Raw genomic sequence first — 222,914 nt, 5'->3', positions numbered from 1 at the left:
ATTTGCTATTTGAAAAATAAATAATCCGTCAGCACTAGTGGTTTGTGTAAATTGGTGACGTCTATTTTTCACAATGAAACAATTAATAGAAAATACACAGTCCTCAGAGTGTCCATACCAGAGTATGAATTATGAGGACTGTATGTGTAACTCCAAACCCCTGAAAACTTATTTTACATTCGCAGTGTGTAAATACACTGTCCTCAGAGTGTCAGTTATTCACAACTACGACATTGTGAAGACTATGCACCTGTGAGGTCTGCACAGTATTGACAAAACATGCGACATGGGTGTTTTATACAGTGATGGAGATTATTTTGACATTGAACATGGACCTAATATATATATCTATATAATCTAATTAAAGAAATACACGTACGTGCAGAAAAATAATCATGCTCATTGTGATCTAGTCTTATCCAAATAAGTTATTTTTTGTTAGTAATGCTCCTCGATACAATTCTCTTGTATGGCGATGCGCAATTAATGTTGTCTCTGATTGGTCAAATTCAGACTCAAGTAGGGCCTGGCAATAAATCAAATTAATTGAATAAATTAAATTTAAATTGAATCGTTGAAAATTTGCTAAATCGTAAAATGTATTTTGTCTTCTGGATTATTAAAAGCTGTTGTTATGTTCTGTTACATCCAGATGTTATTGTGAGTTGTAATTTTGCACAAGTGGTGGCAGAATGCTGGATGGTTGGTTTAAAATACTTTTTATTTTATTTTTTGGCCATATCGCTTAGCCTCAGACTAAAGTATACAATTAATCCAATATTCATTTGTTGCACGTCTTTGCAATACACATATTGCATGAGTCATTCGTGCGGCAAGATATTTTCCACATATTGTGCAGCCCTAGTATCTCCACCCTCCACTAATGTCTTGCTTCGGAAAACTGATTTCAACAACATTCAAAAAGAAATCTAGTCACCTGGTCAACTTTGGCGCAGTCTGATAGCTGTGTCTTCATCAGGTTGTGCTTCAGTGGAAACCTGGGGCAGATGAATAGAAAAATACCAATACAATTAAATTCTTACTAAGACTAGACTGCTATAATATAATTTCATGTAATCATGAATGTGCGACCAGTAATTCTAGTATGTCACATGTATGACACAATATCCAAATGTCATAAGAAATCACGATATGATAATTAACATGATATTGTGAGGTTAGCGATACTCACGATAACTGTAAAAGTAAAATAAAAAAACAAGTCACAATATTGTAAAAAATGAAATAAAAAAATAAAAAAATTATATTGAGAAAATAATGTACTTTTGCTTTTGAGTTTTAATTAATCTTTTATGTTTTGTCAAACCTTGCACGATATCCCCCCAAAAAAACAAAATTAAGTGTGACAACACACCATATAAACATACCATAGTGTTTTTCCATTGTAGCGAAATTCAAACATGAAAACCTTCCGGGCATCATGATACACTCTCAGCCTGTTTTCACGTTCCTGTTTGCTTAGAACTTCTCCTCGATATTCAGTAGGAAAGTCTCTCTTCTGAAAGGAGCAGGAACTGAACACTCCTCGACCTTACAAAGAAAAAAGGATACAACAGAAATATTTCATTATAACAATAATGAAAACTAGACCCATACTAAAGAATATTTTACCAATACTCACCTTTGAATTAATTAATATATTTTATGGTGAAGCCATTCTTGTCTTTACCTAAGGATGAAAAGTATGCTACCTCTTCTTTGGGTTTAACTTTTGCCCTCTGTGGCCTCATGACTGACATGTCTCACTGAAGATAATGATCTAAAGCTATAGAAAAAAATGAGTTTCAATCAGTTTGATAGGTAACTTGGTGCAAATGTCTTGAAGTTGACTTTCAGTGTACCATAATAGCCTGTGCAGTGTGCAGTAAATGTGCCAACGAAAATAAAATACAGTGGATAGCACAGCTCTGCTAAATATTTGCATAAATTAAATGTAATGAACACTAACAGACTTTACTGAAATATTTCTATTGAAAGAACAAATTTAAGTAAACACAAATGCAGCAATTTACCAATACTTCATTTATACTGTACTGGTAATACTAAGCCATTGTATATTTTCACATCAAAAACCAGCCTGTTATTGATTTCCTCTTAAAAATTGCAATTAGCATTCATCTTACTCAACAGACGGTTAGCTCTGCTATGCTAACCGTCGCTAATAGAAGCGTAGCAATTCTAAATAATTAGCTGCATCCATCATAATCAACAGATGGTTAGGTATGCTAACGTAAGCTTAGCTGCACTTACACTGGACTTGCATTATAAATCATTTTCGCGAAAGAGGGAGCAATGTACACAAGCGACCAACAACAACAGGAAAAATTCGAGCTTCAAACCTACCTCATTAGCACAGCTACACGCCATCACATCTCGTGAAGTAAATAGAGCCGGGGGCGGTTCTCTATCGGGGCTGCTAGATGACGTCACTTCCGTACTCAGGGCAATATAATAAATCCCGTTCAAATCAACAAATTGGTTCAGTCGTTGGATTATGAACTTTGTTGATAAGAGTGGCTATTGTTCTATGATTTACAGTGTCAATAAAAAAAAATAGATCACATTTAAAATGAACCCCAAAGGCTCATATATTAAATGAATTACCACAGACGAAAACAAAGGATATTATTGCTAGAATTATAGATCATTTTGTAATCATAAAATGTGATTTCAGTTTCAGTTTTTTAAAAAGGTTTTTTTTTTCATTAACGAAAATGTTTTTTTGCTTTAGTAAATAAAATAACCTTGCTGCTGTCATACAGTTGCTGTCCGAGGATGTTTTAGTACTATACTTTAGTAATGGATGCATGTGTTTTTTGGCAAAATTGTGAGCGAGCCCAATTCCTTGGCTGAGAAGCAACCCTGCAAATGAATGGTCACATGATGCTTTCCTTTTGGCATGAAGCAGGACTGATGGTAGCGCTCACCTTTTCTTCTCCAGACAAGCATTTTTCCGGATGCCCCAAACATTTGGAAAGGGGGTTAATCAGAGAAAATAACTTCAACTCTTTTTTTCTTATTTTGGTCTGTATTTATGGAATCCCCTTTTCACTGGTCACACCAGGCCATCCTCCAAAAGTCTTACTCCCTCACCATGGGTGTAGATGCACTCATACCTGCTTACTGCCATTCCTGAGCAAGCTCTACACTGGTGGTGATGTCCTTATCCCGCAGCTGAATCAACTTTGGGAGATAGTCCTGGCATTTGCTGGATTTTCTTGGGTGCCCTGAAGCCTTCTTCACTTAAAGTTTGTAAGGTCACTAAAGGAAATTACTTTAATTTTCATGGCAAATAGGGACTTTGCAATTCATCTAATCACTATAACATTCTGGAGTACATGCAAATTGCCATCATAAAAAAACAATAATAATAAGTCAGCACTGGAGATTTTTAGAAAATCAATGTCATTCTCAAAACATTTGGCCACTGGTGTACAGAAAGATGTTACATTGTAAAGGCAGGGTGGGATGTTAAATGATGAATCAATATACGGCACTGACAGTTTCTCTGTCTCTGCCTCCAGCTGTTCAAAGTGATGTGATAAACAGCTGTTAACCATTGTATATTTTCAAATAAACAACCACTGCAAGAATTAAATGCTGAAATATATAATTAAATGTCATAGTGTATTTCATTATTTAATTTATCTACTTAGGAATTGGTGGCTGCAAAAAAAAAAAAGGCTCTGCGTCTACAGACAAACATTCACAATACACAGCATTTTGAGAAAAAACGGAATTATGGGGACATGTGCGTAATTGTGGGGACAGGTGACGGTCAGCCAATCAAATGCTGTGAAATATACACTGGTGTGAATAATTCATGAAGTGGTGCATTACGAGGACCTTCCTACAGGGGGCGTCATCAAATACACAAAAATACACAAATTCATGTAATTATGGTTTACAAGGACATTGGCTAAAACTTTGGATTTAAGCCTTCTACAGCCCTAGAAGCACTTCTGCATTGAATGAATTATGAGGACATGGGCTGTGTCCTCATAATTCAAAATGTCCTCGCAGTGTTGCGTGTATTCAGGTGACATGTCCTCATAATACACAAAGGCAAACACACACACACACACACACACACACACACACACACACACACACACACACGTATATATATATATATATATATATATATATATATATATATATATATTATTATTATTATTATATTATGTATTATATATGTTATCCTGTATGACTGTAATTTTGTTGAGAAACCTTTGATTAAGTCCATAAATCCAACATATGTTATTATCTATGAGGTCCGGGTTCCATGTTCTCCTCTGGAAATATGTTGACTTCACTAAGTCAAAAATGAAGACAAAACTTTATCTGTAGAAGCCTGTCTGAGCCAAATCCAACATGGCTTTCATGGATTTTGGGAGGAGAGACTATTTTCATATATCTTGTTCGGCCGTCCGGGGGTTTTATAAATTCATGAAAATTTCCGGTTGGCATTGCGTGACTAATAGGAGGTGAAGTACACTGTGTAACTGTGACTGGTACCACAATTTCAAAGAGGGGGCAAGTGTCCTCTTTTTTTGGAAATGGGAATATGGTCCCCCTAGATTTAAGTGAAGGCAGGAACCGTCGAAGTCTGATAGAAAATGATGTCAGCTTTAATAGTTGCTCTGTTTAAATGTTATTGGTTGTGAGCTGTGGAATAGACCTTTCGCAAACCACGGCCCCAAACGCCCCTCTGACTATCAAGCTTCTCTCGGCTCCATTGAAATCCATTATAAAATTGGTCCACAAAACCTTTGTCAGCTTCAATAAAACTAGACAAAACGAAAATCCAACAAGCTGTGGACCTCCAACAAACAAAATAGTGAAGCAATATGCCCATAGATTGTGTAAATTATGAGGAATCCACAAAGTGGAGCAAAACAGGCATTTCCTACATTTGCTCCAAGGTAAGACTATAATGGGCTAGGCTAAAGCTAACTAGCAACTGGACAAGCTAAAATCCTAGTAGGTAGCTTAGGCTGGGTCATACTGGGAGCTCTGTGATGTTTCGTCAATTTACACAAAGTGAATATAGCATCGTAACGGGCACTTTGAACTTAGTTTTCATCTTTCACGTAGCATTTTGTGTTACCTCAGAGTAAACAACCGTTCCGTTTCAGACAGAGGGAAAACACGTATTCAGTTTCCATTTATTAAAAAATGGGAATTATTCTGCGGGATTACAATTTCCACAATGAGAGAGAGAGACAATGTTGTTTACCGGACTTATCTTGAGACCTGTATGCTTTAGCCTCTATAGTTGTGAAGTCTGCTTTTCTGCATATTTTAATATTATGAATATATCGTTCCAATGCATACTGTAGTCCTTTTTGCCTCGATCTAGAAGATATTACACCAAAAACACTCACTGACATGCTCTGGTACATTCATTTACACTGTAAGCGTACAGAAGGATGTCGGGCCTGGAAGCGTCAACTGAAGGGGGCAGGGGGTTTTGCGAAAGTTCCATTGGGTGCTACGTTGCCTAATATGTATTGCAACAAGACCAATGCGCATGTCACACTTTTAATGAGTTCACTGGCAATGATCTGTACACCCAAACCGGAAGTACATCATTGTTTGAGATGCCAGAGATAAACAAGTCAGTGTTACTCATCAATAGCTATTTAAAAATCTAACATACTTAAACAGTATTTTGAAGCATTTTTATAGTAATATTTCATTTTCATTATTTGATTTTTGATCCTCTCAGCGTAAATTAGCTAGGCGGGAGGGTGGCACCCTAGCGCTATTCAATGGCGAGCCGCCATGGGGATACAACTCTATTTTGGATACCAAATGTAAAGTCTCTCTTTTTTGTTTAAAGTTCTTTTGAAATGTAAAACCATGGACTTTGTTTTGTAAATATCTGAATCTGAATATTTTCCATGCTGTGCAGCATCATCTTCCTTCTTTGTTTTCCACAGATGGATGACTCAAGTCAACAAATAGAACAAGAATTAGAAGAAGCTTTGACTGCATCCAGCCTGCCTTCCTAACACTTTGGTGGATTAAGACACAACTGGCTCCAAGCACACAGGCATAAAAAAAGAATAAAACAATATTTAAACAAACTTAAAGTGGAAGAAACATGGGAGAGAAAAACTTGTTTTTTTTCCATTGATGAATGAGTAAAGAACAATAACTCTAAACATACAAAGTGGACCTGTTTGGCATTTCCATTTATGTCATCCAAGGTCATTTTTGACTAAGGACACAATTTCCAAACTTCTTTCTACATGTCGCTTCAAGTCATGGGAGTTATTTAAGTGACCTTATTGAGCAACTGAAGTGTCTTGAAGAGGCTCTCTTATAAGTCTTATGAATCCGCATAGAAAGGAAGGATAGTTCTTCATTGTTTTTACTGCAAGACTTCATTTTAAACACATTTTTAAATGTGTCTGTTGGGCTTGTCTTCTGCCCGCTGCTGTGTATACTGCAATTTATAATATCAACATTCTTCAGATCTTAGTTTAACGAAATACTTCACAATTGACGCTTCAAACTTTCCCCGTGTCTCCCATCCACCCTTCCCACCATCTACCTTCCAACAAAACATGGGCAAACCTCTTAGCCGCCCAGGTTGTTTCAGGAAGAGCTCATGTTGCCTTGAGAAACATGCAGTTGGGGAAAGAGGAGTGAGAGGTCGAGATGTGATGTTGGAAGGGGGATACGGCGACGGCTATGTACCACAACGCTCTATCTATGATACCATGTGTATCAACCAACAAATTGATAGCCACCACCATCACCACCACCACCACCCTGGAGCATCCACACGACGAGATGCTGGAGGTGAGGGGAGTTTCAGCTACTCTACAAGTGGCTCCCTTAGGGTTAGCAGATCCCCAGCTGAAATGTTCGACTCTCAGCCTTGCTCCCTAACTCCAAACCCCTCATTTGTTCGCCGTCTCGATGAACGGAACGTCTACGATTCACTGAAACTCGGAGTTCAGGATACTGATGGGGGTGGACATCAGACATCGCCCGGACATTTCAACCGATCGGTTTCTCCGGCTGTGTCCTCATTCTCAGCACCAGGAGTGTCATCATCATCCAAAAAGCACCACCACCACTATCACCCTCATCATGGGGATAGCACAAAGAGTAGAGATGGTCGTCACTCCTGGAAAGTTCTCACACCTCCAAAACACCTGGAATGTTTGGACATCTCTACAAATGAAATGATGGCCCAAGGAGGGGGATGTTTGAACCCAGCACACTATTCTCACCAAGGGGGTCCATCTTCCTCTCTTACATCTCCCCTTATATCCCCCTTCTCTGGTTCACCACTTTCATCTGGCTACCATACGCCAGTCTTCTTCTCACCTGCCAAACCTCGACCGAGTCAATCTCAAAGTTTGCGTTGTTCACCTCCCCATGTGATTCAACCAAGGCATTATTCTCAAAGCCAGAGCCTAAGGATGTCACCACCCCATGAACTTAGGCGTTCCCCCTACCGAGCCCCATTGATTCAACTGTCTGCTCATGACCTTGAGCAGGACCTGAGAGAGCAAGGTGGATGGGGCTGTGGTGAGCGAGAACGGGAGTGGGAAAGGGAGAGAGAGAGGGAGCTGGAGAGAGGGTGGGCACAGCGAGAGTGGGAAAGAGAGAGGGAAAGAGGGAGACTAGAGAGAGAGAGAGCAAGAGAAAGGGAAAGGAAGGAAACAAGTTTTGGGACGTTTGGGTACGGTCGACAGGTTCCTCTGCGTTCAGACAGAGATTCTGTCTTTTTAGAACCTGAACAGGTCTTAGACACAACCCCTCTTTTAATTCCCCAGCCTTCGCCCTCACCTTCACCTTCACCAAGTGCTGCCCCAAGAATGGGAACTGGTGCAGTGGGTAGAAATAGAGCTGGTTCAAAAGTAGGCTCAGATTCTATTGGCGGGGGTATGGTTTCTAAAACTGACAATGGGAATATGAGCTCAGGATTAGTTGAAAGCAAGCCTAGTTGTGGAACAAGGATGGTCAGTGGAGGTGGAGGCATGGCAGAGGCTGACATTATGACTGGGATGCATGCAAAAAATAGACTTGGAAGTTGGAGCAAATATGAAAATGGAGCCAAAGCTAGTATTAAAAATGGGTCTGAAAAAAGAATGGGCTCACAGGTGAAAACAAGAGCAGGAGGGAGGGCATTGGAAGGAAAAGTGGAATCTGGAGTACAAGTGCAAAATGTGTCAAAAGCTGTAAACAGAGAGGGACAAAGGGGAGGGACAAGGGCTGGAGAAAAAATGGGAAGAGGTGTCACTAAACCAGAACCAATTGCTGAGGCTACACCATCTACTTTGTATAATGTAGACAACAGAGTTGTGCTTGGAGATAAAACTGATACTGGAACTGTATATGATTTTAGAATGAAGGTTGATATTGACACATGGCCTGATATGACAGAAAGTCCAAGGCAGGTGGAGAATGCAACACAAGAAGAAACTAACGTTAACAAGTTGAGCGCAGACCCAGCTGAAATATTAGAAACCAAACTTGAAAAAGAGGAAACAACTGTGTCTTCACATGAGCATGAGGCAGCACTTGATGTGGGACTGGGTAAGGAAATAGAAACTAAAAATAAGAGTGAGAGTGCCAATAAAGAAAACAACATAGAGAAAATCCAGGGAAATAAAGACCCTGTGGAGAAAACTGAAACTGCCCCTCCAGAACAAGCTCAGAAAACACCTGTGGATATCGAAAAAATTATAACCAGCCATGTTGGAAAAGGATCCAAAAGCCACAAGTCAAAATCCTCGAAGTCCAGTTCCAGGTCTCGACCCGGTACAGCCACAGGGTTAAGACCAGGGGTGCTTAGCCCACGACTTAGAAAAGGTCTTGCAGATCTGGAATCAACAGGTCCTGCTGAAGGCATTGAGTCAACCTGGCCTCGTCGGATCATGGTTAGAAAGAGAACTGTTCGGCAAGGTGGTGCAGTCCATAACCTCCCAATCCTTCCACCACTTCCGTCAGTAATCTGTGCCTTAGAGAAGCGCCGCCCACATTCCCATCTCCATTTTCGTCCAGGCCATCACTCAGAGAACCCGCTTTCGACAGATCTTACCATTTTTACAGGCCGGTGCTCACTAAAAGAGCCCTCCCATCAAGAACAAGTACAAGGAGCCAATTTAGTGGGCAGAGCATCCCTGAAAGAGCAGAACCTGGAGCACTGGAGGGTCTACAGAGACCAGGAAGAACCCCAAAGATGTAAGACCCAGGAGAAACAAGGCGATAAGGCTGAGAATAAAAATGAGGAACAGGGAAAAGATAGTATTGGGGAAATTGACAGCAGCTATAACAAAACCAAAGAGAATGTTGTAAAGGCAAAGGTTACAGTGGGAAAGCAACTGGTGGAAGAAATCAAACAAGACAAAATAAGCTCGGAAGAAACAGTTCAAGAGAGTGGAAACAAAATCAAAAAAGCATTAGAAGAAAGACACCATGAAACAATCTTTGAGAAAACAGAAAAGGGAATTACTGACAATAGAAAGCAAGAGCAACAGTTGCAAACGGTGGAGGTGGTGGCACATGTAAAAAATGATGAAGGTGTGGTGGAAGGAGGAACTGGAGGATCCTTTGGGGAGGGTCATGAGATGGAGAGCTGGGATTTCGTGCTCGAGATGGTCAACACTACATGGGATGATGGCTGGGATAAAGGGGCAGCAGCAGCAGGTGATACGGATTCTTTATCTGGATCTCTTCAACGTTGGCCTCTACTTCAGCCCCCTGTAGGCTTTGGAGGCTCCCATCCCCCCTCCTCTGCAGCTTCGGAGCTCAGCTTGACGGAGCTGGAGAAGAGAGCGAGAGAACTGGATTCTGATTTGGAGCACCTAGATCTGTCTCAGAGCCATGGGGACACCCAGGATGTATACCAAACACCACTGGAGCTTCAAAAGGAGCCATCTGATATGTACCAAACTCACCCCAGACCACAGAGAGAACAAGGGTCTGTCTTGACAGGTAAGGCATATCCTATGCTCTCTTATTTATTCATTTATTTATTTTATTTTGCATCCCTTAGGATGGAACATGTTAGCATTTTGTTGAATAGCATAGCACCATTTGCAAATCTGAAAAATCTATTTTAAGACTGATTTTGCTTTCAATTTGAAACCAACGGATGGAAATTTAGTAAATTAGCACTGTACATTTTCTAGGTCATTGATAGTGTGACAAGAACAGGCTTAATTCCTGTTCACGTAGCCAGTCAGAAATGGCCCTGAGCCAACCCATCTCGACAAGTGTGTCTACTTTTGTTTAGTTTTTTTGCCAAGTACAGATATTTTTTTATTTTGACAGAAAAGTTGACCAAAAAGTTGTAATTTTCCTTCACTTTACTACAACCATTACATGCATATGCATGTCTATTGTGTATTCACTGGTAAAGATAAGGCTGATTTTTATTCAGGTGTCATCGCTTCCTGTGTAGGTTAAAAGTTCACTTTTGGGCAGGTTAAACACAGGAAGTGTGCTGTTTTTCCCCCACTGGTTTGATACAAGCATGTCGGTTTGTTATGCACACCTTTGAAGTTGGACTGCCACACAGCGCACTGTTGCAAATTGTCACAAATTACAAGATAGAATTGTTGGATGTTATGTCCTAAACATCAGTAATGAAAAACAAGTCAGGTTGTCCAATCACAATTTGTGTCAGCTGTCCCTCAGCTAACTTCATCGCCTCCACCAGAGTCATTTGGGGCCAATGAAATCTAAGAGCTCTATTTTCATATAAAATACTGTACATGTGTTCTTGTCAAAGAAGTTAGCGCATCCTGATTTTTGTGCCAGGGCAAGTGTTTGTGAATTTAGCAGACGGCGCTGTTAGTAACTGAAAGTAGACTAAACCTTAGACTAGAGATGGGAAATTTATATGCTGGAGGGGGTCACAATTTATCATCAGTGGTATTAGGGGGCCACATAGGTAGGTTTTTGTTGCAGATTTTGTGTTGGAGTAATCCAAGAGCAATTGAAAGAACAGTAATTAATTGCATTACTTTAATATAACGGGTGGCTAGTAACTGTATCGGGAAACATTTTTAAAGTAACCCCCTGAACCCTGATTATAAGGAAGACTATACAGTTATTTCCATTTTTAAATTAACTTGTTTTTTTGGCATCAGATCTATCCATACATATAGGGTTTTTGTATTGTGCTATGTACAGAACTAACTATGCAGAGCGGGCCATTATGCGTGGAAATTAACCAGAAGTGCAGTTTTTTTGGTTGTTATTCTTTCAACTGTGCGGCCTGGTCCAAAGTGGCCCACGGCCCGTTGGGGACCAATTTTGAAACTCAAATTTTGATGCCCCACTCCCATCATATAGTACGTAAAAAACTTTTATTTATAAATTTTTTTCCCCCCTGATGTTGTCCCAGGTGTTGGGACGGTACAGCCCAAGTTTAAAGTCAATTGGATTAACCATGTAGGACAAACGGGCAAAAGTATGACCCCTGTAGATGTGCAAAAACTCAAATACTCATAGTTCATTTCCTGTTCATTTTAGGGTATGGTTACCAAAGCCTTTTTTGTTCGTCTTGGGGTGCTACATTTGCCACCCAATTTTTGTAGCCGTAGGTCAAAAGTAGCAGGACAGGGCTCTGTAAACCCATGTAGATGGTGCTACAGACAATTTTTTTAGTACTCGTGTATGACTTTAAAATATCAAATTTTTCACCAGGCCCGATGTGTGTGTAAATTTTGGTGAGTTTTCGTTCACGTTTAATCTCTCAAACATCCGATCGTTTGCGGAGAATAAGAATTCCTACTGAAACCATAGGACCTCAGAGCGGCAGTGCCGCCGCCACTGCTCGAGCCCTCATTATATAGCAAAGGTGAAGCCATGTACTCCCCAACATTCTTTGCAGCATTCTTTGCAAATTGTAAAGCACCAATTTAGACGTTGCTTTTTGTTGCGTTTCTCTCACTTTGTTCTGAGTGTGTCTGTGACGTCTATAAAGATGACAGAGCAAAGGAACAAAGAGAGACAGAGTTTTTCCAACAAAAGGGCAAAAAGGACATTTTTGAAGCTTGAAAGTTAGTTCACATAAAGCAGTCACTTTTGTCAGGTGATTGACTAGGTGTAAGTTGTTTCCCATTGCAACTCCGGACTGAATGTGTATTCTGTTATAGCTTGTGGGAATAAAGCGACTGAAGAGCATCAGCGAATGTATCATCCTTTAACCACGTATGAAGGCACTGCTATAAATGTATTTCAAAATTGCATAAAATAGAGATACACAATTTCACTTAAATCTTGGCACTGATCTCTTCTTTTAAGGAAAATCCTTACCTAATATGTTCCAATTGGGAACTTAGTCTAGGAGAGTGGCGTATTGGATATAAATGAATATAATGTCACTCTCCAAGCATGTCTTTCATAAGGATATTTTCCAAATTAAAGTCCAACCTGGGATGTGTGTTGAATATTTCAGCATCTCGGTTCCCGCGAATCTGCATCAACCATAAATGCTCGATTAAAATTCTAGGACATGCTACAAGGCCCAATGTCACCCTCTCGTGCATATTCTGATTCATTTAATCGGCCAAGAAAATGTTGAAAATATGCAAAACAAATCCAAATGACATATTCGCAGTTTGTACAGTGGTAACGAAGTGCGACTTCTTGTGCCACGTGACCACGTAATTTTATAATAATTATATTTTAAGCCTTTTGCTCCTTTATTTTTTAATTTTAATTTTTTTTTTATTTTGTATACTATTTTAATAGTGTTTTACTTGACCAGAATCTAAAATCCCTGCACAACAATATTTTCTAAGGAGGCGATTAAACCCATCAGTAAAAACAACAACAAAAAACAAAAACAACACTTGAAATAATACAAAAAAGCAATTTCAATTCACAGACATCATCAGATTTATTTTTGCTTTACTTTGACTTAATTTAAAAACAATAAACTGTTGGCCAATCCCATTTACCAAAATACCAATAAAAGATGAAACATAATGAGCTCTATTTTTGTGGGTGGTGCATGCAGAAAAGCTGGCGTATTCTGATTATTGTGCAAGCATCGGCAGTCGTCCCGGGATACTTGTTTGGGAATTTGCTTCAATGCTCTATGCCATGCTAAGCGTAGCTAGGGTGGGTCCATCGCACCTGCAACGTCTAAGTTTTGGCGCAAGTAGTCTAACGTGATATTTGATTGAGGCACAGGCAGACAGATGTGTGGTGGATGTCTAACAAATTTCTTTCATAAGTATGACATCAGCAGGCATCAAACCCTCTGAACCTATTATTATTATTACAGTTTTTAAATCATCCCGTACTGACCGGCATGAAGCTATTGTGAGGGACACTATCATGGGCGATGGTACATGGCGTCGCTAACTCCTTTTCCACAGAGAGAGCACACAGCACATTTAAATAGAATTAGAGGACCTGCTTAGATGAACAGCTAATTAAAAGTAAACTAAAAAGTCAGGTGGGCTCACGCCCACAACAGCGTAAACCACCCATTTTTAAATTAATTCTTCGAAAATACTAACACTCAGTCTAACACGCCTACACGCAGCTTTTGGGGGGGGGGGGGGGGGGGCGTCACAGCTAATTTAAGATGGCCATGTGAAGAGTCTTTAAAATATATATTTTATCCCTCTTAAACACCAGATTAGATTAGATTAGATTAAATTAGACTAGATTACACACAGTGGTTCTCAAATTGGGGTCCGCGAGCCTTAATGTCAAGGTCTGCAAAATAATCTGCAGTAAATTATTAAATATTGTATCATTCAAAAAAGTGTTTACTTACCAGTGTTTCCTTTAGGATTTTTTCTTTCAGCAGCGGGGGCAGACGTTCTGGGGAACCATGGTGGTGTAAACAAAAACTCACAATTAATTTACACTGGGTTGTCACCGAGCCTGATTAATTTAAAATACCGATAATTTATGTTATAATCGCTGGTTGTTAATATGTTGTGATCATCCGTTTAACTTGTAAAATCTATGTCGAGTTATCTCAAGATAATAATTTACGTTTACGTCTTCTCCGGTTATCGCCAGGTGCTTGACGACAGTGACCCCAAAAAATGGGTGATTTACTCGATGTGCAAAACACTAGCGTCTTGCACAAGTATATTTCCATACTGAGCAAGGTAGTTAGTTTAGTGCTCAACATTCAACAACAACAACAACAAAAAGATAATTTGAAGGAGTGGCAGCTAAGATTTGGGAGTGGCGGGTCGCCACTCTTTAATGAATGTAGAGGAAACACTGCCTACATATGGGGACCACATGCCATTAAAACACATAGTAGTCCAATTATTCCTTTACCTTTGGGGCAATAAAGCTATGGTATGATTATCACATAAATCTGACATTATTGCATTTCTAGCTCTTCCACGCTCCTTTCTCATGTATATCCCTGGTCAAATACTTCCATTGCTGACAAATGGGCGATTGACTTTGAGTGTCTTCCATCGGGCTCCTTTCCTGTCATACGGAACACAATGTGGAAATGCTTAGTCGCTTTTTCTAAAAAATAAATAAAAAATAAAATAGTCGTTAAGTGTTGTGAGCAAAATTCTGATTTGGCAACATTAACTAGCTCCTTTCTTATTACAGTCCTGTTATTAGTGGGGGAAAGTGCACAAATGGATAAATATCTTATTTTAATTCAATTGTTTTGGTTAAGTTCTCTATAAGAGAAGTCATGAAGATTTAGGTTAAAATGGTAAATAAAAACAATTGCATTTCGGGGTGCACCTGTTAGTTACAGTATATTCAACCTAATTTACCATACTTACCATAGCACCAGCATATTTAAATGATCTTGTGGATGTTTTATGCTCCCTCACGTTCTCTCCGATCGGAAGGGAGCAGCCAGCTCAATAAGCCCAGAGCTAAAAAATTGTTTAGGGCTCGAGCTTTTTCCGCTTGTGCCCTAACACTATGGATTGCTCTCCACCTTGACGTAAGGCAAGCCTGCTCAGTTGAGATTTTTAAAGCTAAATTAAAGACCCACCTTTTTACCGTTACTTACTTCTATCTTATAGTTGGTTTGTTTTAATGGTGCACTGTTTTATTTGTCTTAACTGTTTTTACTTTTGAATTATAGAAATGTTTTTATTGTGCTGTATTTTTATTTCCTATGTTTTCTGATGATCTGTACAAAATTTGCATTGGACTCGTAAGTAAAGAGAATTGTTGAGTCAAAACGTCATCACAGATGGAAGGGAGTTCGCTGTTGTACAGACTGAAGAGCACTGGCCTGATAGACCCTTGAAGTACACGGTCTGAACTGAGAGGTTTTGTTGTTTATTTTTACGCAAGGTATGATTGAAAGCAACTAATTGTGTTTGCGAAAAAAATGAAGTTCAACATTTTTGTCAGCAACACTGAGTAGTTAATGATGCGGAATGCGTCTGATGAATGACGAGTGCAGAGCGTGAGAGAGGGTGGCTCCCCCGATTGCATGTTGTTTCTATAGGAACGCTACAAGGCTTCCTTTATACGCGTTTCACATTGCTGGGCAGAGAGCCTGCCGCCATTCTACGTCACTAAGCACTGAATACGTTGCGAATGTGTTGCGACGTGAATAACAATGGCGGCGTGCGTCCAAATAAAGTCTCTACAAAACTTATTAAACTGGAAATTATTTTTGAATCTCAAAGTTATGTTAGTAATAACCAAATAAATAATATAGAGCAAACTTTTACTATTATTACATTTTGACTATTTTATTAGTTCTAAAAATAAATCAGCTTTTGCGCTTTTGATGTGTCTTGAAGATCAGCTGGTCAGTCCCTAACCTTGACTTGTTAAGAGGAGCATCCTTCATTAGAAGCCATAACCTATCACTGAGCCATGGCATAAGGTTTTCTTACTTATACATTTTTGCTGCTGCATTTTTTTGTAAATTTAGAGATAATTTGAGTTATTGCATTTTCAAGAACACCTCAAGCCTGCTCAGCGTCCTGGCCACTAACTAGATTATTTTTAACAGTAGTTTTTATTTCCGTATCCAAGAGCTCCATGTCACGCTTTGGAATTAATGATATTTAGGGTTTTTTCTTTATTTTGATTTGTATGAGTCTTAGAGAGTTTCCTTGAGACCATTGTTAGCTTATGGTCTGTTATTAAGTTATAAGTGTCATTACCACAGTTTGATTTATTAAAGTCTATTAGTATGTTTCTGGAGCTGGTTATTCTAGTTGGAATCTTTATCATTTGAGTTAGATGAAACTGTTTGGCCTTAACTAATTGAACCATGTTTTTATCCAGTCAATTTAAGTTGAATTCACCCATAATGATAGTTTTCCTGTTGCGACATGCTTTTGAGTACACCCCTTTAACATGTAAAAAAAAAAGAAAAGAAAAAAACCATCCTTCTCATTTGTTGGCCTATATAGTACGACAACATTAAAGGACATTTCAGGAGATAAGACACATTCCAGACCGTTTTGGGAAATATCAATCTGTTTGCATTGGATATTCCTTTTAATATATAGCAAAACACCTTTTTTATGTGGTCTGTCTCTTCTAAATAAATTGTAGGCACCTGCTGGGGTACTTTCTGTCAGCCATGTTTCAGTCCTAAATAATCTGTATTTGAATCCTACAGTAGTTTTTTCCACCAAGGATCCCCTTTGATTTAGCTTCAGGGTCCCAAAGGATTTTTGCATGATTAACGGTTTGTACAAGTTTAGTTTGTAATTGTCGAATTATTATACGAACCCTGATGAAAACTCCAATTTAGTTACATGCGCATGCATTTGTCGCTCAGTGAGATACAGGACACTTTTCATTTATGGATTTAAATTTCCACGTTCTAAAAATTATGCTGACACTGGGAACTCCATATATTTTTTATAAAAAAAAAAGAAAAAAGAAGAAAATTAAGTGACACGACGTTGCAGTTTTAGGACTCAGACGCAGAGATAGGGGTTTGAGGCCAAGGCAAATATTTATTAAACAAGAAACTCCTCGTTTAGAGGAAAAAACAAAGGCTATTAAAAGTTAACTAAAGGCGCTCCAAAAAGGGAGGATGTCTAAACTACAAACAAAACAAAATCATTCCTTAACAAAACCATACTGTGGCTATACAAAAATACAAACCAAAGTTATGACAAGATACAGGCCAACAAGGCTGAGGACTATGGCTGGCTTGAGTGGCTCTGACGAAAACACTTAGGCACAGAACAAGGGAGACGCAGACCATTTAACACATGAGGGTAATGGGAAACAGGTGGACACAATCAGGAATCAGGGTTGACACTGACACCACACGAGGAAGAGCAAGTGACCTGAAACGAAAGGAGTCAGAATTTTCAAAATAAAACAGGAAATGACAAGACAACCTCACCGCGGTGTGACATTAAGAAATGATGTTGAAATTTTGGAAAACTATTTATAGTAGAAAACTTTAGTGAACTATTTACTCCCTTAGTTTTTAATTTAGCTTAACCCATGCTGCTGACGCTGGAAGCTCCCTGTCAATTGTTTATTTGTTTAAAATGAAAAGAAAAAGTACATTAATATTTTCAGCATATCAGCTTGAAATATCGGTTATCGGCCTCCTTGACTACTTATAATCGGTATCAACCTTGAAAAAAGCATAATGATCTATCACTACTTAAAGTACATTTTCAATGCCAGCTTTATTGGTCTGCTTGGTATTACTAAGTATGATTTACAGTATATCTACCAAAAATACTCCCTTTAAAAAAATCACAATCTATTTTTGACATGCAGAGAAAGAAATAACTATTGTGTTACTATTACATATGCACAATCATACAGTCATTAAAGGGATACTTGACTCATTGAGCCATTTTCAGCAGTAAAAATGTAATATTTTGTGTATAATTAATGTGAGAACTTCATTATTTTTCATGTACAATTAATACCTTAAAAAAAAAAATTTCACTTGCTGTCGACTGAAGATGACATCACCTGTGCTGAGGAAGTGGGTAATGACCAATCATAGCTCAGTTTGCTGACCAAACCCAGAAATCAGGCGAGCCAGGTCGTTGCCTACTTCCTCAGCACAGGTGATGTCATCTTCATTCGACACCAAGGGGAAAAATTAGTTTTTAAAGGTGTTAGTTGTACGAGAAAAATAATGAAGTTATCAAATTAATTCGGGACAAAATATTAACTTTTCACTGCTGAAAATGGCTCAAAGAGTCAAGTATCCCTTTAATGTCAGATCCTGCAAAACTTTCCCGAAAAATGTGTAATCTTTTTCAGAAATGTAAGCGAAACATTGCTGAAAAGGACATTCATATATATATATATATTTTATCATACTCATCTCGAGTCAAAGCAATCAGTGTTGGTCTTCATATCGCTCGTCTTTTGTTTGAGGACTCCAGACTTTGGATTGATGGTGTCAATAATGTCCCCTATGAAATCTTTATTTCTCATCAGTATGTCGATCACATTTCAGCAACACATACATTTTTATGACAACTGCTCATTTAGTACTGTATTATGATCAAATACAGTTTCCAAAAGCATGAACACAAGCAGAATGAACAACATTGACCATTTCTCCTGTTGCTGTTGTTTAATTAAACTAACTGTGTTCTGTTTTCTAGGGGTGGGGAGCAAGTCCCAGGTCAACCTTGAGTTCAGCTCCATGGTGTTACCAGTTACTGACACAGACAAAGAGACTGTCAGGTGGTCTTTAAAATCTCCTGCTGGGACCTCCACTGGATGCACAAGGTTAGTGTCAACATGACAACTTAATACACCGGTTGATTTACATCCGATTCAACTGTTGAACTCATTCAAACCCAAAAACTTATAAATATGTTTTTTAAATGTTTGTTTTTTTTAATGCTAGAACATACAGAAGGCTTTGATACAGCTTCTGATTTGAAGAAAACGCTTAAAGCAATGGTAGTTATTACAAAAAATGGCCAGCAGGTGGCAGCAGAGTATAAGAGATCAGCCAGGGCCATGTTGCAACAAGCTCTTTGTCCCAGTGTTTTCAGCAGGTCTGTGAATAATGACGACTTAGCTATATTCTAATGCTAATTGCTGCAAAACAGAAACAGATACAAATATACTTTTTTTTCCTGATAAAAGAAGAGACTCTAATCTTTATTTTGATAGGTTCCATGTTTTTAGAGCAATAGACCACAATGTTCTGTGGGCCTTGCAAAATCAGTCAAAATCCATTAAAACAACTGGGAGCGAAGGGGGTTGCTTTAGTGAAAATGGCTAGGAGTGAATGAGTTAATAGTTAACAGTGTAAGCTGTTGTTTTTACCATTTTGTATTTCCTATTTACATGTGACCTGCAAATAATAATGAGCTTTTATAAGAGTAGTCTTATATTTAGTAGTTTATGTTGTGCCCCTGGCTGGCACTGCATTAAAAATGTATGACACCAAAAACTGCAAACAAAATGCATTCTATGTAAGGTGTCATTTTAAATTTCTATAAACAATGCAGCAATATATGTATGAAAGAGTATTGGGGCCACAGTATAAAGAAAAAATGGTGAACGTATTAAAGTCACGTTAGAAGTCATAATGTTACAGAATGAATGTAACAATTTTCCACATATTTAAATATCTGCTAAAAAAAATTCTTAGATCACTTTTATTTAATTAATTAACAATTAATTAACACTTATTTCACACAAACAAAATAACTGCCATTTCTCTCTATTAGTTTTTTATTTCTCAGGAACCACCACAAATGTTCTGATGAGTGTATTGATGTACGAAAACACTGAAATCTTTAACTTGACAAACTCTTCAATGTTCCTCTTAATGTAAATGTACAGTATATTCAGAGATTTTTGGAATAATTATTGCAACTATTCTCACAAATTTTTTGTAGTACAATTATTTATTATAAAATTACTGAAATAATAATTTCAATTATTTAAATTACATTGTCCAACTTAAATTTCCCTTATTTTGTAATGGGAGCACCTTTAAATGTAATATCAAGCCTTTTGAGGTCCCAGCAACCCAACACAGTGTTTAATAAGGAGTTCAATTCAAAATGATGTCTCCATCAAACTGTGGATGTAGAATAACACACCCATGGTGTCTGGCATAAAGGCAATCATACTAATAAAAAAAAAAAATGGGCGAGCACAAATGTAATGACACAGTGGTGGTAAGCAATTGTGCAATCTTTCTTCCAGCTCCAGTAAAGAGGACAGCTCTCCTGACTCCAACCTAACGCTGGAATCGGACTCCAGTGGCGTCTTTCTCTCATTATCCAATCAGAGCCAGGAGGGGGCCGGCTCTGACAGCGACCAACCAATCAGCGGCTCTGACCTAGGCAGCAGCAACACGTCATTGGAGAAGGACGGGGACGATGGAGGTTTGAAGGAATGGGGCAGGGAGGAGAGTGCTGAACTCCAATGGTGCTACCCGTCACTGCTCAGCACCGCCTCTCATGAAGATGAGGGAAATAAGGAATGCACCAAGGATATTTGCGGCTCGGGTGGGGGGGATGAAGTGAGAGGGAAAGATGGGGATGGATGGAAAGATGAAACGGGAAGAGGAATATTTTCATTTTATAAGTCCACAGTGGACCAATCAGACACAAGTCCGTGTCAAGCAATGCAACCGAGAAGAAAAGTTACCATCATGGCAAATGAGCCGCTTCTTCCGCCATCTCCCTTGAAACAGCCAATCAAACATCTGATTGATCCTTATCATAAGCCAATTAGAAGCTCAGGATTGGACAGTGGTGACATTGATCCGTTTGTCCAACCAGATAGCTTTGTGTATCTTGCTGTGTCAGCTGGACCCGGCCCCTATGGTGAGATCTCCACAATTACGGATTACTCCACTCAAGACATACAGCAAGAGGCCATGCGCCAACACTTTGACCACAGGAAAACACATTTGGAGCAGTCCAATTTGGAACCCAATGCCAGGCTGTCTCACCTTGCTCCCCGCAAACCAGAAGAAGGAGATTTTTTATGTACTGACAGCTTTGTATACCTAGCTGCTCCAGATTGCCTACTCTTAGGCCCGGAAGGATCAACATCATACAGTGGCAGGTATGTTGATTTAGTCTTATTCTAAGTCCCACGCCACATCTCTTCTTCTTCTTCTTCTTTTTTAAATTTTTTATATTTGATGTCCTTTTATCAGGTTGCTACAACAATTTTCAACTTTTTTTAAATTATTATTATTATTTTTATTTTTATTTTTTTTTACAATTTTACAACTTTTTCAAGCTATTCTTGTTAGTCAAACATGCCTGGCTTGAAGGATGGCTGGATTTCTTCTAACCCATATGTGAATAAGCTTTGCTGTGACTGGATCATTGTTATTCTTAATTTGAATATGAAAAAACCCGCTTTCCTCTGTTTGGTAGTTATCGTATCTTATCTTGTGGCAGACATGTTGGGCCTTACTATCATTGTGAAGCAAAATTTACCAAACGGTGACTCACGCCTGACATTGAGCAATTTGATATACAGTATGACACCGACAGCCTATACAGGATTTTGAGGACGCACAAAAAGTACATAGGAACAATCGAGTAGCAAACACTGAAGTGGGTTGATACGGAAAGTTGATGTGGGTGAAAATGAAAATGGGGTGGAGGGTGTATATTGAGGCTTGTTCACCCTCCATTTACTTGACTGTAACCAGCGCAGTACGTACAATACATCGCTCACCTGCACAGCAAATTCACCAGTGTTAGATGAACACTGAGAGTAGGGCTGGGCGATAAATCGATTTTTTAAATTAATTCGAGTGTTTTGTTGTGAACGATTAAAAAAATTATAACATCGATGTTTTTCCCCCCTTTTGTTGCGCCGCGCCCGCGGCTTTCGCCCCCATGGGCTTCCGTAGCGTTAGCTCTGCCAGTCGTGTCCTCACACACTCCATACGGGAGGAACTCAACAACAGCAAACAAATTCCCGCAGAAAAAACAAAACAAAAACAGTTTACTATGTTACCGTGGAGGAGTCATTTACACAAGGAAGCAAGAAAGGGGCACAATAAGAGCGATCATCAAAGCGGACACGTTGCACCTCGCTAATGATATGGCACCCATGTATACAGTGAGGAAGACACGATTTCACCACTTGCTGAAAACGGGAGAACCCAGGTATGTGCTACTGCTACCTAGCCGCAAGTATATATTGCTCAAGTTGCCCCACGCCATTTGTTTAGGCAGTGGTTATTTTGCCATGACTGTCAACTCAAATCCTAGCGATATTTTTGCTCTGAACGGCTCCAATATTGGTCAATCGCTGTAGCGAAGAAATCTTTAGCCTGCTGATAGCACAAATGTTCATGTTTATGTCGCAACTCAAATCCTAGCGATATTTTTGCTCTGAACGGCTCCAATATTGGTCAATCGCTGTAGCGAAGAAATCTTTAGCCTGCTGATAGCACAAATGTTCATGTTTATGTCGCTGTGTAGTCGCAACATGTTACGCTATCTCCTCAAGACGGACTCGCCTTGCAAGCACTTACCGGTATGAAAGACAAGCTAACTTTCACTCCCCGTGCCCGTGACGATTATCAGCCTCTGCGTCGTCTGCGACATAAAATCCTTATGAAATGTAATATAGTGGGCTGGTAATGCTGATAACAAGAAAAGTGAAAGGAGATCTATATGATGGGGTGAACTTAGTGAAGTGGACTAATCACGCTAAAATAGCCGATTTACGGCAGGCCAAAACTTTCTTACACCGGGGACTGCCCAATCAAATAACGCTAAAAGGAAATTTGCCAGTCTTGGCAAAACAGCTACCTCAATTTAGATAACAGTACAGCAGACAGTTGGAGGGGATGACAAGTTCAGATCTCGGCTCCTATATTAAAGCCAAAATATTTTGTTTATTTGTGCCATGTTGAGGGTCACAAGTAGCATTGTTTAGCTTTTAAAACAAAGTTGACAAAAATGTTTTACTTTTATACTTTATTAACACATAGATTTACATTTCCAGAAGTATTTGATTCAAGGTAGAAGTTTTGCACATTGATTCCAAAAGAAGAAATATGGTTACTTTTGTTAACTGATCAAATAAAAGCAAAACTTTTTAAGTTATTGGTTTATGCAAATAACAAATAAAATAATAATAATAATAATAATAATAAAAATAATAATATATTATCGGGGAAAAATTGTAAATCCCATTTTTAGTTAAAAAATCGGAGATTTTATTTTTAAGCAAAATCGCCCAGCCCTAACTGGGAGTATCAAATCTAAGCACGTCTTCTTTCAATTTGGAAATTGGACTGCTTACTGCATATTTGATCGAACACTGGAAATTTAACACTGTCCGATTTGCCGTGTACATTTTGGAGACAATGACTGCAAGCTTTAATATTTCATCCTTAGCTACATTATAAATTGCAAATTGAGTTAAGTATTGTTGTAATACACAAAATATGTACAGGTATTTTTTGTAAGGATTGGTGGCGGCCAGCTGTGTCTCACTCACTGAAAACCAGGAAGTTTATTTTTATCGCGTGTTTAAGCTAGAGGTGTAACAAGTCCTCGAGAAATTCAAGTACCTCGGTTGGAAAAAAAATGCTTGAGGAATTTATCCTGCCTCGGGAAATCACTTATTTGGTGTGCATGGTCAGTCAAGCTAGTTGTTCACATGATGCATTGTGGTAGGGCTGGGCGATTAGGGAAAAATACAAATCACATTTATTTTTGGCTGATATTGTCAAGTTCAGTCAACCTAGAGTGACTGTCAGAAAACAGTTTCTGGATATAAACGTTTTCCTCATTAACTGTAGTAAGCGGAGACGAATATATGTCATTCATTCACTCATTTAATGACCATAAAATGCAAAATATTGGTGCAATCATTTTGATATTTTCAAAGATTGATGTGGACATACGTAGAAATGTGCACACCACGTGGTTTTTCATATTATCATATGGGAGTGTTCGCGCATCTTGTGCAAAGGATACCCGGGCTGGGTTGTGTGTTTGTACATAATTTAGTACATCATGTCTTGTACACAGTAAAGCCTCATGCCCATTCATCCCTGTATGTTAAACACTCTTTCATCAACACATTTGCTGTATTGCACACATTCAAAATATGAATAAGCATCTCTCTCATCTATTTATAGTATTTATTTTATTCCTTATTTTGTTGTTTGTCTTGGGGTTAACTGGGCTAACATGGGACCTCATATTAATATCATATGTGGAAATGTGTGTTGCTATGACGACACTTAAAAAATTGGCGGGGCGTTCACTGTTTTTGAACAGTTTTTTAAGTTTTTTAAGTGGATAGCTGCTTTGAACACCCCCTTTTTCTTTTATCGCTGGTTCCTTAGACCCTAATAATAGAGTTGGCAGAGGTATCTTTTGTTGAATTAGTTATAATTTTTTAATAAAACATACAAGTTTCCTCCTGTAAACATCATTAAGTGTATAATTTATACATGTATTTAAGGCAAGTTGTAAAATGTCTGAAGTCCTCTTGTTTATGGTTACCACATTTAAAACATCATAAAACATGTGTTAATTTTATTAGCCATTTTAAGTTTTAGTCACAGTTTTAGTCCAATTTCAATCACACTTGTTAATTTTGATCATAATTAGTCAACCACATCCCGTTTTTATTTCGTCAACTTTTAGTCGACTATAAGCCTAGTATTTTAGTAAAAAAAAAAATCTTTATTTTATTCGTCTCGTTTTAGTCAACAAAAACTGTCAACATTTGAGTCTAGTTTTAGTCAGGACAATCATTTTGCCCTTTTAAATTTTATTTTGTCTACAGATAATATTGAACATTTCGGATCTTAAACTATTTCACATAAGATTTTCTCTCATCTTTTTGATGAAAAACAACTTCACACACACAATTACAGTATACCAGTACATGGCTACTATGGTTCCATGCTACGAACCAGTACGTTAGCCAGCATTAGTTAGTGGTTGGATTAACGTATTGTTGGAACCCTATAGCTGTTGTATTAATGTTACATTATTAAACAAACACCACCAAACTTTTTGTTTAATTAGGTTTATTGTGTTCTTTTCCAACTAAAATCAAACATAGGGTTTTTCTCTGGAAGTGTCCATGTAGCAAGAATGTGTCCATATATACAGTGTATCACGTCTTCTCTTTCTTCCAGGCAAAGCACAGCATGGCCAATAATGTTTTTGTTTTTTTGCCTTTAAAGCCTTGAGGTGGATTCACGGTGAATCCACCTCCTGTTAGTCTCATGTGTTTGTGCATGTTGCAATTGCTAGCTGCAGATTTGAAAGGGGGGGTGTCACTGTGTATCACTGTGTAAATGTAAATTCGAAAAAGGGCCCAACATTCGCAAAAGAGTTTTTATGCTAGGAGGGGGTGGAATTTGAAGCGTGTCGAAAAAAGGAAAACGCACATTTTGGCTATGGAAACAGGTTTTGCGAATAAACACTGACAAGACCGGATACACGTCGCACGTTTTGATCGGACAATACGTCACACGTACGTTTGTAGTCCCAAAGCAATGTCGGACGATAAAGTAAGGTATGTTTGGGGGGACGACAAAACAGAAAACTTTTTGGAATTAATTAAAGAAGCAAATATTAATGCTATTTTAGATGGGAAACAGCAAAGAAATGCTACAGTTTATCAAGAATTACAAAAGCAAACTCATACGACATCATCACACGTCGCAGTGGCTTTCTGTTCTTCTTTTTCTTTTAGATTACCGGTACTGGTGGATCACATCTCTATGGTGCAGCGGTGTCAAACATACGGCCAGCAACACGATTTTGTAAAATAAAATAAAAAAGAGTAATGTCAGACCAATTCATCAGCCGGCCTCAATTAAAGCAAATAAATTAGTCATTTCAAAACCAATCATCAGATGAGCAATGCAACTTGTACACGGAATTGCTCTGGATGTCATTATTTTTACACACAACTTAAAGTTGCAGTTTGTTTAAAAAAAAATAAAAACTTAAACCAACATAAATCAAACAAACGTGCTGAATACGACACACATTCAACTACACATTTGACGTCCTTATAACTTCATTAACAGCACCACAATGCATTCCGTGAATAATATACAGGTATATGCAAAATAGGTAGCTATAGCATGCCCAGAACTCATACGGGCAAAGTGTTGCCGCGTTTCATTTGCATTTGTGTTAATTTTGGGGGACAATATATTTACAGTTGCACCCTGCAATTTAGAGTTGGCTGAAAATCTGCGTATAATTGACAGCAATTGAGTTTAAATATTATACCATGATTATACCGATCAGGCCCACTTGGTAATATATTTTCCTCCATATGGCCCCTGAGCTCATAGGAGTTTGACACCCCTGCCATGGTGTATACCGCCACCTACAGAGGCGGAGTCCCCTCTCAATATTTGCAAAAGAAGAACAGATGGAAACGTCACACGAGGAAAAGTCGCATGTCCGTTTTGCGCATTTTCAGTAAATTCGCTTAAAAAATTTGAAACAATTGGATGGAAACCTGACTAGAGTCACAGTGACGGATTAGCAGAGACAGGATTTTACAAAATGATCTTATCTTCTTCTCGTTTTTGTTTGTAAACTAAAATGTCCATAGATTTTTGTTACGTTTTTATTAAGTGAAGTACATTTTCGTCTCGTCTTCATTAGTCAACAAAAATGCATACAAATTTAGTTCCATTATTGTTTATTAATGAGGGCTTTAGTCCAGTCCAGTCTAGTTTTCGTTTGGTGAAAAACGTGTGTTGACGAAAATATTTTTGTTTTGTTTTTATTAACAAATTGAATACCAGTGTAAAGTAGTGATGAGGTGAAATGTGGAAAGATTTTAGTTAATGAGGACAACAACAAAAAAATCATCCTAACATACCCATTGTACTACAGTGTTTGCTGGCAGCCCTGTTATGCTGCTGTTATCAGTCGTCATCTTCCATCGGGATTGGCCACAAAAAAGTTTTTTTTTTAGTTTACAAAATTTGTTTGATTTAGTTGTATTTACCTATTTATTACACAACATGCCCATCTAAATGGAACCCTTCAAGCACTACTTAGAGCTCCAATGAATGTTAGCCATGATCTAAATATGCGGCAGTTGCTAAAATAGCAGCAAAGTGTACCGCTTCACTAACAGTGCCCCAAGTTGGTTGTACAAATACAAATACACATTTCTTTTTGCTTCCCCTTCCCCCAGGGAGTCAGACTCTGAAAGTTCTGGCTCTGAGCCTGTTGATGAATCTGTATTGGGTTGCGGCTCAGTGGCAGGTGACAGCGACTGGGACTCCGACTTGTCCGACTCGGGTCCAAGTCGCCCCTCCAGAGTTGCAGCAGCAGGGGAAAAAACTGCTGGGTTAGCCCGACCCAAAAGACTGCCAGCAGAACCACGTTGGGACTCATTTGGAGAAACCACAGAACCTGAGGTCCTGGAAGAGCCGTTCATTGAACAAGACCAAAACAGCAAAGCAAGGAAGGTTCCTGTTAGATCGTCAAACTTAGACAATCAACCTGCTGCAGCAACAGTGACAACGGCCACAGCTGAGCAGTCGACAACAACCAAGAAGGTTACCTGGCAGTTCAAACCAGCCCAGAGGTCAGTCTGCACTGGAAGTAGGAAAGAGAAGGAGAAGGAAATTACATCATTATCGTCAGAGGCCAGTATAACCGAACTTGGCGGACGTGAGGAGCGTCAACCTTCATCTTCATCATCTTTAACATCATCCCCATCATCCTCGTCGTCTGGTTGAACCAAGTGGTTTTTACTGGAGCTTCTGAGAAGAGCTTTCAACACCTAAGCTGAGTTGATTATAAAAAGGTAGAGAAGTTCTTCAACTTTTTCTGTAGAACATGATTGCTTGAACAATCACAGCCTATTTTTTTCTGTTATCTTTTAATCTTGCAGCTAGCTTTTGCCATTGCCTTCTCTCAACTGCATAAGTGCTAACTAAATGAGTTTACCATACAGTATGGAATTAATTTTAATCAAAAGACTATGAGAGACTGTGAGGAATTACAGCCACTGAAGGTTTATACTGAAAGAAATGCACCGTAAAATGAATGATATCTTTGGGTAATTTACAGAATACAGGGTTGACCTATTGCACATATTTCCCCATTATTTTCTTTGTATTATGTTGAATGTATTGTACATATATAATTACAAGAGCAATACACTCCAGAAATCTTTGTATTTAACAAAAATATCATATACAGCAGTGGTCCCCAACCACCGTAACCTTGCCAGCAAGATGAATTCTCGCGGTATTTGTGAGTTTACAATCTCCGGAGAATACATCTTGTACCGCTCCCACTGATACGTTTGCAGCCGACCTTTTTTAGGTCGGACCAATCAGGTGTTAAATTATAATTACAATTAATTCTGTTCTCGCAGAATTACTCACCATTTCCTTGTTGAATTTGAACAGCAAGAGGTGTTTCGTTCATTTTTATCTGTTAAAGATGTTCGTGCTTACCCCCTCCCTTCCGAGACGGAAAACAAGATTTTCACCCGTTGCCTTGATTGGTCAAAACAAATGTGCAAAGATGTCGCATTGTCCAATCAGCTTGAAGTATTGTACAGCAAGTCTCTCCTTTCCCGAACGAATCTGCCGAGTGAAATCCCAGATTGATAATGTGAAGAACTCCCTCGAGTGAATCACAATTATCAATCTGGCTTGCGAGGTTACAACCACCGGGCCGGTCCGCGACCGCGGGCTACTCTTGACCGGATCGTGGCAGCAGGCCGCGCAGTACAGCAGTTCCAGTTTATCCAAGGCTAAAAACATTTTACTGTTAAAAACGACCAGATTATCTCCGTTTCAAGTTTCAACCATTTATGACGCATTCTTGACAAATGTAAAAATGCTAAATATCTTGGTTGCCAATGCTAATAGTAAATCCACAAGCTAGCACAATGAGTAAAAATTGACTTGTATGGACCGGTCCACGGCTGAAAAATGGTTGGGGACCACAGATATACATTATATAGCGGTAATGTAATAATTTGGGACGGTCCTTCACCATTAAATGGTTTGAATAGTGGACTGGAAATAGAGAGCTGGAATCCAAAAATCTAACGATGTACTGTAACATGATTCCGGACTTTTCAGTGAATATTTTCATTTTTGTTTCCCAAACGCTAACTTATATGGATGTATTTAACCAACAAACCTTTAAGAATTGAATGAGGTCAGGCTAAAGTGCACAGTGTATTGCAATGTTACTATTATATATATATAAATAATAGTAACATTGCAGTGTATTTAACAGTGTGTGACCAATATATTTTTAACAATGAGATAAGAGCTGTATTCTATATGTGATACATGTGCGGACATGGAACATTTTGGAAGGATTTATTAACATTACTTTTAAATGTTTTGATTTGACTTTGAAATGTGAATGTATTAATTGAGCAATAGGCTTACAAATCCATGCTATATTGTATGTAAAAAGTGTTTACGTACTATACAGTAGTTTATGATAAGTTTAATTTTTTACGAGACAATTGGATACTATTTAAGAATGCAGTTTTACCCTCCAGTTGAGGTTTTGAAATTACTACTAGAGGTAATCTATTAGATCAGGGGTGTCAAACTCATTTTAGTTCAGGGGCCATGCACACACCCAATCTGATCAAGTAGGCTGGACCAGCATATTTTTGGCCAAGTAACGATGATTTCAAATTTGGGTGCAAATAATTACTAGTACCGGTACATTTGAACATGTGTGTATTATCTTGTTGTTGCAAATCCTGTTTAAAATCCTATGAGTAATTTGAAATGTTTTGCATGTTGTGTAAAACAACTTGATATAATTTAGAAATAAGTTGAAAGTCAAGTAGATTTCCTCATTCATGCCATTTTTAAGAACAAATGGTGATGTGCAGCCTCGAAGTGATGGAAATGGAAAGAATTGAAAGATGTTTACGTTTCCTTTTTGAGTGGCCGGGATGGAAAGGATTAGAAATGAGCTCATCAGAAGGACAGTCAAAGTGAATTTTGGGGACAAAATTAGAGAAGAGGACGTAAATAGTTTGGACAGAGTAGGGATAGTGACACTGTTGGTAAAAGGGTGATGAGGATGGAGCTTCCAGGTAAGAGAGCAAGAGGAAGACCTGATAAGAAGACTGGTAGATGCAGTGAGGGAAGACATGAGCTGCAGGATGCAGGATGCAGAAGATAGACTTTGATGGAAAGCGATGAGGCGAAAGGTCGAAAGGAAAAGCAGTTTTACCAAACCAACCTCTTTCAAACTGGGACTGTTGACTGATAGTTTGCAATATTCCGTCTCTTAAAAGATTTCTAGAGGAGGTATTCATTCTCATATAACTATCTGTCATAGCGCAAAGTTGGCAAAGCATTTATAGGAAGTTAGGCTTAATTTGCTCATGAAACTTGGCATATTTTCCCCTTCACAAGTGCATCAATATTAAGCATCAAATCCTGAGTAAGTCAATTTCAGAATGCCATTTAAGTGGTCCGTTTTCATTTTAGTACTTGTCATGCGCTCTCCAGTGAGGAAAATTAGCAACAACAATTACTTTTATTGAAAAACTTATTTTGACACCCCTGTACTAGATGATGCCTGAAAACGATGGCGTTTGTACCTAGGACAGTCAAACCTCATTATTTATCAGTATTATGAACTTTAGCTCCCATCACTCTTGTCACACCGAATGTAGTTGTGCAAAGTTTTGACTGAAAATGGCAGCATTAACAGCGTAGGATTACTAAAATGTATGAAATGAAATACAATGCCGTTTTTCTCCTCGGAGATGAGCATCATACGATACGATTGATGAATTAGGTTTTGAAGTCAGGAAGCAAACAGGCTTGTACATTATGGCTTTCAAAAGGCTTTTCGTTCAGTCAATCAATCTTGTTTATCTCTCAATATAGTGAGACACTGTATTTGTCATAAACTGTTATCTTTAGACAAAAAAAAAAGCTTTTCTTTCTTTTTTTCCCCTATTTTGTATGAAATGTTTAGTCTCACAAAATGTTTTAACATTGTACTGCCTTGGAAGTCTTAAGACAAAAGGTTTTTAGTAACTGCTTCTCCATTTTCTTTTCATCTCTCTCTGGTTTCCTGAAATCTGATGCTGTTGGCATACAGTCTTGCTAGGTTTGGTGCAGTTATTATTATTGCCACATTTCTAACCTTAAAAGGACAGTGTGTAATCTTTAGCGCCATCTAGTGGTGAACTAATAATTCATTTATCTTAAAAAAACCCACTATTGATTTCAATAATATGCAAAATAAAATGTTATAATGTGCATTTAAAAAAATATATAATATTATGTCTAGTAATCGCTAATTATATTACAGAGGTGGCGCCGGTCCTTAAATGAGGATGACATGTTTCGCCGTCATCTTCCTGCTGCGGATACCCGAAAGACAATTTTGCGAACCAATGGGTTGACTTTCGCTTAGCTTCCACATCTGGTCGTCGCTGGGTCCAGTGATTTGGGCTCCCACCGCTTATCTCTCTCTGCTTGGCTCTCGTCAGCATTTTTCCCCACAACCTTCTCCCGCTAGCCGCTCTTGTTAGCTGCTCCAGCTAAATCTGGCTTGCTCGGACTTTCAGCGTTGCTTGCCGGGATCTCACTGCCATTGCTTACCGCAGATCGTCGTTCGAACACGCAAAAAAGTGTAGTCTGAGTTACCGTAGTACGCGTGCTTCAAAATGGACGCTCTTTGGCTGCATTCTTTTATATAGCAACATCTAGTGGTGAAATTTACACACTGTCCTTTTAAACTAAAGATTTATTTAGTTGCTATTTAATAGCAACTCACATCCATATGAAAGGGAAAAGATATTTTCTGAAAAGCTTTAAATTGATTTGATTCTGTGATAAGACATTTAACTAGGCCTTCAAATTTTACAAGCATTAATTTTATCATGTTACAATTACAACATCTCATTAACTTAGTAGTCTGAATATGTTAAACAAAAGGTATTACAGTGAGTACAAAATGAATGCCATAGCAAGAGTAATCTTTTTTTTTTTTTTCATTTTGTAAAAGAGCTCTTTGAGTGTTTAACTGCTGGCTGACCCTGGCTCAGCCTGATATTATTTAGTACTATAGTATTTTACAGTTTATGTACAGAACCTCTGAAGTCAAATGCCTCTGAAGTGGTAAAATACCGAAATCAACCAATGTCTTTGGGCAAACAGGCTTTAAAGTAGTGATGGAAATTCCGGATCTTGTTAGAGAACCGGCTCTTTTGGCTTGGCTCACTAAAAAACAAATAAAAAAACGCTTTTGGCTCTTCAGATTTTGTTGTTGCATAATTGTTTTAAAAAAAGAAATAAAATCATGCATATATGAATGTAAAAAAAAGTTTTTTATGTTTTAAAATTTTATTTATTTATTTGCTCTACATAGTGCTACATCACAAATACAGAAAACCTTAACTATTTCAATTTGAACGTTTTTCTACTGAACGAATGTAAAGTGAAAAAAGAGAATTACTTGAAAACACACAACATAACAAAATGCTAATTAAAAAAATATATGTACAACCAAAATATCTGCTTCCAGACAACTTGTCTATAGTTAAGATTGGCGGAACCCTTAAGATTGAAGAACACCAAGTGCCTCAGCTTTGAGGAGCTGATTCGGTTTCTTCTGTCAGAAATTATCTGCCCTGTTCTGGAGAAGATTCTCTCAGGAGGGACTGATGGTGCTACATTGCACAGTCTCCATTCAACATCAACAACAAAAGTTGCATTAGAGACACTGGCACCTTCATTAGTATGACTTTTTTCCCTTGCAGATTCTACATTCTGCCTTTGTATTGTCAATAAAGTTTCAAAGAAATGTGTCCAGATATAACTTATTTTCCTGCTGTCTTTCATTTTCTCAGCTATTCCTTTACTTACCAGCGTGTGTGTAATTTCTCTCCTTGCTCTGTTTCTCTCTCTTCTGTGTGCTATTATCTGCCACCCCTCCCTGCTTAGCGCTACACAGTCAGAGATGATGCCACACATATTTATGTAGTGTGCGGGCATTTTCAATTACAGTATATCAATTTGTTTTGAAGAAATCAGTTAATAAATAATTAATCTTGCCCCTTCCGCCTTTTTTTTTTTAAATAGTCCAAAAACGGCACTCAATCGTGCTGCTGACATCATTTTCAAGTCCAGAACCAAAAAACATGTGCAAAAGTTTGCTCCATTGTTGGGGTCCTTTAATTATTGTTGCTGATCGTAGGTGAAGGGGCATCTGATTGGGATTGTTGGGCCTAAAGAGATTTTGAAAACTTCAACCACACCTCCCCCCATACATTAAATTCATTTGGGGCATGGTCAGAGACGATTGAGTATTAAGGGGTATGCTTAAGGAGCATCCGGCTGGAATCGATGGGCATAACGTTTGTACATCTGCAAACACATTCTGGTATCATTTTTCCCCTTTATCCCCTTACCCCTTTTTTAAGTCTGAACAGTCACAAAGCACGTGAAATCCGATTTTTGCGGGACGGATTGAAACCACATGCGGGAGGTAGTTTCATATCCGATTTGGACAGGATGCGTATCAGTTCGAAACACACTATCCTGACCTCACTCTACACATGCAAAACCAATGGGCCCGCGCTGTCAATATCCGATCGGTTCGCTGCCCGGCTGTTTCCTTGCATGCTCGGAAGTCAATCGCATTGATGACTCCACTGCCCCGTCGGCTCCTGTCATGCTCAACCGGAAATACAGTGACTGTTTACGTTACTTACGCTGAAGCCGGTGTCAGTACCAGGTGTGATTGGGCTGCCCGATTGTATCAGGATTGTCTAACGAACACGTTACGCTACAGGATTGGACGGAAATTATCCAGTCCAAACATTGGAAAGAAAATATTAAAGATGTGATTTAAATAACAAACTGTATGGACTGAAATTGTAAAAAAAATAATAATAATAAATAAAAAAACTTAAATAAACCTAACAATATATACACGCAAGATATATTGAATGAATAATAAAATAGATTGAATAAATGATAAATACACAAATTAATTGCCTGAGACGTGACAAATATTGTCAGGTTAGATTGCTAATGTGTATTAATTATTAAGACTGTTTTTGTGATGTATTGTGATTTGTGAACAGCTAAAAAAGAAACTAAACCGAAATGAATCGCGCATTTCGCTAGCGCTGTTGAACTGACGTCACCGGCAAGCGCGAAGGCGCTTCAATCTATTTTATTATTTCTTGAATCTTAATGTATCCTGCTTTTATATTCTTAGGTTTATTCACGCTTTTACAATTTCAGTCCATACATTTTATTATTGCAATGACATCTTTAATATTTTCTTTCCAATGCTTTGACGTCAACCGTCTTTTTTTATATATAACTTTATTGAACAATTGTAAACGGACAATTTCCAGCCAATCCTGTAGCGTGACGTTATCTGTAGGCGACCCCGATACAATCTAGCAGCCCGATCACATCTGGTACCGACACCGGTCATGCGCAACTGGAATTAGCGAAATAGTGCCCGGTCATAGTCATAGATATATGATCATTAAAAAAAAATTATTAATAAAGAAAATAAAGAAAAAGAAAAGAAAAACGCTTAACGCACTTGCAAGGAATGTGAAGTACGGAGCGATAAATAGTGTCCCATGACGTCAAACACTACCCGCGCTGGGCACCGCCTCCGTTCGACGTCGTTGCTACAGCAACCTATCAGATGGGTCAATAATATGGCTCAGTCTGAACAGGGCCAGATCGGATTTGGACACTTGCGCGTCCGCAGTGAGCTTGGTGGCAGTCAAAGGCGGGGACCTTGGCGGTCCGACCCCCGGCTACTGAAGCTAGCTCTGGGGACATGGAATGTCACCACTCTGGCAGGGAAGGAGCCCGAGGTGATGTACGAGGCCGAGAAGTTCCACCTAGATTTAGCCGGACTCGCCTCCACACACAGCTTGGGTTCTGGTACCAATCCTCTCGAGAGGGGTTGGACTCTCTTCCACTCTGGTGTTGCCCACGGTGAGAGGCGCAGAGCAGGTATGGGCATACTTATTGCCCCCAGGCTAGGCGCCTGTACGTGGGGGTTTACCCCGGTGGACGAGAGGGGAGCTTCCCTCCGCCTTCGGGTGGGGGGACAGGTCCTGACTGTTGTTTGTGCTTATGCACTGAACAGCAGCTCAGAGTATTCACCCTTTCTGGAGTCCTTGGAGAGTGTGCTGGAGAGCGCTCCCTCTGGGGACTCCCTCGTTCTGCTGGGGGACTTCAACACTCACGTGGGCAATGACAGTGAGACCTGGAGGGGCGTGATTGTGAGGGTCTGCTGGGAACGTCTGGCAGAATCCCCTGTCAGAAAGAGTTTCAGAACTTTTCCCTTGTCCCAGGGAAGGCGAGGACATTGAGTCCGAGTGGACCATGTTCTGCGCCTCTATTGTTGAGGCGGCTGATCGGAGCTGTCGCCGCAAGGTCGTTGATGCCTGTTGGCGGCAATCCTCAAACCTGCTGGTAAGGGATGCCGTCCAGCTGAAGAAGGAGTCCTATTCCTTCTTGGCCTGTGTGACTCCGGAGGCAACTGACAGGTACCGGCTGGCCAAGCGGAACGCTTCAGCGGTCGCTGAGGCAAAAACTCTGACATGGGAGGAGTTTGGTGAGGCCATGGAAAACGACTTCCGGACGGCTTTGAAGAAATTCTGGTCCACCATCCGGCGTCTCAGGAGAGGAAAGCAGTGCACCATTAACACTGTGTATAGTGGAGATGGAGTGATGCAGACCTCGACTCGGGACGTCGTGAATCGGTGGGGAGAATACTTCAAAAACCTTCTCAATTACACCGACACGTCTTCCTTTGATGAAGCAGTGTCTGGGAACTCAGAGGTGGGCTCCCCTATCTCCGGGGTCGAACTCACTGAAGTGGTTGGAAAGCTCCTCGGTGGCAAGGCCCCGGGGGTGGATGAGATCTGCCCAGAGTTCCTAAAGGCTCTGGATGTTGTGGGGCTGTCATGGTTAATACGCCTCTACAACATCGCATGGACATCGGGAACAGTGCCTCTGTATTGGCAGACCGGGGTGGTGGTCCCCCTTTTTAAGACGGGGGACCAGAGGTTGTGTTCTACTACTACTACTGTAGAGGTATCACACTTCTCAGCCTCCCTGGTAAGGTCTATTCAGGGGTGCTGGAGAGGAGGGTCCGTCGAGAAGTCAAATGTCGGAATCAGGACAAGTGTGGTTTTCTATACACTGTGGTAATAATCAGATTTGTTTACCGAATGATGTTAACCAAATGTTTTTTGTTTGTTTTTGGGACAGGACTAGCCAGTTTGCCAGCATTCAGTGGCAGTTAGCTAGCGGGCGCTAGCATAGCGGACTTCTGCACAGTTCACACTGATTATGATAGCCTGACACGTTCCCCCATAACCACTTTTGAACAAACCAGGATTACTCAAGTGTTGTATTAGCAGGCAAAAACAAAAAACAAACAGCTATTGTGCTTCTGACGTCACTTCGTTTCATAGGTCAACATCAAATGGGATAAATTGTCTAAAATCTCACAAATGATTCAAGTAGCTGACGCTGAGAAGTCTGTTGCCAAGTGCCTCATTGGTGCTAGGGACCTGGGGAGGTAACAGATCGGCTCCTCAGACCCCACAGGCAGCTACTACTCAACAAGTACTTCAGGCCCCAGGCTCATTTGAGGTTGAAAATGAATAATTCCGTTTGACAGTGAGGGAACACTGACCATTTGTTGTTCAATGGCGTTCTATAATAAAAAGGTAATTAATTGTACAGGGAGTCCTCGAGTTACGGCCGAGTTACGTTCCTACGCTGGCAATGTAACCCGAATGTCGACTTAAGTCGGATTTCACCGTTAAAGTCGATATTTACATCAAATCTATTTCTCCAATTTGTTAGGAAGCACGCTTCTTTCACGCAGCCATGGTTCCAAACAATCCTCTTGCATGTCTTTGTTTATACTAACATGCACACGCATGCCCCCATGTATGGCGAAAGACACACGCGCACACACAGCAATAGCCTGTGGCACCATCTGTGTGTGAGATACATGGAATTGTATGGGAAGTTGTGTCAGTAATGTAGGTCTGTCTATCTATTTAAAGCTGATTAATTAGAGCATTTGAATAAGGCCACAGAGAGAGAGAGAGAGAGAGAGAGAGAGAGAGAGAGAGAGAGAGAGAGAGAGAGAGAGAGAGAGAGAGAGAGAGAGAGAGAGAGAGAGAGAGAGAGATTATTTTTGTGAATAGTTAATTCATGTGCCAGTTCTGCACCCACCAAGGGGGTTGTTGGGCTGGATGACACATTCTGTTTGTCATCGTCTGTAACTTCACACTCACTGTAAAGAAAAAAGATGGGAGGTGGATTTCCGTAGCTTGATTTAAATACTCAGAAAATCTATTAGCCCTGGTTCAGTGTCCCCATTGTCCAGAGACGTTTCTATAATCTTCATTGTCCTATACATAAGGGTTACCCTCGATATAAGATCAATCCATTTACCATTTATTTATTTTATTTACCATCTACCATTCATTTAATTTTCAACATATTTTAAAGATGATAGTAGATAAAAGAGAATAACATTGAAACATTCTTCAACATGCATTCTTCTTCTCCAAATGAATTAGTTCTCAATGTCATAATTTGTTAGGGTAAGGTCGAAGATACGCAATGTACTGAAGGTCAAATATTTTGTCAGCCAGGCACAACTTATAACTGGTCTTTTAAAAAAAAATAAAAAAAATAAGGTGTTTTATATTGCCATTCATCTATCTATCACATATCTCATATATCACAGTTGTCACCTCTCAGTCAGTCACAATTCAAGCAATGTTCAGCTATTTGTCTTTGACAGAACAACAGCTATACAAGAGGCTTAAGGATACGGACTGTAATTTTCAACCAATTTCCTATAATCACTTAATGGGAACTAGATACTATATGTCCAGTTATGTATCAATTCGTGAAGGCTAGAGTAGCTCTCGACTTACTGTGTCAGGAATGAGATCTTGCCCCAAGATGAGAAATTCAAGTATAGAATCTTGGGGTCTTGTTCAGGAGTGAAGCAGAAGTAGAGCAAGAGATGGACGGTCGGATAATAGCGACGCCAATTGTTGGGTATTTATGTGGCTGTTTCCTGATACCCAAAATTACATACTTTACCCTCCCTCTCAGGAGCACTGCCTGGGGCTGTTTTTTCCTCACCATTTTTCCTTCCCTTCCTTATGGGTTTTTTCATCTGAGAAATCAGGGCACCATTTTGGCGACCTGTCAGGCTTCCCATTCTGTCTCCCTCTGTTGGTCATAGATTTTTCATATTTCTTGGATGGGTTGTAACTATTAAATGACTGGCAAAGCAAAAATTATTCATTTGAATTTGTGAAATCGGTACCTAAAAAATACAAAACTGCACTTTTTTTTGTCAAAAACAATACCCTTTAATTTGCAGGGTTAAATTAAACATAATATTATAAATAAAGGTGAAAGGAGTCACTTTGGTAACTTGGAAGCCAGAAATAAAAATATTCCTATCAAAATAGTTTAGAAGATACACCTAACTCTTCAGGTTACTAGTAGTAGCCCATTCTGATTAACAGCTCACGTCAACATTTAACAAAAACACAGCCCGAGGCAGGAGATATATTCCAGCCTAGCCAACAATCTTTAGCTAACCTTTCTATTGTGTCCCTGTGAACATTTTATATACAAAATAAGCGACTTTTGAGTTTCACATAAAGAGAGCACCAAATGGAAGCATAAAGAGCGGTCGTACACGTTTGTCACACACATGCTGTTGAATGGCAACGGTTTGCTAATCAAAGTTAATTAATATACAAGATTTACGGTTGGCATTAAATGAGACTCACTTAAATTAAAAAGAGGGAAGGCTTCTGTCGGTGTTATGAGCCATTTCAAACTTACTAGCAGAGGTAGGGCTGTGAGTGGGGCTTTGCTTTATTTGTCCAAGTCCAACTGCTGCTGCTGAAGTAAGTGCTTGGATTTTCGGCACGTAATTTGTCAAACACCGTGCACCGCTCGGCAGGGCCGTTTCTAGCTTCATGGGGGCCCTAGGCAAGATGCTGTTTGGGGGCCCCTAGTTTGCCAAACTACTGTACAATGAAGTGATTCCTAACCTCCTGGCACCTCAGGCGGGCCCCAGTATCCGGGGAAGTGGGGGCTGTAGGCCGGTGTGGTGCCTGGTTGGCCTGCCATGCCCCGTCCTGCTGCGTTGGGTTGGGGACGCGGGCCGTGTTGGGGTGGGAGGCGCTCCTAGCTCCTGGGTTTGCTCTCCGGCCGGTGGCCCCTGCAGGGCCCGGGGGTTGTCCCTTGCCGCTACCGTGGCCTGTGGGGGCCCTGGGGGGTTGTGTCATTATCCACAGTGAAACAAGTGCTGCACCGACATGGGCTGAAAGGCCACTCACCAAGAATAAAGCCATTACTCCTAAAGAAACATAAATTTAAAAAAAGCCACATTACAGTTTGCAAAAAGACACTAAGACAATGATCTTAACTTCTGGACACATGTCCTGTGATCTGATTGGCCATTATGACCAACGTTACATCTGCAGGAAAAAGAGGGAAGCTTATAGACCTGAGAACACCATACCAACTGTGAAGTATGGAGATGGCAGCATCATGTTGTGGTGCTATTTTGCTGCAGCAGGAACTGGAGCTCTTCATAAAATAGACAGCATCGTGAAGAAAGAACATTACAAGGCGATATTAAGGCAACATCTCAAGACATCAGTCAGAAAGCTATGAACTGGGCACAAATGGGTCTTCCAAATGGACAATGACCCAAAGCATACTGCCAAAAATGTAAAAAATGGCTTGAGTAGAACAAAGTCAATGTCTTGGAGTGACCATCACAAAGCCCTAATCTGAATCTCAGAGAACATCTGTGGGCAGATCTTAAAAGGCGTGTGCGAGCAAGGCAACCGACAAACCTGACTCAGTTACACCAGTTCTGTCAGGAGGAATGGGCCAGGATTCCCGCAGAGTACTGCCAGAAGTTTGTGGAAGGTTAGCCAAAACATTTGACCCAACTCATGCAGTTCAAAAGAAATTCTTATCAATACTAAGAAAATGTATCTAAACCTTTGACCTCAAAGAAAGACATGCAAAATTCTCTAAAAAATTCTCTCTCATTATTGTGGCATTTAAAAAAATTAAATAATTTTGGTTATCCTGATTGACCTGAAAAAAGAGAAGTTTAGTCTGATTTGACTTCAGACTGTGAGACAAAAAATTTAATGTGTGTTTTTGCACAGTGTATGTAAACTTCTAGCTTCAACTGTATGTGTCACAAATCACCATCTATCCAGTATTTATTCTATTTCTATTATTATGCTGATTGCTGTAGTAACTGGCAGTGGTAGAACATACATCACCACACAAATTTAATGAATTATTATTATTATTATTATTATTGTTGTTGTTTTATTATGTGTCATATTATGGAGTGAGGCATTTGATGTGATGTAAATACTCACAAAAATAAATGAAAACACCCTATAAAGACTGGAGATAATTTGAAAATCCTTGTATAATAATAATAATAATAATAATAACAATATATATTTTTTAAAACATTAAAAATCAAAATTGTTTGATATCAAACTTTTTTTGAGTAGTGAAAATAGTTACTTTGCCTAGTAACAAGTTACTTTTATTATGAAGTAATTCAATTACTAACTCAGTTACTTTTTAAAGTACGTTATGAGTAACTATAACTAATTCCTTTTTTAAAGTAACGTTCCCAACACTGTCACCTTGACAGAGGAGGCAATGTTTTTCGAAAGCACTTACTGCTCCAGTAACTTCTGGTCTGTCTTTATTTCCGCTTTCATAAATGTAGATTGATAGTTAACTGGTGTAGCATTCGTTGTGAAAACAGCTTTGCCATGTCACAACGAAGACTTGGACTGCCATTTATAATTGTCTCTAGCATCACTATATTCTGGATCCATCACAGCCAGAGCTACAAAGTCGATGCACCTGACCAGATCTTCGAAAGTGGGACTTCTTCCATCTTGTCTGATCCTAAAAGCAACCTTTCTCCATTCTGTTCTCAGTTGGTAAGGGAGCTTGTGGAGAATGGCTTGTTTGCTGTCGATGCTATTCAACTGCTCCAGGTGATTCCTGGCTGACAGGGCGTTGACACAGGTAGTGAGAAAATCAGCAAGGCTATGTAGAGTTTCACCTTCTTCCATCTTCCATCTTAATAGAAGGCTAATTCAAAGCTTTATTGATATATGCTCTAGCAACCTTGCAAGGGTTCCCGTACTGTTCTGCCAATAGCCTCTTTGTTTCACAGTATCCTTGTTCTGGTTCCATGTGCATACATCTTCTCACTCTTGGTTTTACACCCGCGTACAAATCCAAATAGTGTGTACGATTTTTGTCGTCTTCCGTTTTCGCCCCCACTCGATGGTGAAACAATGACATAAAGGGATCGTATTCCATCGGATCTCTGTTGAAGACAGGAATGTTCTGTGGTGGCAAAGTAGCGAGGCTCCTCTTAATCAGGATTTGGTGTCGTATGACTGTTCCTATATTGTCGCTTGACTCTGTGTCTGTGATACTGTTGTCCCTCACTTCATCTCAGGCATCAGAACATTTTCGTTGCTCCACACACGTTACGTTGAACTTCAGTGTTGCTTATTTCACCCTTGACACTTGTCTGTCCATATCAGGGCTGGTCAAGTTCGGTCCTCAAGAGCCACTATCCAGCCTGTTTTCCATGTTTCTCTCCACTAACACACCTGATTCATGATCAGGATCGTTATCAGGCTTCTGCTAAGCTTGCTAATGAGCTGATAATTAGATTAGAGGGAGACATGGTATTCACTGGAACTTAGTCGTCTTACTGAATGAGCGAAAGTTTGAGCTGAGAGTCCAGCGGCATGCTACGCGCTGTAGCTTCTTGCCAGCTAGCCTACAACCATAATGTGAGTTACACCTTCCAAACAAATCTTCCTCCCACCAATTCACTAACATCATACAAAACATATACACGGCTAAACTTGTGACTGGGATAAAAGTTCATTTTGCAGTTGATGTCACGCATCATCATCTTCATTGTATCTATCTATCTATCTATCTATCTATCTATCTATCTATCTATCTATCTATCTATCTATCTATCTATCTATCTATCTATCTATCTATCTATCTATCTATCTATCTATCTATCTATCTGTCTAAACTGTGAGGTGTGGTTGCTTTCAGTGACAGTTCGAAAACAGCATATGGCCTTCAATCAATCAATCAATCAATCAATCAATCTATAGCCTACATGCTTTTTAATTACAACAACAATTTTTGCTATTTTTAGGTTGCCCGGTCCCTGTCACCCTGTAACGGAATACATTTTAAAAGTAACCCTCCCAACCCTGCCTTTAACGTTGCCTCCATTGTCTTAAGCCTAGCTTCCTGTTCCATTGCTGCAATCTTGGACTTAGCTTCTATGTCTACAGCTTTGGTGTCCTGATCCATTGCTGCAATTTTAGACTTCATTAATATAACTTCTTATTCTATTGCAGTTACATTTTGATCCATTGCTGCAATTTTAGGCTTCATTAATTTAACTTGTTCTATTGCAATTACCTTTGAGCTTTTTATGTGAGGAACTTGAGGAACGATGAGAGCTTATCATATACCCTTTATGCCTTCTAGATGATGTCGTTGATACATTCACATTCAAGTCACAAGATTAAACAGTTTCATTGACATCATTTGATTCCATTACACACTTATGTGCACGTTCTATCCAACTATTCACATAAGCAATATGGCTTTTGAATGTAACAATCCTTGAATTAAACCAGTACTCTTGATCATCCTCTTTGTCTTCGTCTGACTTGACTTCTTGCAACAATTCTTTAACATATCTATTCAGCTTACAGAATGGTCCTATGTTGTCTCCAAATTCAATCTAGCTATAATCAAGTCTACATTGGAGTCTGTCTCCATCCAAATGACTATTTTGTTTCTCAACTCCATCAGGTCGTTTGACATATCTTTTCTGAGTTGCATTACCCTTTCTAATAAGATTTTATCTCGGAGGAGTTCATTGGATTCTATTGTCTTGAGGTTCTGTTACAGCTATATCCATGGTTTCCTCTGTAGGTTCCACTTGTTGGGTTTCCATGGTAGCTGTATCCATATGAGTCTTTGTGATGTAAGATGAAAGACTTGTTAGCCGTTGTTGGCTCCTAAGCAAAGCATATTCTTTGTGTTTTCTTGAGTTCATTCCAAGTTATCAGGAAACAGTTCTTATTAACTCTTTGACTGCCTGACGTTTTCAGAATAGGGATGCTGTGAGTTTCTGTTTGGACTATGGAAACACACATACTACCAAATGAAAGATTGAACTCTCATCTTCCATCAGAAAAAAAAGTTTGTTTCTACCTTATTCCGTTCTTTAGTAATCAACAATAGAAAATGGTTAGTTTCCCCCAAATGCGCTTGTTTTGGACCAAAATACGGAGAAATCAAGCTTTTAGTGAAACGATATTATTTTATGCACTCTAGTGAATTTTACACTTCTTTTTGTCCATGAATGATGCCACAAACACCTAAATAGTGCTTTACTTCTATAAAACACTACCACCAAGAATGAAAAAGTGTTTTTTGATAGCAAAATACGTTTATTTACATTCAACAGTGTAACAATTTGACAACAATTTGGCAAACTATTTACAAATGTGTGCAACTGTGGTACTATTTACAATTATGTGGATGTTTCAACGAGTTTTTCTTTTTGTGTAACACTCCCCTGCGTGCAAGGAGACGCAACAGGATTTGCACAAGAGATTAGTTTCACTGCGATTGCCTCTTCGCGTGCAGACGCTACACTTTCTTGCCGGCCGTTTTTTCCGGGGAATAGCAAGTATATACTGCAGTGTGTGTTGCCATCAAGTCTACTATCAGGATCATGCTACGGTTACGTTACGGTGGTGTTACGTCTGGCTTCCTCATGTCCTTCAGTTCCTATACCGCGTGGTAGATGTTCTGATCCATCTTATCCACTCCATTCATGGTGGCATCGTAGTCCAGAACCAGTGTCTTCTCCGTGATCAGACTGTACCCGCTCCTCCGATGAATATGCATTGGACTCGGGGTACTCTCCATCGTCCGATCGAATGTCCGCTCGGCTGTGCTCCGCGTTTTCCGGCGTTAGCATCGCAAGCCGGTGAGGCTTTATGACGTGACCATCGTCGCGCGTCAACGCTTCCAACTTCGGCGTCAGCCTCGGGAGTCACCATCATCATCATCATCAATGTGCATTGGTCGATGCTTTTCGACTACTCTCCATCGTCCGATCGAATGTCCGCTTGTGCAGAAGTGCCCGGTCGGTTGTGCTCCGCGTTTTCCGGCGTTAGCATCGCTAGCCGGTGAGGCTTACTACGTGATCATAACGGTCGCGTCAACGCTTCCAACTTCGGCGTCAAGCTCGGAGTCACCATCATCATCATCGTCGACATCAATGCGCTTTTTAGTATTGATCGATGCTTTCTGTCTTTGAAAAAAATGCTCAAGCGTGAGCTGCTTGCAACCGGTCGCCATTGTTGCTTCATCAGCCATTGTCCCCTCAACACTCTAGCTCCGCCTCACGTCTTCTACTGACGCCCACCCAATCTTGTCCAAAGAGAGTCATCGCTGCCATCTAGGGGCCAAAACGAGTCATTATACTAACTAGATCTGCTTGATACTTTCAGCACAGCTGCCCAAGGCTTTCCTCCACCCGTTTCCAAAAAAAACATAGTGAACGTCTTTTAACGTCTTTGGCGCCCCTCCGTAGGTTTTTACTAAACGTTATTTAATGTTTATGGCAGTCAAAGAGTTAAGTCCAATGTACCGATCATCAGAATGCTACTCCAATTCCACTGAACCAAAGAAGGTTTCCTGGAGCATACGTCATCAAACTACGACGATGCGTCGTCATCAAGCTGCGACCACTATGTCATCACTGGAGGAGTATCCTGCATATGGTGTCCACATTGGAACATACGGGCCGCGTTTTGAAATCTTTCCACTCTGGAGCCCAGTTTCAAACTTCCAAACCGCGCCATCATGTGGACGAACGTCCTAAACGGTGAGAAACTTGTGAGGATACACTGAAACTGGCTTTCGTGTGGACCTTAGTCTCATGTTTTTGTTTGAGTCTTTGTCAGTCCATTGTCGTTTCCACATTTTGTTGTTCCCCCCACTTATTGCCATTTCCTTTGTCATGCCATTGAGTTTTGCTTGGACTTACGACTTTATTGTTTTTGTTGTGCACCACGTTTTTGTTTATTTAATAAATCCCCTTTTGTTAGACTTTACCTTGGCCTCCTTGCTCTTCTTCCCTGCCCTTGGGTCCTCAACCACAGCCTACCTGATTTTTTTTTTTTTATTAATAATTTTCTAATGCATCCCCCCTCCTAAATACACACACACACACACACACACGCATACCTGTTTATATGGTATAGACTGACAAATTTCAGAAACAGGCCCGGTGGTGGTTTAGGTTGACACACCTTTTAAAAGGGTTTAGAATGATAGGAGTAAGGCTAAATCAATTTAGCACACTTCAGAGCTTAGAAAAGAGGTTTACAACCTGAGGTACAAGACCTGACAAAATGGTGGTTTTGGACGACACTTGAATTGAAGGACAAAACAGGATTAAGGTGACTTTAAATGGACAAGGAAGTCACGCCCCCCCACCACCCAAAATTAACATAAATACACCACCTGACACCACTATGCATTTGGTGAACAGAACCAAAAGAGAGCATTTGGATATAGATGGATGATGAATTCACCCCTGTAAGTGTTTCTTCATGACTAATACAAAAATACGACAGTAATGAGCATCAACATTATTGAGACTTTAAAAAGGCAATTAACTCACATTTGCAGCCACCCAAATTAAGACGCAACTGCACAAAGAATGTAGGAAAGTGTCTATTTAATGACACAGGCTCCTTTAAACCTCAGAAATTAGCAACCCCACACTTACCAAGTTGTAAAATCACAAAAGTAAAAACATACAAACGCAATCCAAATGAAAGTAAACACATGTTTTATTAACAAGTATGACTGGTCTAGACACTGTACACTGTTTTCTACAAAGTCCTTTCTAATCAAGGTGTTTCGAGCCACTACGCACTATGTGTTGGTGTGCCATCTTTATCCTACTGAAAATCCAGAGCCTTGTAGTTTAATATTCCAATATAGAGTTTATAGTCGTAGTGATAGACCGTGCCGACACGATACTGATTATTTGTAGTCAAAGAGGCCAATAACCACATTTGGAGCGGATATTCATTTGTAGCAAAAGAAAAAAATGGCGTCAAAATTATTAAAAAAAGATTTAAATGTTGAAATGCTATTAAGCATGTTTATAACTTTCAAATTTGTTAAAGGCTTTTAGTTTAATTTTAAACATTAAATTTTAAAACAAATCTGTCTATTTGCTAACAAAAAGTGCTGGGTGCTTCCAGGGTCATTAGCTTGTGTTAAAGTAAATGGGGTATATGCCACGGGGGAAGCGGGACTTCCGACTTCTGTAAGTCACACACCTACGCTGATACCAGTTATTGTAGCGCTACATAGGCCGTGCCCCATACTCGCACTTACACCCTTATGTTGCAACAGTAACCAGAAACAGCATATGTGTGTGACCTACAGAAGTCGGAAGTCACACCTCCTTTGTGGCATATACTTCATATCTCCCTAAAGATTTTTGTTTTAATTTCTAAGATAAAAAGTGCAGGGAGTTCTTAGTGTCTGAAGCATTAAGTGAAAATATAATTAAATACATAAATAAAAAGTTCCCTGAATTTAGTTTTAAATGAAACTCTTATGCTGGTATCTCACTGAGTGATGAAAATGCTTGGGTAAATAGCAAATTTGGGTTTTTTGTCACGGTTCATAAAAGGTTTCAGAAGATGCTTGCAGAAAGTGAAAAACTGTCTGAACATGTTCAAAAAAAAAACTTTGCGACAGGAAAAACTGACAAGTGAAAACTGAAAATTTCTGCAAACTTTTATGAATCCCGACAAAAAAAACAAATTATCCATGTTCGCAGGCATTCGTTGCTTAATGGGTTTACCGTCTCTTCTGGGCCTGCCTTTTGGCTGAGGTTATTCGGTTTCTCACAAAGTCTCTAATATTCTGTACAGTCCGTTGTGGCAGCACAGGGTCTTCTGCCCGCTTACACTGGCTGCATTCAACTTTGGAGGCAAGTTTTCCTTTTTTTATGTGGCTTCCAAAATGTCACATCACTGCAGCGACCTCGGCTTTGGTCCACATTTTCTTTGGCTGTCTCCTTGCCTCACTTTCTTGATCAGCATCGTTTTTTCCTGAGAGGACTATAAGTAAACAAAAAAAAAACATATATATATATATATATATATATATATATATATATATATACATACAGATACAATCAGAAGGTAAATCTAACTAATGTCACAGATTATTTGTCAATTACAGTGGCTGCAACACAAAAACAGGAAGTAAATAGTACTCTCCACAGCCATTATTTATGGACTAATGCAGGCTATTGTGTGGCTGCAGGATGGCAAAAGAAAAGACCATTACCGACTGCATCTAGTCTTAAGCAGTTACGTGACTTTATTTTATGTTTTTGTTTTTGTTTTTTTTAGCTCATTTCATTGCTCTGGAGGCCTTACATCATTGCATATTTTCATAACATATTCCAAAAACCCTAAAGCTTGTCTTACCGCCAGTTGAAGGGACTGTGTCTCCTACTGTAGACGTCACATGTGACAGTTCATCTGGTAAAAACAAAAACGACGTGTGAAAATTGTCTCATCAACGGATACTGCCCCGGGCGGCCTTTGTTGCCCCATCTGCTGAGAGAAAAATTGTAAAGTAGACAGAGAACCTACCTTGGCCACCAGAGTTCTGTTCCTGCTCAAGGATCGTAGAGTCTGAGGCTGGATCCAGGTCTTTGCCATCTTCACAAAGTGGTCCTCCGACCTGTGTGCCGCTGCCCTCGGAGTCACTGCCATCATTATTTTCATTGTCACTGAATGATAAGTTATCTAGAAAAAGATAGTCATAAGAAAAGATCAGTAAGGCATCAGACCCCAAGGCCTCAAGTTTTAGAATTGTTCTGCCAATTTAATAATGTACACACAATCTCTTAAACTCCTCCACCAAATACTGAGGAATTTTGTATCAACACTGATGGTAATCTAACATTACTCCAAACTATCCTGCAGGGAGTTAGGGAGGCATACAGAACAAAATAAAAAGCCACTGTTGTCTTCTGCATATTGCATTGGGAGAAGTTAAACATTGCCTCGGAAGGGCGGCCCGCGACGGCCCCAGCCGCGGGAGGACGGGCACTTTTACACGTAAGTAGGTGAGTGTGACTCAACTTCTACAGCAAATGCTTTCTCGGCAAAAGTCAGTGTATGCCAGTGTCAGTCGATGCCATACTTGGACACACAACACACACATTCAAACCTATGGTCATGAGGTTGTGACTTAAACCCTTAAAATACTATCACGAAATGTGTCAGTCCAATACACAATAAACCCAGGTGATAACACACACACACACTCTGTCTATTCAAAATATTATCAAGCCTAGAGCACTGCAAACAATTATTGTAGTTGGATGCTAAATGACAATCATTAGAGGAAAACGTCATCTACCTTTTGAGAACTGGTCTGTGGCTCAAATGCTGAACTCAGGTCACCGTGGCTCAAACTCATTGAGGAGTGCCTTGTCTCCATCATGCACTGAAAGAGAAAAATAGAAAGACAATACACACAGGTGCCATCAGACTGTTTGATTACAAATTTGTTTCAAGTTGCAGAAATATGCATGAGCGGTAAACTTTGACAGTTTTTAATTGTCAGATGGCTTGATATCCATTTGACAACCACATGTACCTGTTCAATATATTCAACCTCTGAGGGTTGGGCTGACTGCTCTGTGTCAGAATGCTGCAAAAAAAAAAAAAACAGGAAGGAAACATTAAACATAGACATACCTTCATTGAGACAACGTTTTACATTATGTTGCTGATTCAGAGTGATGCAGGATCAAGAAACACAGAGTTTATGTTAGGTCATTTAAATAACAACAGCCTACCAAGTATATTGATATACTGTATGTATAATGATTCAACTCCACAGAAAGGTGACATTGGGTGACTGTGAGACTTAAAGATACAATGAGGTTAAATGTCCCTCTAAACCATGGGATTATGTGAACACACACACAGAAGTAGGTGAGTGCGACTCAACTTCTACAGCAAATGCTTTCTCGGCAAAAGTCAGTGTATGCCAGTGTCAGTCTATGCCATACACACACACATTCAAACCTATGGATGAGGTTGTGACCTAAAACTTGAAAATACTATCATGAAATGTCAGTCCAATACACAATAAATCTAGGTGATAACACACACACACTCGGTCTATTCAAAATATTATCAAGCCTTCGATAAGTTTTTCTGTACACTAAAATATTACTGGCGACTTGATTGAGCACGGCGAACAATTATTGTAGTTGGATGCTAAATGACACTCATTAGTGATAAAGTAATTTACCTTTTGAGAACTATTGTGCGGTGGACTCAGGTCATTCTGGCTCAAACTCATTGAGTGCCTTGTCTCCATTATGCACTGAAAGAGAAAAATACAGAGACAATATACACAGAAATTATGTTTGATTACAAATACACTGAAAGTGCAGAAATATGCATACAGTTTTTAACTGCCAGATGGCGTTGAAATCTATTAAACAACTACCTGTTCAATGTGTTCAACTCCGGAGGGTTGGGCAAACTTCTCTGCGTCAGAATGCTGCAAAAGAGACAGGAAGGAAACATTAAAGACAGACATGGATGATTAGTAAACTTTGTCTGTTTTTTAAGAGTTAAAGATGGCGTTAAAATCCATTTAACAATCACGTCGTGTACTTTTAATTGGGTTGTCAAAAGTATCGATACTTTTCAAACACGTCGTATCCGGATACGATATCACTTTGTCATGGTATCAATACTATCGATACATGGTAGCGTTCCTGCAGCGTCAGCCGCGCACACTCCACTAGCATCGCTGCTTCGGCAGACAGGCTCCCGAACCCAGGAGAGCCCACACTGCAACCTTGCTTGTTCAGCTATGTTTTACAGCTGCTTAGTATGGCCAGTGTGGTGGCAGGAGGGCTAAACGTGCCAGTTTTGGTGGACAAGAAAAAGCCAGATGCCTTCTTGTTTTGTTATTAGCCGTTAGCTGGCTACCGCGGTTAGACTTATGCTCAGTAAGTGACTGTTGTTTTATTATTATCCATTAGCCGCGGCCTCACGGTTAGCTTAGTGTGCTCGTGCATTGCTGCTTCAAGTTGTGCCTCATTTTTTGTAAATTCAGGGCTCATTTACAAGCCAAGAAGGGCACAGGAGCACATTGACATGCTTGTCATTAAAAACAAAACAAAAAAACTTCCAACCGCAAAGAAAATTCAGACCAGTGATACGACAGGCTCAGACAGTCATTCATAGAATAAAGTGGCATTTTTTAATATGGCGTATTCTTTCATTTGTTTAAATTATTTATTTGCATGTGAAAAAGTGATTGTCTTATTTATTTTTGTTATTTTAGGATTAGTATATCTTTTGGTATGGTATTGAATGGTATTGAGTATCAAGTATTTTCCTGGGTATCGATATCGAGTTTGAAATTTTAGTATCGTGACAACCCTAACCTGTAAAAAGTGTATGGACTGTAAAAGAGCAGTAAGAGAGTGTACATGATTTACCTCTTGAAAAGATTTCAGAGCATCTGTGGGCGCTGTCGATGTAGTTTCCTCCATGGTGAGCTTGCATGTGGACGTGTTTTGTTGGCCAGACTCCTGAGGTTTAAATTGACAAAACATGATGAATTTAATTCAGTCAATACTGATTTTCAGATCACTAACCACTCATCACATTCTGATATGATTACCTTGCTTCTCCATGGCCAGTCAGAGTCATCATAATGATATGTAATCTCCTCTCCTGAGTCAATGTCCCATGTCGCAAATAAACATAGAGGGGGCTTTCCTTGCACATTTAAATACTTCATTGTGGCATTTGGGTTGATGTGGTCATCATTGACCAGTCTTCCTAGTGACCCATCCTCTGTTGCTGCATCAACACTTCAAATAGAAAACCAATTATCAATATTATATAGTTAGAACTTGGTAGTGTTGATTTTCCCATTCGGGTTTTGACTCAAAGCTAATGAGTCTAAACAAATTATGGACTTTTAATATGGACTAATTAAACGGAGCATGGACTTAATACGCACCACCAAGTTCTTCCGTCAAAGCGAAACTCAAACATGAATGCTTTCATTTTGTCATGGTACAATCTCTGTCTCCTCTCATATTCTTGTTTGCTTATAAGTGCACCACGATATTCTAGCAGGAAGTCTCCTTTTTCAAAAGAAGCACAAGCAAAGACCCCTATCCCTAGTAATGACAAAAATAATAATGAAGTCAGTTGAAAGATTCACCTTTTAGTTAACTGTTATTGTGATATGTATCTTACCTTTGAATTCACTGATGCATTTCACATCAAGTCCATGTTTGTCTCTTTCAGTATCGATATAAAGCATCGCTTCTTTTTTTGGATTCAAACACCTTCGCCTTGGCATGTTTTTCTTTTTTAAATCAAGAGCCTCTGTACCCAAAGAAAAAGTAAAGATTCTAAAATTCAATGATTGTTATAAACAATAATATAAACATATCATATTTTTAAATCAAAATAATCCTCACAAATCAAACTACAACGATCCAAAGTCCAATGCTTTTCAACGAGAGGAGATGACGTCACCTCGGAATTGTCAATACGTGAAAATGCTCAAGCTCGCTCATTAATTAAGTAACAGATGGCTAAAGATAAATACAAACGTTAGCGAAAAGGCAGTGGACATTTTCCTGCTCGCGCTTTTTTATGGAGGTAAATTTGGTGCAAAACTAACTTGTGCAAAAAATTTGTACCTGTAGAAAAAAGTCTAAATTTGTATCTGTAAAAGTCGTGATTTGTATCTGTAAAAAAAATGTGTGCCTGTAAAAAAAAAAATTGTATCTGTAAAAGAAATTTGTACCTGTAAAAAAAAAATGTGTATGTGTAAAACAAATTTGTATCTGTAAAAACAAATTTGTACCTGTAAAAGTCATGATTTGTATCTGTACAAAAAAATTTTTGTACCTGTACAAAAAGTATAAATTTGTATCTGTAAAAGTTGCGATTTGTACCTGTAGAAATGACAACTTGTAGTCAAAGAAGTCGCCACTAGGAGTCACAAGTGGTTTTTCTGCTGCTGTTCAGTGACGTGAGTTTTGCCCCATTTGTCGCGCTACAAATGGAGCAAAACTAATTTGTACTTGTAGAGCGCCGTGATTTGTACTCGTAGAAGAAGAGGGCGGGCTCTGGAGGATTTAGGCGGGCTAAAGCTCAACCTCATTGGTTGAGCGAACGACCGTGGGTTGAACTCAAATGACGCCCATAAATCCGCAATTCCAAACAGAGTAGCCACACTAGTTTACGCGTCATTTTGGAAGAAGAGGACATCCCAGGCGTGAAAATTGCAACATGGTTCAATATACGAACACCGTGTGGAACAGCTTAAACATTGGTTGACATGCAGAGCACTCCAAGTGGGCAGAAAGAAAGAAGTTTTAGTATGAAGGTAAGATTTATTGTACGAACATAGCTCGTAATCCGGTGCTAGCGAGCTAGCTCATCTCATGTTGTTGTCACGAAAACTGAATACATTGAAGTCACGATTTGTATTTCAAGATTTGAAGCCTACCAGTGTAAACATACGATCAATAGCTTGTACCTGTAAAAAAGAAAAGAAAAGTGGACAGTACTCAGCTACTTGTATTTGACTAACATTATATTCAAGCATCTGTACTCTTACTATCATAATAAAATGAAAACAAAACGTTTTTACTGCGAGTGGATCTTTAAGCCGCTACAGGTATTTTAACCTCAACCCTTTACCGTCTGTATTTAATCAATTAATTTCAAATATTACAATTTATTGATAAATGTCAGTATTTTTGCAATGTATGCTTTGCAAACAGTTAAAATAAAAGGCTCTTACACTTTTAAACGTACACATTTGCTTTCAACACTGAAGCCAAATAAAAATAATGCAAATGGGAATGTTTATAAACAATGTCTGTGTCTATCAGTATTACCACTATTTCTGATATTAAGATGTGACAAAATCTTAGTTTTTTTCCTGGCTAACAAGATAAAGCTAAACATTAAACTGATTACGTATAATGTCAGTGGCTGTGTTTTGATAATGACACAGCTAGGAAGCTATGATTATTTTTTATTGTATGAATATGCTGACCCAACCATTCTATTCGCACAGATGCCAGCATGCAGTCAATCAAAGCTACTTCTTGATCAATCGCTAGACGGTGGCACATGGTGTGACGTCAAACCTGCTTCAAAGTGGCTGTGAAGTCCAACAAATGAGAATCCTTGATACACTGGTTACTGTTCTGAGAGAATTTCACTACAAACACCTTTGGGAAAGTGAAAAAATTATGCTTTCTAAATGTCTTCCAATTTTGAGTTTGAAATGTTGCAGGAGTACAATTTAATCCATATTGAGAGTTATTTGAAATAGTCAGATCAAATAACAACATGTATCATTCAATAAACAAGATTGTGCATCATTTGAAATGTTTTATTTGATGTCCAGAAGAGCCGTTTCTGCATCCATCCAAGACGAGAACAGTATTCTTCTCACAAACAGAACAAAAGTTATTGATGGAGCTGTATGAGGAATTCAAGACTCACCAAAAAAGGCAATACTGCTGCCATCACTAAGACGAGGGAAATATGATTGGCAAAAAAGAAAAGAAAAAAGCAGACAGACTAAATATATAAGTTATAATTGTTTCATGTTAGATGTGTATTTCACATTAATCGTGTTATTAATTATTGATTTAATGTAAAGCACCTCGAATTGACCTACATATTCATTCTTCACGGTTACATCTCAACAGTAGCCAAAAGCGATCATGGCAGCAAGTCGGCAAGTAGCCTATAACAATATATATAAAAAATAAGACTAAATAGGTGTTGCCCATTATTGTAGCCACCAGAAAAAAAGACTGACCACTGCCACAGGTAGATCTGCAAAATAATTTTCCATAATCCAGTTTGATGGAATACCCCCAGGTGTCATCTCCTGTCTCTTGGCTGCTTTCTGATGGAGTGGGTCATCCTTTTCACTGATGCTTCAGCAGTGTCTCCAGCAGTTGTCTCCACCTTTTGAGCAATATTTTGAAATATATGAGATTCTCATTTAATTAAAAATAAATAAACTAACATTTGACCTAGTTACTTTTGTTAAAGTAGCTGTGTGACAGTGACACTGCTCACATCTTAGTAATACAGATAGACTGGCATTTCAAAAGCAGAATAGCCAATATTTAAATAAGAGTAATGTTACATTGGAAAATGTAACTCAAGTAGAAATTAAAAGCACAGAAAAAATACTTGCACAAATATTTGAGTACTGTGAGTGATGAGTAAACTAAGAGTGTAAGAGCAAAATACTGACATTTATCAATAAATTATAATATTTGAAATAAAATGATTAAATACAGAGGATAAAGGGTTGAGGTTGAAATACCTGGAGCGGCTTAAAGATCCACTCGCAGTAAAAACGTTTTGTTTTCATTTTATTATGATAGTAAGAGTACAGATGCTTGAATATAATGTTAGTCAAATACAAGTAGCTGAGTACTGTCCACTTTTTTTTTTTACAGGTACAAGCTATTGGTCGTATGTTTACACTGGTAGGCTTCAAATCTTGAAATACAAATCGTGACTTCAATGTGTTCAGTTTTCGTGACAACAACATGAGATGAGCTAGCTAGCTAGCACCGGATTACGAGCTATGTTCGTACAATAAATCTTACCTTCATACTAAAACTTATTTCTTTCTGCCCACTTGGAGTGCTCTGCATGTCAACCAACGTTTAAGCTGTTCCACACGGTGTTCGTATATTGAACCATGTTGACATTTTCACGCCTGGGACGTCCTCTTCTTCCAAAATGACGCGTAAACTAGTGTGGCTACTCTGTTTGGAATTGCGGATTTATGGGCGTCATTTGAGTTCAACCCACGGTCGTTCGCTCAACCAATGAGGTTGAGCTTTAGCCCGCCCAAATCCTCCAGAGCCCGCCCTCTTCTTCTACGAGTACAAATCACGGCGCTCTACAAGTACAAATTAGTTTTGCTCCATTTGTAGCGCGACAAATGGGGCAAAACTCACGTCACTGAACAGCAGCAGAAAACCCACTTGTGACTCCTAGTGGCGACTTCTTTGACTACAAGTTGTCATTTCTACAGGTACAAATCACAACTTTTACAGATACAAATTTATAGTTTTTGTACAGGTACAAAAAATTTTTTTGTACAGATACAAATCATGACTTTTACAGGTACAAATTTGTTTTTACAGATACAAATTTGTTTTACACATACACATTTTTTTTTACAGGTACAAATTTCTTTTACAGACACCCAAAAATTTTTTACAGGCACACATTTTTTTTACAGATACAAATCACGACTTTTACAGATACAAATTTAGACTTTTTTCTACAGGTACAAATTTTTTGCACAAGTTAGTTTTGCACCAAATTTACCTCCATACTTTTTTGCCGGCGCAGAATTCGTAGGCCTACTTGTAGTTCTTGCGCGACTCAAGGCATGATAGCTGTTAAAGGTGAGACCGACAACTCTTCTGCTGGCGCTATTTTGCCGGCGCAGAATTCGTACTTGTAGTTCTCTCGCATTTCACAGCAAAATATAGTGCTGAGAGGCTACCGGCAACTCTCCTGCTAGCGCTATTTTGCCAACACAGAATTCAAACTTGTATAGTTCTCGCGCGGTTCACGGCAAAATAGCGCTAAGTGAGCTTTTAAAACACGACAACAACACGCTTCGTAAAGAAAATTAATCCATCCATCCTTAATCCCAACCGCCTGTCCTAATATGAGATAATTATTATGGTGGAGCAACCGTCACGTACGTGTTTGAATTAGATATCTGAATAACCAGCAACAACCGAACGAGGCATCTGCGTAAACAAATTAAAATGTTTCCATTTTTTATCATGAAACCTTTCTAAAACAGCGTAAAAAGTTGCCCTGCCTTGATGAAATTACCTCACCGCAACAAAAATAACCGTGTTCTCATTAAATTGGTCTTATTTACAATGAATATATGCTTGTTACTTACAGTGCAGTTCTGCGTTGTGTTTATCTGCGTCCCACGTTGGCGCGTGCCGCTTTCGCGCGAGATCCAGTGTACCTCACGCCCACATTACACGTCATGCACAAACGTACACACAAAGGGGGCCTTTATGTGTACGTTTGTGTGTGTGAAAGTGCAATAACAAAAAACGGCCAGTAGGATGTCATACACACGCACACACAATCTCAGACGAGGGGATTACACTGACAGATCAAAAAATCATATTTATAACATATTTAGAAATGAATTCATGCATAATTATTGTCCTAGCTGAGTAGTAGGCCCATATTTTTCTCTTTTTACAAAAAAAAACGTTTTTATAGATCCTAAAAAATAAAAAAACAAGTCTTGAATTAGGCTGGCACTGTCTGTGTCGCTCTAAACACAAGTGTCAACTTTTCCCAGGTGGAATGTCAGGTCATTTGTTGGTTTTAGCCACATAAACCAACACACACACACACACACACACACACACACACACACACACACACACACACACACACACACACACACACACACACACACACACACACACACACACACACACACACACACACACACACACACAGAGGGGGGGGGGGGGCAGCAGGAGGTTGATTGAGCACATGCCTCCAAAAATGTCTGTGCCTCTACTTGAGTCCTCATGAAGAATGGCACAGAAGCATGGGAACAAATAAAAGCAAGATGAAGATGACAGTCATGTGGTTCAATGCCACATCACTATTATGTGGTTGTATTATCACCACAGCCCTTCACTTCATGTTGTTGCTTTTATCCATCTGCAGTGACCATGAACAAAACCCCAATGCAGCAACTCGCTATTTGCAATTCATGCTTGTAATCATTATCACTCCCATTTACGTAACGCGTGAGAATATGAAAGCCCATCAGTATTGCTCTGCTTTTCTCCCATTTTGTTAGCCACCACTTTCCTTTATATTGTTGTGCAGTGGTGGGTGTGTTTATGAGTGTGTGGGTGGTTGCAAGCTTTTTGTTGTATTATTATTGTCTATGTGAATGTTTTCTATGTGGGTGCTAGTGGTTTGAATGTGTCATGAATTTCTGAATATCTGCAGGATCTAACACACGCTTCAAGGTTGCATCTCATTCTTTTCATAAATGTGTGTAAAAAAAAAAAAATCATCACTCATTTTGAATATTTAGCAGCAAACATAAAGACACTCTAATATCAAAATAGTGTAAGATAAATGCAGGGAGCATGGGATTGCAACACAGTGACGACGAGGAAGAGAGTATCAGTAAGAGGTGATTATATAACCGCATCCCAAATATCACGGTAAAGACCTGAGAGGGAAATGAGCTATTTTAAACCTGGGCTACAGCTCAGAGAAAGAAGCAATGTGGGCTGATCAGTTGGCCATCACAGCAAGCTCTGCCGATTTGTGTGTAAAGTGTGTACCCCCCCTGTGGAAAATTGGCATCACAGACAGCTCGTACCAGGGCAAGTTACATAATGATGACTGGTACTACACCTCAAAATGTGTATCCTGCTCTAATAATCCACCCCCCATATATTTGGTAATTGTTTTTACACAAATTAAAACCCTTTCCTGCTTTCAATAATGTGCATGATATGCTTCAGTCAAAATATCTCAGCATGCATTTCATCTACTTTTTAGAGCTATCTTTAAGAAAGCAGCAAGTTTTTTTCTTTGGGGTCAGTCCTGTTTTATGCAAATGAGCCACATCTTGTAATGTCCGATTTGGGTGATTTCTGACTGAAAGCGACACGCAAATAAATCGTGACGTTAGTGTTTGCCTTTGATGCAACAATTTGCTACAAAATAAACTTGACGGCCAGGGTTGGACCTGTTTTGAGTACAAATCTGAATTTTACTTTCAAAGTAACCCGAGTGTCAATAAAAACAGGCTTCTAGTTAACTTGTGAAAGTAGCACTTCATCATGCATATGGCGCGTGCATGGTGTGACTAATGTGCATAAAGTATATCGGCACCAATACCACGGCAAAAAACTTAAAAAATAAGTCAAACACAATAGAATAATATCTGAAAGATAAACAACTTAAAAATCAATGTATTTGAAATGTAAAGTAAAGTAAGTTTGTTTGTTAATTATGTGTTAGCTAGCCGTCCTGGAGGAAGGGGAACAGACTATTCTGGGGGGTGGACAATGCTGTTGATGCCATGATAACTTGTAATACAGAAAACATTCATTACTGTCTGCACCCTAATTCAGATGCACAGCAACATATAACGTCTCCATTTAACTGTTATATAAAAAGATAGATAGAAAGATACTATAGAGCTAAACCACTTACATACATTTGCAATCAGTCATTCCTAACAGGTATCTTTTCCAATGCAATGAAAATAGCCAAGGTTATTCCAATACACAAGCGCGGAGATATCCATACTTTTTCAAATTATAGACCAATATCACTTCTGCTCCAGTTCTCAAAAATTCTCGAAAAACTTTTTGCGACTAAATTAATTAATTTTATTGAGAACCATAATCTACTGAATTAACAACAATATGGATTTAGACAGAATAGGTCCACTCCTATGGCATCGATTAATCTGACAGAGCAAATTGCAAATGCCGCAGATAATAAAGATTATATAATTGGAGTCTTTATTGACCTTAAAAAGGCATTTGATACAATTGACCATAAATTGTTCATAAGAAAATTGGAAAGATATGGAATTAGAGGAAAAGCCTTGTCATAGATAACTGATTATCTTGCAAATAGAAAACAATATGTGCAGTTACATGAAGTAAAATCTGAATTAAAGAAAGTAATATGTGGAGTTCCCCAGGGAAGTTGAATTAATTACTTGTCTGGGTCTAAATTATAAAAAATTACTTTTTTTCAATAGTTTTTTTTTTTTATAGAAACACAAGACTCCTTGCAGTAATTTTGTCACATATTTTTTATTTTATTTTTTTTTAAAAAACATTTAAACACACACACACACACACACGCATCTCCTTCCCCTACTGCTCCATTCATTTCACCCACCCAAACATATTCGGTCAGAATGAGATGCACCAAGTCTCTCAAGCATTCGCTAAAGTGTTACAGTGCGGCAAAAAAAATAAAAATTAAAATAAAACTTTAACAACAGCAATGTGATTTCTCAGTGGATTTAGACTTAATCAAAAAAGAAAACATATATAACAAACTCTAGGCAAGATATTATTTTTCTCAGTCCGGATGTAAAGTGGCTGTCTATCTATGAAGGACGTCTCAGCATCCACACAAGTGATTCAAAATAAAAGGTATTAGAGCATTACAGGTTTTGTTTTCATAACTGACTCAACTCCATAATTCCAAACCTGGATGAGCTCTTCTGTGTCCACCTTTATGTTGTGTGTTCACGCCTGTAAACCAGCAAGAGGTGTTAGCTGATATGACACATCCACATGAAGTCTTCTCCTCCTGCTGGGGCTGCAATTCGAGGGATCACCTTGAAATAAGGGACATTGAGTCTACCTCCCACCCGTCCCCATCCATCTCACCCACTATTTTCCACACTGAACAGAACAATTAACTTGAGAGTCTTTATACAACATCAACAACAATATGCATCGCTATGTCAGCTCTGAACCCGTTTGATTAGCACACCTTCTGTTCTGGGAATGTCTTATAGAGGTGTAGCGCCCTCTGGTGTATATTTTTATGCAACATGAAAACGTTCCCTTAAAACTCATTCTTCAAGTAAAGCATGTTTTGGTAGAAAAAAAAAAATAATAAATAAAAATTCTTTTTTTTATAATTACAGTGGAAATTTGGGGGGGAAAAACTGTAGGTAATGTCATCGTTCGTTCAGGGCAGTGCCTACAATAAATCAATATTATTTACCATTAACATGACCTGAGAGACAATTGGTCTTTTGAGCTGGATCTGAGCAGCTAATTATCAGAGTATGTCATATAAACAGTATACATTTTATGTACCATGTAAACAAAAAAATATTACTAGAGGTCCAGAAGTATTTGTACAGACAATTTGTATGATTGATGCCTACAACTGTCAATTGTAAACATAACCATGCTTTGTCATATGTAGACGTACCGTATATTTACACACAAAAATCCCCACTAACTTATAAATGTTAAGTGAAATATTTATTTGGAATCTGAAATGAATGCTGAGATTCTGTACTTCAATCATGTGGTGATTGTTTTACTGAATTTCACCACAGTTTTGGTTTATAAATATAAAGGCAAAATCATGAAACTTCTGTATGTTCAAATACTTCTGGACAATATAGTGTTTTCCCCCTACTTTTCAAATAAAGATAATGTTTTGTAATGATAGCCTTTCTGACAGTACATTAAACAAATGGATCACAAATGGTCACGGCAGTTTTGACTCTAATGACAAGTTTGCTCTATATTATTTATTTGGTTGTTACTATCATAAGTATGAGATTAATTTTTCAAAAATAATTTCCAGTTTAGTACATTTTGTAAAAAAAAGTTTTATTTTATTCAGTGCGTGGTGGCGTAGAATGGCGGCTGTCTCTCTGCCAAGCAATGTGAAACGCCGATAAAGAAAGCAAGATAAGTCTCCGTAGCGTTCCTAAAGGGACGATCAAAACTCTGGATTGCGTCTGGTGAATGACGAGAGCACGGTGTGGGGGAGGATGACTCTCCCGATCGCATGTTTTTTTTCTTTAGCATTGATACTAGGCTTACCTTGCTTTCTTTATAGGGGTTTCACATTGCTCGGCAGAGGGACAGCCGCCATTCTACGCCACTACGCACTGAATGCGTTGCAACGTAAATAACAATGGCGGCATACGTACAAATAAAGTTTCTACAAAATGTATTAAACTGGAAATTATTTTTGAAAAATGAATCTCATAGTTGTTAGTAACAACCAAATAATATAGAGCAAATTTGTCATGAAGGCAACATATACCCGTAATGGAAGCAAAAAGGTCCTCCATCTTCAGCCAAAGTACTGTTGCAAATGTTGGCATGCACTGAGTGTAGTTCCAGTGGTGCTCACTATTTTGCCAGTAGACGTCAGTTGCAGCTTGCAGGGTGTGTCTTCTTAAAGATGAAGAGATAAAAATGTGATATCCAAACAAAGCATTTATGTTTCTCCTCTTCCATAGAAAACAAAGTCCTATAGCGTACAAAAAAGTACATTTTCAGTCCGTCAACTTATATCCAAGATTTGATGGTAAATATTTATCAGAGGATGAATCCGTCTTGACTGGACGTCTAAAGCGTGGTAGTCGCTCCGATATCTCTGCTTTTTGCTTTCTTACTTAAACTTAGCTGGCTGTTAGCCAGCGTTGGATCGGTCTTCCTGTACTGCGACATGGGTGGTGCAATGTTGGTCAGCTCGTGCTGATCAGCAAACATTATCCTCTCGTTCTCATGTCGGACCTTGAATTTTTTGACTAAGCGCTTGCCAATGAGGTAGACCATCTCACAGATGCACATGAAGATGCACAGTGCACTGGAGACGACCATAAACAACATGAAGATCTTTTTCTCAGTCGGCCGGCTGATGAAGCAGTCCACGGTGTTTGGGCACGGATCCCGTGTACACTTGGATACCCTGAGAAATCATGGACATATGATTAGACCGATTCCGCTAATGCTAAACAGATTGTTGATCAAATCAAAAATGTATTATATGAAAAGGAATGATCAATTACTTTGGTAGGTCATATCCATCGTAAATCACATACAGAATGTATAGGAATGAAATGTCAAATCCAGCTTTAAAGACCAAACTAAGCAGATAGGTCCACCACAGCCCTCCTCTCTTCTTGCCAGGGTTGGCGTATAGGTGAGAGCCTTCGTGCGACTCCACATACTTCTTGTCCTTATCTTCCCGGAATTTTACATGAGCCATCACCATTAGAGACGGGCAGGTGACAAAGATCAGCTGCAGTGCCCACAGACGGATGTGGGAGATGGGGAAGAAGTGGTCATAGCAGACGGTGGTGCAGCCCGGCTAGAGACCAAGAAATCGATTATTAAACCATCGCAATTACTCATGTAACACATGTTATTCTGGTCCAGTCCATTTCTGGCCTGTCTTACCTGCCGAGTATTGCACACAAAGTCTTTGCTGTCATCGCCCCAAACTCTCTGTGCTGCCACCACAAATACGAGAACACGGAAGACAAACACCATGGACAGCCAAATCTTTCCAAATGCGGTGGAGTACTTATTGACTCCGCTCAACAGGCTTTCAAGTCCTGACCAGTTCATCCCTGCGGTCTGAACTTGTCTAGGTTGTAAAAACAAGCGCACCTCCTGTAGGAGAAAGCAGGGAAAAAATGTTAGGAGGAGACAGATGATTCCTGGCAACACAGGGTACTACAATAATCATGTTACACTATCGTCAGTAAGGATTTGCCACAGCTCGCTCAGTGTAACGTCAGTGTGCAACACATAGGCCCAGCATGCACAGACTTGCATCAAGTTTTTCATACCAACTCCCAAATCAAAGAAGAAAACATGGCTTTAGAGCCTTGTTTCTCACACAAAGACAAACAAATTCAGACAGCTGACTGAAAAATATATAATACAATCATCAGTTATCATTGACTTGAGTAATTTGATCAGGGGGCTCACATGTTGTGTGTATAAAAAAAAGAGTACACACCTAAGAACGTTCTTTTCAAATAGGGAAATACATTTTTCTTGACTTTTTAAATTTGGGGTGGTTGCTAGCCTTCCATCTTGCCACCAGACATATGAAGAAGTTGTCACAATAAACAGCTCCTTCAATACTGCCACGAAAATCACCATTGATTATTACGCGAACGATCAGGAATGGGGAAACATGCACAAAATCCACGGACATTGTTAAGTCGTCAGTGGTTATCATGAGCTCATTTAATCAGGGGACCTGTTTCGATTTTCTGTTGCCCCATTGTCTAAGAGAGTGTTTCTCAACCCTGGTCCTCGGGGCCCACTATCCAGCCTGTTTTCCATGTCTCCCTTTTTCAATGCAGCTGATTCCAATGACAGCGAATCAGCAAGCTCTGGAGAAGCCTGATAACGATCCTCACCTGCATTGGAATCGGGAGACATGGAAAACAGGCTGGCTCGTGGGCCCCGAGAACCAGGGTTGAGAAACACGGTTCTAAGATATGCTCCGGACACGCTGTGCCCCATTTAAAGGGAAAGAAAGGAGCTGTTTTGATTGGTAATGAACAAAGTCGGCTGTGTTCACACCCACAATGGAACTTTTTAAACCCCTTCGGACCTATAGATGATTGTAGTGGACATGACATATTTGCGTGTCTAAACCAATACAAACACATAATTTGGATGATTCATTTCTGGTTCCTAATTGGATCCTAGCTAACCAGTCACAATCGCAAGTTGATTTGCATAATATACATGTTAAAAATGTTGCATATAAGCTTGGTAAGTTTACAACATGCCATACTATCCTGGCGTCCACTATAACAAATAAAAACATGATACAACACACAATTTATTTCCCCCATGTTGTTCTTACGTGGGAGAAGAGTCAAAATCAGTAAAAAATATATATAAATAAATTGCCCAGCAGAAAAAATGCGGGTCTGAAGGTGTTAAATATACGCATATTTGCATCTAGATCAACACCTAGTCTAACACGCCTATGTGCAGATTTACGTATGCCACATGCTGAGCCAGATTTTCACCAGTCATGAAAAAAGAAGCCCAAGTCTTTTATTAATGTAGTGGAAGTCGGAAGCTTCTAAAGTCATCCAATGGAATTTTCTTGAAAAAAAATATGCTTCAATTGAACAAACCTCTCTTTTGCACAAATGTCAGTACAGCAAGACTTCAGAATCAGTGGTGTGTCTTGCTCCTTTTTTTAAGTGCATTTCTTTTTCTTTTTTTAATCAAACATGAGACAGAGGAAAACATATTTTATGATGGCAAAAAAAACATTACAGATTAGCTAAACTGTAATTTATCAATCTTGAAAGAAATGTTCTAAATCAAAAACAAATTGGAGTTGACCTGCACTATATGAAAGAGTGTGGTTGACCTCATATGGTCTTCTGTTGCAGCTATGCAACCATATTCAAGTATGTATGCATGCGTGTGTGTGCGTGTGTATATGCCTTTCACTGATTGAAGCTGACGAGTGAGCGAGCACAGTGGAAATAGTGATGTGTATGAGGTTAAAGTGGTTCAAGCAAGAAAAAGCCAGATGCAACCAAGTGTATGAATCAAGCATTAAGCTTTTGTGCACGTTTGAGTTTCACATATCATATAATGGCTGACAAACACAGAGGCAATGTTACATAGATGTTTGATCTCATTCGAGAGCAAATAAATAAAAATGGAATGCAATGAAATGTCAAAAGTTGTCCATGATCCTGCCCGTGACTCAGGTTAGCTACCAATTTATTTTCATTTTGACACAATTCCATTAGAATCAATTCTAGTTGTGATAATAATGAATGCCAAATTTTGCTTCCTTTATCATACAAATCTATAAATAAATAGACAAGTTATAGGCAAGCCAAGTTTATTTGTATAGCACATTTCATACACAAGGAAATTCTGTGTGCTTTAGTCTGTTATAGTAAAACTAAACTCATAAAACGTGACATCGGCAGAGTGAATGCAGAAGTTACGTGGGACTTTCAGAAGACATGGAGTTGCGTTTTAACTTAATTAACTTAATTAATTGTGAAGCGCATCAATTAAGTTCAAGTTTTGATAACTAACTTTTTCTACCATTTCTTAGACCCCTTGATACCCTGCCACTAATCATTTATAGTAATTATACGTACAAGCTAATTTTGATCAGAATACAAACTGTCAACTAGTGGTGCAACGGATCACAAAAGTCACGGTTTGGATCAGATTACGGATTTGAGTCACGGATTGGATTGTTTTTCGGATCATCTTAAAAAATATATATATAATAATAATACCTTGTCTTCATTTATTTTGTAAAACACTTTTTCCCATTAAATAAAAAAAAAAATCAAAATGTTTAATATAGCACTTTAGGATTTAGGACATTAAAGTTGTGCTCCTAAAATCTAAACGGCTATGTTTAAAATTTTGAGTTGAATGTTGTTGTTTTTTAATGGGCAAAAGAGTTTTATACAATAAATGAGGAAGTTCTATTTATTTATTTATTTTATTGATTATGAAAATACCTCAAAATGCAATTCCCTTCCTTTAAACATGGAGAGTGAATTACAAAGTAGCCTTGGTCCAGAATATTTAAAAAAAGAATTCAAGCAAGCCAGGTACAGTACCAGCTGTCAAACTCACAATTATCAGCCAGACACTCATTGCCAATCCTACCACCTAGCCGCTAACCACTTACGTCGGAGACTTTTGCCGTATCATACAATGACGGCGTAATTAACTAGCGGTTACTTAGTGTCCTAAATTAGCGATTGAATATGAGTTTGGGATTGCATCGTGTTGATGTTGTTCGCAACTACAATGTTGATCAAAACTACGATAAAAAAAAAAGCCAAAACTTTTTTTTCTATTTCTTTCTTCTTTTGTTTCTTCTTTTTTTTTCTTTGAGAGAGAAAAGCCTAAACTTCTAAAAGGGAAGTCAAGTTAGCCATCACGCCACGACGTAGGCCAACTTCAAAGTTAAAGTCTGCTAAGGCTATTTGCATTGCCGTCAATGTATTACCGTATTTGGTCAACTTTATTTTGAAGTTAGGCTTAGCCTGTTACGTTGAGTATGTTTCAGTTTCCTTGACATGACTGAATGGTGTTCATTTTGAATGCACACTGTTGTTGGTACGTAAGTGGTTTTCACATAAGTGAAAAACACATGTCCATTTTTGTCATTTGTTTTTACATGTTTATGTTTTTGGGATGAAACTGAATGCAGGCATCCCAAAAATATTAAAAAAATAAATAAAATAAAAATACAATGGACATAAGTGTTTTTCACATAAATCCATGTTTGTCTTTTTTGTTTTTACATTTATGTTTTTGGGATGAAACGGAATGCAGACATCCCAAAAACTGGAAGACAAAAAATTTGACAAGTGTTTTTCACATAGCAGCGACGTTATTTTATTCATCTGAGCCATGTAATACTTTACTAAACAGGAAGTTCAAAAACGTGTATCACTCTCATGTCATAATAAACTCCACAAAAATAAATGCAAATCACATTTGTGTACTCACTGAGCTGAAGTCTCTGAAGTTAGAAGGTGTGCAAGATACATGTCAAACCCAAACTACAAACTATGGGTTTTCCACCATCAATGCGGGCCATACAAAGATCGTGCTGTGTTTGATTAGTCCATTGTGCAACAAGAGGCGAGAGGTGCGGCAGGACGGCTCGTAGCTGCCACCATGACAACGCACTTGCTCACAATGCCCTGAGCATCTGGCAGTTCCTGGCCTAAAAGAACATCATTAAGCTAGCTAGCTGACCTACTCTTCCTTGTGTTTTTTCCTCTTTCAAAAACTCAAGAGGTTCATCAAGGGGATTTGTTTTGAAGACATGGATGAAATTAAGATGACTGTCACAAAAGTGTGGAGTTTTGCGGAAGGTGTGGCAGAGAAGAGCTGGGAAAATGCTAATTGAGGCTCCACTGTATAATAAAATCACAAGCTATAGAAAAAGTGAACTCCATATTGAATAAACAGTACAACAGCCCTGTTACTCTTAGCCCTGCATTCTTTCCGTGTTAGTCAAGGCTCACCCACTGAATCATTTGGTTTGGAAAAAAAACAAGATTTGAAAGGAGATGTATGTTTATAGATGACCAAAAGCTGTCGAGGCTCAACAATGAAGACTTTTCTACTTTGACCAAACGACTTGGGCTTTTCATAGCATCTCTCCGCTGCCCCTTTTTGACCTTCAATGATGCTTGATCAACAAGGTACCATCTAACATCATGTGCCCGTAGTATATGTTTTACCCCATCACCAAACCTGATACAAACAACCAACAGAACATCTCATCAAGCCTGTATAGGTTGTGTATCTTGATTGCAATGTCATCATGATTAACAATCATAATCTTTTTTCGTTTACAACTTGTAAAACTAAAACTCAACTCAATTAATAACATAGGTTACACACATTTTCCCTATAAAAGAGTGTTTGATGTAAAACAAGCCATAATTTTAGCTTGACTAACTTTTAGATTGAACGTGTTTTCGGAAGGTCTGTGTTTAAATGTTTAATTCCAGCTGCCAACACGCTCGTGTGTTCAGAGAAGATTTTTCAGTTTGCGAGACCGGGAAACATACGGCAATAAACCAGTTTTCAACTTACCTGGTGATGAAACTTTCCTTAAACTCTAAAACGTAATTTCCCCAAGCAAAGAAGAAAGTATCAGTTTACAACAGCTCAAGTTAGGCTGTGAAACAGCTGTTGAAAATAATTTAGCTCGTTTCTGCCTTTCCGGGATTGTCTGTTCTTGCTTCCCCCCCCAGAAATCTTGCCAAACCAGATTCAGCAGCTTCTACGTCATCACATACACACACACAAACACACCTACACTCACACGCCCTGTCTTGTCAGAGAGAGATAATAAATAATAAAATCCCCAAAGGAGCGAGAAAGAAACAGTCAGACTTAAGCTTTACATGTAAAAACTCGTGTGTGTGTGTGTGTGTGTGTGTGGGGGGGGGGGGGGGGGGGGTGCTACGGAGAGCCACACCCTTCTGTCCCGCACAGAATGTGAATTTACTGGAATGAAATGTTTTGAGGGACTCTGTAAATCCCATCAGTGTACGAACATTATTACAATACAATGATTATCTTCTCCTTTTCTTCGTGGTATGTATCTAACATAATCTTAATAACTTCTTCCTACCTACTTACAGTACCTCTTAACAGTTTGTTCAGCCAAATTTCTTCATTAAAAGTCTGTAAATGACTGCTTGTTATACTCCCAGCCCTGAGATTGATGCGCGATCATTACAGGTTGTACGCCCGCCTCTCATTAAACATAACCCCCGAACCTAATGAAGTTGGGTGGATGTGGTGCTATACCAAAAATATGTGACAGTGACAGTAAACAGAAAAAATGTGTAGAAATCCATTGAACTGATCAAAGAAAATTGTATAGGCCTACCGCTGTAAGAGGTGTAGTGTCGCTCACTTGGCTGCTCGGTAAAATATGGCCAAGTCAACAAAAAGCCACCAGAAGTTGACAATGATAATTAAAAATGGCGGAACTTACAGTACAAATTTAGCTGTAGTCTTTACGTGATGTGCCATCTTTCTAATTACCTAGCTATGTGATGAACTTACTGGGAAGAACCGGTTTTTGAATTGAACTAAAAATGAAAACCCTTCCCGCTCTTCAATGCTTTGATCGGAAGTCATTCTCATGTCATCATAATGATAATTAACCAGCATCTCAGCTGTTTTACGGCTTTTCTCAGCCGCGTTAAAACATTTCTCAGATCAGATTTGAATGACCCTAACCCATCAAAAAATCCGTTTCTCATTTATTTGAAAAAGTTGTTTTGGTACTTCCATTATTATCCACAATTTTCTGCTGTTTCTGACAATATAAATTGCTTATGTCATGATGATCAAAATGTACTGTAATTGGTCTCTGTTGACTTGTCTCACACCCCTCAACATTATGGTATTTGTTTATTGCCAAGGAGGTGTTGGTCATTGTAAATTTGGGGAAAACTCTCGTATGGCTGCTCCATTTCAGGCCAAAACATGCAAACATTAAATGTGCATATATATTTTTTCGAGTCTCTAATTAATTTAGAGACAGTATTTAGAGTAATACTGAAATTACTTAACTACACTGACTGGGTCAATAATTTACGGGGAGTGTGTCGTGTCTTGTATGTCATCCTAAAAACCACCAGGTTTTTTTGTGTGTGTTGAAAATAATGTCTGTTAATATGAAAAACAAATGAGATATTTTTCAATTGTTATTTTTTCACAGTTACTTCACAACATCAGCAAAGACGAAGCAAGTTCACCCTGTATTGTACAGTTGACGGGGGGGGGGGGGGGGGTACAATTTCACTTCTGAACTTAAGCACAATTTTTTACTTAAGGCGTAGAATAAGTACTTTACAAGACTTTTCTTCTTCACACAAATATGTAGAGCAGGGATGGACATTCAGTCTGCGTCTATTGACCATTTGCGCCGACGTCACGTGATCACGTGACTGCCCTATGACGGACGGCAGAAGGAAATGATTGTTGAATGGAAGTGGACGTGACCTGGAGCGACTTAGTAACTTAGCGACTGTTATTTTACAAATTAAAAGTTATTATTATTTCAACCGAAGGTCACCTGTCAGTCGAAGTTGCACATTTAGTCAGGACTTATAGAGCGCGATATTTACCTAAGTTGGAGATCGCTAGTTTGAAAACAGCCCCTTACCTTCTGGAATTCACAGCGCACGACCCATATGTATGTAGTCAATGCCATCTCTTCTTACACCGGGGCTGATTCAAAAGCTTGTCGCTGGCTGAGTCTCTGGGACAAGATGCTACGCTCACACTGGGGGACAATATACCTCGTAATGCAAAGGTAAAACTTGTTTGTCATGCTAACAGACTTATTTTTACACAGTCCGTTCTATATTGAAACGCTGTGATGATGTTATGTTACTATGTTTACTAGCATGGAAGAAATGACTATCGTAGTGGCAGGCTATGCAGTAATTTCATGAATATGATTCCGGCCAGCTCCAGAGTGAAAAACTCCAAGCACAATGACGAAATCCCCCATTATTTTACAGTCAAATGCACTTTATAGTTTTAAAGAAGGTACATTTTAAAACTAAGCTGTGTGTTCGTGCAGTAGGAGTGGATGCTAACTATCTGGCTCTTTAATGTGATTTGAAACAATTCGACACCTCTGTTACAATCTTTGTTAGAGTGCACGTTTACTAGTAAAATGTATGAACATTTATCTACTAATTACAACATTTATCTACTAACCTCGCAAAAAATGATCGCTGCAAATCCGTGAATACTTTGTGGGCTGTCAGTCCCTTCTGTTGATTGCTGCTATCAATCGACGTCTTTTTTCTTCATTAGTAGGTATGCGATAAAAAGCAACATTTGGTTTACTCCTTTGTCTGTCTGTGCAACCGACCGTACAGCAAGATATGACCATTTTTTAAGATAATCGATTAGATAAAGGACTTTACACTGTACGAGATTCAATGGTTACAATACAGGAAAGTGGTTCTTTTGCCGTCCAGCGTCCCGGAGGGGGCATTCCCATGAGGGCGGTGACGTCACGTGCAAAAGGACAATACTCTGAGAGAGAGAGAGAGAGAGAGAGAGAGAGAGAGAGAGAGAGAGAGAGAGAGAGAGAGAGAGAGAGAGAGGAATTATAAACATGTTTGTTTACTTGTGTAGTGTAAAGTTGTAATATCACTATTCACCACGGGATGGCAGACATTGCTTGATTTTGAATATAATGCAGGACAAACATAATACCTGAATAATATTAAAAATTTGTGTGAGTTGATTTTGCACAAAATGATTTCTTGCACTTAATGTTGGTTTGTTGTTCAGCAGTTTTGTGTCATCCTTGTATGGTATTTTTTTATTTATGACATTAAGGTTGGATCTTTTATACATGCATCAAGCATGAACTATACTGTGATGCTGTACATATCCATGTATTTTGTCCATATTGAAAATGACATTGTAATCTTACTAACATCTTGTAAAAAAGTGTATATTCCTATGTGCCCCCCCCCCCCCCGTAGCGCTGATGAAAACAGTTTTGTCAACCTCCAGCGTTTAAATTCCCCATCTATGATTTAAACAGTTATTTAAGTACTGACTGTGAGTATACTTTTGCTACCTCTACTGTACCTCTGCATCCTCTGTATGGAATGACAACATGGAGGACAGACGACTCATTTCTCCAAACAATATGGAATCAGAATTGTGAAAACAACAAACAAACAAACAAACAAACAAACACAATTTAAACTGCAAACAAAATAAATAAGCCTTGCCTCTAACTCAAGCAAAAAATGGCATCTCAAAAGTAGGGATGGGTGAGTAACAGTATCGAGGCAATATCAGGTCTTATTTCAAGGTATTGGTACTCGCAATGGTGACTGATACCAGTATCGCCGGATTCGCCGACCTCTTGTGGACATTTTACGATTAGCTACTACACTTTAGAAATTAAAGAAAGAAAATGCTGTATTAGGATAAATCAGCATAAATGAGTACACCCCCTTCATAAAATGTTACTTTAAACATTATGTCAATGAAGACAAAAACTATTTCCAAAATAATGACCAGACTAAATTTATATAACATCTGTTTAACTTATAACATGAAAGTAAGGTTAATAATATAAATTAGAAAACAAAATTGTCAGTTTTACTCAAATTAGGATGATGCAAAAATTAGTACACCCCATAGAACGTCTCTGGAGTAAAGCCCAAAAAGCTCAGATTTTAGACTAGATACGTCTAGTCATAATTCATAACACAGGTTTCAAGCAGGCAGTTTGATATAAATGGGGTGTTACTTAAAGAAAACAGTTTCCCATTTCATGCTGTTAGCAATGGCACCCCATGGAAGAGAAATATCACAAGATCTGAGAAAGAAAATAATTTCTTTACACAGCAAAGTTAAAGGCTACAAGAAAATCAGCAAAGCTTTACTTATCAGTCAAAATACTGTAGCAAAAGTGGTACAAAAATGTAAAAAAGATGGAACTGCAACCATCTCACAGAGACGTCCAGGTCATCCACGGATTGTTAACAACTCAACAGCAGCGTCTTCTGATGAGAAGGGTGGAAGAAAATCCACATGAAAGTTTGCTGCAGTTATCTAAGGAAATAGAAAGCCAAACTGGGGTGACTATTTCCAATGACAAAATATGGCATACACTGCAGAGGAATGGCATGCATGGGTGCCGTCCACGGAGGAAGCCTTTCCTAAAGCCCAGGCATAAAAACGCACGCCTAGAGTTTGCCAGGGCGCATGCTAACAAAGATGAAGACGACTGGGACTCTATACTCTTGAATGATGAGACCAAGATAAATGTTTTTGGAACTGATGACTTCAAAACTGTATGCAAAGGTGAGGAATACAAGGAAAAATGCATGGTGCCTACAGTGAAACATGGTGGTGGCAGTGTCCTCATATGGGGTTGCATGAGTACTGCTGGTGTCGGGGAGCTGCATTTCATTGATGAATTCACAGCTGTATTGCTCAATTTTGAAAGAAAATATGCTGCCATCACTCAGTGCCCTTGGTTGTTGTGCATTTTTCCAACATGACAATGATCCTAAGCACACATCTAAGGCTACTGTTGGATTTCTGAAGAGGAACCAGGTGAAAGTGATTCAGTGGCCAAGTATGTCTCCTGATCTGAACCCAATTGAACACCTATGGGGAATTCTAAAGAGAAAAGTTGAGCATTACTCTCCATCCAGCATCCAGTCGCTAAAAGAGGTTATTCTTGAACAATGGAAAAAGATTGATGTTAGGTTCTGAGCTGGCTTTTCATCCTCAGGACCTGGACAACTCCACATAATCCAGGGAATAATGAATTCAGAGGAATATTGTGAAATCCTGGAACATAACTTGAAGCCGTCCTTTGTGACAGCCTGGTAGACGATGGATCATGCAACATGACAATAATCCAAAGCATTCCAGCAATACAACCAATGAATGTCTTAAGAACAACAAGATTCATGTTCTGGATGTGCCCAGTCAAAATCCTGACTTCAATTCTTTCAAAGTACTGTAGTTGGACCTGAAGCGGGCAGTTTATGCTAGACACCCATCCAACCTCTCTCAACTGGCTGCATTTTGCTAGGAAGAGTGGCAAAATTTTCCCAAAGTAGATGTGAAAAGCTGATAAATCACTAAAGAAAGTGTTTGGATGAAGTTCTCATTGCAAAAGGAGGTGCAATGTTCAATTAAGTAAGAGTTTCACATACTTTTGCACCGATGAAATCTGAGTTTTTCTTAAATCAACAACTTTTGTTCAAGAATGAATGACAATATTATCATTATGTTTGTTCAAGTCAATTATTTTCAATGTCAGCATTGTAGATTTGGGCATGACTAAACATTTAATAAGGTTATTTTAATAATTTATACAAAAAATCTGACCTTGCCTGCAGGGTTCCAAAACTTTTGAGCAGCACTGTAAGTGTTTCGTCCCAGCCCTACAAACGTTCACCCCTCAGTCCGGTAGGTGGCGGGAATGCATTGGTTTGCCAACCGCTAAATTAATTTCACGAGGAGAAGAAGAAGAAAGAGAAGGTCGCACTCGTCTCGTAGGTAGCGGGCGGGGCCATTTACCATCTCGAGCTCGGTTGCATTGCCTTCTATTTTGGAACCTGGTTGTTGTGACCTGCTTTTTGTAACCTGCCTTCCCAGGACATCTTTGGACCAAATTAGCTGTAAATACAGTTTAATTAAGCGGTTTTTGTTTTGTGTTACATGCGATGTTTTTGCACGGATGTCATATTAGTAGGCTTTATTATCACGTCAGACGCCTCGTGAACGTTAGATTGTAAATCAGTTAACTTGAGTACAGTAATAACTCATTTTTGGTAATCATTTATCTGGCATACTATACAGTTTATGGGCTGTAGCTATCATTGAAACTTGACCAAATATCTCAAACCTAGACTCGTTTTTTTTCAATGTCACTTGTCGGCAAGTGATGCATCGAATATTGTAATCTATTATTAGAAACAACATCCTATTATCACTATTGCTTAAAATGATTTCGTCGTTTTGTTAAATAAGCCTTCACTGAAACGTATCATTGCAGCTACCCTTAGCTACCGTGTTCTCTTGCACAACAGATTAGCATCAAGCTAGCAGGCCGTTGTCAGCCGTGAGCAGAACCAAAACAACAGCATCTTCATCAATGGTGTGTCTACATCCAGCAGCCGTCACATTGTCCTGTGTGTGCTCAATGAACGGTCTCCTCAGCTCACATCACAGTGAGTATTGAGTTAACGTTTTTACCCCCCCCCCCTTCCCCCTTCCCCCCCAAAAAATCATTGTCAGTATAGTCAAACCTCAGAAATTAGCTTCCCCCCCATGGCACAAGAACTTTATGTCAGGCTTGCAAGTTTGCCACCAAGAACACAACCATTAGCACTTTTTAAAAACCACATTGAAAGAACAACGCAAAAGTATTATTTTTCGCTCTTTTCAGGCTGCTCGTGTATGGCAGTTGCAAGGCGTGAAAGGGAGTTCTGCCAAGCCCAGCACCTGCTGCTCATTGTGGACAAGTGAACCACACATACCAGAAAGTCGAAAATACTGCCATTCACACACGCATACCCACAGGTACGTACGTCAACGTAAATAATCAGAAAGATCTTTAAATATAACACACAGTATCACTGTTTTGCAGGACTTCACTGCCATCCTGTTAAACTACATGAAGAAATCAGCAGAGCCTCTTTTTATTTGTGGTCTCAACCTAATATCTACTTTCCCTCTCATCTCCTGATTTGATTTACTTCTCTGGATGGGTTGACGTTTCTGAAAGAAAGCCTGGATTGATATTTTTTTCATTTGATCTCAGTTTTCCCATCTTGCTCAGTCTTAAGATTTTCTCGACCATTCATCCTTGTATTTTACAAAGCCTTTGCAATTCTCTATTAAGTAGCTCACTTCTGCGAGTGTGAAAATGAACCGACTTGCACCAGTGGAAATCTCCTATGACTGTTTACGGTTCCTCATCACGCACAACCCCACCAATGCACAACTTGGAAGGTTTATAGAGGTAGAGCACAGTAAAAAAATATTTATTGTTTGAAGAGATTATTGTGTCATATTGATATCTGTATGTGTTGATTCAAAGGATCTCAAGGCATATAGCGCTAACACCCTGGTAAGAGTGTGTGCTGCTACTTATGACAAGGCGCCGGTGGAACAAGAAGGCATTCGAGTCCTGGTGAGTGATACATTTAGACCAGATTTTCCCAAACTTAATTAACCTTAATTTTATTTACTTTTCCATTTGAGCACAAACACAGACCCCAAAAATGTGCTTCTCTCGGATGCACATGTAGAAAAAATATTAACTGGAAATCCAATTATAGCTACATGGTGACCCCTAAGGCCATGTAGCTATAGCTATGGCAGTCAGCCGTGCCCGCTCTAGATGCGCCTTCTGTTTCAAGTAAAGCATGGTGTGCCAGCCAACTACATACCTCCTTTCAAGTTTGGCTTTGATTGACAGCTAAAGCTAGCCAATGACAATCGGGGGTTGGGCATCCGGGGAGACGAGTGCTCTGGAGACGCGCATCAGACAAATCTAGTTCCGGGTTAACGAGCAGTGCGCGCGCCCGCTGTCCCGATGACCGTGCAGTGAGTACGTCATGCCGCTGTCTTTTTGTGGATTAAAACAAGTGATGCAAAGCAACATATTGTAATGGGAGCCACCAAACGGCAAACTTGATCCAGGCTGACACAACATGTTTGGGAATCCTGAGTCCACTGGTTACAATGTTCACACGTGAGTGGCAAACTTATTTTAATCAGTCAAGCCACACAACACATGCATGGACAAATTGTATAATAATGCGGTTAACAGACCCACGCAGGCACACAAACAAAACAACAATTTATATTGGAGCATCAAATTATTTATCACTAAGCACAGTTCCAGTAAAATGTGAGTTGAATTCTGTTTTTTTATTTCTTGCCAAGTTTGTTAATGTTGATAACTGTCATCAAGTTAAAAACATTTTTTTAAAGCACTTTTACACATCCTTTTGGATTGGTATTTTGCTTAGTTTTTCCACTGACCCCACATATCGTTATTGTATATTATCGATATATCTAAACTCAACTTTATTTATAAAGCTCTTTAAAACATCCATTGCTGCATACAAAGAGCTGTACATGGAATATAGATCAGTCTTGCAGTAGAGACAAGTGAAAGAAAATAACACAAAATAAATTAATTATAATAAATACAAGGCAAATACAATTAAAATTAATAACAAGACTTGGGGAAGTGAATAAGTATATAAAATATGTATCAATAAAATAACACAAAATACTGAAGGCACCATAAAACACTGAAACAATGCTTTTATCCCCCCTCCAAAAATAAAGTAATACCCCCCTGTAATTTCTTTCTGCAGACTGGTTTAGCTACATACCTAGAGTGAAGAAGCAATTTGCCAACAAAATGTATTGGTTTGTTGATCAAGAAAAAATATAAAATTTTCCCAAGCCATTCAAAACTCTATTGTAAATCTGACAAATTACAGGTGAAGTGTGAACACTTAATCTGTAAATGTTTATTATATTAGGAAGTTTGGCACGTAGCAAAATTCCACTCCAAATAAACACTAGTGTATAGTGTACTATATACATGTACACCATTCCGCAGATAGCATGCAGCTAACCCTGTAGGACAGGCAAGTCCAAAGTCAGGCACGGGGGCCAATTGCAGCCCGTGTTCAGATTTCCACCGGCCTGCAACCTTTGGCATAAAAGTGTGGTGCCCGCCATGACTGTTGACTACAGTAGAAAATATACCTGTACAAAGAAACTGTTTTATATTAAACCAGAAGAACCAGACCCTTGGCCACGCTCTTGGGTGCATTTGGAAATATGCTCCGAGCAACGGACCCCCCTCGCTGTATGACACTTTTATGACTCTTTCCAGCCCAATTCTAAAATGGAGACTGTAGTGAAGAAAAGGAAAATTCACAGAGAGGAGGGTCGATGCTTCCAGGACAAGTGTGAATTGGCGTTTTTGTTTTTTTCACTCTAATAGGAAACAGCTGTCTCTGTCTAATTTTGACAAATGACTGTGGCTGTTTTCAATTAATTTAATATCAAGACTCACTCCCAGACGAAACATTCAAAAGTACGACAAGGTGACTGGCAACAAACGCTGTGAAAAATAAAAGCAACTGGAAGCTGAATGGTAGCCCCCACACATTTTCACCTCACCAAATCTGGTCCTCTGCAAAAAATTTTTTGGATACCCCTAATGTAAGTATAGATTACGGGTTACTTTAATAGTTACAATTAACAGATACGGACATCCCTGCTTATGATTAAAAACGACGCCCAGTTTTGCCACTTAATTGGAAGTGTTTTTATTAATAATAAAATATTGACTGACAGCAACTTAACTTTTTACTTATAGTTATTTTAATTTAAAAAAAGTAACATTTGCTATTTGTTTTTTAATGAAAACCAAAACCAAAAGTATTTCCACTTTTCACTAAACAAAAATAAACGTCTTAAATAATTTCCAAATTAAACAGTCTTGTTTACTTGACATATTTAACTATTAATGTTATAATGGCAAAACTCAACATTTATAGTGTACATTGTCATAGCAATTACATTTGGGGACCTCCTCCAGTCACACAATATGGTGTGACTGAATAAATACTGCCCTGCTCGATCTATTCCATATTTTATTAATTTTTTTGACCTGGTGTTATTGAAGTTACGTAGATATCACTGTCGACTGAACATAGAGTATATCAAACCTTAATATTTGTGTTTTTAGCTGACAAACTCAAAATAGTGACTGTACCTGCATCCTGAAAATGCGAATCACACTCCTTCACTCCCTGTTGGACACGCAAGTCTCAATGCGGTGAAAACGATAAAGTCACTCCCTCAGACGTGAATGTCAATTTGAATACTCCCACAATGCATTTCACTATGTTGAATACCAGAGATTCCCTAGACAGAACATAAAATGGTAGCGATGATGTTTCCCTAAATCCACATTCTCTATTCCAGGATATGCCATTTGAAGATGGCTCTGCCCCCCCAGATCAAGTGGTTGAAGATTGGCTGAGTCTTTTGCAGGCAAAGTTTCGAGACGAGCCTGGCAGCTGTGTGGCTGTGCATTGCGTTGCTGGACTGGGACGGTATGTTTGCCCTGCCGAGAGGCATGATTGACGTACTGTAGTGCAGTGAACAAATATTTGCCTCTTTTTCAAAATTTTGTGTGTGCAGTTTTCCCATTTTTACGACGCAGTCTTAGGGCCACGTAGAAATATATATATATTTATTTTAGAGGGTGGGGGCTATATTCCGAGAAAAAAACTCTCAAATTTGAGAGTTTATAAAGTGGCAGATTTGCGAGAAAAAAACTCAGAAACTTACAAGAAATACTACTCATATGTTTGTGCCAAGACTTTTCAGTTGGGTTTTCAAATAAGGAGACAGTAATTGCTTTAGCAGAGATTAACCATATGATGTTAAGCATTCGCTATTTGAAGCATTGGGTACGGCCAGCGACAAAGATGCCTTGCTTTGCGAACGTCCACACTCTGAGGATCAAGCATTTAAGTTAATTGGTTAAGCTTATGTTTTTTAATTGTACATTTATGTTTCTAGAAATATTATTTACACATTTATACATTTTGGTATTTTTTTGTACAAGTAACTAAGTTGATATGTCAAATCTGCTGTTCTCAGTCATTCACTTGCATTTACCTAAAGTATGCTAGCTTCTGATTGGTTAGTGTTAGTCAGCTAATAGAGGATCAAGAAGTGTTGTCGCTCTAGCTGCCGTGTATGACGAGTAAAGTTTAAATTTAGAATGAATCTGTCTCCATCCTGCCTTTTCACTTTATAAACAGTGTCCCATTAACCACCAACAAATCTTCACATTAGACTATAGCTACGCTACGTTTATTTCTTGTAAGTTTCTGTTTTTTTTCTCACAAATTTGCTACTTCACTTTATAAACTTGCAAATGAACAATTTTTTTTGGGGGGGGGGGCTGCTTTGATAATTCAGGACCTGGACGAATTGCTGTGCTTGATGAAACCACAAATTATGCTCTGAACCAGAATTCCGTTTATGACCTCTTCTGCAGCAGGACAACCCCACTACCATGAACTGGTCCCTGCCAGGAAAAATGTTGGGCACCACTAGTGTAGACTGATTGATGATAGCCCTCTCTCTACATGAAGTATGCTAGGCACGTTCCGAAGTGTACAAATAGATTCCTTTATTGTTGGAATTTACTTTTTGTCTCCAGAGCTCCAGTGCTGGTAGCCCTTGCTCTAATCGAGTGTGGGATGCCGTATGAAGATGCCGTTCACTTCATAAGACTGTGAGTACAGGAGCACATCATGCCACATTTTTGCTATTATTTTCGGTTTCAAGTCAAAATTCAATTGCAATTTCAATAATCGTAAAAAAAAAAAGAAAAGATTAGTACTAATTGGCACTATTTTAAAATGACTAATAAACTTTGTTTAATCCAAAAGGAACTTGCATAATTATAGCGTTTCAAGAAATTGTATTTGTCTTAATACTTTTTGTTTATCACGTTAAAACTTTTTCTTGTTTTGTACCCAAAAATAAATGATCGTCCTACTGCACAGTGCACATGCTGCACTCCAACTTCAAGTTTTTGCGAACATAAATAAATAAATATTATTAAAATATATATATTATTATAAATTCTGTTTGGTCCAAAAGGAACTTACATAATTATAATGTTTTTATTTTTGTAATGGGTCTTAATATTTTTAAATGTGTAAAAATGTTCTTGTTTTGTACTCAAAAATAAATGATCGTCCTAGTGCACAAGCTGCACTCAACTTCAAGTGTTTGCGAACATAAATAAATAAATATAATAAATTCTGTTTGATCAAAAAAAATAGTGTCTTTTTTCATTGGTCTTAATATTTTTAAATGCTTGTTTTGTACCCAAAAATAAATAATCGTTTGAACAGTCGTGATTATTTCAAGCCGTAGTTTCAAGTATCATGATGTTGTTCTGTGAAATGTTGTTTTTTCAGGAAGCGCCGTGGTGCATTCAACTCAAAGCAGCTGATTTACCTGGAAAACTACAAAGCAAAACTGTGCTTGCGCTCCAAAGATGCTAACGGTCAGAGTTGCACAATACAGTAGATGTCGACAAGCACACAGCTTCCCCCGCTAAATCTTCACTACAGTTTCATCAGTGCTTCAAGCCTGTTTTGAAGAGATCGTTTTATTAAATAAGTTGAAGATGTCTGTTACACATCTAATTAAGATTATTCAAGCAGTAATTCTACTTGTGTAGTGGACTACAAGACTTCTTGCCTCTCATCTTTGGGACTTTGAGTTCTGTCAACTATTTCAAATCCAAAACACAAGTTTTCCCTTTAGCTTAATCCCTCTGGCCTCTAACGCACTTTTCCAGCCTTCTGTGCAACCTTTTCATGAACTCCTTGAGATTCTGATGCTTTGTCATCACGGCCATTGATGATTCTTTTGATTTTGGGATAGAGAGAGAGAGAGTGAGAGAGAGAGAGACAAATCTATCAGTTTGATAGGGAGCAGCACGGCACTGTTCTTCTTAGCCAGGATTTTTCGGAAGTTTTTGGGTATGGTGAAGCAATCATGAGTTGTCCTGCCACAATTCTTTGCTCCTCTTGTGCACCAAATAAAGCTAACACCTCAGAATGTCTTACTAGTTATATTGATTGATCCTCTGGCCCTGTGGCGAGAAATTTCAGCGGAAGATGTCTATCACATTGAAGAATGCAATCAAAATGACTTAGTCCAGGTTGACGTTGGACTCGACTGGTTAATCTCTTATACTCTGCTGCCACCTGCTGGTCGTTTTTTTTTAATAACGACCATTGCTTCTTCAACTTAAGCATTCTCTTCAGTTCAGAGGCTGCATCAAATCCTTCTGTATGCTCTAGCATTAAAAAAACAAACTTATAAATACATTTTCAGGACACTGGTAATATTTAATATAGAACATTTATATGTTTTTGTGAGCTGTGTGGCAAAATCCTGAATTTAGGAATTCAATTCAATAGATGACTTTGAATTAAATTGAAGGAGGCAGTATTGAATTCAATGCAAAGAGAAACTCTTTCACATCACATATGAGTGAGAATGAGACACATCTTATTTTACTAGTGTGCTCCAAACAAAATGTCCAAAATGTTTTGGCAGCTACTTTAAAGACTTGGATAAAGCAAGGTATTCTGGGAAATTAAGTGCTGTTCACCATTTTATAAAACAATTTAAAAGTTTTGCAATTTTAATTATCTGTTTTATCCGAGTTCAATAGTGTTAATTTTGTCAACGAAAACTAAACAAAAATAATTCCATCAACACACATTTTTCACCGGACTAAAACTAGACGAGACTGGACTAAATCCCTCATTAACAAACAATAACTGGGACTAAATCAGTATGCATTTTCGGCGACTAATGAAGACAAGAAAGAAATGTACTTAATAAAAATTGGACTAAAATCTATGGACATTTTAGTTCATGACCAAAAACGAGATGAAAGTTATATGATTTTGTAAAATCTTGTCTCTGCTAATCTGTAACTGTGACAAACAGTGATCCCCCCCCCCCCCCTTCAAATCTGCAGCTAGCAGGTGCAACATGCACAAACACATGGGACTGACAGGAGGTGGATTCACCGTGAAAGGTTTAAAAAATAATAATAATAATAATAATTTAATTGTAGTTATAACGCTTTACGTAACATTAGTCGAACAGCTATAATATTCCCCAAATAATATTAATCCGATTGCTAACTAATGCTGGCTAATTTACTAGCTTGCAGCATAGAGCCATATTAGCCACTTGTTGATATACAGTACTGTAATTGTGTGTGAAGTTGTTTTTCATCAAAAAGATTAGAGAAAGTTTCATGTGAAATACTTTTCGATCCGGTAGAAATGTTCAACATAATCTGCTGACAAAAAATATACAGTGGTAAAATGATTGTCCTGACTAAAACTACCGGGAGATAATTTTTTTTGACAGTTTTTGTTGAGTAAAAGTAGTCGACTAAAAACGGGATGAGGTTGACTAACTGCAATTTAAAAACTAACAAGCGGGACTGAAATTGGACTAAAACTGAGACTAAATTTATAAATGGTGGATACAATTAACACTAGCTTTTAATGTTAATTAAAAAAAAAATACTGCTACGTTACGTACTATAAGTATTGTGTACATAAAGTCCTTACAAAAATAATTGTATGAAATGCATGTAAATTGAAGCTTTACCTTTTGTTAATTACACTTTAATGTGGTATCATGAATTTCAATTCTACTTCCTGCAATTCGAAATTCTATTCATTTTCAATTCTGAATTTCATACAGCTCTGTTTCAGAGAGTAAAAGAGGGTGAGCCAAAAGTAGGCATACACTTTCTTTCTTTTACAGGGTAAACATTTCGTCAACTAATCAAGTTACAGGGCTTCTTATGTTCTTATTTCCTCCCTCATCTTAATGTGAGACATAATAATTAAAAATAACATTAAACTTAAAGCAACACTAAGGAATTTTCAGTTTATGTTGATTATGGCGGCACCATATGGACAAAAGCGGTAATGTTATGCCTGAAGGAAGACCACATTTCCCATTAGGACAAGCACATTGCGTCATTTTTGAACTCACGCCAGTCAAATTGGCTTTGTAACGAATGGGTAAAGGCGGAAGTGATGCCATGAAGCAGTCGGCACATTTGTAGTTTTTTTGTGTGGCAGTGTTCCTACCATCCTCCTCAAAGTTGTTAAGTGCCAGTAAAAATGATACCGACACCCTCAGGCCATGGTAAAGGTACCATTCAACTAGTTTTAAGTCCATATTTCATCAGAAGAGTTAGGAAATTGTTTTATTAAGGTTAAAAAGTTCTAAGAGTGCTACTTTAAGGTAATGACTTAGAAATTATTATGACCTTCCTATCTGCTGTCCAGAGAGTGACCGATATGATGGCGCCGAGATTTTTATGTCCCCGAAGCTTTTTATTTCCACTCTAATTCACTCAACATTCAGATTAATGTTTTTGTTGTATAATGCAGAATTCCAATCTGTACTCATAGGCTGTGTTCCAAGATGTAGCATAGATTTAGATCTCTCAAATGTTATGTTAGTTTTAGGCAAATGTTGCTGTCTTATACAATTCAAATGTACCTACTATTCGTCCCAGGTTACTGTTTCTTTGTAGAGGAACCTTGTATTGTAATAGTTTGCCAGTGGTCACCAAGTTTTAATGGGCAATGGAGTAAAAATTGTTGACTCTACAGTGCCATGAAAAAAGTATTTGCCAACTTCCTAGTTAATATATTTTTTGTATGTTTACCACAAGTGTGTAAACTAATCAAACCAATACACATACGGCCAGATTAAAGTGCTCAGTGAGTATTAGCTCCATTCACCCCAGAATTGTTTTACCTTTTGTCACAGTTCAGCCTTCAAACATGAAGACCAGATTTTTGTTGTTGTTTTTTTTGGTTAAAAATTGACATAAAGTGGGACACAATTGTAAGTTAAACAAAATGTATATGATGTTTTAAACTACAAATAAATAACTGAAACGTAGGGGGTGTAAAATTTGTCACCACCTTTAATTTTAATGCAGCTAACTGACTCCAGAAGTTCCCTGATGATTTCTGAATGATCCAATGTTGACCTAAATGACTGATGATGGTGAATAGGGATGGGTGAGTACCAATACCAGTCTTATTTTAAGGTATCGGTACTCACGACGGTGGCCGATACCAGTATTGGCTGCCCTCTTTTGGCGGTTGTACGATCAGGAACTAGAAATTAGAAGAATAGACATTTGCTATTCATTTCATGCAATTTTAGGGGAAAATGCTATATTTGGATTTACCTTATGGTTATTCTTTAAAATGATCTGTCATTGTTTTTTGTTTTGGTGGGGATTATTTATATCAAAAGTACTACTGTACTGATATTGGTGCCGACTCAAGAGTTGAGTACTCATACTGGTATCGGTCTGAAATGAAGTTCTCTCGAACATCCCTAGCAAGGAGAGTCCACCTGTATGTGTAATCTAATGTCAGTATAAATGTACCTGCTCTGTGATGGTCTCAGAGGTCTGTTAAAAGAAAATTGTGGCGCAAGCATCATGATGAAGACCAAGGATTACACCAAGCAGGTCCGGGATCAAGTTGTGGAGAAGTTTAAGGCAGGATAAAAAAAAAAAGGGATGCATATAATAATAATAATAATAATAATAATAATAATTCATATGTTATATCTTTATGCATGCAGCCTAAAATGTGGCGAAAGGTCAAAAAGTTGAAGGGTGAGCTAATACTATAGCATGGCACTACTCTAAGTATAAGGCAAAGACTTAAGACATCAGCAATGAGTTAAATACTTTTTACATGGCACAGTATGCTAACTATTTTGTAGATTGTCTTGGCTGTAAGAAGAAATTGTGATTTGTGATTAAAGTCAGAATTATTTTCCTCGTTTTCTGGCCTTTGTTGGTGTCAACATGGTAATGGGTCACTATTGTCCATGCTATAAACTGTTGAGTGATGTGCATGGTAACGGTCCTGGCTGAACTGTAGTGTTAGCTGGCCTCTGTGCAACCACATGAGCACACTTACCAAGATGGTAACAGTACGCAAACATTCTTGTTGTTCCAATCATAAAGCACAAGTTTTGCCAATATGCCAAAATTCCTTCATCTCTGATACTCCTGTATTTTGTCTTAGGTTCTATCATTGTCTTAGTTTCTTTTCTGTTCCTTTTTATTTTTTTCCTTATGTACTGTTGTGTTTGAAAATGTACATACACTCGGGTATGTAAACACTTGAGCGCACTGTATGGTGAATAAAACACTTAATGCCCTTAAAATCCAAATTACTGTGGAAATTGTTTTCAGAAGTTGAAGTTGACGTGTGAGACCTGCATGTGAATTTTTGTGACGATTGTCGCTTCCCCGCCTGGGAGACCATGTTGGTATGCGTGTTTGTGTGACTGAGTGCAAAAAAGTATAAGTACAGTGCAATACAACTGTTAAGTGCAATTTGTGCTGACATCAACTACAAAATGTTTTCAAACTATGTACAATATATTTGTGTAGGATACATATAAAAATAATGAGGTCAATGACGGATGCCCATTTTGTTAATTGACGGGAAACTTCGAAAAATTTATGAAAATGAATGTTATTTTGATGTTTATTTTTATAGACAGTTCTGATTGACATGCATGCCTCTACCCTGGGCCCGTTTTTCCTCCTCCTTTCGCCGCTTTCTTAATGTACCTGAAGGCTTGGACCTTCTCATTGTAAAGGTTTTTGATGTATAGACAACATAAGCGAGCCATCCATCTATCAATAGCGCTAACACTCTGAGATGATGCGCGACCCCTCCCCTTACCTTTCACTGTAAACAGCAGCAGCAGGTCAGATTCAGGGTGCCAGGTCATGATCTCATATTTATTTTGACTAGAAGTCATTAAAAATATATATATATATATAATATATATGCGGTATAATATAACATATATAAATAATGTAATGTAATAATGTAAAATAAATCAAATATATATGCTCTATAACATTTTGTAGCATCCTCGGTTGAAACAAAGGTGTTCTCTCCAACTGATGGTTCACAACCTACCTTTGTGTAAACACACTGTAAGAGCTACAATACAAATAAACAAAAATTGCCATTAATAACTCAAACGGTATGTTTTGTGTATCCTTTTACCGTATTTGAGCCATATACTAGGGTGACCATATTCCCATTTCCCAAAAAAGTGGACACTTGCCCCGGCCTTGAAATTGTGGTACCAGTCGCAGTTACACAGTGTACTTCACCTCCTATTAGTCACACAATGCCAACCGGACATTTTCATGAATTTATAAAACCCCCGGACGTAACAGGATGTAAGAAAATGGTCTGTCCTCCCACATATTTGGTCACCCTACCATATACTATAAATGAATTGCCTTAAATTATTACCTTTTATAGCCTTGACAATCTCTTGAGTACAATTTATATTGTAAATAAACATTTTAACCTTGCCTGTTGCCTTTATAAATACCTTAAAACAAAAATAAACCATACAGAAATACAGATTTTTAGTCAATAAAACAATCTTGAGCAATAGCATTGCTAAATATTTACCAAAGAGCGTTAGCACATTCCAGTGGAAGAAAACGGTAACGTTTTACTATGCAGTAAATTACACAATGAACATGAAATATAGCAACATTAGTTAAACAATGAAAGATTGCTCCAATGCGAACATTGTTCCCTTCTCAGCCAGGTGCTAAAGAATCCTTCACTAATTTGTTATAAACTTCAGTTTTCTCCAATTTCCTGTGGCGCGCACACACGACTTCACTGCATTTAGAAGACGGCGCTACTAATGGCATGGCAGTACGTCGGTTACTTACATCAGTTGCTACCGGTTTATGAGACCTTTCCCTGCCATTTGGTGCCCCCTCCACTAGATGGCGCCCTAGGCGACCGCCTAGTTCGCCTATGCCCTGGGGCCCTGACCGCGCCAAACGAAAAAAATAATGTCCGCTTTTTGTCTGGACCAAACAAGCGGACTAAATGACTTTTCTAGTCTGAATACACCCTTACTCAAGTTCCTGTCAGATTGAAAAGAAACATGGGTGAAAATACTTTCAGGTACATGTGTAGCTTGGAATCGTCTACTTTTATTCGTGAAGAACGAGAGTTCCCTTATTGCCTTTAAAATTGCCATAAAGAGATGGTTAAGGGGGAATATAGTCAGTTAATAGCTTGACTGCCTATAGATTAGGTTATCTATTTTTGCCTTGTGAATCTGAAGATATGTTTTTGTTGTATTTTGATTTGCAAATCATTGTACTTTTTTATTTTTTTTTAAACAGTTTGCACAAAGTCCCAAATTGGGGTTACTCTATCTATCTATCTATCTATCTATCTATGGTCACCAATGGTGAGAGCGAAAAGGAGAGGGAGATGGGGTGGGTGAGGGGAGGGATGACTGATTGCCTCTGGCTACGTGCTTGTTGTATAATGGTGTACTGCAATACCAGAGTGGCATCACATGGAGGTCCATGTGATTTGTTCCATGATGGAACCAAATGTCTGGTTCAAGGTTGATTGAATTTAGTGACTGGCCTGACAACACACCAAAAGAGCGACAGTGGACAAAAGTTGGCTGAGTAAGCGAATCTCACGTTTTCAAGACGGATGGAAGATCCTAAAATAGCTTTCTGTCAAGGACCGTAAAATACAACAATCGGACTTGAGAGGTCAACGTCTCCAGCATTGGTGTTGTTGGCTCCTGTGGACAGCAGAGGGTGCCAACATCTCATGTACACGTACTGATTCATTTTGATATACTGCAGAATATTTTGTCACCCAACCAAGACCTGTCGTGACTTGTATACAATAAATTCGAACACGAAATTAAAACCCGTTAATTGTAGATGCACAAACTATATAGCGGACATTGAAGACTTCTGGTTGACACATCATTTAATAACCTAATTCTAATTGAGATGCTGTACGATGACGTGCATAAAACAGTAATCCACAGTCCGCCAGGAGCGGGGCGTCCTATAAATAAACCTGCACGTCCGAAGAATATTATGTTGTTGGGTTTTTTCGTGTTCAGTGTTCACTTTTAACATTTTGAACGAAGCCACAAGCTTTTATTTGCTGAATGGGGGAGATGTGATGGAAGACGGGACGGTGACCCACTTCAAACTGCAACACTCGAAGCCGGCCAACTGATAAGCAAAGAATAAAATGCGCTTATTTTCTTCAACTGCTATATTGTTTTTTTCAAGACCATGCGAGAATTCCCTGGGTGGAACGATCACAGAGAGGAAGGAAGGGAGAGGGGAGGGGAGGGGATGGGAGGGGGAGAGGGGGAGGGGTTGACAGGAAAGAAGGAAGCAGGAGTTTTGGGTTTTCCATGCATGCATCTGAATGTCTGCTGCACTCGGAGAATCAAGTCTGGGACTGTATCGGGGGGAGAACCGAGGAACACAATTGGGAAGAAGCAGCGAGGAGCATTAAGGAGAAATAAGTTATTTTTCAAACTGGGCAGGAGGAGCCGTGTGAGCAGCAGGAATGTTGCCGGTGAGTTTTCCAATGATGAGATAAACCACACATGTGATGGATTATTGACATCAGCCAACTACAACCATTAATGGAATGATAAACTCAGTAGTTGTCTTGAAGCCCAAGTTGGAGGAAAATGTAACTAACTAACGTAGGCTACTTTTATCTCAAAACATCAGCAATAGACAAAGTGGTCCACTAGCCAAAATTGGACCTACTTTATTTATTTATTTATTTTAAATCTGTGGTTGCGGGATCATTATAAATATTTGTTTATTACAAACATTATAGACTGATTTGATAAATAAATACAGACAAGAAAATGAATTATGATGTATCTGCAAATCAGATGTATCCATTTATATTTTAATCTATGTCAAAATTACTCATCTTAAAATAGGCAACATCAGCATTTAACAAATGTAATGAATTTTTGTATTGTAGAAAACACAACTTTCAATTATTTTTTAAGACCACACAGCCTAGACAGGACAGTGTCGTTCACTCACCTAGCTTCAAGCGAGTTTCCACTTAATGACAGTATGAATGTGCATGCCAATAATTGTCTCACTTTAACTGTGACTGGTGTAAAATACTTTTTTTCAAGTATGCTGTAGTATTATTTAATATTCCACTTCCTGCAGTGCACCTATAAAAACACACACTGCTGGAAGCAGCGAGAGAAGTAAGGGAATCCTCGTTACGTTACATCTTCCTTCTTTTATTGCAATAACATGTTTACAAACTCCCCGCGACCCTTGTGAGGACAAGCGGTTAAGAAAATGGATGGATGGATGGATGTTTACAAACTAAAGTATTATGAAATACTGTAATGTAATGTAACACAATTATAAATGCAAACATACTGTCAACATAAAAGTTTTGGACACAAAATAAGTGACATCAAATTAATAACTAAACGTGCTGTAGGCACAAACAAATGAGAATAGAGACGTTACCAGCACAGCACTTAAGCCAGACATCTCCTTCTGGCCTATTCCCGGTCCTGATTATTTTTGCAAAAATGACAAATTCAGTCTATCAGGTGGTTATATGACATTTCCCTGCCCGCTGGTACACCATTCAGATGAGTGGGGCTGTGCAGACCTCTGTGGCACCCTTCATGGTAAAGAACGCATCTCTGATGGGACAAGGGTCTGCGTTGCCGTGGGCGGTATCGGATCAGGGAGTTCAGACCTGATGATGATTTCATGATTTAATCTACTTTGATGTATTTTTAGTATTAGTCCGCTAGTTTGATAAGATGGTTTCTTCCAAATGTGAATAGGTCTGAGGCCACCTATTCAAATGATAGCTCTGTTGTCTTCCCAGCTTTCTGGGAAGTCTGTTTTGGATTTTGGCACACTTCCTGACCATGTCGTCAATCTCAGCACTCATTTTCTGGCCAGTATAGCACTGCATGTACTTACAGATTGCACTTTATGCACTTTACTAGATGACACAGATAAATGAACACCAACACGTGTGCATATATGGTGACACCAGAATGGACAGACCTTTGTTGCTTCTTCTTCTTGTAGCTTTTGGAGCCCGAGTATGTTGAACGGGAACAGGCACTTTAACCCCTGCTTTTCTGGATTGTCCTCTATAGGGATGGATTAACAGTTCTGCATATTTCGGGTTACTCAGGGACACAAAGCTAAGCATGAAGACACTGTTTAGAGACCAACTCTGCCTCTGTTGTGCTACCATCCAGTTGTGCTCTGGAAAAGGTGTCCGTCACTTCCATGTCCTTTCTGAATTACTTTGTAACCATAGGAAATTTTGAATCTGATCGAATGGCCTTGACATGCGGGGTCCATCAAGGGTCAGTGCTTGGAGCCCTGTTGTTTAGTCTGTATATGTTACCTTTGGGTTAAATGCCTTAGGACGCCAATGTTGACTATCCCCAAATGACAGTAGTTCAAGTAACGTATTGTGTCACTCCCACGAGCAAATTAACAACTGGATGAACCAAAATCTTCGTCAGCTTAACGAAAACAAAACTGAGGTCTTTGTTTTCGGCTTTGCTGTTAGAAGACACCTTGAGTCACTGTCTTAAGAAACCAAAGACCAAGTTTGAAATCTTGAGGTGCTAACAGACTCAGACCTGACCTTCAGCAATCATATCAAATCAGTCACTAGAACTAGGGTGGCCATATTCCCATTTCCCCAAAAAAGAGAACACTTGCCCCGGCCTTGAAATTGTGGTACCAGTCGCAGTTACACAGTGTACTTCACTTCCTATTAGTCACACAATGCCAACCAAACATATTCATGAATTTATAAAACCCCCGGACGCTCAAACAGGACATAAGAAAATTGTCTGTCCTCCCAAATGTCTTCCCAAAAGAGGACGTTTGGTCACCTTAACAAAAACGGCCTTTTTGCGGCTGAAAAACTCATCCATGCTTTTATCTCCAGCAGACTCGATTACTGTAACAGTCCTCTGATTGGACTCTCTCAAAAGAACATCAGACAATTGCAGCTCATTCAGAACACTGAGTTCTGACCAAAACAAAGAGATCAGAACATATCACTCCAGTCCTTAACGCTTGACACTGGCTCCCAGTCAGCTGTAGAATAGATTTCAAAATTATGCTACTGGTCAATAAATCACTGAATGGTTTGGGTCCTGAAAATATTCAAGAAATCCTGACTTGGGCCAACTAATGGAACCCAGAGGTTGAAGTAAACATGGTGAAGCTGCATTTAGCTGTTATGCTGCACATAAATGGAATAAGCTGCCAAATGAAGTAAAGTCAGCCCCGAGTATAAATGCTTTTAAAAACGTTGCTTTTTTCCCCACATACATTTGATTAAGGTCCTTTTAATATTTTTAAATAATGTTTTTCCCCTTTTAATCAATTGTTTATTTTTTAAACTTCCTTATGCTAAATGTTTTTAAAGTTTTGTTTTCTCTTCTTTGCTTCTGAATGCTGTTAACTACCGTGTTTGTTGATGCTTATAGGTGTTGTCTTTCCTTGTGTAAAGCACAGTGAGTTGCCTTGTGTATGAAATGTGCTATATAAATAAACTTGCCTTGCCTAACCCTAACCCTTGCCTTTCCTCTTCGGACTGTGATCACTGTAATCGCAGATGCGTCCTCTGGATATGCATTCTTGTAGATATGATGGATGTGAAACTCATAAAAATTTAGCTAAAGACTGTATTTTGTGGCTCTGTCCAGTTTCGACTAGTATTGTGTGATATTTTTCCACTGTAGTTGCTGCTGTCAGGCTGTTATCAAGTATGCCTGTGGCTCCAGCTGATGCCTTCAAGCATCTTGTCCATGGTGGAATGTTTTAGGGTGCACACTTGATACTAGAGGGAAGTTTTTGCCTTCTGAACCTTCCTGTCGGGGTTAGTGTTAAGGCTGATAAGGTCTTAGTTTAGGTTGTTTGCTTCAATGCAGATTCTGATTGTCTGCTTGTGTGTGACAACCACCATAATGATGGTCTACTTTAGTAATGTAGCCGTCCGTCCTCCTCCAGTTCAGCTAATTTCTAAATTATTATTTTTTCTCTCTGAGTGTTGCTGAAATTTGGATACACAACACCCTTGGCGTATGCATCACTTTTGGTCAAGAGTCCATCGCGTCATCATCATATTTTGGCTCTGGAAAATGATCCACCCTTAAAGCCCGTATCTTGCGAGGGTGTGCGCACAAGAAGGCACTGCTCAGTGAGATATCCCCCTAAAAGTGTATCTTGCTTCAGTGTTGTATCACTGACAATGAGGACTTTCACTGCTGTCATGATTTGTGTTTTTGTGGTTTAGATTTGTATTTGGTTAAATGCATTTGTCTCCTGTTGTCTCTCGTTATATTGTGTTATCTTAGTGTCTTTTTCGGGTTTTTTTTCCTTCTGTGCTCGTCAACCCAGTCCCTTACTTGTGTAAACCAATCAGCTCCTCCAGCCGCTCGTGTCTTGTCTAGGTGTTTCTCGTCAGTTTGCTTGGATTTACGGTGGATTCGAGGAAATTGGGAAGTCAGACTTTTCCGACTTCATATCGGGAAGTGAGCACGGTAATGTTCCTTTGAACTTGTACATCCGAGTTGCAAAGTCAGGAAAAAAAAGGACCCCGATTTCACTGACCGGCTTAAATCTGACGTCACTTGACAATGGCGAGCCCCATGGAGAGACAGGCTGTGAATGGAAAAACATAATTTACAAATTTTAAACAGATATTTATGTATTGTTACTTTGATTAGTTATTTGAAATAGGTTCACGTAAAACAGCATGATTTGGAATAAACCAGAACAACAAACAATTTATCGCATCCAGCCATCTTTGTTGTTTACATTTGCCTCGAATGCTTTGAGGTCAGAACTGGGAGATTCCAAGTGGGATATCCGACTTCCCACCTTCCTCGAATGCAGCATTAGTATTGTTTTTTTTTTCTGTCTTTGTCAGTTCATTGTTGGTTGTCTCAGTTCCTGTCAATCGTCATGTCAAGTCTTGTCCTGGTGTATGTTTGTTACTTTGAATCTCGTGCACTTGGGTCCTCAATCATGCAAATCCTGACAGCTGCAGCATCACCGAGCGCATTCTCCTTTGCGATACATAATTCCTAGCTTGTACTGGTGTATTTTATTGGAAGCCTAATTGCAGCAACTAATATCAATTTGTGGTTTGAATATGAGCACAGGATGCTTTTGGACAGAGATGGGAAGTAACGAAGTACAAATACTTTGTTACTTTACTTGAGTAGTTTTTTCAGTACTTTGTACTTTCCTGAGTATTTTTAAAGACTACTTTTTACTTTTATCCATTACATTTTAACATGAGTATCTGCACTTTTTACTTGATACATTTTCAAAACAAGGTCATTACTTTTGTTTTTAAATGCATGAAAACGATTAAAATACTTGACCTGGAAGAAAAAGCAGCGTCAATGTCTCCTGGCTCTGCCAATCATATGAAACGTTACACATGGCCTCCTACATCCCAGCTTGAGTTTGGCTCCACGACATGCGATCATATGCAATTGGCTAGATTAGCACAACCCGGCAATATGAGGGCTACGCGCAGATTGTGTGCCACCACTACAGAGGATCATTTTGAACTTGATAGCTAGTTAGAGAGTCAATTGGCCAATGTATACCCATTTTTGCTCAATTTTGGCTTTCAAACTGACGTAGGAGGAACATACAGTAAAAATATTTTTTACTTTTACTTGTCAAGTACATTTCAGACCCTGTACTTTTACACTTCTACTTGAGTAATTATTTGAGTGAGTAGTTTTACCAAAGTTGTTTTTTATAAAAGCAATTGTACTTTTACTCAAGTAGAGAATGTCAGTACTTTTCCCATCTCTGCTTTTGGAGCACTTCAACTCTTCTTGGTGCTCTAGGGTTAGTGTGCTGTCCTTTGCACTGATGTGTATTTTAAAATCCACCTCCGGAGCCAGAACGTTCATGTTTATTACCCATTTGTCATCTGTCACAGTTGTAACTGGAACCCTTGTCTTGTGTTGAGTTTGCATCCAATATTTCTTCATCCACTGTTTCCTCCTCTGCTGACTCCATGCTCTAGTACTTCTGACTGTGTGTGCTGAATAAGTAGACTGAGCTGTAGAGCAGTGGTTTCCAAACTGCGGCCCGGGGCCATTTGCAGCCAGCAGTCCATTTTCTATCGGCCCTAAGCATATACAAAAAAAAAAAAAACTTGACACAGCCTGCTTTAGTAGATATGCAAAGAAACTATTTAAAACGAATATATATATATATATTTCTTTGTAATTTAATTAATGAAGTGAGATCTTTCAGTTTCAGACTGACATGGCGTGGCAGTTTTAGGACTCAGACGCAGAGATAGGGGTTTGAGGCAAAGGCAAATATTTATTAAACAAAAAAACTCCTCGTTTAGAGGGAAAATAACAAAGGCTATTAAAAGTTAACTAAAGGCGCTCCAAAAAGGGAGGATGTCTAAACTACAAACAAAACAATATAATTCCTAAACAAAACCATACTGTGGCTATACAAAAATACAAACTAAAGTTATGACTAGATACAGGACAACAAGGCTGAGGACTATGACTGGCTTGAGTGGCTCTGACGAAAACACTTAGGCACAAGACAGGGGAGACGCAGACCATTTAACACATGAGGGTAATGGGAAACAGGTGGACACAATCAGGAATCAGAGTTGACACTGACACCACACGAGGAAGGGCAAGTGACCTGAAATGAAAGGAGTCAGAATTTTCAAAATAAAACAGGAAATGACAAGACAACCTCACCGCGGTGTGACACAGACACAAAAATGTTTTTCTCCATTTTTCCGCTGTCTGTGTCAAGGTCTGATTTGTGAACAGTGAATACATCACATTCATGATTAAGTAGGATACTCAAGTAAACACTGCTTTTAAAATAGTCATTTTTTATTACTTATTAGTGTTCCTTTGTTTCTGAGTGTGGAGATTGGCACAGGGCTGAGCCAGATCTATTCTAGTGGGATACAAGGGTGTGGTCCACCCCCAAATCATGAAAAATCCCAAATGGTTTGTCTTGTTTAAAAATAACTAAAAACCTGCTAAAATAACTATAGTGCATACTTGATTGACTTATTCGGTTTAATAAAGTCAGACAATGTCAAAGTGACCAAGGCATCCTTTTATTATTCTGTATGCGGCACTCAAAGGAAAAAGTTTGGAGACGCTTGCTGTGGAGAATACTCTTCCCAGGACCCCTACACTCCAAGTCCACCAAATGTGGAGGGACACTGCCTGTACAGAAAACAAAAGATGATTGCACAATAAATTACAGTAACGTTATAAAGTGTGATAGGCTCAAGCACCATGCAAACCTCAACGGGACCTGAAATAAATATAAAATAAAGGGTTTTAATATTTTTCTCAATAAAAAATTACTTAAATTCCCCTTTTTTTTATGGTTTCTTTTTTTTTTTTTTTTAAGAGCTCAGTATTGTTCATTCGGAAATGTCATCATCATTGCTCCTTTTTTTTTTTTTTTTTAAATATATATATATATATATATATACACATATATACATACATATATACATATATACATACATACATACATACATTTTTTTTTTTTTTTGTGTGTGTGGGTGAGTATGTGTATGTGCGTGCGTGCGTGTGTGTATTTGTTAGCTCACCAGAAAACCTATTAGAAAAAAAATCTCATACCGTTCACCTAAATCGAACACCAGGAGACCCGAGGGGACCGAAGAAAACCAAGGAAGGTGAAATCTAGCACCGACCAGACACCCCCCACCAGAACTCCTCCCCAGCCCAAGAAACATCCAGACCCCAACAAATCCAAAAAACATAAAATCAGGGAGGCCTCAAGAGACCAACGGAGAGACCGAGAAAAGGAAGGAAGGACAGACGAAGCCGCGTGAGATCCGAGACACCAGCCTCCACCGATTCAATAACCTGAGGAGGAAACAGATTGTGTCTGAGTTTCGGTAGATGCTGGTGTGGTGGATCTGGCATGCATGAAAATCTCCACCAAAGAGGGGAGCCGTCGACCCCCGCCGGAACAGAGCAAGCGCAACACCTCAGGCCCCCCCAGGCCAAAGGACGACCCCCGGGCCCCACCAGGGCCACCGGCCGGAGAGCAAACCCAGGAGCAGGAGCGCCCCCCGCCCCAACACGGCCCGCGCCCCCGGCCCAACGCAGCAGGACGGGGCACTGCAGGCCCACCAGGCACCCCACCGGCCCCCAACCCCCGCCCCCCCCACAACCCCCCGCCCCCCATCCACCCCCGCCACCCACCCCAACCCAGCCCCAACCGCCCCCAATCCCCCAGACACCCCCCACCCCCAGCACCCCCCACCCCGCAACCCCCACCACCGCCCCCCCCCCAACAAAGCCGCCCCCCCCGACCCCACCCCAACCAACCGGCAGCCCCCCGACCCCCAGCCCCCGGGGACCACCCGCACCCAGGCACCGGCGCCGAAGAGGGGCCGGACAGCGGAGCGGAGAGGGCAGCCGCGCCCACCCCACCCCCCGCCGTGTGGAAGGACGGAACACCGGGGGCAGAAGGGGGAGATGGGGGCACCGGAAGGCGGCCGACACCCCCGAACCCCAGGCCCAGCGGGGGAAGGCCCCGGTCGTCACCCCAGCGTTCTTTGTGAAAATTAACCCCTGTTACTGAGTCCGCCAGCTCGCGGACTGGCGAACTCTACCCCTAAACCGTGAATGTGACCCCACCCAGTGTATATACAAGTGTGTGTGTGTGGTGCATTAAAATTAGGAGCAGGTGAACCGGAGCCGATGGAAATGATATTCCCACGCTCCGATCCACCCGCCACCCAAGCATGTTGCTGAGTGTATGTGGTGCATTAAAAAAAATAGATAGGGCGGGGGGGGAGGGCGGGTGGCGACACGGACAGGGGACCGCAGCACTGCTCTATACTGCGGCCCCCAACCGATGGCACCCCCACAAGCCCCCCCCCCCCACCCACAAGTTGTGTGGTGTATTAAAATTGGAGGGGAGTTGTAGGGTGAAGACGGTGTTTCCACCCTACCCCACCCCCCAAAGTGTGTTATGTGCCCTATATGTCTATAAAAGTGTATTGTGCAAACCTAGTGTAGTGAGTTAAGAGGTGTGACCAGCGGGGCCCCCCCCAACCGGGCGGGGGCAGGAGGCGCACCGGCCCACCAAGCCCCCACCCACCCCACCAGGACCCCGGCGGGCATATGGGACCCGTCCGGCGGGGCGATAGGGCTCGCCCCCCGGATACTGGGTCGCGCCCGAGGTGTCAGGACGCCCACCGGAGCGGGGCGGGCACGACACCAAACCCCAGCCACCCCCGCCGGCCCCCATAGCACCGAGACCCGGGCCATGGATGGAGCCCCCGGCCCAGGGGAGGGGAAGGAAGGCGTACCGGGGAAGGGGAAGGGAGGAGGGAAGGGGACGACAAGAAGGGCAGGGGGCAGCGGCAGGGACGCAAGGAGAGGGGGAGAGGAGGAGGAAGGGCGACGAGGGAGAGGGGACAGGGAGGCGGAGGACGGGCGGGGAGAGGCGAGGAGGGAGAGGCAGCAAGGGGGAGGAAGGGGGAGGGGAGAGGGAACCACCGGGCACCCCGGCGGCCCACAGGCCCCGAACCGCGTCGCCGGGCCCAGAGCGACGGACCGCGCCGGAACGGCGCCGCCCCCGACACCAGGGAAAGCCCCGCAACGCAGCACCCCCCAAGAGACCCAGGGAACGGCCAAGACGCAGCCGCCACCCAGCAGCCAACAGAGGGGCAGACCCGCCCACTCCCCGCCAGGGGGGACAGCACCCACAGAATTAACCCACTGGCATGCCGTGAATCCGAATATCAACCCCTGGTGCCCATCGGAGGTGAATCCGCTCGATCCCGCTGGCAGCAGCCGGGTTCCTGACTATGGAAACACAATTTTTTATGGTTTCTTGTGCTTTATGCATATGAAAAAAATATTTGAGGGGTCCAATCAATAGTCACGGCTCCAGGGCTGAAGAGGCGCTTGACCAATACATAGGGGGAAGAAAAAATATGAAAATAATTTATTAATATATTGTAGAATATCAGTCAGTTAAAGTTTTGTCTTTGTGAACTTGAAATACTGTATTCCATTGTTGAATTATAATCTTTATGCATACAGTTACAATAGAATTGTTTTTCTTTATTTATTTCAAACAGTGTTGTGATCGTTAAGTGATGCAATAGATAAAGGTTCTGCTCGGCTGCTTCTTTGGTTTTCTTTTACACAAGCACACACACGCACACACACAGAAAACACCTCTTTGTGTCTCCTGTCAACGCTGAACAATGCACTAAAGATATAAGGATGCGTTTTAGTGCTGGGAGAAATACAGAGACAGAGAGAAGTTGTACACTCACTTTTGACCTTATCTTCCTTGTTACTTCTTCTTGTACTGCTGTTTTGATCCAAACCCCCAAAGGCCAGAGGCTTTTGGATAATGGTGTTTCAAAGTAGGGCTTTTGGAGTAAATGTTTTTTTTTGTGTGCAGTACAAATCAAACAGTTTACTTAATTACCTTAATGTTCTGTTGTCTCCTGTGTTTACATGCATCTATGCTAGTTAATAGCATAACTTGAGGATGTCTAATGCTGCATTTAAGGAATGTCGGAAGTCGGAATTTAACCCCGTTGGTGTTTCCTTGTTCCGACCTGAAAGTGTTTGAAGCGAAAGTAAACAACCAAAATGGCAGATAGTGATAAATTGCTTTTTGTTTTGGCCCTCAAAACACATTTTGACCTCCCGCAAACGTGCCTTCTCCCAATTTTGCTTCATTTATATATTTATCTTATTTCACAAGCTTTCCATACAGTTGAGTAGTTCACCGTATAATTTCATGCAGGGAGATAGCGGCATACTGTCACGAATGTTGTGTTACATTAAGTTATGCCAAATATTTATGAATGAAGAAAGCTATCTAGTTTTATACTCGAGTAAATTGTGTTTTACCATTCACGGTATGTGTTTTCATAGTGGTCACCATTGTAGAGTGTTGTCGCATCGAAGTCGGTCGGTGAAATCGGGCTACTTTTTTCCCCCAAGTTCAAGGCGGCGTTCCCGTACACACTTCCTGATTTGAAAGTCGAAAAAGTCCCACTTCCCACTTTCCCAAGTTTGCTCCTGCATTATCCGAATGGGTCCACTGTTGAGTGCATTTGTAAGAGATGTTACTATTTTCCAGCTGTCATAATACTTTCCCTGGATTTCAGGCATCTGCTGACTTCCTGAAGGGTATAAAAGGGAAAGGATGTCTTTTTTTTGTTTTTGTTTCTGTCTCTCACTTCTGGTATAGTATTTCTCTTTTGATTGGTGGCGGTGCAATGAAGGCCATTTGGTGTCCTTATCTCCACGTTTTGTTGAGATCTGTATCCGTTTTGGTTACATGACATGACATATATGTAACCATGTTTGCAGAACTGAGCACTTGGGTCTCCCGTTGCTTCCCGTCATTGACGTCGCCCACCTTTCACCAAGTGCCTCCGCATATTTGGTGAATGCTTTATGACATGAAGCCTTGCAAAAACACAAGGAATGACAAGGGACCACTGTACTCACCCCGATCGACGGACATAAACTTTCGACGATTGCATAATGATGTGAAGCCTCAAATTAATGGATAACACCAACTGAATTGAGGCTTCACATCATTATGCAATCGTCGAAAGGTGGCCATGATCAACGGCAGGAAGTGACGGGAGACGGAAGTGCTGTTGGCTGTTTGTTGTTGATATTTTCCTTGTGAGTTATTTTTTTTAAAACATGTTACTCAGCAACACTAATGAACTTTCAGTTTTTGTTGATTATGGCGACGCCATATGGACAAAAGCGGTATTGTTATGTCTGAAGGAAGACCACATTTCCTATGAGAACAAGCGAATTACGTCTATTTTTAGTTCACTCCAGCGACTGAAATCTGGGCTAGTGTTGATCCTTGACTATCCTTTTATATATATATATATATATATATATATATATATATATATATATATATACACAAAGGGATTGTGCGAGGGGACCGATCCAATACTAACACTCACATTAGTATCGATTCTATGGATACTTGGATCGATGTGCACAGCCCTAGTGAACAGCATCTTGTGTGTTCAAGTTATTTCTTGAAATCTCTAGACTGGGTGGCGATGCACGGGTCATGGGCATATGTGAAGTGGTGGGTTCTGGGCATGTGGTGCAGGCTATTTGTTTATCTGTTCAACAAAAATGGGTGACAGAACCGGACCATGTGTGTATGTGACCATAGTACAGTATATCTTGTTCCTGTTGACTCTCTGCCAAGATGCACAGTGCCTTTGGGCCACAAAGGACTGTGACTGTGAATGTGCTACATGAATTCTGCCTGCCAACAGCGGCCAAGCATATTACTTCATCTCATGCACCATTACAATTTTATTGTATATTAATGCATTACCAATTATTTGTGTTGTTTGTGCAATTAACAACAGGAAGTCTTTGGAAGTAAGCACAACAATAACAACAACACAGCAGACAGTAAAAGAAAGTCCTGTACTTTCCCTGGTAGGGCGCCACGTAATTTTTTTTTGTGTATATAAAAATGCCACTGTAATATGTTCAGTTTATTTAAAACATATGTAAGTTAAAAAAGTAAGTTACATGATTCATATAAATTAGGGCAAAATATGTAGGTGGCGTTAAACTTCAATTAAAACATATAGTCTACAAATGATAAAACAAACAATACGATGATGCTTACACTTGAAAATATTTTTTTTTCGGCACGGACACAGAAATTACTATTGAACATCAGCATTTTCCCGCAATTTTGGTCAACTCATGCTCGAATGCTTTCTATTCCTTGCGGCGGCCGTACAGAAAACGCACCGCGGCCGTTCCGCAGTCAGTGTGAATTGGGCGTTCGAACAAGGGCGCAAAGGGAACAAGCAATTGAGGGGCACAAAGGTGGAAGTGCGGGTATTGGGACAGGGCCATAGCCAACAACAAGTCTCAGCAGAGATCCTTTATTGAACACAGGAGTAGTCACTCTCACACACATATATTCATTGCAGTCCTTTTAACGCATTCACTACCAGCCATTCATTTTTAAAAATGTCAACATTTTCAATACCCACACGATATTATATTCAATAATTATATATAAACCGAATCTGACAAATGACAGCATAGACTCTCTCCTTTCTGCCTTGTCCTGTTCTTTTATAATCGACAGTAGAAAAATGTAGGTTGCACAAAATAAAATGGCGCAATGATGTCATCTACTGGTGGTTGGGTATCAATAAAGTTGTTTCCACATTTGACATTTACAGTGGAACATAATAAAATTCTCCCTCATCTAGCCCCGTTGAAAAAAAAATTGAATTGGCAAGTATTCTTGTCAATGGCAAGGATTAAGTAACACACATGAACAAACACACCAGAGACACACAGCGTGTCGTCAGCAAAACAGGCGTCTGTCAGTAAGAACTTGAATTACGTCAGTACTTGACCCGGTGAGTGATGATTACATTGATGGATGAAAACCCACGTTCATCTGCCGTTTGCTTTTTTTTTTTTTTAAGTTTCACGTCACGGCAAAATGGGGGTCACTGACGGACAGTCCGTCCCTCCCGACAAACTGAGCATAGGTAGTGTTGACTGAGATGGATTTCATTTGTAAACAGTACATCCAGCGTTTATTTAAACTGCTTTTTGAGGCAGCTATGTTAAGGACTGAAAGTGGCAATAAAAATAGACTGTGATGTCATCTGATATCCTTTCTTGAGATCCATTGGCTTTAACTGTTTACCATCACAGATACTCGACTTGTGACTTAAAATGACTCAATAAGGTGGAGGCTCGTGTTTAAGTGATCACATGTGGTTCTTGGCTACGTGACTGTGTGTATCACTGCATGCATGTGTGTTGGGGTGAGGGCAGTAGAAGCTGGAGTGCATGCAACACAAATCACCTTCAGCTGTCACTGTTCTGCTGTACTTCGTGCCAACCCCTTACGCACATACACACAAGAAAACAACCAGTCCTCTAAATATATTTTCATATTTCATCAATTATTAACTCTTTTTGAAACATCCTGCAGTTTCCCAAAATACCTGTTCCCAACTTGGAACGAGTGTGAAAACATCCTACCAATCAGGAGTGGGTGTTCGCACAGCTGAATTTGCATATGCAGACAAGACACAGGACTAAAAATCGTAACACGTCTGCGGAAACAGTCCACCAATCAAAAGCAGGCGTTCGCACAGACAAATTTGCATATGCCATTGATAGTAGCAGTCCTGTCAACACACCCATGTGGGGCCCATGTGGGTTGGATATGGGCTGGTGAATGGGTCCCATCTGGGCTGCTTAGCTGGGTCCCAGTTAATTTTGGCCAGGTATTTCATGGTGGTCCCATGTGGGCAAACTCAGGTGGGCTCAAGGAAGCCCTAGCTAAAACCGGGGCCCAGAGACAGCGTAGGGGCCCATAACAGAAAAGGGGGAAAGGAAAGAAAGAAAGAAAGAGAGAAAGAAGAGAAGAAAAAAAGAGAAAGAAAGAACAAAAATGGGGAAATAAATGGCCAGCGTTATTTTGTAAATACGATGTTGGAAATTATCATTTAATCACTTGACTTCGGTATGTGTCAGTCACGATGAGTCTCGACGTGATGCGATGTTGAAAAAAAAAGTGTTAGCTAGTGTGCGTGCCATCGTCGCCATCATGCTTTGCAAACCCCAAAAAAAGGGGAAAAAAGCGGCACGCAAAAATAGAAAAGACAAAAAAAAACATGACGTTAAAGCTATTGGAAGAGATTTGATAGACGTGGTTTGAGTCCAGGCCATTAGCAAAATCTAGTGTCCCGCTCCCACCGGAGTCGAGCTGTAGCTTGCCAGCAGCTAGCTCCATCGCAGAAGCGACCCCCCCAGCCGCGTGTCGCTTCTCCCGGCGGTCAAAAGGCGGCTTCCCCGTCCGTGTCCCTGCCGCCTATGCAGCCTCAGGGGATGAATTTGACGCCAAATGCAAAAAGCTAATATTGCATTTGGCGTTTTGGACTATTCTCCAGATACAATAAACAAGGAAACAGGTGTTTTTTCTGCCAAATGCTACTTTGGACCTAGAGGAGCGTCGTAAATGACAAAATTAGCTTTTAATGAGTGATTATAGCAAAAAATTATTTTTGTTATGAAGTGCAGTTAGTGGGATTCAAATCTATGGCAAATTACTTTATTGTTTTTTGGTGCCATAGTAAGCCTTTTGCACATGTTCAAACTGATTTAAATGTTGTAAAACAGAATATAATGTATTTTAAAAATGTTTGTGTCATTTTTAATGTTCAATATAGATATTGAATATTAAAATTGGAGGCCCTGCAAAAGTCCTTGGTGACAAGTCGCACTTCTCTCCAAAGACCGTGTGTGCGCACGTGTGTGTGTGTGCGTGCGTGCACGTGAGCGCTCGTTTGTGGGCGGTGTATGGGGGAAGAATTTGGCCGATGGGATGGTGGGGGGCAAAAAAAATAATGCACCAGGGCCTCTCAGCATGGTGTTACGCCACTGGCTAAAACCCACATGGGTATGGAATGGGCTGGTGAATGGACCTCATCTGGACTGCCCAGGTGGTCCCATTTAAAAGCTGATTTGATTTGTTTGTTTTTGAGCAGCTCAAATAAATATGTCATGTTCCAAATAGCCAAACATAGCAATACATTATAACAAACAATCAATAAAGCAAAAATTTGACTGCTAAAAAAAATGATTGCCATGATAGGGATTTAAACCAACGTACCATGGAACCAAAGTCAGACTCCCTAACCAGTGACCATTGAGCTATGCAGTCCTGTATTAAATGTGACGTTTTAAATGTAATTAACGTGAAATTGGCTTTTTTTCTTTTCTTTTTTTTTTTAAGTCTAGTTTTGGGGGAAGTCTCTTCTGTAGGTGAAAATTACTTCCAGTGCCCAAATTCCTTTTGTTAGAATGCCAGTGTTTCCTGTGACAAGCAAGTAAAATGGCACCAGCTCGTCTCTAAAACTGAGAAGTGCCAGTGCAAAGGTGGAGCTTAATTGATTACATCATTAATCTGCAACTCTGTAAAATAACACCTAGTTTGGGCATCATTTAACTTGGAAAATATTTAAATTACACTTCAGGAGTTGAAATCTGCTTCATTCAGAAATTTTTACTTACAGGGTGATTCAAACAGAATCCCCCCAAAATCATCACGCAAAATGACACAATATCGCGTAATGATTTTGGTGTATTTTTTGTGAATCGCTCTGTACCTTTAACAACTTTTTGCTGTGCAGATGGGCTCACGTTGAGCCTCACATGGGCAACCCAGCTTTCTCCCATCTGGGGCCCAATGGGCTGATTATAGTTTTCCTGATTGTACCCATAAGGGCTCCTTTCTCACTCATGCCACACTATTATTTTGTTACAAACTTTATTAACCAATAATACGATCAATTACTTTTTTATTATTATTGAATGCCAAAGAACACCAAATGGTCAGTGTTACATCACTGGTAAACAGAATTATTCATTTCCAACTGAAATGAGCCTGAAGTACTTGTTGAGGTGGCAAAATGTTACTAGTTTACTTTAATTGGCTCGAAAGGGGAGGGGTTTTCTGTGCAGCGCTTTCTTCTCGGTTTGAATATTAATCTTGTGCTATCAAACTTGAATGAAATGGCCCATTAATAGTCCAAATAATAAATAACGTCACTCTCTTGAAATAATTGCATAAGTCATTTTCTGTGAAAATTATTATTTTTTGCCTAAATCATCTCCTTATGATGCAAATGTTGTAATTTTTTTGTGTTTCCTGAAACATCTGAAGAAAATGACTTAGGCGATTATTTTAAGAAGGTGTCAATATTAAGTTTAAATATAGATTTTTTGGGGGGATGGGGGGGGCATTTTAAAAAAAGAAAAGAAAACCTTACTTAATTGTAAAGAAGGCCATAGGCCAGGTAGTAAGCTCTATCATGGTGTTCATGTTCAAGCTCATGGTGTTACTGTACAAAATTTAAATATTTTCTTATTTTGTAGTAAAGCCCAGCCAGAGCCAACTTATTGCCCATACTTAGTTTTGCCCATCTACTGCCCACCTAATGCCCAAGTGGGGCCCAACAACGAAACCACTCTAAGCCCATGTCCAGCCAAAGCCCAATTAGACCAAGTGGTGCCCATATGGACCCCAACTGTGCGTGTTCGCTGGGAGCTTGCCTCTGTGCTCGAAGAAGCAGCCATCTAGGGTTGAGCGGGAAACTTATTATTATTATTTGTTTTACTTTATTCTACATTTGTTTGAACAAACACTTGCAGAAGATAAACGCCTGAACATGGTATAAAAATGAACATGAAAATAAACAAACTGAATTCTTGTACATCAAGTCACTTAAAATAAAAAAGGAGCATAGACTTATAAAATCAAAACAATAAATAGTGCTTAATATTGGCACTTATGCTTCCTCTATCCTTCCTTCCTTTCCTCAGTCTTTCCTTTGGTCTCTTGAGGTCTCCCTAATTTGTTGGAATTTAGATGTTTCTGGGGTTGGTGAAAAATTCTGGTTGGTAACCCGGTGGGTAGTAGGTGATGTCTGGTTGGTGCTGGATTTCACTTTCCTTTCTTTTCTTTGATCCTTCCTCGGGTCTTCTGACAACCTCACGACTCTAGCTGGATTCTGAAGTCTTCGGTTTAGGTGAACGGTATGGGATTTTTAATAGGTTTTAGGTGAATTAATGAGTACACACTCGCACGCACGCACATATGCACACACTCACACTCACCCGCACATGCACATACTCACGCACATACAAAAAAAAAGAAAAAGAGAGAGAGCAATGATGATGACATGTCGAATCGGTAAGATTACCGAATAAACAATACTGAGCTCTCTCTCCAAAAAAAGGTAAAAAAACCCAAAAACAAAACAATTTGTGAATAATGATGAAACTTAGATATTATATTCTAATGCTAATTGCTGCAAAACGGAAACAGATACAAATATACTTTTTTTTCTTGATGAAAGAAGAGACTCTAATCTTTTGTTTGGTAGGTTGCATGTTTTTATAGCAATAGAACACAATATTCTGAGGGCCTTGCAAAATCAGTCAAAATCCAGTAAAACAGCCGGGAGCAAAGAGGGTTGCTTCAGTGACAATGACTGGGAGTGAATGAGTTAATAGGCAATAATTGAGATGTGGTGCATGCATATCCATCATAATTTTGGCATATTTGTTGTTGTTGTTGTGTTTGAAGTAAAGGCAATGCAACACAAATTTGGCTATACGTAAAATAAATGTGAAATATGAGCAGCTCGCTGTTTTTTTTGTTTGTTTTTTAAGTAGCTCGCGATGGGGAAAAAAGGTTGGAGACCCCTGCTGTAGTCTGTCCCTCCTTTCAAGCCCTATGACACGCTGCAGGTACTTTTAACTGTCAATCTCAAGACTAAATTCAGCTACGACTAGGTTAGCTTTGCACACGAAGCAGCGTACAGTAAAGCCCATTTTCAGGCACTTTGCATGATATGCCTGCGTGGCTATGATTATTTCCACACTTGAAACAAATTCCAAGAACCTTCTTCCTCTTTCCAGCCTGAAGCACAGTTTCATTTGCATTTAAAGCACAAAATTGACACCTCACATGAAACCAGCTGATTATTTTGGCCTGGTTGTATTAGTTGCAATCCTGGCTGCCATAGCAAAAGCTTAGCAAGGGTCTCCAAGCAACAGCTGCAAAGGATTGTGGGACGTAAATATAGCTAGATCCATGCAACAACAAATCTGTGATGGGAGATTTATTATTAGTGTGTCCTTGTGTGTGAGCATGTGTGTGTATGTGCGTGTGTGTTGAATGGATTGACAGGAAATAAAAAAAGGATATTAAGAAGACAACGACATTGGGACTCTTAGTAATGACATAAGCTCCCATCCAGCTTGAGTGTACATTAATGTAATGGAGTCATTGTAGTAATAGATTATTCTATCGTTGCTTGTTGTCATTGCGACCAGTTCTCTGCTTTGCTAAGCCAACTTGAAGTCTACTGTTACAACAGATGTTAACAGAACAGTCTGAACATGTGATCATGTGTATATATTAGATGTAGGTCTTCTTGCCAATGTAGCCTCTGTGTCCCGTTCCTGATTGTGTGTAGTGTGTCCTTTCTTATCTCTCCCGTTCACAATCGTAGTTGCTGCGTCTGGACAGTCTCACTTGGTACCACTGGCCAGTACTAATGAGTCAAGATCATATTTATTTTTATCAGATAGTTGATACAGTGGAGCCCCACTATTCGCGGGGGGTTAGGAAGCTCGCATGACAGTGAGTAGAAAATTCCTGTGGATAATTGATGTTCCCTTAAAAGTGATTGCCGATAGTTTAAACAAGGGGTGTCAAAATTAGTGTGTTAATTTTGAGTTAATTTAAAGTTCCTTTAATGCCACTATTTTTTTTTTAACGCACGATTAAGGACCGCCCTTTACTTGGAAATCAAATACTGGAGGAATTCCAACGCAGCAGATAAGTCCACGTCAAAATTTAGCAGTCATACATTTTATAATAATGCATATAGATGTGGAGATTGGGGTCAAGTTGTATTTTACAATTTTAAAAATGTGCAGAATTACACAAGTTACTTCATGTTAAAGATGAAAAGAAAAATGCACTCTTAATAGGAAAAGAAAAATGCACTGAGCTGTCACGTCGTACAAATGCAATTATGCCATCTCGTGGCAGAACAATGACCTAATGTACATCTTTTTAAGTTTAACTCAATTTTATAAATTATTATATCAATGACTAAAAGATGCAGCCATATTTCTATTAGTTTAACTTTTTTGTGCAGTCTTATGTTGAGTATGAAAACTTTTGTAAATTTAGAACAGATATAAAATTTGCGATTAATCAAGAGTTAACTATTGAAGTCATGCGATTAATTACGATTAAAAACATTTTTTTAAATCGCCTGACACCCCTAGTTTAAACCATAAATATATCCAAATTTATGATCCCAAAACACTTTCAAATGCTTCCACAAACATCTTCAAAGATTGATTTCCACGGCTACAGTAAATATAGCACTTTAAAATAATTTCAATGACATTTATCCATCTATCCAGCCATCCATTTTCTTAACCGCTTATTCCTCTCAAGGGTCGTACGGGTGCTGGAGCCTATTCCAGCTGGCTTCGGGCAGTAGGTGGGGTACATACACCCTGAACTGGTTGCCAGCCAATTCAATGACACTCATTTTAAATAAATAGTTCAAATAAAAGTTCACAAAGCATAACAAGTGAGTGCCATTCTGACTTGTTGTGTTTCAGTACTGCGCCACCAATGACTTGACGAACATGTCTCTGTTGACCCTGAGTGACCCGACTGGCTCTGCAGTATTTGATGCTAAAAAAATAAATAAAATTGGCGAGACAGAATGTCTGAATTTTTAAGATTGCAATATGTCTCTTGTGCTAGAACTAATCAATCAGTAAAGTGTAGAACATTAAGCAGTTATTAGATAGACTTTAATAAAATGAAACATATGTATTCAATAATTTTACAAAGGCAGTGTTAGGACCATTTCCGTAGATGAGAAGGTTTTTTTTCCCCCATAAAAATATTTGATGATGTAATTCCCAGTAGTCGTTTTGCAGCAAATTATATATTAAAAAAAAATATATATATATATTATGATAAATATAAAGATAGTTGTGTACTATTTGTATTTTTGTAGTTCAGATGTAATTTCATGCAACTGCTTCACATACTAGCTATTTGTTAAAAGTGGTCACACTGAATAACGTTCCATTTGAAAAAAATCATAGCACATTGACGGACAGGGCACACTCACACAGGACCAGTTGTAGAGTATCAGCATGCCGTGGCACGTATTGCCCGCCCTCTTCTGTTCCCTCGCTGAGCTGCGTGTGCCATAATTTCTGATGGGAAGAGCACTTGCACAACTACATTGTTCAAGTCATACTTCTATACTGTACAAACATTAAATCTGACATGGTCTGTCCACAGGTTCTGCATCCACTGCAATTTCATATTTCAATAATCAGTCCATTTTATACTAGACATACAGTATTATATCTGTTGCCTCTTGTCAGAGTAAGATACTATATTTAGTCAGCACAATTAGTCCCAGAATGGCTAAACATGTTTAATTTCAGGAAGTAGTGCAACAGTGTTTCATTTCAAAAACGTTGCAAATATTAAGATGAAACATTAGATCCCTTGTGGGACTGTTTGCTGAATTATGTTCCCTTCAGGATTTGCGTGCGTGTGCATCTAATCCAAGATTTAGAGAATGTATCCCTGCTCAGTCTGTCTGCATGCAACCAGATCACATGATCTGGATAGGTGTGTAGAATACTAGGGATTAGTGTTTAGTAATCGTGTGAATGTGTGTTGTGGGGATGTGGAATATGTAACAGTAGCCAATGTATGTGAGGGATGCACGGGGAAAAAAACATGGGTGACCCTAATGTCTGTGTGTCCCGAACCCAGATAGCCTCAATTCATCATTCAACTGTTGACTGACAATTTCACATGACACCATCAGTCACATTGCAAATACTGACTTCATTGCAATGCTAACTTTGTGAATATAAGAATTGATATACATTTTCATAAATAGTGGGCATCAGGGGCTGTGAGATTGAAGTTGAAGGAAAATAATAACTTTCTATGCTTTCAGGTGATCCTGACAGTTTACCTCAACGACACGCAACAGATGCTGACCGAGGTCCCGGTTACTCCTGCAACCAGAGTTTTCGATGTGGTGGAATATTGCAAAGAGGCAGGTGAAGGGGAGTGTCACTTAGCTGAAAAATGGAATGGACATGGTGAGTCTGCTCTTGGTCTAACAAACAAAACATGCTGTACAATATATGCATATCGTCGCTGTTATGTGAAAAACACTTATGTCCATTTTTGTCTTTTTTTTTACATTTGCATGTTTTCGGGATGAAACTGAATGCAGACATCCCAAAAACATAAAAATGTAATAAATAAAAAAATGGGCATAAGTGTTTCTCACATAGCAGCAAAATCTTTCGGCCTTACTTTTTTGTTGTCGTGTTGTACTTTACTCCACTTTTACTCCACTCCAATTTAAACCAGTGATTCTTAACCTTCCTGGAGGTAATGAACCCCACTATTTCCTATGCACATTCACACAACCCCTTCTTTATTGAAAAACAAAATATGATTTTTTTTTATATAATTTTTTTAATTCAACATAGGTATAGGCAGGTTTACGGGTGAACAAAATGAACAGGGTTCGTAGTCTTTTCATCAAATCTGGCTCCCTTCACATTGAAATCAAAAAGTGTTGTGTTCTTACATTCTCCATCTCCATGCAGCTTAAGGAAGTGTTCCATTTGTTTTTCTAGATAGCTAGTTGTGCTGGACTAGAATTGCTCAACTTGTCACTGCAAATCACGCAGTTAGGATGCTGACTCCCATCACCCAAGTGAACACTATATTTATAGTGCACTTTAAAACTTTCTCAAGATGGAATCCCAGGGAAGCAGATACAATGAAAACAACAGAGGCCCCAAAATTTAACCCTGTGGAACACCACACGTTATGTTATACATGTGAATTCATATTGCATATTTCTATTATTTTTCCCTTGAGAGAGCTCAGTATTGTTTATTTGGTAATCTTACCGATTCAACATGTCATCATCATTGCTCTTTTTTTTCTTCTTTTTTTTTGTGCGTGAATATGTGCGTGCGTGTGTGTGCATATGTGCATGCGTGTGAGTTTGTGCTCATTAATTCACCTGAAACCTATTAAAAATCCCATACCCTTCACCTAAACCAAAGACTTCAGAATCCCGCTAGTCGTGAAGAGAATCGAGGAAGCATCAAAGAAATGAAAGAAAAGTGAAACCCAGCACCGGCCAGACATCACCTACTACCTACCGGTAGTGATGGCAAAATGAAGCTTCATGAAGCATTTGCAATATTTTTTGACTCCTCTAGATGGCACTCATGATTCAAAGATGCAATGCAAATGTAATCCATTTTCATTGCACTTGCCTTTATCTTTAAACCAAGAGCACCATCTAGAGGAGTCAAAAAATATCGCAAATGCTTCATGAAGCTTCATTTTGCCATCACTACCTACCGGGTTACCAACCAGAATCTTTCACCAACCCCAGAAACATCTAAATTCCAACAAATTGGGGAGACCTCAAGAGACCAAAGGAAAGACTGAAGAAAGCATATTCCGACCACCTTCTTTTTTTGCTCGACATAGTATGAAGGGATTACATTAATAAAGAAATTACATGACGTACCATCAGAACAGCCACACTGTAATTCGACCTCTGCCAAGGCCTAACAATGTGCCGTGATCACCTGCAGCCAATGATGGCCAAGCGGGCCGTATCATCACAAATCATCTGAGTTGGGGGTGTGTCTTCACCTCCGTCAAGCCCCTAAAACACTGTACAATTTCAGATCTTCATTGCAGTGAAGGTATGTGTCCATCATTTAAAAAATCATTAGTAAAACAAAAACAAACAATAACTTTGTAATCTTATTGGCTGTTGTTCCAATGTAAACATTCAGGAATAAGTGAGTTGTCTTCTTTTTTCCTTTGTCTTGAGCTACAAAATGAGAAAGGCCAAATAAAAATATTTTTTGCATTGCAGTATGCACCAAACTCTGTACAAGTAGGACTTTTTTGTGCATTTTCCAATAAACAAGCCTTAATCAAATCCTTCTTCTTTGTTGACCTTTTTCCATTCCCCGTAATCCCTCCCTAATGTCAATCCCGATTTCCCCAACTTCTTTTTTTTTTTGCACTCACTCACACATTCAAACATGGTCTCCCATGCGGGGAATCAAACCCACACCAACCTGCATCGGAAGCAAGTGACAGTACCACGCCGCCACTTGGAGCCTCTGATTTCCAAAACTAATCTGAAGCAACCAAACTCAAAGCAGAATTTAATGAGAAATCACAAAGTTACGTGCAAGGACAACCATGTGCGGCACTTGTGACTACACTACAATGTGAGCTACATATCTGTATACACATACAGTATTGTTGTACTTAAAACAATTCATAATTGTAAAATCTTGTAAAATTTGACAGCGATACAAGGATCATGTTCATTATGCATTTGGTGGATTTTTAAGCATTTAATGAGGCATTTTTGGAAGAATCCCCACCCACCCTAATTCTGGGGTGATATATGTTATAGCGTGGACAGGACCAGAGGTTACATACAAAGCCCATGAAAAGATAACCTCATTTTGTGCCTTGTCAAACTAAACGGCCCAGTCCACATGCAGACACTGGGAACCGCTGTGGCCTACATTCATTCAATCCAAGGTGTTAGAGCAGTGATCCACATCGCACATTACATGTGACTGAATGGTCAGCCTATAAAAGATTCGAGTACTATAATGTTTTTAAAAGGTTGACCATGTAAAGCAGTAGACAATAAACGGAAACGATAAATTAAGTGTTGCAACAAGAGGTCATGCCTCAAGGCTACAGCCTCATGGCTGGCATGTTTTTTTCTTTTTCATTGTCCTGCTGTTAGTTTTGATGAAGTGATTGGTTGCAATAATATAGTGCTCACATCTTTTGTTTATTTGTTTCATTATAATTGTTTCACCCATCCTGTCTCTGTTGTCTGCCATTTTCATATAATCCTGACAAGTTTCGAATGTTATTATTATTATTTTTTTATCAAGGGGGAACTGTAGAAATTGTGTTGCACAGCCACCAGATCACACACATACAATGAGATATTTAGAGTAGGGGTGTCAAAATTACTGCGGTAATTTTGAGTTAATTTAACGTTCCTTAAACGTCACTATTTAAAAAATATAAAAAAATTACGCATGATTAAAGATCGCCCCTTACTTGGAAAGCCTGTACTGCAGACACGCACACATCAAAATTTCGTAGTAATAAATTTAATAATAATGCATATATTTCATATAAGTTCATGGCGACCCCTGAAGGGAAAAGATGTAAAGATCAGATAGATCTATGAAAAGAAAAATGCACTGAGGTGTCACCAACGTCTTACAAATGAAATGATGCCATCTAGTGGAAAAAAAATACCTCAATACAAATCAATATCACACAATATTTTTACAGTACAGTACATTGTTTTAATTTTAACAGAATTTTATGAATTATTATGAAATTACTGTATCAATGACTAAAAGATGCAACCATATTTATTTTAGTTTAACATTTTTTCCACTTTATGTTAACAAGAGTATGAAAAATTTGCAATTAATGAGTTAAGTATTGAATTCATGCGATTAATTACGATTTAAAAAAATTTAATCGCCTGACACCCCTACAACAAATATACCAGTATTCCCCTTTCCATGACAACTTGAGTAGACCATGCAATTACTTATTTTAAAATTGTATGCCAAATCTCAGCCAAGAACAATTCTTATTGTACATTTTATTGTACATTTAGAACAGATATAAAATTTGCGATTAATCGTGAGTTAACTATTGAAGTCGTGCGATTAATTACTATTAAAAAATTTAATCGCTTGGCACCCCTAATTTAGAGTGAAGGTGATGCACAAACAGTGCTAGGGGGTGGTCTGATGAGTCCATATTTCAAATTGTAGATGTTGTGTCCTCCATGTCAAATAGGAAAAGGTGTGTTTGCATTGTTATCAGTGCAAGTTCAAAAGAGAGCATCTGCAAAGGGGCCGTGTTAGTACTCATGCCACGGGTAACTTGCACATGTGTGAAGGCACAACTATTGCTGAAAGGTACATACATGTTTTGCAGCAACATGCCATATGCTGCCATCTAAACAATGACTTCATCTGCCCAGTCACTGCTTATTTCAGCAAGTCAATGCAAAGTCTGTTACAAAGAGCGTCGCTTCATAGCAAAAGAGTGACTGGCCTGCCAGTAGTCCAGACCTGTCTCCCTTTGAAAACTTGTGGCGCATTATGAAGCGCAATATACGGCAACCGAGACAACAACTTTTAACTTGTTTTTAATCAAACTATTGATTTTTTTTTTTCAAGATGTTGTGATGTTTGCATGTCACACTATGTCACACATCTATAAAACAGTCATGCGAATTAAACCTAATAGCACATGTACATACTGGATCAGAATTGATTACCGGTAAAGCAATTGAAATTGAATGAAATTGGAATGACCAAAAAAATCTGCATGTAAACCCGGCTAATGAGAATCAATAAGAGAATCAATAATGGCATCCATAAATTCTTATCAATCACTACCTCTATTGACAAGTTGCTTTTCCTTGTGTCTCCTGTCAGAGCGTGTTCTCCCTCAGCAGTTGTTGCTCCTGGACCTCCTTCAGCAGTGGGGGTCAAGGAGGCCAGAGGTCAGCTTCTACCTGCGACACTGTCCCTCCTTGCCACAAGGTACAGCACACATTCAATGCATTGGCCATACCTACTGTATATTATATGATATATTTAATGACTGTGAGACAACATTATTGTGAGCCAAGGCATGTTTTTATCAATTTGTCATCAGTTCATTATGGGAATGCTGAAGCATTCGCACATATGTTATTGTGATTTTTATCGACCACACGTTTTGCCGTGAAACAACGCCCACATAATACTTTTGATTTACACCTTTCAAATTTCAACTTGCTTCCCAAATTCACGCCTCCCGGGGTTTGTGCCGTCTGATACCACATTACTTACAGTATTCGCACAATTTAATGTTAAATATAAACTTTTCCCCATTCATTTTCATTTCATTTTCTGCTGACATTTTTTTTTCAACTTTCCACGCACACTTCCATACATACAATTGCTCATCATTACGACTTCTCTGATACAGCTCGGTGGCACAGTTGGTAAAGTGCATTGTGCACTAACCAGGAGGCTGCAGGTTCTAATCCCATAGAGAGCCTGGGTTCAAACCCTACTTGGATCACATTTTGGTACATTCGATGGTTTGATACCAATTGTCAATCATATCAAGAAATGTATTATAATTTCTCTGAAATGATTCAATCCCACTTTAGACAGATTGCAGTTCAAGTTTTCTTTTTATTGCTTTGTCATTTAACTATAAGTAAAAATTTCACATAATTTATCTTTCAATTTACTTCATAAGCACATGCATTCAAATCTTAGCATTCAGCTTTTCAGCATTCCCACGCAATTTTCAGAAATTTAATTTTGTCTAATTCAGTTCTATTATTGTGATTTTTTTAAACTTGTGCTGGATTTGTGTGGTTATTATCAATATTCGTAGTAGTAGGCAATATTATACTCTATCGCTAGAATAAAATTACACAGTGAGTGGTGTTTACAAGGTTTAGAAGTGAGGTCAGGGGCTGGGTCAGTAATTAGCTCGATAAGATGATTAGAATTATATAACATGCATGGTGCAACCCTGAATGGGAGGGGAGGTCCGCGTAAGAAATATTGATGACTTTGTTGCCAGCCTGATGTAATGCAATTCATGGGTGTGGTTTACTGTATATAATTCAGAATGCACCATAGGCTGTCACATTATGCCACAACCCAAATAAACCCGAATTGACCCATATTGGGCTTTGATGCCATTTTTTTCTTTTTCTCTTTCTTTCTTTTTTTTATTTATTTATTTTTTTACCTTTTCTGTGATCTAAGAAGTTACAGGAATGTTCCATAGCAATACAATCAAATGACATGTGCAAATGACTGAAAATCATAGTTGGCAATTGTGCATTCAACCATGAGATAAATGCACTTGTCTTGTTAAATAAATTTTTTCATGTTGTTCCAGTATTTGAAACTTGAAGCCATATAATACTGTAATTAACTGTGTTTTGTATGTTTTACTGCTGTGCTGTTATTTTTGTCATGTCATGTTGTGTTAACACTTTTTCCGAGTTCCGAGCAGGGTTATTATAGTTTTGGAATTTTCATTTTACTTAGTTTTTATTTTGTGTTTTGTGTTTTTTTATTTACATTGAGTTAGTTTTAATTAGTTTTCATGGTGGTTCTGTTAGTTTTTATTAGTTTTAGTTTTTTTAATGCTTAGATTTAGTTTAGTTTTGGTTAGTTTTAGTATTAGTTTTGTTTTTTATTTATTAGTTTATTTATTTATAATTTTGTTTAATGTGTATTACTTGTGCACAATATTTAATAAACACCATGGTAAAATGAAAACATCACTTCAGTGTGACACATTTTCAAACGTCTTCATTTCAGTTAATATTGAAATAAATATACTTAAAATCACATTCAAAATCATCCCCAAAGGCTCATGTATTAAATTAATTACCAAAGACTAAAACAAAGGACATTTTCGTGATAATTATAATAAGTTTTAGTAAATATAAAATGTAGTTTCAGTTAGTTTTTTTTTTTTTTTTTTTTAAGCATTTTGGTTTAATTTTATTTTGTTAACGAAATAGTTTTTTGAGTTTGAGTTTTACTTTTTTTGTTTGTTTTCGTTAACTAAAATAAGAGAGAGAGAGAGAGAGAGATTTATATTAACTATGAACACTCTAAAAAGAGCCAACTTAAATAATTGCTTCAATTGGTAGCACGCAATTGAATTAAGTTAATCCAAAGTGAATATTTAAGTTTAAATAATTATCAGTTCATTAAACCAATATATTCACTTTGCATTAACTTCATTCAATTGTGTGTCACCAGTTGAAGCAAGTATTGATGTCGGTTCAACAATTCTGTTTTTAAAGTGTATGGACACAATATCATTTATAAGAAAACTTTGCCAACCTGCAGATTCTTCAGAGGCTATTTGTCATTTTGTCATTCTTCCACACCAATTGAAACAGTCAACTATTAGTAACTGCTTGAGCCCTGTCCATGAATGATTGATTTATTAATTGATTGATGTACAGTTAAATAAAATTGCAACTTCTTATCAACACCGTCTACCAACAGTGAAGGAAGTATCATTTAATACTGCGGACGAAATACATCAAGTAGGTGCTCGAAATCGAAATACATCAAGTAGGTGCTCTCAATCACTGTCTGTGTACTTTTCTGTAGTGACAAGATCACTCCACTGCATTTTTAACTTATTACTTTTGCCCTGTGATTGGTGATCATTCCAGGGTGTACCCACCTCTCACCCAAAATAGGCAGGCATAGGCCGCCCGCGACCCAAATACCAACAGGCGGCACAGAAAATGGATGCGCGGATGGATGTGTGACCATTTGGCAACAAGGCGAGCTAATGTCAATGTTTCTGCTTCTTGACACAGGAAGTCAGCAGCCTTTGGAGACAACTTGGACCACAGAAGCAACAGAGGGCACGAACACCAGTGTAAGACAAACATGTACTACATACACAATTTACAGTACACACAATAGCCTGGTAGTTGTCAATCATACTAGTAGCTATTTTGATCCATTGTTTTTGCTTCACTTCTGTAGAAATTCTGGTCAGGCAGCCATTGACCACATTTGTGTGTAGTAATATTGATCAGTCTGCCTGTTAGTCAGCTGGTGTGTGTGTGTGGGGGTGTGTGTGCGCGCGTGTGTGTTGGCCAGTCAGTGAAGGTGGGATTAGCTTGGTCTCATGACATAACCAGGCTAAGAGGATTGTTAGCCAGCCAAACAGCTCCTCCTCGTCCTCCTCTTCCTTTCACCTTTCTCGCTCATCCACTTATTGTCTTGTGCTGCTTTCTCCATCGTGTGATTTTTACGTTTGCTTCAAAGACCAAAAGAACTTGAGGTGCGGCTGCAGTTTGAATGGGTGGGCGGTAAGTTCCGCAAAAGTGTTTTTCATATAACTTTTTTTTTCCCACACAAAAATATTGGACATCTGCTTTTTATTTGCAACTGCACTGACCGTAACACTGACTTATATACATATACTGTCTGTAGCGTTTCACCATACAATAAAATATTATGTATCTTTTTTTTTTTTTATAAATGCTTTTATAAAGATAGCAATGTTCTGTCTTGTCTGATAATATCAGATTTATATTATAGAGGGGTGAAATTATTATTAATAAATATGATTGTGGAAAAATGAGGAAAATTACATTTGAATGAAAATGCAGATGTCAGTAGTTAGCATGACGAGGGAGGGTTTACAAAAATTGCCACTTTCCGAATGCACGTAACCAGTAACTTCATTTAGCAGATTTCCTGTCTGTCTGGAAATTACAGTATTGATTATATGGCTATCATTGGCACTTAATCAAATTCTGGTGTTGGTTGGCTGAACAGCAACCGAAATATACATATAGTAATAAGACGGTGATGCATGGACAAGATGCAGAGTGCAAGATGAGAGCTGATTGGAGGAGATTCAAAGAGCAGGTAGAGCTGATAAGAGCATGGCAAGATACATGTATATTGAGCTCTATTTTCACCTGCGTTGTATATATATTATCTGCGAAAACGTAGTTTCTGAAAGTAGATGGTATTTCATGTCACTTGTCTCAGTTGTTTTCATCCTGAAAATGTACATTTAGTGATCCCATAGATTGTCAACAGATTATTTGCTGCACCCTTAAAGTGACAGTGTGTAATCTTTAGCGCCATCTAGTGGTGAACTAATAATTCGTTCAATTTAAAAACCCACTATTGATTTCAATAATAAGCACACAAAAAAAATGTATCATATCAACGTACTTTTTAAAAATATATATGTAATCATAGGTTTAGTAATCAGTAAATCGTTGCTGAGTCGCGTGATTCAGGCTCCCATCACTTGCCACCTTCTGCTTTGCTCTCACAAGCTTTTACTTGCTTTTTTTTTTTTTTACCAGCTTCTCTTGCTAGCCGCTCTTGTTAGCTGCTTCGGCTAAATCCGGGTCGCTCGGTCTTTTGCCATCACTCGCCGGCCTTCAAACCGGCTGCCAAGTCGCCGTTGCTCACCGAGATGCTCGTTCGCTCACGCAATATAAAAATTGGTGGTGAGCCACCGTAATGTGCGTGCTTCGAAATGCGTGCGCTCTGGCTGCATTCTATGATATAGCGACATCTAGTGGTCAACTATTACACGCCGTCACTTTAAATGAAAAGGCTTTTTTGCTGGAATACCGGAAAAGTGCATATCTTGATACGATTGGTGTCATGTTATGTTTATGCTTATACTCTGCTTTTTTCACTCCTTGATTAACTTGTGTTTTTTAGTTCTAAATTAATGTATGTGGGTTGAAACAACAGTCTTATCCAAGCATTCCCTCTTCCCTCTCCACAAGGGAGCCTCGCCTCTTATTAACCTCACCATAACTTTAGAGGCCCATAAGGGCTGTTCCAAACTGTGATGTGTGGATGTTCGTGTAACTCTAGCCCATCCAGCTGTAAATGTGTGCTCTGCTGCGGTCTTTATTAAGAAATCATGTGTGTCTCTTTCTTACTGATTAAACACACATCCAATGTTGTGATAGACTGAAAGACTCAGATGATTATTTTCACTGTCTATATCATCACAATACAAAAATGTGTTGGGAAATATCACGTGGGATTTGCTGTCGCGGTAAATAACTTTCAAACACAATCGAATCGTCTTTACTGGCCAAGTATGTTTAAGAACTCACCAGGAATTTGCCTGAGTGGTGTGGTCATGTTGATACTTTGGTAACATCTGGGTCACTTTGCAGAAGTAAGAGTAAGTCGCATGAAAAATATGCAAGTGATATGTCTTTAACCTTTTCAAGAAAAAGGAAACAAGTCATGTCCCCATTAAATTTCGAGCATGTCATCGTCAGATCTTGGGTTAAGAAAGTCATAAGTCAAGTCGTACAATCTTGAACAGTTACAACATATATTGGAGTGATTGACTTCAATAGTTAACACAGTTAATTAATCAATTCATCACAAATTTTATATCTGTTCTAAATGTAAAATTCAAAAGATGTACTGTACTGTAAAAAATAAGTGTGATATTGATTTGTGTTGAGGTAATTTACCTGCCACTAGATGGCATAATTGCATTTTTAAGACGATGGTGACAACTCAGTGCATTTTTCTTTTCATATTAAGAGCTATCTAATCTTTAACATGAAGTAACTTGTGAAATTCTGCACATTAAAAAAATTATAACCTATTTATTTATTTTTAAATTAATTAATTGACTTTTACTTTTAAATTAATAAAATTATTTATTTTTCAAATTAAAATTGGGATCTCACTTGTGTCTTCATTTAAATGTAAAGCATCATGACTTGAAGTCAAAAGTCAATAAACTGTTGTAATAACTGGTGGGCATCCTGACACATTACACAAATTATAATTTTCTTTGAATAACAAATGTCACACTATCATGAAAATGCTCATTTTCAACTGTAAAAAGGCAGACTGGTCAAAATCGTGTTTCAAGTTTAAATACCAAGTCAAATTGCCCCACATCTGGTCACATGTGCACCAAGCATTCATTCTACTGTATTTTAAGATGACCAGTTTGACCATAAAGCAATGGACAAGCGGCAGGTGGTGAGCTTCAAAGGTGTAACGACCACTGAAACCGTAGCCTGGGGCAGCAGGAATGTCTCAGTTCTGTTATTGTAGATCAGGAGGAATATTTTTACTGGAGAGGCTCAGCATATGGTGCAGTGATCTCTGAAGGGATCAATGTGAACAACCTCTTCACATGTGTAACTTTATTTTGAATGTGCTATGTACGGATCTTCCATGTGTTACTGCAACAGCCTCCAACTTTTTTTGCTCCACAGCTCAGTTTTATGTAAAGACCGGCATGGAAACAAAGAGAAATAAAAATGTAGGGGTATATTTAGTCATTTGGGGGCCCAAATGCAAACTCAGTCATGGGGCCCACCACATCTGTACATGTATACCACAAAGATTTTGAAAATTAGTGTTTATCATCAACTGAAAACTGAATTTGAGGAAGTTCTCTCTCTTCAATGCTGGTCCAGTCTTGGGGTAACCTTTTTTCTTTCTTTCATAAAACTCCAAAGTCGTGTCTTCCAATGCAGGTCTCATTTTTTGGCCTTTTTTTGATGAAGCTCTCTAAAGGTCAATTTTTAGCGATTGTCCACCTCAGTTGTAATTGTGTTGGTTAACCGCTGATGTGAACGAAGGTGGTCACGTTTCAACAATTGAGTACTACACAGCTCTCAGTCTTTGCACGTTTTGAACAATTATCCTTAAAACATGTTAAATGTACAAACCCTCAATCACAGTGACGTTGAGACAATGTGTAAAACATTCAGAATATAATGGGTTGAATACACATTCTTAAAGTGGAAATCAACCGTAAACATTTCTTGACAATAATATGTTATAGGTGACCTCACTAGTCTAAACATGACATTCTGATTAATATTACATTTTTGGAATATGAGTTATGAAGCACAATGCAGCCGTTTTGTAATGACCAATCACAGCTCACCTGTTTTCTGAATCTGAGCTGTGACTGATTGTTTCCTGAGACCTGAGCAGCTATGATGTCATTTTCACTCGACAGCAAGTGGCAAATTGGCCGCCCCCTGAGATGGATAAAAACGGCTGGATTTTGCTGCTTAACTCATATTCCACAATTGTAATATTAATCAGAATGTTATGGTTAGACTAGTGAGGTCACATATAACATTATTGTCAAGTATTTTTGGCGGGAGTTGACTTCCTACCTTTAATATTCAAACTGATCAACGCTACTTTTGTACAAGAGTCCTTCATAGTAGTTTGCAGGCCAACAATCATATAATAAAATGTAAATAAGAGATTCAAAAGATAATCTAAATTGATCCAATAAAATCCAAATTGAGTATTTACAGGTTTATATCGACTGGAATACAGGGTGAGTAAAAAATCGATTCGCCAATATATCACGATATTACGGCGCGCAATTCTCGAATAGATTCGATATGCAGCCGAATCGATTTTTAAACCTCAATTTTTTTATGAGAATATTCAACAAAACATCTTACTTGGGGTTAGGATTTACACATTAAGCATAGAAGAATGTTATATTAATGGAACATTAAGCCTAAATATTTTATTTCAGTGCCGTTCAAACATGAAACAGACCTCTTTGTTAAATGCAGTGGCTCAGTTATAAGCCTGAATTTTCAGATAAATAAATACATTTTCATACAAATCTTACAGTATACATGTACAAGTTTACTGATTATTATTTTCTAAATTTGAGGGAAAAAATTCACAATAATCAATTTATAGATTTGTATCGGGATTAATCGGTATTGAATCGAATCGTGACCTATGAATCGTGATACGAATTGAATCGCCAGGTACTAGGCAATTCTCACCCATAGTGAGTATTAAAATGTGCTTTTTTTTAGACTGAGCGAAATCTGGAATGTGGTTCCCTAGCAGAAGTTAAAACAATAAAATATTCCAGATTTTGTTTCCATTTCCTGCAGCCCACACCCACCCACCAACTGTACCTAGATGATTGGGCCAGATTCCACGGGCAAGATTCTGTACTTTGTGTGTGAGTGTGAGAAAATGATGAGAAAATGATGACGCTGCAGGGGCCAGATATGTTCCCCACCAAATCATACAAGCATGCGTGTAGGTGTGTGTCACTGGGCACGTCTAACAAAATTCTTGTGTACGCTGCCAATACTAATAAGTTCTATTATTATCCAACCTCCTCATCTTCCTCACAACGCGCACCTAAAGGCAATGGTGCAGTGATTTCCTTCCTGAGAGTGGGAGAGATGGAGAATGCGGAGTTGTGAGGTCGGTTTAAGGGTGTGTGGGGGTGGGTAGTCGGTCAGGTGGGTCGGTGAGACTTGGGTCTCGTAGCAGCAAAGAGCCAGCTGCAGCAGCGTGACAAGGACTGAGTGAAGGAGAGGTGAAATGGATGTGGACATGAGAAGGGGTCAAAGAAAAATGTATGAAAGACAGTCACACTATAGAAAATAAGTGGTTGATTGTATACTTTAAAAAAAATCTATTAACTGTAGTAATAATTGGTTGCTTGATGGATGTTTTTGTTTTACAACCATACCAATAACAGACTTGATAAGGGGACGGGGGGAGGGAGGGAGTGTGGGTCGTGCAAAGGAGAGTGAGCGAGAGGAGGTGACGTAAATTATAGCACATCAGTGGCGAGATGGGAGAGAAAGTTGATATAAGAATTGCTTTGTTTTCTCGCTGCTGCGAGCCTTTGACGTCCTTCAGAAAACATAACGGGCAGCCGTTTGTCTGCACGTGCTGAAAGGATGGAGTGGAATGAGGTGGATTTGGTGCAGGAATTTACCATTGAAGGGCAATGCAGCAAAATTAAAGTCCGCTCCTGCAGGATCACATGGGACAGCCTGCAGGTAAATACAGCACGGCAGGAAAGGGATCGAGACTGCATGTTAAATATCAGACGGGAATGGACAGCAGGATGTTGATTGCATGAGCTACAAAAGCAAAGAGCCCGAAAAATCTCTATCTATTTTCTATGTTCCAACTATGACAAGTGATTCAGATGAAGTGGAGTTAAAATGTTCATCTTGGACAACAACTTGTGAAAAGATCAAGGTTAGGAATGCAACACAGCACTGTTGCATATTGGACAGCATATCAAGTTAATTCATCTTATCTATTTCAACTATAATTATCAAGAACATTGTCATGGTCAGACAATGGCGTGCCATTAAATTGTGACCACCATGAGGCAGCACAAAGTATTTAGACAGATGAAATGGCTCTCTGCAGGTTTGCTGCATTAGAAATGGCTTAACGCAGCAGTTCACTCAAGTAACACAAAGGCAGTACCACTTTTTTAACCCATGCCTACCTTTTTGCATGCTACTATACAAAAGTATAGCTCACCACTAGCTTTATTGTTTTAACCCTATAAAGCCTTACATATGAGAGAAAATTCTGATTCTTTGTAAAAAGAGTATTTATTGGTATTTATTGGAAACACACACAAAAAATTGAAAATTAACTTCCACATATGATTTTTGATTTGTGTCATATTTGATACATCCGATCACAATGCTTTAAATTCGTACATTTATAGCTGTAAAAAAATAAATAATAATAATAATAAACAGACATATCAAACATATTAGTATTTTAAAAAATCCGAAAGAACATTTCCCACTTTTAATAAGTAAAGGTGTCTCTCCTTTCTCAAGTAAGGCGATCTTGCAAGGTCATCGAAAAAGCCATCAGTTGGGAGATACTGCCCTCTAATGGATTATCCGTGCAATGCATGTGTCACATTATATGTGTCAGGGTTTTAATGGAAAAAAAATATTATACACAAGAAAAAGAGGGCTCAAAATGTATTGTATTTATTATGATACGTTTGGCTTGATGGTTTTAGTAGCATTTTTCCACTTTTGCCAACATTTCAAACTTGGTGGAGGTCTGTGCTCTACCAAGTGACATTCTACTGCTGGGTTAAAAATAGCCCATATTGGATTATGGTCAAAACAGAATTGCCATGATGGGCCTTATTTCAAACTATTAGTACTTGCGACAGCAGCCGATACTAATATCGGCCACCCTCTTGTGGCCATTTCATGATCAGGAACCAGAAATCAGAAGAAAATAATTTGAAAGAAAACAACGCTATACTGAGATACAGAGGTCTTACATTAAAATGATCTGTCATTTTTTTTTATTTTATGTCTCAAAAGTACTTGTTATCGGTATCAGTGACTACTGAAGATTTGAGTACACAGATTGCTATCGGCGGTATCGAACATCCCTCATCCTAAGTAATTTACTACAAGAAAAACTGACAAGCGGACTTTGCAAATATAATGTACTTGCCAGATAAGCTAGCGGTGTGGTGGTCACTTCATGTGAAGCGCGGCTTCTAATATTTATGATATGTGTTTGCTTTGCTTTCCGCAATGCTTCAGTTCAGTCTTTGGACGATTGCTCTTTCACCAACACTTGTGATGCTCAATGGTTTACATGTTCACTATTGAGTATTGAGACATCAGCTAACATCAGCAGTCTGTTGTTGCTGTAATAAATTATTGGTTTGAGGTATTCAGCTTGTGACTCATCATGAGCAAGTGGGTTTTCACTGTCTTGTTTGAGGATATGTCAAAGCGGCAATCTTCTAATTGCTAGATGGCAGCTTCACCTGCATGCTGCCCTCAGAGGTGCTTCAATTAACAAATTGCCTCCACCAAGCCAAGTCACTGTACACTCCCCAAGGAAAGACACCATCTGAAATATTTTTTTGAAACTCTAACCGGCAATATTTACATGTGAACTTCATGAAACTGTAAACTCTTTCTGCGTTTCTTTGTAACCGCTGAGCATCATTGCACTTATGGAGGACCAAAACTGCCAAAATTAAAAATAAATAAATGACTACATAAATAAATGACTAAAAGTGAAAATAAAAAAGGATATAAAAATAAATATAATGAAAGGCAGCGGTGGAGTACAACCCAAGACACGCTTAGGACCGCCCCCGTATTTGAATAACATTTCGTCCTGAGTGTCTGCAGCATGAAATAAATAAATGTGAGAGCAACGCTTTTTTATTTATTGATTGATATTTAATTCTATTTATATTTGTATTTTTGTAATTATTTCTTTATTTATTTTTATTTTTGTAACCTTGTTTTTTAATTTTTTTTATTTATTTCTGGATATATATATATATATATATATAATTTTTTTTCCCATTTATATTTAATTTTTGAATTAATTTTTTTACATCCCTTTTTATTTTCACTTTTAGTCATTTATTTATTAAAAATTTTTAAATGCATTTTCCATATGCCCTTACAGGAATTTCTATGTACAAGTAAGTGTATTTCGTGTGTGCGCGCGCGTGCGTGTGTGTGGGTGTGTGTGCGTGCGCGTGTGTGCGTGTGTGTGTGTGAGAGAGAGAGAAAGCTCATTTGTTTGTGAGTTGACATAAACAATAGCAGGATGTGGCTGGGCTGGGACCTTCCTTCCTTGTGATCTTGTATTCATTTTTTTCTCCATACTTGCAGTGATATTTACATCTTAAAAAAGTCAAAGTAAGGGATATCATCTGCAAATATTGAAATGAAATGCTAAATACATTTTATATTTTTTAGTTATTTATTATACTAACTGTAATCCTTCAAGGAAAATTCAACTCACTCTACTGTATAACTCTACTAATCGAAATAGACCTGCAAGAAGACTTGTCAGAGTAAAATGTGACGGGCCTCTTGAGGGTTGATGCCTTGCTCAAAGGCACCCGCATGACTGGATTTTCCTCCATTAATAGCACTCTGTATGCAGCAATGATTGTTTTAAAGTGCTTCATAAAGTTGAGTTGAGTTGAATGACAAAAGCAGGGGAAGTCAAACATGCAAAATCATCGCCTAGGAGCAACATCATCTGGGGGTGCTTTTTTTATTGGCTGCTACTAGATGACTTCACTTCTGTACGACACACTTTCAAACATTGCCTTTCACGCACGTCAAACATTGTTAACTCATTCACTTGCAGCCATTTTCACTGAAGCAACCCCCTTCGCTCCCGGCTGTTTTACTGGATTTTGACTGATTTTGCAAGGCCCACAGAATATTGTGTTCTATTGCTAAGGATGTAACGATATCCAAACATCATGATACGATATGAAGCTCACGATACGATAAATATCACAATATTGTGGGGAGGTTGGCAAAATAAAAAAAGGTCACAATATTGTAAAAAAAATAAACTCATACTAAAAAAAGCACAATATTGCGCTTTTGTACATAACAGCAATCAATGCATATAAACAACCTACAATCTCTAATAACACTTAATATTGAGACACTTACTTGCTAATGCACGCACACATTGAGTTCTTCCAAGCATATTACATTCCCCTTGATCTGACCATTAGCATGGATTTTAAACATAGAAGGGCCAAAGCATGCCTTATGAAAATTAAACTGCACCAAAAAACTAGCTACCAGAGGGTGCTAGAACTGCACAAATGGAAATCAACCTGACTTTTTGAACAGATGTGCTGCTTTTAATATCGTGACATGACGACAACGATATTGTGGCAGTTTTAATATCACGATATCACAATATTGCCGTTATCGTTACGTCCCTATTTATTGCTATAAAAACATGGAACCTACCAAAAGAAAAATTAGAATCAAGAAAAAAATTAAATTTGTATCTGTTTCCATTTTACAGCAATTAGCATTAGAATATAGCTAAGTTTCATCATTACTCACAAACCTGCTGAAAACACTGGGGAAAAGAGCTTGTTGCAACACAGCCCTGGCTGATCTCTTATGACGTCACTTGCAAAGTGTGACATAGTTGCAGTGCCACCCATCGGCTCAGTCTCGTACACGCCTCCTTAGCGAGTTGGAGTCTGAATAGTAGCGTTTTGCAAACATCTTTATACCCATTTTCAGGTTAGTGATATATTAGCATAGCATTTGGTTAGCTTATTTAGCATAGCTTTTCGTAGTATAGACATTATTTAGATGTAGTTTTCACTGCTGCTGTCAATCACAGCCAAACCACACCCAACCCTCTTCCCATTCGCACCCCAACGGCTCTCCGGGCAACACCCACTTTGAGTGCTGATTTCAAATCTGAGAGAGGGATAGAGCACGAGTCTGATTTCCTATTGAGTTACACTTTAAAATCAACACTAAAGGCTCATGTATTAAATCATCAAGACAAAAACGAATGACATTTTCACTGTAATTGTAGTTAATTTCAGTTTTTTTTAAATAAAAAATATTTTCGTTTTTATTCTATTTAGCGAATTAGTGAATTTTTTTCACTTTTAGTTTTAGTTATTTCATTAGTTTTTGTTCAACTAAAATAACCTTAGTGTGTACGCTGCCCTGCTTGTGACCAATGCAGTGCGCTTGTTGTGCATGACTTTGTTGACATTATACAGGATTGTGATGAGTCGTCTTGTATTTGTTATTATTATTAGGGCCAGAGGAGCGGCCGCTGCGAGGTCACTATTGTTTTTCATAACGACATGGCTCCATAGCGCCCCCTACAGTACAAAAATCTAAACCAATCCCGGCACATTTGATCTACAGCTACGAATATTGGCAGGCATGTGTGCTTAATAACTCTGCTGTCCAAGCTCCTCAAAAAATCCCAAACTTCTCATGCAACTTAATAGCCACAGCCTGAAAACATCTATATGATAATATTCGGTTACACATGTAGCACCAACTAGTGGTGACAAGAAATGTCATGCTTTTACAATTATATCTACTGTGCCAAGCCCGTTGAACAGATCCAGTTGAAAATTTGTCAGAACAGCCTTAAGATGTTGCTCATGCCCCACATCAAATATTGTAACTTTTCGCCAAAGGGCATGGCCGATACGGTGCCGCAAAGTCTGATGATTCACAGTGACAATAAAAGCTGCGTTAACTTGACCCAGATGATCCGATCTTTTTCAAAATTTCACACATTTGATAAGAGTCCAGGCCTGAAGACATCTACAAACGTTTATTTTATTTTATTTGTACTTTAACAGTAGTCTGTTATTAGGTTTTGTTAAAAGATGGCTGTCGTAAATAATACAGGAATGTGGGCCTATTAAAAAAAAAACAAATTGCTGGGACAGGATGGCCTGAAATGGACCTGCCGTTCGAGATCAGCCCTGAATTTCCCCGCCTCTGCTCCGTATCCAAAGCATAAGCCCTTACAAATGAGCGACTGCCACCACATGGCAAAATGCAGGCTTATGTGAGCAGTATGATCAGATTGCATTGCAGATGTGATGCCGTCAGTGACAGTGTCACAAAAGTGAAGCCAAATAGAAAGCAGGCCATTTTCCCTGAACTGATGCTATAACTCTGTCACCCTGCCAAGGCCACCAGCTGCTAACATAATAACATGTCCTCATGTTGCAAGCTGTAGAAGCTGGATGACCTGCAAATGTGAAGTGAAACGTGTGCAGCTGTACACTCTAGGCCAGCATTTATCGTCTGTCACTCTTATGGTTTCATCTAATCAGGAACAACCTCATCCATCTAAAATGTGACAGTCTATAATAGATAGACCAATTAGAGTAGAAACACAAATTAAATCATGTTTTTACTGTTGTATGGATAATGTTTTACTATCATTAATACATGCAACATATGGAAGTTATCACGTCAAGGTACGGTCTGATTTTCCTGTTTGTATTGTGTAGGTTCCCCGAGTGGAGCTAACCCTCTCTGAGCTCCAGGAAATGGCCACAAGACAACAGCAACAAATAGACGCTCACCAACAGATGTTGCTTGCCAAGGTAAATTTTTCACAAACACACACACACACGGTCATTCTCTGGATGGATTGCCTGTCACTTAGTTTAAGGTCGCTTACATTTAGAGTCAGTCTTAAAAGGGTTGACCTTGGCACTCCAGTAGTTACAGTCAGACCGACTGAGAAGTGTCTTATGTGTGTGTGGTGTAAAGATCATGGCTCATATATACTCAACAAAAATATTAACTCAAAAATATAGATATAAACTCAAAGATCTAAAACTTCTTCCAAATACACAATATCACCATTTCTCTCAAATATTGTTCACAAAGCAGTCTAAACCTGTGAGAGTGAGCACTTCTCCGAGATAATCCATCCCACCTCACAGGTGTGCCATATCTTTATATGGCACACCTGTGAGGTACACACCCGGCTCACTCTCACAGATTTAGACAAATGAGAAGAGAAACAAGAGAAATGGTGATATTGTGTATGTGGAAGAAGTTTTAGATCTTTGAGTTAATCTCAAACAAAAATGGGAGGAAAAACAAGTGTTGCATTTATATTTTTGTTGAGTACATTTTCCAAGATGATGCTGTCAAAGTGGGCATCTAAGGATTGTCCAAAATTAGCAGTATTTGAGTTCCTTGCAGATTTTTTTGTGTAGCTTATGCATGTAGTGAGATGGGAAGGAAATTAAGTCATCAGGAAGCCACAGCTGCTGTGATAGTCAAAGACTATTCTATTCCAGAAAGACAGGAAGTCTACGGGCCCTCCCGGAAAGAAATGAACTCAAATACATTTTAAGTACGTTTCTATTAAGTCTACGAATTGATTGTAGTGATAGATTGTCTCAGGTTTGGTTTTTGGATTTATTTTAAGATGTGACATTGGCGATGTTATGCATGTTTATGTCTTTATTTAAATGTATTAAGGTCTGTATTTATGGGAAATCAGAGGTGTGTCGAAAGAGTGTGTATCTATCTGCATGATGCAACCCCTTAACCAGAGGTGGGCGTCAATGAATTTTGAGCATCCGTCATTTGTCAGTCTTCAGGCCTTTTGTCATTGTCAGTCCGTCAATATTTCAAGCCGAATGAGTCATTCCTCATTCCTCAGTATACAAGGCTCAAAATGATCAATTTCGCATCACATTATGAGAGTCAAAATTGGCATTTTGCACCTCAAGACATTGAAACTCAAAACTGTGAATAGGCTGTTTACAGTATAGGACAAAATGCATAACTGCAAAATAATACAGAAATCACTGGACGGCAGTGGACGCTATCTTGTTAAGTACGTAACTCATCAGGATTGTTCCGAATAAAAAAAAAAAAAGCCAACATATACAATACACTAAATACAGTTTGTGCCTTGGCTTGTAATGATTTCCGGAATAACCGGATTGTGGATGCCACAAAGGCAAAGACACAAAGGGTGTGGATTGACAAATTTAATTGTACACAACGGAATTCTACAACACAAAGCGCTGGACGAAGCCAGGATAAAAACAGTTAACAAAAGTCGCCTCCAAAGTATGCAAGGAAAATAAAGTAACAAAAATACACCCGAGGGCTGTAGAATCGCACAACGCGAATAAGAAAAACCAAAACACAAAACGAGCTATACAAAGCGGATAAACTAAAAGCGACGTGGGAAAAACAACACGTGGATACCAATCACTCAGGCGTAAAGCTGAGGAAACACATAACTACGGAGGAAAAAAGGCGTGGTTAACAAGCACTCAGGCAATGAGCCGAGGAAACAACAACATAAAATTACATGTCAAAAGACTCACGTGAGAAACTGGAAACAAGAAACGAAGCTAGAGATAAGAATTTGGAACACAAAGTCAGAATAAAGCTCTTCGGCGAGGACATAGCAAGGTCAATACTCTGACGAGGAGTGTCGGCAGTTCCAGTCCTTATAAAGCGTTGATTTGTGAATGAGAAATAGGTGTGGCGCAGGAGGACACGCCCCTCTACTCAATTAGAGACCCCCCAAAAAGAAAATCACAACGCAATGAGAGCATAACCATAACATGGCTAAATAAAGGTTGGGAGACACTGTTAACTCGCCTTATTGTAGAGCTACCTGCTAGAGTTCTGTTCCCTGTCAGGAATGGTGTGAATATGAGTGTGGATGGTTGTTCCCTGTGATTGTCTGGCGAGCAGCCCAGGGTGTAGTCAGCCTCTTACCTGAAGTCAGCTGGGATCGGCTCCAATTCCTCTGGAGTCCCTGAACAGATAGAAAATAGATGGAAGGAAGTAGTTGCGTAAGAGATGATGGTCTTCTTCCTCAGCACTTCTAGAGTCAACCTTGGCAACAAATGAGAAAAAAAAGTCTGTACATTGTACATGTAATGCTTAAATTAAAATCTTTAACTGAATTTGATTACATTGACAATTGCCACTTTTGCATTGTTCTTAAAAGGAACCCCGACTGTAATGACATGTTTGCTCTATATTACCGTATTTATTTGGTTGTTACTAACATAAGTACCTATGAGATTCATTTTTCAAAAATAATTTCCAGTTCAATACATTTTGTAGAAACTTTATTTGGACGTTGTTATTTACGTTGCAACGCATTCAGTGCGTAGTGACGTAGAATGGCAGGCAATGTGAAACGTAAGGTAGGAGGTAAGGAGGTAGTGTAGTGTTCCTAAAGGGACGATCAAAACTCTTGAATGTGTCTGGTGAATGATGAGAGCACGGCGTGGGGGAGGGTGACTCTCCGGATCACATGTTGTTTGTTTAGGAATGCTACTTTCTTTATAGGCGTTTGACATTGCTCGGCAGAGAGCCAGCCACCATTTTACGTCACTAAGCACTGAATGCGTTGCAATGTAAATAACGGCTTACATCCAAATAAACTTTCGGCAACATTTATTAAACTGGAAATTATTTTTGAAAAATGTATCTCATAATTATGTTAGCAACAACCAAATACATAATATAAAGCAAACTTGTCATTACAGTCGGGGTTCCTTTTAACATTTTAGTAGCAGAAAATCGAATGGTGGGTAAAGCGTGATGCACGACAGGATTGATGTAAACGTTTGTCTCTCAGCACCCATACAAAAATATTTTTAACACACAATAGCATCTATATGAATTCTTGTCTGTCAGCATGTCCAACAACGATGCTTCTTTTATCAAATAATACAACGATGGTGACGTTTACTGTCATGAAAGTTTGATGCTAATTGCCATACACATCATTAGGAGGATGTGGGGGTTCAGAATATTTGTCAGCGCCTCCTAACAACGATAATTAAACACATGCAAAATATTTCCTTCTAGAATGTAACTGCTGAAGTCTCTTTTCAGAGCATATAGTTTTCTTGCTTTCCAGATTCACATAACATGACATGGATTAAGAACTTCCAAGAAAATGAACCCCAAACATAGATGCTGGCAACCAGTTCCACCCATACATGCCTATGTACAGTACCAAAGCTAGTTACCATTACATAATTATTATTTTTTTCACTTGTCAGCATTCCAGTGCCCTCTTCCTCTGCGCACAAACAAACGCACATGTGAACACAGTGGCTGCACTACATGATCAAGAGAAGTCACTGTCACATTTCTATCAGGCCAAGCAGAATACTACATGTAGTTTGTGGATTAACATTCAACCATGCCACCTGTGGAGTCCTATGAAATGTTCTTTGATGATGAGTTTGGGGTACCAGACCCCTTATATATGGGCTGTTTGACCAGTGTCTGAATGTCTGAGCTATTTCAGGGATCATACAGGGTGTGCATTCTAAACTGAAATATGTTCTCCTTCTCTTTGTTTTAGGAGCAAAGGCTGCGGTATCTTCAACAAGGAGGCAGATCCAACCCGGGACAGACACAGGTGGGATCCAGATGGCAATTTTGCATGCCAATTCTAAAGAAAAATGTGCATGGCACAGACAGTTTTGAAGTGTAATACTCATATATACAGTTAAAAGGAAAAGTATGGGAACCTTTTTGGAATTACCTGGATTTGTGCACAAACTGGCCACAAAAAGCTGATTTCATATCAAGTCACAATAATAGACAAGTGTTCTTAAACAAAAAACACACAATTATTGATATAATTTACTAAGATTGCAAATAGTGGTCGCTAAACTTTGTGTTCACCGTAAGCGATGCGGACAATGATAACAGAGTGGATCATCGCAAAAAACCCCAAACATTTAATCTGTCATTTGACCCATCACAGTAGTGTACACAGCAAAACACACTGGAGCTGGGGGCTACTTAAGCGGCCGGGGTATCAACGTCTTGCTCAAGGACACCACAATCATGAGTCTTGAGCAGTGGCGGTTTTTGCTATGGGCAACCTGGACGACTGCCCAGGATGCAATATATCCGAGGGCGCAGTGGCGCACAGGCGCCCCAAAAATTTAAGCGCTAGCTTACTCGCTAGACTACACATTTCCACGTCAAGTTAGTGGAGTGAGTGGTGGGGCGCCCTAATCGTCACGTCAACTTGCTGAAGAGACTCAAATCGGAAGGCAAGGGGGAGGGGGGAATGGGCGTTGGGTCAATTTGCGACTGAGACTTGAGGCAGGCAAGGGGGAGGAGAGCTGATGTATGCGGCCAGCGCACGCTCGTCCGCCGACCGAATGACCGCCCACGTCATATTTATGTAGCAAGCTGTGTCTGCCGCTGCCTTTTTGTGGATTAAAAAAAGTGATGCAAAGCAACGTATTGTAATGGGAGCTACCAAACGCAATCCAGGCTGACACGGTTGACACCGCAGGAATTCCTGTCAGTCCTCACGTTACGGCGTCCACAAGTGGCAAACTTTTATCTTAATCAGTCACGCTACACACACACACACACACACACACACACACAAAACACACAGTGATGCGGTTAAGACAGTTGAGGTTAAACAGACCCACAAACGCATGCAGGCACACAACAACTTATGTTGCAGGATAAAATTATTTATCACACTGCAGTACAATGTGAGTTCAATTCGTTTTTTTATTGCCAAGCTTGTTAATGTTGATGGGAATATTTCGCCCAGAACGCAAATCTAGCCAGAACCGCCTCTGGTCTTGAGGTGGATGGTCTTGATCTTGGTCTTGGTCTTGGTCTCCACGGTGGCAGCTGATGATCGTAACCACTTGGCGGCACCTTCCTGGGTACCCATAAGACATCAAAGATTCTGCCAGAAAAGCAGTTGGAGGCTGGAGGAGAGGGGAACTGCATCACGCTGCGTTATACCGGTTCATACATGGTAGAGATGGATAGTGAAAGAGACGACCAGACACCATCGGGAATTTCGTGAGCTTCGTGAAATATTAATATGCGAATGTTTCTGGCTCCTGTGCACAGTTCGCATGGCGACGAATGACGAATACTAATCGCTGGTCAGTCTCCCAATTTTTAACAACACAAGGTTGGCAAGTTAGCCTATAAAAATTTGTTATGTTTGCAGAGGTAAGAAAAGTTTTATACGTCCGTGAATGCTCTCGGCATAGTAGCGTTCACATCCCGCTAGCATGCTACAATTGTCACAGAGTAAAATAAGGCGACGTTTAGCCTGAATGGAATACCACGAGAACGTGCATGACGTCACATCCGCAGACAGAGGGCAGGAAATTCAAACCCGAATCCAGTCTGAAAACTATTGGCCAGAGGAGGCAGGAGTACCCAATATGGACAGATAAGGTGTTCATCTACTAATTAGAAGATGTTTTAGCCATTAATGGTCAAATAAAAAGGCTATTGTAAAGATATGTTTGGCCAAATTGTTACATAGGGCAGCTTTAACCCTGTAAAGCAGGGATAGGCAAACTCCATCCTCAAGGGCCGGAGTCCTGCAGGTTTTGGAGGTTTCCCTCTTCGAACACAAGCTGATTCCAATCAACAGGATCAGGCTTATGCAGAGCTTGCTGATGAGCTGATCATATATCAGCTGTGTTAGAGAAGGAAAACATCCAAAACCTTCAGGACTGCCTCGAGGACTGAGTGTGCCCACCCCTGCTATAAAACCTGCCTTGAACCATAAAATATATGAGAGAAAATTCTGATTCTTTGTAAATAAAGTATTCCCTTTTGAACAAACAAATGTATATATATATATATATATATATATATATATATATATATATTTTTTTTTTTTAAATCTATTTCCACATAAGGCTTTTGATTTGTATCTTATTTGATACATCCGGTCACAATGCTTTAAATTTGTACATTTATAACAGTCAAAAATATAATAATAAACAAACATATCAAACATATTAATATTTCCAAAAATCTGAAAGAACATTTGCTACTATTAATAAATATAGGTGTCTCTCCTTTCTCAATTGGGGCGATTTTACAAGGTTGCTGGAAAAGCCGTCAGATGGGTGACACTGCCCTCTTATGGATTATCCTTGCAATAATCAGATCATATACAATAAATATTATACACATGAAATAGAGTAAAAATGTCTTGTATTTAATATAATATGTTTGGTTTTATGCACTCTCAAAAGAGTTGGGTCAAGAGTAACCCAATTATGGATCAAAAATGGACCAGTCCACTTTATGGGTCAATTTGACCCAACTTTCTGGGTCCAATTTTTTGACTCAGGTTAAGGATCTGACCAATATTTACGAGTTGTTTTACACTAAAATACCAATTTCTTGACTCAAAGTTGGGTCAAATAAACCCAAGTAGAAGATCAGTTCATTTTTGACCCAACTGTTTTTAGAGTGTAGGGTTAAGGAAAGATTTTTGTCTAAATTGTCTGGCGGTTTGATTGCAATTGTGATTGGTCGGTTGTCTATATTGTGCCCTATGATTGGCTGGCAACCAGTTCAGGGTGTAGCCCATCCTTCCGCCCCAATGCCTGCAGACAAGTGGTGTAGAAAATGGATGCTTAATTGCGCGTTCACTAACTTGTAACAGACTCCACGCTCTCGGCAACAGGTGTGAAAGCAGTGGAAATTGTGAAATGTAGTTTGAAGTAAGGGGATTTGAAGTTACTGAAAGAGGCAAGCAATCATCGTTACAGTACTGAGTTACATTTTACATTTGACATTTCAGTTACTGAACGATCCAGAGCGAATCGTTCAGTAACTGAAATGTCCGCTGTTCGAGTAGCTTTCATGTGTCATCGTGTCCTTGGGTAAGACACATCACGCACATTGCCTCCAGTGCCCCTCATACTGGTGGATGGTTAGTGAATGTTTGCTGTTGTATGGAAGGGCATCTATCAGCCTGCCCCAGGGCAGCTGTGGCTACTTAGGTAGTAAAGTGCTTTGAGTGTGAAAAAGCACCATTAAAAGCTGTCACATTATTATTAAAGATAATAAATCTACCATAGAGTATGTTTGGGGACGCCAGCAATCATATTTAAAAAAAAAAACCTATTTTTTAACTCACGTGAGTGCCCAATGCCATCCTGCTCTTTTTGAAAAATGCCAAGCAAAGTCTTTAGAAAGCAGATCCACATATTTGATGTATCTTATATTTACAGTTGTTGCTGTTTTTTTCTTCTTCTTGTTCAGTCTGAAGCTGAGAAACTGCAGCGGTTGAATGAGCGAGTGGAGACTCAGGAGGCAAAGCTGAAGAAGATTCGAGCCATGAGAGGACAAGTGGACTACAGTAAACTGATCAATGGGAACCTCTGTACGCCCGAACATACAAGTGTAGATACAATTCTGTTGGATGACTGAACATGAACAAATAACCAATCGTCAATTGATGCTTTCTGTGTCCAGCGGCAGAGATTGAGCATGTTAGCAGCCTGTTTCAGGAGAAGCAGGCTGAACTGCAGTCTGCGGTGACCCGAGTTGACCAGGTATCTCAGGGGGATTAAAGAGTCAAGTTCATGTCGCCCTAGGAATGATTTGTAATCTATTTTTAAACTGTTTCACCAGCTGACCCAACAGCTGGAGGATCTGAGGAAAGGACGCCTTAAGCTGCATTCTGTCGCATCCCAGCAGGGGGCACCCAACAGACCGCAAGGTGCACCCACTGGAATGAAAGCCTCCCCGCTTTCTGGCCCCGCCGCCTTGGAACTGAGGAAACTCTACCAAGAGCTGCAGGTAATAAGACCAGGGGTGGCAAAACCAGGTCCAGAAAGTAAAAACTAGGGGTATCAGGTGATTTCATTTTTTAATCGTAATTGATCGCATGAGTTCAAAAGTTAACTCACGATTATTCAAAATGTTTGTATCTGTTCTAAATGTGCAATAAAATATATATATATTTTAAGTTTTCATACTCTTGTTAAGATAAAAGTTGAAAATGTTTTAAACTGATAGAAATATGGCTTCATCTTTTAGCCATTGATACAGTAATTTCATAACAATTCATAAAATTGAGTTAAAATTTAAATGATATACTGTACTGCGATTGGCTGGCAACCAGTTCAGGGTGTACCCCGCCTACTGCCCGAAGCCAGCTGGGATAGGCTCCAGCGCCCCCCGCGACCCTTGTGAGGAAAAGCGGTTAAGAAAATGTAAAAACCCTGCCAGTTTGACTTTAGCTCCTTGTGATAGCGAGCTAGCTCCTAAGAGGTAACCTGAGCTAGCTAGCTAGCACCTGGGGCTAAAGCCAAACTGTGGCAGGCTTTTTACTTTCTGGACCTGAATTTGTCAACTCTGAATAAGACATTGTGCTTTTCAAGATGGAAAGTTCTTGCCAACACTGTTGAGCGTTTCTTATGCTGTGTCAGGCGCGCAACCGTCACAATCTGGAGCAAAGTAGCAAATTGGCGCACAACAAGGAGCTGCTGAACAAGAGGAATGCTCAGGTGACAGTGATGGATCAACGCATTGGAGACTTGAGGGAGCGACTGCAGAAGAAGAGAGCAGAAGTATCCTCACGCCTAATATTTTTCCTTTTGAGATGGCTGCTGGTTCGACTGCTTGAGTTTCTACTTTGCATCTTGCAGTTGAGCCGTATGAATGGAGCAGGCTCACCTTCTCCTCAAAGCGCAACTCGTCCGAGTGGTGGAGTCTCAGGACGGGTGGCTGCTGTCTTCCCTTACATCCAAGCTCCACTTGACGGGGGACAGGAGGCGGGGTACAAACTGTCACCTGAGGCATCCCCCAAACCCTCACAACTCAGTCACATCCGCTCCCTATCAGGTGGGTGTGAAGTATTTTTTTTTTATCGATTTCTTCCTCTGATTTCTGGCAATTCTCTAACTGGCTGCTTCTGTCTCCTTTTCCTGTCTGTTGCCTTCTACCTGTCCCTCTTGTCATTTTTATTTGCAACCTTGACCTTACCGTTTGTGGTCACTCGTTATCACTCGTAATGATTGTTTGTCGTTGTCGCTGTGTTGTGATGTAATTTCAATGTCATCATATTGCCCGCAACTGTTGCTGTGTTTCCATGACTTGTGACGACGGTTGTCCCGTTGATTGTGCTTTGTGGTTGCTATTGTGGCCATGGGTGTGCTCATGCAGACGAGGACAAGAGTGGCGTCAGGAAGCCTCCCAGCCAATGGAAAGTGTCAGATTTAGACATCATCCTGTCACAGCCAAATGACTTATGCGAGGGTCTTCACTCTCCTCAGGGTGACAAGAGTAACAGTGAGTCTTTACGGAAGAAATCACTCTATTTCCAGCTCAAAGCTCCTCACTTTGGATCACGGCCTATTGATAACATGAACGTGCATAGACTCAAATTGCATGGGCTCATATTCAGAATATATGTTCAGTGTAAAGGAAGCAGATGCCTATGAGACATTACATTGTGAGCTTGTTCAGAATAATAGGCGTGTTTAAAACGTGACTCGATACGGAAGAGGATTAGGGCCAGTGAAGTAAAAAAAAAGGGTTGGCAGGTTTCTCACTTTATTCTGAGAATAAAGTCAGAATTTCAGAATTCTCACTTTAAAGTCAAAATTCTGACTTTATTCTCAGAATTCTCACTTTAAAGTCAGAATTGAGACTTTAACCCATTGGGGCGTGACCGTGCTTCTCCCTTTAAATCCGGGAGAGCGGATATGTCATTTGTTTTGTTTTGCCCAGTTCTTGGTTTCTTAGCCGATTAAATGAATCAGAATATGCAGGAGAGGGTGACGTGGGCCTTGTAGCATGTCCTGGAATTTTATTTGAGCGTTTATGGTTGACGCAGATTCGCTGGAGTTATGAGATAAATGATGCGATTGAGGCCGCCGCGAGAGGAATTCGAATCAGTGTAAGGAATCGACAGTGACATATTGTTAAGATATATTTTTGTAGACAATGAGGATGTTGAAAATGTTGATGGCTTTGTAACAGAATGAACAACGAATAATTACCACTCGATCCCCCGAGGTTATTACGACTGCGCTCCAGTTTTGAAGGTAGATATATTTTGAGTTATATACCCGCAGATGCGACATTTGTTTGTTGATTCAAAAAAAAAATTATATTCAAGGTTTATAATAATAAACTTAGGTTTGTGTGAATGCCACAAGCTCTGAAATGTTTTTGGAATTATGTCTCTATCTGTTTCAGGAGCTGAGATATCAATTATTTATAATATTGGTGAATTGCCAGAAAAACTTCAAAAGTCTCCTTAGATTTTAGGAGGCATGTTTTGCCAGGCGGTTTAGGCCTTGATGGGTTAATCTCAGAATTCTGACTCTATTCTCAGAATTTTGACTTTAAAGTGACAATTCGGAATTTGTGATGCAGAGCTATGAATTGTGGGAGGAAGTCATAAAGTCAGAATTCTTAAGTCAAAATGTTCTCTTTAAAGTCAGAATTCTTAGATTAAAGTAAGAATCCCGCCAACATTTTTTTTTTCTCTTCACTGGCCCTAATCCTCTTCCGTCACTCAAACTCAAAATCTTTACAGTAGCTTTCATTTCCATACACACAAATGCATTTTGAACACCGCACATTATAGATTAAATTAAAACATGATGAATAAATGAACAAGTGTTGTAAGAAAAGCGAATGTCCATCCAGCCATCCATTTTCTTAACCGCTTGTCCTCACAAGGGTCGCGGGGGGCGCTGGAGCCTATCCCAGCTGGCTTTGGGCAGTAGGCGGGGTAGAAAAGCGAATGTTAAAAAAATATATTTTAAAAACTGCTTCTTTTTTTACGTTTACTGAATACACTGAATTATGGATCCCTGAACTAATGTTTAGTAGTTGCATAACCACTGTGTCTGAGGAGTGCTTAACATATATGTTACATAGTCGACAAACTTGCACCTGTGAAGTTCTATTTCTTGACTGGGCAACATTTCTCTGCATTCCTTGTTTCTGAAGATGGCATTTGATGATGACGCCTGACAAGCTCTCTATTGGATTTAGATCTGGGGATTGGGATTGATATAATGTTGATATTGTTGGCCTCAAACCAAAATTACCCCCACCTACATTGACGGACGAAAATCCACTTCCGGCAATCCATCACTCGTCAACAAAACAGTTACGATACGATACGATATACTTTTATTTTCCCCGTGGGGAACTTTTTCCTGGACTCCGTCCAGCTGCAGTTACAGTAAAGAAAAAACAACAGAATAGAAAGAGATAAAATTAAAGTTGTGGAGCCATGTCTCCGTGAACACCATGGCGCAGGTGTCCCGGTGCTCGCGGCAGGCCGAGGTGAGGCTCCTCAGCTCATCCAGCTTGCTCTCCAAGGACCTCACGTTGCCGAGCAGCAAGGACGGCAGCGCTGGTCTGCATCCTCTCCTCCGGAGAGTTGTCCGTCATTGACGGATTGACGGACCTTCCATCAATATTGACGGAATGCCCGCCTCTGCCAATTGCGTATTGTGTACTTTCTGTCCATCTTCCGATCTACTGTACATGCCCACATACCCATCCATCTACCTACCTACCTACCTACCTAGTATTCTGCATAGAAGAATATTGGTACAAATCAAACCACAAGGAGTCATGGAAGACTTTTTATGAATCCCACCGTAATCTTAAATGCCAAAGCAAATGCCACAGAGGTTATTTATGGTCCTGGCTTGCTTCAAGTCGAAAATGTGGTGTCATAAATCACGTCAACAGGCTACTGGTGCACACAATGGATTAGAGGAAGGTCAAATAATTTTAAAATGTAGACTGCAATAATGTGTGCAGATGTTTTTGGCTTGATTTTTTTTTTGTGTGTGTGTTAAGTGCATAGAGTCATGATCTCGGTTTTGGTATGTACACATTATACAACATAAGCATGTTTTTTTTAAAACTCATTCACTCCCAGCCATTTTCCCTGAAGCAACCCCCTTCGCTCCCGGACGTTTTACTGGATTTTGACTGATTTTGCAAGGCCCACAGAATATTGTGTTCTTTTGCTATAAAAACAGTCGAGTCTCTTCTTTCACCAGGAAAAAAAGTATATTTCTAACTGTTTCCATTTTGCAGCAATTAGCATTAGAATAGTTTAATCATTATGCACAAGACTAAAACAGTGGGGAAAATAGTTTGTTGCACCATGGCCCCTGGTTGATCTCTTATACTCTGCTGGCGGGTTTTGTAATAACTACCATTGTTTCAAGCATTCTCTTCAGTTCAGAGGCGGCATCAAAGCCTTCTGTATGCTCTAGCATAAAAAAAACAAGAAAAACGTATAAATATGTTTTGGGACCATGGTAATATTTAAAATAGAACGTATTTATAGGTTTTTGGGAGCAAATGAGTTAATGAGGAACAACACAAAGTGTATTTTCATTCACATTAGTTGTTTATACTTAATAAATTATTTGTGCCATTCTCTTGAGCTATTATGTGCACACACAAAAAAGTTATAAACCATCAATCCTCTCTGGAGGCCTGTGTTATATCGGCAGGGAACGTTTGATATTCTTTCTAAAAATAAATGGTCTTTGTAACAATAGCAACAAATTTGTCATGCCTGCCTAGTCACTGTTTCACATCAACAGTGTAACTTTGCCATAATAACTGTAATTTTAAAGCTTGGATTGTTTATTTGTTCTTTTAACTTTATTGTAATTTGTAATGCCTACTATTATCTCATATTTGTTAATAGATGAAGAGACATAAAAAGTGTCAGCATGCAGTCTTCTGCAGCAGGACATAATGTGAAGGCAGTGGGGGCCGATTCACTCTAATCTGGACTCTGGGGCAGATATCCAAATTTCCACCCTGTGCAGAGCTAACTGTTTGCTTCCTGTTACCACTGCTTTCTTTCTGAGGTCAGCAGGACAGTGCAGTGGCACTCAACATGTTGTGCAGCTGATAATAAGTACTAGTCTGTGTCAGCACTGTGACGTAGTTGTGCTGCAGAGAGCTGTGAGATAACACAGCTTAAAATGATACTTGATAATGGAGGCTGGGTTTTTTAATATGGAACTGTCCCACTAAAAGCCACAAAATGCAGTTTGGCGTTTTGTCAAATGCATGATTTTTTTTCCCTTTTTTTCATGGCATCAAGATAATTTTTGAGGAAATGTATTCATGAAGCACAAGACCACGTATCCCCTGAATTCAGCAGCCATTAATCAATATTTGAGTGACTAGTCTGATACTGTGATTAGAGTTGCATTGCGCTGTGCCAGACAGTTATGTAACTCCACCACCAGAGAGAAAAACTGAAAGAGTTGTGCCGTTGCAAAGCAAACTCCTAGTGCATTCACACTAATTAACAGGTGGCCATTCAATTCCTCATTTAAAAAATGGGTGAGTACCGATACCAGTTAGCGATATCGGGCATTATTTCAAAAAATCGGTACACTTGTGCTGGTATTAGTCTGGAAAAGAGTGGTATTGAACATCCCTAATAGATGGAGAGAGAGAGAGAAAGACAGAGAAGAGACACACACACACACATACACACACGATCATCTTTACTTTTTATATGACCTTACCTTGCATCTTGGAATGTTTTATCATATTAAACAAATTGCTATGACATTCTCTACAAACTGCTGTTTGAAGCTTATGGAAAGTTATTTGGTTGTTTGGTGCTTCAGGATCAGAATGTGAACCTTGACAATAGAATGAGAAGTTTAAAGTACATGACGGCTTTTGTGCCAGACGTTTAATTTCAGATTCTTGTTCTAAATATCTGAAGATCAACCAGACCTATACTGCTTTATTTCACACAAATACATGTCCTTATCTGGATGTCAGACAACAGCTAATAATCAGGCAGCAAATAAGTCTTCATGGCCCTTTCAGCATCTTTACATTTATATGTGATTTAAATTGTATGTCAGCATAACGCATGCCCTTTTTAGCCCAATTTCTCACACTTTGCAGTTTTCAACTGATGGTCTTTTTTTTCCTTTTTTTGTAATGATGTGATGTGATAATTAACTTATCTAATCTGTTCTTGTGTTTCTTGCCTTACAGCCAGTGAAGCATCGTGGCCTACCATTGGTAAAAATGTGTCAAATTGGAGGACTAACAGTGCAGAACAGGTAAGGTTAAATTTTAACCCAGAAGAATTGAGACACAAGTAAACCATCAGATGTAAAGGGGGGAGTGAGGGGACACTTTGATAAAAATTTTCTGTATGAAAAGCCAAATATTCCGATTAAGGTGGGAAGCTGCTATCTGTACAGCTTTATAACTGTTTACTGTCTCAGCTCCCACAGGGTCAACATCAGTGACATTTGACTTGACAAATGCTTTACTTAACTCATTCACTCCCAGCCATTTTCACAGCAGCAATCCCCTTCACTCCAGGCTGTTTTACTGGATTTTGAATGATTTTGCAAGGCCCACTGAATATTCTGTTCTATTGCTATAAAACATGGAACCTACCAAAAGATAGATTAAAGTCTCTTCTCTCATCAGAAACAAAGTATATTTCTATCTGTTTCCGTTTTGCAGCAATTAGCATTAGAATATATCTAAATTTCATCATTATTCACAAATCTATTTAGAATTGTGAGTAATTGAGGTTTTTTTCAACATGGCGCTGGTTCATCTCCACCTGCTGGCCGTTTGTGTAATAACTACCATTTCTTCAACCGTTCTTTGCAGTTGAGAGGCTGCATCAAAGCCTTCTGTATGCTGTAAAAAAAACATTTAAAAAGTATAAATGTATTTTGGAACCATGGCAATATTTAAATATAATGTTTTTTTTTATGTTTTTGGGAGCGAATGAGTTCATATGAGGCTCCATTGCACAAAGCAAGGTCCACAGAGTCATCACCGGAGTTTCATTTGCTGTTTCTTTTCAATTTTGTCAGCATCTCCCTTCTGGTTATGGTACCTACCCCAGCACCGCCCACCAAGCAGCAGGGAATCACTGTTCCACCAGCTCCCTGCCTCGATCCGCCCCTGGCACATTGGGATGGCCCCGATCAAGCACTTCGGACGCCACCTCATCTTCGTCAACCTCATCCTCGTCTTCACAGCAAATTCAACAACGCATTGCAGTCCCTCCAAATTCAAACCAAGGTAATGTCAGACTTGATGTTTTTCCTAACATCCCTTTTGCAGGCAAGTGAAAGAAATCATTGACGTCTACCAAATTGAGATGAAAGAACTTTTTCCTGACATCTGTACCAGAAGCCTTCCATGTGTCTCCCCTGCTAGGCTCGAACACTGGCCCCCAGCCTTCGACCTTGCCACCTCAGAGTGAGCGAACAGATCCGCCTCCAGCGGTGGCTGTACGTCCTTACGTCCCAGACCATCCATCCAGGCCCCAGTCTCCTCGAAAGGGCCCTGCCACAATGAACAGTAGCTCCATCTACAGCATGTATCTTCAGCAGCCTCAGGCTAAAAATTACGGCTCACTCAGCAACAGAACCACTGTCAAAGCAGGTCAGTCAACAGTGACGACAGAAACACAGATTGTTCAGTCTGTCAAATAATTTCCTTTCTGCCTCACAGTTTATGGGAAACCCATCCTTCCCACGTCCTCCACTTCTCCATCCCCTCTTCCTTTTCTCCATGGAGGAATACGGACAGAAGACGTTCCAGACAAGGAAGGAGTAAAAGGAGGTGGAGGAAGAGAGCCCATCGATGGGCAAAACATACCTCCTCCTAACGTGGACAACATTCCTCGTCCTCTCAGTCCGACTAAGCTCACTCCAGTTGGTATGTTGCACAGGATAAATCAGTGATGGCCCGCCGTCTGCAAACATTAAGAGGGTGACTAGATTTCCAAAATTAGATCACTGCAACACTACGATTTCGTTGAAAATCAAATATACTGTCAAGTTCAGTCAACCTAGAACATTTAATAAACAATAGATAAGGAAGGAAGACAAGAGAGCGAACAGAGATGTGCACAGATTACAATCTCCTACCGTTCTGAGCACACTCCGCCGATTCCTCTCTTTTTAATATTGCTGCTCTAAAGGAGAGGGAATACACAGCATCAACCTTCAAGGATATGAGTCATTATGCCGATAATAATACAGGCGTGTCTTTCTTTGGCGCTAAAGGTTTCAACAGTCAAAGTTCAACAGTTCATCCGCAAAGTGTTTCAGCCGCTATCTTGTTTGTTATAAGGCACAGTTCATTCACAAATTGCGGCGTAACTCGCTCGGCGTTGCCTCCCAATATAATCACCATAGGGGGCAGTTTCTTAAAGCGAAAGCACCAAGAGGTCATCTTTCAGTTGACTCTTTTGGGTTCCCATCATGCCTGCCGGTCTTCAACCAGGACCGCATTTCCTGTATATAAGCAACGTGTCCGCAGAAATGCTCCCACACAGTCAATCAAGCAAAGCCAGGACTGGAATGGCACAAATAATTGGCCCTGGCATTTTGACTTAGGCCCGCCGGCCTAGCCCTATTACTGACCACCCTTGGCTACCACATAGCTTTACCACTGATGTTTATTGGTTCAATTTGCACCCTATATTGTAAATGGATGGATGGGCTGCTCCTTCTAAATTGTGAGCCGGTCCCTCGGGGTAAAATGGAGAAAAAATAATAATCGAATAGCACCACATTGGCCCCAAAGGACACCGGCCCACCGGGCATCTGCCCTGTTTGCCAGATGGTCAGTCCAGCCCTGAGCGGAGCGCCTACCAAAGTCGCACAACATTTATAGATTTTGGAACTCGGTGCACACAAAAGGCACATCTCATTAATAGGCATGCCGTCAATTTTTTAGAAAATTTAAGGCTTTTAAGTGTACAAATACGGTAAATCTAATGTATGAAATGGTGGTAACGACTTAAGTGTAGAACAATATAGTGGAGTAAGAGTAGTGTTTCTTATTCACAAATCTACTCAAGTAAAAGTAAAAAGTATTGTGTGGTAAAACTATTCTTATAAGTAAATTTTTATTAAAATGTTACTCAAGTAAATGTAACGGAGTAAATGTAACTCGTTACTATCCACCTCTGCCATTAACCAACCTTTTTTGCTTGGTTAATAAACAGCCATTTGGGGGAAAACAAATTATAATGCACTTTTATGCGAAATAACATTTTATTCCATTATACGATTAATCGATGGAATAATCTATTCAAAAAATAATCGATAGTGACAACCCTACATCAGTTCCATTTGAAATTCAGAAACAAGTTTTAAATAATATTTACGTTATAACCCTCTGTCTTCAGCCCACTCTCAACTCCGCTACCAAAACGATGCCGACCTGGAAGTCCTCCGCCGTCGTCTCAGCAATGCCCCGCGACCTCTGAAGAAGCGGAGTTCTATTACTGAACCTGAGGGCCCACAGGGGCCAAACATTCAAAAATTACTGTACCAGAGGTTTGTGCTGAACTCCTTTCTGTTTTGTAGGCTTAGTTTTGATCATCCATACTGAAGGTTGATAGAGTGGTAATTTTTTGGTTGTTATATGCAGATTTAACACTTTGGCTGGAGGCATGGAAGGAGTCTCAGGTAGGATATGTCGCTTAACCACAATGACTCTCATCTCAATAATACATCAGTAGTCACTAGTCAACATGCACTCTTTATTTTAGGCAATACTTTCTACCAACCTGAATGCCTTTTGAGTGACATGGACAATATCCATTCAGCTGAAGTGAATGTAGACCCAGGTGAGAAGCATGCCAGTTTAGCAGCAGAGGACGCAGAAGTTCAAAATTTGAACTTGGACTGCCGCCGCTTATCACCCGGTGCTGCCGCTGAGACGGCCACCACGGTAGAAGTGACCAAGAATGGGTCTCCATCACCACGAACCAACCTTCCCTCAACACCTGATAAGTCTGAAGATCAGAATAATAACAATCAAAGCAGTTCTAGTTTGGTCCACAGCATGGCAGGTCAGGCCTCCCCTTCACCATCACCGGCTGCTCCACCTTCAAAGCCTAAGGTAAAATGCTTCACTGGCTACTTAATACACACTTCAAGGGGATCTAATTGTAATTGTCATAGTCAAAGTCATATATTTGTTTATATGTATGTTATACAGTATTTGTTTAAAAAATTAAAAAAACTTGATGCTTATACAAACCCCAAACAAAAGTGGTGATTTCAAATGTCTTTACCAGGACCAGATTTCCACAATCACATTAAAGTGGGTCGTACTGATTATGGTGCAGATGTCTCAAAAACATTGACAGCATCATTATTTGTCAAACTCACAGTATATCTAAATGTCCAGCCATCCATTTTCTTAGCCGCTTGTCCTCATAAGGGTAACTTGATAATAACCTGAACAGTTATCTTAACATCGACATATAGCTTTATTCTCAGAAAAATATCCTATGACTTAATTGTTATTGTAACTTTTTCTAGTTTTAATTCTGCTGTGACTTAATTATATATATATATATATATATATATATATATATATATATATATATATATATATATATATATATATATATAATAAGTCAACCTTAAACATTTCTTGACAATAATATGTTTTATGTGACCTCACTAGTCTAAACTTTAAATTCTTATTACATTTGTGGAATATGAGTTATGAAGCCAAATCCAGCCGTTTTTTGGCGGCCATTTTGCCACTGTCGACTGAACACACAGTTGCTTAGGATTCAGGGCTCAGGTAACGACCAATCACAGCACACCTGTTTTCTGAAGCTGAGCTGTGATTGGTTGTTACCTGAGACCTGACCAACTTTTATGTCATTTTCACTCGATTTTCAAGTGGCAACATGGCCGCCAACTGATCTCGATAAAAACGGCTGGATTTTATTTCATAACTCATATTGCACAAATGTAATATTAATCAGAATGTCATGTTTAGACTAGTGATGTCACATATAACATATTACTGTCACGGTTTTTATTTTATTTTTTTGGCGAGGGGTGGTTGGTTGACTTCCACTTTGAATTCCAGTTTTAGTCTCTAAGTTCATAGTATCACCAAGTTGACTATTTCTGCTTCTGAGCCTTTTTGTAGATACGAATGTTGCTATCTTTACGTTTGTCTCATTTTCTTTTTATCAGGTTAAGCGAACCAACTTGAAAAAGCCTTCATCTGAACGCACAGGCCACGGCCTGAGAGTCAAGTTCAACCCCCTCGCTCTGCTGCTTGATGCATCATTAGAGGGAGAGTTTGATCTGGTGCAGAGAATTATATACGAGGTAAAATGCACACTTAATTATTGGGTCTAGTTTTTGTAGGAAAAAACTGTTTTACATTTCATAAAGAGTACTTTTACATTGAGAGTCTTACATTTTGAGTTTTGTTATCAACTCCACCCATCCAACCATTTTTTCCTACTTATCCGGGGTTGGGCAGGTTGCAGGTGCAGTAGCTTTAGCAGAGACTTCCCTCTCCCCAGCCACTTCATCTATCTATTCTGGGGGTGTGGAGGATCCTGTTTTTCGTCTACACCTGGGAATGTGAGGACTGTAATTTTGATTACTTTGTATGTCTAGCACATGCCCCTGCCCACCCCTATATGACGTGTTTGCACCCCAGACACTTCATACTGGTTAATAAATGACATGCAATACAGAAGCTAAAAACTAACAGTGTCATGAGGGACGTGAGTAATTGAGTGATGGCGGACCCAAGTGCAGGAAAATAAGGCAGTGGAACAGGAATGAATGCAATGCAGTGCAATGCATGGTACTAATGAAACATGGAAAAAGGTGAGCAGTCAACCGTGACTTGATGGGACGTGACTGGACTAGTCGCCATGACTGAACGGGACGTGACTAGACTGGTCACCATGACTGGACAAAACATGACTAGACTGGTCGCCATGACTGGAACGAGCGTGACGTAACAGGACCTGATTTGCCTTGACTTGGCTTGACTTCCTGGTGCTTCTGCTATGGCTGTGATAAAGACGACTTGGCTGAGACGAAGACGACTTGGCTGAGAAGTTGGCTACTTGGCTGTGACGAGGACGACTTGGCTGTAACAATGGTTACTTGGCTGTGACAAAGACGACTTGGCTGTGACGAGTATGAATTGCCTGTGACAAGGACGACTTGGCTGTGACGAGGACGACTTGGCTGTGATGAAGACTTCACACACGAACTTTCACACATTACATAGACAATGCACCCACACCGACTGGACAAACACAACAGACTAAGGCCCCGTCCACACGAAAGCCAGTTTCAATGTATCATCACAAGTTTCTTACCGTTTAGGCCGTTCGTCCACATTACGGCACGGTTTCTTAGCTTGAAACCGATCACTTTTGAAACCGGGCTTCAGAGTGGAGAGATTTCAATACGCGTCCCGTACGCGTCCGTCTGGACAACATCTACAGGATACTCCTCCAGTGATGACGTAATGGTCGCAGCGCTATGACGACGCATTGTCGCAGATTGATGACGTATGCGCCAATTCTCGCATGACTGAGTGTGAACCGTCAGTCTGTCAACAACAATGGCAGATAACCGTGTCGTAGTTTTGTGCAGCCTCCTTAGCTGCAAAATATTTTGCTTCTTTATTCCCACGTTCAACAAGCGGTGTTGTACTTGAATCACCCGCCATTGTCACTTCTCCTGTGTTCACCTTTTTCATGTTGTTGTGATACATGCAAAGCCATGTTTGTTCTGTAGATTGCAATAAAGTTAAAAAAAAAAAAAAACGTATTCATCTTCTTCGCTGATTCTTCTTCTACGCTTTCCCTTAACTCCCTGTGGCTGCGCTAAAGCGCCATCCCAGACTTGGCATATACATTACATCCGTTAAACTTTCTCAGCGTCTTCTTTTGGACACACGCAAGTCTTGAAATGCTTCTTTGTGTACGAGATTTGTTTGAGGAACGAAGCTGGCTTTGCTTCTGTCTGGACGGGGCCTAAATACACCAACACTAATGAGACACACATGGGGAAAGAAAGACACACACAGGTGGACATGGTTACACATTACGAGACGAGGGGAAAGACAAGGTACACAAAACAGAACACTGAACACTCAAGAAAGAAAGAAACAAAGAACATGAACACCCAAAATCAAACAAAAACCCAACTCCACAGAACCAAAATGTGACAAACAGAGCATTTGAAATACCTTTTTTTTTGTCTTGAAGGTGGAAAATCCCAGTATGCCAAATGATGAAGGCATTACTCCTCTTCACAATGCCGTCTGTGCTGGCCACCACCATATTGTGAAGTTCCTGCTGGACTTCGGAGTGAATGTCAACGCAGCAGACAGTGATGGATGGTTAGTAACTTCAGTCAGTCATACATCTGTTAATAGCATTTGTATAAAAAGTAGAACAGTGGCAGCTGGAAAATATGGGGCTACATGATCTGGAAAATATGGGGCTACATGATCCGGGTAATACACACAGTCGGAACTGGGGTAATAATGACATTGCATTTCTGCTTCCCTTTAGACTGCGCTACCTTAATAAAATCAAAGGAAGAGATAGCGATTGGCATTCATAAGGTGCTTAAATGAGTTTGACTTAATGTAAGTCAGTGTCATCCTGGTTAATGGTGAAATGTACTGCTTTTGGTATCTTGCATTCATATTGCAGATGCAGGATGTAATGGTGTCAAACTTCATGTTTAAAACATTGTCATAGTAAACTATAATCAGATATGGGTACACAGTAAATTCTGTAGAGTAAATTTGACATAGAGTGGGACCAAATAGACTCAGTTTTAGAGTAATATTTACACTTGGAAGGGAGTAAAATAAAGAATTTGGAAAAATAAATCTCACTCAAGGGTTGAGGAACCAACTCACGACCTTCAGCTCGGAAGACTGCCACACTACCATCTGAGCTCTATGCCACTCTTACTATTTGCGTATATCCAAGAGGAGACCAAACACAATGTTTTTGGTCTCTTGGTGTTACGAAGATTCCATCTGACACAGGCGATATACCAACACACAGCAGCAGGCAACATAGCAGCACACTGTCTCCCAACCTGAAGTTGTGTTGTTGTTGGGAAGATGAACAATTCTTCAAAAAAGAGGCTGTGCATTGCCATGCCCACTTGAAACTGTCAAACTAATCATAAAAGAAAATAAATAACAATGTTTATTTAAAGAGGAAGCTAGTCAAAATTGTTATTTACAATAATGTATTCTATTACTGTCTAGTCTAGACATGGCATTCTGATTCCAAGATGCATAAAAACGGGTTGGGTTTTTCTGCTCAATTCATATTCTAAAAATACAATATTAATCAGATTCCTGTGTTTAGACTAATGGGGCCGTAGAACAAATAACATATTTGATTTGACTTCCCCTTTGAAACAAGAAGCATGTAATAACAACAAGCTTAATCCTAGCACTTCTTGAAAACAGCCATAAGTGGGCTAATGAAGTGCATCTAAGTAGTGGTGCCATAACACTTTAAACACATCAGCAGCATCACATGTAGCCACTACAACAGCACTCACAGGCATATATTATTTTTTAATCCTTGTGAAAAACAAATATTACGGCACCTTACTGAGTAACACACAGTAGTTGAGAAACTCCTTTGTGTCTGCATGACTGTATTATACTGCTCCCTGGGGACCAAGTTGCCCACTATTTAAATGATTAATTCTTTACATTATATGAAATAATTTTAGTACTACATGTTTTGAAGTACAATATTACAGAGCACGTTCTTGCTTTTTTTGTGTGTGTGTGGGGGGGCAACCTTGCCTCTTGAGAATATGCCAGCCCAACTCAAAGAAATCCAGGTCCAGAAAGTAAAAACCTTACCACAGTTTGGCTTTAGCTAGTGTTGGAGTAGACAATATTAAGTATTGTACTCTTTGCGTGTTCAATTATCTGAATGGTGAGATTCTGTTGAAGAAGTTCCTTTGCAAAGGTTTTAATTACCAGAAGCTTCTGGTCCACATAGACAAACCATCCAAGCGATGCTCTGTTCAAATGTGATCTTTCTTTCTAGCCCACATCGTTATTTATTCACAAAAAGGGTTCAGAAAAAGGTCAGCCCACAACACACCTGGTTACAACTGAATACAAGAAAATCCGTTCCCATGGATATAAATCAGATTAAAAAAAAATACAATAATAATAAGCCTGACTCCCTTCCGACACAGCAGAATCCCCGGAACCTCCCTTTAGATTACGAATGAATAGACAGACCCGTTGCTCTTTCTCATGAGAGTAACACAGATAAGAATATAGGTCTATTCATACAGCCATACTGAGTTAACTAAATCTAAAACGGCTAAAATATCATTTAAAACTGAAAAAACAATGTTAATAACTCATCATTCCCTCATTTGAGCTCTTGAGAGCTCAACACATTAAAACATTTTTTTTCAATGGTTGTGTGATAAAAATAATTATCCTTAAAACATCCCTTTAGCAGAAGAGGAGGTAGTTTAGCAATCATATGACATTAAAAAACAATTTGATACATTTAAAAGATTTTTAGTGAAATAAGCATAGCATATGTGAGGCTTAACATAAAATGTTGTTCATTAAAAAGTGTCGCAATGTATCGGCAGACGAATATGTGTTCTTTGAAGCCATCTTGTGATGAAGTTCTTTGAAGGTCTTTTTTTTTTAATGAAAAGAGTGTCGCAATAGTTCGTCTCTTCTTTAAGAATTTGGGGTAGACTACCCAAATTCTTCGATTTGTCACGGGATTATTCTGCCCAAAATGTGACTGATCAAAGGAATGATTGCCCAAAAAAAGGCACTTGCTCTTGATCCGTTGACTGATGTCCTCAAACGGTGACGAATGATGTCGAAACGGCCGCTCCAGAACGATCACTGGGTCAGCTGACGTGGCTCCAGGTCGGAGGTGATAAGATTGATGCTCCAGTTGTGGAATTTCGTCTCTCCTTTCAACCTGAGAGCATCAGTTGATGAGATGGCCGAGCCTGGCACGTCTCCGGAAGCCTTGTAGACCAGATGTGGCATATTCTCTGTGCAGAGAACTGCACAAGATTTCCTCACCAACCCCCTGGGGCCGTTCTCCTGAGTGCAGAAACTTTTCATTTTTAGTTTCTCATAAACTCACATAAATTTTATTTGGAGGAAAAAACCCTGATAGTTTTTGTTAGTTGGGATTAATAAATGTTATTTGATTAAGATCCGTAGGTCCTGTGCTGTTGGAACAGGAAAATATCTATTTTTGTGACATTAAAATAGAGCCCAGCCTTTGATTGAGTTGAATGACATTCGCTCATTCATTAATATAAGACAGAGCTTATAAATATTTATCTTTCAAATAAGTTTGTTCAATAATAGGTAATTTTTTACCACGACTAAATTTGTTCTAAATTTGCATAACTGTGCCTTTCATATCTCTTATTCTCTTCCCAGAATCCCATGACCGGCCGAATCCTGGCATGCTGGGAAAAACTCACATATCTTCATATTATCTATACTCTTTTGCAAACACTGGGCTCCAAACATTACATTTTTCACATGTGATTCTGAGATAAAATATATAATATAATGTAATTACCTTCATTCGGCGAATATGCATTATTGTCCTTGCTTGCTTCAGACTTACTTTGCGATCGATTTCCTCTGGTAGATTTCTTCATATTCAAACTGTGGATTATCACTTTCAAACTCATCCTGTCAATTGGAGTGTAGGCCGATACCCCACAACCTTTTTAATTTCGTTTTTAAGTTTGATTTTAATTTTCTAACTCGTCTACATTGGTTAAATTCTTAAACATAAACTCCCTCATTTGACAAAGATCCACTGATTTTTTCAAACACGTCAAGACAAAGGGAGGACAAAATAGAGACCTCATTTCTCAAAAAACGTCATAAATAACTCAACCCTCTAAATCAGGCTATGAGATAAACAAAAAAGCTACAAAACACTATAAAACTAAACATAAGCAGATACAACTTAAGACACTAATATATGATGACTTTGGGGCCATAAAAAATAGAGGTAACCATATTACTCTAATTCTCCTAGAGTCCCGAAAATTATTTAAACTGCCAATCAACCTCACCTCTTTTATAGATTAGTGGGGCTGAGGATAAAGTCACACAAAATTCACAAATATCTACCATTTCCTAGATTTAATCAAACTAAAAATCATCTTCAAACTGCTAATCTTTCACATATTAGCGGGGCTCATAAAAAACACAGCACACAAAATATTTCTGGGATTTATAAATCACAGTGCTGTTAAAAAAATCAAACTTAGCCATCAAACTCTTAGTTAGTCTTTTACTTGTTACTACTCATTTTATTCTATTATTTATTTTATACTATAGCTGCAGCTGGACGAAGTCCAAAAAAGTTCCTCACGGGGAAAATAAAAATATATCATATCATAACATATTAATAAAATTCCCATTGTACCAATTCAGAAACTGATTCTCCCAAAAATATAGGCAAAAATTTAGTAGGCTATAGATTGAAATAAATTTTCTCAATCCCTCATTTCAAATTTACATATGTCGTTTTCAATTTTCTGAAATATCTTGCTATAGATCACAGCTCCCCACTCAACACATTAAAAATGCCTTGCATATCACTATGTAGCATTTTACTGAATGGATCACATCTCATTCCGACCACCAACTTTCTCAGTCCAGACCCCCAGCAAAAGGCAGGACGGCAGCTGTTGTCAATGTTCAGTCCTGGCCAGCATGGCGGCTGCTGTGGCAGCAATGTTCAGAGCAGGCATTTAGATTTCCTCTGGATGCAAAACAGCCATAGGGGAGAAGTCACTAGAATGAGGCGTATACACAGTCACTGGGCATTGAGGAATTTGAACATCATGTTTTTCTTAGGCACAGGACGAGAAGACTGTTGCTCTGCGGCTTTTGACCTTTGATCTCTGCCACATCCATTCAGACGCAGTCTGCAATGTGGATCCGATGACACACAGTCTTTCTGAGAGCTCACCTGATCAAAAAAAAAATGCACACTCGTTGATACAATGCATTAAAAATGCCAGACTGAGGATATGGGATCATAGCAAGACAGTTCACTCCCTGCTTTCTCAAAAATGTTTCGTAAAAAACACAGCCTCTTTATTCATTTCTTTTTTCTTTTTTTTTTTCAATACCCCTTCAAATAGCTACTAGCCATACAACGTATCAGCAGCTGGGGCGCATCAGTGAAGGCCATCAAACCCTCATCTGCCTTGGAACTCAAACATCAGTTTCTGAAATGACACACTCAAAAAAAAAAAAAAAAAAAAATTTAAAAATCATTATCAACATGTCAATTCCAAAAACATTCATAACTCCTTATTCAACTATCTTACTTCCAGCCACAGCTATAAAGATGTAGGCATAATTATATCAACTCTCAAACAAAATGCCATTATTTTATCATTACTCTTTATTCATTTGTCCCGAAAAAGGAAAGTTAACAAATTAACCATCGTCATCAATCATTAAAGTATAAAGATTTATTAGCTCAGTCACTAAAAAAAAATAAAAAATAAAAAATAAAAATAAAACACTAATTTAATATTCTTTTTTCAAAAACTCAACAATATCTTTCAAATACTATTACTTATTTTATATTGTTTATCATTCCTCTCTTACCATTTTGACAAAAAAAGAGTCCCATTACGAGGACACATTATGCTCACAGCGCACAGCTCAGCCCCCACCTTTTTTTCTAACCTAGAAACGGGGGAAGGGGGGGGGGAGGAATCTTAACATTATAAATCGCAAAACCTATTTTATCATATTCCCATTAATAAAACAAACGCCACTATCACAACAGTATCATCTCACACAAAACAACACCAAACTTAGTTAAAATATTAAAGAAAAACAAACAAAATCCCCATATGCACACTTCTCACTTACAAACCCCCACCTTTTTTTTAAAAGCTAGGTCACACACTCAAATGCATACGCACACACTCTTCAGTCATTATAAAAAAATAAACGGTGTTATTCCTTCAATTCGTTGTCTACAAATCTTATAGCATTCAAACTGCAGTTTTATACGGTGATTTCAGTAAACGGGTAACTTTGAACAACCCATCCGTAAACTGCTCCACAAATGCTGGAGTCATTTTAGCATCAAATTCAGCCTTTTTCCATTACCAACAAAGAAAATACAAAAGTCTGACATACCATTTTGTCCAGCGAAAGCTTTGTATACAATCGAGCCATAGTTCGTTTTTTCATTGTTCATCGACGCTTTTATTTTTCCCTGAACCGGAAGCGCATTCAGGACAAACCATTCTGTATCCGGGTCGAAATCGCCTCCATTTTGTTTATAGTTTTTGATGTATACATTCGGTTTCTATCATACGCAAGTAGTATTAATATTTATCAATACAGTGACGTCTCACTCTTAGTATTAATAGTTCAATATGTCAACACATATGGCCACACACAGACAGACATAAGAATTACGTGACCTCTCGTTTATACACAGCGGTTACCCAATCCCGCTGAGCTAAACTGTTCTCCATATTTTGCAAAATTTCTGCAAGGCGCATTTTCTTAAGAAATTGTCACGCACTAACGAACTCAACCGTGGAACAAAAGGAATTCAAACGGGAATCCTGACCTCAAAACTACATATTGTAGAAGCGCCAACAAAATAAAATAAATCACACGTAATCTCTCGATTGCAAATACAGTGATACAAAATCCAATCATCGCTGTAATCAACCTGGACCCCTTTCTGTTCAATTTCAAACAGGCGCTTTTTCAAAAAAACATATTACGTGTAAATAGGACTTTTTCAATAAGAGCCATGAACAAATATGATACTCGTCCCCAAATCGGCCAAAACTGCTTAAAAAGCAGAGCGCATACCATAATCTTCAATATATATTATGGTCTAAGGATTCTTCATAGCGTTGACAAAAAACAAAACAAATCAAAAAATTAACCGCTATTTCTTCCTGTACAAAAAAAGCTTCATCACTTCGAGTCTGCATTACGTCACCTTCAAATGCACCACTCCACGACGTGTTTAGTTCAAGATCGTCGGAATTATCAACTCTCTAACGACATCAAACTTTAACTTGTTCACACAGATCTCTTTTAAAATTTAGATAATTTGGAAGACGAAAAAACCAGCTGCAGCGGACCAGACAGACAAAACCTCTTCTACGTGGATAACAGTCTCCACTTACCGTACTTTATTTATTTAGGCCTAGAAGTTCCGCCCGTCCTTGAACGCCGCAGCTTGTTCCACGTCAGAATAACACCATCCGTTTGGTTCAACGGAGGAGACCATTCGTTATAATTCAGCGTCGGCGGTCACCATTTGTTGGAGTAGACAATATTAAGTATTGTACTCTTTGCGTGTTCAATTATCTGAATGGTGAGATTCTGTTGAAGAAGTTCCTTTGCAAAGGTTTTAATTACCAGAAGCTTCTGGTCCACATAGACAAACCATCCAAGCGATGCTCTGTTCAAATGTGATCTTTCTTTCTAGCCCACATCGTTATTTATTCACAAAAAGGGTTCAGAAAAAGGTCAGCCCACAACACACCTGGTTACAACTGAATACAAGAAAATCCGTTCCCATGGATATAAATCAGATTAAAAAAAAATACAATAATAATAAGCCTGACTCCCTTCCGACACAGCAGAATCCCCGGAACCTCCCTTTAGATTACGAATGAATAGACAGACCCGTTGCTCTTTCTCATGAGAGTAACACAGATAAGAATATAGGTCTATTCATACAGCCATACTGAGTTAACTAAATCTAAAACGGCTAAAATATCATTTAAAACTGAAAAAACAATGTTAATAACTCATCACTAGCTAGCTAGCTCCCTAGCAGATAAACGAGCACAATGGGAGTTAGCTAGTAGCTAGCACCTGGGGTTAAAGCCAAACTGTGGCAGGGTTTTTATTATCTGGACCTGGATTTGCCACTTATGGACATCCCAAGCCAAGATCAAAAGGAAAATTTGGCGTTAGGAAGGGCATCTGTGCATCAAATCTTAAAAGGAAATGAGCTGTTTGGAAAAGGCTCATCTAAAACAGCAATGCTGAACAACAAAACGCTGTAAAGGAGAAGAAAGCCGCACATAGTAGAAGAATAGAGTGTGGTTATGTTAACCCTTCAAAAACTAGGAATGTGGCCTGCTAACTAACAACCACATCAACACGTTCATAGCAGCATAGCATAGCTTTATATGTCATATGTCATATATGTCATAAGTTTTGATGCTTCGTTTATCCTCAGGACGCCACTGCACTGTGCTGCCTCATGTAACAGCGTCCACCTCTGTAAGATGCTGGTAGAATCAGGGGCAGCCATTTTTGCCCAAACAATCAGTGATGTTGAAACAGCAGCAGATAAATGTGAAGAAATGGAGGAAGGCTACACACAGTGTTCTCAGTTCCTTTATGGTACGTAATGCACGTAACAGAATCAGAATGTGAAAGTAGCTCATGATGAAATTCACTCAAATAATGTGTAATTTATACATCCTAGTTGTCATAAAGTGTTTTTGTGTCAGGTGTACAGGAGAAGTTGGGCGTGATGAACAAAGGCTTGGTCTATGCGCTGTGGGACTACACAGCCCAGCAGCCTGATGAGCTAACCCTCAGCGAGGGGGACGCACTCAGCGTGCTGCGACGGCGTGACGACACAGAGACAGAGTGGTGGTGGGCTCGACTCAACGATCGGGAGGGATACGTTCCCAGGAACTTGCTTGGGGTGCGGCACTGTACAGCTCACTCATATACAAAATTGACATATTAATGAAGGCTATTCTTGAGCTATTAAGTTGCAAAATCACAACCACTATGTTTTGAAAATGAAACTATTTATTAATGAGATATATATATATATATATATATATATATATATATATATATATATATATATATATATATATATATATATATATATATATATATATATATATATATTTACATTAAAAAAAATTATTATATTTTTTAGATCCATTTTTTATTTTCACTTGTATTTATTTATTTAGATATTTATTTATTTTTAATTTGGCCAGTTTTGGTTCTCCATACAGAGCGACATTCTCTCCAATATAATGCCACCCGTCAGAGTCTGAGGTATACACTAGCTATGCATTTGAAGGCCTCAAGTTAAAGTAGGACAAATACATGGCTCTCTCTGCTGGACAAGATGCGAACTGTCGCCCTTTATTTCCCCTCGTTTTTTTGAGGGGGGCTTAGTTCTTCTTCAGTGTTTTATTGAAACACAATATGACATTATTCATTGTGTTTCTCTCCAGCTGTATCCAAGGATCAAACCCAGACAACGCTCACTGGCCTAAAGCTCAAGTCAACAGCATCGTGCACAGAAGACGAGAGAATCGGCGTGTGCTGTAGATGGAGATGTGGAGCAGAGTGGGATGCACAGTGAGAGAAGCAAGAAGGAAGTTACTCTTCCAACAAAGTGATATTATTTGAAATGCTGCACTCCCACAAACAAATATAAAAGCTGCTGCATAGTCAATGGAATGGTTATTGACAAAATTGTTGTCCAACTTTTGTCTTGGTCCCATTTATCATAAAAAGCAACTGAAGAGTTCAGATGCATGCAATTCAGATTAGATTAGATAACATCTGTCTGTGAACAATAACACATTATCTTAATATTTTTGGATGCTGTTTCGTACAGAGTTCATATTTTGCCATTAAAATGACTATTTTTGTATGGTTTTCTCTGAAATATCAGCACCCAAGGTGGCTCATTTTATAATCTGGTGAGCTGTACAGTAAATCCTGTAATATGTAACTTTTGAGTTTCCATGTAAAGGTATTGTATGGAGGTAAGTTGGTGTGACAAGTAAGTTGTTAATGTGGTGATTGCGTATGTGAAGGGAGGGTGAATGCAAACATTTGGTTGACTTCAACGAAAGTGAGACATTGTTGGTGCTGAGGTTGTTGATGAAGCAGTTATAAAATAAAGTTGAAACTTTTTTCATTCGAGCATGCACTGACTATGCTTTATACTATCATAGCATGGTAGGATGTCTTAGACAAGCTTCAACTTAGCTTAGCTTACGTCTGCTCCTGAACTTTGCAAAGACTGCCGATGTGATGAAGAACTGAAAGAAATTAAGAAAACGGATGAGAGTGTTTTTGAGGGGATTAGGATGTATTTGTACAACCAAAGTACATTTGAGTTGCACAGCAACAATGTGTTTACCTGTAAAATAAAATATATAAAAATTCCACAACATCGTTAATAATGGGGCAGTATTAAGCAGCTTTTAGAATCTGGCTCAATGATTTTTCGTTTACCTATTGTGAGAAAATATGTAATGCCACATGAAAATAAACACTCTGAAGTTTATAGTAAATGATGAAACATGTTTTTATGACAGATCGTCTAATACATTTGTCAAATGTGTTAGATCACCTTTTCCGCATAATAAAGTGCTTTATCATGGACTATTTCCTTGGACAGATTGCAGTTCAAGTGTTTTTTTTTTATTCATTTATCTTTCAACTACAATTAATACTTTGTAATTTTCACATAATTTATCTTTCAATTTACTTCATAAGCATTCAATTTAGCATTCAGCTATTAGCATTCAGCTTTCAGCATTTCCACACAGTTTCTGCAGAAATTGCACTTAGTCTCGTTTATAAAACAATTGAGCCGACAAATTGGGTTTTCCCAGATAAGTCCAAAATGAATCAAGCATAAAAAGCATAAAAGGAAAAAAATATATATTTTGTAATAATCTTAAATTAAACAGCTGCAACACCTTTGCTCCCATTTTTCATGAGCTGGACATTACTAAAGGGTAATTTCACTCAAATAGTATTCACAATCACATTTCTAAATCTGTGCTGGTGAGCACTTCTCCTTTGCCATTCGCCTTACGGTGTGGCATATCGCGATGCTGATTGAACAACATAATTATTGCACAAATGTGCAGTCCGTGCGGAAAAGCATGGCGGACGCAGCAAACGATGTCAACAGTGTTTTCGACTTTTGATGATTCTTTGTTTTCTTTTTTTCTCTTTTTTTTTATTCATGTGGATTATTCACCCCAAACTTTTTGTCGATAGTTTATTGAGGGGAAGAAGAATAAAACAGTTATAAAACCTTTTTCTACGTTTGTTGTGGTGAAGTGCTGTTCATATGCCTCCTATAGTCTGGAAGAATATCAACCACAGCGGGGGCAAACCGTGTTGAGTATTGAAATGTATTAATTTAATTATAACTGTTTGATTTATAATATTACTATTTAGAAGTAGACATAACTGCTTTAATTTACTCAGTATGTCTCTGTGTGAGAATGCAAGTTGATGTGGGGGGGGGGGGGGGTGAAGCGAATGTGTTAATTAGATTCCTTTGTATTTTACAACCGGTTGAGCAGGAGAGGGGGGTTTAGTGACATCTCTTCTTGCTCTGAAAACAACCTAAATCTTTATCTTGTGACTGAGGGGGAGCATTTTGGCGATGTGTATTGATATATCATGTGACTGTCTGAGACGGAGAGGAACGGCTGAGGATTGGTGGAAGAAGACGGGGAGGGGTTTGTAGAGTCACGGAAGGATACTAGTGACTTGCTCGTGGGAGGGGCGTTACAGATGAGGGAGAATAATGGCGGTGTTTGGCTGCGACCTCATATGTCCATAAGCTTATGAAAATAAATCCTAATTTCACCGATCTCATTGTCTGATTTTGATAATCAACATTATGAACACGGGAAAACAAAGAACGATTTTCCAACAGTATGAAAATTGCAAAATGTGTGCTAGCTGGCTTTCCGCACGTCTCATTTCCGCACGAAGTGTTCATGCGTCAAGTATAATCCAACCTTTAGGCTGCCTGCAATTGAAGGCCACACAAACCAGTTAGAAAAGCATTCAGTATCTAGTGTGACCATTTGCTCCTTCACATAGAGTTGATCAGGTTTTTGGTTGTGTGCTGCGTAATGTTGGTCCTCTTTAACGGCTGTATGAAGTTGATGGATATGAACAGGAAGTTAAGCATGCTGTCATACAAGCCAATCTAGAGCACCACAAACACGGCCAGTGGGTGACGTGTGTGGTGAATATGACGGCCATGTAATAAAATGCGCTTGTGGCTCATAACATATACCGCCCATACCAGCAAACCACTCACTCATGTGATAACATAGGGGAGACCGGGGCTAGTAAGTTGTCACATTGCAATTTTCTTGTCCACCAGAGGTGGAGAACATGGTGTGCATAATGTGAGACAATAGGTGTGGTGTTTTATGAAGGACCAAGAGAAAAACACAATAAAAGCCATTTGCTCTTGACCTTGAGTTAAACATTTGCTTTGATCCTTGATCTGACATCACTGAGTAAGTTTATTGATGGATTAAAACACACAAATATTTTTACGTTATTACAGTAAGTACTACATTACTAATCGCTCCCAGTGGTTTGTGAAAAAATTGAATTGTTGAGTAAATACATTCCAATATCTCGTTGAATTCGGAACTAATGAGAGTCAGATCAAGGACATTTTATGTTGAAATGCTACATCAGATGGAATGAAACTTCATGGATGTTATCCCGTGATCGTCTTCTCATAACTAAAACTGCACTGGAATTGGTAGTAGTATGAGGAATATTTTTTGTGACACTGTTATCAGAGATAGTGTAATTGCAGTCAGTCACACAATAGGTTTCAAAGGGCTATGAACTGCTGAATCAAATTTTGTTAACAGTATTTTAATTAAATACTGTCATGGTGTAATAACTCACAAAACATTGCTGGTGTCTTGGGTACAAATTTATTATCCTTTTAAAACTAGTATTTTTAGAACAGCGCATGGGCGTGGCCAGTTGATTTTCGGACAAGGAACACAGGCAGGCGACTGACGGAGTGTATTCGTATGAGACAAAATTTGTGAACTGACTCGCTATTTCACCATACATATACTTAACAGACGTATTATTGTTACAACAAACCTCTGCTGATTTGGTGTCTGCCGCTATGGGACTGGCGATGTTGTGACCGGGATCGAATGAAGGGAGTTTTCAGAGGGATGTCCCCAGCCCTGCTGGGTTCAAGCTAATATTGCCAGCAAAATGAATTATTGCGGTATTTGTGAGTTCACAAACTCCGGAGAATACATCTTGTACTCCCGCTGATACGTTTGCAGCCAATCTTTTTTCGATCTGACCAATCAGGCGTTGTTGAGGCAGGACAAAACGAATAAGCGCAGATGGCGGGGGGAAACAAGCAAACCTAAAGATGCTGCATCGTCCAATCAGCTTGAAGTATTGTACAGCAACCCCCGCTTTCCCCGAGCGGGTCTGCCTAGTGAAGTACCAGATTGATAATGTAAAGAACTCCCTCGAGTGAATCACATTAATCAATTTGGCTAGCGAGGTTAAGTTCAAGCATGCACAATTAAATAGCAGTGATTAACGTGAAAAATGTCACCGAAGACGACGCAATGTGCTCTCTACAGTTCGTCGGTGGAAATGGGCCAGCAGCTGAAAATCCAGAACCAATCGATTGCAGGTATGTTTATCGTCTGCTTACTCAGCGTTAGCCTTGTGCCTGCTACAACATGCTAGCTACTATACATCATGGTGTAAATGCACCAAAAATACCTCAAGTTTACCTACGGAGGTCACTGCTGCTTAGATGTGAAAATTAATATAAAGTATCAGCGTTATAGAACCCTATGCCTACAACAACATGCTAGTTGATCAGTGTAAGATGTGTGCGGCCGGCCACTGTGTCACCACGCTACTTTAAGAAAAGTAACTAGACAGAAGTAACAGCCCAAAGGTAGGCTTAGAATCTCCAAATGAAAATTGTGACTTTAATGTGTTTTGTTTTTGTGACAATTAGCGACCAACACGATATTAGCAGTCATCTAGACCGCACCGGAGTGGCAGCAATGATCACACAGTAAATCTTACCTTTCTACAAAAACTGCTTTTTTTCCGCCCATTTTGAGGTCCGCGCAGGCCAACCACCGTTTAAGCTGTTCCAAATTGTGTTTGCCGATTGAACCATGTTGGAATTTCACGCCTGGCACGTCGTTCTCTTCCAAAATGATGTGTACGCGTGTGTCCTACTATGTTATTTTGTCCGACTCATGCATATTAATAAGGAAAACGTGACGTCATTTGAGATCAACCCTATTAAAGGTGTTGATGGTCACTTTTTTTTTGGTTTAAGGTTTTTTGGTTTGCCCTCTTTACCGTAATGCCTACTATAAAGCGATATTTAAAAGTCAGGGGGGTTAGGGGAGGGGTTCAGTCATATAGATTTGGGCTGGTCCATATCTAAATTTGACACAATTTACAAAAAATAATAAATTTTAATTTTCAATTAAAAAAACAAACATAATTGATCAATCAATGAAAATTAAGGATGATTGTCTTACATAACCAAGCAAAGAAAACATTAGTCAATATGAATCTTGTTCAAAAGGAAAAGAAAAAAAGTCAACAAAACTTTTCTGTAGTCCTACAATTCCAGAATCAAAGTCATCATACAACCAATCCCAATACACTAACATAAGTCCTCTATTGATTGTTTTTGATGAACACATAGTAACCGTAGCAGGCAGGACCCAAACTCAGCTCTGCAGATCACGAGATATAATAGGTCCCCAAGTGTATTCATATGAACCAGAATAATTAAAATAATAATAATAATAATAATGTTAACAATAAATCATAAGCGGTCGCTGCTCTGACCCTATTAAGCTGACAAACATTAAAACACGAAAGACATCTTGTTTTGTTATGTTCCAAGTACAGTAGAGTACAGTACTTTATTATATTTTTGCATTAACCATGCCTTTACTTTGTAATGTCGTGCCTACCATTGTCATGTGACTACGTACTTACAGAAGACGACGTATTGTCCTCTGCGCACGCGCGGTTCCGTCCGGAAGAGAGCTGGTTTAAAGTACAATAGATCACGTTGCAAGCTCCATTTCGTTTGTCAGAGTTCATGGCTAAAAAGTAAGCTTTCATATGTCCTTTATTTTCTCTTGTAAATACATTTGTAACATTGATGTCAGTTTTATGGTCCTTATTAGGAGTTTAAAATTGAAAGGGAATTGCAGGGCGAGATTTCTGCTTCATTCGCCATTTTGCACTCTTCTTTACAGCCACAAGAGGTCCCCATAGACCGTCAGAACGCATCAGTGCTTTAACGTGTCTTTAAATGAGCCTATTAGGCCAATTGGCAATTCCGAACATCCGCATTTCTGATATTTCTGCAATGCAACACAATGCAAATGCTTCTTTTACACGGGGAAAACAAAAGGCGTATTGAGTTGCTATTTCCTGTGACTAGCATACAAACCAAGCAAATCGTTATGGTAGTCAAACATTTCATCACATTGTGACATCAAAATAATCCTGACAAATCAAATTACAAATTGCATCAAATCAATTAAGTCAATATTAGGTCGGTGGGAATGATCCATGTTTATGTTGGTACTAAGGTGTATTTCCTTAATAGGATGACGATGCTTTTGTTTGTCCCATTCTGCTTATTTTTGCAGATATGTGATATTTGTTGAAAGATTGTGCTTCTCCTCATTATTCATCCTCATTGTCTAGCTCCTCTATCTGATAACTTGTCTGAGTAAAGACTTAACACCATGAACCTATATCCTGTATTCTGATTGATCAATTTGCCTGAATGAACAATTGGTTTTCCCTTTTATATAATCAACTGTCTTTAATTCTAAAATTCACATTGTATATAGCAGCTAACTCTATTTTCTTCTCTAGAAGCAAAGCTATTATTTTATATATTTAAAAATATGTCACCTACTGTAATTGAAAATTGAGAACATCTGATGTGCACAACTCAAAAGTCAACATTCAGGACTATATTGTGAAAATAAACAATAATGAATATTTTATACTATACTTTTAACCTATTCTGCCATTCCTCCTGGCTGACGTATGGCGAAGTCGTCTACTGTAATTTATTTCTGATTCCGGTTCTGTTGAGCAAGCAGGTTTTCTCTCCAGAGTTCCAACATTTATTAATTTGCGGTTCCAGCCAGGTGTCTGTAAAAAGTGTACAATTTGTACACACACACACACACGCACACACCCACCCCCACACGCACGCGCACAACCCCACACCCCAACACACACGCACACACCCCCACACACGCACACACACACAGGGAACAGGGGCAGTGTTCATGAGGAGGAAGCGGGGGCCCTGACAGCGCTAGCCATGTCAATCTTATGTTAGCTTATCAATTAACATCGCTTCTCACTTCATGAGAATGATACTTATAAGAAATGCATCTTAAATGTCACCACAGAAGCAATGATTTCATGTTCAGCCGCAGCAGTACCCTGCTGAAACTCTAGCTAGTGCAGCATAAAGTTAGTAGTCTGTGCCTCAACCTGTTGGTGGTGACACGAGCGACAAAGCCCAGCAAAGTTTTTGGAAACGTCTCAGCAGTTAATTCTCAGTTTTGCAATTCAATGTGTTTTGATGAGGTGCAAAACGTTAATTTTGTCTCGCAAACTGCAATGAGAAACTGATTATTTGGACCCTTGCACCACCCCTGTGTACTGTATAGCCTTTTTACGATCCTGCCAAATAGCCTCCCCAACAATATTTGAAGCAGATTTTCATAATTGATCATTAAAGGTGCCATGCCATAAGTTTTATTTTTATTTTTATTCTTTTATTATTTTAGATACCCTTTTATCAGGTGTGCAAGATAATTTCATGCTTGACTTTTTTTCAAGTTATTTTTGTTGGTCAGAAATGAATCATCTGTTTTCTGAATCATATTTAAAAAATATTCAGTGTGTAAACAAGTTTTGCTCCGATTGCGTTTCTGTTCTCCATAGTTTGATATGCAAAACAGCTTTCCTCTGATTGGTTAGGTCCCAATATGTGAGCGACTTGTGGCCACCTCTCTTGTTTTGGCTCTGTTGGAATTCAGCGGCCTAGAATTGTGCTGTGTTTGGCACATTTTGTGAAGGATGCCTTTTGTCAAGTCACCCTTCATTTACACGCTACAAACACATCTCCGGTTTTTAAGTGTCACAGCCAGATACATTGGCCAGTTCCTCTCTGATGGCTGCGAGGTCGCACGCAGAACTGGGCACTTCTGTTAATCAGTAATTCCCGTATGACGATGCCCACCTTGCTGCAAGTGCACGATGACGGAATTGCCAAGCTTTGGTCGCACGCATCAACATAGAGCTGTATCGGTTTACAAACATGAACAGTCTGTGCAGTCCTGATGATTTCCGGCAGGTTTTTCCACAAACAGGGCCATTCAACTTTAACAATACCACATCGCAAGTTTGACAAGGACATGTTCAGTTAAATGCTTTGTTAAAGTGTTTCTTTTTAGTTTAAAATGGCTTACCTTTAACCCGAATACTGCATCGCATTGTAGCAAATGGATTCTCTATTTCTTCTTCGTCTCCTTCTTCTTTGTCTTCATCTAATTTCCACCAGAAGTACAAAGATTTACGGTGCTGGCATTTATTCTTCATTTTAAAAGTGTGACACGTGTTTACCAGGGTGAGAAGCTCGGTCACTCAGAGTCGAGCCGCTGCTCCTCCGTGTTGAGAGGAACCAGTTGAGGTGGCTCGGGCATCTGTTTCAGATGCCTCCTGGACGCCTCCCTGGAGAGGTGTTCTGGGCATGTCCCACCGGCGGGAGGCCCTGGGGACCACCCAGGACCCGCTGGAGAGACAATGTCTCCCGGCTGGCCTGGGAACGCCTTGGGATCCCGTCGGAGGAGCTGTTCGAAGTGGCTGGGGAGAGGGAAGTCTGGGCTTCCCTCCTAAAGCTGCTGCCCCCGCAACCCGACCCCGGATAAGCGGTAGTAAATGGATGGAAGGATGGATGGATGGATGGATGGATGGATGGATGGATGGATGGATGGATGGATGGATGGATGGATGGATGGAAGTGTTTACCAGGGTGGAAACCGTGCGTGTAGCAAAAAGTACATCCATACACCAATCAATTGTTCAATTCATCGTCAATCCGAATGACTGATGTATTGTGTTGACAACTTTTCAGTCACTTTTCATCATGGCTGAACATTTCCACATAAACACGCCCTTGCTGGAAAGTGCTGCTATGTCCAAACGTGTGGGAACCACCGTGTATCTGAAAATGGAGAATTCCCAGCCCTCTGGTTCTTTCAAGGTCCGCGGTATTGGGTACTTGTGCCAGCAGGTATATACCTTCCATATACATGTAGAAAAGCATGATGCATGCGGGGAAGTACTATATTTCATATAATTGTTTCCCCTTTACAGTTTACATCACAATCCAAAGGATTTGTCTGCTCTTCAGGTTACCACTTTTTTTTTTTTATAGCGCCTTCTTATATTATTACCTAGATATTAGTACAGTGCCTTACAGTGGATGGTTGACTTGTAATATGATCTTCTTTCAGGTGGAAATGCTGGGATGGCAGCTGCCTATGTAACCCGAAAAATGGGTGTGCCAGCCACCATAATAATCCCCTCATCAACACCTCATTTTGTTGCCAAGAGACTTGAGGATCAAGGTGCTACTGTCAAGATTGTGGGCAAGGTAATTTATCAATTTCGACCTCAACAGGTTGTTTGGGTTCTACGGAAGAGGATTAGGGCCAGTGAAGGGGGAACAAAAAGGTTGGCAGGATTCTGACTTAATTCTCAGAATTCTGACTTTAATTTTAGAAATCTGACTTTAATTTTAGAATTCTGACTTTAATCTTAGAATTCTGACTTTACAGGGAGAATTCTGACTTTAAAGGGGGAATTCTGACTTTATTCTCAGAATTCTGACTTTAAAGTGAGAATTCTGACTTTATTCTCAGAATTCTGACTCCCCCCCACACACACAATTCTTAGCTCTACGTCACAAAGTCAGAATTCTGAGATTAAAGTCAGAATTCTGAGATTAAAGTCAGAATTCTGAGATTAAAGTCAGAATTCTGAGACTAAAGTCAGAATTCTGAGATTAAACACTTTAAAGTCAGAATTCTGAGATTAAAGTCAGAATTAAAGTGAGAATAAAGTGAGAATTCTGAGAATAAAGTGAGAATTCTGCCAAACCCCCCCTCATAACTGGTCCTAATCCTCTTCCGTAGGGTTCAATTATTTCGTATTTGAAATGTATGAAAATTGTAAATGGTATTCTAAAAAGGACATATAAGCAAACTCTGTACACAGGTTTGGGATGAAGCAAACGCTGAGGCTCTCAGGCTAGTCCAAACAGAGGGACTTTCTTATGTGTCTCCATTTGATCACCCTTTGATATGGTAGATATTCATCACTTATTCATGTATCACCACTTTAGTTCTTCTAAATTCTTAATATTTCAAATGTTCTTCCTCATACCCGCACATTAGGAAGGGGCATTCGAGTGTGATCGCAGAGGCTGCAACCAGTCTGGGTCCAAATATTATGCCGGGAGCAGTGCTGGTATCAGTGGGTGGAGGGGGGCTCCTCTGCGGGGTCGTCCAGGGCCTGAAGGATGTAGGCTGGATGAACGTGCCTATCATCGCCATGGAAACACTTGGTGCAGACTGTTTGAATGCCTCACTTAAGGCAGGAAAGATCGTTACCTTGGATGACATCACCAGGTAACGTTCTTCTTCTTCACTTCTTTGAGGCTTGCCAGAATACCGTAATTTCTCAAATTTAAGACACTTTTTTGGGGGGCGGCGGCGTGAGTGGGAAATAAAAAGTCGGGCCGAACAAATAAGTGGCCGTAAATAGAAATAAACATGTCTTACCCGATATCATGTTTTGTATAAAAGTGGATTTGTCATTCTACAAACAGCATCAGAATTTCTTCCACATAAATACACGAGTCATTTTTACAACGCTCGGTCACCTTCACATGGGCGCATTTTCCCCCCCCTCTTCGTGTTGATCATGGATGTGATAGAATACTATATACCAGAGGTGTGTGGCTTGGGTCACATGGCTTGGACTGAACTAAGTTGCTAATTTTATGACTTGTGACTTGCTTCGCACAAAACATCCAGCATCATTTCTGTATCGTGTCGGTCGGTCGGTCAAGCACCATATTTCTATGTCTACACGACCAGCAAATTAAGTTGACAATTGGACGTCAAACAGTGGCTTAATATGGACAGTGATAGACCGTCGATGGCAAAATATAATTTATATGAATATAAACACATTTATCTCCTTATTTACTATAACATTAATTTTGTAATTTAAAATAAGTAACTTCACGCAACACAACATGATTTGTACTGCCTGAAAGAACCAGAATAACAAACATTTATTGGAATCAGCCATCTTTGTTGTTTATATTTGCCTGAAACGTTTTGTGGTTGGAATTGGGACAATCCGAGTGGGATCAATCCGACTTCCCACCTTCCTTGAATGCATCCATTGCAACCTCCTAGCTCATAATCACTGTAGGTACACGGCTTAAGTGTGGTATGTTGTATCTAGGTACCTACGGTTATTCATATTTGTGGGTTCAAGTGTTGACAGCTGAAACTGATTGCAATGAATTCTCTTTACCCCACAAATATGTGTCTGAACATGAGAAATCCCAATCCATCAAATTTCGATTTTTGATTCCCAGCACTTTTTTTGGGGGGCACATAATACATGAGTACCAAGGAAAACCGTCTTTTTCGAAGGGGGACATTGAGGTTGTGTATTATATCCAAGAAATTGCGTTATCTAAAAATGTCTCATTTGACACTTGTTCTTGCGCAGTTTACTTAAAATTTCCCCCTCTTTCCCCCTTTAGCGAAGCTAAAAGTCTTGGTGCAAAGACCGTTTGTACGAAAGCCTTTGAATACAGTCAGAGCAATGAGGTCACAATCATTTCTGAAGTGGTGACTGACCAGCAGGCTCTTCATGCTATGGAGACATTCCTGGGTAAGGTTCCTTTTCAAAGGCCATCAAAGTTTATGCCATTCGCTTATGAAGAAAGTGCAACAAGAGCCTAGTTGTTTGCGTCTCCATTTGTTAGATGAGGAGCGTGTACTGGTGGAAATGGCATGTGGAGCAACACTTGCAGCTGTCTACAGCGGAGTTGTGCCACGATTACAGGCTGAAGGTAAGTCATCTCGTTCCTATAGATTTCTGAACACATTTTGGAATGTTCAATTTGCAATGTGAGGTGAGTCAAGCAACAAGAAAGGAGGAGAAACCACCATAATGACGTGTGACATTTTAGGTCGTCTACCAGCTCTCTTGGGCCCCCTGCTGGTAATAGTGTGTGGAGGCAGCAACATCGACGTGCAGCAACTCTCCATTCTGAAACACAAGCTGCAAACAAAGTAAATGTTTGACAGAGTCAGCGTAAGTGTACAACAGAGAAGAATTTATTGTAAGAGATGAATAAATGTAACTCATTTTATAAACGTATGCAAGAAATGATATTTTAGAAATGTATGTTAATTTGCTTTAATTACCTAAACAGTTGTTGTTTTTAAAGTGAATCTAATAAAATCAGTATGAAAAATGAAAATTACTGTGCTTGTTGCAGTCCATCATTCTGGCCCAATCAAATCCCTTTGCAGTTTATCAATCATTATTTGAGAGGGAAAAAAGTAAATAATAACTGCAGATACAATGGGGACTTTACTGCTATGTTTTCTTTGTCTTTTCTTCTCTTGTTGGTGTGAGGAAGACAAACCCCAACATTTGTGCTGTTCTTTGTATTTCTATGGCAATAAATTGATTGTGAGATTTCATACCTGAATGATGAGTGTGTTTTGCATGGGACAGCAGTGGCGTCTTTGGTATGAAAAGTGGCACAAAAGTGGGCACTTTACATCCACCAGCAGCAGAGCATACACAATAAATTTTCATTCAATTCAAGATCACAATCCACTGGAAAAGCGGTATATAAATGAAGTAGCCTACCATTTATTCATAGCCTTACAATTTATAGCCTTACATTTATTCATAGCCTTACAAATTAAGGCTATGACTATGATGTGTGAAACCCGGAAGTCGGAAGTTCGTGGCATCTACCCCATTACGTAGTTTTTTGCTCACGATGAAAACCAATCAACCAATCATGCTGCCAACCGCCAAAACGACAGTGTGCTGTTTTCAGCACCGCTACCTGGCGGTCGGGAGGGACGAAATAGAACTGAGCATGTGTTGATTGGGTCTCTTAAGTGCACAAAGTCATCATAGGAAAACAAATTTAAACTAATTATTTATCATATACTGTTCAGAAACTACAAATACAGAATATAACTAAAAATTCTGCCTTCATTGCACTCCTTTTGTGGATTTTTATAAACAAGATGTTAAAGATTATCATGCAGCAAATATAAAACATAAAACAACATTCAAAACAAATAATTTTTCAAGTACAATACTGTATGTCTCAGGTCGTGATGGGAAAATTAAGCTTCATGAAGCACTTGTGATATTTTTTGACTCCCCTAGATGGTGCTCTTGGTTTAAATATAAAGGCTAGTGCAAAGGAAATTGATTACATTTCCACTGCATCTTTCAACCAAGAGTGGCATCTAGAGGCGTCAAAAAATATTACAAGTGCTTCATGAAGCTTCATTTTCCCATCACTAGTCTCAGGCAATCTACTACAAAGATGAGATGCTAAGTCACGTGACTGCACACGATTGAAACACAGCAGGGGATGAGGGAGAGCAGGAGTAAGTCTGCCAGTGCCAGCTGTGACATGCCTTTTATCTGTTTGATCAAACCATAGCAGTGCATAAAAGAGCCAAACTGAAACTACCCACTGAGCCCTAGACGTCTATTAGACGTCTCGTCTAAATTTAGACCGTCTATAATTGGTCTATATTTTAGCCCGAATCTAGATGATACAATTAATCAAGTAAATATTAACTATTAAATAAATAAAAAACTGTAGGTTGTATAAATGATGGCAAAATGTTGGATTATTACGTTTTAAACAGTAATTTATCAATGTACAGAGTAGTTCATATTTAGTCTTAATTTAGACGTCTAAATCAAGTTCTCATTTCAACTCTCTTTAGACCAAATCCAGACAATTGAATTAAATACATTGAATAATGTGTATTGATACAATAAGTGAATAAATAACTGCACAACTGGATCATCAGTGTGAAACAAAATGCCAGATCGCACTATTCACGAATAAAGCAGCCAAATACTATACGCATATGTGCGTACGAGATTGTCATGTACTGTCAGCGGGTCTTTATAACTGTATGATACCTCAACACCACTAGGAGGCAGCAACGCGTTTAAGCTTCTGGTCAGTCTGAAGGAAGAAAAATAAGAAATTAAGTGCCAACAGTCATCAGGGGCAAACGTTTGATTTGACTATTGCTTCGAAAACAAAATACAATTTCTCAGAGATAGAGAAGGGCTGGATAATGTTTGAAAAACAATGTATTGTTTTAGATCTAAGTAGGTTAGTTTGGTTAATGTTAACATCTAGAGATGTATTTATAATCAATGGTAAAATAAGCATGACATTAGTGTAACTGAAACCTAATTAAGGCATAAAAGTGAGTTTCAATATATCCTCACAAGTTTCTTACCGTTCAGGCTGTTCGTCCACACGATGGTGCGGTTTCAGACCTTAAAACCAATCACTTTTGAAACCGGGCTCCAGATTTCAAAACGCGCCGCGTACGCGTCCGTCTGGACACCATATGCAGGATACTCCTCCAGTGATGACATAATGGTCGCAGCTCGATGACGACGCATTGTCGCAGATTGATGACGTATGCGCCAATGACTGCGCGTGAACCGTCAGTCTGTCGACAACAATGGCGGATAGCCGTGTCATAGTCGATTTGCGCAGCCTCTTTAGCTTGCTTATGCTTTTGCAGCAAAATATTTTGCTTCTTTATTCCCACGTTCAACATCGTCTTCTTCGCTGATTCTTCTTCTACGCTCTTCGTTAACTCCTTGTGGCTGCGCTACAACGCCACTCCAGACTTGGCATATACATTACAGCCGTTAAACGTCCTCAGCGTCTTCTTTTGGACACACGCAAGTCTTGTAATTCTTCTGTGTGTACGAGCTTTGTTTGAGGAACGAAGCCGGCTTTGCTTCCGTCTGGATGGGGCCTAAAAGTTACAAAAACACGTGATGTGAATTGTCATCCTGGAACTACATCAAAGTAAGGATCACAAGTTAAATTGAATCCCTTTTTTAGACAACCTGATTTAACATTCAATTTTGACAACTTTAATTGTCTTTAATATTGGTTTGTTGTGAATAATATGTTTCACAGACATCTATACGACGTGTAATGGAGTTTAAATTTGGTAAAAAAGCGAACGTCTAGCAAACGTCTAAATTTAGACGTCTATAAATAGACGTCTCTTAGCGGTTATTTAAACGTCTAAGATTAGACGAGGCGTATAAAATTGGTATAAAAATAAACGTCTAGAAAACGTCTAACTTTAGACATCTATAAATAGACGTCTATTAGCGGTTATTTAAACGTCTAAGAATAGACGAGGTGTCTAGACGTCTAAAAAAACCCATACATTTTTAGACCATTTTTAGCTTGTTTTTAGCCTAGACGTCTTTTGGACTGAATGAAAAATGCTGGGTGGGTAAACTGCTAAATGGATATTATAGTACCAGTATCGATCCAATATTGATACCGACGTGGTATCGATATTGATATTTGGATCGATCTACCACCACTAATTCATACGCCAGTGGGCAGCTGAGGCCATGCAAGTTGCTGCCAAGCCCACTGGGAGCAATTCAGGGTTCCGTGTTTTCGACGTGACACTTTGAAACGCCAACCCTTCAGACACTGGATGATTTGCTCTACCAACTTGTCATGTTTCGGTTGGGGGTTGGGTTTTTGTTTGTTATGGGTATTCTTGTTATTTGGTTAGGGTTAGTCGTCCTGGTCACAGCGAAGTATCCATTGTCACAGCCAAGTCTTCGTCACTGCCAAGTCTTCTTTGTCACAGCCACAGCCAAGCCATAGCCCCAGCCAAGTCATAGCCACTCCACAGGAAATCAAGTCAAGGAGAATCAGGCCACGTCACGCTCGTTTCAGTCATAGCGACCAGTTCAGTCACCTCCTGTCCAGTCATGGCGACCAGTCTAGTCACGTCCTGTCCAGTAATGGCGACAAGTTCAGTCACATCCTGTCCAGTCATGGCGACCAGTTCAATCACGTCCAGTCTAGTCTTGGCGACTAGTCCAGTCCTGTCCAGTCAATGGCGACCAGTTCAATCACGTCCGCTCCAGTCTTGGCGACTAGTCCAGCCACATCACGTGCAGTCATGGCGACCAGTCCAGTCACGTCCAGTAATGGCAACCAGTCCAGTCACGTCCCATCAAGTCATGGTTGTCTGCTCACCTTTTCCCCCATGGTTAATTAAAGAACCACACATGGCACTTTGGGGTCCGCCATCCCTCAATCACTCACTACCCACATGACAACTGAGCCTGGTACTGCAGTAATCAAATATTATTTGGATTGTTTTGTATTTATTGTTTAGAATTGTTTTTCATACAAAATGTTTACTTACTGTAAACACAACTTTCTTACTGTGTTGGCGTAGCTTGGTGATAGACAAATTTTGATTTGTGGCTGCGGTAGAAATTGAAATGTCATAAAACTAGTACCTCCTTTATTTTACATTATGATTGCACTGTACTTAAGTACATTTATGTCCCTTGGTCTAAAATGTTTAGTGATCCTGCAAATGAAGATGCTCCACATAAAAAGTCTTTGATTCTTAAATGCCCTAAAAATGATCAAATTAAAGCTGAAAATTGACACAGCAGTCACAGTTTGATTGTTTCATTTCAAATCCATTGTAATGAAAGTCAATATCATTTGTCATTTTCCAAACACTTGTGTATATTCAGCATGTGGTCTGCCAGGTGCAGATGGAGATGCCTGACTAGACATTAGCTACAATATTCTGAAATGCTTGTTGCTAAGCATCAGGTTCTTAATGTAATCAAGATGAGATAAGTGTCTGTCTTAATGTTATGTAATGCAACGATTGAGTCACTCTGCGAGCTTAGAAACACAGCTTCCATCACCACTTCCCCAGCAGTAGGCTGACTCAAATGTGTGAGTCCTGGGAGGAGCCCAAGTAGTGATCACACCTCAAGGTCTCACATGGAGTTGCTTTATGTAAAAAAAAAAAAAAAAAAAAAAAACTTTTATGAACATGTACAGGGTTACTTTAAAACGTATTCCAATACAGTAGCTATAGTTGCCTGTTAATTATTGTTTTACTAGCTAGTACTAATATAATCCAAGCACCATAACATTCCCGATGACAAATTAGCAGATGATATATCATATTGGTAATATCGTGTTTAAATAGTAAAGCTGTGGGTGATTTGTGACAGCAATCAGAGCAGCATGTACTGTACTTATAAATTGTGATCGTAGGGCTAGCCTGCTAGCTCTTAGCCGTTTGTGCTCCTCCATGGCAATGGTCCAGATTTTTGACAGCTCACACGTTTCTATGTAAATGTTATTTAAAATGAATCAGTCCTCCAGTGAATATGATCCGAAATTGTCACCATTCTCAATGTAGTCACTTTTGAAACCGACCGCTTTAAGACCAACATGTATTCAGTGACATTGTAATTGTTGAGTCAACAAAAACCTTACGCAGGGAGCAACGACAGTCTATTGAGCTATATTGTGGTTAGTTATCCACTTTACTCCGGGAAAGCTTGTTTGGCCAAAAAGTTTGAGAGCAGACAAGGACTCATCTACAGCATCTCTCCCTGTACTGCAAAATAATCATTTTATTTAAAAAATGTACCTGTAATCTGATTACGTGTTTGTTTTTATGTAAATGTAATGAATTACAGTTACTTTAAAAACAAATCCTGAATACGTAACACCTTTACTCCCAAATCCTGGTTTTCACACAGACCTCATAAGGTTGGTAGTTATATTTACGTTGTATTGCAGATAGCCAGGATACCTGCTCGGATGGCACACCACAACACTCTCTCCTGCTAACCATGATTTGGCAGGCACAAGAGAAATTTGCAACCCATTTCTATGACGACGGTATGGAGTTGCAATGATGTGTCCAAGAGAGAGCATTTGAGCAGCGGTGGGGCTAAAAATAGGAGTGCAAAGGATACATGGTTTAGTTTTGTGTGGATGTGTTCATGTGCAAGCATTTATGATTTGATATCAGACTGCTGTTGTAATCTACAACTTACTTGTGTCATGTGTAGGGTTGCCACCTTGGGTTTGTGAAAAAAAGGGGCACCTAACCAACCTTGGGCACTTTACAATTAAGGCCGAAATTGTTCATACCCCCGGCAAATTTTGAATATGTGGACATTTTAGCATGACAAAATCCCAAAACACACAAAAAAGTGGTTAAAAAATGTTTTATGTATTGCAGTGGCCAACACAGTCCAGACTTGAATTCAGTTGAAAATCTGTAGAGGGAACTATAGATCAGATTGATGAGAAGAAGAGCTCATCGCTAGCTGATCATCAAACTATAGGATGTGTTTTATTTGCTGTAATAGCCAATAAAGGCTTTTCTATTGATTTTTGAGGAGAAAGGTATGGATGATTTTGAACGTGCCACTTTTTGTCTTTAAGTATATAAAAGTAGAAAAAAAAAATTCAGAGAGAGAGAGAGAGAGAGATCACAAAACAAACAGAACTTAGTGGAATATTCATTATTTGGCAAGTCACACACTGTACATTATAAACAAGGCACACACTCTAAAAAACAATAACATACAAACACAACGCAACAACGTGTAACTATTCTAGGAAAATGTCACCCACAATTACGTACGTACTACAAAGTCACAGACTTGGTAGGTTCTATAAAAAGCCACCATGTGATACACGTGTGGATATACATACCTTCTTGTTAACATTTTGTGTTCAAATTGATGTGTCTGAAAATCCCGGTGTTTCTCTCTGCACTCTTTCGTCGTGACTCACTTCCCTGGCTTTTCTGTAAGGCGCAAGGGCTTAGCTTTCAGACACCATTGTAATTTTTCAGATAGCACATCTTTATCATGTGTTGCAAAATGCACTGGAGTGTACAGTATAATGAAATAAAATCATCTTTTTTTGTCATGTACACACACTGTTGGTGACACAGACTGGATGGAGCAGGGAGGCTGATTAAATTTAATAATGAAAATGTGCGTCCATACAAAGCTGCCAGAGCCAGAGGGCTCGGACGCCGGAGACTGATGAAGACCGAGCCTTAACTGTACTTTTACCATTGCCGCTTAATTCTATAATCACGTAGACTTAATCAACATTGAATTACAGTACGAATGGACCCGTTCTAGCGACTTGTCGCTGCACTTGCAACCTCCTAGAAAAGACCTCCATGGGGCTGCTGAACACTCAAACATTGCTGCCGAGCCTCACTACCTCTCCAACGCCAGATCCAGAACACACACAACGGGTGATCTGGAACAACAACGCTGGTAAGTATGTATTTACAATTTCTCTGTAAAAACAAAACAAAAAAAATAGGAAAACAAGAATAATTTTGTCCTTATTTTATTAGTTTCAAAATCCAGTGTGATATCTTACCCCATATAGTGACAACTTACCCATTTGTGGGGCAACATGTCACATGTTCACTCCCTTTATTTGATGTCTTATAACTCTGCACTGAGTCAAAGTAAAAAAATGACATGAATAAAAAATATATATACCTAAGACTTTGATCTTTCATCTGGTATACATTTTGTTTATATAAGATGTATTGATTCCAAGAAATATATAAAAGTATAAAAAGTGATACAACTTGCCCTGGTCTCCCCTAAATGTGGTGTGAAAGGATCTCAGAATCCTTTTCAAATTTGAATTGGTCACTTATCAAGACCAAAAATCTCAGCTGCATGGACTGGAAGTTTGTTTTGCAATTTTAGATCAGCATCACATGCACTATGCTTGCTCGCTAATTTGGTTGTCTTTGTCAGTGTTTTGTATCAGCGAATGCAATACAGCAGCTGCATGGGTGTATTCAACCTGATTATGGCTGGCAGACATGCTGGCGATGAATACGAAAATGATTTCCTTTGTCATGCTGTACATGTTGAAAATAAAATGTTTGTGCTTTCGAGAGCTTCCGTTCATTGAACTTCTGTTCATTGAGGTGCGCGTGAGCATCGAGGTGACTCCACTGCACGCATACGTCTCTGGCATACATACAAACAATCAACCAATATTTGAAGTAACACTTTTCGGACCAATTAGGTGAAGTGCATCATTTCCTGCTGCACGCCGGATGATTTCTAATCAGGTGGTTGGAAGCATTGTTACTGTAGATGACCTGGTTATACTCTGAGAACATTCAATCAAATTTATACACTGTTAAAGTATGTGCATTTTCAGTCGGATACAGTTTGAAATTGCAACCGTTGTGATGAGTCTGATTCTACATGAGGAGAGTGGAGGAAGCCTTCTGCTCATTTATTTGGAGTGGGCTCACTGACTCATCGTTAGTGTTCATTCCCATGTAGTTTGTTCTCAAGAATTAGACCACTGTTGGTTGATTTCCTTTTCCTTTCCAAACATTTGCAATCAGTGCGTGATGAACACCCAAAGTGGGTACACAAAATGTTGTCTGCTCAGTTGTCCAAGGTATTTTCTAAAAAAAAAAAAAAAAAAAAAAGCTACTGAAGGTGTTATCCCTTCATTTTAAGTAATTGGAAACATTAGACAAATATTATTCATAACAATTTTATCAGCCGTAGCATGGATTGCAATCATTTTGGGTCACCCCCCATGTGCATCTGCGTCTGCGTCTGTATACAACATTATTGATGTAATTTCGGGAATCTGAAAATGCAAATAAAGGGGTCAAGGACATTAAGTCATTTACTATTTCAAATCAGATGGGCACGTAACGTGCGTAACGTTATGTTTCTTTCGCTACATAAGCGCTATTTGGTACGTGATTGTTATAGTGGACTAAACCATTAGCTTAACTCCCCCTCCGCTCTGTCTTGTAGGGGTCCGCCCCCCTGCTCCCTTCTTCACCTCCTGATTTGGTTGAATCCAAAACACAACATCATGGCGATTGATGGTAAGTCGGCGAAAGCCGTCTCTCTTCTTTCCTAATTCACCCCCACCGCAATAAACACCTGCCATGTGGGACTTGTCATGGTTAAAATGTCACTTGTTAGCTTCAACAGAATGGTCGAATGAGATGCAAGTTCCATTGCTCTTTGTTAGCGGTTATTTGCTGTGGTAGTTTTTCGTGGAGTTCAATCTGGTTTTGTTGGTGCTGAAGGGACAGTTCCGCTGTTTACATTCACATTTCATTGTACAAAACCTTACAATGTACCTCACGTCCCGATATTCAACATGGATTCCCTTGATGTCCGTCCGTTCGTTTCTGTTTGGATTTTTAATAACACCATTATTTGCAAAATGAGTGATTGTACTCGTCAAATGTGTCAAGTCTGTTTCTGTAGGTAACTTTGTGAGTTGTGCACAGCTTTCGTGTTTAACTGAACAGCTTGTTGTCTCAAAGCTTGAAGTGTAATAAGCATTCTTTTGAATGCCACTAAAAACAGAAGCTGCAGTAATTAAAAAAAAAAATAATAATAATCACCCTTTGTAGTCATTGTGGTAGCCTATCACACGCTTTTTCAATCGTGCTGAGTGCTAACTGCTCGAAGTAAAATGCAAATGTCGTATTTAGACTCAGTAGTGGTTATATTTATGTGCGTGTGTGTCATTCTGATGTGCTTTTTTTAAAATTCGTAAGACCACAAAGAAGTCACTTATCTATTCTCCTCAGTTCTGAGGTTAGGGGTTCTAATCTAACCTGTGGTCTGCCTCTGTGGGGTTTGCATGTTCTCCCAGTGCTTGTATGGTTTTTATCCAGGTACTCTGGCTTCCTCCCACATTCCCAAAACATTCTTGTTAGATTGATTGAACTCTAAATAATTTTTTAAGGTGCATACTTGACTTTTTATTTGAGGCCTGTCATATTGGGCAAAAACAGAGAAGGGTAAACTGTATTATCCACAAAATATATGGTGTCACATCGCTATGTGCAAATAATCCATATCTGGACCCTTCCTTCCCCATACTCTCAGACTGGCACTGTCTTAGCTAGTTTTTCCACTAAACACTTTCTTGTGGTTGGTTCAGGGTGGCGTTGGGTCATGAAACATTTTAGCCAATGTGGCTAAACAGTAGAATCAGTATAAAAATCTCCTTGCCACATTTGAGTGTAGCTAGCCACGACATCACATGTTGATGTGGTGGCAGTGCCGCCTATTTTGCCGCTATTTCACTACGTGCACCACTCATACATGCACACGGCAAATTCTAACAAACACACAACACTTCTGGGAAGATGGATTTTTGTGTGTGTGTGGGGGGGGGGGGGTTCTCGGCATAGCTTGATGGCTAACTGCATTGTAGTGGTCGAAATGGGTAAAGTTCTTATAAATAAAAGTGGCAACTGCGCCAAATCGCCACAGATGAAAGAAATGAGGGCAGTTATTGTATCGTACTGTTCCTTGGTTGCATCAGCTCGTCGCCATTTTTGCCCTACGCAAAAAACAAAAATAAAACAACAAAAAATCGTGACAATTGAAAGTGTGTACAAGTTTCCCGAAATACCTCAGCAATTCTGCACTAAACTGATCTCAGTCTTTGCATGTTTTCTTTTTCTTCCAAAATATTTAATGTATTAAAAAAAAAAAATCTCAGATGCTTTTTATAGGTTATTTAATGTTTAGGATTTTTTCAAATTATTTTATTTTATTTTTTACATTTATAGGAGTATGATTTTCATTCAATATCTCAATGCGTCCGAATGTAATCATTGCTTAAGTATGCTTTTATTGTCCTATATTCAAGTACAGTGTTAAAGTTTGAACTGTGCATAATGTTGCAGTGGCCTACAATAAAAAATACAAGTGTATTTTAAGAATAAAGGCTCTACTTAGTTTTTAAGAACACTTCGGTCCTCTATGCTATTGTATTAAGATATTGGTAAAACTTTTAGAGTGGCATTTTTTTTTGTCTGTATACTATATTTTGCACATGCAATTTTATTTAATACATACTGTTGGAGAGGCACGGTGGATGACTGGTTAGCACGTCCGCCTCTCAGTGCAGAGGACGTGAGATCGAGTCCGGGCTTCGGCCTTCCTGGTGGCAGTTTGCATGTTCTCCCCGTGCTTGCGTGGGTTTTCTCCGGGTACTCCGGTTTCCTCCCACATTCCAAAGACATGCATGTCAGGTTAATTGAACTTTCCAAGTTGTCCATAGGTGTGATTGTGAGTGTGGATGGTTGTTCGTCTCTGTGTGCCCTGCGATTGGCTGGCAACCAGTTCAGGGTGTACCCCGCCTACTGGCCGAAGCCAGCTGGGATAGGCTCCAGCACCCCCTGCGACCCTTGTGAGGACAAGTGGTTAAGAAAATGGATGGATGGAAGTATATATATATATATATATATATATATATATATATATATATATATAAATAAAAAAATACACAACCAATTCATTAGGGAGGACTTAAGAACAATTTAGGTAGGGCTTAAGAACCGTAAAATAGGTCTAACGACGCCATTGACAGGGAACCTTCGAGTTACGGACGAGTTACGTCCCTATGCTGGCGATGTAACCCGAATCTCGACGTTGGTCAGATTTCACCATTAAAGTCGATATTTACAAACAGTTCTGTCATTATGACCTGCCTGTTAGTTACTGCCTAGTAGGTATTGGCTTTATTGTGACATTTCCTCATAGTAATTACCTTTACATAACAAACCCCAAACAAAAATGAAGGGAAACACATTAATCATTGTAATCACTACATTTGAAAACAACAATCATTAACAAGTAGCCATCTGGCAGCTTGCTTGCCAGCAATTAATGGTAGCTCCTTACTTTAGCAATCAGTCCCACTCCCTGAACTCGGCAATGTTTAATATTCCATGAGCACTGGCTGTTGTCTTCTTTTATTTATCTTCAGTTGTCAAACTACTTTTTTATTTATTTATTGAGCTTTGGTGAGTTTCATTGGCAAGTTAGTGGCTACCTTTTAAATTTTAGTCAAATTCCAAGTTGTACAATCTCAAGGCCTTTGAAATGAGGCAATGCAATTGTGACCTGTCACTAAAGAAATGGAAATACTTTTTTTGTACGGACTTTGTCATAATGGCAAAACAAATATTACATTACACTGCATGCATGACAGTTGATGTGCTAAGCCTTTTGTAGCTGTGATACATATTGAGAGTGGAAGATGCGAAGGCTATTTGAAACTTCAACCTGTAGGCTTATCCCCTGCTGCACAGCTCTGAGACTCAGAGGCTTTCACAAGTGTGAGTAATAGTTAAGAATTACAGCCACTGCTTGGTATCTAGATTATACAATTATTGCAAGAAAGTCTGTGGCAGGTTTGCAATGTCTACATAAACAGGAGAATTGGTGCAGTGCTGTTGGACATGAGTACTGCATATGCACAATTGAATTGCATAGTTTTGAGTGACAAATCATTCCAGCCTAAAATGAGGTAGAAACAACTTTATGTTAGTTCTTTATAAAACTTAGATAGCTAGCTAGATAGCTAGCTAGCTAGCTAGCTAGATAGATAGATAGATAGATAGATAGATAGATAGATAGATAGATAGATAGATAGATAGATAGATAGATAGATAGATAGATAGATAGATAGATAGATACAGACAGTAAATTATGTAGAGTAAATTTGACTCTATTTAGAGTGGGACCAAATAGACTCAGTTTTAGAGGAATATTTACACTTGGAAGAAAGTAAAATAAAGAATTGAAAAAAAAGAAAGAAAACCACTCAAGGGTTGAGGAACGAACTCACGACCTTTAGCTTGGGATACAGTCGATCTATTCCCTGAGACACGCAGCTCCTGCTTGTGTGTTAGCATATCGCTCGTGTTAGCTGGAATCTTCGTAACTCCAAGAGACCAAAAACATTGTCTTGGTCTCCTCTTGAAAATAAGCAAACAGTAGATGTGGCATAGCTCAGGTGTTAGCGTGGCAGTCTCCAAAGCTGAAGGTCGTGAGCTTGTTCCTCAAATCTTGAGTTACTTTTTTTTTCTTCAATTCTTTATTTTATTCTCTTCCAAGTGCAAATATTACTCTAAAACTGAGTCAACATTTGGTCAACAGCCACCGACTCAGAGCAGACGGAGGAGAAAAGTGCCCGTGGGAGCAAAAATAACAGTTTCGAATTTATCGGCCATCAAAACAAAAACGTTATTCATAAAATGCTGACTATCGGTGCGGTTTATCGGCCGGGCCAATTATCAGTCTATCCCTAAAATATAGGTTGAACATTATTTGTAAATCATAGTATTCTGTTTTTATTTATGTTTAACACAAAATCCCAAATTCATTGGAATTGGGTTTGTACAACCAAGATCTAAAAGAAAAATGGGTACGCTTGTACTTCATAGATTGCAACCTATGAGCCTCATAGATTGCAACTCACCTCAGGTGTCACACCTCCTAGAAGGACCTTGCTCACTCCAGAAACTGAAAAACAAAACAAATACTGTATACAGGAATGGAAACAGGAACATAAGAAATAAATATAAGAAAACGTATGCCATGTTAAAAAAAAGTTTCTTTTTAAACAATATTAGTTTAAAACAAAACACATTTTCATCACAGTTGCATGACGTAATGCCATTATCACGTATCGGTATAGTCAGTCCATCTGTTCAAACAAAAGAGAAAGGGGAAAAATCAGTTCTGTGCTTTTTTCCCCTTTTGAGTAGAAAAGGGTGACACCGTAGAACTGCTGCAATAGAAATATCCATACTAATCTGTTGAGAGGTTGCTATCACTGGGAGCTTGAAGTTTGCTAAAGAAACATCCCGATTATGATTGTAGTTTTTAATGTATTGCATCAAAGCAAAGTCATGGACTTGAACTTCCACATGTGTTTTTTCTCATAAACTGTGTTGTTTGAACCGAAAAACAACTCATTACAACTCCACACTTCTTACAGCCCACTTAACTTTTATTACAATTCTATCTGCCCCAAAAAGTTAAAATTTGTTCAAATAGTTGTTTTTTGTTATGTCAACGAAAATTAACAACAAATTGAACAGAAAAGTGTTAGAGATCATGGAGCACTCATGCCAAACTGTTGCTGTTCTCTGTCCTTCACTGTCCTGTAATCATGTTACATTTGTCCTTGTGCAAACATATTTTATTATGTTTTCATGATTATATCTTTTGTTCCCTCCACCACAGTGGGGCTTATTCAAATGTGTTCTCTTTCCAGGTGGCGAGCGTAGCTGTGGAGTACATGAGTTGATCTGCGTCAGGAAAGGTAGGTAGGTAGGCAGTGTGGTCGATCTTTGACCCCAAAACACACCTCTCGCACCGCCCTGTCCATTATTATCATTCATCATTTTTTGTTGTATCAGTACCATACAATGACCACAAACGCATTCTATTCTATCATGTTAAGCTTGATCGTCCTTGTCATTGTGGTGTCCTCATTGTTGTGTTTTGTTATGCCATGTGTTGCTTGTCCGTGTGCCGTATGTGTTGCTTGTCTTTATAAAGCTCAAAATAGGCCAATGTGGAACATTAAACAATGGCTCACTATTCCTGGTCATTTGTTAAAAATAAATAAATAAATGATTTGAGTCACGGATCGGATCATTTTTTCGGATCAGCAAAAAAAGAGAAAAGAAAGCTAAATAGTACTTTGTCTTCATTTATTTTGTAAAGCGCTTTTTCCATAAAAAAATTATAATAATCAATTCAAAATGTCTAATATAGCCGTGTAGGATTTAGTGTCTTCATTTATTTTGTAAAGCGCCTTTTTCCATTAAAAAAAAAAACCCCAATCAATTCAAAATGTATAATATAGCCGTTTAGGATTTAGGAACACAACCTGCCAGCAGCCAGACACTCGGTATTCATGTTAACAGGTAGTTGCTCGCCACAAAATGACGGCGTAATTAATTAGCGGTTTCTTAGCCTCCTAAATTAGCGATTGAACATGAGTTAGGGGTAGCGTTGTGTTGATGATATGCTCACAACTGCAATGTCAACTACGATATAGAAACGTCTAAAAGGGAAGTCGAGCTAGCCATCACGCCATGACGTGGGCGAACTTAAAAGTAAAAGTGTACTAACGCTATTTGTATTGCCGTCAATATAATACTGTATTTGGTCAACTTTATTTTGAAGTTACGCTTAGTGTGTTACGTTGAGTATGTTTCAGCTTCCTTGACATGTCAGAATGGTATAAACTGTGAATGCACACTTTGTTTTTGTTTTGTTTTTTTCATTCACCAACCAATCCGTGGATCGGGCGTGATCCGAACAGTGGGGCCTGGTCCGATCCGACCACAGATCAATGATGATCCGTTGCACCACCAGCCCTTTCACAGCTTTGTTTATTGAGAATTGCTGCAGATGTAAATTTTTTAATTCATGTATTATAGATTTTTTTAAAATAGTTACAGACATTGAATGTTTTTAATAATTTCATGTTAACGGGGCTATCCAACATCCCCCCAATCACACACTCTTTTATGCATAACTTACTATATGTTGAACTGAGTCTGTGACATGGTTTAAACATAAAAAAAATCTACTTTTTTAATAGCTTTTAGCCAGGTTTAACTGCTAATTCCTCACCAAAAACCACCGAAGTGGTGTTTTCCTCCATTCGCCCCTCTATGAGAAATTCTAGGTCATTCTGCTCTCCAAGCACCAGCCCCTCCCAACCTGAGAAAACGAGTGGGTGCTCACTGTATGACATCATTAGGTGCGGATCCACCCCCTGCACCGCCTCTGCGGACTAAACGCATGCCCACTTTCTCTGAGACCTCCATGGTAGTGACAAAAGTAGCCTTTATCAGTAAACATTCTGTCCAAATGAATTCAAAGGAATCAATTATCCTTCACATTTGCAATGCCAAAGTGCAATGACAATTGGCCGTCTTAAAATCCCAGTTCTGGCTGACACTTCTGTAAAATACAAGTAGAACCTTTGCGCTGTTAAACCTTACTGAACAAGTGCTGTAGTGGTTAGCACGCTCGCCCTGTAAGCAGTAGGTTCTCAACCCGCTAAAATTTTCCCCCCTTCTTCTTCCTTTTTCTTGCCTCTCCCTTCTCCTTCCCTCCTCGTCCACGATTTATTGCGGCAAGGAGCCGTTTTGTTTCAAATGTTTATTGAAGAATTGATGGCTTGCGTGGCCATTCAGAGGAGTGTTTAAACGCAGAGCTTCAGCAGCAGCCCGCTTGGACCAAAGGGGGCGCCGCAACCACACGGGGATAGGCGGGGTTTTTACTGAACCGGGCGTTTTACTTCCACTTTAGAAAAAGAACCGGCAAAACACCTAATATTTCATTAAAAAAATTACATCGACATGGTGTCAAATGTAAGATTTAATCATTATATTTATGTAATCCCTTTAAGGTTTACATCTATGTTGTTTGTCGTTTGCATGCAATAACCCTTGAAAGGAAAAAGCCTGCAGATTGTGCAAAAATTAACAGATTTTAATTTGTTTCCGTGATGACTTAAGATCATGACACATTATTCAAGTATATGCCCACTTCATGGATGCTACACGGCCACTCAACTCTGGAAAAATCACTGACGGCGGCACCACACAGCGTCTAAAACATTTGAGTTGAATTTTGCTTTGTTGGGCACAGTTTGTGGAGGATGGCATCACCAAGCTGATCTATATTTCACACATGGTATAATACATTTCTGGGTTTTAAGTGACACAGCCACTCATACACACAACCCTCTGGTCTTTGCGAGGTCACGCTGCGTCACTACGTAGGTGGAAAAATGCTCCTCCAGGGGGAACGGTCTGTCGCCCTGCCACGGTCATGTGTGGATGCACTGCAGTCGGCTACAATTCCACCAATGACCCGGTCACCCTGGAGGAACATTTTTCCAGCTCCATGGCGGCACCTGGCAAGCACTCCGAGGGGGAATGTGCGGTCCAAACAAAGCTGTCCCGAGATGGGTCTCAAATCTCAATGCCAGAGGGAACTGACCAATGTGAGTGAATTTGTGGCTGTCGCTTAAAAGCAGAAATTTGTCACGTGCATTGACTTAAAGTCATCCACCATGAAATGTGTCAACTACAGCACAATTCTGGTCCGCTGAATTCCAACAGAGCTAACAAGGTGAAACTGGATCTGACCCTAAAAACTTGGATACGCATTGACAATAATAACAATAACAACGACAACGATAATAATAATAACAACAACAACAATAATAATAATATACAGTATCTAACGAGAATCAAAGCAAAACTGCTTATGTGTGTATTGTCAAAGATATGTAAATATAAAAATGCAACAAATAATTATTCCCCCAAAATATGCAGAAAATACAAATTACTCAAAAATAAATATTTTAGACAAAAAACATATTAGAGAGAACACATGAGAAACAAATATACAATATTATCAACTGCAAAAATATAAAATATATATAAAAAACGATTTGTTTTTCTCTGAATATTGCTCAAACTCTCCACACTTCACTGTAACATAAGAAACAATCACTCAACAACAGTTCCGAGTATTGGCTTTTATCAAAAATATATGAACAAATACTTACTCTTATACTGATTCTTTAATCTTCACTCTAACTTCAACCTATAAAACATCTGTATGTGAGCAGCATAACACAAGAAATAATGAATCACTTTGTCAACAACAGTTCAGAATACTGGTTCTTCATACTTAACTCTTTGACCGCCAAAAACGTTTAATAACGTATAGTAAAATCCAAATGATTGCCGCCAAAGACGATAAAAGACATTCACTATGTTTTTTTTTTTAAACGGGTGGAGGAAAGCCTTGGCAAGCTGTGCTGAAATTATCAAGCAGGTCGAGTTAGTATAATGACTATTTTTGGGCACTAGATGGCAGCGATGACTCTCTTTGGACAAGATCGGGTAGGCGTCAGTAGAAGACGTGAGGCGGAGCTAGAGTGTTGAGGGGAGAATGGCTGAGGAAGCGAAAATGGCGACCGGTTGCAAGCAGCTCACGCTTGAGCATTTTTTTCAAAGACAAAAAGCATCGACCAATGCTAAAGAGCACATTGATGATGATGATGGTGACTCCGAGGTTGACGCCGAAGTTGGAAGCGTTGACGCCGAAGTTGGAAGCGTTGACGCGGCGGCTTCGATCGCGTCGTAAAGCCTACCGGCTAGCGATGCTAACGGCGGAAAACGAGCACTTCTGCACAGGCGGACGTTCAATCGGACGATGAAGAGTACCCCAAGTCCAATGCATATTCATCGGAGGAGTGGGTACAGTTTGATCACAGAGAAGACACTGGTTCTGGACTACGATGCCACCATGAATGGAGTGGATAAGATGGATCAGAACATCTCTTACCACCCGGTATAGGAACTGAAGGACATGAGGAAGCCAGACGTAACACCAGGTCACCGTATCATGATCCTGAGAGTAGACTTGATGACAACATGGCCAAACACACACTGCAGTATATACCTGCTACTCCCCGGAAAAAAAGGCCGGCAAGAAAGTGCACGCGAAGGGGCAATCGCAGTGAAACTAATCTCTTTTCTGAAAATGCTTGGCAAAGAGTTAACCATAACTCTAAAATAACCTGTATATCACAACACACACACACAAAAAGAATTAATCACATCAGTTCAGCCTACTCTCACAAGTTACGAGTCATTCGAGTTTCTCAGAGAAAATTATATATTATCAACTGCAAAAATATACAACACTACACAAAATAACAAAATACAGTACAAATTAAATAATACAAATATTACATAAAAGAAACAACAATTACATACCGTCAACATCAGTTCAGACAACTGGCTTCTCTCAGATGTTACTCACACTCTCCACACTTCACTGTAACATGTTGAAAACACTGGGAAAAAGAGCTTGTTGCAACATGGCCCTGGTTGATCTCTTATACTCTGTTGCCACCTGCTGGCCGTTTGTTGTTGTTGTAATAACTACCATTGCTTTGAGCGACCTCTTCAGGCCAGAAGCTGCATCAAAGCCTTCTTCTGTATGCTCTAGCATAAATAAATTTAAAAAACGATAAAAAACTTATAAATAAATTTTTGGGCGTGCAGGGCAAAGTATAAAAACATATTTATTATTTTTGGGATTTGAATGTGTTAATGAGAAAACAGACCATTCAAAATCAGCATTAAATTCTGACCAACAAAACTACTGCTCATTTCAATCCCAAATTATCTTGCAAAGCTGATAAAAGGATAGCAAAGATTAGGGGGGAAAAAAGATAGAGAGGGAACTTTTAACATTTTTGGAGTTGGGATATTGTAGATATAAAATACAATTTGTGAGTGTGAAATGTTTTTTTGTTTTTTTATAATACAAAAAAGTAATTAAAAAAAAGTAATAATTTTTCAGTTTTCTTGATGTACTAGGCAGGGAAATGGCAGAGGGCCCCAGACTATAGTACTCCATGTGAATCATTTGTTCAAATTGTATTTATGCCAAGGTGCCCTTTTTCTTAAGGCTATTAAACAGCATTGCTTTGTTTTTGTATTATAGTTTTGTTGGGTTTGGGTCTGTTGTGTGTGTTTAATCAGTGCAGTGGCATCATGCTCGAGTCTTCTGTGAACATGCGTGGGAGTGTGTATAGGAGCGCTGGTGAGAGTGCTTCAGCCTGCCCGTGGAGAAAGTGGGTGTCTTTGTGATTGTGAGATTTTTTTTCTTTCATTTTGATATTCAACATGGCAACAGTCTCCATGCAGATAAGACATAATGGAGGAAGCACAATTGAAATATGTAACAATGAAGCATGAGTACAAAGGATGACAACCTTATTTTACCATGACTGCAATTCAGTTAGTGGTTTGCCATAAACCCTCCTGCTAGATTAGCGTGTTGAGATTTGCACAGTGCTTGAAACACACCAGGCAATGATCAATAATTGATCCTGTTAAGTTTGCAATTCCTTCTGACAATTCATCAGATCCCTTCTCATAGAAAAAAAAATCCCAAAACCCAATATCTCTGATTAGCTCTTCTCCAAAATACCAAGAGATTAACAGTTCAGATGTGTATAGTGATGGTTGTATTGATTGTGTGCTAATCTATAATCATCTTAAATATGTGTAATTTAAGTACAGTATTAATGATTTACTTTTCTGTCATGACATTTGTTTTGATTAATAGTCCTGGTCACCAAAGATATGGTGACAAAGTAAAACGATTTATGTTATTTATTTATTTGTGGATTTATTGCTTCTTTTCACATTTAATTGTTTTGAATGTAATGGTGGCTAGTCTGAAGTTCAGGGGTCCATTTCACAAAGCAGGTTCAACAAACTCTGAGACTAATCCTGAACAGTGAGTTGACCTACCCTGAGATAGGAAACTCTGTGTTTTTCAGTACCAGGACAACTGATTTGAGTTAGTTTGAAAAAAAAAAGTCTAAAAAGACTGCATCAATGGTGCCCTGACTCGACGAGTCACCATGGCAACGGGGAAGCAGAGGGCGGCGTCATCATCATCATCATCATCATCATCATCATCATCTTAAACTGGAAATCCTAATGTAATTGTATGGCGAATTTGAACATGTCTTTAGGAAAAATCTTTAGGCAAAAGAGTGGAAGGCGGCATGGGAGAATGTTGCTGCTCAGGTCAATGCATACATTTAAATGTAGTCCTTTACAATCACAATAATATTACAGGGGAAACCTGTTTGAATGATAGCTTATTAATTGATTTCATTTAGGTGCAATCCTGCAGGGGAAGCGCACTTGACATCAACTTGAAATATAAAAACATTATTCAAACAGGTAAGAAAAAAACAGAGCGCAACACACAACATATGCTGTGATGTGAGCGCATGACAACGAACGGCTGGTAATGTTACAAATGTAAGGACGGATTAAGTTGTGTATGTAGGTGATGGACTGTGATGTGAAACGGTACCGTTCAAAAAGATAACTGTCTGGAAATACCAGAACATCTATGCGCGGCCTGATAACCATCTCACAACGAATATTTCATTCCCTGCGCAGTAATGCTGCCTGCACACTCTAAAAATAGAATTGTTGAATCAATTTAAGATTTCAAATTAAATTGTTGACCAACTTAATAAAATGTATTTACTTGTTAACATGCGATTGAATTACATTAATCCAAAGTGAATATAATTAATTTTAACTAATTACGAGTTCATTCAACTTAAAATATTCACTTTGGATTAATTTTAATTCAAGTGAATATATAATTTTAATTAATTGTGATTAATTTTGGATGAACTTAATTAAATTGAATATGTTAACTTTAATGAACTCATAATGAATTAAACTTAATACAGTATATTCACTTTGGATTAATTCAATTCAATTAATGGTGTTACCATTTAAGCAATTTTATTAAGTTGGTCAACAATTACTTTTGTTCAACAATTCTCTTTTTAGAGAGCACCTTCATCAAAGGGATCATTGTCAAAAAAGCATGCCATGTTCGTCAAAAAAGTGGACTTTAATGTACGCATATTGACTGTTTAAAAAAAATAAAATAACAGACAGCAGAACTATGTTACGCCAAAACTCACCAGCTGAAATGCTTGGATGGTGATTCTTCTTCTTTTCCTTTCGGCTTTTCCCTTAAGGGGTCGCTACAGCGAATCAGTTGCCTCCATCTAACCCTGTCCTCTGCATTCTCTGCTCTCACACCAACTACCTTCATGTCCTCTTTAACTACATCCATAAACCTCCTCTTTAGTCTTCCTCGAGACATTCTGCCTTGCATTTGGAAACTCAGCATCCTTCTGCCAATATACTCACTATCTCTCCACTGGACATGTCCAAACCATCTCAGTCTGGCCTCTCTGACTTTATCTCCAAAGCCTCTAACATGTGCTGTCCCTCTGATGTACTTATTCCTGATTCTATCCATCCTGGTCACTCCCAAAGAGAACCTCAGCATCTTCATCTCTGCCACCTTCAGCTCTGTCTCCTGTCTTTTCCTGAGTGCCACTGTCTCCAGACCAAACAACACCGCTGGTCTCCACAGGTGTATAAACCTTTCCTTTCATTTGAGCTAAAACTCTTCTATCACACATCGCACCTGACACTTTTGAGCCTGCCTGCACGCGCTTCATCACTTTGTTTCCACACTGTCCATTGCTCTGGACTGTTGACCCTAAATTGTCTAACCTAGCATACAAGTCATCGTAAGCCCCATGTTTGGCCTTTGCCACTTCTACTTTCACCCTACGCTGCATTTCCCTGTACTCCTGTCTACTTTCTTCAGTCCTCTCAGTGTCCCACTTCTTTTTAGCAAACCTCTTTCTCTGGATCGACTTTTGCACCTCCTCATTCCACCACCAAGTCTCCTTATCTCCTTTCCTTCCAGATGACACACCATGGACTGTCCTACCTGTCTCCCTGATCCCATTTGCTGTAGTTGTCCAGTCATTTGGAAGCACTTCCTGACCATCCGGAGCTTGTCTCAACTTCTTCCTGAAAATCAAACAACACTTTTCCTTTTTCAGCTTCCATGATTTCATCCTCTGCTCTGCCTTTGCTATCTTTGTCTTCCTCACCACCAGAGTCATCCTACACACTACCATCCTATGCTGTCTGGCTACACTCTCACCTACCACTACTTTGCAGTCGCTGATCTCCTTCAGATTACACCGTCTACACAAGATGTAGTGTACCTGTGTACTCCTACCTCCACTCTTGTAGGTTACCCTATGTTCCCGCTTCTTCTGGAAGAAAGTATTCACTACAGCTATTTTCATTCTTTTTGCAAAGTCAACCACCATCTGTCCTTCTGCGTTCCTCTCCTGGATACCAAACTTGCCCATCACCTCCTCATTACCTCTGCTTCCTGCACCAACGTGTCCATTGAAGTCTGCACCAATGACAACTCTCTCACTTCTAGGGATGCTATGCATCATTTCATCAAGGTCCAACCAAAAGTTTTTCTTCTCCTCCAGCTCACGTCCTACCTGTGGCGCATACCCACTAACAACATTGATCATCACACCTTCAATTCCTAGCTTCAGACCCATCACTCTATCTGACACTCTTTTTACCTCCAGGACGTTCGTAACAAACTCCTCCTTCACGTTAACTCCTACGCCATTTCTCTTCCTATCTACACCATGATAGAATAACTTGAACCCTGCTCCTAAACTTCTAGCGTTGCTCCCTTTCCACCTGGTCTCCTGAACACACAATATGTCCACCTTCCTCTTCTGCATCATTTCAACCAGCTCTCTACCTTTTCCTGTCATAGTTCCAACATTCAAAGTCCCTACTCTCAGTCCTAAACTCTTGGTATTCCTCTTCTCTTTCCTTACGAACACACCTTCCTCCTCTCCTTATTCGACCAACAGTAGTCCAGTTTCCACCGGCACCCTGTAGGTCAACAGCACCGATGGCGGCCGTTGTTAACCCGGGCCTCGACCGATCCGGTATGGAAGTCATATATTTGATTCACATGTTTGATTTGGCCAAAGTTTTTACGTCGGATGCCCTTCCTGACACAACCCTCTGTATTTATCCGAGCTTGAGACCAGCACAAGAAGACACTGGCTTGTGCCCTCTTGCGGCTACATTGGATGGTGATGCACATTTAAATTTGTATCTGATTGGTCAAATTCAGATTGAAGCATATAATTCCATATCAAATGATTGCATGTCTTTGCGATATGCATATTGCATGAGCCAATATGGCAATATCGATATTTTCTCGATACATTGTGCATTTTATTTCATGAAACATGACTGGGGATGCATGATAAACAATAAAGTCTTGGCCATGTTCGCTGTGTAGTCAAGGCTAACTTGACAATCTCTAATTTGTGAGTCTATACACACACACACGTATCATCATCATCATCATCATCATCATCATCATCATCATCATCATCATTACTACCCCTCAGTGAGTCATTGTGTCACTCTGGTGCTGCCCCTGATTTTATGTAATCCTTTGTTTTTTTTTACTCTTCACATGCATGTCTCCACTGAGCGCATATCCCGGCCGGATGGGGACATTTTAGTCGTGGCCCTGTGGATTTATCGTGTTGTTTTGTGTCCCATTTAACGTTTTTAATTTGAAATGCAATTTGTCCGGTCCCTATCATCCTCGAATTGAAATTGTCATTCGAAATTGTCAATTTGATTCCTCAAATTCAATCAATGTTTTTCTCTGTTTCTTAGTCTCTCCGGAGGTCCTTGGATTTCTGACAGCCATCGGGCTCTTCATTATCCTCATGACTCTTCTCTTTTGGTACCTCAACAACAAGTTGACATTAGAGAATGCAGGGAGCCTTCAGTGCCTTGATGACTTCAGGAAAAACATAGAATTGCAAGGTGAACCACCATTACTAGATGTATTGCTTTGAAACTTTTTCTGTGATTACTGTACTTTCAAATCACCATCTCCCTCTTAGCTAGTATAGCATGTAATGTAATGAATTACCTCCATGTGAAAAGTACTTAAATTATATTGCTTGACAGCAAAACTAAGTTAGGAATGGGAGAATAGCGCTACGAGGTATCGGTATCGGGCCGGCCTTGTTCAAAAGTATCGAAAACTCACAAAGGCTGCAAATAGCAGTCACTGATATTAGTCACTGGCGCCCTCTTGTGGCTGTTAAACCATCATGAAGTAAGTAACATCCATGGTTGACAGAACATTTTTCTATTCTAAGTGAATGCATCCATGCCTATCCTCTCAAATACCCAATAAGATTGTGTATGATTTTAAGGCTTATATTAATGCTTAGAGTGCATTATTAGTGTTTTGCTACTAAAATTGATACATTTGCTAAGTCAATTTAGGTGGGCTGATGTTTTTCTCCAATACAGGAGTTCATATTTACTTAACACATTCACCTGCTTTCATCAACTGAGAAAAATCGAATGTTGTTATTCAGTGCATTGATAAGGACTATTTTTCCCTTGTTAAATGCAGTACAGTCAACATAGCGCTTTTATTTACTCATGTGGATCATAAAGAGTGCTACACGCACCTGTTGCCTGCATTTTTTGTACTTGCATGCACCTATATTTTGCAATAGGAATGGTGTTTTTCCTCTGGGTGGTTGTATTTTATCTTCAATCCGTTTTATATTGTTTTTCTCAATTTATATATATTTAAAAAGATCAATATTTATCAATATCATCTTATATTTTCCAGCTTTATAGTCATGCTAAACAATTAGTAATATTTTGCACTTCAATTTATTTTGAACAAAGACTAAAAGTCAGTGAGTTGTCACTTGTATTGCATTTTTGTGAATTTATTACAAAGGAATCCTAAATCAGGGCGAGTTGTTTGCATTTTAGATTTAATTTTTTGAAATTAAATTCTGTATTGCAGACATATTATGTGCTCCACGATCCTACCTAAATTGCGGTTTATGTACTTTGTAAAAACGACTGAATTTTGAGCTTTTTTTCCAGTCTTTGGTTAAGCGTCAGGATTGTAGCCATTCTAAAGCTGTGCTGCCTCTTGCTGGAAAAACATGAAACAGCATTTACCTTTTACTGGGAACATTACTAATTCTTGATTAAATATTAATACTGCATAAATATCCACCAGTCACCTTACCCATTCTGTATGTTGTTCCATTCAGAATTACTATGTCTTCAATGAATTGTTCTTTCTCCTCCTCAATTCATTCATCCATCTTCCAAACCGCTTATCCTCACCAGGTCTTGGGCGTGCCTCAGCTTGAACTGGTCGCCAGCCAGTCGCGTTTTCATTAATTAATACTGAAATCAATAACAGCAAATATCCACTGTTCACAAGCGATTGAGACTGAGCTGAACTCCGCGAGTAACTGACACCACAAAAATCTTTGTAATTAATAGTAATAACCTACTGTATATTACTGACAAAGCACAAAAACAGCAAACGCACACTTCTCCGAAAAGTGCTCAAATAGGTGAATTTCTGAAAATTGCCGTTCACTGTACTAAATTTCAGGCATTTTAACACAGTCTCACAGAATACGCTGTTTCCTTCAGTTATGAAGTTTCATCACAAACGTTTCTCAGCAGCATGTTAAACTCAACTCCTCAAATAGTTGCTCAGGCATCATCATTATAGTTCACACACACACACACACACACACACACACACACACGCACGCACGCACGCACGCACGCACGCACGCACGCACGCACACACACACACACATATATATAGTTGTTAACACACTAAAATTAAAGTTTTTACACAATTCTTTACACTTAACTTATTCAGCCATTTTCACTGAAGCAACCCCCTTTGCTCCCGGCTGTTTTACTGGATTTTGACTGATTTTGCAAGGCCTACAGAATATTGTGTTCTATTGCTATAAAAACATGAAACTTACCAAAATAAAGATTAGAGTCTCTTCTTTCATCAGAAAAAAAGGATAGTTGTATCTATTTCCGGTTTGCAGCAAATAGCATTTGAATATAGCTAAGTTTCATCAATATTCACAAACCTGTTGAAAACACTGGGGAAAAGAGCTTGTTGCCAAATGTCCCTGGTTGATCTCTTATACTCTGTTGCCACCTGCTGCCCATTTTTTGTAATAACTACCATTACTTTAAGCGACCTCTTCAGGTCAGAGGCTGCATCAAAGCCTTCTGTATGCTCTAGCATAAAACAAAAAACGTATAAATACAATTTAGGACCATGACAATATTTAAAATAGAATGTTTTTATCTGTTTTGGGGAGCAAAACAATTAATAAAAAATATTTAATGCAGTAATTTTTATTTGTCTACAAATTTGTATTTGTATATATTTAAAAGTCGTAAGAAAAACTATTTTGTTCTGATTGTTATTGTTGATTGATTTGGATAATGGATGAATGGATAATATGTGCCATTAACCGAGTATGGTAAGAAATAAATATTTTTAGTCTGTAGCATCAGTGGTGTGCACTGTGCAGTGCGTAGTAAATTTACGGTAGTTGTGTAATTTCGCTGTATACCTCAAAATAATCATGAAGGACGTTGTGGGTTTGTCAATATCTATTTGTCATCTAAATTATCCCTAACAAAAAAAAATTTTTTTTTTTACAAATGTGTTTTGTATTGATCAGTCACAGTAGTGTGTATTTGACTGCAATAATGTCTGATCATTTGAAGACCGTGTTCGTGAGATGAAAACGAAAGAACGTGTATATGTTTATAAAATAAGTGTCTATGTTTTGACTTAAGTGTGTCATTTTGCAAACAATCTAGGAGTTATGCAAATGGTTGTCTTTGGATAATTGTGAGAATATTTTTTTTTAAATAAGCCTTGTTTTCAAAATTATGGGTAAACAATTGCAAAAAAACATTTTAAAAAAGGATTTAAAACACAATATTCAATTGTTAATATTTACAAATGTGATTTAAAAAGGATTTTTCCTTAGACCTCTGAGACAAGCACATATTGAAGCACAGACAAGGGGTACAAAAAGAAATATTAAAGGTCCCAACAAGTACATGTCAAACCATAATAGGTATCTCACACTTGAATTTGCTTGGATAATTGATTTGTTTCTGCCATTTTTTCTCACAACAGAGAATGTTTACACTGATGGCGACCAGCACGCCTCATCGTCATCGGACAGCGAGGACGAATTGATGGGCCAGTATCAAGAAGCAGTCAGCCGGGCCCAAGGTCTCAGGGGACGTGCCAAGGTGTCTTCTAATGTCAAACATGCGGGTCGCTTTAGGTGGGAAAACCGACAGAAGTACAGTCCCCTGACGGCTGATTATGATGGCTACAGCAGTGATGCCTCAGCTGATATCGGTAGGTTTACTTATAAATCCAATCTGGACCACTACATCAGTTTCACTAATACATCATAGAACATTTCCTTTATGCTGACAGATTCTTTCCGTCCATATTCACTACATTAAACTTGCAAACAAAGTTCAGCCACAATGTACACACCCATATATATACACAGTTGATTTAGAGAGGTGATCAAAGTGGAGCTCCCGTTCAGCACACTCTCCATGGGAGGGTTATGAAACAGTCAACTGTCTGCATATTTTTCTTTTCTTTTAATATGCTTCATTCAAGGTGCTGGAAAAAATCAGCATGGACTTAGCCACAGGAGAACCAGTTCTAGACTATTTGGATCAGTCTTTTTGTTCTCTGCATTCATCTTGTCACTTGACTAGAAGTGTGTGGTCACTTTAAAAGATGAGAAAGTTCCAAGTACCCTCTAACTAATCATGATCATAAATCAGGGCGCAGTGTTACAATTTTGGGTCATTGTAGTTGCACTGCATGCTTCAGCCGATGACAGCTTACAGAGAGAGAGGCTGAAAAGTTGACTAATCATTCTTAATCAGCACTGGATAAAAGTTTTAATTAACAACTTGTTTTTTTTCTCTATTAAGATATTTATTAGAGATATACCAATCAGGGTTTTTTTTCAGGGCTGATACCGATGCCGATTATTAGTAGTCAAGGAGGCTGATAACCAATATTTGAAGCCGATATTCATCTTCAGTAAAATGGGGGTAAAAAAATATTAGCGTCAAATTTTTTTTTAAATACAAATGCTGATCTCGGCTTTGTTGTAATGTCTTAAAGTGTTAATGGTTATTGAACAATTTTTCTGACTTTTCAAAATGTAGAAGTTTTTTGTATTTTTTTATTTTCAATATACAATAATGCAAACAATGACAATGTACTTTATCCATATGTCTTAAAAAGTTAAATGGACACTTAAATAAGTAAATATCATAGCTCAGTTTTTTCCTAAAAAAAAAAAAAACCTGAAATCTTAAATATTCAAATTTCTTTGTTTTAATGTTGAACAAAAACAAAAGGTTCAAAGGGTTCCCAGGGTCAGCAGCATTTCTTATAACATTAAAGCATCTTTGTGCAGTTTGTCACTTTTTTACTCAAAGCGTAACTGCAACATCTGTGTCAGGCTCGTTCGTTGTGTGCTTGCAAATACGTGCATGATCTTAAAGCAACAGCCACAATTGACAAACGAAGACATGACTGAGTTAAGAAAAACTCAGCCCCTCCCCTCTCCAAAGGAACTGTGGAGTGTGCGGGTCCGCACACTCCACCATAAAGGGAAGATAAAAGCTGATAGATGCAGTCAGAGTAAAACAGTCAGGGCTCTTCATACTCATCTGGGCATTGGTGGTTCATGCATGATGTAGAAAAAGCTTTAATATGACATTTTTAAACTGCACAATGCACCTTTAACCGAAAATTTTAATAAATTGTTTCCTGAGATTAAAATGGTTTTAGCTTGACCTTTTATTGGCCGTCAGATTTAAAATAAAAATACTGATATTCGCCAAAATGCCCAATATCGGCGCTATCCCTAATATTTATAGAATTTTATTTGTACAGTTGATATCAACCCAAAACCAACACAAGCATTCTAATATAATCATTAAGTCAATTGAGAAAGTTAACATTAATTAAGAAACATTCGCATATCATAAGTTTATCATATATTATTTTAATATTTTGACTCAATGACACATTGATCTCTTGCTAAAAGATGACTACACCGTTTGGTTCATCTCCCGGTTTTGTGGCACAGTTTTTGGTTCAGTTCAGAATTTTGTTTTTCTTGTGTACAGAATTATTTTAAATGACACCCGAAAAAGGCTGGACAAAAATGATGGCGCCATTAACTTAATGTTTTGTTGCACAACCTTTTTGAGGCAATCACTGCAATCAAAATTATTTTTGTAACTTTCAATGAGGCTTCTGCACCTGTCAGCAGGTATTTTGGCCCACTGTTCATGAGCAAAATTGTCAGGTTTGATAGGTTTAGACAATAGACAATATGTTTCAGCTCCTTCTGCAGATGTTCAATCAGAATAGTCCATTGGTTTGTTCTTATAAATTCATGGCTGTTTCTAGCTGTGTGTTTTGTGCCATTATACTGTATACTGTATACTGTATACTGCAAGACCCATTAACTGCAACTTGAGACCAAGCTTTCTGACACTGTGCAGCAGACTTCTCTCTAGAATGCCTTGAGATTTAGTTATAGCCTGCACAGATTGAAGACCTCTCCCAGATATTCAGCCCCAGAACGTAAGGCCTCTTCCATTTTTTCATAGGCCTTGCCAAAAATATGCAGTTTTGTCTCGTCTGGTCGTATAGAGCATTTTCCCAGAAGCTTTTCGGCTTGTCAACTTGTAGTTTGGAAAATTCCAGTCTCACTTTTTATAATTTCTTTTCAGTGGTGTACACCTTAATTGTCTCCCATGGAGTCTACTTTGGCTCAACCACTGACCGTGGTGCAATCTGATACTGATGTACCTTGACTTTGGAGTTCACCTTTTTGTTACCATACGTCCATCTCTTCAATTTGTCATCACATCACACACATCACATCCAGCAAAGTTGGCTACAGTCCTGTGGAGCTTACATTTCTGCAACTGTAGTCACAGGAAGTTCAATCTGCTTGGAGATGTTGTTGTAGCCTTTACCTTTAAAGCCCCGCTAATTAACTTTTCAACCTTCAATTCATGTCTTCATAATTCTGCTGATGAAACATTGACTTACAGCTAGATTAATGAAAGCTTTGCCACGGTCTGAGGGGGTCTGTATCATTATTACTGGCACTAAACAACTTTGAGGTGGATGGTGCAGACTGCTTTACGGCATACGTCACGTCCCCCCTTCCCCAGTCATTCACAAGGCATGTCGAACGTCTACCGCGATTACTATTGTCATGGAGGAGCTGCAAAACAACCTAAGAAATGAAGATTTTTGTCTGAGGAGACAAAAATAAAAATGAAAACGGAGCCTACATGGATAAAAGCAGGAATGGCCCCGCTTTCACTCGCTGGCGTGCAGTGAAAGACAAGGAGGGTTTTCCTATCTAAGATGCCTTTGGGGGGCTCGGCTCTTTTTCTGCTGGACGAGTAGGTAGCTTTCCATGCTCAAATCAAAATAATCGTGCTAATGCTAGCTATTGGAAATTTGCGTGGTAGTAATAAATAGTCATCAGCTTGCTGGCCCTTCCACACTGGCCCCACCAGGAACGCAACACAAAAAAAAAAGTACTGTAACGAACTCGGTTGTGTTGTGTGCTGTCTTCTTTACGAAGTGCTTGTGAATGCATCGCGAGAAGGGAGGGGGCGAGCGCAGCTGTTTGTGTTGACAGTATAAAATAAAAGTAAAAGTAAAGTAAAACCAACGTTTGCTGTTAACATACGTTACAGTACTGTATAAAGAAAAACTACTTCAATCCAACTCTAGACTACCGTGAGATGACGCTATGCACTAGTCTTTATGGGAAATGTACCGCTACCGCTTTTGTCCATATGGTGCTGCCATAATCAATGAAAACTGAAAAGTCATTGGTGCTCCTTTAACATGCTTGCTAATTTTATTTATGATCTCCTTCCCTTCCTCTGGCCATTATTTAGTATGGTATACGTACATTAAAAAGCACAGTGGTCATGTTTACATGCAGCAGTAACCCTTTCAAAACCGGAACATGACCAATATTTCAGTTGCGCAAGACGATCTAAACATATATGCTCATATTCTTTTTTTTTTTAACTCATTTGCTCCCAAAAATGTATAAATATGTTCTATTTTTTGTGTCCCAAAGACATATTTATACGTTTTGTTTTATGCTAGAGCATACAGAAGGCTTTGATGCAGCCTTTGAACTGCAGCGAACGGGTGAAGCAATGGTAGTAATTACAAAAACGACCAGCACGTTGCAGCAGAGTATAAGAGATCAACCAGGGCCATGTTGCAAACAAGCTCATTTACCCACGGTTCTAAATAGATTTCTGAATAATAATGAAAATTAGCTACAGTATATTCTAATGCTAATTGCTGCAAAACGGAAACAGATGGAAATGTACTTTTTTACCTGATGAAAGAAGAGACACTAATCTAGGTAGGTTCCATGTTTTTAGCAATAGAACACAATATTCTGTGGGCCTTGCAAAATCAGTAAAAATCCAGTAAAACAGCCAAGAACGAAGGGGGTTGCTTCAGTGAAAATGACAGGACGTAAATTAGTTAAAAGCTTGAATAAGACACCTGGGTTACTCCTTTAATAACCCGGATATTTGGTAACATAAAATTATCTCGGAATATCCCCATTGAAAGGAATATTCATCTGTGTTCTGATCTATCCACGGGGAATTGTGGTCAGGTTTGTAGACACCTGCGATTTCCCAATGGTCAAATTATTTTCAATCTTTTAGTACCATCATTTTTGTCTGGGCCTGTTTCATGAGTTTGTTTTTCAAAATAATTCTGCTGAACAACAATTCAGATGAAATTTCAGGTTTTCCTTGGTTACTTTTCATAAAAATGTTGTTTGTTTGTTTATATTACTTATATCTGATTCAAATTATTTGTCTGGCTTCTTTGGGGTTCTTTTTTCGTTAACATAGGGGTACCAATAATTTTGCCCACCTGTGTATTATTGCATACTGTTTCAAAAAAAAAGGCTGTCCAGTTCTGGATTCTGGAATGGTAATTCAGTTAGAAATAATATGCTTTCGATGACACTGTTATGCCACAAATCAAAAAAGAAATATCTTCCTGCATTCTAAATCACTGCGTCATGTCGGAACTAGCTTCCTGTTATATAAGAAAGTGGGTTTTAAGACTGAATGTCTAGGGCAATCTATTTAAAGCATTGTTAAAATATGCTGCGGAATGATGAATAGTTTATGCCATGCCTTGGTTCCATTGGCAACAAAGCATCACACATTATAAATCGTACTGAGAAAACTAGTTACCCAAGATACAAGATGGTAATTTGACATTTTGTTGCGATATTTTCTATATTATCTAAATGAGATACATGACCAATGACACCAATATGGTAATGACACATTTTTAGTTGTTTCACGCCTGCTTAAGTTATTGCAGATTCATCACAATACTCACATGCTTTTTCCTCACTAAGTTACTTCACTCTGATTAGAGATGTGTCTCATCTGATCTCCAATTTCCAATTTAATCTGCAGTGATTCCTTGTATTGTTACCAAAAGAGCTAATCAGTGATCCTTTGCTAAATGACAAGTAATTACTGATTAGTGGTCCATTAAAGCGACACAATGCTTCCCATAAAAATCAGTTGGTTACTCATAAAATCTTGTACATCTGGTGCATAAGGGGGGTGATTTACTGAGAGCCTTCACAAGCTGTTGGCGGGTGCGCCCCCTGCCCCCGCCGGGTTGAGACACCGTCTTTGCCCTGCAATTTCCCTCCAATTTTAATTTACCCCACAACTGGGAGGGGCGAGTGTGTCAAGGTGGGGAGCCATCGGTTGAGGCAGACCACAGTATTGAGAAGTGCTGTCCCCCTTCTGTATCCCCGCCGCGCCACCACGTCGGGGGGGAGGGGTTTATATCCCTCATCAACCGCCAGAGGCGGTGCTTAACAGCACAAAAAGGGAAATTTGTATTTTCACAAGCAATCCTCAGAGGATCAATGCAACTTGTACATGGACTTAACCTGGACGTCATTATATTTACACACCACCTACCTATAGTTACAGTTTGTTGAAAAAAATAAAAAATTAACTTTACATATAACTATACATTCAGCTGCTGGTGACACAAACACAAATGACATGGATTAATGTCCTATAACTTGGCATGAACTGCGCCACATTTTGGGAACAATATATATGCAAATCAGGTAGACATAACACGCCCGGAACTCATACGGGCAAAGTGTTGTTGCGGCCATTTGCATTTGTGTTTTTGGAACAATATACAGTATTAACAGTTGAGCCCCGCTATTTAGGGCTGGCCTGCAAATAGCGAAAATCTGTGTATAATTAACGGCAATTGTTTTTATGCTATATACCATGATTTTACCTGTCTAGCCCACTTGGTTATATATTTTCTTCCATGTGGCCCCTGAGCTAATATGAGTTTGACACACCTGGGCTAAATCAATATTTTGAACAAAAATATTTTTTGGTCAATTCATGGAGTTCACGTCGAGTCTCATGAATGCTGAAGTCATGTTGATTCTTTCAAAAGTTTTTGCCAAGCAAGTCGTAAGTCAAAAAGTACCGGTAAGTGACTCTTGTCGACTTGAGTCCAAGTCATGTGACTTGAATAGTACATTGATTTCTCTGTGCCATTTTTACATTATTTTATTATTCTATGGGAAAAAAAGCTATACAGTGTGGCGTATGATTGAACCAATAAGTCTGGGAGAAACGCTAATGCACCTTTCATGCTAAAAATCGGATTTATAATTTTTTCTTATAAAGTATATCTCGAAGTGCTACTCAAAGATTCATCTGCATTATGTTGTCAGAACCATCAACAAAAGTAAATCATAAAACATCATAAAAAATTCACTTCAAAATATAAACCTAACCTCTGTGAGTCACGTTTCACAATACTGAGATAAGTCTGAATGATGGTCAATGCAAACAGTGAAGTTCTTTCTTTTAGAGCTTTCATTACTCCATGCAGGGATCCTGGTGTAATGCACTGATAAGTGTTTAAAGTGGAAAAAAATAACAGGCTTTAGCCGCAAGGCACCAATTGTTAGTCCATTTGTATATACACGCGTTTCTGTTCTGCACTCGCATGATCACACTTTTCAGGTTCAAGAGAAGTCAACTCAGAACACAGATTATGATTTAGAACATCTTAAACCTACTTATTGTAAAACCCCCATGTCGGCACAGAGCATAAGTCTGGGAGCTGATTACCTATAGTTCCCTGGTGCGCCTAATTGCTCAACATTCCCTGCACCGCCGAGGAGGAAATCAAGAAAAAAAACAGGGATGAGCAAACTGACAGAAAAACAAAAGAAAAGAGTGGTTCATGCTACATCTGCAACATTTGGGTAAATACATGTCACAGAGCTAACGGAATTTTGATTGTTTGGAGCTCAGTGTGGAACTATGCATTTTTGTTTATACACAATTAATACGTCTTCTTCTTAATCTTATTTAATTTGCAGACCTGGGCACTTCCGTTAATCGTCAATTCCGGTCCTAAATGATGCCCACCTTTTGCGTGTGCGTCTGCATATTCGGCGACTGCTTTATGACACAAAGGCTCGCAAAAATACATAGAATGAGATGGACCGTATGTACTCACCCCGATTGACGGACGTAAACGTCCTTTAGTCGATGCTCAGTCTGCGTATTTTTCCGAGGCTTTGCATCATTGTGCACTTGCCACAAGGTGGGCGGAATCTGCCAATTAACAGAAGTGCCCAGCTCTGTTCATTTGACCCTGTAACGTGGGGGAAGAAAAAAAATATGTGTTTTAAATTTGACACACCACAGTGAAAAATCTGCCAAATTTGATTGAAGTGAAAGAAAAGTCAAATTTGGTATAAAAATAAGGCTTCAATTTTTTTTAAATAGAGCACAGCTGGATAGCGAGCTCTTGGTGGCTGGGCCAGCACTCTTGGGGGGTCTGGCTGTGCACAGCCCAAAGAGGCAATCTGGGGCCCTCTTTCTATTTGCCACTGGTGAGTGTCAAGCTGTGGTGAGCATACTCATTGCCTCGATGATGACGAAGGAAGAGCCTCAGGCCTGGCAGTGGTGGTCTGCTGGTTCCTCCCGTATCAGAAGGAGTGTCAACTTCCAACTAAAAATTACGGGGTGCATGTGCTTTAGCTATACAGCCAAGAATCTCGAGAAAGCAAAAACAAGCCCATAGGAAGTGGATGAATCTCTGTGAAGGAAGGAGGGCTTAGAAGAGAAGTGGAATTGTAACCATTCCAATTAGCAGGGAGCAGGAAATAGTGATGCCTTTACACAGCAGCTTCCATCAAATCAACTGCTCCCGGCTCAGCAGGGGGAAAGAAAACGTTCAAAATGGGTTTGCTTCTTTTATCAAGCCCTCCATGACACTTAGTTAAAACTCCGTTGCCTCCATCGTGCCGCTGATATGTGCCACTTTGAGGTGAAGTCTCACTGTCTGACATGAGACTGAAAGTTCCAAGAATTTGCGAGAGCTAGAAACAATAATTTAGAGTTGGCTGGCTTTTTCTAAAAGTTAGGAAACAGATAAGGACGGGGGGTTGCGTTTCCTGAGCTATGTTTTATTTTCTCTCCTTTCTACAAGAGTCCCTATAGGAGCATTTATGTCAGCTGTCCAAATTGTGCAAGTTCAAATCGGACAATAGGTTTGAGAATCAAGCTGACAGATCAGATATTTGTCATGAGTGTGATAAAGGCACTCAGTAAGTAATTTTTTCGTTGCCTTCTTTTTAATTGAAAGGTGACACAGACACAATTGTTGCATGGGTTTTCTTCAGGTACTCTGGTTTTCTCCCACATTCCAAAAAACATGCATGGTAGGGTTAATGGTAGGGTTTGATAGTGAATGGTTGCCTAAATGTGCCCTGCGATTGGCTGGCAACCAGTTCAGGTATACCGTAGAATCTCAGCCAAAGTCAGCTGCGAAAGGCTCCAGCGCACCTGCGACCCTAATGAGGATAAGCGGTACAGAGAAGTGATGCATGGCTAATAATATGTTCAATGACAGTGATTCAGAGGGCTTGATGCTCGCTGTTCACATATTTATGAATGAAATTCATTTACCGTATTTTCACGACTATAAGGCGCGCTTTAAAGTTTGAAATGTTCTCAAAAATCGACGGTGCGCCTAATAGTAAGGTGTGCCTTGTGTGTGGACCAAAGTCCAAAATCTGACTGTGTGAGAGGACTTCCCGCACACATTGCTTATATACAAGAAAGGCGGACCTGACTGAGGACAGACATGAGAGCACGGAAGAGTCAACTTGGTGGCGAGTTCTCCATCCCTTCCTCTCCCTTAGATAGGTAACAAATAGACTCAGTTTTGGAGTAGGCTAATATTTACCTAGGAAGAGAGTAAAATAAAGAATTGGAAAAAAATAAATACAAGTTACTCAAGGGTTGAGTAAGGAGCTATGCTCCTCCTACTGTTTACTTATCTCCAAGAGACCAAAGACATCATTTTTTGGTCTCTTGGGTTAGGAAGATTCCAGCTGACATGAGTGATATACTAACACACAGGAGGAGCTGCGTGACTCAGGGAGTAGATCGGCTGTCTTTCCAAGCTGAAGGGCATGAGTTCGTTCCTTCACCCTTGAGTGACTTTTATTTTATTTCCCCCCAATTCTTTATTTTACTCTCTTCCAAGTGTAAATACTCTAAAACTGAGTCTATTTTGTCCCACTCTAAAAAGAGTCAAATAATTTACTAATATATATAAAATAGAGCCAACATATATGTTGACATATAAGTAATGTTTGTCCGGGTCCTGTCTTCCTCCATACTCTAACAGCCAACTGTATCCAGAGGATGAGGAGGACACCCCCACTGGATGAACTCCAACCACCTCCATATCAGGATGAAAATGGATCTCCAAGGATGTCTTACACACTGTCAGACCATGGTGACGCCAAATGTGATCTCTCACTGACCAGCGGTAGCCCCCACCTTTCCTTCCGCAAATGCGCCAGTGAGGGAAGTGATGGCCATGAGACAGAGAGTTATCTCAACAAGGGCTATGAGGAGGATGTGCCCAGCGACAGTACCGCTGTCCTCAGCCCAGAGGTAAATAATGTGCTTCCACAGAGACACATACATGAACATCAAATGAGGCGGTGCAGTAATGAATTATGTAAACACAACATATCTCTGTCCCTATAGGAGATGTCAGCCCGCGGTTCTGCTGCACAGCTCCCTAAAGGCTACGAAACTGATCAGGTTGCAAAATACGGCACTCTTGACGTAATGTTTGACTATGATCCACATGAGCAGCAGCTGGCGGTGACCATCATGGCGATAACAGACCTTCCCAGCCTAAAGCACACTGGCAACATCTCCTGGCAGGTCCACCTGGTGCTGCTGCCCACAAAGAAGCAGAGGGCAAAGACGGGTATCCAAAAAGGCCCTTGCCCTCTCTTCACAGAGACCTTTCACTTTTGCCATATGGAGTCCGAGATGATCAGCAACTACGCCATCAGATTTCGACTTTACAGTATGCGGCGGATGAAGAAGGAGAAGGTGCTCGGGGAAAATGTGTTTTATCTCACCAAGCTCAACCTTCAGGGAAAAATGTCTATGCCCGTCATTCTAGACCCATGCTGCACGTACCCAGTAAGTAGGTTTAAAGCGGGTGTTTGTCAGCCTCTTTAAGGGGAAGTCAAGTTCTTTGGTACCCCCATGTGTATGTATAAACACGGCATTCTGATTAATATTGCATTTGTGGAGTATGAATTATGCAGCAAAATCCACAGGTTTTTATCTGTCTGAGGGGGTGGCCTTTTTTCGCCTTTACTGTCAAATTACATCGGATTTCCTCGGGACTCGGGAAACAACCAAATATGGCTCACCTGTTTTCTGGATTTGGTCATGTGACATTCGTGTTGAGACTGCAAGCATATCTGATTCTAATTGGATTCCTCCTCATATTTCTAGGGCTGACTGTCCACACTGTTTTTAGAAAATGTCCAAATGGGATCTAGCCCTGTTCAGACTGAATCACATTATCGACCCGGCTATCGGCAGCTGTGTTGCTGATCATATTCCACTTGCCAGTGTTTACAATTTTGCAACATAGGTGTGAAATGTGAAAGTTTTGCAAAAACACAACACAATGTGTTTTAGGAAATTGAGTCGAAGCACTTGTACAGTGTTTGATTTGGCCAAAAGAGTGTCAGATTTGAAAAACTAGTTTAGCCCACTGAGATCTTGGTTTAGGGTTTAGTGTTTTCGCAATTAAAAGTGAAAATAAGCCAAGTGTCAATTTGGGGGATTTGTTTAATTTAATCTTAAATTTCTCTGTCCCTGTTGCTTCTGCAGAAAATATACATTAAGAAATAATGTACTGCATAATATGCAAATATTTATACCGTTAACAAATCTAAATGCCCTAAAACTTGCAGGGTGCTGAATCCCAAATCAGTCTCTCAGACATGACGTGCAGTGAAAGCGCCTCATCGTTCCCATCAGTCAGTCAAACTTCCACGCCAGAAATCCTGGTGGGCCTGGTGTACAACGCCACAACAGGACATCTCTCTGTGGAGGTCATCAAAGGAATTCATTTCAAGAACCTGGCTACCAATAAGCCACCCAGTAAGTATTGGCAATGCTTTTCCCTTTCTTTTCTTTTTTACGCTTAAAGATCTGACATGGGTAACTCAAAAAGTATCATTCCTCTAAAAACATCAGATTTAGGTTCAGACACTTTTTTAAGAATAACAGCGTCTCTGTCATTGTCAAGGATACCTAATGTAGTCTCATTTGTGATCCTGTACTTCCCTCATACACTCTAAAAACAGTTGAGTCAAAGGTAATCCAATTATGGATAAAAAATGGACCGATCCACTTTATGGGTCAATTTGACCCAACTTTCTGGGTTGTTTTATACAAAATGACCCAATTTTTGGACCCAAGTAAAGGATCTGACCAATATTTATGAGTTGTTTTACACTAAAAGTCACATTTCTTGATTCAAAGTTGGGTCAAATTGACCCAAGTAGCGCATCGGTCCATTTTTGACCCATAGTTGGGTTATTTTTGACCCAACTGTTTTTAGAGTGTATTGTTGTTGTATTCAGTTGTGTACAGTGCTTGTGCAAGCTTTAATGACACATTTCCTTCAGCTTGCAGTTTAAATTATTTGGGATATTTTCCAAATTAATTAAGTTTGCTGCTTATAAAACGTCTCGGTGACTGGGCCTCGGGTTGGATGAGATCTACCTAAAGTTACTCACGGCTGTTGTGATGCTGTTGTGCTGGTTGACGCCTCTGCAATATTGCTATATCTAGGAAAGTGTCTCTGGATGGGCAGATTGTCAGAATGCCGGACCTCTGAAGTGTCGGTCAGTGTAATGGAATTTCAGTTTCAGGAGAGGAAGTGTGTTTTTTGTCCTGGCTGTGGAGCAATTGACCAGCTTTACACCCTTGGCAGGGTTCTGGAAGGTGCATGGGAGTTCGCCAAACCAGCCTACATGTGCTTTGTGGACATGGAGAAGACGTTCAACCGCATCCCTCAGGAAGTCCTGTGGAGGGTGCTCTGGGTGTATGGAATACTGGACACCATAATACGATGGGCTGTTCAATACCTTTGCGACGGGTGTCAGAGTTTGGTTGGCATTGCCGGGGGTAATACGGAATCATCTCCAGTGAGGGTTGGATGGCAACCAGGCTGCCCTTTTTCACTCATTCTGTTCATTACTTTTAAGGATTATTAGGCGCAGCTAAGGTGTTAAGGGGGTCCAGTATTTTATCATTCTATCTGCTTCACCAAGTTGCAATCCTCAACTCTATACATCAAAATCACCAGTGTTAACACTGAGAGAGTTAAATCTAACACCAGAATTTTTTTGGTGTCAACACCAATGAATGCAAATCTGACACTTTTCCTCCCTCAAAGCTCTTTACGTTTTGACTATTGATGACATGTCATCAGGAACAACTGGGCGTTTCAGAATCTTGCTCAAGAATACTTTGACATTGTCACTCTGGCCTGGGATCAAACCCACGCTCTGAGGGCCAGGAGACGACTACTCTACCACTGAGCCACGCTGTCCCAACAAGAGCAACTGAATGTATTGCTATTGAAATATCGTCAGCACGCCGGAAAATTGGAAAGTTTCTCCTTCAACAGAAATGTGGGCGTGGTCAATTTAACAATAAAGGCAGTGCTATTTGCATTTGGCTGTGTTGCTTAGACATTGGCCATATGCAGATTTTCAAGTTCTTATTGCTTTATCGAACTGTGACTTTCAACAATCTGCGCTGCGCCCATTATTAGCAGCTGAGTTCAAAGCAGTTAAAATCTACATCCATGGCTCTCTGTCACGAAAAGAGTGAATCACGTCCTCTTGTACGGGAACGAAGTCTGCCCCAGGTGTGTTCTTGTTCACAAGTGAGGGTTAGATGGAGTGTGATATTATCAGATGGCTCTAGGGCTGGGTGATATGGCTGAAAAGGGCATCATGATAAATGTATTTCATATCAGTCAATTTTACCTAATAAAAATAAGAAACAATATTTAAAGGGTTAAAAATAAAATACAATAAAACAATCTATTCAGAGAAAATATAATAATAAAAAACAACTGGTAGAAAAACAAATTTTCAAGGAATTTACACTGTTTTGTAGACATCGTAATGTGCTTTGTTGTTGGCATCCATGCTCCTCTGTCAGTGCCATAAATGCTTATTTGTAGAAGATGCTACCCCAAAGCAGTATCAATAATACAGCTACGTTAACCTTTATTCATTGTCCATATAATGCAGTGAAGAGAATGAATCTATTGGAGTGCATGCATTGCATTGCATTGCACCGTCCAAGGCCTACTTATGATTTTACTTGTTTATACCTGATTTCACTAATTTTATACCTGAATATAACTTCAGCGCGATTACACCGGTCAAAGACAGGGAAGTCCTTGAATCTCTACACTATCTATCAATCCAGAAGTGTTTAATGGAGTTAGTTTTTATGCAAACAAGTACAATCTTATTACAAGAGTTGCACTGAGGTGACGGGTCATTTATTTGAACAAAGTTAAGCCACACTACCGTTCAGTGTGCATACTCCACATGCATGAAATGTGTGTGACAGACAAGCATTGGCAGCTCTGCTGCGCACGAAACTTGCATTCGTGCTCAAGGTTTCCTCTTGCGTGCTTGTAATTGTGGCACAAATCTAATTCTTTATTTTTTTTTTTGGTGACCATTTTACAGAACATTATTTCTATTGATATTGATCACGATTGAATTATAACCCAGCCCTAGATGAATCTGCGCCATGCCATAGTGATCGCTCTATCAGACTTGTGATGGCACAATGGCGAGTGGTGTTTACCCTCATATAGTCACAAACTTTGGGCAGGGACAAAAAGGACGAGATCACGACTACAAGCAGCCAAATGTGTCTCCTTCGTAAGGTGGCTGGACTCACCCTAAGAGATGAAGTGTGGAGCTCATCATCTAAGAGTAGAGTTGCTGTTTTCTACTCTCCACATTGAGAGTAGTGCCCACTGCGGTGATTCAACCCAGTGTAGCTGGTGAATGTGGTCCGACAGGGAAGTCTGGTAGCAATCTGAGCACAGGATAGTAGATGGACTAGCAAAACATTTGTTTGACTTCAAAACAGGTTTTATAGATATTTGAGGTACGTTTTCAGGCTGGTTTGATCCTTGTATTGTCTAGTGAAGGCCTCCTGGTTGTTCCAAAGTCGAGGCTTATAACTAAAGGTGATAGAGTTTTTTTTCTGTCAGAGCGCCTCAACTTTGGAATAACCTGCCTCTGGATTGGGGACGTACAAACTCTGTTGCATCTTTTAAGTCTCTTATTAAGACACACTTTTATAGATTGACTTTTAATTGTTGGTGTCTTCTCCCGATGTTTCTGAATTATGTTTTTCTTATTGTTTTTTTAATTTTATTTTAGTACTATTATTTGAAATAATTTTATAGAGGTTTATTTTGGGACATCTGTTTTAAATTGTTTTACACTGTCCCCCCTCTCCTGGTCTAAGTTTGGTTGTGGGATTCCTGTATTGCCTCAGGTTATCCTTGCCTTGGGTTTTCCCTCCATCTTACGTGTTTGTGTGTGTGTGTATGAAAGTATGTATGTACGGTATACAGTATGCCTATTTTGTTTCTATGGTTATTTGCATTTCATGGTCTGGAATTTTTTTTTTTTATTGTAGTTGGTTTGTCAAAGCACCTTGTACACGCTTGTTTTTAAAGGTGATATACAATTAAAGTTTATTATTATATTGTATTTTTTTTTTTTTTTTTTGCTGGCCTCTGCAGTCAGTTTTAAGGTATCAGCATGTTGGAACTGAAATGTCCTCTTATGAACCTGGTGTCATGTGCAATTTTTGACCCTGTTTTTCTTCCCTTGCATTTTCTGTTTTTACTTAAAATGTTGTCACCCTGTACCACCTATTTGACACCTTGGTTCGCTGTTTTTCTTACTGCTGCCCAACCCTTGTTGTCAGACGGGCTGTTCTGTTGTCTAAAACACTTGATAGGTGGACAGGTTTATATTATCAGAGGTGAGTGTCTATCCCTGCTTAAAATTGCACACGTTTCAATGTTTTCATACGCCTTCATGGATGTAGTTGATCAAATGTTGAGTTGGATCCAGAATGATTTCAATCAAATTTTACCCTCTCATCCATGAAGACGAGCTCATTTTAAAGATGAATGCTTCCTTGCATGTACCCACCTCCTTCACCGATTTTTGGTATTGCTCCCATGTGTCCTCATCATGCCTAAAATCCTTCATTGCTTTCACTTTTCACTCTAGTCTAATCCAGTTTACTTGATGATTGGCTTAACTGTGTAATTTAGCATGGCTTGGCTGCAAATGTATTACTTTTCATTTTGTACATAGAGCGCACAAAACTTAAATAAGACTGTAGTGTTTATGTAGAGCACTGATATTCATTCTGTTCAGTAGTGGTGCAATGGATCATCATTTGTCCGTGGTCAGTTCGGATTAGGCCCCTTTATAGTTATCCCCCTAGCGTTTTTTGTTTGGTGTTCATGTGTTGGGGGGAAAAAACACGTCGCCCTAGGCTAACTTCAAAATAATCTTTACCAAATAATACATTGGCTGCAATGCAAACAGCCTTAGTTGACTTTTACTTTGAAGTTGTCCCCCGTTGTGGCGTGATGGCTAGCTTGAATTCCCTTTTAGACGTTTAGGCTTTCTTTATCGTAGTTTTATCGTAGGAAACTCGGGTATCAAAATAAATTCCCAGTTGTCCAGTGGAAAATTCGTCATGAGGGGGCATTTACGTGCAATTTTTTAGTCGATATGTGGTCCATCAATCCATTTACTACCGTCGGGTAGCTTCAGAAGGGAAACTCTTTGACTTCCTTCTCCCCAGCCACTTCAACCAGCTCCTCTGGCGGGATACCAAGGCGTTCCCGGGCCAGCCGAGAGACATAGTCTCTCCAGCATGTCCTGGGTGATCACCAGGGCCTCCCGTCGGTGGGACATGCCCAGAACACCTCTCCGGGGAGGCGTCCAGGAGGCATCCGAACCAGATGCCCGAGCCACCTCAACTGGCTCTTCTCAACGTGGAGGAGTTGCGGCTCAACCTTTTGGCTCAGCTCCTTCTTCACCACAACGGACCGAGTCCGCATCACTACAGACACTGCACCGATCCGCCTGTCGATTTTCCGCTCCATCCTGCCCTCACACGTGAACAAGACCCCAAGATACTTGAACTCCTCCACTTGGGGCAGGATCTCATCTCCGATCCGGAGAGGGCACGCCACCCTTTTCCGATTGAGGACCATGGTCTCAGATTTGGAGGTGCTGATTCGACTTACTGCAATGCAGAGTTAGTCTGTCAGAGTGTCAGAGTTTGGTCTGCAATGCAGACCAAACTCTGACACAGACCGAACAGCCCGTATCAGGGGGCTCGGTACCCCGTACTCCCGAAGCACCCCCCACAGGACTCCCCGAGGGACACGGTCGAACGCCTTCTCCAAATCTACAAAACACATGAAGACTGGTTGGGCGAACTCCCACGCACCCCCAAGGATCCTGCTGAGGGTGTAGAGCTGGCCCACTGTTCCACGGCCGGGACGAAAACCACACTGCTCCTCCTGAATCCAAGATTCGACTTCCCGACAGACCCTCCTCTCCAGCACCCCTGAATAAACCTTACCAGGGAGGCTGAGGAGTGTGATCCCTCTATAGTTGGAGCACACTCTCCGGTCCACTTTCTTAAAAAGGGGGACCACCACCCCGGTCTGCCAATTCAGAGGCACTGTCCCCGATGTCCATGGTGAGGCCATGGAAAACAACATGTGGTATTTACCATAATTTCGATACCACAGGAAGGCAGCATGAGTCTGACAGCTGGTACCTGGCTTAAATTATTTTTCAATATTCTGGACCAAGGCTATTTTGTAATTCACTCTCCATATTTAAAGGAAGGGAATGTGCCTCAAATTGCACTTTAAGGTATTTTCATTATTATAAAAAAACAAAAAGATAAATAGAACTTCTTCATTTTGTTCATAAAACTCTTTCGCCCATTAAAAAAATTCAACTCAAAATGTCAAACATAGTCGTTTAGATTTTAGGAACACAACTTTAAGCCATTAATACTTTGTTATTTTACACATGGACCATGTATAAAATAAGAATGTTTCTGCCTCATGTTGCACTTAAAGTTGTGTTCCTAATTCCTGAAGAGCTATATTAGACATTTTTTTAAATCTTTTTTCGTTTTTTTTGGAATAAGTGTTGTACAAAATAAATGAAGACAGAGTATTATTTATTTATTTATTCATTCATTTATTTATTTATGTTTTGCTGATCTGAAAAACTATGCAATCCGTGACTCACTGACTGATCCGAACCGTGACTTTTGTGATCCGTTGCACCACTACTGTTCAGCAATCATGAACTGATATAGTTCACTGAATGTGACAGTTGAGAAGCATTGGCATTGTACTGGTTTTATGTTCCTGAATGGCATCTTTAGAATATTGTGTAGTCGTCTTTTTAAATCTAGGAAATATCCGATACACATCAAATATCTTTGTGCAAAATCTTTATGTATGTCTTGATTGCCTTTGTGTGTCTTACAAAAGACGAAGCAGCCTGGTGAATGTTGCAAAGCAATTTCAAAGCTCACTTTTATTTTTATTTTTTATAATTCCAACAGTAGCAAGACTGCACGTCAAGTTAATCATCAGTTGCAGCCCCTCTCATTCAGCAACAATACCAAAGTGCCTTGCATCGCCGTTAGTGACCACTTAAGACATCCACAGCTCTTCAGAGCCCATTCAGCATCCATCAAAAAAGAAATCAAGGCTATTTTCTTCCCACAGTGCTTTTATGTCAAAGAGAGCAACTGAATATATATTTCAAGGCTGTGATTGCGAACTAGGCATTGGAAGGCAGCTGGCACTCGACAGCGTGAGCCTGAGCAATTCATTCCGTTGACTCCCTCCTAGACGAGGAGTGCAATACACAGTATTATTGTGAAGTTGTAAATGAGGGGCGAAACACTCGCACAGCCATTGTGATTATCTTGTTGACTTTCATTCCTGCCTCGCTTGCCTTCATTCAAATGGGTGGCTTCACTGCACAGTGGATATAAAACATCTACACACCCCTGTTCAAATGCCAGGTCATACAAAAAATGAGACTAAGATAAATCACGACCATTAGAAGCATTGTCTTTATTTTTCATGTATACAAACCAAATTTGGCCTCTGCATTTGTCCCATTACAATTGTGGACACAGCAAACACACACTCTTAGCGGCACACACTGGAGCAGGGGGCATTTAAGTGACATGGGAACAGTTCGAGTTTTCGGTGTCTCAAGGGCACTACAGCAGTGAGATGTTGGGAGTGGATGGGCTTGAACTGTTGTCCCCACAATGGCAGGCGGCCATTAATGTGAACCAAAACCTGAAAATCCCATTTGAAAAAAATCTATTCAATTACTATGTTCAAAAACTGTTTTTAACTGTTCAATAATTCAGACATTGTCTAAAAAGCTTTAAGCCTTAAGTGATAAGACAACAGATGCACATTGTGCCATGTTTAACTGACCTAATGGAATTTATAGGCAAAAAATACCATTGCAAAACCAACAAGTTCACCCAAGACGAAAAAAGTAAATGCGGTTGAAAACGAAAATGAAGATACAGTCATATAAGATGAATTACTATTATAAATTTCTTGAACACATGTCAATATATTTAAACCAATGGAGCAGACACAGGCTAAGCGAGGTAACCTAGCTAGCAGTTGTGCGTTGAGCCTAATGGAGAGAGAGGACATGGGATCAACCCGACAGAAACTGTTTTCTAGTCACTGTCACTTTTTAAATAGACAAAAGCTTCCACATTATGTTGGTTGACGTGTAACATTATTGTCAAATTGGCGATTGATTCGCTGAATAGTACCCTACCTTCAGATCACCTCAATAATATGTTTGGAGTAATACATAACAAAAGTAGAAAGATTACGTTTCTCAGCAACTATGTAATGCAACATGTTACATGAAACTGCAATGCGCTATAAAGGCATTTCCTACAGGTATGTTTTGTGAGCAAATATCCCCATGCAGTGGGGCAAAGCACCTGAAGTGCTTTGGGTCACACGGAACGCACAGCAGTTGGTCATTTAGGTCCTGCTTCCATCTCCTTGACCCCCTCAGTGTTTCCTACACCACGTTAATACTTGGGCGGGCCACCCAAGTAAACTGGCCACCACCCCAAGAAAATGAAAACCCCCGCGTCGGACGCTAAGAACTGCTAGTTAATTATGCCGTCAAATCATAGCTAATCCCCTAAATCAGGGATGGCAAACTGCGGTCCTCGAGGGCTGGAGTCCTGCAGGTTTTAGAGGTTTCCCTACTCGAACTGCAGCTGATTCCAATGAACAGGATTGTTATCAGGCTTATGCAGAGCTTGCTGATGAGCTGATCATGAATCAGCTGTGTTGAAGAAGGGAAATAAAAAACCTGCAGGACTCCGGCCCTCGAGGACCGGATCTCGCCATCCCTGCCCTAAATGGTGGTAAAGTAGGCAGAAGCAGTGGAAAAGAACTGGTGTTGAAACTCTATTGGCAAAGAAGAACAGTGGGTAAGTTTTCACTGTCACTCACATGCTGAATATCGTGATATATCGTTGAGAAAATTTGTGTATCGTGATATTATCGTTATCAAGAGCCACATATCGTCACAGTATTGAATCGTGAGTTACCCGTATCGTCCCACCCTATGGTCAATACAGTTATAATTTGAGGTAGGGGTGCGCGGTACAGATGGTATATTCAATATAAAGTAAGAATTTGTCCAAAGGTAGAGATTTGGACCCTACCGTTCAACCGCAGTAATGAATGTTGATGTGACTGAGAGCTGGGTATCAATTGTAATTTTCTCATTCGATTCAATTTCGATTCGCAAGAGTTCAGTTCAATTCAATTTGGATATTTTCCGATTCAATTCGATTCACATCAATTCAATCCCAAATTGATTAATTATGGAACATCAATTCTTCTTAAATATCAAGGACATAATAAAAACTCCCCAAACCTTAAATTCCAAATACAATTTTTGCAGAGGCATTAAGTGGTTAAATGATTTCTTATTAATGAAAGTAACGTGCTATAATCACTTAAGTGCTACACAAACATTGACATCAGCAAGGATGAGATGAAAATATTTTCATAATTCAAATTCAAAAAATGTAAATATAAATTATTTGTTGAATATGATCCTGCGAAGTCTCTACTAACCTACGAGTTAATGGCTGCAAAGCTAACTTGGCTAAACATGATGCAGAGGCAAAAGTTTGCAATGCATCAGGTCATTAACAGCACATTAGTCATTAATTATTGCCTCAATGGGAGCGAAAAAGCTTCACATCTCACATAAGTATCATTGTCACAAAGGGAGGGCAAGTAGAAAAAACAACGAAGCCCATGCTAATTAATTGCTAGGCTATTGTAAATCCCCCAATAAGTGCTTGTGTGATACCGTACACTTGTCACATAGGTCTGGCTGCAACTGTAAACGACTTAATAAATAACTGAAGTTAAAATAAGCATATACACAGCCACCGGAAACCTGAAAGAAAGTTGTAACAACAAAGAACGTAAAAAAGATGAGTTGTAAAAAAAGCATGTAAAAGAAATACACACTCCCAAGATATCATGTTAACTCATTCACTCCCAGCCATTTTCACTGTAGCAACCCCCTTCGCTCCCGGCTGTTTTACTGGATTTTGACTGATTTTGCAAGGCCAATAAAATATTGTGTTCTATTGCTATAAAAAAATGGAACCTACCAAAACAAAGATTAGAGTTTCTTCTTTCATCAGGAAAAAGTATATTTGTATATGTTTCCGTTTAGCAGCAATTAGCATTAGAATATAGCTACGTTTCATCGATATTCACATTCCTGGTGAAAACACTGACCAAATTAGCTTGATACAACATGGCCCTAGCTATTCTCTTATGCTCTGCTGCCACTTGCTGGCCGTTTTTGTAATAACTACCATTGATTTAAGCCACCTCTTCATGTCAGAAGCGTCAAAGCCTTCTGTATGCTCTTGCATAAAAACAAATTTTAAAAAAGTATAAAAACGTTTTTGGGAGTGAAGGACAAATTATTAAAAACGTATTTACACGTTTTTTTGGTTTGAATGAGTTAAATTATAACAAAATTTACCAATCTCTCTTTTGCCAATAGCCCATACAGCACACCCAGTAGTAAGTACTGTTACTTTTCGGACGCACCTTTTATATAATTCTGCTAACTAGATTGCTGTCATTCTTTACAGTTTTTGTACCAAAATAGTTGATGTGAAAAAGTTCAACAAAAAAACAAGTGTTGACCCAAGACTTGCACAGTAATGTATTTATTGCATTTGGTGGCATTGTTGGAAAAGAAAAAAAATGGTGGCAATGATAGAAGTTCAGACATCACAAACCATTTGAATATATAAAAACATCAAATAACTTTTTTCTTGTCCACATGACCTGTTTGCATGGCCACTGATGCGAGGACGATTTCAGAGGACTGACACCACTTTTGTCTTTTTTTTGTCAATATATTTTTTTATTCACGAGAAGAATATCCTCTTCCATTACCTCACGAGGCAGACATGCTGGTGGCCCATTTTATCATTAAAAGTATGTTCAGGTTAGACAGTTGCATAGCAACAAGCCCAGCGAAAGGCTTCTTGTGCCCTTTGAGCTCTTGTCTTTGTTATGAGGAACACTTTGCGTTCGAGCAGCAGAAAAACATCCTATGCAGTCGTCATCTCAGATAGAAAGTGTTGTGGTATTACTGGAAGCAAATGATTTGAGGGAATCATGTGCCTATTTTTTTAATTCATTCAGACAATTGACGGACTTAATGGTTTTGCACAAATGACCAATTTCTTTAGTCAGATTAATTATCATTAAATGTGAGAATAAGTGGCTCCGAAAATGAATGAACGAGTGACTGTCTATCGAGACAAATGAGTGCTGCCACTAATTGTACATGTCTTTGTTTATCTGTTCTTTGTTCAGACACATACGTGAAGCTGACCTTACTCAACTCCATGGGCCACGAGATGTCCAAGTGTAAAACATCCATCTGTCGAGGCCAACCCAACCCGACCTACAAAGAGACGTTTGTCTTCCAGGTCGCCCTTTTCCAGCTGTCGGATGTAACGCTCATCCTCTCCGTCTATAACAAGCGCAGCATGAAACGCAAGGAGATGATTGGCTGGATCTCTCTCGGGCTCAACAGCTCTGGGGAGGAAGAGCTCACTCATTGGACTCTGATGAAAGAGTCCCGAGGACAGCAGGTCTGCCGCTGGCACAGTCTCTTAGAGTCCTAACCGCACCACAAACTTAACAGTCTCGTCATCAGAGATGAGTAGAAAAAAAATGGTGAAAGATGGGATCCTTTTCAAGGTGTTGGTGATAAATCTGAAGGAACCACAAGTTGTTTTTTTTTTATTCAAGTTAAATTAAGAAACACGGAAATATAATATGTTGTGTCCAGAGAAATCATATACTGTACGTACAAAGCCTTTCCATAATTTGAAAAACTACAATGGAACCTCCCAGGTTGAACGCAAAACCCTCCACCATGTCTGATCACGATTTCCTAAGCAATATCTTATGGAACATTTTAACTCATTCCCTCCCAGCCATTTTCACTGAAGCAACCCCCTTCACTTTACAAGGCCCACATAATTTTGTTTTCTATTGCTATCAAAACATGGAACCTACCAAAAGAAAGATTAGTCTCTTCTTTCATCGGGAAAAAAAAAGTAAATTTCTATCTGCGTTTTGCATCAATTAGCATTTGAATATAGCTATGTTTTATCAATATTCACAAACCTGGATGATCTCTTATACTCTACTGCCTCCTGCTAGCCATTTTTTGTAATGACTACCATTGCTTTAAAAGACTTCTTCAGGTCAGAGGCTACGTCAAAGCCTTTTGTATGCTCTAGCACAGTGTTGCCCAAGTCCGGTCCTCGAGAGCCCCTATCCAGCCTGTTTTCCATGTCTCCCTCCTTCAGCGCAGCTGAATGTAATGATCAGCTAATCAGCAAGCTTTGCCGAAGCCTGATAACGATCCTGATCATGATTCAGTGTTAGTGGAGAGAAACATGGAAAACAGGCCGGAAAGGGGGCTCTCAAGGACCGAACTTGGGCACCCCTGTTAAAAAAAACAACAACGTATAAATATGTTTTTGGGAGTACAAGACAAAGTATTAAAAACGTATTTATACGGTTTTGGGGTTGAATGAGTTTAGATGTATAGTACACGTCATACACACTCACAGAAAGATGTACGTATTTCAATTGCATATTGACGAATTCTTAAAATAATCGCCTATGTCATTTTTCTAGATATTTCAGTAATTACTAAAAAAATAACCATTTGCATCATGAGGAGATGATTTAGGCAATTTTTTTTATTTTTTTGCACACAATAAACAACTTAGGCAATTATCTCAAGAGTGTGACGATATAACATTTCCATCCATTTGAATTGCATTTAACAAACAGGCCAATGAACTTCACGTGCTGCATACGAGCCAATTAAGAATTTGAGTTTGGTAAAATATCAAATTAATCCAAATTGTTTTGGAAAAACAATGACAGATTCATGTATCCAGCATGTGTGAAGCCAATGTGTATAAAATTATTCAGAGCCAAAAGTAGCAAATAGCATTCCCACACCTTATTAAGGCATGATCATAATCAGGTTAGTCATTAAACTGAGTACCAAATGAATGAACGGTGCAACAAAATTATGCACAAGAAGTATAAGTAAAACACGCACACAACTACTATTACACAACAGGAGAACACAAGAAGTAACATTAGTGCAAAAACATGTAATTAGCTACAACCAAAGGCTTTAACCATAGATGTTAATATAGATGGCTCAAGGTGGAGTTGGCAACATCGCCGCTGGTCAGCTAGGGAACTGCTCTGGTGTGCTGTGCTGTAGTCGGTGATAAGGTGGATGATTTACCCACTCAAATACTTGTAACTCATTAAATTCTTAACAGATTTACAAACGGATTGGTTATTATAAACATGGCTATGCTTCAAACTGAATTTTTAAACCACTGATTTTTGTTGTTTTGTAAAACGCGGCATAATTGTTTGTGTCATCTCGTGTCATCTAACAACAAAAATGAAAAACGGTTGAGAATTTGGGAGAATTTAACAATCTACAGCGATTTCAAAGTCACTGCTCCATTGGCTGTAATTTTGACGACGTTGCTCTTGCTTTCACATCTAGTGTTCCCATCCATCAACTATATAC

At 39.3% G+C, this 222,914-nt stretch overlaps 7 protein-coding genes and 1 long non-coding RNA gene across 18 annotated transcripts in view; 5 read left to right on the top strand and 3 right to left on the bottom strand.

The window, feature by feature from the left end:
- The window catches only part of LOC147163246 (uncharacterized), a 2,374-nt gene extending 200 nt beyond the window's left edge, over positions 1-2,174 (bottom strand). Inside the window, exons 1-3 of the long non-coding RNA XR_015097028.1 lie at positions 1,643-2,174; positions 1,389-1,551; positions 938-998 (exon numbers count right to left, since the gene is read on the bottom strand). This is a non-coding gene — a long non-coding RNA (uncharacterized LOC147163246). The remainder of the gene's footprint in view (positions 1-937; positions 999-1,388; positions 1,552-1,642) is intronic.
- Positions 1-32,768, top strand: part of LOC147163245 (uncharacterized) — a 41,237-nt gene extending 8,469 nt beyond the window's left edge. The window contains exons 2-5 of the mRNA XM_086094312.1: positions 5,967-9,984; positions 18,582-18,708; positions 20,149-21,018; positions 27,124-32,768. Coding sequence (XP_085950438.1) covers positions 6,597-9,984; positions 18,582-18,708; positions 20,149-21,018; positions 27,124-27,673 — 4,935 coding nt within the window. The 5' untranslated portion in view covers positions 5,967-6,596 and the 3' untranslated portion in view covers positions 27,674-32,768. The remainder of the gene's footprint in view (positions 1-5,966; positions 9,985-18,581; positions 18,709-20,148; positions 21,019-27,123) is intronic.
- Positions 32,769-46,780: 14,012 nt separating this feature from the next.
- On the bottom strand, positions 46,781-50,960 carry LOC147163244 (uncharacterized). Its single transcript, XM_086094341.1, has 9 exons — positions 50,885-50,960; positions 50,700-50,792; positions 49,694-49,747; positions 49,493-49,567; positions 48,830-48,883; positions 48,590-48,676; positions 47,815-47,970; positions 47,647-47,700; positions 46,781-47,271 (listed from the first exon to the last, which is right to left on the bottom strand). The coding sequence occupies exons 2-8, from the start codon at positions 50,751-50,753 to the stop codon at positions 47,683-47,685; spliced, it is 498 nt and encodes a 165-aa protein (XP_085950467.1). The 5' UTR covers positions 50,754-50,792; positions 50,885-50,960; the 3' UTR covers positions 46,781-47,271; positions 47,647-47,682.
- An 8,156-nt stretch (positions 50,961-59,116) lies between these two features.
- Positions 59,117-68,409, bottom strand: gjb9a (gap junction protein beta 9a). 2 transcript variants are annotated; one of them, XM_086094337.1, is made up of 4 exons: positions 68,266-68,409; positions 62,274-62,489; positions 61,883-62,184; positions 59,117-61,782 (listed from the first exon to the last, which is right to left on the bottom strand). In XM_086094337.1, exons 2-4 carry the CDS (start codon positions 62,442-62,444, stop codon positions 61,440-61,442), a joined length of 816 nt encoding a protein of 271 aa, XP_085950463.1. In that variant the 5' UTR covers positions 62,445-62,489; positions 68,266-68,409; the 3' UTR covers positions 59,117-61,439. The 2 variants fall into 2 exon arrangements, with proteins under 2 accessions (XP_085950463.1, XP_085950462.1); XM_086094336.1 differs by lacking the exon at positions 68,266-68,409 and adding an exon at positions 67,461-67,763.
- Positions 68,410-73,429: 5,020 nt separating this feature from the next.
- On the top strand, positions 73,430-84,782 carry LOC147163242 (protein tyrosine phosphatase type IVA 2-like). Its single transcript, XM_086094340.1, has 8 exons — positions 73,430-73,570; positions 73,982-74,122; positions 74,341-74,474; positions 74,542-74,916; positions 74,995-75,087; positions 77,916-78,046; positions 79,168-79,242; positions 79,937-84,782. Exons 4-8 carry the CDS (start codon positions 74,821-74,823, stop codon positions 80,046-80,048), a joined length of 507 nt encoding a protein of 168 aa, XP_085950466.1. The 5' UTR covers positions 73,430-73,570; positions 73,982-74,122; positions 74,341-74,474; positions 74,542-74,820; the 3' UTR covers positions 80,049-84,782.
- Positions 84,783-87,812: 3,030 nt separating this feature from the next.
- Positions 87,813-160,133, top strand: LOC147163241 (apoptosis-stimulating of p53 protein 1-like). 3 transcript variants are annotated; one of them, XM_086094313.1, is made up of 24 exons: positions 87,813-88,015; positions 109,151-109,298; positions 113,754-113,861; positions 116,681-116,742; positions 128,488-128,583; positions 132,351-132,407; positions 136,055-136,175; positions 136,268-136,347; positions 136,427-136,594; positions 137,227-137,367; positions 137,446-137,641; positions 137,963-138,088; positions 142,823-142,890; positions 143,668-143,878; positions 144,017-144,244; positions 144,314-144,520; positions 146,001-146,151; positions 146,246-146,283; positions 146,367-146,719; positions 147,820-147,957; positions 149,871-150,004; positions 157,926-158,092; positions 158,203-158,402; positions 158,956-160,133. In XM_086094313.1, the coding sequence occupies exons 1-24, from the start codon at positions 88,007-88,009 to the stop codon at positions 158,995-158,997; spliced, it is 3,249 nt and encodes a 1,082-aa protein (XP_085950439.1). In that variant the 5' UTR covers positions 87,813-88,006; the 3' UTR covers positions 158,998-160,133. The 3 variants fall into 3 exon arrangements, with proteins under 3 accessions (XP_085950439.1, XP_085950440.1, XP_085950441.1); XM_086094314.1 differs by lacking the exon at positions 137,963-138,088; XM_086094315.1 differs by lacking the exons at positions 87,813-88,015; positions 109,151-109,298; positions 113,754-113,861; positions 116,681-116,742 and adding an exon at positions 122,457-122,686.
- Positions 160,134-163,037: 2,904 nt separating this feature from the next.
- On the top strand, positions 163,038-171,378 carry sdsl (serine dehydratase-like). Of its 2 annotated transcripts, none has more exons than XM_086094335.1 (9): positions 163,038-163,187; positions 167,715-167,873; positions 167,957-167,993; positions 168,097-168,236; positions 168,860-168,948; positions 169,039-169,272; positions 170,427-170,557; positions 170,652-170,738; positions 170,859-171,378. In XM_086094335.1, exons 2-9 carry the CDS (start codon positions 167,727-167,729, stop codon positions 170,963-170,965), a joined length of 972 nt encoding a protein of 323 aa, XP_085950461.1. In that variant the 5' UTR covers positions 163,038-163,187; positions 167,715-167,726; the 3' UTR covers positions 170,966-171,378. The 2 variants fall into 2 exon arrangements, with proteins under 2 accessions (XP_085950461.1, XP_085950460.1); XM_086094334.1 differs by lacking the exon at positions 163,038-163,187 and adding an exon at positions 164,561-164,650.
- Positions 171,379-179,574: 8,196 nt separating this feature from the next.
- Positions 179,575-221,710, top strand: syt14a (synaptotagmin XIVa). 7 transcript variants are annotated; one of them, XM_086094327.1, is made up of 11 exons: positions 179,684-179,694; positions 184,908-184,955; positions 194,007-194,084; positions 194,179-194,234; positions 194,836-194,988; positions 198,188-198,418; positions 207,899-208,170; positions 208,267-208,716; positions 209,505-209,694; positions 213,559-213,636; positions 220,646-221,710. In XM_086094327.1, exons 5-11 carry the CDS (start codon positions 194,889-194,891, stop codon positions 220,957-220,959), a joined length of 1,635 nt encoding a protein of 544 aa, XP_085950453.1. In that variant the 5' UTR covers positions 179,684-179,694; positions 184,908-184,955; positions 194,007-194,084; positions 194,179-194,234; positions 194,836-194,888; the 3' UTR covers positions 220,960-221,710. The 7 variants fall into 7 exon arrangements, with proteins under 7 accessions (XP_085950451.1, XP_085950450.1, XP_085950449.1 ...); XM_086094324.1 differs by lacking the exons at positions 194,007-194,084; positions 194,179-194,234 and having other exon boundaries at positions 179,666-179,694; positions 213,580-213,636; XM_086094323.1 differs by lacking the exons at positions 194,007-194,084; positions 194,179-194,234 and having other exon boundaries at positions 179,666-179,694.
- Positions 221,711-222,914: the final 1,204 nt, after the last annotated feature.

Source organism: Leptonotus elevatus, chromosome 14 (genome assembly GCF_054856555.1).
Source record: "Leptonotus elevatus isolate MCC_2025b chromosome 14, RoL_Lele_1.0, whole genome shotgun sequence".
NCBI classification, from domain to species: Eukaryota; Metazoa; Chordata; class Actinopteri; order Syngnathiformes; family Syngnathidae; genus Leptonotus; species Leptonotus elevatus.
Note: the sequence above shows the minus strand (reverse complement) of the source record. Positions and strands in the feature narration are given on the sequence as shown.

Bases quoted from the DNA above. Each gene is read 5' to 3' on its own strand.
- LOC147163244 (XM_086094341.1), bottom strand. From the start codon at position 50,753: ATGGAGGAAACTACATCGACAGCGCCCACAGATGCTCTGAAATCTTTT. The intron at 49,748-50,699 runs GTAAATCATGTA...TCTCTTTTGCAG, and splicing joins CTCTGAAATCTTTTCAAGAG to CATTCTGACGCAGAGAAGTT. The intron at 49,568-49,693 runs GTAGTTGTTTAA...TTTCTCTTTCAG, and splicing joins GAGTTGAACACATTGAACAG to TGCATAATGGAGACAAGGCA.
- gjb9a (XM_086094337.1), bottom strand. From the start codon at position 62,444: ATGAACTGGTCAGGACTTGAAAGCCTGTTGAGCGGAGTCAATAAGTAC. The intron at 62,185-62,273 runs GTAAGACAGGCC...CTTGGTCTCTAG, and splicing joins TTGTGTGCAATACTCGGCAG to CCGGGCTGCACCACCGTCTG. The intron at 61,783-61,882 runs GTAATTGATCAT...ATGATTTCTCAG, and splicing joins GATGGATATGACCTACCAAA to GGTATCCAAGTGTACACGGG.
- LOC147163242 (XM_086094340.1), top strand. From the start codon at position 74,821: ATGAACCGACTTGCACCAGTGGAAATCTCCTATGACTGTTTACGGTTC. The intron at 75,088-77,915 runs GTGAGTGATACA...TCTCTATTCCAG, and splicing joins AAGAAGGCATTCGAGTCCTG to GATATGCCATTTGAAGATGG. The intron at 78,047-79,167 runs GTATGTTTGCCC...TTTTGTCTCCAG, and splicing joins TGCGTTGCTGGACTGGGACG to AGCTCCAGTGCTGGTAGCCC.
- LOC147163241 (XM_086094313.1), top strand. The intron at 136,595-137,226 runs GTAATAAGACCA...ATGCTGTGTCAG, and splicing joins AACTCTACCAAGAGCTGCAG to GCGCGCAACCGTCACAATCT. The intron at 143,879-144,016 runs GTAATGTCAGAC...CTCCCCTGCTAG, and splicing joins CCCTCCAAATTCAAACCAAG to GCTCGAACACTGGCCCCCAG.
- sdsl (XM_086094335.1), top strand. From the start codon at position 167,727: ATGGCTGAACATTTCCACATAAACACGCCCTTGCTGGAAAGTGCTGCT. The intron at 168,237-168,859 runs GTAATTTATCAA...CTCTGTACACAG, and splicing joins CTGTCAAGATTGTGGGCAAG to GTTTGGGATGAAGCAAACGC. The intron at 170,558-170,651 runs GTAAGGTTCCTT...TCCATTTGTTAG, and splicing joins TGCTATGGAGACATTCCTGG to ATGAGGAGCGTGTACTGGTG.
- syt14a (XM_086094323.1), top strand. The intron at 194,989-198,187 runs GTGAACCACCAT...TTCTCACAACAG, and splicing joins GAAAAACATAGAATTGCAAG to AGAATGTTTACACTGATGGC. The intron at 213,637-220,645 runs GTGAGTGTCTAT...TTCTTTGTTCAG, and splicing joins ACAGGTTTATATTATCAGAG to ACACATACGTGAAGCTGACC.